This window comes from Peromyscus californicus, unplaced genomic scaffold, assembly GCF_007827085.1.
Source record: "Peromyscus californicus insignis strain IS unplaced genomic scaffold, ASM782708v3 Scaffold_22__1_contigs__length_63687245, whole genome shotgun sequence".
NCBI classification, from domain to species: Eukaryota; Metazoa; Chordata; class Mammalia; order Rodentia; family Cricetidae; genus Peromyscus; species Peromyscus californicus.
Genome location: NW_026294525.1, coordinates 15,771,852 through 16,060,209, shown reverse-complemented (window position 1 = coordinate 16,060,209; position 288,358 = coordinate 15,771,852). Strand labels below are relative to the sequence as shown.

The following is a 288,358-nucleotide window of genomic DNA, read 5'->3' as shown; positions in this document are numbered from 1 at the left end:
GGGAGGGATGAAAGAAAAAAGGAGTTGAGGGAAAAGCCAGCAACTGTGTCTCTAAGGGAAAAAATGGAAACTGCTTGGGAGCCTGTGCTCTTTACAGCATAGAATATTCCTCATGTTGCAGGGCACAGTTGTCTGGATTCTGGGCTGTGCATGTGTGTTTACACTTTGTTAAAGTGTAACCGTCTAGCAATATCCTTTCCATATCACCCCACCTTGAAACACATTGTATGCAGCAATTAAATTTTAAACCCTGTCCTTCTCCCTCTGGCCACCAGTTGTGAAGCCAGGAAACAGTGGCAAGTGACTTTGTTTTTAACCAAAGCATGATTGTGTGGAAACGTGACAATTTGTTGTGGAACATTACTTTAACTATGTAAAGATGTGTTACATTTGTTTATGCTGCGGAATATTACATTAACTGTGTAAAGGTGCGCTACGTTTGTTTACGCTGCATTTGTTTAACGATGTAAGGATGTGTGTTTCATTATGTCAAGATGTGTTGCATTTGTTTCGGCTTGCCTGCCTAAGGCACCTGATTGGTCTAATAAAAAGCTGAATGGCCAATAGCTAGGCAGGAGAGGGACAGGCCGAGCGTACAAGCAGAGAGAATAAATAGGAGGGGAAACTCTAGGCTCAAGAGGAACAAGAGAAGGAGGCGAGAATGCGGGAGATACCCAGGGCTGGAAGCCAGGCAGCCTCCAGCCAGCCGGACAAGAGAAGCAGTGGAAGTAAGCTATATAGAAAGAAAGGTAAAAAGCCCCGAGGTGAAAGGTAAAGAGAAACGGGTTAATTTAAGTTAAAAGAGCCAGAAATGAGCCTAAGCTAGGCCAAGAATTCATAACTAATAGGAAGTTTCTGTGTCATGGTTAGGGAGCTGGTTGGTGCCCCCCCCACCCCCACCCCCTCTAAAAAAAAAGCCTGGTATAATAATTTTCAGACATGAAGCAGTATTTCAAAGCTACTCCAGGTATAGTACTGGATCAAATATGGGAACTGGTTTGGACTACAATTGAAATAATAATAACATCGGGCTATAATCAGAATAGCAACAATTCACATAAACTTTATGCCCTTTATTTGGCATAAGCATTACAGAAAACTAAGAATTAACCCATGATCATGTCCTTGGAGATTTCATTTTAACAAGGGAACCCTATCTAAACAGGTGCATCTATGGTTTCCCAAAATTTTATACATCAATGAAAATGCACATTATGTGTCCAACAGGATCATCCTGATGTTAGGTATGATGTCACTCCCAAAGCACAAAGTTGGGCTATTTTATCTTTGCCAAATCTGTATTTTCTGGGTATTTCTTCTAGAATCCTAGGACTGGATTCTGAAAAGAAGAGAGAGATGCTGGATATGTTGGAAGACTTGGAACCGGCCTCATCCTGGCAGCACAGGATAAGGAAGTGTGTTCTTATTGTTCAGCTGAGAAATATTATCAAGAAACATGGGATCTGCCACATGGGAAACCCAACTGAATAGAGATCTGGTGCCATTTTGCTGACATATTCTTAGACAACAATCTGACCAAAGCGTCATTAGCCTCCACCTGTCCATGAACTCAGTTGCTGGGGAAACCTTACAGAGGCAAAACCCATTCCTTTCAGAAATTTCCTGTAGATGAAGCCTTCAAAAGCCTGCTCAGAGGACTTCCCAGAGGTCTGGTGGCTTTGCTGCATAGACCACCATCATGTAAATGTGGTCTTTGCTTGGCTAAGATTGTCCATAGCCTCCATGTAGCACAGACAGAACTATTATCTACTGCACCTCTACCATGGTTGGCCTCTGCAGACTAACATGTTCAAAAAGATCATCACTGTACCTATCTACCCAGGATTCCTCTGGCTGAGGAAGCCAAGGAATTTGGTGGTGTGTATAGTGACTCTTGGTTCTGGCCAGATTTTGACAACAGTCAAGATAAAGCCAGGAAGCTAACATTGTCCGCTTGGCTTTGAACATACTTACTAAGTAGTTTGCAATAGAAGCCTTAATAGTCCAATTCTTCTATAATGTTTTCTTTCCCCAGAGCCCTTTTGGAAGAAAGAATCGATCACTAAGTCATTCAAAATACAGATTTTCTCAAGATGATGACACTTGAGAGTTCAGGTGTAGAGCCAGGAACTGCTGACCTCAGGTCTCATGCCCAAGCCCGTCTTCTTGGTGTCAATCTTCTTGGGATCCAGGAGAACTATCTGGCTCCAAGGTCAGTTGAAATCATCCTACAGTGGGAAGAAGGGAATTTCCCTGCCAACTCTAGAACCACAGGGACTTGAGGTCATGATAGCTTTGCAAGGAGGGAGTTGGGAAGAGCTGCAACGTTTGGGAAGCCATGTTTTAAAATCGAGCTCAGGCAGAATGGCAGTGTCGCATGCCTTTAATCCCAGCACTCTGGAAGCAGAGCCAAGTGGATCTCTGTGAGTTCGAGGCCAGCCTGGTCTATAGAGCAAGATCCAGAACAGGCACCAAAACTACACAGAGAAACCCTGTCTCAAAAAAAAAAAAATCTGAGCTCAGGAGGTGGGTACAGTGATATACCCCTGTAACCCAAGCATTTGGGCAATGAAGGTGGGAATATCAGGGGTTCAATGCAAGCCTTGGCCACATAGGGAGTTTAGGCCAGCCTGGGCAATTTGAGATTCTATGGGGAGAAAATATAAACAAACAAATGCATAAATAAATCTAAGCTCAAGACCTTCTGGGGAGAGTCTAAAAAAAGAAAAAGCCCCATCTACCCCAAAGTCAATGAATAACTTCTAATTTTACTTTGTGGGCTGTCTTCCAGTTTGCACTGTTTTTATAGCCTCCTCCTTTCAACTATTAACCATAATTAGCATTATAAAGGTAGCTATTTCCCCCCCTGGACTTCTTTATTCCAAACCATTCTCCAGAATTAGCATCTTTCACCCAGGACCACATTTCCGCACTTTCCAAAGCTTAGCATGGAGATGAATCAGGAGGGGAGCTGTCCATGCCTTAGCTGGGAGCAACCACGGACTTTCTTCAAAATGGCATGGCCTCTTGAAAGGAGGTTAGAGGTGGATGTAACAAGAAGTGAAAGCTTGGCACAAAATTTTCCTCCCCAGCCCATGCACTCAGCTTGTGAGTGTAAAATTTTAGAAACACTCAAGTGGTCTTTGATTTGGAAGGATATACAATTAGGGAATGCTACACTATGGGATTCATTAAGCCTGTCTTGTTTCTACAAAGGACTCTTCTGTCTGAAGAAGGGCACCGTTTGCCCCTCTGGTTGTTAGTGTAAGTGTTGCTGTAGTTCTAACACTGGTTACATGTTGACAGGTGGCTCTGGAAACAACTGGGCTTAATGTTTAATGAGGGAAAAGATGGATAGCACTCATTCTACCAGATTGAAAGGAGTTGGTCTTAGCAGAGGCAAAGGGGTACCCATTCCTGGCTCAGGGAGTGCTTGGGTGGTGATGATGGCCAGTGGGAAGTCTTGCTGAGACCCCAGCAGCCCAAGGCTCTAATATGTCCAGTTTCACCTCTCAGAACCTCCCACACACTAACCTCATGTGCTCACAGAATGACCCACCCCTGGGCCAGCCAGTTTGCTTGTTTGGGAACAAGATATTTCTCTGTCACAGCACCACACAACTACAGGTTATTATATAAGAGTGGCTGCGATTACCCAAACATGCCCACTCTCCTTGCAGTGACCTCACAACACCTCATCTGTGGTGGGCACAAGGGAAACAAGCCATTCAAGGCAAAGGAGGTACTGACGTCAAAGGCCCTGGCCAGGACCTGCCTCCACTGGTTTGTCCATAAATGATGTTGACTTCTTAAGACTTTCTGAAGGGTTAGGGACAATGAAGAGGATTTCTGCAAAGCACACCTGAGAATTCCTTTTGTTAGTAGGTATTTGGGAATCGAGATTACAATGCTAATCTTTTCCGTATTCCTTATATGATAGTCACACAAACCTTAGAAGCTTTAAGTTCTAAGTATTTTAAATCATACTGATGAAAAATATAAATGACATTTATGTGAGGCTCTCCACCAAAAAGCCACCTGTAATAATAATACACAAAAAAATTATTAAGTCCTATTAACTAGAAACTAGCTAAAATAAAGTGTCTGCAAAATAGAGCAGGACCACACAGCTGTGAAAGTGGAGACACGTGCACATTGCAATGGAGCGATTCTAACATATATTAAGTTGACAGACTGGATGCAATAGAGCTCGGGATTTAGCTCAGGTTTGATCCACAGCACCACAAACAAATATAACCCAAACCAAAAACGCCTAAGGCATAAACTCTTACAGTGAACCTTTGTAAGTGAATGTGTTTATATCACTAAATGTGAAGTGTTTACAAAATATATAAACTAAAGCCACTTGGGATCTAACAAAGTATTAATTATTTTTTAATGTAGATCTATTTCTCATCTTCCCTTCTAATTAGCGTATTGTAGGTATACAAAGCAATGGGCTTCATTATGACATTGTCATACACTAATATAATGAACACCCTTTATTATTAGCTCATCCTTCTCCACCACCCACCAATAGTCTCTTCTCAAATGTCCACTTCCAAGGTTAATATTCTTATTGAACTGGGTAAGATCAAAGCTCTTTTACTCTCCATATTTGAGAGACCTTGTAAGCAGGTGTTGCCTGACACCCAGGAATCTCTTAAGAAATGAATGGTTCTGAGGTATTCTATGATAAAACTATCCCTTTAGTTAAATGATCTTAGCCCAAAATCTGGATAAAGCCAGATAAATGGCTACAGTAGATTAGGTTAACGTAACACTTTGAAGCCGTGATTTTTTTTTTTTCTCCATGTAACACTCATGGCTGTCCTGGAACTCTGGAACTTGCTTTGTAGACCGTGTTGGCCTTGAATTCACAGAGATCTGTCTGCCTCTACCTCCCAAGGGCTGGGATTGAAGGCATGCACCACCATGAAATACCCAGGATTTTTATTCTTCATGACTACAAAAATAATAGGCATCTTAATCCCAGCCATGTAAGAACTATTTGCATACTGCTACTGTTCTGCGAGGTATATTTTTCTATAAATGTGTTGCTCATATCACGCATTCTTGGTCAGATACACACACACACACACACACACACACACACACACTGCATATTAATGTTACATTAGCTTAGTATTTTGTTAATATGACTCATAGTCTTGGAAGGAATTGAGGTGGTTAAATGGAGGACTTGTATTTTAAACAGGTGAATAACATTCAATCGAGTTCCAGAATGAGGGGACACGACTTTTAAAGGCACAGTCTTGGCAAAAGATACTTCAGTGTGCACAGATTATTTGTAGAAAACATCAGAGTCTGAGACGGTTACAAGACTTTGCTTTTTACTTCCCCCAGATGCTGCTCCACAGCTGGGGCCATGAGGTCACTCTGTCTAGCTGATTTGGGGGCTGCTATAATACTCCATGAGTGCATCCAGGTGTCTGCAGACAGCCTGTAGGATGCTCTTTTCAGGATATTTCCCCTTTCCTCCGTATCGTCTTGAAGGCTCCCTGGACAGGGTGCGCTGGTCCAGACAACACTCTTTCTCTTGTTCATTCCCCTCACTCCAAGAGCTTCTCCTTGTCCTGGTCCTCCTTTTTCATCTTCCACTTGGTCACAGTGATCTCTACAAGATCTTTCAGCTTCAAGGACGAATCTGGACCCATTTGTAGGCCTCCATGGAGTTTAATGGATAAGTTAAAAAGTACACTTATTTTGCCCAGTGTGGAGACCAATATACAAACATTAGGTAAGCAACATGTTCAAGGTTACACAGATATGTATTTGCTGCATTTTGTTAAATTTTCATTGAGCACTCAGCTCTCCTGGTTGACAAGTTTGGGGGAGTTGAAGTTGGAGCTGTATCTATACTTTGAGTAAATCAGGGAAGTGTGATATGCTGGCTTGAGTGAGAATGTACACACACACACACACACACACACACACGCACACACACACGTTTATATGTTTGAATAGTTGGTCCTCAGTTGTTGGAACTGTTTGGGAAGGATTAGGAGGCCTGGACTTCCTAGAGAAGGTGTGTCACTGGGCAGGCTTGAAGGTTTTATTCCATTCTGTTAGCTCTCTCTGCCTCATGGTTGTGTCTTCAAGATGTGAGCTCTTAGCTACTGATCCCTTGTCACAGTATCTTATCACAACAATGGAAAGTAAGTAAGACGGAATTTGAGGAAAATGCACCTTGTGTAGCAAGGGAAGAACCTAGGGCAGATACCCAAGCAGGAGGTAGTCATGGGAAGCAGGAGCTGATGGGACACAGAGGGAATGCCAAGGAACCTCAGGAACATTTAAGGAAGAACCTATAGAGATGCACAGATCTGCCGAGCAATCAACTGGTACTTTGTAAAAATTAAGGGAAGGATGGTATTCACTTTATATTTATAATAGACGTTTCATTGGAGGCCACTTGTTATAGACTGAATTGTGTGTCCCTTGTCATTTACATGCTGAAGCCTTAATCCTCTGTGCAGCCACATTTGGAGAGAGGGCATTACAAGTAGTAATTCAGATTAAATGAGGCTATGGTTAGGATCTAATGGTGTATATATCTGGAGATACTGCCTTCAAAAAAAGTTACTCAGGGCTAGAGAAATGGCTCAGCAGTTAAGAGCACTAGTTGCCCTTCCAGAGGTCCTGAGTTCAATTCCCAGCAACCACATGGCAGCTCACAACCATCTGTTATGGGATCTGATTCCCTCTTCTGGTGTGCATGAAGACAGGTCACTCATATACAGAAAATAAATAAATAAATTTAAAAGTCAGTCATTAGAATGAGGTCCTCTGTGTGGGGACTCAATCCAACCAGACTGTTGTCTTTTGAAGAGACACCGTGGGTGTGTAAACACAGATAAAATACCAACTTTGAGCCAAGAAGAAAGGACACATGACACATCAAAGGTGTGGCCCTCTGATCTTGAACTTTCTGGCTCTTGAACTATGACAAATGAATCTCTATTGTTTCAGCTCAACTTAGGGCTTGGCGCTATGGAAACCTGAGCAGACTTTGGACAGAAGTTGTTTAGAGATGACCTCCAAATCCCCATGGGCCACACCTTTCCCCTGACTTCTAGATTCCAGAATACTTCATAGAAATCCTTGCTCTGCCCTTCAGCAGTATCTTACAGCTCAACCATCTAGACTCAGCACTCCGGCCCCACTTTTAACGACTGTTCCCAACAATTCCCTATCTAGCCACAGTTGACTCTGTCTTGTCATCAAGCACCTCCTCACCTTGTTCCTCCTTCCCACTGACACAGGTCTCCTCTGTCCCTCCCTGTTTGACTCTTGGTCTCTCTCCCCTTCCCACCACTCACCTGTATACCCACACACATATTGCCCCCTTACCTGGAATACCTCCCCAGTGGGCTTCTGTTTTCCTTGGTTACTCCACTCTTAACCCCCAAGATGAAGTATGACTTAGAATTGTCATCTTACCATGTTACAGGGTGTCGTGTGGGCCTCTGGAGAGGGCAGTGAGATGAGCCGCTGCAGCCAGCCATCCTGGAAAGAAGCCTCATGTACCACCACCATCTATCACCCCCAGGCCTAGAACATTCCTGACATAGTATTCAGTCAGTTAATGGTACCTATGAATTAGTTCAAGCCGTGACCACCCCCCAGCCCCAAGTCACTTCTGGTTTTATGACAAATAGTCACACTGGGCAGTAAACTATGATAAGGGAGAAGAGATAGGACAGAAAAGGACTTTTGAGTCTGGGTGTAATTTGTTCTCAGAGTGGAGGACTACTCATTAGGAAGGCCAGTGATCTGGAGCTCCCTATATAGAAGCCTCCCCACAGGCTTCTCATTTCCGCTTTGAAGAATGAGTACAAGCATCCTTATTTCTAGAAATGAGGATCAAGCTGCAGCAGGGTGGAGAGAAATGGTACTTGATAGTCAAACTGGCAGTTAGGCACGTCCCGAACAGGGAGGATGCCTGAGCTGAGTCATAAAAAAATGTCTAAGAGTGAGGTGTGGAGGTTCATTTCATATCTGCAATCCTGGCACTGGGGAGGCGGAGGAAAGGCAGTCATGGGTTCAAAGCCCACCTGGTCTACATAGCAAGAACCTGCTGCAGAAATCAAATAGACTGATATTTACTTAATTGTTGTTTGGGAATGCAAGGTGAGCCCAGGAGGCCGAGTGGGTACCTGAGCAAAGGCCTTGGGATAGAACAGGAGTGGAGCCTGCAGAACCCGTAGGCAGCTGCATGTGTTGACCATATGGTAAGAAAGAGGCTGCAGGAAAGGTCAAATCTGGAACATAGTATTCATAGTTTGTGGGAAACCTGGCACCGCTCTATAGGGCAGTCATCAGTTATAGCACACTGATGAGACCCTCCAGAAGTATACACAGTTTTTTGTAACATTGTAACCTGCCATCTATTGGGTGGAGAAAGACTTAATACGGAAGAGGTAGGGTGGGAGTCTGAAAGCTCCTACTGAAGTCTGGGAGAGATGAAGAAGACCACCAGGCCAGGGCACCCATACTACAGAAAGCGGGTGGAGAACCATCTCACAGGCAGGGTTCCTTGGAGCCAGCGGTGGAGGAACCCAACAGTAACTTTGGCTCGGGATAGAACATGGTGATGGGACTTTCCCCTATATTGGAGTGTAGGGGGGACCCAGGAGTTTGGGGCCCCAGAAAACACTCTTAGAGAAGACAGGAGAATAAAGCAGTGTCACAGGGCTCAGAAGAGTAGAGGCCAAGAAGTCAGTGGTCCTCAGCACGAAATGTGGGGAGAAACTGGGATAATAGATAAGAAATAGCCCCTGGTTCGGGAAATCATTGATGCTTTTCATCAGAGACATTTCAGTAAAGTGATGGAGCTACTTTCCCTCTGAATGGAAAATGTCTACGAAGGCTTCTGTGTTTCAACACTTGGTTCCCAGGTGGTGTCACTCACCATGTGTGGAAAATCTGGGGCGACAGACATAGCTGGTAAGGGTGGGTCACTTCAGGCAGGCCCCTGAAGGTCAGAGCCTTCCCCTGCATCCGGAAAAGATCTCTGCTTTCTGTCTACTATGACCAGCTGCCTCATCCTCCTGGTACCCCAGGTGTGAGCCCCCACCATCATGCATTCCCTGTCATCACAGCATTTCCCCAGAAATAGAAGCCCAAATAAGCCCTTTCTCCCCTAACTTGTTTCTGGTGTGTATTTAGTCACAGTGATGGGAAAAGTAAGCAAGACAGGGTAGAAGCAGGACTGCAGAGGGTTGAGGAGAAGATGGGTAAGGAGACATTGAGAATGAGCTCCAAATATGGAACTATCTTTCAAGGTACTTGACTGATGGAGGGACGGAGGGATAGAGCCATGCCTAGAGGGGGACAACAGGTCAACTAGCTAGCACCTTTTCAGGACAGAGGGTGCTTGTGCATATGTATAGGCTTAAAAGAAAGAGATGAAGATATTGATGAGTGTCTGGGAAGAATGATATGAGGAAGACATTACCAGCCCCCTACTTGTGAGGAAGTGAGATTTACAGTGTAGGTAACAGGACCCTTGGCCCAGAGGTAGAATGCCTCATCTCACATGCCTGATGGATGGATGGTAGGTGGCAGGGAAGTGATCAATCTATTGCTGTAATATTCAGAAAGCTGATGTCATGTACACCTGATGACTATGGTTTTCTTGATGAAATTGGGAAAGTCTTTGACAAAGGGCATAGATTATAGAGTTTGGGTAATAGATCTGTAAAGAAAAGCTATGTTTTGAAATGCTACCCATGTGTCAAGATGTAAGAGGCTGAAAAATAACAAGCCAGAGGATTTTTGGAAGGTGTTCAGGGGAGTAGAAAGGCAGGTATTTATGCAAATACAAAAATACCCTCCTGTGAGACACAGCATTGTGGTGTCAGGTTGGCACACAACCAAAGAGTTTTGATGAGCTGGGTAGGGTCAGAAGAATGATGGAGGCCTAGAGCACTCTGGTAAGAATGAATGTGATTTGATGGTTTGGTCCTGTGGCTGTAGTTAGGTTGTGATTCTAGACAAGGAAAGGAATGCTGGGCTAGTAGAAGTGAGTGGAGCTAAAAATATGGAACAGGTATAATCTAGGGTAGGTTGAGGAAGGACCATGCTGAGACAGCTGGAGGCCATGGCCAGAATGGAGATGGGATATTGGTAGAGGCCATGGCCAGAATGGAGATGGGATGTTGGCAGAGGCCATGACCAGAATGGAGGTGGGATGTTGGTAGGGGCCATGGCCAGAATGGAGGTGGGATGTTGGTAGAGGCCATGGCCAGAATGGAAATGGAATGTTGGTAGAGACCATGGCCAAAATGGAGGTGGGATGTTGGTAGAGGCCATGGCCAGAATGGAAATGGAATGTTGGTAGAGACCATGGCCAGAATGGAGATGGAATGTTGATGGAGCTTAAGATTTCAGAGAGCAAACCATTCTTGGTGAAGACATGGTCATGATGAAGAGATATTGAGTTGCAAGAATGTGGAGAAAAAGAAACCACTGGATGGGGGATTATCAAGACACAGAGGAGGTAGATAGCCTTGTGGGTCCCATCTACACAGACACTGCAGTGACCCAAGAATGGAGTCAGGACTTGGGAGAGAGGGGCAGTCTATAGTTGTGTCAAAATCCTCTGAGAAGGTGGGAAATAAAACACAACAACATGAGAGTACTATGAAGAAACAGCAAGGAAACCCCTTAGCTATGGGAAATGAGAAACTCAAGCATAACAACCTTGTAGCTGAGGGAATGGGATTCTGCACCTTAGCAAACATTCAAATATTCTAAGAACCCCAGTTCTGTTCTTAGAATACTTTAGAGAAGCCCTGTCACCCATTCGGTTAAGACATTAGCCCCATAGAACTTATGAGACTTCAGACAAATTGCCTAGCCTTGTACACTGATGAGAAATTTCCAGGAAAGAAAACACAATGACAGAACTCACTGGCTGTCTAGACGCTGCAGAATGATACGAGAGGCCAATGGAACATCTTGGAATGAGATTAATGGCCTGTTTCTTCGCAGGAGGCTGTCTAACCTGGGAATGTACATTTGCCTGGGTACACTGAGCTGTGCATTTTAAATGGATGCATCTAAATGATTTATATTCCCATCAAGAAAAGTTAAAATCCTAATATCAATCAGATTAACTGGACCAAGTCTTTAAGAACCAGGACCTACTATGAGCCAATGTCAAGGACACCAGGAATGTTTCTAGGTAGCTAATTTTAGGATGGAAGAGACCTACTGTGAACAGAGATAAAATGTTTCTGAGAACACAGATACTTTCCAAGGTTGACATTCTCTTGTTCTTTATAGTGATTATTTTTAATTGTCAACTGGTCACAATCTAGAATCACCTGATAAAAAGAGTCTGAATGAGGGACAGGCTAGATAAGTTGGCTTAGGGTATATCTGAAGGACATGGTCCTAACTTCCTTAATTAATATGGGAAGACCCAGCCTAAAAGTGTGTAGACGGCTCCATTTCTTGGTTTGGGGCTCTCAACTATATGAGTATAGAAAGCTAGCAGAATACAAAGCATGGGAGGGTTAATTCCTTCTCTATTCTTGGCTGCGGATGTGAACAGCTGCTCCTGAGACTTTTCTGCAGTGATGGACTCCAACCTGGAATTGTGAGCTAAAACACACCCTCTATCCTCTAAGTCACTTTTGGTCAGGGTATTTTATCACAGCAACAGAAACAAAACAAGGGAATATTTGACCCAAAGATTTGGATCCATGGAAACAAGAGACTCAGAGTAAATGAGGTCTCCCTAGACATGTTGGTATACAAGTCTATCATGACTTAGGTCAAACTCTGGCCACTGAAGCCTTCTGAGGGTACTTTGGGAATAAAATTGCATGGAGGTCCCAGATATTTAGGAGCTAGGAATGAGTGGCAGAAGATTCTAGGACTCATTAAACATTCTTAGGAGTGGTTATATTGAGTAGTAATGGAAAACAGCAGAAAATCAGAAGATTACATCATAACTTATCTTTGATGGGTGTTTCTTCAAAAATTTTCCCCTCCATGAATCATCAAGCTAAATATAATTATTATAAACCTCCCCAAACTTTGTGCTTGGTTGTCTCAACAAAGTTTTGTTTTAGTTTCAAACAATTATGTCTCATTGGTGGGGAAAATGTCTAGGTTTGTGTCTGGGAGGAAGTCTATCTTTTTTGGAACGGGTGGCTTTTATTCTGACACCGCCAGGACAGGGTACCCCTTCTCCATCTGTGTATCTCAGGGGACATGGCTTTGAAAAGCCAGCCTGGCAAGTCTTAGTCAGGTACTGTTTAAATACTTGGCATTTAAACACATCTGTGTTCTCTGCTCCCTAATGAGCCTTTGTCTCCCATTGGGAGCAAGATCCTAGTCTGTGTCTGTTGAAAACACCCGCCCCGCCCCCATGCTCACATTTGCTCCCCTCCCCCTCCCTCTACACCATAGTGTCTTCTTTTCGCCGATCCATCTATCTGTAGTCTCAAGTCAGGGCTAACTTCTGAAAGTGGTCCTTGTTATCCTGCTCCAGGCTTTGCTACCCTGGCCTCTAACATCCAAGACAGTGCAGCCCTAGACCTCCGTAGTTCTTCACAGTCTCCAAGGGGCACTTGCTTTCCTCTTCCTTGCCACCTTGGCAAGAGGCCCCGAGACCTTGTGCCTCTCCCTCCACACAAACAGCACCTCCTGCAATGTGACTTTCATTTCCAAAGAGATCTCACTTTGGGCCCTATTAATAGGGACGGTGGGTTACCCATGGCCTGATGCAGAGACGCTCAGGTAGCCACAGATGTAGAAGAGGCCCTGGAATTCAAACATGCATATTTAAAGCAAGAGGTAAGGCCACTTGAGTGTAACTAGTACATGCCATTGAAACCCAAGGGGATTTTGTGACTGCTTATACCTCAAGCAATCCCATTGTGAACTGAAATATGGGGCAGGTCCTTTCTCATCTCCATGGACCACAGGAAGTTTGTTTTTACAATATTCCTGAAGGGTGATGCTATACCAGGGCTGGTGGCATATACCTTTAATCCCAACACCCACATTTTCTTTCCCAGATTCTGATACCAAGCAACTCTAGTTCTCAAGATGAGAGACACTAGAAAACTCCACACATACTATCGGCACAATTTTGAAGAATAGGCATTCTGAGAATAGATGAAATTGTCCTTCCTCTGGGTGGGTGGGTAGGGGAACAGTAAAGATACTTTGTATAAAAATAAGAGACCATCAGAGGCTGGGGTGATACCTCCGGCCAAAAAGTGTTTGCCCAGCAAAAATGAGCACCTTGATTCTGTCCTCAGAAACTACATTTTAAAAAATGACATGTGCGGGGCTGAAGAGACCACTCAGAAGTTCAGAGACTTGCTGCTCTTGCGGAGGCTGAGCTCAGTTCCCACCAGCCACATTGGGTGGCTCACAACTGCATGTAACTCCAGTTCCAAGGAATCTGCCATCCTCTTCTGGCTTCTGTGGTCACCTGCACTTGTGTATAATACCCACATATATACATACATATAAAAATTATAATATATATTTATATATTTAAAATGCTGGGTGTGGTGATATGTGCTTGTCATCCCAGTGCTGGGGAAATGGAGACAAGCAGATCTCTGGGACCTGCTAGACAGCCAGGTCATCTCAAAAAATGCTGGACAGTGCCTGAGGAAGGACACCCAAGATTGTTGTTATCTGGCCCTTGGTGCACACATGCACACGTGCATGTTCAAACCCCATCACAAACATTCCAACACATACACAAAAGACCATCAAATAGTATTCTTACTGTATCATGAAAGATTCAACATAAAATCTTAGATTAGCTGTTATACCCAGATAGAATACAGGCTAGAGTCCCTGACCCTCAAATACAATTGCATGGAGAGAAATGAGAAGATCCCAGGAAGAACAGAATTATTTCCTTATGATGTTTGTGCTCAAATGTTTGCAAATAAAAACACGGAGACGAAATCAGCTATGAGGACAGAGACCTTTGACAGCTAATTTAATAAATACATGATATTTATCCCATGAGATACTTGGTTGGCAAACAAAACTAGAAAGAAAAATCCCAACATGGCAGCAATCCAGAGGCTTCCCTAGTTGAGGATGCCTAAGGAGTTTTTGCAGAGGGTCTCAGAGTCCAATTTGGTCATTTCATCAGTTCTTGCTACACACAATCCCCCACAGACTAGACAGTGGAAGGCGCACAACTTCATACTAGAGTCAAAAGAGCAGGAGTTCACTCTTCATAGAAGTTGAATGCAATCATTGGAAAGGAAGAACAGTTCTGAGTCTATTTTGTTTTCTCTCCTAGGAAGGAAGTGTTAGTACATGCAGCTTATACACGTGCTGAACCATTTACCATTCCTGGATGTTTTGCTTCTCTGTTCAGATAAGGATGTGCTGTGGGTTCCAGAAATTCACACTTTAATTATTTTTATTTTATTTCATGTCTGTGAGTGTTTTGCCTGCATGTATATCTGTGCACCACACATGTTCCTGGTTTCTTCGGAGTCCAGAAGAGAGCACAGATCTGCTGGAACTAGAGATATATGTGGTTATGAGTGGCCATGTAGGTGATGGGAAGAGAACCTGGGTCCTATGCAAGAGCAGCTCTTGCTCCTGACTTCTGGACCATTTTTCCAGGCCTAGGAATTTAGATTTTAGATCATCATAATTCCCATACTTGCACAGAACCTTGTTCAACCCAGTCCAGAGCTTTGTGTCTAAGAACTCTACAAGTTACACCTTGTAGAAAGGTATATACATATACATACATACATGTGTATACATGTATATATATGTATGTATGTAAATGTAGATAATCTTTCAAAAGTTAAGTTTTTGAAAGCACTGTTTCCTTAATAACCCAGCACAGCCTTGATATCATCAACACACCTGTCTTTCCACTCACCCACGTCTATGTCTTGAAATGACTCAGGGACACAGCATCTCCACCGTCGGTTCTGAACAACTTTCTTTGTCTCAGACCACTGCTGTCTCCTTTCATCCTCTGACCTCACCTGAGTTTCCTGCTTCTACTCCGACCACCCTTCTTTCCACTCTTCCGTGGATTCTTCCTGCTCCGTGCCTTGCATGCTTCCAATTCTCTGTGGTTTTCTACCTTACCTCTGCCCTCTCCTTACATGCTTCCAATTGTCTATGGTTCTCTACCTTACCTCTGCCCTCTCAAGGAGCCCTGCCCAAGCTCTCTGCTTTTGACTTCCCCGGCTTAGGCACACTGCTCTTTCTGCAGAAATCAGTTGATAGGAATTATAAATGTGTGTTTGCATCATCATTCGGCTCTTTCCTGGAGCTAATAAAACTTACTGTTGAATTACAAGTGTTTAAGAACTGATGCAGACTATAACAATCTTCCTGTTTTGCCAATGTGCTTCCTAATAATGTTTACAATTTGGCTGGATTTCCTGGTTCCAGCAGGTCAGTGGGCTGAACAATTAATAGGTGACTATTTAACCCTTTCCTGATCTGGCAGGGTTTTTCTTCAACACTGGTAATTAATGGCATAGATTTATTTCTCCTGTATGAATTCATAAGCATTTAACCTCATACAAACTCAATAGTTCCTGCCACTCTGTTAGTCTCCAGTGACACTAAGTTTCATTAACATCATACAAACACTTGGCCCTGTAAACAAGATTGGTACCATCTGCACTCTATGGAAACTCAGAGAACATTTTCTCAATACGAAAATTTCTTGGGTTGTAACCATCTTGTTTGGATTTTTAAAATCTGTCCTGTATATGGGACAGATTCCAGTCATTTAATCAACCAGTCAGTAAACTGGAGTTTATACAGAATGTGCATCAGTGCTCAGGGGACTGTGGAGACCAGGAGGATGTGGATCCCTGACCACCTTGTAAAGGCTGGAAGTGTGAGTCATGTTCTTTTGGATCACAGGATACCCCTGAGTGCCGGCCAAGGGATATTAATAACACTGACAGTTCAGCAGTTCTTGGGGGAAAACACGGTGTTCCTATAAAATTGAAGTTGCATAGTTTGGTCAATAGGTACCGTTTTGATTCACCCCTTCCTTGTGGTTTAGCTCTCCGTGGCTGTCCATAGCTCTATTACATTCTGTTTATCCACCACTTGCCCATTCCAAATAATACTTTAGGAGTTAGAATCCCAAGCTCTTTCTCTGAGGGTATGTCTTAAAAAGAACACATTCTTTCCTTTGGGGAAAAACATGAAGATCATGAGCAACACAGCCACCAAGAGGCAGCACTAAGTGGCTTTTGGCTGTTGAGATCACCTGATTCTTGGCTTTTCTGAATCGAAGCATTCTCCATTCTTGCTGGGGCCAACAGTGCATGGGCCTCAGCATCCCTGAAGCCTTTGGTCCACCTAGGGAGCCCTCCTTGTTTATTACAACCCATCTTTGTAGATTCCCCACAAAGGAACCCCCTTCTTCACAGGGAGTAAAGACAACTTCCATTGTGGGGATAACAGTGGGCTTCAGACTCACCTGGGAGACCGCTTGGCTCCATGTGGCCTTGGGAAAACTCATTCATCTATTTCCATGTTCCCTTTCCTAAGTTCTGAAATGGAGATGACACAACAGCTTCTCAGTGGGCTGTTTGGAGATAAAAACAAATCAGTATAGACAAAAAGCTTGGAATAGCATCACGCTAGTTCTACTGGTGGCTAATGGTAATATTTAGAAAAACTAGACTCTATCTATTGAAAAGATGAATGCACTCAACTTCTGAAAGCTATGTAGTGCTGTGGGATGTTCTCTATGCTGTGAATGTATGCTATGTATTGATTGATTAAATAAAATGCTGATTGGCCAGTAGCCAGGCAGGAAGTATAGGCAGAACTAGCAGAGAGGAGAATTAGGGGAACAGGAAGGCAGAGTCGGAGAGATGTGGCCAGCCACCATGAAGAGAAGCATGATGTAAGACACCGGTAAGCCATGAGCTACGTGGCAAGGTATAGATTAGTAGAAATGGGTTAATTTAAGATATAAGAATAGATAGCAAGAAGCCTGCCACGGCCATTCAGTTTATAAGTAATATAAGTCTCTGTGTGTTTACTTGGCTGTGGGTGGGACTGGTGGGTGAGAGAGATTTGTCCTGACCATGGGCCAGGCAGGACCAGGAAAACTCCAGCTACAATGTAGTCACTTATATTCATTGATGTCCCTTCCTCTACTCTCCTGTTACCCAAAGAGCAGGCAGGTCTCAGGTTGACTGAGGCTCCTCCTCCACACACTGCTTCAGATACCTCCCCTGCACCCTGCCTCCTTGGCAGCCTTGGGCAATTACCCTCCCATCCCTCCTCTCCTATATCTCAAACCCCACCCCTGTGCGCTGTGCTTCTGTCAACAGTGTTAGACATACTTTCTCATTAAACAAACAAAGCAATGACCTGCTTAGATTAGCAGCAGCTTTTCCCCTGTTCCTCCCTCACTCCTCTGAGTCCCCCATCCAGGCAGTCTGTGCTACAGCTGTCTCCAGGCATTCCAGCTGCTCTCTCCAGCATCCCTTCCCTCATAAGCCCAGTGGACACTTGACCGTCTTATGTTGCTGGAATTCCTGGCAGCATTTGATGCTGTGACCACTTCCTCCTTCCAGCAGCCTCTTCCTTCAGCCTTCTACTCCAGGCTTCTTTAACTTCTTAAATTCTCTTGATTCCCCCCTCTTTTTTTTTCTCAGTTCAAACTGTTGATATATTTCTTGTAATCCGGCTGGCATTCACAGGGCCTCTGGCAGATTCTCTTCTTACAGTTGTTGCTTTTGGTCTTTTCCTTGGCATCACAAAGATGCTATTCTATATCACTCTAGCCAGCTTTATTGTTCGATGGTTAGCATTTAAATCCCAATCCAACTAGAATGTCTGGTTTCAGTGAGATGAGAGAAAACGGAAAATATGAGCATGTATGTGTCTGCATGTTCATTTGTGTTGGTGTGTCTTTGGATGTTCACGTGTTGTATGCATGTTTGCAGCTGCACGTTTGCATGTTCATGCCTGTCAGTGTATATGTATATGGGATGGTGTACATGCAAGGGTATACACATGCATGTGGGGACCGGAAGACAACCTCATGCATGCATCATTCTTCAGACCCGATCCACCATTTTGAAACAAGGTCTCTCCCAAGACTTGGAACTAACCAAGTAGGCTGGCTGGCCAGTTACCCCAAGGATCCATCTGTAGTCTGTGCCTCTCCTTCACTGGGATTACAAGCATGTGCTGCCATGCCTGACTTTTGTTTTTTGGTTGTTTTTTTTAAAGCCAGTCTTAGGGATTCAACTCACATCCCTGTGCTTACAAAGGAAGAACTTTAACAAGTGAGCCGTCTCCTCAATCCCAGAAAATGCAGAATTGCATCTTCTCTCAATGGATATGTAATCGACACAGCCCCATTTTACAAAGGGCCATCATTCATCCTCTGCTTAGTGGTTTCACTGTCGACAGGAGTGCAGATGTGTGTCTGTCCTTGGCCTGTACTTGCTGTGGAGCCCATTTGGCATATGCTTATACCAGTCTTAAAACAAATCTTCACACAAAGGAAGCAGCACATCTTTACAAGTCTGTCTTTTTCATACTTTCCGTTGGAGTTGGGGCTGCATTCTGATGCACGGTTTAGAGTTCTTTTTTCCTTAGGAAAAAAAAAATCTTCTCAAGAAGGAGTACCATCAAGAACAATTGTTTTTGATCTCTTGAAATTAAGCAGTGCTGGAAGTTCAAGACTTTTGAATAAACTTGCTGGCTATGTCATTCACAAGGCCACAAAAGCAGGGTCACTTCAGTGGGAAGAGCCCACCTCATCCCACTAAGACAGTGCTGCTCAGCCTTCCTAGTGTGGTGACCCCCGACCATACAATTATTTTCGTTGCTACTTCATAACTGCAATTTTGCTACTGTTATGAATCGGAATGTAAATATCTGATATTTCTGATGGTCTTAGGCGACCCCTGTGAAAGGGTCATTTGACCTCCAAGGGGTCTCAACCCACAGGTTGAGAACCACTGCACTAAGCGTTGGGGCTTCCAGAGCAGGCACAGGCTTTCTTCAACTGTAGAATCTCTAGCAATCTCACTGACCCCTGACCATGATCTCTCTTCAGCCTTGAGAACAATCAGTGATGAATGTAGCTATTTCTAAACACCTCTTATTTTTTGGTCTAATTTCCTATGAGATGCAAGGAAATGATTTTATTCATTTCTCCTTTCTTCCTCCAGGTCGACTACTGGCAGGACGTGAGCAGGGAAACTTTATCTGTCCTCGTTTTAGCCAGCACCTGGGGTCCCTGTGTCTCATGTCGCTCTGGTCCCTGTTGGTAAGCTTTAGCACTGCCTTGCCACTAGACATCACAGCTTCTCAGGACCAGGTGGTGAGCCGTGTCGGGACCTAGTAAGCAAGCATAAGAGGACATAATGAGTTGATAGTCAAGAGGCTGCTTCAGAAGACAGCAGAGGAAGCACTTGTAGTACATGTATGGGGGACTATAATCTACCTGAAGTGACAATATTAGAACTCATGAATTAGAGAACACTAAAGCAGCAGTTCTCAACCTGTGGGTAATAAGCCTTTAATCCCATGGAGTGGTAGTAGAAAGCAGAAAGGTATATAAGGCATGAGGACCAGAAACTAGAAGCATTTTGGCTGGTTAAGCATTTGGCCTGGTTAAGCATAATAATGACATGTTAATAATAACATGTCAGATACCCTGAATATCAGTTAGTACATTACCCTTTATAACAGTAGCAAAAGTATGGTTATAAAGTAGCAATGAAATAATTTTATGGTGGGGGGGTCGCCACAACATGAGGAACTGTATTAAAGGGTCGCAGCATTAGAAGGTGGAGGGCCAGTGTACTAAAGCCATCTTAGCAAATAACTTACAATAAACATATATCATATAAACATAGAATCCATCTTAGCAGATAACATACAGTAAACACCATCAACAATTTAACAAGGTCGAGTGCAACTAATTCTGATGTCTATAGTCCCAACTTTGAACTTGTTACTGCTTTCTTCAAGTTTGTAATTCCTGTTCTACCAGCTAACCCCCACCCAACCCAACACCCACTCCCACCAAAGTCAATGATGGGAATGTTTGCTTTGGGTAATCAGGACATTGGCAAGAACTTTCCTGCAAGTCACAGTGGTGAGGAATGGTGTAAATACTTCAACTACATTACAGGTTGAATGGGCTTTTGTGAAATGACTATTTATAGCCATTTCTTTGGAAAAGCTGTTCTGAGTACAAAATGACCTGCTTTTGGATGAAATTTCAGAGCACAGACCCTTCTTTTGGCCAGGAATACTCAAAAGTAAGCACTCAGGAAGTGTGCCCTGCCAGTCCCTGGATGTTCTTTTTGTTCATTGAAAAGGATGAAGTGCAGACAGGTTGATCAGCAAAGCAAGGTGGGGCACACGCTCTTTGTTTTTATGGAAACTTTTTTTCTCATGAGCATGAGGATCAAGGACATTTCAAGAGAAGCAAGAATGCACCAGGCATTGTGGTGGTATTGTGTTCCCCAAAATATTGTGCACCCTAATAAACTTATCTAGGGTCAGAGACAGAACAGCCACTAGATACAAAGGCTAGAAAATGGTGGCACTCACACCTTTAATCCTAGCACTCCAGAGGTAGAAATCCCTCTGGATCTCTGTGAGTTCAAGGCCACATTGGAAACGGCCAGGCATGGTGACTCATGCCTTTAATCCCAGAAAGCGAGCCTTTAATCCCATGGAGTGGTAGTAGAAAGCAGAAAGGTACGTAAGGCGTGAGGACCAGAAACTAGAAGCATTTTGGCTGGTTAAGCATTTGGCTGGTTAAGCTTTCAGGCTTCTAGCAGCAGTTCAGCTGAGACCCATTCTGGATGAGGACTCAGAGGCCTCCAGTCTGAGGAAACAAGACCAGCTGAGAAGTTGGCCAGGTGAGGTTAGCTGTGGCTTGTTCTGTCTCTCTGATCTTCCAGTGTTCACCCCAACACCTGGCTCAGGTTTGATTTTATTAATAAGAACTTTTAAGATTCCTGCTACAAGGCATGCTTTCTGTGTCCTCAGAGGAGTCGGGTCTGTGAAATAAACAATGGGATTAGCCTAACCTGAATTCTAAAAGACATCTTTTAGAATACACAGAACTCATAACTCAGAGGCTGCTGAAGAACAGCTGGAGAGCCATTCTTAAGGATGGGAAATTTGAAATGCTAGTATCATTCCAAGTGTGACCGTTGGACCTGTGACATTAGATTCACCTAGAAGGTGGTCAGAATGGAGATCCTCAACTCACCCCCAGAATCTTTATAAGACCCATTGTTCCAGGCTTCAGCAAGTTTTCCAAGTGACTTTACGTACCTGGGAGGATGGAGACTAGGCTTATCTTCCTTCTCCAAGCACTGGACAGTCAGCAGCGGTGGTGGCTCCTGGAGAGGGTGCCTTGATGGGCTGTGATGGGGTGGTAGGTTGGCTGAACTTAGGGTTGAACGCAGACCAAGCACTCCACAGCAGCGAGAAGGATAAAGCTGGTTGATCTCCAGGCACCTCCTGCTTCTCGCTCACCAATACAATAAAGTTGAGTAATATTTTCAATTAAACCACCTCAGTGGGCTACAGGCTGCGTCGTGTCATCTCAAAATGCATGGGTTGAAGTCAGAGCCTCCGGAATCTTCTCTGTGAGATCATGTTCGGAGATAGGGTCATTAAAAGGGTAATTGAGTTAAAATGAGGTCATTACTGTGCACACTAACACAGTATGACTGGGTCCCTAAAAGAAGAGGACATGAGGACACAGACACACGCAAAGGCATGACCTTCCAAAAGAGAAGACAGCCACTGCCAGAGGGGCTTGGGAGAAAGCGACGCTGTTGACTTCTAACCACATGAACTATGAAGAAAGCTTCCTGATATTTAAGCATCCCCCTAGTCTGTGGCACTTCGTTATGGCAGCCACAGCAGAGGAACACAGGATCCCATCTCGGGCCTCACACACCAGAGCTTCATACGGAGCTCTGCCTAGATTCATTGCTACTGCCTACAACAACTCTTCGTTGACCTTCGCAGAAGAGATGTCTAATGAATCCTCCTCTTATGGGTCCTTTGTATGGAGCAGGTAGCCTAGTTCTGACTCCAGTAGGAATATTATTGCATACTCTGCCATCTCTCTGGGAAGGAGGACTTGACAGCCAGAAGCAGCTTTGGCCTATCAGCCTAACAGCCTGGAGCCCAGGCTTCATCCATTACCACTAACTACATCTGTATCTGCCACAACGGCCTCACTCTAAGTTTGTTGCTTTACGTGTAACATGGAGATCATAACAACAACCTGCATGTTGACAGTCCCCTTACCCACGTCGACAAGATCAAATCAGGTGGCACGTGTGAGAACTATAGATATGTTATAAATGAAAAGTGAACACGTGGCTGGATCGCTTACTTTCTGGTGCTGTGATAAAACACTGTGAGAAAGGCAACGTATAAATGGGAGAGTGTATTGGGGCTTATGGTTCCAGAGGAATAAGTGTCCATCATGGAAGGGTGGGGGCATGATAGCAAGAGATAGGTGTGGTGGCAGGAGCCGACCGCATCTTTAACCACAGGCATGAAGCAAAGAGAGCAAACGGAAGTGAGACAAAGTGACAAACTCAAGGCCAACCTCCAGTGACGCACTTCCTCCTGGGAGGCGGCACCATGTCCCCAGACAACATTACCGCTGGGAACCAAGTGTCCGAACCCATGAACCCATGGGAGATGTTTTCAATTAAACCACCACAGTAGGCTTGTTGTTGTTGTTGTTGTTGTTGTTTATTATTGCCATCGCTAGCAAACCTTCTCTAGAGACATAGCTTGGACAAAACAGCAGCAGGGAGCCATTGCGGAACCTCTGCTCCATTGCTTCACAGAACTCACGGGCCCCAGATTCAACCTGGCAGCCACACGTCTGGAAACTTGTCATTGGGTCATGTAACTATGTATTTTTATGATCTGTCACTCTCCGTTTTTTTACTCAACTTCAGATTGTATAAGAGTGGGGGGGGGGTGCGTTCCAGTGGGTGGGCAGGAAGTTAGCTTTTGGAGGAAGATGCCAAATTCGGGTATTTTCAGACTCAAGTACCATCAGGACATTGAGAGCCATCTTGTAGACAGCTGGGCACAGAGAATGGTATCCGATTTGTGCTGAGTTTAGTTGAATTGAGCAGGAGACATGATGGATTAACACTGGGTGATGATTTAGATGGAGCTGCCAAGCAGATGAAAGAAAGGTCTTGGGCAGAAGACAGGGAGGAGGATGAAGGCAAATAGTAGATACTTGTAGGTCTATCAGATAAGAAACAGGCACAGAAGAGAACTAACTACAGGGCGGCGCAGGATCAGGCCAAGAGAAGGGCTAAGAACACAGACATGATTTAAAAATGTCAACAGTGTAATGTTTTAAAAGACATAGCTGTGATAAAAGTGTCCAGGACCAAAGGAAAGCTGAAAAGAACGGGATGCCTACCAACTCACTGAACGTGAACTTTTAATGGGAAACCTGAGGTTGGAGAGAGAGACACACAGAGACAGAGACAGATAGGGACAGAGAGACACAGAGATTATGAGTATATGATCAGACCCAGTTGCCATGTGTGACAGGCTCCATCCCTCCTATCTCACTAATGTGAACCACCACACTGCCTCCAACTCTTTATTTAAAAATGCTCGTATCTTAGATCAATATGGATACAATTAGGTTGAAGATAAAGGCCCCCTTATTTCTGAGTTTTAGGACATCAGAACAACAACAACAACAAAAATTCACATCAAGGGTTCCATTCAGCCAGGAAGCCCAACAAAATGAGTGCTAAATGACACCAGACAAAACAAGAGAATGATGTTCTTGAAAAATCATTGGCGGAATTTATACTCAAAGACTTCTATTTAATTCAAACCACATAACAACTGATGGTGATATCATTAAAATAAATATCCCACATGGCCTGTCTCTCTCCCTCCCATGTAACAGCACTGACATCATTCTTGCATGTTATATTAATGGCATTTTCTGTATTCTGCTGAAAGGTCACAATTCTGTCAGTAATGAGATTCAGCCCCCAGTCAAGCTGTTCCAAGACACCACCGCCTATTTCCCAAACAATCCGGAGGCTGGCCTCCCTGCAGTATGAATTCCAGAAAGCAGATGGCTCCTTGGGTGTGAACCTTGAGTTGAAGTGAGCAGAGTCCACTCCAGATTACCCTGGTCCTTGGCCCTGTGGCCAGGCCACATAGGTGGACACATGGAAATATACAATCCCGAGGGGCCTGGGCTTCTCCAGAACACATGGCAGCAAATCATAAAGGGGACAAAGGGCACACTGTCAGGGCTGAGTTCAGAATCCCCAAGTGCCAGCACAATTGTCAACTAATCCTGAAAAACAGAGGGTGTGTCCAATCCAAATCCTGTGGGCAGCCTGTGGCCTGGAGTAGCTATGAATGCAGGTGAACACAAAATCAAAAATGTATTTAAAATGTCATAAGATTGTGTGTGTGTGTGTGTGTGTGTGTTTGCTTTTGTGACCAATTGCAAAGTTCAGGTATGAACTTGGTAGATGACAATGTTGGTGAAAATGTCGAAATGTTGAAATGTTGAGCACACCAGGTAGAGTGAAGAACTAAACTAGCCATGGTTCTGTTCCCTGCATATCTATGTGGTTTTAAGCAAATTTACCAGCCTCTCTGGGTCTCTAAGACAAGAAACTAATGTCCCTGTCTTCCTGGGGTGGTTGGGAGAATTATGACTTATTGTGCTTAGCACAGTGGCGAGAAATGTCAGCTGACATCTTACCATTAGAAAGGATGCTAAAGTTGTGCTGAACTTGAATATCTACTATAAGAACCTGTCTCCCACTCCTGATGCCTACTAGGACAGGATGAAAGGTACATTTGGAATGTTTTGATCTTGGTGCTTCTCATACAGATGGGGAGAAAGAGCAAGCTTGGTCACAGAGATCCTGGTATGTATTTGTTTGCAGAGATCTCAGTACAAAATGTGGTTCTGTGCAGAGATCCATTTCTAATCTTGTTCGTTACGTCTGTATAACCTGTTTTTATTCCCCATACAATGGTGGCTACACACTTTTTAAAAAGACTTATTTATTTATTATGTATACAGTGTTCTGTCTGCATGTATGCCTGCACACCAGAAGAAATAATCAGATCTCATTATAGATGGTTGTAAGCCACCATGTGGTTGCTGGGAATTGAACTCTGGACCTCTGGAAGAACAAACAGTGCTCTTAACCTCTGAACCATCTCTCTAGCCCCAGCTGCACTTTTTACACTTCTATTAACAACCCTTCTTTGCCTTTCCCAGGATCCAGCAACTCTCTCACTCCCACCTGACCCAGATAGAAAAGAGTCTGCTGGATCACTAATGTTTCAGTTCCGACTAACGCCACATGTTCAACTGCATGGGAGGGTTTTCATTCTGAAACACAGAAAGACAGAGAAAAGACAAGGACTCTTCTAATGACTGGACCAGAAGAATGCTATAGACAGACGTCTGGATTTCAGCGGGGAGTTGACAAAACTTCCATCTGGAGAAATCATACACCAGAAAAGAGTACAGTTCTATTTATAACCAACTCAATATCCCTGGCATAAAAAAAAATGTTTATCAACAGAATAAGGATACAAGGGCTTGGTGTCCTTGGATAGGGTCACAGGGCCCTTATCCAGGCCACTTCCTGGTCGATGTTTTTTTATCAATAACTTCAACGAAAACACAGATACCAGGCTGGCTGAACAAGCTCTCTGATGCTTGATTTGTAGCTGATGCACTTTGATGACAAAGACCCGTGTTCTTATTTGGGTGAATAACACTACATGGCAGGCCAAACTGTTCAATGGCTGAGTTCCCGCTCAGTCCAAGGAATGTGCCAAGCAGGCTGCACACGTTGCTGCCATCCCTACAGAGATGTAGTGCCTTCTCTATCATGACTAAAGAAACTGGTGCTCAATGTGTTTCGGAAGGTTGAAAGGACTTCAGATCCAAGAAGGATAGGAGAACCAACATCGGATGTGCTTGGTGGACATGCCTGTAAGCCCAGCACTTGGGAGGCTGAGGCAGGAGGATTTGAAAGTTCAAGGCCACCCTGGGATTCATAGCACCATGCCGTTCCAAACAAAAGAAAACAAAACTTTAACTCCAGGGTCTATGGTCTTTCACAACCTCACCACACTGCATAAATTCTGTATTTCCCTTTAATATTCAAATCCTCTGACTGTATGATGGAGAGAAAGCGTGTCTAGCACCATTTCTGGCACTTAGATGCAGAAATATTTGTGGAAAGAAAAAAAATAGGAGTGGGAGGGAGGAAGACGGGAAGGGAGCGTATCGGCTTTAATGTGTGCTGGTAATCATGACCAGTGGAGAACATCTGAAGATATTCCATTTGGCAAATGCAGACACCCTGGTCCTCTCCAAACATTTCAAGGGCTGTGTGTAATAAGCATCAAACAGATTTAAATTCAGTGGGAGCTGGGACTTTCAAAAGAATGAGCACTGTTTGTGCATGCAGGAGGTTGCCTCCTGGGCCCACATCGTGTTCCTGGGAGTCTTTAGGCCAGATCAGATCACAGCTCACTGAAGGCAACAGAGAGGAGGCTGAGAAACAGGAGAGGCAGAAGAGATGAGCCTCTCCTTTGGAAAAGTATCCTAATACCGTTTCAGATGCTTTGGGCTGAGTTTGACATTGTACTGGGACACTGAAGAGGAGGAGGGAGCTCTGTTTCTTAAAGAGCAGCCCTTTTCTACTTCTGCATGTGGCAAAACTAAGGATCCAAGGGATATGCCCTTCATTATACCAAATGCCAGCAAAACAGTGACCATTTCATGCTCTGAAGAAACAAGCTAAATATCCCTCAAGAAGCCTTCTTTTTTTTCGGGGGGAGGGGGGGTTGTGCAGAGAGAAAACCCTCGAAAGTACAGCAGGCACTTCTAAAGGACAGAGTGGACTTTGTCTGATGTTGCAAGCCTGAGCCAGAAGAGCAGTGAGAGAATGGAAAAAGGGTCCCAGCATGCCTTGTTTATCACCCACACCATCTTGAGCTGTTCACAGACACATACACAGACTTTCTTCCTGGGATGCTTGTGGTGAGGAGCTCGGGCCGTATACAGTGCCGTGGGCTTTCCTTTTTTATTATTATTATTTTTTCTTTTCTCTCCTATCTCCAAGGCGATAAACCAGGAAAAGCTGTAGACATCCTCCCAGGAACTGGAACCCTAACAATGAAAGCACACCATGAGTGCAGGCTGCTCGATGATTTCCTAACGGTCTCTTTATGCTGGTTCCAGCCCAGAGTCCCTTGCCAGATGCCGAAAGCTTCCTCATGGCAGCACAAATAGTTTCCATTTCCCAGCCCAGAGCCAGCATCCAAAAGATCCTCTCATCTGAAACTGAATGAAACAAAAGATGGCCCAGAACCCAACTGTAGCCAGGAAACAGAGGATCCCATGCCAGAGAACTCTGCTGTGTCCCAGAAATCCCCAGGGCCAGAGGGAGGGTACACTGGCTACTCTCAGCAAGGGCCCATCTCAAAGGATGACCTCGCAGCTGTTAACCTATCGTAAACGCCTCCAAGGGTTTGAGATTTCGTGTAGCTACAGCAGTGTGTCCTGGCCTTCCTGACTTCTCACTCATGTTACTGGACTTCATTAATTCATCCCTCCAGGCATTTATTTTTCATTGCCTTTTTAAATGGTTTTTAAAACCATACATGTATCTTAGTCCATTTTGTATTGCTATATCAAAATGCCCGAGGTTTAGCAACTTAGAGAGAAAAGTTTACTTGGGTCATGATTCTGGCGGCTGGAGAGTCCAAACAGCAAGGTGCTGATATCCTGGCAAAGGGTCCCAGTTTTGTCACAATATAGTGGAGAAGTGCCAAGGAAAATGGCCACATGCACAAGGGACAGGCATGTAGGGTGGCCTCACTTTATAACTGCCCTTGTTAGAACTAACCCACTCCTATGAGCCCTGACCTATTCCACAAGACATCACCAATGCACCTGAGGGTAGAGCCCCTAAGACCCAATGACCTCTCACAAGGCTTTGTCTCTCTCTTTTCATAAATACATACAGTTTTGTCCATAATAAAATTAAGGGGGAGAAAACATTTTCATGTGTACTTTCATAATATTTTTATTTATTATTTGAGAGTTTCATGTATATGATACATCTTTGTCATATCTACCCCTCCGATTCCCTCTCACCAAATCCCCCCCCCAGGCCCTCCCAGCGTGTTTCCATACCAACTCATGTCCTCCTCTTTATTTTGCAAATAACCCACCGAGTCCAATTAATACTGCCCTCCTGTGCATGGGCAGGTCTGTCCACTGGAGCATGGACAACCTACGGATGGCCACATCCTCACAGGAAAAAAAATTGTCTCTCTCTCCCACAATAGCCATTAACTACCAATGACTCCCCAGCTGAGGGAGGGGCCTCATGGGCTCCTCCCCCTTTCATGCTGGAAGGCTCACTGGATCGAGACCTTGCAAGCACAGCTACTGTGAGTTCTTAGGTGCAAGGACTCTGTCGTGCTCAGAAGACGGCATCTCCCAGAACGCCTCTCCATCCCCAGATCTTACATTCTTCCAACCCCCTCTTCCATGATGTCCCCTGAGCCTTGCATGGGGTGAGGATGGGGTGGGGAGGTAGCTTTGGTATAGATGCCCCCTTTAGGATTGAACACTCACGGTCACTTATCCTCTGCATATTGGCCAGTTATTAGTCTCTGTATTAACTGCTGCTTCTCTGAGCATGGTTGAGAGAGAGCAGCGTGAATCTGTGGGTGTAAACACAGACCTTTAGAAGGCACTTTGGCATTGGGACCACTTAGCGAAACAATATCTTGTTCCTCCAGCAGGAAGGCTCCATCTCTTCAAAGTTCTATTACCTTAACACTCTCATTCAAGGACTTAAGAGCCTTGGGAGACAAACTCCATCTAAACTGTAGCCCTGGGAACCTTATAATCCATTCATTACTTTAATATTTCTGACCATCGCCACAAACCAATGTAGAGTTGGCTTTCAAGAGACTAATGTCCTTGATCCTTGCTGCCCTCACTGGCTGAGCTCTGCTGCACTGTGTGTGTGCCTGTGTGTGTGTGTGTGCGCAAGCGCGTGCAAGTGTGTCGGTTTTTTGGTTTTGATTTTTAGACAGGATGACAGGGTCTCTCACTGGCCTGGAGTTCACTGATAAGCTAAACTAGCTTCCAGGGATCTGCCTGTATCCATCTCGCCAGTGCAGGGATCACAGGTACACCCCACCCCACCATGATAGTTATATGGGTTCTCGGGGTCAAACTTGGGTCCTCATGCTTGGAGGGCAAGCACTCTGCCAGTTGAGCCATCTCCCCAGCTCCAAGCACTGCCCTGTCAAAGAGCTTTTGACCACACCAAAATGCTTCAGGCTGCTTTTCTCCATCTCTGCGTATCATAGCCAGAAGCCACACTCTAATGTTCCTGCTGGATTCATTTCTTCATGAATGTGCCATGGACACGTTTGCATATGCAGAACTGAATTCGTGTCCAAGCCCTCTAAACTCAGAACTCTATAATGTTATTGGAAATAGCTATGTTTTCGTCTCCTGGTATTATTTTCTCTTAGGAACTGCTTGTTTCTTTTGTTAAAAGATAAAGGCAAAGTTCAGAAATTTGAGTCTGATTTCTTAAATTATTTTATTTCTGGAATATATATATGTATATATGTATATATATATATGTATATGTATATATATATGTATTTATGTATATGTATATACATAAAGCTTAAGCAATAGAAATTTATTTCATCAGTGCCTGGAGGCTATGGGTCCAGTGCAGTTGGTTCTGTTGAAGGTCTTCTTCCTGCAGACAGCTGTTTTCTCACTGTGTCCCCATAGGGTGAGGACACAGAAAGCAGGACTCTGCTGTGACTTATAAGGACATTAATGTTATCCAATCACAGGACTCCACCTTTATGACTTCATTTAACCTTTATTACTTCAGCAAAGACCCTGTCACCACATACAGTCACACGGGAGGATAGGTCTTTAACATGCAGATTTTAGGGTAGAAACAAACATTCACTCCATAACTATAATACACCCTCTCTCCTCCTCCTCCTCCTCCTCCTCCTCCTCCTCCTCCTCCTCCTCCTTCTTCTCTCTTTCCTCTCTCTCCATCTCTCCTCTCCTCTCTTCCCTCCTCTCTCTCATGTATGTGTGTGAGTGTGTGAGTGTACCTCTGTGTAATATCATCAGTAAGAAACACCAAGAAAGAGATGACATGGAGCCCTCAGTGAGCAAAGCACTTACTTTGCAAGCAAAAGGACCTGAGTACAATCCCCAAACCATAGGTGGAAAAAAAAAGATATAAATAAAGGAAGCCAGACATGGTGGCCCCGGCTTGTAATCCCAGCACTGGAGAACCAGAGACAGGTGTGTCCCTGGGACTCACTCACTGATGAGCCAGCAAGCCTAGCCTAATGGTGAGTTCCAGGCCAGCGAGAAACTCTGTCACACACACACACACACACACACACACACACACACACACACACACACACACGAGTCCACAGAAATCTAACCTAAAGCAGCACCACTTCCTGGTCATCCCTCCAATCTAAACAGGCTGTAAATGCACCCCTAGCAAGTGACACAAGCCGAGTTTCTATACGTGGGTATTGGACGGAAGCCAAGCACAACTCCCCGTCTTCTTTACATAAACTGCACTTGAGTTATTGATTTTTTTTTTCAAACTCAAACACAGAACTTTACATTGATCTTTGTTTCCACCCCGGGTGCCATCTGATTGGTTGGCCCGTATCCATGATGCTGGCCCCATTTGCCCTACGCTCTCAGCAGCTGAATTCATAAAGGAGGGCCCGTCCTTTGAGCTGGGGTAACCTGGAGTCAGTCAGCTTTCAGGCATGGGTAATGAACAACACATTTTCTCAAAGTTTCCTACTTTCTTCCTGAGTTTCACTTTTTCGTTGAACATTTAGGAACCAAAGCAACAACAGCAATAATAAACAACTGTGTGTGTTTCTTATAGGCTCAGGATGTCTGAAGGGTGAGGGCTGCGTTCCAGTCGGCATCCGGGGTCCCCACTCATGCCTCAATGAGACAGCAGAGTGATTGCGGAAGGTGGGGACAAAGGGATGACCTCATGTCTAAATTTGCTCAGACACTGGACTAAACTTTCCAATGAAGCGACATTCCACTTCATGGTTAAATGACTACATGAACACCAGCACTAATTTAACCAATCGTCAGTATTGATCCATTAATCTCAAATGTGATTTCTCCTTCCTACCTATAACAGCAATAGCATTACCTGGATACTTATTAAAATGAAAATTATACAGCGCCACCTCAGATGAGTTGACTCAGAAACTCTGAGGGTGGTCAAGCTGCCTATGGCCATCTATGGCTTACTATGCCATCCACGTAAATGCACGGATGCTTGAGAGACACTAATGGGGTCTTTCAAAGGCCTCACATACTGCTGGTGTTTGATAAATGTGCTTGTCTCAATCCACGTAGTATGTGGCTCAAAAATATGTCATTGGTTTGGGGGGGGATATAGCTCAATTAGTAGATTGATGAGTTAGCATGCATGAAGCTCCAGGTTCAATTCCCATCACTTCCTAAACCATCGATGGTGAATGCCTGTACTCCCAGTAATCAGAAGATAGAGGCTAGAAGACTAGAAGTTCAAGGTTATCTCAGCTACATAGTGAATTTGAGGTCAGCCTGGGTTTTATGAGACCTTGTCTCAAACCCTTTTTCTCATTAAGCACAAAGAACTGAAGTAGAGACTCAGAACATGAAGTAATAGTTCAACGTGATGTATTCCCACTTAGCATCAGTATTGTAGATTTGTAGTAAAGCTTTTTAAATATGAAAAAGTGCGTAAATAGAAAGGAGGAAAATACATGTGATTACACACAAAACACACACACACACACACACACACACACACACACACACACACACACACACCAGAGGTAACACCCTTATTTCAGTGAAATCTAAGTAGCAATCCCAGCAGTGACCCCATCTCTTTCTGGGAAGTTCCCAGGGGTAGGGCAGCCTCTGTGAAAGGCAGACACCCACCAGAGACACCAGGAGTTCACCCAGCTAACTGGCATATGCAACTTTGTTTTCAGCCAAACGTGTAGTGACTTGCTATCCTATTTTGTGCAGGACTGTCCCACGGCCAGTACCTCAAGTCCTCAGGCCCCATCAACCAGGACAGTTAGCCACTGTTCATTACAATAACCCAAGATAATCTAACATTAACCAGTGCCACTTCCTGGTTAACCCTCATAACCCATACAAATTCATTAAAAGGGGAATTCAACTCACAGAAGAGGAAATGGTTATTCGACTCACTGTTTCAAAGGTATCATTGAACAGTCACTTGGTCCCATGGCTGTGGGCTCATCCTGGTGGGGAACATTTGATGGAGCAAAATGCTTACTTCATGATTGACTGGGAAATGAGAGAGGAGAGGAATCTCGATTCCTTCTACCTCCTTTGTGGCATGTCCCAGTGGTTTAAAACATCTCACTAGACCCCACTACTAAAGACTTGACCACCTCTTCACAGTACCAAGCTGAGACAAAGCCTTTCACACAATGACTGTGGTGGTTTGAATACAAATGGCTGCCATAGGGTTGACTATTTGGTCTCCAGTTGGTAAAAAGCTTTCTGTCATCCCCAGAGTGCCTCTGCCTCCTGCCTGCAGTTTGAGATGTGAGCGTTCAGCTGTGTCTGCTGCCACGCCTTCACTCAGCCCTCATGGACTCTAACCCTCTGGAACTGTAAGACCAGTTAAACTTTCTTTTATAAGTTGCTTTGATCATGGTGGGTTTTGTTTTGTGTTTTGTTTTTGTTTTGTTATGTTTTTCGAGACAGGGTTTCTCTGTGTAGCTTTGCGCCTTTTCCTGGAACTCACTTGGTAGCCCAGGCTGGCCTTGAACTCACAGAGATCCACCTGGCTCTGCCTCCCGAGTGCTGGGATTAAAGGCGATTAAAGGCCACCACCGCCCGGAATGATCATGGTGTTTTATCACAGCCACAGAAAAGTGACTAATACGAGGAGGGTCTTTAGGGATCAAACATTTGGGATCCAAACCACAACAGTGAACCAAGTAGATGTTCCTGCTTCGGATGGGCTTTCTGCACTTGGTTTCTCCCTGTCGTGAAGAAAAAGGCATGGGGACTCCAGACAGCTAGTCTGTGATGGAAGTGCTGTTGCTTGTTTTTGGTCTTTTGGGGGGGCCTGCTACCCAGTTCCCAAATAAATCACACACACGGAGGCTTATTCTTAATTATGAATGTCCGGCCTTAGCTTGGCTTGTTTCTTGCCAGCTTTTCTTAACTTTAAATAATCCCAACTACCTTTTGCCTCTGGGCTTTTCCCATTCTCTTACTTCTGTAAATCTTACTTTGACTCGGTGGCTTGCTGTGTAGCTGCCCCTGGAATGCTCCTCCTTCTCTGTCTACTTCTCTCTCCTTCTTTCCTCCAGTTTTCTCCATCTATTTATCTTCTCTCTGCCTGCAAGCCCCGCCTATCCTTTCTCCTGCCTTGCTATGGGCCATTCAGTTCTTTATTAAACCATCAGGTGCTTTAGACAGGCACAGTAACACAGCTTCACAGAGTTAAATAAATGCAACATAAACAAAAGTAACACACCTTAATATTCCTGAACATGGAAGAATACTGGAGGCAGAAGTACTGGTGTCAGCTGAACTCTGCCACTTAACTATGTGTTTCTGACAACTTCTGAAACATCCCAAACTTGAGAAGCACAAATGGCTTCTTCTGTAGTTCAGGGTCAAGCAAGGCAGAGTGTTCTCAGTGTCCCCCAGGACCTGACTCACCCTAATCATTCTTTCCTGCTCTTAGATATCATCTGCTCTCCCCATATGCACTCCATGCCAGCCACACTAGCCTTCTTGATATTCCCCAAGCACACAGGATGCTTCCACTGCAGGGCCTTTGCAATGATTCTGTGCTACCTAGAAGTCTCTTTATCGCTCAGCCCTAACTTATCCTCTGTGGTGGTTTGAATAAGAATGGCCCCCATAGGCTCGTAGATTTGAATACTTCATCACCTAGGAGGGGCACTACTTTAAAGGATTAGGAGGTGTGGCCTTGTTGGAGGAAGTGTGTCACTGTGGGTGGGCTTTGAGGTTTCAGAAGCCTAAGCCAGGCTCAGTGGCTCTCTCTCTTCCTGCTTCCTGTAGATCTCACAGCTACTTCTCAAGTGCCATGCCCACCTATATGCTGTGATTCTCCCTACCATGTTGATAATGAACTGAACCTCTGAAACTGGAAGAAAGTTAAATGCTTCCTTTTGTAACAGTCGCTTTGATCATGGTGTCTTTTGACAGCAATAGAACACTAAGACAATCCCTATTTTAAAAAAAATAATAATAATAGCTGGACAGTGGCAGTGCACACCTTTAATCCCAGTGCTATACACAGAGAAACCTTGTCTTGAAACAAAACAAAACAAAATAAAAAACAACAGCAAAAACGATAAACAGCGAGGCTGTCACAAAGGCTCAGTGGGTAAAGGCACTTGCTGCAAGCCTGATAACCTGAGTTGAATCCCTGGGACTCCTATAGTGGAAGCAGAGAATTGATTCATACAACCTGTCCTCAGAGCTCTACACATACACCATGGTATATGTGCATGCACACACAATACAAAACTAATATACATAACAACTTCCCTGTGCCATTGACCCCATCAGTCTCTGTAGCAGTCCTATCTTTAGGGTGCTTTATTTCTCTCTGTGACGCTCATGGCCAATAGATCTGTGCTTTTATGCTGCCGGTGAAGTTCCCATCGTCTTGCACTAGAAAGTAGCCACACCTGGGCAAATGAGTCTATAACCTTGGTGACTCAAATAGAGCTAAACACCCTGAGCAATAATTATCTAATGAATGGATGGATGGGTGAGTAGTATTTGCTTACAGGGGCATGAACAGTAGAGTTCACCCACATCTGGCTAGGAGAGCTGCAGAAATGGAGACACATCTAAATGGATCTGAGCTATGGGGAAGCTGAATCTTCTCCTTTGCAGAAGGCAAATAATACCTTACGAACAAGATTGGCAGCTCATGAACTCCCCATTCGGACTTTGGGAAAAGCCTGAGCTGGCTTTTGGCTCAGCCAGGAGGATGCTCCCATCAACACAATCAACTTCCTGGCCCCTGCATGGAGATAAAGCTATCCTCAAGGAAGGATGGCAACAACAGGAAATCTTAAAATACAAAGGAAACCAGCTGGTTTTGTCCCCCTGACATTGATCCTCCTAGCATGAGCTACCAGAAGAGAAGTCTCCCCTTAGAGAAGAGTTCCCCTAAATAGGGAACATCAGAATTGTACCTGTGGGCCCCCTGATCACCTGAAAGATGTTTTTGAGGTTCTCTGGCATCCATCTGACCAAGTCAGAACCCCCCCACCAGCAGCTGGATTTCAGCATCATTGCCTTCCTTGGGTCTCACATACTTGGACAGCAGCTTCTCATGCCGGCGTTTACAAGTCAACATTAAGCATTCCATTGTACTTCTTTTCCTGTGTCTATGCTTAGATGTGAAAATGTGTTGCTAGCTGTCTGCTCAGCCTGGAGGGTGGGTGAGTCAGAAATGAACAGGCTGACTCACCAGCGGAGGGATGCCTCTGTGCTGGAGTCCCTGCAAAGTTCATGCCGAACCAAGAATCTCCAAACGGCTACTGGAACGGTCAGAGTCAAAGCCTGGGTTCTAGCAAAGAAAGGACATTTATTCAGTGGGGCCACACTGGAGGAGAACGGTGTCACTATACTCAATGACTGCCTCAAGTCTTCCTTCAGGGTCCTGCCATGAGGCTTAGGTTTCAAGTTGGGAGTGGCAAGAGGTGTGCATAACTAAGCAGTCCTGAACAAGGCGTGGTCCTGCCCATTTTTGAAACATCTTGTCTACGCTCAGATTTCTTCTGCAAGGAAATTGGACAGGTCATCAGAACTGTGTGAAATCTTTTCCTAGGAGATAAATTCCTGCTCTAGCTGGCACCAGGCATCAGCCTATTCCTTCTTGCCTCAGATTCTTGAGGAAAATTTTAATGTATTGGAGACCGTATTAATTTGCTTCCCACTGCTGTGATAAAACACTCTGACCAAAACCAACTCAGGAAGGAGGGGGTTTATTTAGCTTCCAGGTCCCTGTCACGCTCCATCACCAAGGGAAGTCAGGGCAAGCGCTCCCAGGAGTTATTTCTTGATACCTTTCTTCCTGTCTCAGCACCTCTCTTCCATGTGCTAGGAGAGATAAAAGGTGGGGAGCGAGAAACGTAAAGAACACGAGATTCCAGGGAATGGGAAGAATGAGATACCTGATGCTTTTTCTAAGTTATTATTGTGTGTTTTCAAATTCTCATTCCCCAGGGAATCGGTGTGTGTGTGTGTGTGGGGGGGGGGTATCTGTGATTCTTCAGTAGAGTTTTCAACATTTCTAGAGCTAAAAGACCCGACTGGGTGCTTTCTTTAGTGCAGTGTGCTGTTTAGTTCACTGCCTTGGGAAATTCTTCTAGACTTTCTATATCTCCCTGGTAGACAAGTCTGGAAGACAGGAGTGAAGGATTGGAAAGACAAGAAATGATAAGCCACACAGATGCCTCAGTGACATCACCCAATGCTGGACCCCTCTCCTTTGTCGTGGCTTGTTTCCCAGGTCACTTCGTTTTTTTAAGCCTTTCCCTTTGCTGAATATGGCCTGTTCCTTAAAAAGTAGACTTTGACCTCTAATCCATCAGTAGATTGCCTTTGTTGGTCTCCAAATTCTTTCTGGCTCTCATGTCCATGAATCAAAAAGTAAGTCTGCTAAGGGCACATCCGTAGACATGCAGGCATGCATCCCAAGGCCCCCTTGATCAAGTGACCAGCTATTGCTGTAAGACTCACCTGTTCATTTTGTTGTTTTCCCAGAGAAGGGATTCTAATTGCATTTCCTTCAAGCCAGAAGGGCAGAAACTCAAAGAAGCTGATATGAGACAAAGCCATTTAGGCAGGAGAAGCCTTTTGGTGCATAGTTCATTCACTATGTCGCTCTTACAGCCAGAGTGGGCTAGGGACTCCTTCCTCGAGCCTAATTGATAATGGTCATTGCTACCAGGGTCAGAGAAGAGTAATCTGGCCAATGACTCCAGGCAAGAAAGTTTTCATGGCCTGAAGGCAAGAAATTGTCTTCTTTCATTTCCCAAGATAGCAAGGTATCGTATAGCGAGAGTGATGTTTAAGGTTGTTTTTCTGACGCTAAACCAAATCGTTCCCTTGGAATTTCCAACCAGATGCTTCTTTAATTTGAAGGCTTGATTTCAAACCCGGGAAGAATGACTCTTTTATTAGATAACTTGTCCAGTCACTCACCTGTTATTGCCCATTGACAACATGGTTGAGAAAGCAGAAGACAGACTCACCACGTCAAAGCTTGCACTATAGAAATGCAATCCACAAAGAGCCAAACAAATGTTTAACTAGGTTTCATTGTTCACAGAAAGTAAAGAACAAAGACATGAAAAGAGGGTCAGGCTAGTTTATGATGGAAAAAAAAAAAAAAAGAGAAGATTTCCCAAGCCAAGAGCTCTATCTCAGCAAAGGAACCTACAGGCATAGGGGGATGGAAAGGTAGAGACTGGTTAAGGAAATAAAGCCCGTGTGTGAGTCTCCTGGGTCTGGCCTCACCCAAGCTTCTCCTGGTTGCTATGCCCCTCCCTGCTCTGCGCACTATTGGAGGTCTCTTTGGTGGTGTTTATGTAGACAGGAATGCAGGAGAGCCAGCTCTACACCTCAGCACGCCCGATGTCAAGGTGCCCCGGTGGGATTTGAGCTTTTACACAGGATATTAAATTTGATGTTGACAGCCATGACTATCTCATTACTAGTGGTTTTGAGTCATTTTCTGTATTCTCATTCCCTCCCATTGTTTTAGAGTCTTCCAGAAAGTCCTGTGAAATTCCCAGCCAGATTGGAGGTATTCCGAGGGAAATTAGGGCACAACCTACTTTGGAAGGAATAGTCAGATTTTTCTGAAACCAGACCAAGAATTGTATATCCTCCCCAAAGCCAAAGTAGTCACCACTTGCTGAAGACAAGTGGCCAGGGGGCCTGTTGTGCCTCTCTAGCCTCCTAGACAAACAATTGCTATCTTGTTAGAGTTCAGCTTTACCCTCTTGCAAAAGGATTATTCTAGCTGGGCTTGCAGTTTGCATCTCCTCATGGAGGGCTGGGAGGGGTCATAAGACCCTCACCTGAATATCCAACCTCTCCACAACTCCTGTTTTATGTAATGCTGCCTTAATTTCACATGGCCTCAAAGGAGCCAGGGAAAACTGAGAAGTGGCTCCATCTATGGCTATGAGAAAGCCCTCGTTCCTGCTGGGTAAAGACTCAGGTAGAGAGGACCCACACCCCTGTAGGGAAGCCCTCACCTAGGCTCTGTAAGTAAGCCCAAGAAACTCATTGGTTGTCCAGAGCTAACTTTGGTGGCATTGTGCCTTGGTCTGTCATTGGGACCTTGGGAGAAGGGGGTAAATATTGTTTGTCTCTCCCATGGAGGAATTTTAGCAACTGGGCCACGTGGTTGATCTACTCAGCAGCATGGCATCCTGACAGGCCAGGGAGAGAGACTGAAAGGAAACGTGCCTCAGAAGAGCTCACAGATTAAGAGACTGCATTGAAAATATGGTCCAGAGGGCTTTGCTGGGCATCCCCTGTATTAAAGGGGTCAGAGGACCTGTAAGGCCATAGGCATGCAGTTGCTTCAGCATAGCCTACGGCAAGTACACTTCTAAAGCTGGCTTTTTCTTCACTTCTAGTCTCAAGAACCCTTGGTGCCAATTGTCACCTGATATTAGAGCCACTCTTGCTGGCTTTTTGGAACTTATGACAAAATCATTTGTGTGAGGGTTGGGAATGACGAGGAACTTTTAGGCAAGTTTTGAAAACTGGGTTAGTTATCTGTCGCTACGGGAAAATCCCTGAGGAAATTAATCTGGAGAGACAAGGTCTGTTCTGCCTGATGGTTTGGGGGGCAGTTCTTGTCCATGGTCAGGTGACCCTGTAGCTTGGGGTCTGTGATAAGGGCACACATGGAGGGAAGGGTATAGAGGAGCAACTCACCTCCTAGCCAAGGAACCATCAGGAAAGTAATAGGCTGGAGTCTTGGAAGCCTCATCAGAGGCACAATCCTAGTGTCCCCGTGACTTCACTCTGGGTCTCAACTTTGGTCTTTGGGGACCAAGATTTCAACACATGGGTCTAGGAAGTTCCAAACTATAGCAAGAACTCTGAGACATTTCCAAAATGTAGATCCTAAAACAAATCTAATCCTTTATGAGTTCTTTTAGCAGACTTAAAAAATAAAGCAGTGGGGAGGGGGGTTATAGCAAGATTGAATGTTGTAGAAATGTGTTCTCCACACACCTTAGCCATTGCCATCTTCACAGAGCAGCTGTGATTACCTGAAATCGATTCACGGACTTGTTGACACTCCTCATCGAAGAAGCAGATGGGCAGGGTCATTAGAGCCTCATCTTAGGGGCTAGCTATGCCTTCCTACACACCTCCCTCTGATCTGTGTGTAATTCTGCCCCAGCTGCCTGCATTCCCGTGGTCTCAGGTGGTAGAACACATGGAGGGAGAAGGCTAGCTGGAGGTAGACACCATCTATGCAGCTATGGCACAGTCATCACCCAAGGTGAGGGGAGACCTTTCAGTGACATGGTTGCTTTAGAGCCACCCACACTTTGGTCAGTAACTTGTTATCCGTGCTCTGCAAGGAAACCCAATTCAACTCACTGGCTCACCAAGAAGGACTGTGGTAGAATTGTTCCTTTGGCCTATCGTTGGTATCCTATGTACAATGAGTAGACATTTGTCCGCATCTCCCTGGCTAAATTTCATGCAACTATGACATACACAGAGTTCCTACATAGCTCCCTACCACTGCACACACAATCTCCTCATTGCATGCAAACACTCTCCCAATCATTGCACACATCATCTCCCCACTACACACACACATTATCTCCCCACCACACACATGCATCATCTCCCCACCACTGCACACAACACCTCCCCATCACATACACAATAGTCTCCCTACCCCATGTGTGTATAATCTCTCTACTACATGCACACGTAATCTCCTCACCACATGCACACAATCTCCCCACAACTCCACACACCATCCACCATCTCCCCATCACATATACAATAATCTCCCTACTGTGCGCATTCATAATCTCCCTGCTACATGCACACATCATCTTCCTGTTACATGCACACATAAGCTCCTCACCGCATGCACACAATCTCCCCACCACTCCACACACCATCACATGTACAATAATCTCCCTACTGTGTGCATTCATAATCTCCCTACTGCATGCACATATCATCTCCCTGTTACACGCACAAATAATCTCTTCACCACGTGCACATATCACTTCCCATCACTGCACACATGATCTTCCTCACTACACACCACCCATAAACAGTGTACCCCCACCCCTTTTTAAAGAAATCATTACTTGAAGAGAAAAATGTTAAAGCTTTGGTTTACTTACCCCCAGGACATTTGTTTTCCCTTTCTGAAAAACCACACCTCCAGCATTTTCCTCTACTAAAATATTCTACCTGAGATTATTTTTAGCAAGCAAGAGGAGGCAACAGCCTTTTCTGTGGTATCTGAGGCACTCTTAAGATACCAATGTAGATTTTAAAAAAACCCTTTCTAGTTGGAATAGTGTTTACCACTTAGGGGAGTTCTTGGGGTCAAACTGGATGCTAGCATTCTGCAAACTCAACCACTGAGAGCATTTGAAAGCTAAGATTTTTACAGGGGTTGCTATGTCATTTAATCCTCTCCCCTCCCCCGAGACATGTCTCAGAAGGCTGGTCCTGAATGGTACCCAATCTCAACTTTCTCCCACACCAGGGAGGAAGCCCTCTCTGAAAACATAGTGCATTATTCTTAAAAGAAATTCTCTCTGACTTGGATGACACAAAAATGGGCTGCAAACAATGGCATTGGCTCAGGCCAGGATTTCTGGACACCACTCCTTAACCTAAAGCGTGCTCACAAAGGCCAGGCTCGCATCTGGTAGGATATGAGATACTTTAAATACTGTACACTATGCGTCGACATATGCAAAGCCGAGCAGTAAATTGAGGCAATCATCCTTCCGGTCCCAGGGAGCCCTTCCCTCCCCACATATACAGTTTGGCTTGAATTGTCTGAACATCTCAACAGAAAGCACCTTCCCCTCACATTGAAATCAATTGCTTATTTCTCTACTTTATTCTTACACATACGTACCTACAAAATCTCACCCTGTACAACCTCCATATATGGCTTCACAGGCAAAAAAATATGGTTTACCTGGGAGGTCAGAGTTTTACCCAGATCGGGATATTCTGTCTCACCATCCTCCAGTCTTGAAGAGTAGCGATGCTGGCAGAGGCCTGGGGATCTGACAGGAGCTGTCATCCAATAGGCAGGAAGGCAATTCACCTGTGGCCTGCCTGCTCTTATCACAGGGTGTGTTGACAGGCCTGGGGATGGGGGAGGAGGGAGGTGATGTCCTATTCCAGCCGAGGAAAGAATGGCAGGTTTCTTGTACCATCCAGCAGGGCTGAGACACTGCTGTCTGCACCAAGGAGTGGCAAGGAGCCTTCCAAGTCGAGGACACGGAGTTCCTGGATGCTTTGCAGGGTCCTCCTGAGGGCTCCAATGCTGAGTGCACACTCTTTGTGGCTTGTGTTGATCCAAGGGTGTGGAGGACTCATTCATCCCCTCATGCTTTCATTGGTATAAGGGAAACTGTGACCTCTGGCACGTGATCCAGGCCACCCATCTTTTCATGGTTGTTTGTCCTTTTTACTAAACTATAAAGGACCTTGGGGATGTCTTTTAAAATGGTATGCACACTGAGATGGGCTTCTTCTCAGGAGGAAGGACCAAAGTGAAGAAAAGGCACATACATGCAAAATACATTAGTGTTTATTTCTAGCATGCTTATGCCAGTTTTCTGAAAATGACAGAGGCCAGGCTATTCTAAAAAGACCTCCCATGACTGAAGGGGAAGTTGTAGCTATTCAGACCCCAGGAGACTCGATTCTTTTTTGCTTTGAACTTCTGACTATTTTGCCTCTATCTCCCACGTTCTGGGATTACAGACATACACTAATATAGCTGCTTCTTGCCTAATGCTAAAAAGCAAATCCAGGGCTTCATGCCTGATGTCTGCAAGGAAAGCAAGCTACAGACTGAATTACACTCCCTGTCTAAGACTCTGAAAGAGTCTCCTTTCCCTTGACACAAGAGGGAAAGCCTGTTGAGTCTCAACAGATGCAGATGCAGAGTGAATGTGTGTGTGTGTGTGTGTGTGTGTGTGTGTGTGTGTGTGTGTGTGTGTGTGACTCCTGTTTAGAAGTCAACTCTTGGGGTTACAGAGGTAGCCTAGTGACAGAGAATGTGTCTCATATGCACGAGGGTTCAGGCTCCACCCCTCAGCCCTGCAAAAGACAAGGACAAGTCCGTTCCTTCGTGGGCCAGTCAATCCTGCAAACAAGAGGCCTTGTGTCTGTCAGGGGGGCATCTATGAGCCCAAACAGTCAAGAGATGTCAAGAGCGTCAATGCATCACAGCTCTGAAGGATGGGGTGCCTAGCTGCAGCCCTTTAAAATGAGTGACTAGGACGTAAGTCCTTTTATAAAGTCCTGGGAATCGTCAGCAGTTGCCGTGACTACCAGAATGCAAAAAGATTATGAAGTTGAAGTTTTCATTTTCTGGTCATAAATCGACTTCTTTATGCCAGTGTACCTTAAAAGGAAAAGTTAGTCATAGGAGACTTTTAAAAAGTGATTTATAATTGCTCTAGCAGCATCAGAAGACAGCCAAAGATAAAAGGCAGAACGAATCCTCTTTAACATGGCATCACTCACTGTCAATATCCGAGCCAGTCTCCAGTCACTTCCTCCCTTCCTTCAGCAAGGTGTTAGGGGTCCTCCAACTGCATCCTGCTTAAACCTGCACCTCAGCTACCTCCTGCCACCTAGCCCCTGTCATTTTCCTTCCTAAGTCTCCCAGGCTGTGTCCAAGACCAGTCACTGTGCTTTTGTCCAACTGTCCTTCCTCAACCCTTGAGTTTCCCATTTCCACTTCCACATTAGACCTGGGCTCTTCAGCAATGGTCCTCACTCTCCTCTCCATCATCTTCTTCCTCTTTCTCTACACCTGGCAACCTCTCTCTCTCTGGCAACCTCTCTCTCTCTCTCTCTCTCTCTCTCTCTCTCTCTCTCTCTCTCTCTCTCTCTCTCTCTCTCTCTCTCTCTCTCATCCAGACTCACAAATTCAGGGTATTCTTAGCCCTTCTTCGGCCTTGGAGGTTATACTCACCTGGGTTCTCTAGAGGAACAGAACTGATAAAGTGACTATATGTTACAAAGGGGACTTACTACATTAGCTTACACAATATGGCTGGGGTATTCCAACAGTGGCTGTCTTCACACTGGGGAAGCTGAGAACCTGAAGCTGGGTATCTGAGCATCCCAAACCCGATGCTGAAAGCCTGGAGGATTCCTAGAGAGCCGTTAGTCTTCAGTCTATGTGGGAAGGCCAAGGAAGCTGGGTTCTGATACCAGCAAGAGAATGCAGCAGCAGTCATCACAATTGTACCAGCAGCAGCAACAACAGAGTGAATGAACTATCCAGCACCATGTGAAGGCAAGAAAGCAAGAAGCAAAGCCCCCCCTGCCCCTCACACCATGCTGGGCTTCTTTATATCTAGGCTGCCTCCCCCCACTTAGGGTGGATCTTCCCATCTCAATTATACCCAATGAAGGGAATCCATTGCAGGCATGCCCAGCAGCTTATCTCTCAGTTGGTTTCAGATGCAGTCAAGTTGACACCCAAGAATAACCATCACAGATACTTTTACTTAAACCGATAAAACACCTTTGTCTTACCCATTCTTGGTCCTGCTTCCTAATCCCATGTCTCCCCTGCTGTCTGCCATACCTTACGATGTCTCCAAATGACATTTCATATTATCCCTTCTCCTCATCTTCTTCCCAGGACTCTCATTTAATGGGCAGCTCTACCTAAAATGTCTCTCCCGGAATAAATCCCTCATGTGCCCATGGCAATTCAACTCAGCTCAGCGTGGGCCTCATCTCCAGTGCCCAGGTGCCTACGAGGTTTGTCCCACACATGCTATGGACTAAAAATGCCTAAATGTGGCATCTTCCTCCTAATACGACCTCCCTTCCCCCGATGTCCACATGGTACTACTCATCACGCTTCCTGTCTTTGAAGCTACAGCCACCGACTTCAAGTTCCTCATCTGCAGTACTGCTACCCAAGCTGTTGCGCCTCTTGCTTCAACAAGACGCTTTGGCACTGTCCAGGCTGTGGGTACAGGGAGTATCTGATTGGCCAGCGTCTGAAGTCTAACTCTGGGTTGTGGGTTACAGAAAACTTTTCTTATCTGTGCATATTTCTGTCCTATCATCCTCAAGACAGTGATGTGCGGTGTAGGGAACACAGGGGCAGATGGGTCAACTACAAAATACAAAGGTAAAGTCTAGGATGGCTCATTGGTCGCCCAGAATTTCAGGGATGGTGACTTGGAGAAGCAGATGCCACACCCCAATCCCAGGCTCTGAGCCATGTGTCTCCTTGCCACATTCTTCAGACAAACAACAAACATATAGTTGATTTGGTGAAGGCTCTCCATAGTCTCTCATTGTCTGCAACATAGAGGTTAATTGCTTTTCTTTTAAAATTAATCACATTTATTTCATGGGGGCACACATGAAATGCCCCAGTCCGTGCGTGGGGGTCAGAGGACAACTTGTGAGAGCTAGCTCTATCCTTCCATCCTGTGGGGACTAGGGATCAAACTCAGGTCATCAGGCTTGGCTGTAAGCACCCTTACCTGTGGAGTCATCTCTCTAATCTGAGAACCTGGCGTTCTTGGTCTGCCAAAGGTATAATTCCTTTGATCCAGTTGTTTATCCTGGAGTATTTCCTGGGAAGGAACACTAATTCCCTCACGTATGATGGCTGTACATTGTACGTCGGGGAAAGTGTCTGTGCAGCTGATCTCCCAGCTGCAGCCTGTTCCATAATCTGAGCTCAGTGATCTCCCACAAGCATAAGAAAGCAGCTCAGCCTGGTGGTGCTCACCAGGAACCCCAGCACCCAGGAAGCAGAGGCAGGGGGATCACTACAAGTTCTGGGCAGGCCTGGTGTACGCAGAGAGAATCTGTCCCAAAATATTAAAGAAACAGTGGGAAACAAGAGAGGGAGGGAAGGAGAGAGAGAGAGAGAGAGAGAGAGAAAATTTCTAATTAAAAGTGAAATGGTCCAAAATCCAAAATTATTTGAACATCAATGTAACACCACAGGGGAAATTCCGTAAAATGAAACCTTACTTCATTCACAAAATTATTTAAAATATGGTACATAACTACCATAGGATACTGGAGAGATGGCTCAGTGGTTAAGAGCACTTGCTGGTCTTGCAGAAGACCATGGTTCCATCCCCAACACCCACATGGTGGCTCATAACAGTCTGTAACTCCATTTGCAGGGGATCCAACACTCTACCCTTGTGTCCTCGGGTACCAGGCATGTGATCTACATACATATATGCAGGTAAAACACTCATGGACATGAAAAGAAACCTTAAAAAAAAAAAAAAGCTAACATTGGGCTATGTGTATAACGTATACATGAGACACCTTTAGACTTGGGTCCTGTCATCAAGACAACCTGTCACGTACTTTCAAATATTCAGGAAATCTGACAAAACAAACAAGTTGGTAAAGGATACTCGACTGGATTTGTAAATAAAATAGGAAACTACCAGCGTGAATTTGCCCAGACATAGAAGCAGACACGCAATGGGAAGGAGAGGGACTCAGGCCCTAGAAGTGGACATATAGCGAAGCAGGAAGTGGGAGAAATCAAAAAGTCATGGAGATTTCTTACCCCCCCCCCGCCAGCACACACCCTTCTTTAGCTAGTCAAACCCTTTCCCTGAGAAAATGACTTGTAGACTTTCCGTGGCTGGCTCCGGATGACCTGGATTTCCATGTGCCCATTCAGAGTCATGGCTTGCTGTGTGGGAGCTGGGAGAGCCGAGCTAATGAGAGATGTCTATCTGTCTTCCCATGTGAGGGGCCTGCTCCGCCAGGGCCCATGACTGTCAGCACTTTCCAGCAAGCCCTGTTCACATTGTCCGGATAACCTGCGCTTCGCCGGAGAGTGCACTGACCCCTGACTAGCATGGGTCACATGTCCTTTCTGTGTGTCATTAGGGATCATTCTGGGTTGTGCACTGACCCAGCACAGAGGCCAGTGGGCAGTGGTGTCCTCAGCAGGAGTGGGTCAGAGTAGCCTCCCAGAGGAAAGCCTAAGCTCTAGCAGAGGGAGCCTCCCAGTTGGCTTTGGCACAGCATCCCAGGGGATTCGGCTGGCACAGTGGATGGGTGCTGCTGGTGGCAACAGCTGTCCTGGCAGTTAGCCAGCAGCTGTTCCAGCTTCATCCCTATAGATCCGATGCCAGTCATCTTCTGCCTTCACCTCCAGCTCACCTACTCCAGTTTTCTAGAACCCTCTCCCTTCACTTCCCCCAACGAGAGGCAGCATAAATAAGAGCCAAGCATGACATCTATAACAACAGATTCACCCAAACTTTCCCATCTACAAAATGGGTAGAAGACTATGCTTAATGCCTCACCAAAAAATCCCCCTAAATTTACTGGTGAACACGCTGCTGCTGGTACATGTAGTGCCCTTTGCCCTCCTAGTCTCTTTAGTTCATATTGTCTTTGTCTCTTCTTGTCTGTCCCTCTACAAATCTTTTCCAATGTAAGCAAACAATGCTGGAGAGGTGTAATTTAATCAAATAGAAAGATATCAAAGCTACTGAAAAGTAAACTTTGAATTTAAGAATACCAATCAAAAGCAAAATAGTATTTTTGTTCAAAATTCTAGGACATTACAGAAGTCACTGAAAATTGGTTAGAAATGATTTAACTGAGTCATTTCCCACTAGTAAAAACTTTCAACTGAATGAGTCACAGTATGTATATCTGTCATATACCAGAATTGTTCAACACACACACACACACACACACACACACACACACACACACACACACACACACACACATGAACAGAAGAACAAGAGAGAAGCCACCTTGTGTTTTTTTAATCCTATTTGTGATGGCTATTTTTGGTTGTTATCCTGACTACATCAGGAATTAACTAAAACCCAAATCATGGGGTACACCTGGGAGGGATTTTTTTTCTTAATTAAATAATTGGAAGTGGGAAGATCTACTCCTAATCTGTATCTCTGACGTGGGAAGATCTACCTGTAATCTGGGCCACATCTTCTGCTGGCAGCCTATATAAAGGACATGGAAGAAAGAATCTTGCCCTTTTTGCCGCTTTCTCCAGCTCTCGCTCACAAGTCTATTTGCTCACTGGCATTAGAGCCCACTTATTTGGGATTCTGGCATATACTGAAGACTGGCTGAGACATCCAGCCTCCTGGACTGAACAACTACTGGATTCTTGGACTTTCAGTTAGTAGACAGCCATTGTTAGACTAACTGGACCAGTGCCTGTAAGCCAGTCTAATAAATCCCCATTCTAGATAGACAGATGATAGATATAGATAGATAGATAGATAGATAGATAGATAGATAGATAGATAGATAGATAGATAGATGATGGACAGGTGGATGGATGGACAGATGGACAGACAGACAGATAGATTCATTCTATAAGTTCTATTCCTCTAGAGAACCCTGACTAATACACTACTCTAATAAAAAGCTAGTGTTTCATTAATACTGAATCCCATGCAAATTGAAACTCTGTGCCTTTAATCATCCCACAGAGCCAGTTGGCCCCCTACTTCATAGATGGGGGAGGATACTGAAGACTGGAGCCTTTAAATTAGCAGCCCAGGCTTTCTCAACCTGCAGATAAGAGAATCCAGGATTTGTACCCAGGTGCCTGGACTCCAGGCTCCCCTCCTAGCAAGATGCTGGTGCCCCTGGAGCTTGCCTGAGGCCAAGGGAGGCTTTTCCTACTTTCGGGACCCTGCCAAAGCCAGAAGTAGATCCTTGCCCCTGGAGCCTCTCCCTGCAGAGCTCCGCCCACTTCCTTTCCTAGTCTGAAGACCAAAGAGGCTTTCAGGAGAGTCTACAACAAGAGCTAGTCACAAAGGGCCGGTTCCCCCACCTCTCCTCGGCCTGACAGAGAGCCAATTCCTAGAGCCACCACAGGAAAAGTCCAACAGGATGCCAAGGCTCCATGTCCAGAGCCAGGCCCTTCCCATCTGTGGGAAGAATGCTTGAGCAGCATGGGCTTACAATTGTCACTTCTCTTCAGATCCACTTGAACATACCTAAACGTGGGAACTGCTGAGTGCTAAGGGGGTCGTCCAGACAATAATGTCAACTGGCCAGGACTGTGAAGGGAAGCTGAGTGAGGCTTCTGGTATCAGAGCTGTGCCTTTAAGGACATGCATGATTACAGTAGGCAGAAGAACAGACAGGCTGAGCTCTGGGGTGGTATGGAGCCCTCAGGAAACTGGAGGACAGCTCCTTCAGCTGGAGTTTGAAGGATGCAGGCCACCTCTAGTTGCACTGGACTAGTTGGGAAGCAGGAAGGCCTGGGAGCAGGGAGGAGGGGCTGCCAGCTTCCGTTTTCTCCCCATCTCCTCTTCCTGTGGTTCTGAGAATCAGCTCCTCCTTCGAAGTGGATGGAGGGACTTTCCTAGCCTCCTATCTGGACAGCAGCTAGACTGCCTGGAGCCTACAACAATGGCTTTCAATCGAGAGCCAGAACTCAGGCTTGGGGATAGCATTCTCCATAGCGGAGGAAGGGAGCGTATTGTTATCTATTTGTGGAAGGGCTCCATACAGAGCGTAATGCTTCTAATTATAACCAGCTCCTGCAGACTGCTTTCTTTTGTTACTGATATAATACTTTGTTCGGGACACATACATGCAGCCCTGCAAAAGCGGAATTATTCAGCTGGGCTCCTTGTTGGGGGTGAGAATAATTGACAAGCCTGCAGAAGTTTCTACAAACAAGTCAAAATGGGTACAAACTCTTCTCTATGTAAAATGTGAACACAAAACAAAGAAGGCTGAAACCCCTTCGATGATATAGCTATGATGCAGGTGTGTTCTCCATCCATCTTCCCACCCGCTCTACTGAGTCATTTGTAATTAGCATGATGCTGTATACATTTCCAGAATTCTTTACTGTATTTTTACATATCTGAACATATGTATCTGTGCCAAATGTTCATATGCCTTAAATGCATTGTGATGCAGTTTTGGATTAAAGGTCTGAGGATGGGATGTGTACAGAACACCCAGTGCATGTGGAGATAGAAAAGGGGTAGAGCTCTCTTTATATTCTACAAACAGAAATATGTATCTGCTTAAGCTTGGATTTTTCTTTCCATGCTCCGGAGACACAGAAGAACAAAGTCATCTCTATAGTTTCCTTCTTGGACTCCGTGTCCCTTTGTGGAAATCTCTGCTAGATGCCCACCCTACATAACCACTGATTGACACATCTAACAGGATCTAACAGGATTTTGCAGCTAGAGAAACCCAAGAACTGACATGCTGCCTCCACTGTACTCATAGCGGGGTAGAGTCCTCTTTGACCCACCACCAACTGTGACAGGATACCCTGGTTGTCATAGCCCCACCATTACTATGAAGAAAAATTTGTTCCAAAGTCCAAGAGGATGGGAATTTACCCTCGTGGCTTGTTTATTTCTTGGTTTAATAGTGATTTGGGGCAAGCTCTCTCATGTTCCCTTTAATTCAAATTCCCTCTTTATATGAGGAGACACAGAGACACTCCATCAAGAAAGACAAGTTGTCTGCTTAGATAACTCATAGGCTGGGAAAGTTGAAGTGAATTATGGATTAACTCAACAGTAATGATTTCTTCACTTGGAAGGATAAAGCAAGGCTTCCGAAAGTGTAGGGAACAGAAGGTTCCACTGTATTTTCCTGTCATTTGTTACTAAGGATGAACTCTCATTCTGGAAAAATTAACTACTGGCTCTTATTCTGCTCCTTAAAGAGACATGGCTAACTGAACTTGTGAGAGCATCATCTGAGTGTGAGCTGAAGAGATGTTATTTCCCTCTGATAGTTTGTCTTCTTTTTATAAAACTTCAATCAGATGACATATTGGTGATTATCAAACACTATACAAATTCTTTTGCCTTTGCTGTAAAGAACAAAGATAAATTGCCTTGGGGTCAGGTTTTATGGGGATGGTCAAAATCCCCATGAATGGGTTCCAGGTGATAGATCCCATTGACCCTGAGACCACCCTCTGGTCACTGCATGGCTATTAGCATAGCTCAGACATATTGACAGAACAGGTGTGCTGATGTGTTTCTTCTCCCATGTCTTCAGAATGACTTCCATTGAAATATGAGGGTCTTACATGCCAAACGTAACTGAGCAACAGGGAAAGAATTGCATTTTCCAACCTTCTTCTAAGTTTTTCTTTCTGAGATGACTTAGAATCCTCAAGATCAGCTTCTTCCACTGCCTTGCTAGTCCAATGAGGTGATGACACATCTCTGCCTATAACGGAGCCTGATTTCTCATCAACACATGGATCACATTTTGTGACAGCATTCTAACAACATGCTAAAGGCACCTGGCTCTGGGTATGAGATGGTTCTTGGCCTCCCAAGACAATCATCTCCATATAAGGGTGAAGCTGTCTTCAGGTCTGGGACTCTAGGCTGTGACCTCACAGGACGGCATCAAGGAAATCAGTTGTAAAAGAAAAAACATAACACTGAGATTAAAATAGTCTTTTCTATTATTATTCCAATCTTGCAAATAACAATGTACCAATTTCATTTAATTTCTGCTTATCTTTAAAGCTCATATTAAAATGTTAAAGATGCATATAAAATATTTGTCTCTAGGGGATGAAAACCCTGAAGAGGGAAGAGAATGGGAAAATGAGTTTATGTTGCCTGTGTCATGCCGGAGAGTGACAGACAGCACTACCCATGAATGCCTCACAGACGTGATGTCAGAACTCTGTTAATTCTCACTGTAACTCTCAGAACAGGGGGCACAGACTCAGGGCCTCGGGGAACACCATCACTCAGCTCTGCAGTTCTTTCTAAACAGTACAACCACGTTCTCACCCTTTGCCCAGGCTCCTCCTCTCCACCCCACTCCATGCCCACCTAAAGGGAAGAATCAGAGGCCTGTTCCCCCAAAGCTTACCCTGAGTGGCTTCTGACAAGCCCTCTGGAGTGTCCGCAGCCAGTGGTGACAGGGCTGTGGAGTCACACCCTGTCAGGAGCTGGGCCCCAACCAAGCCCAACCAAAGGGTCTCTGTGCATGCCTTGTTTGCCTGATGAAGTTTTCCTTTTCCAAAGAAAAAGGCCTTTCAGCCTTGTTGGCTTTCAAAGCTCGGGGAGCTTGCAACATGCCACTGCGTAGCACAGAGGGGCTCATTGGTTCAGCGTTGAGATGTGTGTATTCAACTTTTATCCCCCTCCTGCTGGGTGACCCTGGGCCATTTACACAGCCTCCCTCATACTCCATATTTTTACCCATAAAGCTGAGGTAGTGTGGTGCTAATGCTGACAAGTTATGTCATTTGCCTAGTGTATGTTGCCCTAATGGAAATAACACAAGCGAAGTTCTCATTAGCAATACAGAAATCTCAAAATAAATAGTTGCCTTTCAATTTTCCTTTTCATTTCCATGCTCTATCACATCCCATAATACTAGTAGGCTTTTTACACAGTTCTCAACTTCAATAAAAGTTATTTTCGTTTGTGTGTCTGTGGGTTCCTGAAGATGCCAGGCAAGGGGAATGAATCTCCTGGAGTTGGAGTAACAGGTGCTGGTGAGCTGCCTGGTGTAGGTCCTGGGAACTGAAAGCAGGTCCTGTGTAAGAACCACAAACACACTAAACTGTTGAGACATCTCTCTTGTCTCCACTTTTCAACTTTTAAAACTATACTTGACAATAGCGTGTTAGACCATGTGCCAACCATCTAGATACTAAAGAGAAGTCAGTCACATAGAAGAATCATGTATGTTCCTCTAGGAGAAAGCAATAAGCAATGAAATGCTTTCAGAGAAGTGGCATGTATTTTTTTAAAAAGACTATCCTCATCATGATCGTTTTTAACATTGTAATAAGAATGGATTTGCTAAAAGGTGAGCCTGAGATGTTATGAAGTCTATATTGATGGAGAAAAGGACCCAGTTACCTTGGAAAGATGAACAGGTGTGTCTAATGATCTTTCCTACATATGGCAGAGGAAAGTGAAATCTAGCAACTCCTCCAAGTTCAGTAAGACATGACACCCCTTTTCACAAGGTCTTATTTCCTCCAGGCTTTATTGAATTGAGTGAAGAATGCCTGTGGACTGGAAGATCTCTGACTGTGTGTGGTTGAACTAGCATACATTACATTTCTGTTTTCTCTGTCTTCTGGGGAGACCATGGCATTAGTCATTATCCATGGTTTAGGTCTTGGGTGATATAATCATCAAATAATGCACTCTACACAAAGCATTCTTGTTTGTACTTTAACCCTAAAAGTATGCCTTTGAGGCAACTATTAGATGCAGGAATGACTCTGTCTGTTGATGAGGGACAGACAGCAAGTACCTGAAAGGCTATGGACACCTTCAGCAGGAGGTACCTCTCTCCTTAATGGCAGTGTGCAGATCTCTGCTGACACCCTGCCCCCACCTCCCCTCCTGCATAGCCTTTGAAGAGTTACCGAAGAACTGAGGTTCTGACCTCAGTGGGCATATGACTGATTTAGGGGAGAGTGATCACTTTGGGGAGGCAGTACTGAGTCCCCCTGGCTGGAAGCACAGTAGCCCATTCACTGAGCTGATCCTGGAGTGACTCATAAAGCAGCTGCTTAGATTTAGGGCCAGTTGATGGATTTAAGGGCTGTTGGTTCTTTGTTGAAATTCATATTAATAAAGAAGGGGGCTTTATAAAAACTTACTGTTGCATACAGGGGATCCACAGGAGATCACAACACAAGGATTATTATGTCCTCATGGCTAAAGAAGTAAGTACAGTGCGTTTCCTCTCATCAGTTTCTGCATTCTTAAAAGTAAGTAGGATTTGGCAGAATTTACCCATAAAATCTGCAGAAGAAACTCAACTCCAGTAATTAGATTTAAGCCCCTTTTCTTCTCGTCCACTATTTCCACCAAGAAGTTAGTATTACTGCCAAGATTGTGTGTGTTTGTGTGTGTGTGTGTGTGTGTGTGTGTGTGTGTGTGTGTGTGTGTGTGTGTGTTAAAGGCAAGATATAAACACTCTTCTCCAGGGTTGAAGTGAATTCTGGAAAAGTCTCCTTTTCTTCAGATTCTTGGTATAGACCTAGACATAAATAACACACTCTAGCAACTGCAGAGAGACAATATAGTAGCATGGAACTCTGAAAGAGCGCGGGTCATGCAACGGGCAGGATTTACTCCTTCCTTTAATAGACCTAGGCTGGTGTTGGGTGAACTAACTGGGCTCCCAGTACACAAAACTTAATAGGAGAAGGCAGGAAATGTGCATTCGCATTCGTAGTGCATTTGCTATGATCTAGACTATTAGTTCCCAACCTTCCTAATGCTGGGACCCTTTAATACAGTTCCTCATGTTGTAGTGACCCCCCACCATAAAATTATTTTTGTTGTTACTTCATAACTGTATGAACTTCACTATTGTTATGAATCATAATGTAAATATCTGTGTTTTCCAATGGGACCCTTGTGAAAAGTCTGTTCAACCCTCAAGGGGTCGTGACCTACAGATTGAGAACCACTGATCTACACACAAAGGCTGCTTTGTTTAATTTATAATACAATTGTGCATCAAGCTATAATTGATAAGGAAACTCCAATGCAAAGAGGTTGAGCAACATTGTCATCAAGGTCACCTTGAGCACTTTGGCAGAAATCTACAAATGGCTCTGAAGACTCCATGACCTAATCCCCAGAGCTTGTGAATGTGACATCACTTCCGTGACTTTACTGTGATGCATGGCCTTGCTGAGCCTTAGCTAAAGAGACTATTCAAGAAGCCAAACTTCATCACAGAAGTCCTTAAAAGCAGACAGGACACTCTCTGTGACTGGGAGAAGCCAGAGAGATTTGAGAGTACTGGCATTCCATGGTTGGCTTCAAAGATGGAGGATGGCTGGGCGGCGGTGGCGCACGCCTTTAATCCCAGCACTCAGGAGGTAGAGGCAGGTGGATCTCTGTGAGTTCAAAGCCAGCCTGGGCTACAGAGTGAGTTCCAGGAAAGGCTCCAAAGCTACACAGAGAAACCCTGTCTCGAAAAAACAAACAAAAACAAACAAAATGGATGAAGAAAGAAGAGTGGGACCTGTAAGACCTGAGAATGATCCTATTTCAGGAAGTCTTTTCCTGGGAGATGTAAACAAGCATTTATCCCCTCCGCATAGGCACCAAGGACAAACCCAAGTATGGTTCCTCCAAAGTCCAGCTTGGAGAATGCTGTGGAATATTACTTTAACTAGGCAAAGATGTGTTACATTTGTTTCTGCTGCCTTTGTAAATGATGTAAAGTTGTGTTACATTTGTTTATGCTGCATTTGTTTAATTATGTAAAGATGTGTTGCTGTTTCACCTTGCCTGCCTAAGGCACCTGATTGGTCTAATAAAAAGCTGAACAGCCAATAGCTAGGCAGAAGAGGGATAGGCGGAGCTTATAGGCAGAGAGAATAAGTAGGAGAGAACAAGAGAAGAGAACAAGGAAGAGAGGGACACATGGTGGGGGAGGGGGGCAGAAGCCCGGCAGCTGCCAGTCAGCCAGCAAATGGAAGAAGCAAGAAAGTAAGACATACAAAAAGAAGGAAAGGTAAAAAGCCCCAAGATGAAAGGTAGTTAAAGAAAAACAGGTTAAGTTAAAGAGAGCTAGCCAGAAAGGAGTCTAAGTGAAGCTGAGCATTCATAACTAATAAGAAGTCTCCAAGTCGTGGTTTAGGGGCTGATGGTCTGAGAAAGCCTGTTACAGAAGTCAGGAGGTTGGGGGGCTTACTTACAGAACATAGATGAGGGGTTCTTTACAGGAGCAGGGTGACCCCTAAAGCAGCCCAAAAGTCCTGTTCCAGCGTGGAAGGCAACTTCCCCACAGCTGTATAGACGGCAACTCTCCTTCAGTTCAGGCCTCAGGCTATGCTCTCAAGCACCTCCTGAGACTGGGAGGCCATGTGCAATTAACAGGTAGCTGGGAGATGCAGGGGTAGTCACAGAGACATCAGGTGAGTGTCCAGTGACCCTCCCCACCCTCTCCTCCTAAAAGGGAGTCAACAACCAACAGGCCCAAACCTGGGAGTCTCCTACAAGTAGCCACCGCTGCTCCAACAAAGATGACAGCAGGCATGCCCAAAGGACAGCATCCTGCAACAGACCCCAGCAAGGAAAACAGGGAACTGAGTCCTGTAACAGCAGCAGAGAAAACTCTGCTAGCCATGTAAATGAGCTTGGAAAGTCCAGGGAAAGACACGGTTCCCTCCCAGACCCTCATATGGGGGCACGGTTAGTCAACACCTTGAACTTACGGTCCCCGGCAGAGAATCCAGATGAACCATACCAGAATTTGGGCCTGTGGAAATGCTGCTCAATTGGATTGGTAAAGATCGGAGATCAATTCCAGACAGTTCTGGAGCCCGGGAAGAGCAACACATGGAGCTAGCAAGGGGCATAGGCCTTCTGCTGTGTCATAACACCACAGAAGGCATCCCAGGAGGAGGCAGGAGCATGCTCTGGTTGCTCGGCTGGGCCACTGAACTTGTGGTCCTCTACGGTACCGTGATATAGGAACAAACACAGGGAGCAGGTGGAGACTCACTCAACTGTGTTAGTCTTCAATCAAGTAGGTAGGAAAACTTTGGTCTACTCACAGAACTGATTTAAATAGGTGAATGCAGAACAAAGAAGAAATTCATTTCCAGAACAAATTAGAAAAACTAGCTCCTGATTTATTACTAGCTGCCACCATACCCCGGACCCTATCCTTAGATGCTCATGGTCCTGCAGACGATGCTCACTGATGGTTGTTGGGTGTGTGGTTTTGTTATGAGGGTCTCATAGCACACTTCCCAGTGTTTTAGACCATGTTCTTGATCCTTTAAAATGTATTATTTCTATTATTATTTATTATTTTATTAATTTATGTGCATAAATGTGTTTGCATGTATATCTGTGCACCACATGCATGCAGTGGCCATAGAGGCTAGAAGAGGGCATTAGATCCCCTTGGACAGGAAGTACAAAAGGTTGTCAGCTGTCATGTAGGTGCTGGGAATCAAACCCTGGTCTTCTGGAAAAGCAGCAAGCCCTCTTAACCATCGAGTCATCTCTAGCTCCATGTTTTGTCTTAAACTGTTTTCCATAATTTGGGGATTAGACAGGGATAGTTATCCATACTCTCTAAATGAAATTTAGAGCTAAGAAGCTAACCAGTTTTTCTATCAGTCACCCAGTGGATAAGTAGAAGAGCAGGAGCCAGCCCTGGCTTTTAACCAAGTGCAGTCTCCTCGTAGGGATTAAGAAACTGAAAGTCAGCAAGATGGAGCAATGCACAGCAGGTCACAGCTCCACTGGCCTGGTGACTGCAGGTTTCTGCAGCACACTGACCTGGAACTCTACCTGAATCATCATCTCACCCCAGCGGCTCAGCCTGTTGTAACCAATCACTCCAACCGAGCAGCCATAGCCTCCTTCCCAGTAGGAGCCTCTGACCCAGGCCCTCTTCCTGCAAGGGCTGGAGGGCTGTTCCCACGGCCTCACAGCAGTGTAGAGAACACATGCACACCCCGCCTCTCCCCTTCTTCTTTGCCATGTTAACTTTACTTCTCCTGGAGGTCCCCCGTCCAAGTGTAGTTTCAAGGGCAACTTCCGTCACAGCGCTGGGTTAATTTTCTGCCTAGTGTCTCATATCACCCTTTACTTTCTCCAGTTACTAATTTATAATGATTCAGACATTACCTCACTCAGGTCTGCTTCCTCCGTTATGTGGAGAATCCATGAGGAGAGGGACAGTGTTCTCTTTGCTCGTATCGTGTCACCCGTGCCTCAAATGGTCCTGGCACATAGGTGGGACTCGGCAAATGTCAGGTTGTTAATGGGAGCCCTTCTGCCATTGCTGGATGAGGCAGTCTAGCTGTCCCCCAGGTAGGCAATCGAGGACTTCATCAAGCAGCCAACCTGTGTGAGTGCCCTTGGCAACTCTAGATGACATACTTCTGATTCCATCATCCCTACACCAAGCCCAAGACGTGACCAACGACCTTGACATTCCTGTCCACTGAAAAGCCCTCCAAGATCCCTCCTTGAAAGCACCATGTACCACCATCATGCTACCTCCACATCTCACTTCAAGCCCTGCATGGACATTATTCCGCCCCTCCTCACACAGAGGGCCCTGCTAACCTATCTGCTCCTAGGTGACAGTTGAAACCAAGTCAGCCAAGAGAAGCCACCACTCCCAAGATGCTTCCCCTAGCAGAATTCAGCCAGCAAAAAACATCCTACTCAATGCCGATAGGAAACCTGCTACCTGTACGCTAATTTAAGAGGTAAGGCAATTACAATGTCTTTGCATGTTGAAAATCAAGATAAATTCTAAAAAGGCCACTGACTAGCCACCCACGAATAAATAAACACTTCTCTGCTTTTTCCTTTTCTTTCCTATTTCTAATCCTTTCTTTCCTTCCCTCTCTTTTTTCTTTTCTCTCCTTGGAAAGAGTCCCTTGGAAAAGGTTTGAAAAGGGTCACTGAATGGTCTGGGTTTTCTGGGCTTTGCCTTTGAGATACAGCCACTGTCACTCAGGCTCAGCTCAACAGGGTGAGAGAGAGACTAGGCAGCAAAATCACCAAGCTCAGAGGAACCGCTTCTCTAGAAAACAGACATAAAGAAGGTGTTTCTTTTAATCTAGTTTAAGCTTATTTAACCATTTAAATAAGCTTATTTAAACGTTTGCCAGTTGGCCAGCAGTCTCGTCGTGGAAAACACTTTCGCAGAAAGGCTGTAACTAACAAATGCATCAATGAATCACTTTGTTTTATGAATAACTACCTTCAATTACATCAATTTTGTTTGCTGAGCCTTTGCAAAAACACAAATTCATGTACTTACAAGTCTTGCCATTATGAAATTAACTAGGTCTCACCTGCCTCTGCCAATAATCACCCGGGGAGAGCAGAGGAGGCCACGCCCCTTTGTCCTTGCTGTCATTACAAGAGAAGATGTGTAGTCATTGTACAGTTTGGGCATTCTGATGGTATTTGAAGAAAACCTGCTATGACTCCTTGGAATTGCAGCATCTCCCGGAAGTAAAGCTCATCTCATACATAGATCCTGGGAAAGGCCGTTCCACCCTCAGGCACAAAAACACATGTGATATGTCTGGAGAAGACTAACTCCACGCTAGCACGTTTGGTTTGATGTTTGGGTGAGAGAGAAATGATGAGGAGGAAATTAATAATGAAAGGCACTGCAGAAAGATATCTGCTAGATTAATAGACTTAGAATATAAGGCTGATGGGTTTGAACTTTGTTCAACACTAGAAGGCCCCAGGAATTTGTGCCAAGGGTAGTTAACTCATGCATTCATGAGATCCACCTCAGCCCACTTTCTACACAAGATCAGTTAGGCATACCTTACCTTTTTAGCACCCGCTGAATGTCAACTCAAGAGTGAGTTTTCCTATGTTCATGTAGCTTTCATTAACAATCATGGTGGGCCCTTTAAACACACAACATTGAGAAGCCATTAAAGAAGAAATCAATTGAAAGTTAATGCAGCTGCATTATGGAATGTGGGATGGCTCCTGAGATACACTTTGTACATCAATGAATACACTCTTGAAAACAGTGTAGCATGATAGATAGACCAGCACATTTATTATAAGAAATTTGTGAAACAAATAACTTCAGAGATGTGACCTCTTAAAGGCAATATCTGTGTCCCTGACCTGTCAAACTCATCTTTCTGTTTGAGCTTGGATAATGTGGCTTCATATATATATATATACATATATATATATATATATATATATATATGTATCCAGATGGGTCATATTCTACTCTAATCTGCAAGGGGTTATTTCCTCACAACAGATTTAAAAGAGGTTATAATTGAGAGAGTTAATTCCCAATCAAGTCTGCATCTCCTCAAACTGTGTTAAGAGTCTTCCCCAATGGTGATTTTAAACTCAGCTACATTTTTTCCACTTAACACCTGAGCAAGCCTGAACAATGCTACCATTTAATTAGGTATGTTCTTTTCCAATGCACACCCTGATAAACCACCTGCCTGGCTCGGTGTGACTGACTAGGGATAGCTTCCTTTCTGGTCACTGCTGCATTAACTAGAAGGGTTATACAACACGAAAGGGCTGTGACCAGAGTTTTTCACAGGGACAAAGGATGTGGAGGAGGTGGCAGACCACTTGGCCAGTCTGGCCATGGAGAAGTCCATGGTTCCCGGTTTACTCTCCTAGCCCTGTTCACAACACAGATTGGATTTGCTCTGAACCGTTCGGACTCCTATGCGTGCTAGCTATTAGTTATGCGAGCATATTCCAGGTGGGGCCCTGGAACCTCAAAGCTGTACAAAGAGAAAGAGAATGAAAGGAATACATGGCAACATTTGAGGAAGTCTGTAGTCGTTTCATTTTGGGTATTATATTTTGAATTATGTGGTTACTGATGTGTTTGTTAATTTCATTAATCCATATCCAGATTATTTTCTCATTCTTTTTACTTTTTCTTTTTTTTTTAAAACTGGCACAATAAGTTTTAAAAGACGCCTCTGTTCTTGAAAATTGAAAGGATCCATGTCCTAGAGGAAAGAGGAGATCAAACATCTTGTTAGGAATGTGGCAGTCAGCTCAGGCAAGTATTGGGTTGCTGGAAACTGATCTTGTGCTTGGATTCTTCAGGACCGGAGTCTTTCTGTAATTACAGAAAAAAAGTTACTTTGAAACCAGTGTGCTGGCGGGTCTTTGGCTAATGGCATCACAAAGAAATTCAACCTACAGAGGCAGCTGGGGCTGTGCCATTTGCAGGGCAGTCCATCTTCCCTCGTGTTCCTGACTAGATCTTTGGTAGGCGGTTTATGTCAGTAATCCAGTCACTAGTTCCACTATGGAGAGTCACAAAAACAAGGAAATCAGCTGTTTCCAAGAGAGCTCGTTTTTTGTCGAGGCAACAAATGCAGGGGTGGGGGGTGGGATTACATTTCTTTTGGCTTAATTTATTACAAAATCCCCAAAGAAAGTAATGTGCCTCTTGGCACCATAGGCACAAACAGCGTGTCAAAGTTACAGAATCAGCTTTGCTGAATGAGGCTGGGAGAGAATTGTTAATAATAAGATGAAAGATTTGGTACTCAGAATGAAGTTGTTTTAGGGGGGTGGGGAAGGAGGGCCCAGAAATTTAAATCCAGGAAGGAAAGCTGGAAGAATATAGCCTGTCTGGAGGCAGCAGACATGCGCACATGTGACTATAGCCCTGAGGGATTGTATTCCTACCCTTTACAAGAGAGATGCATACCGCTGATACAGGTAACTCCGCCAGCCCTTAGTTGACGTAAAAGGTAACTGTGAATATTTAGGGTGAATTCACCGAGCACACACTGAGGAACCAATGTATACTGAAGATACTTTGTTGGACCTTGCAGTGCATGAGGATGATGTCAGGGCTTGGGAAGCTGAAACAGAAGGGATTACAAGTTCGAGACCATCCTGAGCTGCACAGTGAGACTGTATTCTTTTTATTTTCTATAAAATTTATTTCATAAATTATACATAGTACTTATTTTTTTTAAATATTCTTACAGGTGTGTATTGAGCACATCCCCCTGTTCTTACACACCTTGCTTCTCTTTTTTGACACCCTCCTGTTAGTCCCCTGTGCTCCCTAGAACTATCATTTCTACTTGCATTTAATGTACACACACACACACACACACACACACACACACACACACACACACACACACACATATATGATTTCATGTGACTGTGCAAAACCTAGGAATCACAAATGAAAGAAAATTCATAATATTTGCAAATCATTATTCTTAATAATTCCTAAGTGTATCAGATACTCTATTTTAGTAAAGTCTGGCTACTATCAGTGATATATGAATAAATTTTTCCTGGATTTACTAATAATGAAATTTAGAGGAAAAATGAGTTTGAGATATTTTATTATAAATTAGCCTCTAGGACAAAATTAGGTTCACTGGAGTATTTTAGCCAATCAGAGAGTGTGATCATGTGGTCTGAAGAAAGAATGTCAGGGTTGGTCCCCTCAGTTCTCACAACAAGAGCCTCCAACCGTGTCAGGGAAACTGGCTCTTTCTCCCCTCCCTACTCAGTTCACCTCTACTCCCTTGTGGCCACGCTATTCTTCCAAGACCAAGCTCCGTACGGCTGCCAGTAAATCAACTCTTCCTTCATTATTAAACTCTTGAAGTTCCAGGCCCTTACATTTTTCCATCCCAGCATTTCTCCATCCAGAGTAAACTGCCGGGCAGGTGTCGGTTGATGAAATGCCATAGTTAGCAAGTACTCACTGCACATGCAAGATGACCCAAGTTCACATCCTTACCACTCATGTAAAACACTGGGCATGGAAGTAGGGTCAGGGGCAGAGACAGCCACATCCGTGAGCCCCAAAGATGCTTGCTGGCCAGCTAACCTAGCCTCATCAGTGAGCCTCAGATCCCAGGTGGAAAGCTGCTAGGAAGGATGGCCAACATTGACCTCTGGCCTCCACACATATATCCACGTGTATATATGTGTCTGCATACACTCATGCACCACAAATGTGAGCATTTGAGTTTTTTAAAGTTTTCTTTGAAAATTTTTTTTTTGGACATTTTCTTACAGGGTTGAATGGCACTAAACTACATTTGAAAGCTTTGTATTTTTATTTGCTATATGTAGCATATTCTAGGCCATTTCTTTCCTGGTTCCAAACATTAAACAGTTTGCAGTCAATGCAAGAACAACCTTGAAAGCCTGGTGCCTCTGGCATCTCTCCATCTGGAGTTTCCTCTAGTTAATAAGTTATCACAGCGACCTTAGTGACAGCTTTGGATCATTATTTCTAAGATGTGCCTAGAAGGATGCTGCTAACTTACAAAGTAGCCAAGACCTCGTTTTTTGGTGGTCTTGAGTGAGGCTGAGCACAGGGCTGTCCCATTGCGACTGGTCACTTCCTCCCCTGGTAGTGTCTCGGGCCCTTTGCATTTCGGTCTACAGCACTCAGAGTCAGATCTTGAGTGTGAACTTCCTTCTTTCGTGGGGCTGTCTGAAGACAGAATAGAGAACTAGGAAACCTCAAAATCTATTTGAAGGGACCACATATGAGGGTTCTACGGGCTAAAACCCTTTTCTCTCCATATTTGCATTAGTCAAAGTACAACCAGGCCCTACATATGTTTTTTTCCCTTCCATTCCTGCACGCTGGCTAGGAAATAAGGTCTGTCCATCTTGTCTGGTTTAAATAAGGCAACTGGGAGCCCAGGAATCCTCATGGATAGACCACTGAATAGGACGCTGCTCACTGGGCTTGCACTGTCTCTGCCCATGTCCTAAGGAGACTGGGCTTCCAGTGGCCTCTGGTGACCTACCTTTGTACATTAAAAACCTGAATTGCACACTTTTTTTTATCTCTTAGAATGAAGACAAGAAAGAGTGGGGGGAAACTGCATACAGCTCTGTTGCAATGGGTACAGGCTTGTCATGGTAATAATCATTTTTGCAGCACTTAGCTCTCAGGAGAGGACCTGAACAGGCTTTCCAACATGGTGCTCCAGGGACTCCTGGTATGTAGGCAACAGCAACGTGCATCTCAATTCAACAGCTCCTGATGCCCTAGTCCCCCAAATGCTTACACTGGGCCAGGGTCACACCACTCCTTCAAGATGATGCCCAGTGCCCTAAAGATCTCCCATTAGTTACCATCTATTAAAAGTCCTCTCAAAAGTGCCAGGGGCCTAGGACCAAACTTTTAACATCTAGATCTTTAGGGAACACTTATCCCAACCATAGCAGTCCCCACTGCAGGTGAAACTTTATTGCAAACGAGTTACCAAAGGTGAATTTACCACAAACTATTTGCTGAAAAAAAAACAAAAAAACAAACAAACAAAAAAAAAAAAAAACACCTCATCCCATTTGCAGCTCATTGGCTTTTAGAACTGAAGACCAAAGTTAATTTAAATTTTTCATGGATAAAAGCAGTCTTGCATTCCCTGTTTTTCATTTTATTATCCTTACTCCAGCATCACGACATTGAATTCGTAGAGGAGAGAAAAACTCATCTCCCTCGGCCACCTGAACTGTACGTTTTTAAGAAAAAAGGAAGTGGGGGTGGGGAGGGTGTTGCTGTGAAACATTCTTGTGTCTTTGTTTGAAAACTCACCTCAAAGCAATTGGGAGTGAAAGAGAAGTAACACACTGAAGAGTTGACATAAAGGGGGTATCTTCCTTTTTTTTTAAAAAAGCTGAAACAGTGTTTGGGGACATTTAGGCTGCCATGCCTTCATGTATGCACCATACCCTGAACTGTGGAGCAGACACTTGGTTCTTACTGTTCTGGCCTCTGATAGCTTTTACATCTGAGATGCCCATTTAAAGGGATGCTCAGCATGTGTAAAAGGAGATGGATGCTTCTAGAGTTTGAGTGGAACATTTCTCTGTCTTGAAGGAGGGTCTAAACAACGTAAAAAGTTCAAGGACCCTCTTCTCCTATTACCAAACAACAGTGGACACTCTCTTCCATGGAATAGCTGACCCCACATTTTCAATTGGCCAATTGGCACTTCAGGGGTATATAGGTGTATTTGATATTCTGTGGGGCTTTTCCTTTTTAAAAAAATTTATTTATTTTGTGTATATGAGTGCTCTATCTGCATGTATGCCTTATGCCAGAAGAAGGCTTCAGATCTCACTAGAGATGGTTGTGAGCCACCATGTGGTTGCTGGAAATTGAATTCAGGAACTCAGGAAGAGCAGCCAGTGCTCTTAACCGCTGAGCCCTCTCTCCAGCCCCTCCTCCTTCTCCTCCTCCTCCTCCTCCTCCTCCTTCTTCTTTTTAAACATAATTTTTTTTGGTTCTTCAGGAATTTCACATCATGCACCCCAATCCAATCATCTCCTAGTCCCTCCATATCTGCCCTTCATTCTTGCAGTATTCTCCCACCCCAAGGAAAATACCCAAAAATAAAAATATTAATAAAAAAACCTCACCTCACTCCTCCGTCTTTCCCACCTCTCCATCACCTCTTCTTTCATCTTAGTGGCACTGGGAGCTGCAGTGTGTTGCATAGTACATCATTTTGTTCAAACAGCTTTACTTGCAATTGTCCATTGTCATGAGTTGTTGGTCTGGGTCAAGGCCTCTGGCTTTTGGGACACCATCACTCCTGGATCCTCACCGAAACTCCTCTTGGATATCCTGCTGTTGCCCTGAGTCATGGAGATCCTGCTGCTCTGGTTCCACGGGATCAGTGCTCCAGCAGGTCATAGATAGGGTAGATGTTGGGGTGGGCCAACTCAAAACACTGGATGTAGGCCTGGGTGATACCTGAGTTTATCAGTCCAGGCCTCTGCTGGGACCAACCCCCTCAGGGGAGGGGAAGGGCCAGCTTTCCTGCAATTTTTTTTAAAATTTTTTTTCTGAGACAGAGTTTCTCTGTGCATCCCTGGCTGTCCTGGAATTCACTCTGTAGACCAAGCTGGTCTTGAACCCAGAGATCCACCTGCCTTCTGAGTGCTGGATTAAAGATGTGCTGCCCAGCCATGGGACTTTCCTAAATACACACACACACACACACACACACACACACACACACACACACACACACACACGCGCATGTGTAGACATATATATATATAAACAGAGTTAGTGACTCGTTTTTACACAGATAATAGAGGAAATAGCTCCCTAAACAGACTGTCAATATCTTCCCAATGAATCACCTTGGGGACAAAACATTAATTATGAAGTACAAGTATAAACTTTCCAGCACTGCTTTAATAGAATATACTTCAAGGTCTTGTCATGGTTTAAATATAAAATGTCCCTGAGAAGTTTGCGTTTTGAGTGCTAGTCCCTGGCTAGTGGCACTGTCTTGGGAGGCTGTGGAGTTTTAGGAGGTGGGGCCTGGCTGCTGGAAGTGGGTCCCTAAGGGCAGGCCTTTGAGAGCTCTCCCCAGTTCTGACCTTGTCCTGCATGATGTGAGCAAGCCTCCATCACAGGCCCTCAATGCTCTGGACCCAATCACTCCTTCCTCCTTGCCTTCCCCACCATGATGGACTGAGCCTGAGTCTGTAAACAAAAGCAAACAAAACAAAACAAAATCGTTCCTTTCTTGTTTCTGTAGGTGCCCGTGTTTCTGGAGACCAGGCCTTCACCCTCCTGGGTACCAGTGATGCAGAGTTAAAGTTCTTCCAAGGGCAGGCTAACGATGGAGAGGACTCAGATGTTTTAGGATTTCCAGGTTTCTCTAGAATTCACATTCCTCCCAGATTCCAAATTCCTTTACTTGCTCTTAGGTTCAACCCAGCAAGAACGTAAGAAATATAAACAGCTCTTATTTTATCTTTCTTTCGCTCTTTGAGGATAACTCAGCTTGTAAATCTTATAGGCAGCCAGAGTCTGGAGAGAAAGGACAATCAGCCTGAATGTACACTCAGTTGGCTACTCCTGGGTGCAAAGAAGTTGAATGCACATCATCTTACACACAGTTGTTTACATTTTGGACAGGAGACTTGTATTGGATACTTTCCTTCTTGCCACAGCAATGTAACAAGAGCAACTTAAAGAAAGAAAGAAAGAAAGGTTTGCTTTAGCTCACAGTTCAAGGATGCAGTCTATCATGGCTGCAGGCGCTTGAGGCAGCACACTGTATCTGCCCTCAAGAAACAGCAAAGAATGAGGGTATGCAGCTTTCTTTCTCCTTTATTTCAGGGCAGGTCCCCAGCCCGTGGAATGGTGGCCCCACAGTTAAAATGAGTTTTCTCACCCCAACTAACCTAGTCTAGACAACCCCCCACAGACAGACCAGAGACATTGTCCATGAGTCTTGATCCTGTGATGAAGTTGACATTAAACATCACAGGACCTATTCCTAAAGTGTCACCACAGGACACTTGCCATAACCTTTTACATGGCCAAGATATTTAGAGTTTAATTATCTTTGGGGTCTCACTGCAGAGTCCAGGCTGGGCTTGAACTAGCAATATTCCCATCTCAGCCTTCCTAGTGCTGGAATTGCAGGTGTTACTCATTTAGGGAATTTTATTTAAAGAAAAAAAAAGGTTTTTAAGCCTCACAAATCTAAATATGAAATTAAAATAACTTTTCCCATTTAAAAAAAAAAGTAGTACCTGGGCCTTTGAGGGGGGTTCTATATTCCAGTAGACATGATTTTTCTGATCTTGTAAAATCATAAATTCAGTACAGTCATCATCAACACCATAAATGTTATCATCCGAAGTCATAAAATTAAAGCAGGGCATGATGGAGCCATTAAACCTGTGAGCTTTGCAAACATTAACTCCCCCATGTGCCTGGATGGGAGAATCTGAAGCGGATGTCATGCTGGGCTGCCTCTCCTCAGAACAGCTGAGTTAGTGGGCTGGCGGCTGGGAAGCACCTGCGGGGCTGTGCTTGCATTCTACTTTGCATGGTGTAGCTGTGTGGCCACCAGCAAACCCCTGCACTTACTTCCTCAGAGCTCTGCGACCTCATGGATTACAGTGTCTGTCTACCTTAATGGCTCTGTCTGAGGAATAAATAAGATGCTATGGGAGACATTTGATAATCTCAGAAAGCAAACGTGTTTCTTCTACAGACATCTAATTGACAGACCCAGCCTTTATTGAGAGGGAACAAGGTATGATTTGAATGTAGACCAGGCCTGGGCCTGTCACCCTCAGATCCTCCCTGCTCTATGCTTTCTGTACCCCTCCCTTTCTGTGTGGGGCTGTGTACATGTTTGTGTGGATGTGTGTGAGTTTTCATGTGTGGGCAGGTGTGCACCTGAATGTGGAAGTAAGGGGTGAATGTTAGATGTCTTCCTCAATGACACTCCACCATATTTTGGAGACGTGGACTCTCACTACACCTGTAACTCACTAATTCAGCTAAACTGGCCGTCCAGTGAGCTTTAGGAAATCCTGTCCCCACCTCCCTAACACTGGGATGACAAATACCAGTCACCGTGCCCAGCACTTATGTGGGTGTTGAGGGTGGGAACTCGGGTCCCCATGATTGCACAGCAACTACTTTACGCACTGGACCATCTCCCCAGATCTCCTTCCTTCTTTCTTCTTGCTCAGTTTCACCTGACTCGGGGCAAGAGACTGCAGACTGTACCCCAAATTCCCCTGTCAGTAGGGTTCAGTCAAGGAGGACCCTGACTGGGAGAGTGACAAGGAAAAAAAAGAGGTAAATTTCTCCTCTCCGCCAGGGTCTGTGACAGCTTCTACACCTGTCACTCTCACAGAGGGCTTCCATCTCCAGCACACTCGTTCCCCCCACCCCTCCAGTCTAAGGGTGGGGTGGCTCTCGGCTGTGTTTGACCTCTGGAGTGCCTCGCTGTTTCCTTTTAGACTCTTATAGGTAGAGACAGTTTATTCCTGCATTTGAGTCTTCCTTATTTTCTTCTTCCTCCTCCTCCTCCTCCTCCTTCTCCTCTTCCTTATCATCTCCCCTCTTTTATTTTTTTATTAAAGTCTTTCCTTCATAAAGACTTTAAGTGACTTCTGTTTCTCCCTTTCGACCTTGATGGATACCAGAATATTAAGAGGACTTCTTAGCAAAAGAATTGTCCTGATACCAGAAATGCTCTGGGAAATCCTTTTCCTTAAAGGGGGAAGAGTTCCAGATTGCTAATAGAAAGTGCTACATGATGGGATTTTCACAGCTCCTACTTTCTACTCCATCATACCCACTGATCTGTCCATCCTCCCCGCTCCCCATTCATCCATCTATTATCGTTAATCTTTGAGTGTGGGGAGGGGAGATTCACTGCTGGGCACACATGAATGACCTAGACCAACTAAAGACAGCATAGGGGAAACCAAAGGAACACTGTGCTCAGATCACGTGAAGGACAAAGAGCACTTGCTTGGGAAGCAAAGATGAGTTGGATTCCTAGTCTGCTTTGGCACACAGAATCAATGAGGCTTTGTTATTCTTTCCTACATTCCACCTCATTGGTAAACTGAGGCAACCAGAAAAGAAGAAGACTGGAAAGCAAATATTATAACCACTCCAAAGTGGTTATATACAGCCCTGTGGTGATATATTGTACCTTAATAAACTTGTCTGAGGATCAGAGGACAGAGCCAGCTACTAGATTAGATATAGAGGTCAGGCAGTGGTGGTACACACCTTTAATCCTGTCTCTGTGAGTTCCAGGCCACACTGAGCTACATAAGATTGATCCAATATAGGAGAGAAACAGAACCAGGCAGTGGTGGCACACACTTTTAATCCCAGCACTTGAGATCTCATGCCTTGGCTTGGGAAGCACACACCCCTTTAATCCTAGGAACTAATATGGCAGGGCAGAGAAAGGTATATAAGGCGTGAGGAAACAGGAACTCACTCTCTTTAGGCTGAGGATTTCGTAGAGGTAAGAACTAGTGGCTGGCTGTTCTGCTTCTCTGATCTTTCAGCTTTCACCCTGGTATCTGGCTCTGGGTTTTTTTATTAAAAGACCATCTAAGATTCGAACAACACAGCCCCACAGCTCAGAACTGTCACCTGCTTGTGTGGAGCAGCTAGATGCAGAGTTGGCAAGCAGAGTTTTTTCATCAACAGATCGTGCTGTCCCACTAAGTCACTAGGCCCAGAGCTACAAGGGCTTGAGAACAGAGAATCACAGAAAGTGGGGATCCTCATCTTTCCTCCCTTCTTCTCCAAATGCCTCCCCAATACCCACCCATCAGCCACAAACATACTCACCAATGACTCCTCCGAATCCTGGATCTTTATAGAAGGCTTGGTACCAACTCACAGAATTGACAGAAACCACAGATGTGGTACAGCCTCCTCGCATCCTGGATGGTTATGTTCTAAAACTCTGAGTCAGCTCATGAAGCCAACTGCACACAATGTAACATTTCCCTTTGTACTTACTGATGATAAACTATAATTTATAAACTAAGTATTTTAAGAGAATAGCAAGAGCCGTTAATAAGATAGAACAATTCTAACAATGGAGTGTAGGAGAAAAAGCTAAGTATCACTACTTTTGGACTTTGGGCCCATCAAAGAGTAAAGTAGGGGGTCACTGAAACACAGTCATTGGGACACTATGGCAGTTGATCTGATGCATGGGACACCTACTAGTGAATAATAGAGTATACCGCATATTACGTGCTGGCTAGTTTTATATCAACTTAACACATGCTAGAGTCCTCAGAGAGGAGGGAGCCTCAACTGATAAAACGCCTCCATAAGATCTGGCCGTAGGCAAGCCTGTAGGACATTTTCTTAATTAGTAATTGGTGGAAGAGGGCCCAGCCCATTGTGGGTGGGGCCACCCCTGGGCTGGTGGTCCTGGGCTGTGTAAGAAAGCAGGCTGAGCAAGCTAGTAACCAGCCCCCCTCCAGGGCTTCTGCATCAATACCTGCCTCCAGGTCCCTGCCCTGCTTGAGTTCCTGCCCCGACTTCCTCCAATGATGAATAGTGATGTGGAAGTGTGACAAATAAACCCTTTCCTCTCCACTTTTAGTCACAGGGTTTCATCACCGCAATAGTAACTCTAAGTAAGACAGTAGATACACTGGACAAAGGAATGACTCACATCCCAAGGGGCACCAGGCAGGAGGGCTGGGGTTCATTATGATAGTCAGAATGGTGGACAAGTTGAAACATAAATTGTTTATTTACGAAAAATTTCACCTGGTACCATAAGAATTCATAAAATGTGGCACACTCCAGGGAGATGCTGCCGCTCACATCTGTTGCAAACAGCATGGACACGGGGGTAGGGAAGGCTTTCTGTAAGTCCTAGATACCAGGAAGGTCCTGATCAAGCCTCCTGAGGATGGGTGTCCTGTCTATGACAGGCATCCAGCACCTGTCCTAGAGACCTCCAATGTTAATGCAGGACTGCTTTGAAGATGGGGGTGGCATCTATTTTAGCCCCATGGCAAATCTACTGTGTAAATGTATCTCAAGCAGAGCTCAGGCCCATAGTTTTAGAGATGCACTTAAGTTATAAAACAGAAAACAAAGTCGACGTCACAGAGGCAGCTGTAACAATGTGTGTCCTTACTGCATAAAATCGTACTTCATCTCAAATATTTTCTATAATTTTCACAACTATATACACCTGAACATTTAACAATAGTAACAGCTAATGCATACTCAGGATTTGGTAAATGCAAGGGTAGTCTCCTAAGGTTCCAAATCCACCGTTTTATTTAAATCACCTGCACAATTCTGTGGGGGTAGACATTACCATCGTCACCAATGAGGAAACAGGCACAGAGAGATTAACTAATTCCCTCAAAACTACACACGCTGTGAGCTGAAGTCTTTAGAAACGAGTGAAGAGTGCATGGGTGCACCTTACTAGGCCTGATGGAGCCCAGGCATGTCTGACACACCTGTTTGAAAGGTGCCAAGTGTTAAGGACGTCACCTCCAAGGCACCTTTGATAGAGGTTTTGCTTTACCGTATCGGTGCCTTTAAACATCTGGCTGTCTCAAAGGTCTCTGCCACCTTTTCCACTTTTGCTTTCTCTAATCAAAGGTCATCCGGTACGTTTACTGGGACGATGGAGGTAACGATGCCTGAACCCAGGAAGCCTCCTTCTCCCACTTTTTAGTGTTATGACCTCATAAGCTCCAGCGTGAAACTCGAGTGTGGACGCAAAGCAATCGCTTTGCATCCGATTTCAGGGCGCGCTAGGAAATGGCCACGACCGAGGCTTAGCTAACTAAACCTGAACAGCCCATAGGAAGGGGCTGGGGTTTGAGGGGGGGAGGGGGCGGGGAAGCGATGCGTCTGCGAAAACAGTAGCAGGGATTTAAAAAAAAAAAAAAAAAACTTTTGCCCCTAGAGGCTGTAATTTGACTGCCGTCTTTGGCAAAACTCCAGAGAGCAAGCTTAATCTCTTTCTGAGCCGCCTCCTCCTCTCTGCCGGGTCCGCCCGCAGGGCCCCCGAGGAGGCGGGCGGGGACCGCGACCCGCGGCGGCGGCCGGAGGAGCGGGGCGGGGCGGGGCGCGCCGCCGGGCGCGGAGTGGGAAAGAGGAAGTGGAGCTGGGCGGGCTGCAGGGCTCGGGGCCGCCGGAGCCGGCGCTGGAGCGCAGCACATCGCGGAGCCGGCGCTCGGGAGCCGCCCCTCTCCGGTAAGCGCGGCCAGGACTACTCCAGGGACCGGACCAGGGAAGCCGGGGACCTCGGCCACGCACCCCGAATCTGCAGGTGGGACTGGCAGAGCACGGTGTCCGCTCCTGAGGAGGAGGCGGGGGCGGGGGGGGGGTGGTCACTGAGCGCGCTACAACTGGGAGAGGACTGAAGGTAGCTGGCTGAGCGGCTCGCCGTCCTGGGAGTCCCCAAGTCCGGGCTCAGCCTAGATCTGCCGGCCCGGTTCTCCCGCCCCTCGCTGCAGCCCCCGCGGCTGCAGTTTGCAGCTCCGTGGAGTTTGCTCAAGCGCCGCCGGGAGTGCTACCCCACTCCCCAAGTCCAGCAGAACTGTCCCCACCTAGGACCCTCGGGGCCCACACCCCAACAGCGGTGTGCGGGCGCGCGCGGACGGGGAGGGTGCTGCGAGTCCCAGCTAGGAGCAGCCCTGCGAGAGCAGAAACTCTCATGGGCTCCCCAGATCAGCAAGTCAGCGTTTTTAGAAGTGAGCGAGAAGAGTTGAGAACCTGTGTCCCATCCGTCACCCGAAGAAACGGTAATACCTAGCCGGCTACGACTGTGTGGGCTGTTGGCGGGGGATGAGGGGGTGGGTTTGGGGGTAAGGGAGTCGGGGGGATGGGAGATGGGGTTGCGCAGCAGGCCCCAGGTTGACGGCCGGAGCAGGTCCCCTCTTTGTGTCCCGGTGGAGTCTCGCTCTGCAGTCAGAAAAGTCGGGACGCCCTAAGGAGGAGAGGGCTTGCTCGGTTTCACAACGTTCGTGAGAAACAATGAGGTAGATGATTTGCTTTGGATGTGCTGTATGAAGTTGGTATGTGTAAAGCTGACCGTGTGTGCATCGCTGGAATTTCATTAAGCTCTGGCTGGTCCTTTGCGCTCTCTTTGTACCACCCTCAGGTAGCTGGAGCTACTGCACCTATTTTTGAAGCCCCTAGGGAAAGCGAGTTTGGCTTGGCAGGGCATCATCTCAGAAAGTTCCCATCTCCGCGAGGGAGAGTTGTTTTGGGGATTTGGGGCACACTGGATACAAACTGGATATGCCCTGGCTACAAATCCAGCAGGGTGCCAGAATGTTAAGGATGGGTCAGATTTACCATTTAACTGAATTCCGGGCTTTAGATTGCGTTAACTCTGTAAAACCAGTGGTCAAGGGTTAAAGTCAGCCTGTTTGAATTCTCAGTTTCTGGAGTTCACAGATTTTCAAAGAACAGATGGGTTGTTTTTTTTTTTGTTGTTGTTGTTGTTGTGTTTGGTTAAACTGCTATAAAAACTTATCTAAGCCTATCATCGGGGATCTAAAACCTCTCAACTTTAGCCTTGCACTGTGGGACGTGCGAACAAGCCACGCTGGTAGCTTCGACTTCCTCCCTGATAAAGCGGTGTGTGGATGTGAATCAGATAGTTTTAACTGGCTTCATTGCTCCCAGAGGAGGGTATTCACTTGTTCTACAGCAGCTAATCCTTCCATACAAAAGCGATTGGGTTGCTGTTTGACCCTTTAACGTCTCTGAATCTGGCTTCCTGGCTCCTGACTTAGCTTTTTGGTCCTCTTGGGATCCCACCATGCCCAAGCCACTAAAACCAACCAGGAAGAAACTTCCTTCTCCGGAGTTCACCGACCTCCCGGGCTTCCTCCCGAAGTGGGTCCCCACCAGCAATCCTTGCGTGACCTTCCTTTAATTTCTTTTGCATGGCAGATCCCCCAAAGCCCTCTTCTGCAAAAAGACTAAACAAAGTGAGAACAAACAGCTGTTTGGTAGTCAAATTTGTGCCTGAAATCTGCCTTTCTTTGGTAGAATTTGTTCCTCTACTTTCCCTGGGAGTCCACCTTTTCTCAATGCCTTTAGTATAGATGCTTGTTACCCCCCAATAAATAAATAAATAAATAAATAAATAAATAAATAAATAAATAAATAAATAAATAAATAAAATACCTTCTAAACTTTCCGTGGGAGATTCCAACTGTCATTCAAAGAGGTTAAATGATCACATTGCAAACCATAGAAATTGGCAGCCTAATTTTTCAAAACCAAAGACAACCAGTAGGATTTCACTCTCCTGCTTTGTAGTTATTTCTTTTGGGGATTTAATTCAGTTTTACTGGTTTGTATTCTGACATGAAAAAAAAATGGAAAAACTGAGAAACCACAAGTCTTTTGAGCCTTTATTAAGTTAAAAACAGTTTCTGCTCTGTACTTTTATTCTCAATGCTGCAGTCCCCCCTTCCCCCTTTGTGGGTTTTTCTTCCTTTCACTGCTGGTAGTTGGGTGTTTCAAACAATTGTCACCTTGTAATCCTGCCTCAGAGGTGATTAGATCTCCAGGCTATTCAAGCAGGATGGCTCTTGGATGATGTGGCCCAGCCTCTGGGTCTTTGAGACTTAGAGTGATTAGGGGCAAGTATTCTAGGATTCTAGGATTAGCTGATGAGTATGAAGCTCCCCTCTGTGCCCTGGGAGCTTGCAGACCGGGTTCTGATCTGACCTGAATGATTTTATAATCAAGGAAAGTACCATTTATATTAGACCATTCTTTGGTTTTTCTTGCCTTTCCTCCCCCATGCCACCCCCTTCCTCCATACATTTCAGAAAGAATGCCCCTTAACTCCGGCGGAGCTGGACTGAGGATTGAATGAAGTAATCCATATTAAATCTTCCGCACATGTGGTGTGCTTTGAAGATGGTAGTTGCTGATAAGCTGATCCCTGGGGGGAAAAGGTTTTGCTGGAGGTAATCTACACTCTCCATTGGCAGAACTGTGGGCTAACTCAGCTGTGACTGACCCCTGGGCCTCCACTACCTCAAAGTGATGGTTGCATGGAGACAAATTTTCATATTTATAAACCATTTATTTGTTTCTTTGGGGGGTTTTCTCTTCACTTTTCTTAAGTAGGGTCTTGCTATGGAGGCCAGATTGGCCTTGAACTCACAATTCTCCCACCTTTGTTGGGATTACAAGTGAGTCACCATGCCAGGCTGTGGTTCACTCTTTAAGAAAAAAGAAAAAAAAAACTTATCTTTTGACATAGGAAAAAAAAAAAAAACATGATTTCTAATGCAAGGCATTTAACATATTCAGGCACAGATGGAAAAAAAGCAACCATTTTTTAGGCAAAGTCTCTCGAAGTAACCTTAGACTTGTATGTAGCAGGCGTCTGAGATGTTCATGCTTTATCTAAGGCCTGTGTCAATCTCAATGAATGAAATGAAAAGTTGACCCCAATCCGTTGGCCCATTCAGAGTCAGGGGCAGCTGTGCCAAGTAGAACTCACGGACAGAAGAGGGAGCCGCACGTGATTAGGATCTGGCTGACTACATCGTGTGTGAGCAATGGATGCCTTAGGCAGGATGCTAGGCATACCTGCTGGTCTTCTGCCCTGGTTCATTGCTAAAGGGCTTGGCCCCGGGGACCCTAAATGCTGCAGAACAACATCAGAGGTGCCTGGCTAACCCCTTGCCAGTGATTAGGAGTTCAGTGAAACTCCAGAATAGCTTTCATGTTGGAGTCTGAGTATCTCTTTGACCCATGCATATAGGTTCCTGAATATACTTTTTCCCAATCAGCTCTAGGCCAAGTTAAAATTTCCAGACTACAACATCTTCCTTGGGTAAGCAGAGGGCCTCTGGACCTGTGCATTCTGCGATCCTGATTAAACCTGCTTTTCACAGAAAGAATTGGTCTTTATTTCCAAAATACCTAGGGCCACAATGACTTTGTAGCCTTAGGTATTATAAGTAATTTAAATTAAGATATGTGAGAGCAATTAAAAGTATATAGGGAACCACAGAGCTGGATTGGTGATTAAGGACGCTTGCTACTATTGCAAAGAACTGGAGTTTGGTTCCCAGCACCCACATATGGTTGGTTGTAACTTCAGATTCAGGGGATCTCACATTCTTTTCTGGCCTCCTCAGGCCCGTGTGCATGCAAGGACACACACACACACACACACACACACACACACACACACACACACACCCCTAAAGTATATAGGAAGCATTGAAGATGTAGCTCAGGGGTAGAGCACATGCTAAGTTCTCATACTGGCCTGGGTTCGAATTCCCCAGTACCCTGGGCCCTAAAATGAACCTTAGGAGAATCTGTGTAAACTGAAATTTCCATTCCATCTTCTTCTATAAAGGATTTGAATATCCATAGAATGATCCCATCAGAATACCAAGTGATAGGACACTAAAGCCTGCCAGATCCACAATTCCATAACCCTTCTCTCTCTCCCTCCCCATACAATCCAAGAGGAAAGTCAATATGAAGAGTGTTAATGTTAGGGTGAATTTTTAAAACAAATCCTGGCTACACCCACTTGTAATAATGTGATGGTGGTGGGGTGTAGGGAGAGCTGGGATTTTCCCTGGGCCTTTAATTAAGAATGCTGTTTTGGTAGCTTTAATAACCACGGTGCTACAGAGGCCACAGAAGGAGCTTATCAGCTGAAGCCAGCCTGGCTATGGGATTTGGCTAAAAGCTAAGCATCCCTTTGACAGATGGGGGGCGGGACATCCTTTGAAAATGTCAAAGGGAAAAAAAATTAGGTGAGTGTGGATCTCATGATAGCTGAAACTTCAGCATGAAAATTCAGAGTCATAAACCATCATGCTATTGAGTTAGCTATCATAGTTGCAATACTATGTTGGGGAGTCACATGGGTCACAGGTAAGTGACCTGTGTCTAGACAGGCACAGAAGAGGAACAAAGGGTGTGAATTCCCCTTTGCGCTGGCAAACCTCCTACAAAAAGCTAGGTTTTAAGTATTTGGGGCTTTGGGGTGCATACGTATCTATGTCACGTGTTATTTGGTTTGCAATTATTTTAAAATGCAAAAACTAGTGGGCGTATGCGTTCATGACCGTACTCCCAGCTCAGAGGAAGCCCACACAGAAAGATTGCCATGAGTCTTGGCAACTGCAGAGGGAATTCCAGGCCAGCCTGGGCTGCAGTGTGAAAGTCTGTGTAAAGACAGTAAATGAATCAATAGACACACTTTGAAACGTGTAAAAGTAGACTCTTGTCATCAGCCATATCAAAATAGGATGTCGGGATGGGGAGATGGCTTCGTTGGTAAGGTTTTCTTGCAAACACCAGGACTGGAGTTTGTATGTATCCATTGGAAATAAAAAAATGCCAAGAGTAATGGCACAATATCCTTCAGTATTTCCATGGAGACCCCAAATAAGAGATTTCACTGGCCCCATCTGAGTTGATGCCATGCTGACCGGTGTGAAATTGAAAGCTTGTCTTTTCTCTGTCACTCTAGCTTCTCTTTACACTGGGGTTGGAAGTCCCTGCTGGACGTTGCGGTTGGTTCCCATGGAAATGGCCACATTTTCACATTCAGCCTGGAGTTAGACATAGAGGCGGGAGAGGCTTGGCTGGGTTGAAATAAAAGTTACGTTGAAACTTATCATCAGTGACTACACATGGAATGAGGACTGAGCCCCTGAGCGTGACACTCACCATTTGTGTGCCTGCTCCTCTTTTAGCGCCTTCCGTGGACTCCTGTGTCCCTTTTAGCCAACATCACTGGCACAGCCCCGAGTGGGCCATGCCATTTCTCATCTACTACATCTTTTCATACACAGTGTAAGGACGTGTTGCCTCTCCAGAGACCTTGTTCATCACACTGGGAAGAGAGGCAGGTGGATACATCTCCATGCTCACACAGAAGCTTGTAGCTGAAGCTGTTAAGAGGCCAGAAAAAAATGTGGTGATTCTGTGGAAAGCCATTTCATTTCAAGCTAAGAGAATAGTCCTGACTCTCCCTTCACCCTCTGTAACATCCCTATCTTTTTTTTTTTTCTTTTCTTTTAAGACAAGATTTCATGAAGCCCAGGCTGGCCTTTAACTGGCTATGTAGCTAAGGGTGACCTTGAACTTCTTATCCTCTGTCTCCGCTTTCCAAGTGCTAGGATTTCAGGCGTTCACCACACACTGGTTTTATGCAGTCCCGGGTGCAGACCCGGGTTTTGCACATGCTTGTGAGCCATGCTCCCAACTGAGCTACATCTCCGGCCCCCAGTTCTCTCTGTCTTCAAAGTAACTAACAATGAACTCTTAATTCCTAGGAATGAATGAGACTTCCTGCTGTAAAACATTAGTTCTTCCATTAGTAATTTATCAGTCTCACATTAGTAATTGATCACTGAATGTTAAATTTTATTCAGCTCATGTCCATTTATTGAGAGCCTACCATGCCGAGAATAATGCCTGACTAACCTGAGAGATGGTCTCCACAGAGATATGATGAGGATGATGGGAAAATCAGAGTGATGGATGAGCTACTCTTTACTGGTACTCCAGGAATCCTCTAGAGGAGGCAACATTTACTTGGGGCCGTAATGATAATGAGTTCTAAGGTACCTTTGAAATACACTGTTTTATCTGCTGGAAATCACACTGTTAGGCAAGCACTCCTCCACCGAGCTGGATTCTCCAACTCCAAATATACCATTTTCTATCTTTTAAAAAATTGTTGTCTGTGGTTTGGGTCTCACTTTGTAGCCCAAGGCAGCCTCAGACTCTGCACCCTCCTACATCCACCTCCAGAATCCTGCAGTGAAGTATGTTTTTATTTGTACTCCATGTACATCCATGACTGCACAGGGTCCCACTGAAGCCTTGTACTGGGATGGAACCTTCTTTCCTGTCTCTTAGCTCTCAGATACTGACTTGGATTTGAGGAAGAGTTTAATTAAATATTAGCATAATAATTTAAAAAATATTTCAATACATCTATGACCTGATGTACTTTTTAAAAATACTTTAACAATTCACTCGGGTCTGGCCAAAGGGTCTCAGGGAATCCTACTTAAGTGAACTTGACCCACACATGACTTGTAAAGGGTGAAGTCGAGCAGTTCCTGCAGCCAGCCAATTCCTTTGGCAGATGTCTGCTGAGGTCTGTGAATCCTCACTGCAGTGGAGCTGCCTCTCTAGAGCAAAGGCGTTAGCTACAAGCTGGCTTCCTTCTGTTTTCTAGATTTTACTTAACACGAATGTGCTTTTGCCCCTCCCTGTCCCAGGAGGCCGACTGGACCTCTGATGGAGGAGGTTTCTTTGGACAATCGAGCCTCGGAGGAGGCTCCGCATCAGTCAGGGCTGACTCCTTGGCTGCTCTGGCAAGCCTCTGGGTTTTCACACCAGGCTGACTTCCTTCCAATAGAGCTCCACCCTCCTCCTGGTGAAGGAGTGAAGGGCCGCTGAAGTGCTTGTTTCTCTGAGCACCCTCTGAATTCCCAGCCCTGGTCAGGACCTTGGCTCGGCACCCCTCCTTGGAGCCTGCTGGCTTCCCCAGCTCTCTCCCCTGCTCTCCTGTGCCTTTAACCCCTCAGTGAGCATGCGTGTTTACTTCCGGCTGTGATCAAATGTACCTTCCTGCTGTTTTGCTTTTCATCTCAACACATCACCCAAGTCCCTAGCCCTCAAGGCCCTCCTGCCACTCTCCCCCAACCTAACTAAATGGATGCCAGAGCCAAGTCCCCTTCTGTACCCAGTCTAACAGGGAGGATAGATCAATACCTGGCCTAGAAGGAAACCAAGTGCAGGCCTTTCCCCTTCCTGCGCCACCCTGGCCCTCCTCCCTCCACCTTCCCATGTGATTAAAGGTCCCCACGTCCCTGGAGGTCTTCAGAGCAGACACCCAGTCGGACTGAAATCCGAGTCTTTGGAAACAAGTAGCTACAGGGCAGAAGTCATCCCCAGGCATTCCGAGGATGCGTGTGCACCACGGTCCAGCTTGGATCGAGGTGATTTAAAGCTGTCACCAGCCTGTGATGAGAACGCTGGTGAAGAGCTGGGGTCACCAGGAAAAGGGAAGGGGCTAGCCGAGTTCAGCTCCCGTGGCTGCGTGATTACAGGCAGCCCCAAACCCTGACATCTGCGCGTCTCTGATGTGCTGCGAGAGAGGAAGACTGTAATTGGAGGTATAAATAGACCATCCTGTGTTCGTTCTCTTGAACCACATAACCCTGTTATTAGTTTAAGTATCTATGTGGTGCTAACAGGTTATAGCTGCCTCAAAGGAGGACAGGGCTCCTTTTCTGAAAGGACTTACTGTGAAAATATCCCGGTGCCTCACACTTCCCAACCTCTGAAAAGACTGAGCTCACGAATGACGGAGCCTGAGAGTGAGTCTAACTCAGAGATTTGGCATCACTGAGGAGGAGATATGTAGGGGATGATGGGGGGAGATGTGGGCTTTTTAAACTTGAACAGATTACATCGGGACCTTTCTTACCCTATATGGGAGGCTCAGTGAGGAATGGTAAGGGTGGGGCTGTAAGAGTAATGAGATAGTCTGGCAGCAGATGGGACGTGGGGACGTGCCGCAGAGGGGTTGGCAAGTATTGGCTCCACCGAGAAAAGTGCATTAGGAGTTATTTGGAAGCTTCTGGGGCGTGATTACGGAGGAAACTCTTGGTGGTCTTGGCGTTTGTCCACCTTTCCTCACTATCTGTGAAAGATAATCCACTCCCACACCACACACATGTGCCGTTAGCAACCGAGGGCTTGGATTCGACCGTAAAGAAGGCTGCTTAATCCCAGTCCTTCATGATAGCTGACCTCTAAGTTACTAGAGCGATGAGAGGAATATGAAAATAATGACTTCATGGCCCACAGGTGTGCCCCGCCGCAGTGAGGCACAGAACCCAGGCGGCTCCTCAACAGCACTCTTGACATGAGAACTCTTCCCTGTAAACGCTTCCTTTATGAACTTACCTGAAGTGGAAGCAGATACTAGGAAGTTCTTAAACCAGCCGGGATGAGTTCCACAATGTCCCTGAGGGGAAAAAAAAAAAAGGAAGACTCATTCTATGTCGTGATCTGTCATATGTCATGATCTTGTCCAGCCCGGTTCCGCTGCTTCAAGAATTTCTAAACTGGAAGCTCACGTTTCTTTGCTCCTAATGTCTTACAGAAATAAGAGGGCTGGAGAGATGGCTCCATGGGTTAAGTGCTTGCCGGATCTGAGTTCGGATCCCCAGTACCTACATAAAATATAGGTGTGGCAGTGCACGCTTCTAACCCCAGTGCTGGGGGAGGGAGAGAATGCAGAGACAGGTGGGTCCCTGGCATTTCATGACCAACCAGTCTAGCAAATCAGTGAGCATTAGGTTCAGTGTGTGACCCTAAGATAATAATAGCAATAATGATGATGATGATGATGATAATTAATAATAATGATGATAATAATAATAATGTAGAGAGTGATTCCAGATGACATACAATACCAACCTCTGGCCCCTGTATACACAGGTATGTCCATCCATGCATACACACGTGCGCGCCCACGCGCGCGCACACACACACACACACACACACACACACACACACACACACACAGAACCATTTCTGCACTAGCTAGAGACATACCAGCCACAACTGCTCCAAAACTCAACTTAGTTTTAGATTACTCATATATGCCGAAGATATTTGGTGAATGCCCAGAAGTGATTCTTCCGTGAGAAAATTTGTTACCTCAATGTGCATAATGAATATTCACAGCACTCACATCTAATATCATCTTGCTTTTTTCCCTTATTTATTGTTATCCAAACTCAAATGCTGCTTTGGAGTCATTCACCGTGGAAAATTGTGTACATGGAAAAGACATATGTGTTTTCCTAAGGTCTCAGTAGTCAGTTGAAATAGGGGGACAGTGTGGAACTGAGAAGGGCACATATGTCACTGGGAGATTAAATGCCACCTAAACTAGAGGTTTACAACTATGTAATAAAGATTTTATGAAGCTGGACATAGTGGTAGACACTTGAAATCCCAGCACTCTGGAGGCTGAGGCAGGAAGAATCAATACTTCAAAGCTAGCCTGGGATACATGGCAAGATCCTGGCTCAAAAATACCAAAGGGGGGGGGGAAGATGTTATGAGCTTTTAGTGCCTAAGAAGCCCATGGTAACGAGTGACAATCCAACTGTGTTTTCTGCACGTTGTGTTTAGTTTTATGCTCTGTTACTAGGTAGCTGGAGCAATAAAACCAACATGAAAGTACCTGGGCAGGTTTATCTAGGTGTTACAAGATTGTGCCTTGAGTTTCCCGAGGCAACAGTCCACCATTCAAGATAAGGAAGAGGACCATAGTGCGTTTGGTTTGCTGTGGCGGAGACCCGATATGCAGGTTGGTACTTCAGGTTACTCGTTTGCTCGACAACTATGCTTTCCTAGTTCTGGGTGCACAGTGAAGAGCCAAGCTGGGCAAGCCTGGAGTGAAAGGGTCGACTCCATCCAAGTGCTTTAAAGGAAGTTGAGCAGACAGTTAGCTGGAGCTGGGGAGCCCAGTGTTTGACCTGCTGGTGAGAAGGCTCGATCCGAAGATGCATGTTACACAGCTGGGACTGCACCTAAAGCCTGAGACAGATGCCTCCTAAGGATAAATGTCTATTTGGCTCACTGTTGTAGAGGACCTGGTCCATGATTGGTCAGTCTATTCCTTTGGGGCTTCTGATGAGGTAGGAAACCACAGGAACATGTCTGTGGTGCAAAACCACTCATCTCACTAGGAATCATGACGCCAAATGAGTGAAGAAGGTTCAGGGGTCTATCCATGTCCTTTGAGAACATGACTCCTAGTTAGCTAGAAACCTCCCACTAAGCCTTCCTACATAAAGTGCCCATCACTTCCCAGTAGTGCCAGGCTAGGGACCACACCTGTAACCCACAAGCCCTTTGGAGCACTGTGTTAGTCTGCTCTCCATCACTGTGACAAAATACCTACGGACAGACAGGAGGAGGGGTTTGCTTTGGCCTTCTGTGATTGGCCTGTTGTTTTTCACACATGACAAGGCAACATATCATGATGGAAGCCACAACAGGGGAAGCTGCTCACATCATGGTCGCCAGGAAGCAGAGAGGGAGAGTACCCCAAATCAGCTTTAAGGGCATGCTCCCAGTGACTTCACTTCCTCCAGCCAGGTCCTAGTTCTTAAAGGTCCTACTGTCTCCCAGTGGCATCAGAGGACTGCTGGGAGATGTACAGACCCAGTATTGGAGGGATTAAGCATCTAATACATTGAGTTTGGCAGGACACTTATCCAAATGATAACAGGGACCTTCTAGAACTAAACCACAGCAGAGAGTAACCTTCTGGGCAAGGCTGAGTCATAGCAAATGAGTGATCTTGAGGAGGTCTGAAGGAAGAACCATCTAGGTAGAAGAAAAGAGAAGTGTGAAGAATCATGATTGAGGAAAACACAGCGCTATGTGTGAACATGGTGAGTTATAAGTGAGAGACGATGCTGAGGAGGCAGAGGCTAAGTTGTGTGGGTCTTTGGGATGTTGAAGGTCTTTGCCATGGTTCAGCGTGTGACATCAGGCTATGAGAGGAGAGGGTCTGAAACCGAGGAGTCACATGCTTTAGTTAATGGCTAGTTATTTTTCTGGCTGCTATGAAGAGAACTGTATTAGAAAGTTCTGGAAACAGGCAGAGCTGCAGTGATACAGAGAGAGGTCGGTAGCAGAGGAACTAGTGAAGAGCAGGCGGATTCAGAACTGAACGTTGGCCGAGATGGTACAGCTCTGGAGAGTGTCGTGGGGTGGCGAGCTGTGCTGTCACTAGGATTTGCTTCGCTTATCCAACTCCATGTTTCGCTTCTGTTAATCTCTCTGTTTCCTCCATACAAAGTAACCAGAGTAGCACATGGCTGTGCCTGAAGCTCTCCGTGAAGCCATAAGCAAGCTCATCTCCCCATCTATTCCCAGGCCCAGTACCCTTCCTTTCAGCTCTTAGCTCCCTCTGGTCCATCACTTAAGATGCAGTTGTATGTGTGCATGTGTGTAGGCATACGTAGTTGAGTAGATAAGTACATGTTTCATGTGCATAGCATGCATATAGCAGTCAGAAGAGGAGTTCTGGTGTCAGTCCTCGGGTGCCTTCTATCTTTTGTTTGATATTGGCTCTCTCATTGGCCTAGAACTGTGCCAGGCAGCCTAAGTTAGCCAGCCTGTGAGCTTCCAGGGCTCCTCCCATCTCTGCCCTCCCATCTCCTGTCTATGGGGTCACAGGGGCACAACACTGCACCCAGCTTTTTTACATGGGTTCTTGGGATCCAAACTCAGATGGTCACGTTTGTGAGGTCGATGCTTTACTTACTGAACCATCTCTGCAGCCCCGGGATGTCTTCATCTTGGTGCCCATTTGGTTGTCCATCCTCCCGCTCCAGATGTCCAGATCCTCAGGGGCACATATAAACCAAAGCACTTTTCCTCCTACTGTGGAAATTAGCTTTAAGAAATAGAAGTAAAACAAACAAACAGAAACACAATTTCCATTCCACAAATCAGTTGAGAAATAGAATTCTGGGCAGGTAGCTAAAGATATAAATAGGAGAGGGGAGGAGGGAAAGGTTCAAATAAGAGAAGAGAGGTAGAAAATGAGAGTAAAGAAAAAAGGTGGAAAGAAAACTTACCAGGAAGATCGGAGCTAACAGTTCATTAATGGTTCCTTAGAAAGTGTTTTGGTCCAGCAATGTTTTCCCATGGGCATGCTCTCTCAGTTTGGACATTTGGGAGTTTGCAGTAAAGGTTGTGCTTTGAAAGTGTGTGTGCTCACTGCCTGTCTCTTGTAGAACTCTGCCCTCTGGGCATGACAAGACCATTGCCATTTACCCACAGGAGACCCTTTGAAGATCAGGTTCCCTAGTGGAGATGGGGAGAGGACCCATGAGCCACACACGACTTCTTTTCCCTGATGATGTAACAGTTAACAGTCACTGGGGGTGGGGAGGATTTCCTCAGTGGTGCAGCTGCCCATAAACATTGCACACGATCCTATAAGCAATCCCATGCTCATAATTCTGTAAGTAAACAATCCCAATTAAACCCATTGGTTCCCCAGGCCAGCCGTGAATGAAGTCTTGTCTTTGGTCTACCGTTGGTACCCTGTCTGGGGCATTCATTCATCGCTACCCAGGCAGTCATACAATCCTATCTTTCCCTATCTTGCTATGAACTTGCAAACTCAACAGAGATTGTGTTCATTCTGGAACAGAAGTAACTACCAGAGATACTGTAGTGATAAGAAATGTTTCTAATACCCCAAATGAACTAAGTGACTTTTGTACACTTCTAAGTGAATTATCAACTATGTCCCAAGATTATGCATTCCCTCTTGTGTATGGAAGAAGCATCTTGGACCTTCAGTAAGGTATGCGTTCTTTGGGACATAGAGATCACTCCAAAATCATCCTTCTACTCACACCAAAGAGAATGGTAACCCTGTTGACCTTGAATCAATGGTTTGACTTGAATTGTCATCCAGTTCTCTCTTGAAGTGTTTTCAATGCTAATGTATGAGTTCTGGAGAAGAAACTGGGTTAGTAGGTGTGTGTGTGTGTGTGTGAATGCAATACCAAATTTGAAACGTGTGCTTTTATTATTCTCAGGATCAGAATGAATCAGTCTTACTGTAGGGATATTCAAACTGGGGAATGTTAAATGGTGCAGTAATTGCCCTGTGACATACAATCTCATTTTGCAAAGACGTGTCCGAAAGGCCCCTTCATATTAAAGGAAAATGGAATTCTAGTAGCCTAGTTTAAATGATTATGTTGATTAAAAAATGGTCAAATGACACTTCTCCTGGAATATTCTAACTTAAAATTTTCTGACTCCAATCATAAGGCCCATCTGTGTCTCAAAATAAGTCAATAAAAGGGGGGAACTCCATGATGCAGTAGGTTAGTCTGAGCCTCCCACTCCTATTCTGATCCATTCTGGGGTTTATCTATCCAGCTTTTGCACAGTTGACTCAAAGTCACCCAACCAGAACTCACAATCTCTATTTCCAGACATATTGCACATACTTCCAGGGTTCCCCCCTCTAGTCCTTTTCCAATTCTTTTTAACAGCACCACAATTCACTGGTCGAAGCAAGGCATTTTCCTTCCCTTTCCTGCATGCCCTGACCAGTTAAACAACTTCTTGAATGGGCCTCAGTCGGTATTCACCTACCTGTGCCTCTTTCCCATCCTTCTAGAATCCTGCCTCTTGCCTGGACTATTATTAGACTACCCTCTGAGGCAGCACTGATGGACCTACCAAGAACAAATTTGAACACCGAGTGCATTTCCAGGGGCCTCTTCTGTTAGCTTAATTCCAATGAAGGCTGTTGGGAAACATAAGGTGAAGATATAAGGCATGTAGGGCTTCTTGGCCACATCGCTCTCTTATACCTCAGGATCATAGGCAAACACATAGGCGTTCTTTCCAGAGCACCCAGAATCCAGCTACTTCATCCAGGCTTCAGTGATTTCATTTGGTCCAGTCACTGTCACCTCTCCCTGGGTTATTGCCATAGGTCTAATTCTGTCCCTTTGCTTGCATCTTGACCCCCATCTTATCTGGTCAGAAGCTCTTTCATGGAGTATCCTAGAAAATGCTCCCTGACCTTGCTCCTGTATTATTCTCATCTCCTCATCTCCTGACCCTCCCCAGGACTCACCCTTCATTAGCCCACTGGCCTTTTTGTGATTCCCAGATATCCCAAGCTCCAGCCTCACCCCGTTTTCATGACCACTGCCTGGAACATTCTTGCCTACCCACCAGGGCCTTTATTGCCCCTCTCCCTTGTTGGTGTCCTGCTCCAATGTCCCCTACTAAAGAAGTACCTGGTACCATCTATAGTATTGAAATCCACAGAATCCTTGCAAGCGCATCCTTCCTGCCCCACTTCATTTTTATGGCTATCTTTGATCAACACCTACCACATTGCCTATTGTCTGTCCTCTCCGCCGTTACCAGAGCAGAGGTCTTGGGTTGTTTGTTGCTGTGATTCCAATACCTAAGTGCAGCGCCGATCATGGAGAGAAGGTTAAATGTTTCAATCATGGAGGGGAGAAGGTTAAATGTTTGCTCATTGAGTTGATGTTGAGTTGAGTTGAGTTGATGTTGCTTTGTCAATTGCCACCTCTTCCTCTGTTTGGTATGTTCTGGTGACCAGTTCTTTTACATCATGTTCTAAAACAGACGCTAGCAGCCCAAAATATTGTGAGTGGCTGAATAGTGATGATGATCATGGTGGTGGTGGTGATGGTAATTATGATGGTAAAGGTGGTGGAATTGGTGATGGTGATGGTGGTGGTGGTGATGGTGATGGTGATGGTAAGTAGATAGGTATAGATGTGAAAAAGAAGACGGAGAACCCCCCCTCCCATAACTCCCCTTTTTTTGTTCTTGCTCTCCCTTCCCAAGGCTCCTGGAGAAGTGTCCAGAGGAACACCTGACTCTTCCCAGGAGAGTCTGCTCTCTAGCACCATCTTATCAAGAAGATTTTCTGCATCACTGTGCCCCAGCTCTGCCTTCTGCTCCATTCAGGTTCTGCCTTCTAGGTCCTTATCAAAATAATCAGTGTGGCATAAGGTTCGATAGTTAAACATTTCAACTCTGGAGCTAGACCTGGGTTCAAAACCAGCTTCATCACTTAGAGCTTTACTAACCTCAGACAAAGTGTTCAGCCCATCAGCTTAGACCCTCATCTTACACATAATAAATGAATAACGGCTTCCTGATGTTATAATGAAGATTGGATCCAGCTTTAGCATGCTTGCAGAGCCCAGTCCTAACGCATAGAAGAAAGTTAGGTAAATGTTAGCCAGTTTTTTTCCACCAAATTTCTTTAAAGCAAATTTCATAAAATGAAAATAATCCTCTTATTTTTCAAAACCAGATGATTTTGGTTTTATTGTTTCATGGGTATTAGCTCCTTACCCTAATATTGACTGTTAACTTATCCATGACTTGTATTTGACTACTATACAAAATAAATATTACATGGATATGTGAAGATTATGCTGATCTACCCACCTCTCGCATCCCTTCTGTGATCTAATTGACGTGCCATAAATTGCTATTTGTTTATTATCTTTCTGAGTTCCTTGGAGGGAGGAATGAGCCCTCTAATTAGGGAAATTTCCAAACAGAGGTAAGTAAGGAACATACTGTAATGAACCCCCACATTCCCATCTTGAAGATTCAGCAGTTATAAACATAGTGCCAGCCCTAGTTCATCTGTTCTCCCTCCCCCACTTGAAATTATTAAAAGTAAATACCAAGACTGAGATGTAGCCTCATTGCCAGTGCGTGCCTAGTGAATGTAATGGTATAGATTCTGTGCTCAGCTGCTTCCAATAGGCAGTTCCCAGATAGCATGTTATTTTGGCAACAGATACATCAATTTCTGACTGACAGATGTTACCACCACCGCACAGCTGGAATGAAAAAAACACAACTCCTTAATGCCCACCTCTACCCTGCTACAGTCTATTCAAATCCTGTTAGAGCAGGATTGCTTGAGTGTTTAGCTCACTGCTGCACCCCAGGCAGGTAACAGGCAAGCCAATGCTTAAATGAACAAATGAACAGTGGTATTCAAAATGAATTTTAGGAGATAGCTCTATTTAAAAAGGAGTGTAATTGATGCTTGTGGTGTTTGGCTATTGCTTTTTGGCTCTTTGACAGAGATCAAGCTTGACTGATGCTGAACTGATTGATAATGTAGGCCATAAGACTCATATAGTCCCCGGGGCACAACTGCCTTGTGTTGGTGAACATCATACAGATAGCACCATCACCCAGTGAGCAGGTACTTTCAGAATGCCACCTTGGGATACACCATCCTTGTACCTCATTCTTGATTCGAGTATAAAGTCCCATCTATTTTCCCCTTCTTGAATGGGGAACACAGGTCCCCTGGCTCTTGCTTTTGAGTTGGACAAGCTGTGTTTGGCTCTGTTACTGGCTGTTTCATCATCACCAAGTGGGGGATAATTAGACTACGGGATAAGATTGTTATGGACACTTACTGATAGCAAGTGGAGGTGTTCTACCCTGGGGCTTGGCTTAAGCAGCTGCCTAGTGGACTATTATGGGTATTCTCTTATCTCAACACATGGTTGGCAGCATCCATGGCAAGAGTTGTTGAGACAGAGGGAAGGCCCCCTGGTGGAAGCTGTCCCCCAGGAGTGTCATGTCATGGTCTCCTTGTTCTTGCACCCAAACTCTTGGCTTCTAGGGTGGCACTTCAGGGTTTTCCACGGTTGTAGAGGTCTGCTGTGGGATGAAGAGCAGTGCTGTGCTTTTCTGTCAGGTCAGCACACTGCCCATCTGAAGTTTAAAGGGTTTTTACTGCTGTTAAAAATTGAGACTCAAAAGTGAATTCACAAAAAACCCCGCGAATGATCTATGGCAGTACTGATAGCTGCACTTATCAGATGGGTCCTAAGATCTCAGTAGACGCGGGGCTGGGAGTTAAGACAGCAGGTAAAGAGGGGGAGGTCCAGAGGTATGAAAATGAGAGATTAACATTTCATCACAGGTCTGAATTAGCTCAGGGCTAGCAACTGACTTTCTCCACCTAAAGATCCAAACCCCTAATATCCTGTCCTGAGAGGTGACATCTTGATTATGGGCAGACAGAAGCCTGCCCATTGAGAGTTGTGTTATTGCAGATGGAAGGAGTGACCGTTTGGGGAGACAGTTGGCCTGGTAATAGAAGAGCAAAGTATCGTGTAAGATATGGCAGTCGCGAAGCCAGGAGAGCCTGTGGCCAGAGTCATTAGGCTGTCCTCTACAGGTTCCTTTGAGCTGGGCCTCACAGAAGTCCTCAGGACTTGGCTGACTTCTGAGGTGTTTTCTCCTGGGGTTAAATCCGTGTCTGAAATGTTTAACAGCTGTTGGGATGCCATGCTTGGGGACAAATGAATAGTACATGCTTGTGTTGAGCTAAGAGCTGGACATTTCCAGCCAGCACTTCATTGTGGCAAGGGGTCTCTGTTGCCAAATTCAGTCTGGAGGGGAAATAATTGATGATGTCCGTCATCACAGGCTGCCAGTCATTCATGGTGACAACAAGAAACACTAGGAAACCAATGGGGACTCCCCATTTGGGTAAGGTCAGGACAAGTTCACCTGACATAGCAGCACAATCCCCAGACAGTAACCCCAATAACACCACATTTGCATTGTCCTGATGAATCGGGAGGCAGTGACAGAACAGTCTCAACCTACTATGATATAGTTGAAGTGCTGGTAAATGCTGATGTTTGGAATCTCTGGCTTGAATGGAGGGAGGTGCGATTTGAATATTATTGAGAAGGTAAGAAAGCAAATAGCCAAGATGAAAGAAGGGAAATTTCGCTTGTGTATTTTCAGAAATGCTAGTTCTGTCTTTTTTTTTTTTTTCTATTGCACATTCCCGGTGAATTGCAGGAAATCCGTGTAACGGGGTATCCTGAGTTTGGAGGGCTTCTTAGTTAGAAAAACACTCATTTGGTGGTATGCTTTTGGTGAAGATTATAGACTCCATTATGCTTCACTGATTTTGAAGAATAACAATCCATTTAATCACACTTGTTTTCATGGTGGCCCACAGAAGAATTAAGAGACTTCCTTTAAAAAAAGTTTGTGCTAAAATAGCACTTTTATCCTCACCAAAATTGTTGCCGCTCCTGGAATTTCAAAACCCAACTTGATGTCCCAGTGAAATTTAAAAGGACTCAATGACTAGTTAACCAGTTAATTGCTGGTTTGATAGAATTGACTCATGCTTTTAGATGTACTTAAGTACCTCAAATGGCCCTTGGGAGACTGTGGTCTGTGTCTACATCTTGAACCTCTATACAGAATGCTGTATTTCTTTGACAGTATTTCCCATAGAATTCAGGAAGGTTTGGTCTGGTTTAAAGGTTATTTCTTTCTGAGTTGTCTGAGGAAGTTGCAAATAGCAATGTTGAATGCTGATGGGGAGCTGTGAATACAACTACCAGGCTGGTCTAAGTCAGCTTGTGAAGCCAGGCAAGAGAGCCCTCCCCAGAGCTTATAAATGCAGGGGATTTCCTTCCATTCTCTGGGCACAGACAAGCCCATTGCAGCTAAATGATGGCCATATCAGCAAGCATTGTTTCATGGAAGGCCTGGGGTGTGGGAACAGGTCTACAGGGGAGAGGAAATGCATTCAAACACGGGAGCAGAAGAAAGTGGGTGCAGCGTGCAGCTGGGGTGGGAGTGAGATCTCTGTGTGTGATGGGGTATGCGCGTGTATACACAGAAGACATACATGTACTTACATAAGGTTTACTGTAAATTACATTGACACGTCACAATTTGGAAAAAAATAACAAAAAGGGTAGTGATTTTTATGGATACTTCTACTGATGCTTGCCCAGCTTATATCCGCATTCAACATATATAAGTGAATGTAATTCCAGCAGGAATACTGCTTGATATTTTCTTTTACATTAATAAGTAAGACAAGGAGCTGGGGGCATAGCTCAGTTGGTAGAGTACTCGACTACTATGCACAAAGCTCTGGGTTTGATCCCCAGTGCTGTATAAACCTGGTGCTACAATCCTAGCACTCAGGAGGTTAATGCAGTAGGACCAGAAGTTCAAAGTCCTCCTCTGATGTACCATGAGTTCAAGGCTAGCCTGGAATACATAGGACCCCATCTCAAAAAAAAAAAAAAAAAAAGCTAAGGGAGATAAGTGTTAGTGCCTCTCTCATTCATCAGCCATTGTGACTGTTTTGACTAAGATCATTAGTGTCTAATACAGTGTCAATGTAGCAACTGCACATACTACCTTGTTTATATTTAATCTGTATTATTATTTATATTATTGCTTACTGGGACATGAAGAAAGGGGAGGAGACAGACCTATGCTCACTCAGGTCCTTGACTGGCCTTAGCCAGGGAGCCCCAGATGCCAGACAACTGATGGCATTCACAGCCTAGAAAAAATGCTCAACTCAGGAGTGGCTTGTTTGTGTGCTTCCTGGGCACACTCAAGCCAGCTCTGGAGCATCCTAATTGGATAGAAGATTGCTGCAGCCTTTGTCTCCAGCCTCCAAGCACCTCCAGTATTTGTGCAGGACTGGAAGGGTTCTGCATCAATACTGTCATCCCCTTGGTGACCATTGTGTCCACCCAGTCCTTCTTAATGCAGGGGAGTGGGGAAAACCAATTTGGTATCCTGTTTCATACATTTTTATTTGATATATATACACATATACATATATTTGCATATATATATATATCTATATATATGATAGTCTGGCTGTAAATGGACATTTTCTGTCCCAACTGCCCAGTCCCAAATAACCTGGTCAGAGACTGAATATGAACTATAAATGCTCAGCTGATAGCTCAGGCTTGTTACTAACTAACTTTTACATTTAAATTAAGCCATATTTCTATTTATGCTTTGCCACATGGCTCATGGTTTATCACCACACTTTTTTACATGTCCTGCTTGCTCAGTGACTGGCAGGTGTCTCTTCACTCCGCCCTCCTTCTTTCCATCGTTCTCAGTTTGGCTGTCCCGCCTAACTTCCTGCCCAGCTACCAGCCTGTCAGCTTTTAATTAACCAGTACGAGTAATGCATATTCATGGTGTAGAAAAGGATTGCTCCACAGCATCTGACTAGGTTGCCCAGGCTGAGAGTGAACTCACAACCCTCCTGCCTCAGTGTCCCAAGTCAATGGGTCTAGAGGCATAAGCCGCACAGCCGGCTTTTGATCATCTTTAAAACAGCCATCTCTTTTCCTAGTTGACTTCCCTGTGAGTTTTCTTCTCCCTCGCCCCCCACTGGGTTCTGCTCTAGAGACATAGATGCGTGTTTTTAACTCATTAAATTGCCACATGCTTTCTCATGCCTTGATGAACCCATTCCTTTTGGTGGGCTGTAGGGCTGATTGAAACTGAGATCCTGCCCTTGTGGGGCTTATGCTCTGCAGGAGACAGAGCAGGAATAATGAATGCAGAGAAGAATGGGGAGAAAGGAAGTCAAGATTAGGGAAGAGAAAGCCAGGTGTGGTGGTGCTCGCCGTTAAGCCCAGCACTCGGGAGGCAGAGGCAGGTGGATCCTTGTGACTTGGAGGCCAGCCTGGTTGGCCTACATAGAGAGCTCTAGACCAGCCAAGGCTGCATAGTGAGTCCTACTCTCAAAACAAAACAAAACAGAAGCAACAATGATTAAAAATGAGAGCTCTTTGCTTTACCAGCCCCACCCCCGTCCCCAGCAATGCCAAATCTCATCCGTTGGTTGGTGTGCAAGGTGGTTAACCGCCCATTTGTTCTGCTTCTGCAAAAAAAAAGGGAACTTCTCAGGCCCTGTGGATTGGATCTCTAAAGCCTCTGACTTCAGCTCCCTATCCCTTAGTTTTTAAACTTTAAAATAAATTAATAATTCTGAGTTCCAAATGTCACGGATCACTCATGATGCTCAGAATGTTTCCGATTTGGGAGCACTTGCGATTTGGGCTTCCATATTTCCAGATTAGGGATGCACAGCCAGTAGAAGCCATGCCCTGCAAAATCCGAAAATACAAACAGCAACAACAACAAAAAGACCTCCCAAATCTCGAGCAGTTTTGATCCAAAGCATGTCAGATAAGGGATTCTCAGTCTGCAGTAATGGATTTATGGAGGTGCTAGGAAGAGAAATGAAGTCAACACTTGCAAGATGTGCAGCCCAGGCCTGGTAAGCGATCGTCACACATTAATTCTAGTTATGAGTGATGATGGTAGCTGGTGCCTTTGGCTTATCCAGACACCCTGCTCCAGAATGGCCAATTCTTGTTCTGGGATTGGAAGAGCATGACAGTCTCTCGAAACGTCAGCTTCCCTCTGAAAAATGGGATCATATTAGCCCACCTAGCCTCAGTGTGTGTGTGTGTGTGTGTGTGTGTGTGTGTGTGTGTGTGTGTGTGTGTGTGTACATATGCTCTCATGTACAAATCAGTTTGAAGAAATGTTGGAACCCATTTAGGTTTCTAGTGACTTTACCCAGCAGGGCTGCATAAAGAGGATGATTGGATCACTGGCCTGAGTACCAGGTGTCTGAGATGGTCTGCACTTGCCTGTGCTGGGGATGTCTTTTGCTCCACCCCTTGCCATTCCTTTAAAATCCCATTGACAGAGACAGTCAGGGCTCGATGGATTAGGATCTAGGCCCTTTCAAGGCTATCCTGTATTTTCTATCTTTTTCTCTTCCCTCTATATTTCTAACTAATAGTTCCTGCTGCTCCTACTCAAGAGCACTGTGGGGAAACGTGGGGGTGAGGGATGGTGCCCCACAAAGAAAGAGCACAATTTGAGAAGTAGGAAATGCTATTTGAATGAAGAGGGTGTGAACTGGTAACAGCAAGGACTCAAACCAAGCTATTCGAAGAGTCTAATTTTGAGTGCTCTTCTTTGCTATGATGTCTATTTCTGTTCCTGTGACATCTTGTTATCAGGAACACATTGTGATTTGATTCGTGGTGTCTTGCCATGCCGCATCCCGTTTTGCCCTGTTCCTGTGGTTGACTTCATGTGCCTGATGACAGGGGCAGATTAGAATCGAACTCACATTTCCGTCTCCTTGCCTCACTGCCCACCAGGACACAACTCCCTTTCTACAGTTCTGTCCACCTCTTGTATCTGTTCGCATGAGCCAGCCAAAGCTTCCAATTATTTGAAGATGAGCAGGGGCGTGGGGTGAGAGTATCACGTGGTCAGAATCGGGCGTTTTTCAAAGGAACACATCTTGATCAAAGCAGAGCACCCTGGGAACATTACCTTCTAGGCTCTATTTCAGACGTGGAATGAGTTGTCCATTTCAACCCAAAGGTAAAGAATAACCAGTTAGGGTGTTGGACTTGCAGACATCCCCCAGAAAAGCATTCCTAGTGACAGACTTGTTTTTGAAATTTATAAAAAATCAAAATGAGCAGAGGTGCCAAGTTGTGCTCCAGCATGTGGGTGGCTCAGTGGATAACCCTTCCTGTGCTCTGTCCCCTGCTCAGCCACATCCCATGGGACAATTATCAGAACCAAAGCTCGTCAGGCCCCAGAGTGGTACCCAAGGATATTCCTGCTGCACTGCCACTTTGAGACAAGTGAGGGCTGGAGCCAAGGGCCCACTATCAGACAGGCCTTAGGCGTTCCTGGCTACCCCTGTATAAAATGAGCTTGAGACTCTCTGATCTGTCCCCTAGTCCCTCCCAACTAGTTTCCTTCAGGAAGATCTGCACCTAGGACATGGGCCGTGCCTACCCTGACAGGAAACTGGATACTTTTCCTTTGGATTGAAATAAGAAATCATGCCGGGCAGTGGTGGCGCACGCCTTTAATCCCAGCACTCGGGAGGCAGAGCCAGGCGGATCTCTGTGAGTTTGAGGCCAGCCTGGGCTACCAAGTGAGTTCCAGGAAAGGCGCAAAGCTACACAGAGAAACCCTGTCTCAAAAAACCAAAAAAAAAAAAAAAAAAAAAAAAAAAAAGAAATAAGAAATCAGTGTTGATTTCAAGGGACCCATACACATGCACACACCTCAGTGCCCAAGACTATGCTCGGGCCTTTTAAGGGATAGAAAACAAAAGGGGAATTTTATAGGTGCACCTGATTCTCTTAAAGAGGAAAGCCAAGCTACCACACATTGTTCCTTTTGTGTCCAGTAGACGCGGATTATTAATTAACATCTCTATTTTTCCTGTGGGAAATGAGCAAGCGCCTTGCTGAGAGCACGTCAGCTGTTTGTGTGAGAGATCCCTCGTGTCAGAACACACTCTTGCAGTTTCGCTTTTCTTGACCCCAGACCTCACCGTAGCACCCGCTTGTCAGATGACTCGGAAGTCAGATCCCATGATGCCATCGTCCTCTTAGCCACACAGGTGCAGACAAAGAGAGGAAAACAGATGGGGAGGCTTTTTTTTCTCTTCTGTTTTTTGAGTTAAATGACCTTGAAGAGATCACGTGACAACTTAAGTTAAGGCTGTGTTGCGGGCCCGACTACAGTCCCATTCTTTAGCAGGAGTGCAGAGAAGTGGATAGTGGAGTTCCTCCATTGCCTGTCTGCCTTCCCGTAAATGGAAGCTGGAAGCTCATCACATGCCTAACAAGTATTGCATGCTTGGCAGGTATCTGGCTTGTCTACCTCATGTTCCTCCGGTGGTCTTGGGAGGAGAGAGGTAAGCTGGGACAGAGTGTCTCCACATCCGTTGTCTTCAGGGCATGACAGCCGTTGCAAACACGTGTCAAGAGCAGCTTTATTTGCCTGCACTGGCCCTGCACCAGACCGAGCCTGTCAACAGCTAATCATGGATTGAGGATTATTGGCAATGAGTAGATTCCAGGGAGGGAGAGCCGTTACCCTCGGTTGTGAACCAAACAGTAGTGAGCCCACCAGGCTCCAGTGGGTAGTTCCAAACCTGTTGCCACACAGACTGTCATGATTAAAGGTCACAAAACAAAGCAAAAGGGCGTGAATGGAGAAAGGATCCTGTGGGGAGGGGGTGGAGCTGACAGGGGTGCAAGGGGGTTCAAAGAGGGGAAGGGGTGGAGTAAACAGGAGGTACCGTTATATGAAACGTCAAAGAACAAGTTTAATCAATACGAATAAATAAGCAAAGGAGGAAGGAGGAGGAGGAGGAGGAAGGAGGAGGAGGAGGAGGAGGAGGAGGAAGGAGGAGAAGGATAGGGAAGGAGGACGGGGGTGGGGGAGGAAGAGCAGCGTCAGCAGAGGATTATCTTCACTTATCACCTAGAGTGTGGGCCTGGCTCCACTTGGAAATAGATGGGTCTATCAAGCCAGAGTCACCGCAGGCCTTTCCTGTTTGGGTGTGTGTGTGTGTGCTGATCTCATCTGCCGTTACCTCCGGCTTGCTCTCCAGCCCCGCCTGCTCGTCTCCTGACGCTCATGTCTGGGAGGTGAACTGTTTTCCATCCTGCCCACTTTGGTTGTGCGTGCGTGCGTGCGTGCGTGTGTGATGTTTATATCAACATAAAGACATTGACTCAAGGACAAAAGCGGATTTTTAAACTTCTTCTAAAGTCTGTGCAAACTGTTGAAGCGGAGGAGACAAAGAACACCCCAGCAGTTTGCCATCGAAGAGGTCGTCTATGCCGTTGTGCTGCCCACAGAAAGCCCCTCAGGGCACAGCTAGTAGCTATAGTATTCTGACAAATTTCTCACTTGAACCTTAATCCCTGTGAAGGGAACCAGCCTCTTCTTCCAGAACTTTCTCCCAGTCCTGCCCCATCACGGCCCTGTGTATGTTCCTGGCAGACTGCCGATGGATGCCCAAGTCTTGGGCAGGCTGGTGCCTTCACTCAGACGCGCTCTCGCTTTGCTCATCTCTTCCTCTTGTCCCCACTCCTGACAAGTCCTCTTCTAGTCTCTCGTCCTGACACCTGGGCCTCAGTTTCCCCCTCTTTGTGAGGTTCTCATAGCATTATTGTGGAGAACAAATGAGTTGCTAAAGTGCACAGGACCTGCGAGGGTTAATCTTCATCGTCAACCGGGATAGAATTCAGAATCACCAGGGAAACGAATCCCTGGGCATATCTCTGAGGAAGTTCCCACGTTAAGTTCATTGAGATGGGAAGACCTACCGTAAATGTGGGCTGTACCATCCCCTGGATTCAGGTCTAGAGCTAACTAAAAAGGAGAGAGGGAGCTGAGCATTCGTCTCTCTCTGCTTCCTGACTGTGGATGCAATGTGACCAGTCACCTCACGCTCCTGCCATCATGCTTTTCCTGCCATCATGGACTCTCCCTCAGACTGTAAGCCAAATGAACCCAGCCTTTCTTAAGCTGCTGTTTTCAGATACGTTGTCACCGCAATGACATAAGTCACTGACACAAGACCTAACCCAAAGTGAGTGCCAAGCATCGCCCTCCATCACGAGAAATAAAAGCACTTAATGATTTGCCTCACTCCCCCAACTCTTCGTGCATAGAAGAAGTCTTATCCACCTCATGGCACCATTGTGTGGCTGGGGTCAGGCCAGTGTCTGTGAAGGGCACTTTTACTTTGCAAATGAAAATGGGTACAATCGTGATGCTGCTGACGGGCAGAGTGATCGATGCTTCACGGTGACTTCACACACGTTTTTGGATTGATGTTTAGGAATAGAACAAGCAGTTAGCAAAAAATGTTCCCCGCACTAACACTTCCATATGCTTGTAATTTTCCTCTGCCTTCTCTGTCACCATCAGCCTCACTTCCTCAGCGGCCGGCAGGGGTACCTGGTCCCTAAGGAGAACACCGAAGCCGAGAAAAAGGAACTCTCTTCCAAGTACCTTGCCCCAAGGAAAGACTCACTATATGAAATGTTTAGGTCAAAATTCTCCAGATGGAGAGTTCTCTGACATGAAAGGGGCCATTGAGCCATCACAGATGCTAGACTAGAAAGGACCAGTTTTGGAGACACATTCCTCCAGGGTTACCAGCATGAGGCTAGATAGTAGTAGGAAAAAAATGTATTTCTTTAATGAACATTTGAGGAAGGAAAACATGATCTAATGCTGGCCCCATGCCGGCTGTGAGCGAGGGACAAGGGGAAATTTTGGGAAAGGGCAGCCACCCATAAGTTAGAGGGTCTTGATGCCTCTGGCTTACTGGGGTTGGCAGTATAGATGTACGTAGGTGACCCTGATTGTCACTAGGATTAAGTAAAGTGTCAGTATACTTTGGGGACTGTGGAAGTCTCTTGTTGGCTCCCCTTGTCTCCCCACCTGTGACTGCTGGCTTTTGTCATTCAATTTAAGACATGACCGACATTTTATTGTCATCAAACTCCATCTTGAATGAAACGAAAGCCCCCCTTTTTAATAAAACTAATGTAATAGACGGACTTTGACTGAATCTCAGACCCAACCCCTCGTCACCACACCTGTGAAGTACCACCACTAGTTTGCTGTTAGTTCACTGGAACCATCACCAAAAAGGACCAGAGGAAGGATGGCGTAAGCAATGGATGTTTCCTTCTCATCTTTCTGGAGACTGGCGCTCTAAGAGAAGGTCCTGCCAGGGCCTGTCTCCTTGCACACCCCTCTGCTTAACTTAGATCTTGTCTTTTCCTCCCATCTTCCAGGGGCCTCGTCTCTGTGTCCCAATATCTCCCTGTCGAGACCCCACCTGTGCTGACTGGGGTCCACCCTAATGACCCCATTTCAATCGAGTCATTCTTTAAAGATCCTACATTGACCTAGAACCACTTGCTCACATGCTGGGGGTGAAGATGTCACATAGAAATTTTGGGAGACACAGGACAGATCACTGGTGAACTCTGAACACACTAGATATTAGATGGTAATATGGACTTCTTGTTAATTTTTCTATGTGTAATAGTGGATTGTGGTTCAGTAAGAAAATGTCATTTGTGGGGATCGTAGTGACATGTGTAGGGGAGGGAGGATGGGGAACTGTCCCTTAACCCCAAATGCTCTCTGTCAGCAGAACTATTTGTGGGGACAGAGAAAAACTGAAGCGATGGGGAATGGTAATACAACAGAGGCAACAGACAAAATTATGGGCGAGGGGAAGTTCATATGCACTTCCAGGAAGGAAGCATGCACAGAGACACTTGATTTGCTGAAAGGGGCGTGGCTGCTTCAAGGGCTCTGGGCAGAGGTTCAGAAGTCCGTGGCCTGGCTGGGATCTCTCTTGAAGGCAGGCTGTCCGTGCTGCTCTGCGAAGCGGCACTGGTATCTGTCGTCAGCAGTCGGTGTGTGTTTGTGTGCCTGTCTCTGTCGCTCCCTGGAGCTCTCGGGTGAAGGGCACCATTACCACTGTTGAAACATCCACTTCTGACCCCATGGGGCTTCACATGTGCTTTACTGATTTGTGTTTTCTTATTCGGTGCTTTTGTTGTGGCGCCAGCCAAGCATGATGGGATAGGTAAGCAGGGCTCCAGGAATGGGTGCTTGCTTATCAACTCCATTCCAAAAGGCTCAGAGGTACATGAAGGATGCAAGTCCTTAGCTTAGGCTCCTAAGGAGCAATATTCTACCAAGTATTAAAGGTAATTCTGCATTTCCTGAAGCTGTAGGTGTCTGCATGTGTTTATATTTTACTCCAATGTAGGTCAAGGCTATATAGAGCTATATGAAGCTAACAATCTTTGCACTTGACTATCAATAAACCCAGGAAAGCTTATGAAAGAAAAAGTAATGAATAACCATTCTTTCCAGTGAATGGGGCACTCTGAGAAGGAAAGATGAAAAGCCACTGTCTAGACCCTGGGGCATGGCCAGTTTCTTGTAATAGATCAAGGGAAGAGTTTGCTCTCAGACCTTCCTTCTAGAACTGTGATAAAGCAGGCTAAGTCAGCAAGCCTCTACCACTTACCTTTAACATGTCAAAACTAGGACAAAACATTTATTTGAAAGATAAAAGGTATTTACATCTTGAAAGGTGTTTTTGTAGCAGTCAGGGATGGAGACTTCTTGATCATCTTTCTTCCTATACTCTATTTATAAGCTTCAAAATCTGCTCCTTAAGGGGCATGTGTTTGCGATGGGTTCCCAGGTCTCACTTGCTTCTGCTTTTTCCAGCTTTGTTCTGTTCTCTGTTGTCATTGAATTTTTTCTTTGTCCCCAAATTAGAATATGAGGGTTTGTTCTGTTAAGAAGAGTGAATGCTCCCACAGTCTGTGGGGTTGCCAGTCACACGGTGAAGAGAAGTGAAATTCAAGCTAGCAAGCAAATAACAGTGGCCTCTGTTGTTTCCAAACATTATTTGCTTATTTTAAATCATGTGTATGTATGTATGTTTATGCCATATGTGTTGAGGTACCCAAAGAGGCCAGAGATATCAGATCCCCTGGAGCTAGAGTTATAGGCAGTTCTGAGTTGCATGATATGGATGTTGGGAATCAAACTCAGGTCCTCTGTGAGAGCAATACCTGCTCCTAACTGCTGAGCCATTTCTCCAGCCCCACCCCCACTATTTTTATAAATTAATAGCGACATAATTTTTAGAAGAAAACTTAAATATTTAGTTTCCTTCAGGAAACTTCACTGTTTTGTTTTTTAAAAACTTTATCTTATTTTTTTTTTAAAGATCTTTCTTAGAGGCTGGAAAGATGGCTCAGCTTTTAAGAATGCTTTGCTTCTTGCAGAAGATCCAAGTTCAGTTCCTAGAATACATATCAGGCAACTCATGACTACCTATAACTCCAGCTCTATAACACCTTCGTCAGGTCCCCGTGGGCACCCACACATATGAATGTACATATATATATATACACATGCACATAATACCCAAACACACACACACACACAAATAAAAACTAAAAGTCTTTATTATCCTACAAGTAAGAAAATACACTCTATCCAACACTGGCAAGTTATTTTGCAGTCATTACCAGGTTGACAGTGGTGGATGTCCATGCACTCTTCCTTAGAGGAAATTTGTGAGCCCCTAAGTGAGGCAGGCACCTTTAGGAGCAAACTCTAAAGTTAACACACCTCTGAAGAGTCCTGTCCTTCTCTTCAGTGAAAGGTTGATGAAATCTGAGCATGCCTGGAGGTGTTCCTGTCCTCCATCTTTTGACACAGTCTGTACATGCCCCAGAGTGTTCCTGCCTGCCGTTCTAACCTTCCAAACACATGCTCCACAGCCCTGAGCCAAGCACAACCCAGAATGCAACTAACACCTTTCATTCTTGGACCATGACTTTCGACTGAACGTGCTTGGGAATACACTCTTTTACTCGGTGTGCTTAGGAATGGGCCGGCTCCTACAGTGTGTTCCTATATAAATATTTATAGACTCCCTCCATAAAATCTCCATACTTTCCGTGTTGAAGGACAACACTGCTTTGAAAGGACTCTCATGCTCTCCCTACCTGCCGCAGGGAATAAGCCTATCGCCACTCATAAAGGAAATAATAATAATAATAATAATAATAATAATATAAAAAAGGCCTTTACAGGTCTGCAAGTATGAACTTAGATTTACTGCATCCTATACTGACATATAGATTTCGTCTGTTAGGACTGCAGGAAGTACATGTGGCTTGCCTGGATAACTCCTTGTAACAATCTGTGTCAACATCTGATCCTGCAGTTAGGGAAGATTCCCCAGCCCACGTGCCTTGAGCGTTATTAGTGTTTATTGCCATCTGTGATCATTAGAAACTTAAATCCATGCTTACAGAGATAATAATAAACAACTGTTGTCCTCTCGCTTTCCAACTGTGTTTCTGTGTAACGTCAGGGAGTTTTATGGGATGCACAACTCTAGCCTATCTTCTGCAAAATAGTATGCAATGTCTATGTAACTGCACAACGATGGAATTTTTATAGAGAACCTGTTCTTGTAAGAGTGAGTGTTGTAAGTTGAACTCCTCCTCTGTCTGCCATATGGACAGCAGACTGAACCCAAAAATAAATATTTTAATGCCCTGGTAATCCTGCAGTGACCATCGGGGAGAATGCTGTTGCTGAGGTAATGACGCAGGCATCTGAGCCGCCACCTCAGAGCTTGAGTGGAATATGGTGCTGGTCATATTCTCCCCGGAGTGGGATTATTCTGTTTTGCAGCAAATTGTCACTACTTCTTAATATGTGTGTGTTTTCTTGGGATCCGTTTCAGAAAGGCTGTTAAGCTAGTAGAAAGCCCCTGGCTGTGAGAAGAGTGCGGAGTGGCGACTTTATGCGGCTAAGTGTTTAATCCTGGCTTCTCTTTACAGTCCGTTGAGATCACCTTTCAGAGCGCCCCCCGCCGCAAATGGACATTTGTTTGAGGATGGTATGTACGTGAGAAAACATGTAAACACAGATGCAGAGACACAGACACAGGCGTGTGCGTGCATGCACACACACACACACACACACACACACACACACACACACACATACACACACACATACACACTCACCTCACATGCAGGCCTTTACCCAGCTCTATTATGTAATCTCCTCTAAGTCAGAATTATATATTGACTAGATAAGAGGAACTCAGGATTGAATCCGTGTGGTTCAATGGTGGTAGGTAAATTTCTGCCCCTACTATTGATGATATTATAATTTTTCAGGGAGAAGAAAGCAGCTCACAGATCATTTATCATTTATCCTGAAGGATAGGCATATGGACTGTAACAATATCCCCAGGTGATTGACAAGCGCCCTGGTGAGAGAGAAGCTATGCCCCAGGTGCGGAACAGAGACGGAGCACCATCATCTCTGCTCAGAGCTGGTGATGCCTGGAGGCCTGGAGGGCAGTCCGTGCAAGAGGAAGAGAGAAGTGAGGAGAGGAGAGGAGAGCAGAGGGGAGGAGAGCAGGGGCGAGAACAGACGCGGAAGGACGGAAGGACGTTCCTACTGAGACACCGAGTGAAGAAGCCGGAAGATGACCCTGCTCTCAGGCATTCTGGAACACTGGCCTCAGAGCTCATTTGGATGTGATGGGTAGGACTTGCCAGCACCAGTTTGGAGCTTGTCCTTCCATACACGTGAGCAGTGCTTAGTATGGCCAATCTGAAAATAAGGATCAGACAGAGCCTGCATTGCTGCTTGAAGTATATCCTTCTGAAAAGCCATTTAACGACATGTTTAAAGCCTCGAGTGTGGTGCCCTTTGACCCAGTGTTTCTATTTCGGGAAGCACACTAAACAAAGAAAACTTTGGATACACTTGACCCTACATATGGTTTTAAACCACCACAACATTAAAATAACCCAAAGTATCAACACTAGAGGATAGGACAAATGTTCGGCACACTCGTGCACAAGTTGGTTATATATAATGGAGATTTCCCAGGAGACAGCAATACTAAAAGGAAACGTTTAAAGTGTGTGAGAAAGTGCAAAATCAATACTGACTAGCCCACAATTTTTTTAAAAAAAAAGTCAATATTACATAGAAAGTCAATACAATAAAGAAAATGATGGTAGAAAATTGACCTAGAGTAATGGTTGTCTTTGGAATTTAGCACTTGTTTTTTTTTTATGTATTCTTTTCTACTTTTTTCAGGATTTGCATATTGTTCAAGATTTTTACAGTCAAGGAAAACATATTTATTTGTTCAATACAAATTAAAGTTACTCTCTGAGCAGCCTTTTCCTAGCAACAGTGGTTGGCACCTTAGGCCATCTGACAGAGTCATGGGTGGTACCTTTCCTCATGTGTAATCTATAGCTGGGTGACCAGTGGAAGAGGGGAACCCAGGGAACGGGTCCTGCTTAGCACCTCGGCATTGCTCTGGGAGTGGCAGGAAGACTCCCAGAGGATCTGGAACCCAGCAGGGATCATGATCTTGAATAGGAACAGAACGCCACTGGCTTCTGTGTGGAGACTCCATGGCAAAGACGCGCACACAGGGATCCCCCAGGGGTGATCCCAGGAAGCGGAAGGTGGGTGTCACAGTCCAGGTGGGCAGTGACGGGAGCTCAGATCAGTGATGGTAGAGTATTTACCGAGAGTGGAGCCAACAGGACTGGTCACTAGTTCAGCTGTAGAGAGAGAATTGGAGAGAGAGAGAAAACATAAGAGATGAACCACAGATGCTAGCCTGAACACCCGAGTGTCGATGGCACTGCGATTTGTGCTGTTTGCGGAGGCTGTAAATGTGGGAGACAGACTGGCAAGGACCAGGAATTAGGAGTCTGACTTAGTCACGTTGGCTCTCAAACAGGCCTTGGATGTATGAACCTGGGATTCGGAAGAGTCAGGGCAGGAGGTACCCAGGAAACTGTCAGCAGAGTGGTGTTTCCTGTAACTCTGGTGATGCTATCTCTGAGATTCAGCATGGAGATAGGCTGGTCCTACGGTACCTGAGCACTCCAGAAAGGGATGAGAGGGAAGACCTTGCTCAGCAGAGGGGGAGGGAACAGCCAGCAAGAAAGGAACTCAGGAGCGTGTGGAACTGCAGGAGCCAAGGAGAGCACCCGGTAGCAGCTGAAAGGGGAGAAAGGTGCAGAGAGCCAGCTACGTGCTTTGCAGTGATGAGGTCATTGATGACCTGGATAAACCACTTCAAAGAAGTAGGGGAGAGAAGAAAAGGCTGACCCTTCCTCTTGCTCAGAAGAGAATGTGGAAACTCAAAACCCAACTAAATACTATGGCATGGAGTAAGTGGCACAGAAAATCTCCTAAGTCCAAAGTATAAAAGAGTTAGATTCCACTTTGACTCTTCAGTGGCGACGTCATCTCCAGGGTCCTAGGCTCAGGTCATGGTCCAGCGTGCTTGAAATAGACGTTGATATAAGCTCCAAATTTGTAGCTACCTGTCTCTGTGACATGGTGGTGGCTGGTCACCATACCTGCCCTGCATCAGCCACCTGCCTGCCAGGGCTGCTTCCTGAGATGCTTCCGGGGTGACACAGAAGACTGTAAAGAGTGATGCGATGGATGCGATTGCCCCTTTGGGTGTTCCATCCCCTACACCCAAGGAATGCTGGAGCGAAAAAGGCCCCACGTAACAGCCACAACTTATACTTCATGGGGTCTGACAAAGCACCACGGGATGAACACTCATTCCATGGTGGAGACACCTAAGATACACAATGGACCTGGAGAACCATGGACTGTAAGAGTTCCAGGAAACTGCAAGTCCTAAGCCAGCATTTCAGAACCTCTTCTCCTGCTGTGATGGATTCCAGTCCGTCTGTCTGTCCGTCCACTCCTCCCCCACCTCCCCCCCCCCATCCCCTCCACTTCTAGATACTCAAAGCTTGGCTAGAGGATCCCGGAGAGGATCGCATCCTCTGGCTTTCTGTTACTCTAACAAATATCTGTGATAATTAACTGACATAGAGAAAAGCTTCACTTAGTTTCAAACCTTTATGGGTTTCAGCCCATGATTGGTTGGTCCTGTTTCTTTGGATAAAGCAGCATGATACGAGTGTTCAGAGCATGCAGTCAAGAGAAACCCCTTATCACATAGCCAGGGAGAAAGAGAAAGAGAGTTAAGAAGGGAGACAGGATCCTACAGTGTTGTGGGATTAGTTTAAGATGTGTTACATATGTTTATGCTGTGGAATATTTGTTTAATAATGCAAAGATGTATCACATTCTTTTTTTTTTTTTTTTTTTTTTTTTTTTTGGTTTTTCGAGACAGGGTTTCTCTGTGTAGCTTTGCGCCTTTCCTGGAACTCACTTGGTAGCCCAGGCTGGCCTCGAACTCACAGAGATCTACCTGGCTTTGCCGCCCAAGTGCTGGGATTAAAGGCGTGTGCCACCACCGCCCGGCGTATCACATTCTTTTACATTGCATGTGCTTAGCTCTGTGAAGCTGTGTTACTTTGCCTGTCTAAAACACCTGATTGGTCTAATAAATAGCTGAGCAGTCAATAGCTAGACAGGAGAGAGAATAAATAGAAAAAGAAGATCATGTGGTGGAATAAGAAAAGGCGGAGAGGAGGATGCCAGGGGCCAGCCACCCAGCCACCCAGCCACCCAGCCACCCAGCCAGCCCCGAAGTAAGAAAGAAATAGAGGTATATAGAATAGAGAAAGGTAAAAGCCCCAAGGTGAAAGGTAGATGGCATAATTTAAGTTAAGAAAAACTGGCTAGAAACAAGCCAAACTAAGACCGGGTATTCATAAGCAAGAACAAGTCTCCGTGCATTTATTTGGGAGCTGGGTGGCAGGCCCACAAAGAGTTTTTTTAAAAAAAAAACAAAACAAAAAAAAAAAAAAACTACACTACAGTCTCCCTCAAGAGCATCCCCAGTGAGCTAATAACTTCCCACTTTGCCCTACATCTTAATGTTTTCACCTCCCCCCAACAGTGCCAACCTGGGACCAACTCTTTAGCACATAGTACCCATTGGACAATTACAGAGCCAAACCACAGCAAAGTGGGTCCAGGGGGGACAAGGCCAGAGGAAAAAGAGCATGGAAGGTGTGGGCTGTGCCAAGGGTGCACATAGAGAGAGAGCACCAGGAAACAGGGACTGGAACTCTCAAAAATGAAGCTTTAAGGGGGAGGGGGGGTTCCTGCTCCACGTGTCCCAGGGGTGGTCTGTCTGCTTTCCTGGCCACACTGCCTCTGGAGTTGCTCTGCTCTCCCGCCTCTGAGAATCAAGACAGTTCCACAGCTTCCAGAACTTTCTGGCTCGCAAGACAAGTATACCACACAACTTCTAGGACTCTGGTTCCTAAAAGAAGCGTGTGGTATTTCTGACATTCTTGAAGAATTTTTGTTGCAAGTAGCAAAAGGTCAACAGTTGAAAGCTCGCTTGTAAAAATGCCTGCGTTATAATGTCCAGTGGGGGGGAAAGGTCAGAGAGGGCTAACATTTTAATTTCCCTTATAAACAAACAAGGAAAGTAGAAGGAAATTACCCAGGGATTAGCCACAGCCATAGCATTTCTAGGTTGTGATGGGGTTTCCTATTCTCTTGATCTTTTAGAGGATGCATTTATTGTTTTTTTTTTTATGTGAAATGGAACCATTAAAGATTTCTTGCACAATGTGATTCCCTTTATCCCCCTACCATCTATCTGCCTTGACAAACTGTATGCCAAGGGCAGCTCTTGCGAGTCTTAAGTGCTGGGTAGGCAGTCAAGCGTGAGTATGAACTGGGCTGTGAGGGTTAGAAAAATAAAAAGCTGAAGCTGCTTCACAGGCAGCTTCAGACTCAGAGATACTACTGCCCGGGACCCCCATGACTGTCTGCCTGATGCATCCATGTCTTACTCACAACAGCATGACAGGAGCATGTACTGACTGATGCAGAAGAACGTCCTGGGGCCATTTTTCATCAGGGACATGAAAGTCAGGACTTGAATGGAATTTCTCATTCTACCTTCCAGTAGCCCCATGAGGTAGATAAGAAGGATGCTCCTGCCTCTCAGTTATAAGAAAACTGACATCCAAGGGTACTAACTATTGTAAACTCAAAGCAGAGACAAATATTCTGACCCCTTTTATGTCTATGTGTAGCATGAATCTTGAATGGTCTTATTAATAAAAACAAACCTGAAGCCAGGTATTGGGGTGAATGCTGGAAGATCAGAGAAGCAGAACAAGCCACAGCTTCCTCACCTTGCCAGTTCCTCAACTGATCTGGTTTCCTCAGACTGGATGCCTCTGAGTTCTCATCCAGAATGAATCTCAGCTGAACTGTGCTGCTCAAAAGCCTAAAAGCTTAACCAGCCTAGTTCCTGGTCCTCATGCCTTATATGCCTTTCTGCTTCCTACCATTACTTCCTGGGATTAAAGGCGTGAGTCACCATGCCTGGCTGTTTCCAGTGTGGCTTTGAACTCACAGAGATCTGGATGGATCTCTGCCTCCCAAGTGATAGGATTAAAGGTATGAGTGTCACTATTTTCTGGCCTCTATGTCTATCTAGTGGCTGTTCTGTTCTCTGACCCCAGATAAATTTATTAGGGTGCACACTTCATTGGGGAACACAATATCACCACATTTATGCTTATCAATGATGGGTTTCAAGCCTTTCTCATCCATCAACTCCATGTTGAAACCAAATTCTATATGGGAAAATACACACAGATTTAAAAAATCAGGTTGAACAGTTTGAGACAGAGATAACAAGTAAAAATTCATTCCCCTTAAGGAGGAGTGAGGGGAATCCTATTGTTTGCCAATGCTACAAAGATGGAGCCTATTGATTAATCCACACTTCACTAGAAGGAATCGAAAGAGTAAATCAAGGCTAGTGAAGTGTATGGGCAAAGCAAGCGAAAACAGGGGGCGTCAGACAAGTTTGGTCTCAGTGCCCGACAACTGTCAACAGCCTTGGCAAAGTTCAGCGTTGTCAAACATTCCAGAGAGGTAAAGAGGGTAAGGACCAAATACGGTATGAACTTGGAACAAAAAGAGGCCAGGGTAAGGTGCTTGAGATCGCTCAGTGGTTAAGAACAATGGTTGCTCTTCTAGAAAACCCGGGGTTAGTTCTCAGCACCTACATGGTACCTCACAACCATCTGTAACTCTAGTCCTGGGGGACCCAACACTTTCTCCTGACCTCCGCAGGCACCAGGCACACATGGAGAGCACAGACATACATGCAGGCAAAACATCCATACACATCAAATCAACTCAAATTTAAAAACCTTAAAGAGGTCAGTGTGAGTTCTGGAATGGTCTGGGATGGAAGGGTGCTCTGCTTAAGGAAACTGATGCAGAGGAGCCTGTGGACTTAGGAACCTTTGCCCTGTATGTGTTTTCCTTTGAAAGGGAAGGGAAACAATTATCCAGAAGGGTTAATAGGCATTAGAAGAGTGTGTCCCAGCCGGGAAATGATAAAGAGGAAACTCAAGAATACTGGTTGAGCTGATTAATGGGAGTGAAAGGTGAAATGAGAGAGTGATAGTTGTAATTGTCATCTTGACACAGTCTAGAATCACCTTGGTAGGGCGTCTCAGTGAGGGATTATCTAAATCAGAGTGGCCAGTGAGCCTGTCTGTGTGGGCTTGTCCATTGAGTTCGTTGGGATGGGAAGCCCTGCCTACTGTGAGTGGCGCCATTCTGTAGGCTTCTGTGTGAGAGTACAGAAAGTGCACTTGAGCACAAGCATGCATTCCTTGATCTTTGTTTCTTGACTACAAGTATTATGTTGTCTAGGCACCAGTTGTCTTGAGTGCCTATCTCTGGGATTTCTCCACAGTGATGGACTATAACTGTGAGCCATAGTAATTCCTCCTCCCCCACTGCCCCCCCCGCCCCGCCTCCAAGCTGCTCTGGGGGTGGTGATATATTATCACAGCAACAGAAACAAAACTAAGAATATATGCAAATTTCCGTGCTTTCGGAACCACTTTATTGAAGAGAGAAAGCCCTTCCTTGGAGAGGGTGTGTGGCGATAAGAGAATAACCAGAGGCTTTGTTGAGGCAAAGTCCAGGGAGCTCAGCTGATGGCCACCACCTTATCTTAACTCAGAAGTGAGCACATTGATGGAAGGCTAGCACAGAGGAGGAAACAGGCAGGTACTGAGGACCAAGCTTCTTCCATGTGTTAGGACTGATCTTAAATGGATTTCTCTCCTTTGGTGGCCATCGAAAATACCATGGATTTGGTAGCTTCAGCAAGGGAAATTTACTTCTCATTATTCAGGATGATGGTGGCCTGAGAGCAGGGACCCAACACCATCAGCTTCCAGTGAAGGTCTCTTCCTGCCTTTCACACTCTGACCTCTAATGATGTGGGTGAGGGTGGGGGGGGGGTGTGTAAGCACATGTCTCTTCCTTTCTCATGAGGTCTGTCTTAGGGTTTCTATTGCTGTGAAGAGATACCATGGCCATGGCAACTCTTCTAAGGAAAACATTTAATTGGGGTGGCTCACTTACAGCTCAGAGGTTCCATTATTATCATGGCAGCGAGCAGGCAGGCATGGTACTGGCAAAGTGGCTGAGAGTCCTACATCATGCAGGCCACAAGAAGTCAATTGAAATACTGGGCTGTATCCTGAGCATAGGAAACCTCAAAGCCCGCCCCCACAGTGACACACTTCCTCTAACAAGGCCATACCCACTCCAACAAAGCCACACCTCCTAATAATGCCACTCCCTATGAGTTTACAGGGGCCATTTACATTCAAACTACCGCAAGGTCACTAATCCACTCATTTGGGGCTCCATCATCATGACCCAGTCACCTCCATTTCTAAATACATACGCATCAATACACAGCAGACATTTCTTTATCTGCCTGTCTAACAGTTTGCCCCATCCTGTCGACAAGAAGAATTTATGTACAATTAATTCCCACAGCTTCTCATTGGTCACAGGAACCACCACCTCTTCCATAGTGTGTCTGGAATCTGAGGTGGAAGATGGTGTGCTTGTGTGTGAACCTCAAGAGCTGATCCCCACACTATGGTTTGTGTGTGTCATGGGCTTGTGTATTTCAGTAGGCATGCATGCATATTGAGTCTCATATGTGTGCTGAAACCCTTGGCCCTCTAGATTTCAAAAGCTATCCGTTTCTTAGCTCTCATGTTAACCTGGTGACTTCCTGACCCGTTTTCTCCCTATCTGTGCCGCTGTCTTCATAGCCCTTGGCTTCTCAGCTCCTGCTAGTCCCCCGTCCTGAGTGTGAACTGCCGCTGTCGCCTAGACACCAGGGAGAGCTCGATGAGCTCTTCCGAGGCGACCTCTGGGGCTCTGAGGCCTGGAAGTGGACGAAGGGCAAGAGCCAAGTGCAGCTTCACAGAAAGGGAAAGAAAAAGTGATCGAGAACAGCAGAGCTAGGACAGCATCTCAGTGGCTGCTGTTCTCAAGTTCTCACAAAGAAAGCAGCAGTGAACTAGGCACGGCAGCTCGTGCCTGGCATCTCATCGCTCAGAGGCAGGAGGATGGCTGTGACTTCAAGACCAACCGAGGCTAAGTAGTGAGTTTGTATCAGCCTGGGCTATAGGGTAAGACCGTGTCTCTAAAGAAAGGGAAAAAAATGGTAAAGGAAGGTTGAAGAGATGGTTCAGCAGGGAAAGGCACTTGCCACCAACTCTGACAACCTGAGTTTGAGTTCTGGAACCCGTATGGTGGAAAGACAGAACTGATTCCTACAAGTTGTCCTCTGACTCCAACACGTGAGTCTGTATAGAAACACACACACACACACACACACACACACACACACACACACACACACACACACACCATACACACATACTTACCTACACATACAGACACACTCACACATATACACACCACACATACATATACTCACACACACACACAATTAATTGATTGATTATAAAGAGAGGGAAAAGAAAAAGAAATCAGTGTTTGGGGTGTATGTGGTGGGTGGAATCTATAAGGAAGCTATAAGACGCTGCTTCAGATCCAGAGGCCACAAATGCAGGCCAGCATTACCATGGTGCAAGCTGGTACAGGGCTCTGAGTCACCTTGATTCTTCACGGGTATCACCCAGAGAAGTAGGTGTTACTTCTGTCTGGCTGTGGCAGGGCTGAGCTGTATATGTCTTGAAAGCTTCCAAGGGATGCCAGTGATGCTTGTGACTGGGTGGCCCTGTGAGTAGCCAAGCTCTGTAGGACAGACATGACCTGGACTGGGAGAGAAGATGACTGCCGAGAACAGGGTGTGTCTAGGAGTTGTCTAAATAAGATTAGAGGTACTATTGCTGTAATGAAGCACCATGACCAAAGGAACTTGGGGAGGGAAAGGGCTTATTTGGCTTCCATTTCCACAGCACAGTTCATCATCAAAGGAAATCAGGACAGGAACTCAAGCAGGGCAGGAACCTGGAGTCAAGAGCTGATGCAAAAGCCGTGAAGGAGCGCTACTTAGTGGCTTGCTCCTCTTGGCTTGCTCAGCCTGCTTTCTTATAGAACCTAGACCCACCTGCCCAGGGATGGCATCACCATTAAAAGGCTGGGCCCTCTGCCATCCATCACTGATCAAGAAAATGTTCCATAGGCTTCCCTAGAGCCTGATCATCAGGGGGCATTTTCTTCATTGAGGTTCCCTCCTTTCTGATGACTCCAGCTTGTGTCAAGTTGACATAAAACTAGACAGCACAGGGCAGGGGTCTTCATGGCAAAAGCTAAGTCATTCAGGAAGGATGGCTAGAGGCCAGGCCTTGTGAGGCTGAAGCAGGACAAGTACCGTGAGTTTAGAGCCAGCCTGGGCTGCAGCGAGAGCCTCGGTCTCACCTGTCCCCTCTCTGACGGGGAAGAAGGGCTGGAGTTGGGATGAAGAAATCTCCAGGTACAGGATGCCAGCAAGAGCCCTCCCCTGGGAGCCGAGCCTGGCAACAACACACTTGGCTCTGACGTGGAAGTTGGGAGAATATCTTAGTGTTCACATTCTTCACCCCAGCTCTGGCTTATTTCTTTTTCTAGATGTCTCACAGTGCAGCTCGTTGACTTTAGCTGGCTTCTGCATTGAACCTCTATTATTTTGCTGAATAGTAACACTTCTGTTGGGGGAGAGTCAATCTGGGAGTCTAAAGAGTGCATTATTTGCTGAGGAGCAGCTTACGCACACTGGAAAAATACTAGCTACCCTGAACTCTAGACCACTTGGCTTTATGTGTCCAGATGGGAAGCTCTACTTTTCAAAGCAGTGGCTTTACATGTGTAGGCGTGTGTGTGTGTGTGTGTGTGTGTGTGTGTGTGTGTGTGTATGTGTGTGTGTGTGTGTGTGTGTGTGTGTGTGTGTGTGTGTGTGCAGATGCTCAGTTTTGGATTTTGTCATTTGGGTTTAGAAATAGTCAATTTGGTAATAGTCACAGTAAGAGTAACAATGGTAAAATTTGTGGCCCAGGGTGGCGGAGAACTTGGTGGACTTAGTGACATTTTAAACAGTAGTTGGAGAAGGGAAGGGTGTAAAGTTCAAAGGGCACATAGTGTGACCTCCATCAGCTAGCTAGTACACCCAAGCACATAGTGTGACCTCCATCAGCTAGCTGGTACACCCAAGCACATAGTGTGACCTCCATCAGCTATCTGGCACCATATCCAAGGCTAGCTTGAAAAATACATCAAGGCAAAAACGGCACTGGGAGAAAGCTTCAAAAACTAAAGTGAATAAAAATAAACATTTAACCTACAACAACAACAAAAAAAATCATTTCCCTGTCACTAGAGCAAATGGTTTAAATTCAGACATATGGAAAGGTTTAACTTTCAATCCCTGACGCTAAGCCTACTTCTGGGAGAAACCCATTCATTACAGTAATGAAATAATGAAACAATTGAAAAATAAATCTTGGTTTTGTTTTTGTTTTTTTTTTTTGGAGAGAACACAGAAAATGCCTAGAGGTCCACCATCCTTTCGGAGCTCTCAGGTGAATCCAAACACGCGTGTCTTTGCCCACGAGTTATAGGCAGGCTGTGGTCTATAACTGGTTTCAGAGAGTGGATGGGATTTGTTGACTATCATCCTTCCAAGAGCAGTTAGTATAGCACTGGGTGAGTGGAAGGGGAAGGCAGAAACTTAAAACAATCTAGGTTTTAGAGTAGTTGAAGGACACTTCCCTGGAAAAATAATTAGTTCAAAATCCTTTCTGATTTGAATATTCAATAGAGCTAGCTGTCACTGAGAACCAAAGGAAACAAAAATGGGTGTGTGCGGCGCCTACCCTTCCAGCCCTTCTACCAGAGGGCTCAGATTCACACAGACGTTTTACAAGGTCTCATCAAGCTTGCTCCACTACCTTCCAATTGGTTTCCTGGAAAGCTAGTAAATTGTAGCTTTCACTGGCTTTTTTTCCTTCTTAATTTTTCTTTCAGGGCTGTGGAAGCTGTAAATTTTGCTTAAAACACATACCAGTACAAGGTCTTAACTCCCTGAAATAACTGCATGGGATTTTTAGTAGTCTCGTTCATTAAAATTACAAACGTGGTTATCTGTGGATGGATGTTCTAGCAGAATCATCCTTCTGTTGGTTCTTAGAAGTCTGGAAACGGTGGCTCGATTAGATGTGGTTTGTAGCTCAACACACTCAGAAACAAGTGCTCACTTTGTCTTGTTTCTCATTCTGTTTTTAATGATATTTACTTCTTTGTTTCTTTGTTTGTTTATGATGGGGCAGGGGCATGTGCCACAGCTTACTCCTGGAGACCAGAGGACAACCTGTGGGGGCCACTTCTCTCCTTTCGCCCTGTGGGATGAAATTCAGGACTTGGTTTCCAGGCAAGCCCCCTCACTGGCTGAGCCATCTCACCAGTTCCCACCACATGTTTTTCAGAGATTTATTTTGGTTTTATTATGTTTATATATAATATTTATATATAATATATTGATTATAGAACTATAATGATACATTTATATGTTAAACATATATTAGTATAGTACATATACACATTTGTGTATCTGAGCGTGTGTATGTGTATGTGAGTAGGGACTTTCAGAGGCCAGAAGAGGGCGCTGGATTTCCTGGAGCTGGAGTTACAGGCAGTTGTGAGCCGCCATGTGGGTGCTGTGAACCAAACTACAGTCCTCTGCAAAGCAACAAGCACCCCTAACCACTGAGCCACCCCTCCAGCCCCTTGCTGATCCCCTCTTCTCCTTTTTTAATGTCTATAGTCTGAGCTCTCTTCACTCACAGGGCTGACGTCTCACACTTACCCGATCTACTGCTTCAGGAGCTCAAATATCTGAGTCATCACCACTCATTTCCAAGGAACTACATTGTGGGTTTTTTTTTCCTTTTGTTGGTGATTAAACATGGGACATTTAAGATACACAGTTGATTTAACAGCTTTACAGGAAGCAGAAGGCATTCAGTCATGTTAAATTTAATTATAAGCTACATACTGATTTCAGGTATGCTTTTAAGATGTAGATGTGCCTTGAAATAAGGAAGTGTGACAGATGTGCAGTGATTTGGCAGAGACCCATTAGGTTGTTAACTGTATGAAAGGCCCCTCCTTTCGTGCAATGAAGGACGCCAGAATGGATTTGGATTATATGCTCCGTAGTCTGCGATTTACAAAAGGCAGACCTGTAACATTGTCTCGATGAGACTAAAAATGAACATATCTTTAGATATTAACAGAGGGCAAGCTTAGGGCGAAGGCATGAAACAGTTATTATCTTTAGGTCAGAGTTATCATTTATAGATAAGCTGATGACTTCCTGTGCAAATGACTGTGGAGTCAGCACACCTAGATTTAAGCTCTCTGTTAAAGACACCCAAAAATTTATCTGCAGATATGAGTCCTTCTTCAGGGTCATTAGACTTCAAAGAGTTAAAGCTCATGAAAAGAATCATTATTTTGGATAAAAAAAAAAAAAAAAGTAACAATTTTGGCCCAAAACAGCATGTTTAATGGCTGTCTTTTTAAAAATCAGGTTAATGTGCAACAGTCTGAAAGTCACGTAGAGAGGGAAAGGAGTCACATACACATCTGAGCAGCTTCTACTCAAACTCAGGTTTTCCTAGCAGTAGCTGATGGTAGCACGATCTAGGAACGGTAAGGCCAGTGGCCTGTTGTCGGGATTAACATGCCTCTAGAGGTTAGCAGCGGCTTGACCCTACCCTTTCCTGTAAGCACCCACTGTTGACACTTACAAATGCTGCCCCCACACCACACAAGGGAACGATCTTCCTCAGTTTTGTTTCTAATCTTGTTTTCGAATGGGGTTTAGGTATTTTTTTTTAATTCCCCATTTAATACTTTTAATTAACTCCACATGTTTGGAGCAGAGCATTGCTCCAATTTTGGAGCATTCTCTTCGTTAGAAGTTAGATGCCTCGTGAATAGAAGTTGTCTACTCTAAACAGATGCATTGCTTTAAAGCTCAAAATGCTTTGGGAAGAGATGAAACCAAATATAAAAGCCTCATTCTCCAGGCACACTCTCCCGCGTTAATATTGGTGCCATCAATTATTTCTTCTCTGGAGCATCTTTTGATCGCCGGGTGGGACAAAGGAGAACATTAACATTGTTCACTTATCTCTTCTTCCCTGGTTTGCACAGGACTTTCCCAATTCCTCCGCTGAAAGTCCCATATCTGGGAACCCCCTGTCCCCAGGACAGTCAGGCGTTCTACTTGTGACTCGTCAGTTTGCTAGACTATCATGTTTTACAGTTTCACGGTGGGATGCGTATATGATTTTTCCAATCTCAAAAGCACTTTGTTTAACCTGTTACCTTACACATGCCCTTCCGTTGCCCCCAAGCCCCCAGCTCCCATTAAGTCGGTCATCACATGGTTCCTCATAAGAGCACAGGCTTTTCTGCCCTACTGTGCTCTTGGTTGCTGTGTTACTATATTCTTTCCGCCACACCTCCCCTACAAGCTGCTCTGAGTCACACCTCCTTCCCCCAGAAGATTCTGGAATAGGCTTTTCAGCAGGAAGCACTCTTCTATCTCCCTCAATATCCATTGACTGACCTTTGCTTGAAGCTGTCTTGTCTTTGCTCCTCCCTCTTGCTGAGGGCCCCCCCGCCCCCCCAGCTAGTTTGGATTCCTGAAATTAGGGAAAATGAAAGCAGCAAGGGGAACATCCCCCTCTTACCAGGTAGTTACGTGTAAGAACGGACTTGATGTTTGGGAGCTTAAGTGTCTGCCTCTTACCTGGAAGTTTGATTTAATTGGATTGCAACTCAATTTCTGGAATTATTTTATGTTCCCAAAATTCTCCCACCTAAGAATTAGTTAATAAGTGACCAAAATAGAAGCTAGGAAAAAAAAAATATAGCAGGAAATAGAATTATACCACCTGGATACATTCCTGAAATTTCACTGTGGTTTGGCTTCAGCAAATTGCTACTTGAGCTGCAGCTTAAACAATATATTTAGACTTTAGTTTTAAGCGTGGGAGCCTCGTGTGTAAACATCACTGAATACCATTCTCTTTGTGAATGGGGGACACTATTTTCTTTCTTCGTTTCCTCTGGTAAGCCCATGTCTTCTAGGAAGGCTTAAACTTGCATTTTACTCACCCTGAAAAGTCAAAGGCATTCACTCAAGTCTATTTTAACTGAGCCACAAAATTCTCGCTATTGACTCTCAGACCACATTGCTAGAGGGTACCCCGTGTAGAACCTAATTGCCCACAATGGGAAGGCCTAGAAGACAGGCCCTTCACTAATGCTATAAAACCCAAAATGGTGAGAGGGGCACCAGCACATCTGAAGAGCTTTGCTGTGGCCCTTTTCCTTGTGCCAGACCTTACAGTTGGCGTTGCCGCTGCCCAGTTGTATGAATTGAATGTGATGGGTTTAAGTTGGCCCTGAAGTAGCGGGGGCCAGGCAGCTGCACTGAATCCCATAGGCAAGGTGAGCATAGGTATTGTAATAGGCAGCGTAGGCAAAGCAATGTCCATAATGGCCTGACAGAGTGGTCAGCACAGGCAAGCTCTGATTTTTTTCCCCCTTGGAGACAGGGTTTCTCTGTGTAGCTTTGCACCTTTCCTGGAACTCACTCTGTAGTCCAGGCTGACCTCAAACTCACAGAGATCCGCCTGACTCTGCCTCCTGAGTGCTGGGATTAAAGGTGTGCGCCACCACCGCCCGGCTTGCGAGCTCTGATTTTTATGGTGGCATGACTTGTAGAGATTTTTGGAACTGGCTAATCAGTCATGGTGTTTCCAGACACGGAGTAGGTCAGAAGCCTACTCCTTTGGTTTGATCTGTATAAGCAGAAAAATTCTCAAACAAAAAAAAAGTCTGCATTGGATCGCGGCAGAAGGGAATCTCGGCCTGTGAACCCATTTCCAGGCTGGAGCCAGCTTGCAGACCCAGAACCTTGTGAATGAAGGAGCGGCCAGGTCCTCCTGAGGAAGGACCTTTATAAAGTATCTGGGAGTCTTACTGTTAGACTTTCTTTCTCCATTCCTTCTGCAGAAGGACCTACGGTGTTTTACAAGGGTAACTGTATACTGGGGGAAAGGAAACAAATCTAGGCCTTGGAGCATGAGTGTAACTTCAATACTGAGGAGGCAGAGACAGGTGGATCCCTGTGGTTCGCTGGCCAGGCAGCCTGGCCTACTTGGCAAACTCTACACCAAGTCCCCAAGAGACTCTGTTTCAAAAAACAAGGTGAATGGTACCTGAGGAAAGACACCCCTAATGTTGTCCTCTGACCCCCACACACATGCACACATACATCATGTACATGTGTATACACACTCTCTGCAATAAATCAGCCACATTTTAATAGCCTACCTAAACTGGCTAGACAGACAGACAATTCAAACCAGTTTCCTGTGAAAGAAATTAACAGTATTTTGCAGAAAGAATGACCTGTGAAGTTGGGGCTCCCTGAAGTATTTTTGAAATGATAATCATATTAAATGTGGAGCCTTGCTAAGAAACCACTGTGTGCTCACATGCCGAATGCAGAGCTCAGTAGAGGTAAAGATCCTGAGCTCCAGGGCAGCTTAAAAATGGCAGGGTTTCCTTGCGTTGAGGCCCTTCTGACCCTCTCTCCCCTCCCTGGGAGTGAAATTATTCAAATTGAACATTTCCTCTGTTTTTGGAAGTGAAAAACCTACATTCACAGAACCAGAGATTTGCAGGATGTCTGGGTGACTGTGCAGCCGAGGGCCATGGGAATGAATAGTGACCGAGGAGTTGCTGTGAAATGTGTTACCGGAAGTCAGCCCTCAACATCCATGTTTTTTTTTTTTTTTTCCTCCCAAAAGCTCACCGAAATCTCCTCAAGACAGATGTTAAGTAAATACTCCATGATGTATTTGGTAGTTCACTTTCTCACCGCTGATATGTCAAAGCCTGTTTTCCTTCACTGAGGTGGAGAGCTGGAGGAGGCCTCCAGTCGAAGGAAATGACTTTCCTTTCTGTAACGTTTGTGGGTAATGGAGTAGAGTTTTCCATATGATGCCTGAATAAGAGCAGTGTTTATACAGAAGCCTGCTTAAAAATCAAACCAAGTCCTCACCATCCAAGACACAGCCGGATACAGACGCAGATGCGTAATGCTAGCTCCCTAAATATGATTTTATTGAAGAGACATCACAGGCAACCTAATACCCTCCGTGTCTCTTTGCCAAGTATATTTTGCTTATGGTGCATGTATGTGTATGTATATGTATGTTCATGTGGAGTGTGTGCACGTGCATGTGCACATGCGTGTGGGGGTCAGAGGTCAACACTGGTTGTCTCTCTCAATTGTTCTCTACCTTACTTTTTGAGGCAGGGTCTCTCTGTGAACCTGGAACTCATCAATTTGGCTAGGATGTCCAGGAAATGAGTTCCTGGGGTCCTCCTGTCTCCTTTCTTGTCCCCCAGCACTGTGGTTACAGGTACATGCCACCATGCTTAGCTTTTTATGTGGGTTCTAGCGATCTGAACTCAGGTCTTCTGCTTGGATAGCAGGCTAAAACCAATTGGGCCACCTCCCCCAGTCCGGGGAAACTCAACTTTTAACACCACACCCAGCTGAATCTTATTTAAGGGGAAATCTCTATGTTCGTTAGCATGGTCCCTTCTCATCACTTGGCCACAGAGGCTAACTTGCCTCACATCACTGATCTAGCTAGAGATGCTCTCGCACACTACCTCATAAAAGATGGTTCTTCTGAAGTGTGTCTGCTGAGAAAATGGCTATCAAGTACCGTGACTTCCTCCATGTTATCCTGTCTAGACTCGGCAAAAAACCTTCCTATCTGTCACAGCCATGTCCCCTTTCCTTATTTAAATGAGTCTTTGATCTCTTGGAAGTCTTTTCTTACCCGTGGCTCTCCTCCACTGCTGTCCTACAAGACCCTGATTTTAATACTGTAGTTGTAGTATTTCTCTGCATTCAGAAGCATGCATGCACGGCTTTAGTTGCCTTGGACTTGGGGCTTTTCTTCTGGCTAAATCGCTCTGATTGTCCCACTGACCAGAGGTTCCCTTAGAAGCCGGGCGGTGGTGGTGCATGCCTTTAATCCCAGCACTCAGGAGGCAGAGCAAGGCGGATCTCTGTGAGTTCGAGGCCAGCCTGGTCTACAGAGTGAGATCCAGGAAAGGCCCAAAGCTACACAGAGAAACCCTGTCTCGAAAAAAACAAAAAAGAAGAAGAAGAAGAAGAAGAAGAAGAAGAAGAAGAAGAAGAAGAAGAAGAAGAAGAAGAAGAAGAAGAAGAAGAAGGAGTAAAGACTACACCTGTCTTTACTAGTTCTGCCATTATCCTTAGTCTCTACCTTGACAAACCATCAGTGCTCCAATTTTGGGGATTTATTTTTGAGGCATTTTAGGAGTCTGCCATGGGACGCAAAGACTGGAGAATTATTGAAAGTTCCCAAGCCAGCTACCCTGCCATACATACATAGTGGGAATAAGAAACCCTGTCTCAAACATCTGAGCTTGTTCTCAGATCTTGACATGTGTGCCATGGAATTTGATCACAGACATTCACACACATAAGCAGATGTGCACATGCATTCTTGCATGCATTCACGCACACCACACATGATCACATACCACACACACACACACACACACACACACACACACACAGAGAGAGAGAGAGAGAGAGAGAGAGAGAGAGAGAGAGAGAGAGATTTTTCCTTTAAGAGCCTTCTTTCCTGTGAAGTGTGAAAATGAGAGGAACCTGCAGAGAATCTGAGGGAGGATTCCTTACTGGAAACCTCAATCTTCGGCTCTACATCTGAAGGAATAAACCCCATGTTAAGTCAGTTTGCTAACAATTAGTCTATCTGGAAAATAAATACAAGATGACAACATCGTAATTCATGAGTACTGTAGCTGTCTGCTTTTGCTTTTGTTCTATACAAATCTGCAGCCAGCGTACCATGAAATCTAGCCCAGATTTGAGGAGCACCCTCTATAGCTCCTTTTAATGGCATTTAAAGAACTTCCATCAGGTCTACCAAGTGCTCCTGAATGAGCCCATGGAAGCCAGGAATTGGTATAAAGTAGAGGCTGAACTTGTCTTAAAAGCTCCACTCATTTCGTAAACATTATTTATGTATTGCAGGCAAGGCCTGGGGAGACATGCCAACCTGACACATAATATCTGAATTGAGTGGCTAGAACCTTCACTTTGACAAATTGTTCCTAATCTATCTGTCAAAATGCCACTGAAAACAATCCAGTTTATTAAAAACTGCTTGATATATGTAGTTTTTCTAAGAACACATCCACTGTCCTGGGAAGATGGACTCCTCAGTCAGACACCCGGCCCCACTCACTTGGGAATCCCCTGGGCCTGGCACACACATAAGGCATTCACTGAATAATTGGATTAAATGGTGGGTGAAGTCAATGGTTATCCCAGTGAGGAGACGAGGAAATACAAGCTCTTAAAGGGTTTCTTCATGCTCCGTAGCCCCACTCCCAGGTTCTAGAAGGTTGATTGGTTGGTTAGTTGGTTAGCTAGTTAGTTTGTTAGTTAGTTTTAAAGTGATTGAAACTCACAAGGTTTCCATCACAAGAAGAATCAGCCAGAGACATCAAATTAAACTGAATTTTTAAGGGGAACTATAGAGCATGTTTCTGGAAGGCTCTGTGTGAGCACAAACATGTGTGTCTGCATGACAGAGCCTAAGCACACAACAAAGGGGATTAATAACCAATTCTGACATAGTTCATCATCTCCGTGAATGAAAACTTCAAGCAGTTGCCAGATGTTATTATCCCAAAGAGTATGGTCATCTGAATTCCCTTCCCAACTCCATTCCCACCTCAGCCAGTGAGGGTCTACTGTGAGTTCTGTAGCTGCTGGGTTTCCTTGTTTACATACAAGTGATGTAGGCATAGACTGTCCAGAAGTAGAAATTCCTCCTATGGAAAAAATACTAATATCAGTGAATATCTACAACAATGACAAAAAAAAAGATGGGAAAAGGGAATATTCCTTGAATTCTACTTATTTGTAGTTTTGTTTTATTTATTTTAGTCATAACCTTTGTAGGAAAAGCAGGATGACTTTTTAGGTGGTGTGTGTGTGTGTGTGTGTGTGTGTGTGTGTGTGTGTGTGACTAAGGTTTGAACCTGGAGCCTTGTGTATGCTATGTCCAACTTCATTAACAATTGGGAAAATTCAAATTTAAATAACACCATTTTATACCCCTCTAAGTAGATATAAATGAAGCATTACGGTATCACGTGTTAGCTATAATATACGATGCATAAGAGCTTGCACATACTCTGCATGGATTGTAAACCAGTACAGTCTGTCTTGAAAAGGGTGGTGTTCAGCATGTGCATGTCGAGCAATCCAGCCGTTCCATCCAGGCAAATGCATTGTGGGATCTCCTGCCTGTGACTCCAGAGGGCACAGGTGATGTGGGTTATATTGCAGAAACCCTGAAAACAATCTGAAGATCCCAGAGATAAGAGTATACACAGTCATGTCATTGGGATAGAGTCTGCCAACTATAATTAGATACATTCATCATTGTGAAAACAGAGAGTATGTGTCCATCCTAAGACAGCCATGATGTTGCTAGCAGACATGATTGTGTGGGACCACTGTCCTGTATGTGGTTCATCACAGACAGAAATGTCATTATTCATTGTGCCTGTGAAGATATCACAATTTCTCTAATGAGTTATAATTCACCCACACAAGCAGTCACACCACATAATTAACAAAATGGCATGAAGACTACTCACAAACAGATCACTGAGCAAGGAAAAGCAAGTCTGGGGTGTGTGTGCATGAAATTATCCTGTCAGCTCACAAATTAGATCAGTGTGAACTTCTACCACATTGGCTCCTTTGTAGTTCCCTCATGTTAGCAAGAGTTCTAGACTAAATTCTCTCTTGTTCACATCTGTGAGGAGCAGGGGAATGTCTGTTTTCCAGGTGAGGCCTCATTGGCCTTAACTGATCTGGCTTGGACAGTATGGTTGTCCATGAACCAATCACTACAATTAGGGGGATCAATCATAACAAGTGGCATAGTGTATTTAATAAAGTTCATCTCACATGAGCTGAGATCAGAGCAAGGAAAAGGAAAAGGCTAGTTTATTCAAGGGCCACAAAGAGGATGGCTGGAGGTTGGGCATCTGTAACAGCAAAGAATTGTCGTCCCACCCACTTGGGAGAACATCGTTACTTGTTTATGGCCTACAAATGAAATGAAGCTGTTCAAAGGACAGACACAAGGAAGTGTTGCTGCTATGTGCAGAGAGTGGAACACTCAGTCCCAAATGAGATGTCTTCACCAAAACACTCCCCTTGGAGATCAAGAACCTGAGAAGAGGAGGCAGAAAGTTTCTAAGAGCCAGAGGAGATGGATGGCACCAAGGACACAGTGTCCTCCAGACACAACAGGACTGACGTACATACATACGAACTCACAGGGACTGTGTTAGCTTGTGTAGGGCTTGCACGTGTCCTGGCAATATGGAGTCCTACCAATGAGAGGGGAGTAGACACAAGCCCCCATGCCTAACCAAGAAGCTATCTCCAGTTGACATGAACCTGTAAAGGAAAAAAAAAATTAGTTTTCTCCATTGGAGCCTCACTGGGTATACAAACCACACTTAAGGTCAGGCTCCATACTCAGCATTAGGTGGCCAACACAAAATAAATTCAGTGATATTTTTTGGAGAGTTTTGTCTCATGTTGCTTTGTTTGGGTATTTTTTTTAAAACTTTACTGACCTTTTGCTTCTGTATTATGGTTTCTGATTTTATGTTTCATGGGATGTATGTGTGTGAGTGTGTGTCTGTGTGTCTGTGTCTGTGTATGTGTGTACATGTGTGCGTCTGTGTCTATTTCTGTATGAATGTGTTGTTTGTGCTTTTTTAAATTTCTTATCCTGCTTGGCTATTTGTTTGTTTATTTACCTGTTTGTTTTCTAAGGAAAGAAAAAGAAAGTGTAGTGTTGCATGGGTCGGGGGGTGGGGAAGATCTGGGATGGGATGAAGGAAGGAAAACTGTGATCAGATATATTATATGAAAAAATATTTTCAGTAAAAAATAATGACCAAACAAACAGACAAAAAAGAAACTGTTTCTGTGATGCTGGAGACCCAGAGTCCCAACATGCCTTAGCAGCATTCTTAGATCTGTAGGGCCAGGGGAGACATTTGTGGAATGGTACCCCAAGATAGCAGGCCTAGGGAGAAGCAAGACTCTAATTCAAACAGAAAGTCTTTGGAGTTTTCTGTCCTCCAATCTTGTATCCCCTCAAAAGCACTCTCTTTGTCTACGTGATCATCCAGGGTATTGGTTTAAAAAGTATTTTCTAGAAACTTTGTGGGATATTGAGAGACTTTTGTTGTTGGTTGTTCGGTTGGTTGGTTGGTTAATTGACGTTATCACCGTCACACACTCTTCCTGAAGCCCTGTCATTTCCCATAGGTCATTGTGTGAGCACCCACCTTGCTGCGCTTCTTTATGAAGCCCGTGTGTTTTACTCATGGAGGTAACAAATCCGTGGGTGGGGCTGCTATATGTCAAATGAGTGACATCTTACGGGGAAATGTGCATGCTTTAGGACCTTGCGCTTTCCTGTGAATTATCTAAGTAGAATTGGTCCCTTTTAAGAGCATGCATTGGAAGATGTTTCTAGCTAGTCATATAACAATCCTTTTCATTTTGTCCTACATATAAAAAGCAACATGGGTTCCTTCCCTGGGCAATTTTGTTAGCGTTCATTCTGGAATATCTAGATTTGATCCTGCAGCTGCTACCACACAGCCTTTCAACTCATGTCTGAATGTCACCTAAAATCAAAGGTGAGCAAGCTTATTTTAGACACTGGAGTTAAAAAGACATGGTGCTATGTTGGACTTCACATTTCCTCTTTATAAAACTAACCCTGACATTTTATTTATTTTTATACATGAACTCACATCACCTGGTGTTGCCTTTGTTACTTACTTTAAACACAGCCCTGCTTGCCTCCCAGACTATAAGCTTAGCCTTGTGCTTTGGCCAAAAGCAATAAAATGAGACCCGTTTTGCCATGATTCAACTAGGGGTGATCAGCATTTTCTTGGCATATATATAACATGGATGGTTATTGTATAGCATTTCCCTAACCTTCCTTCCGAAGTGTAATGAAGGATCGTTTTTGTTTTTACATCAAATTCTATTTGCATTTAATGCCCTGAGCACACTCCATTAGTGGATTTTGCACTTAAGGCCAGATAATCAAATATTTTTAATGTTTTTCTTTTTAAATCCCATATTGAATTTACAGAGCAACCAATGAGGTTCCCAGGTGTTCAGCTATAAATAAGCCCTGCTGCTTGTAAATGTCCCCTCCCCCACTCGCCTTGTATTCCTATCAGACCAAAAATACCAGTGTGCTGGTTTACCCCGTATTGAATTTCCTGACTGTATAGTGTTGCTGTTCTTTTGAAAAAAGCAAATGCGTGTGTACTTTCCTCCGTTTCTCATGAAGAAATTATTATTGACCCTAAAGAGCTCTGTTCCTGTCTTCTGTGTGTCTTTCATGAGGGTAACTTTTCGGAAGATGTCTCCTCGGGGATGATCTCCATTCTCGATGGCTTGTGACCAGACGTTGCTGTCATTGGACAAAATCCCTTGGGTTTTTTTCTTTTTGCATATTGTACTTCAGATCATTTTGTGAAACTTCTGCACTTGCCTATTGTTTGTAAAGATATTTCTCATAGAAGTCAGGCTTGGTGAATGAACCCCATAAATCCAGCACTTGGGAAATGGAGGCAAGAGGGTCAGTTCAAGGTCATTCTCAGTTACATGGTGAATTGAGCCAGCCTGGGCTACCAGACCCTTTCTCATAACATCCTCCCTCTTAAAAAAATATGTATCTTAGGACTGAGGCTAGATTGGTGGTAGTCCATTAGCCACGCTCCATACACGAGGCCCTGAGCTCCTTAAGGTAAACAAATTCTATTGTACTGTGTAAGTGTTCAGTCTTATCCCCTCTCGTGGTGGTAACTGGCCTGTGCATTCCCTTCCACTGTTATATAGTGGTCATCCATTTTTTTTATTTATCTGTATTTAAAGTGTTTTGTAAGGCTATAAAACACAGTGGTAGATATTGGTGGAGCACAGTGTGAGATATTGAATCTCTTCTTGCCTTCTGATAACACATATTATCTCTATTATAAATATCTGTAGAATAATTGCTATAATGATTCATTGGAAACTGGGCTCCAGCATGCTCTGTGTAGGATTTTGCATCTTATTTAAATCAAACAAGAGTCTTACTTTTCTTTCTTCCTACTAGCTTTGGTGAAGAGGCTTCTGATATCTTCATCAAGCCAATTAGATGGCTTTTTTTTAAAACTGCAATTTGGAAATCTTTAAAATAAACCATATTTCAGCACTTATATTTGGGGTTCAGTTCTGATCATTAAATATTAGCTTAGAAAACTGTTCTTGCTGAGATCTTCCCCTTGGTCCCCAAAGATACTTTTCAATACTCTTCATTTTTATATCTTTTCCATGTCTGGGGTGCATTCCTTGAATAATTCTCTTTTCATGTTTGGTTTTAAAGCTCCATTTTCCAAAAGCAAGTCTATGTGGGTTTACAATTTGCAAAGAAGCAGCTTTTAATTTTAACTATCTAGATTATGCATTCTTACTGATATATGTATACATGTACACATGATTCTTTTCTAGTCTAACTAAAACTAAACATTTAGTTCATTTCTTTTCTTTCTCCAATTTAAAAATAAAACATCACCAATTACTTGAGTCACAAACAAAATGGCTTTGTTTTGGCTCCCCACATATGAAATAAAATTAATCTACCCATTCTTCATTTTTAATGATGTGAGCTAGGATTTCGTCTTTGAGTAGGACTAAATATTATAATTAAGATTTTAACTGGATGGTTTTATTTTCAAAGGTTTTACAAGTTTGCACTTTTTTGAACTGTTCTAATAATTGTCATCCTTTGCCCCACCCCCTGCTTTTCGTGACATTACTCAGCAAGTACTTTTTCACTCTTCTGTTTTTACTTTGACCCTTCTGTCAGTCACCTAGGATAATTTGTAGCATGTTCATAAAGACATGGAGATGGAGGGCTAGAGAAATGCCTCAGTGGTTAAGTGGCTGCTCTTCTGGAAGATCCAGATTCAATTAGCCACACCTGCATTGTTTGTTCAGAACCTCTGTTGACTCCAGTTTAAAGAGATATGATGTCCTCTTCTGGCGTCTTCAGGCACTGCACACACATAGTGCACATACATATACTCAGGCAAAACACTCATATGCATTAGATAAAAATATTAGAGAGAGAGACACACACACAACTGGTAAGTTTCTAAACACATTTGTTTTTCTTTTAAAAACTGACAACACTGGCTTCACTTGAAAAATACATATATTGAAACTTAAAACACTGAGGTGTCTAAGCTTCCTCCTTTTCAAACACAGTGAAGAGAAAAAAAGTTCAAATCTTCCAGAGGTAAGCTGGAAGAGTCCACCTTCCAACTGCCTCACAGAGATGGGAGTTGAGAAGAGTTTGTAGATAGAGACATGGAGAGAAATTCAAGGGGACATTGGCCATGGCCTTGGAAACTGGATCTTAGGGATGCTGCAACTGAGATGGACTGACATCTTACTCCACCTCCACTTCCCTGATTATGGCCTCTGTGTTCACCTTTCCTCCATTAGGGGAACGTATATCCTGATTCATAGAAAATTGTTGGAATCCTTTGTCTTCAGAACTATCAAAAGTTCAAGTCTTGAATTTTTTGAGCCAAGAAAAAAAAATCAAAGATAAGTGGGCATCAGTAGATTTTCAATACAACATCCTATGAGATCTGTGGATTTGTACTTGTTTTTATGATTATTTTAGAATGGTTGTGACATTTTCTTGGTAAATTCTGGCCTTTTGGCAGCTAATCTTCACTTGTTGCTTCAAGTTAGCTCTGATATCTCATCCATGTTCCATCAAAAGAATTCCGGGCCTGAGGAGATGGCTATTACGTAAGAGCACATGGACAAGCGTGAGGACCTGAGTTCAAATCTCTAGCATCCATGTGAAAAGCTAGGTATATGGCCACATGTGCCTGTAACCCCATGACTATGGGGGTCAGAAGGATCACTTCTGATCAGGAGGATCACTCAGAGTTGCTGGGTTCTTCTCTCAAAACAATGAAATGGAGAGTAGTAGGGCAGGACACCCGGTGTCCTCCTCCATCCTCTATCCCTGTGCACGTATAACATGCACACATGCAAACTAAATATATAGACATAATTCTAAAAAAGAGGTATTTTAGTAAAACCAATTTATTTGTTGTGTTTCTACTATAGGTGAGGACTGACGGTAGGAGTCGTGGGTAAAGACATCAGAAAAGTGAACAACTATGAAAGTAAGTTGTTTTCCTTTTTCTTACTTTCCTGTTCTTTTTGTTTGTTTGTTTAGCTACTTGACTATGAAATATAGGACAAAAGGCTAATGTGTTTATAATTTATGTTTATTAGATTTATATATTTTATATGAATATATACTGAAGCCATTTTTGTTTTTATTTTTATGTAGGTTTTAGAGAAAACAGTATTTTTAAAATAGTGCTTAGCTATTTTGCAATCCAGAATGACAACTATTGTTAGGAAAATATGTGAATTGAAAGACAATGCTCGCTTCCCAATAATGCACACAGGGTAAACATGGGCTCAGGAAAGATCTATCCTAGCCTGACCTGCTTCTTCCGGTTAGCCTGCTACCAGCCCATGAGTTACTGTTCCTTTTAAATGCTTGTCATTGGCCAAAGTTCTGTTTGTCCCTCTTGGCTTCTTTTCCTCGAGGTTTAAAAACCCCGCTCGGATGTTGTAGTGATGGTACCTGAATGCTGTAGTGATAAAAGGCAAAGGAAAGGGATATGCATGTTAGGTCCAGGAACTTGTTTGACTCTTCCTTTCCATACTGTTGGAGACTAATAGACTCTGAGCACAATTGAGGCTGCTTGTCGAGTGGTGAGTACTGCTCAATCCCATATCAAAGTTTCATTAAGTGAGAGGAAAGTATGAGGAAGTCTACTGGGAAAGCACAGTGTTCTTACTTTGTGTGTGTGTGTGTGTGTGTGTGTGTGTGTGTGTGTGTGTGTGTGTTTATATTCTCAATTTTATGACAAAATGGAAAACAAAAGAAGAAAACTGAAGCCCAAGGATGAGTTAGAGAGGTGGTTCTCAGCCATCCTAATGCTGTGACCCTTTAATCAGCTCCTCATGTTGTGGTCACTCCCAACCATAAAATTATCTTCATTGCTACTCCGTAACTGTAATTTTGCTAGTCTTATGAATTGTAATGGAAATATTTGCATTTTCCAGTGGTCTTAGGTGACCCCTGTGAAAGGCTCATTCAGGCCCCAAAGGGGTCACAACCCACAGGTTGAAAACCACTGGGTTAGAGGTTCACAGCTTCAACCCACAAAGTAATAATGCTTCGCTGGAGTCGCAGATGTCTGATGTACTGAGCTATTCTGGAAGAGTTCAAAATTGCCACAAAGACCATCTTTCCATGAAGTGAAGATTCCTCAGTGCGTCAGAACTCATGAGAGTTCCATTAACCGACAAGACATGGTTTGCTCCCTGCAGGTCTTTGACACTGCCAAGAAAAGTCCTGTAATTTCTTTTGCTTAATTGTGTCTATCCAGAAGGCTCACTGGGTTAAAGACCAAGTATTTGTGATCTAAAGCTGATTTACCCATTAAGCACAGTGCCCAGTAGTGGCCTAAGAAAATATTTTAATTTTCACTTATTTTTCAAGTATAAGGAAAATATAAATATATTCATGAATATATAGTATTGAATCTGAATTACATTTATCCTGATATCAACATAGTTAAGATACATAATTTTAATAATTTTTTTATGAAGGAAAGAGCACAAGGACCAATACACACAAGAGCCATGTGTCTGTCCCCCCACTCCCGAGTGACACTCAACACTCAACGTGTTTTTTTTTTTTTTTTTTTTTTTTTTGGTTTTTTCGAGACAGGGTTTCTCTGTGTAGCTTTGCGCCTTTCCTGGAACTCGCTTTGGAGACCAGGCTGGCCTCGAACTCACAGAGATCCGCCTGGCTCTGCCTCCCGAGTGCTGGGATTAAAGGCGTGCGCCACCACCGCCCGGCTCAACGTGTTTTTAACAGTTGGTCATTTGTGTTTTTGTTTGACATAGAGTAGACATTTTCTTTTTTAAAAAACAGATTTATTATTTATGTGTATGTGTATGTCCATGTGGGTTTACATACACCATGTACATCCAGGTGCATGTGGAGACCAAAAGAGGGCAGATTCCCCTGGAACGAGACCTACAAGTAGTTGGGAGCCACCTGATGTGGGTGCTGGGAACTGAACGCAGGTCCTCTCCAAAGGCGGTGAGCATTCTTTACTGCTGAACCATATCTCCAGCCCCTTCTTCTTCGTCTTTCTTTTTAAAGAAAGGATTATGTTCTTATAAATGAATCTGTACATTTGCTTCTTAGAGTAATACATGACTATGTCTACAAAGAAAGAAAAAAAATGACATATTGATACATTAGATAGTTATGATTACTCAATCAGTTTTCCTAAAATCAAATAACTATTTTCCCTTCTGGACACCCATACATATTCTGTTTACTTTGTGATATGATGCAGACAGCAAGGAAAGAGAATGAGGCTTGACTTGGGGTCCCTTGATTCCACTTAGCTATACATCACTGAAGGCTGATGCTCCTTGGGAACTGTGGTCTACTGTGCCTCCTTGACGCCATTCAGGGGAAGGGAGCCCAGAATGGTAGTTCTGGTGTTGTGGATCTATTTGACTAAGTGCAAGTACTTTTCAGTGTCTGTGACACGCCTGGTGTCATTTACTTTTAAGGTCATGTTCTGGTTTTGTAGAAAATATTTTTGTTAGTCCTCAACTTTGGTGACTATCAAAGATGCAGAAACCTCCTCAGAGCTACTTGTTGACTCAAAGTAAGTTCATTGGCTGTCTGGGGAATCTCCTTTTCAAAGATCAGCTCCCTGAAGACCAGGGCCTTTATGTGTTGTGTTGACTGCTCTAGACCTTAGGAAAAAACAGACATATAAGAGAAGCTCAAATGTTTCCTGGAAGAATGAGCTAATTTCCTCCTTTAGAAGAATCAGGCCCTGCTCTGAAATAGCCTGCTGTTGAGCTGGATAGAGAAGAGCAATGTTCAGCCTTTGTTCTCTGGTACCAAAGGGCCTTGGCACACATGCAGAAGTGTTTGTGGTCCCTCAGTAAAGAACTAGAACTTGGAAGCCAGGGACTTACTTATAAGCCACAGTGCTGTCCTCCTGAGGGCGACACTTATGCCAGCTCGTTCTGTCTGACAAAGCCAGTGGTTGCTACTTCCACAGACCGAGCAAAAAAGACCAGAAAATTGTAGGCAGAGGTGTTGCCTCTTTCTAGCTACAGAAGACCTATGACTGGGGATGGAAATGGGAAAACTGACCATGATTAGCCAGATTAGGTCAGGCAACTAACCTATAGAAACTTCAATTTTCAGAGGGTAGGTCTGGTATATACAAACTTGGGGTTCTTTCTCTTGAGAGCAATCAGAACACATACATGGTCTTTCTCTTTCTGTTGGCATGATGTGTGTGTATGTGTTCAGTTTGGAGATTACATTTTTTTTCAGGTACCACAAAAAAATTTTCTGAATGAAAGCATCCCTATGTGTTAGCTCCTGCGCCTTCTTAACTAGTGTTTCCCCATCCTGGACCTTTGATGAAACGACACTGGAGTGGAGATGCTCCAAGAGCATGTGGTTATAGGGTAACCTAAGGAATAGAAGCATGCCCGTTATTGTTGCAAGGCCATGCCAGGCATCTTGATCTTCACTCTTCTGCTGGCATTTTCTGGGCCCTTTATACCACTGAGTTGCGTAACAAGCCAGAGAACTTTCCAGTAAAGATGCTGAAGATTCAAGATGGTATGTTTCCCACACTGGCTGGTTAAAGTTAAGCACAGATATGACTGTGATCCACAGTGCCCAGAATCCCACCACGCACTCGGCTCCTCTCTGGAGCATCACTGCCATTTTTTTCCCATCCCTGTCTGAGGTGTTCCTCCATCATGAGAGGAGCCGAGTCAGTAGCCGCCACTGTGATACCTCAGAAGCAAATAGTCCTGCAGCTGAAGGCTTTGCAGGATTAGAATTGTAGCTTTTTACTTCTAAAATTTACACAGAGTTTCGTGAAGGAATGCTGGGGAGAAAAAATAAACCCTCCATGCCTTGTGGGTCTTGTAAGTGACCTTGCTAGTGTGTCACAGAGCCCTGTAAGTATCTGGCTCAGGGTTGATTGATTTGTCGGAAGTTAGCTAATAAAACAATAATCAGTGTCTACATCATTAATGATTCATATGATGAATAAGTAACTCATTGTATCAGACTAGACATTGCCGATACAACCATCCTGTGGAATTCTTGGCAGAGTGCTGGAGAACAGGAATCAGAATGCAGTGTGCAATATTTAAAAAGGCCATGGAAGCACTTTCCTCCAGTCGCTCCCATTGCAAAATCTTCCGACTTTCTCTTGATCTGACCTGACAGCATTGTGATGATGATTTAAATATAAAAATATACATATATATATGTATATATGCATACATAGTGATGATGATTTAATACCTATATGTAAATATTGCACAATGTAAATGTAGTAGCTACAAAAATCCAGCACAGAACTACATCATTCGGAAAAATATCCAGGTTTGACTTTGCCTACACAGTGGACATCTCTTTTATTTGACATGTATCTGTTGGAAGACTGCCTGCATAAGCTGGGGTACAGAGTGCACACTCTTGAGGGTGACCCATTGTAGACCCTTCAGTTATGGCCGGTGAGGGTACAAGGTCACTCAACAAGTCTTTACAGCAACAAAATCTAAGTTGAAAATGGAGACTTAAAGTTTAACCTTCTCCACTGTGTTTGATCTTAAATTTACTTGGATCACTTGTCCCCTTTCCGTTGTCCCTTTCCATCCTCTGAGACATTTGTCTTATACTTGTCTTGTCATTGTACTTGGGGGAGTAAGTCAATCATTAGAAGTTTTTCTTAAGTGCTTGGGACTTCAGGGTGTGGCTCAGTGGCAGTGCATTCGGCTGGCATGCACAAGGCCCCGAGTTTGAACCCCAGCAACACCAAACCAAAACACTTGTTTTCCCATGAGGGGATGTCCTCTGGAAGGAGATGCTAATGCGTCCTTCTGTCCTTTGCTTTGAGAATCAGGAATTATGGAGATAGGTTTGTAGGCAACTCAGGCTAGGGGAGGGCAGGAACTTCATCGTCCGATGAGTGAAATGTAGGTTAAAATCAATGCGTGTGCCTGCTGCGGAGCTGCTCTGAACCGCACAGGTTAAACAGGGAGAGGTATTACAGAAAAGGTTTCTCAGAATTCCTCAGTTCAGGCACTTCTCCCCACAGCTCCTCCTTTTTAACCCATTGCTGCTCCAAGGAAGTGGTGTGCTGAGTGCAATTCAAGGTCAAGCTGGAAGCAGACCCAGAAACAGGCTCCAGGAAGAAATGCAGCTAAATCAAAGCTGTAATGGTGGGGACTGGACATTTGGATGACCAAGCTCCACTCAGCAGCTCTCTTTGCTGTCTACCTTGATGACCAATGACAGAGCCCACGCCCTTTACCTAAGACTGACCTTAGGCTCCACATGTAAAATGGGAGGGGCATCTGGAAACAATTAGCTAAGCCACTGGCTTCAGCAGCTGTGAAGGGTGGCATTTAGCCATCTCAGATTCTAAAGAGAGAGAGCATCTTCTTGCAAGTGAACTTCCTCCCATCTGATGCCGTTTCATAAAGCCCAAATGATTTCTTCTTCAGCACGTAGGTAGAAATGGCATAAAATTACTTGGCATAAGTTGTTATGGATTCTGTGTTTGAAGTAACCTGCTTTACAATCGTAAATTCCTTCTTTGTATTAAACACCTAGTTAAGTATGAGAAAGATCCAAAGGCAAGAATGACATTTTCCATCTTTGGTGAGCTTAGAAAGTGAATCTGGGAAGGAAGAGCATGACCACATGTGACCTTTTTGTTGGAGCAGTGTGTGATAAAAGAAATTAGAAATTAATATAAGAAGTAGAATAAATTAAAAGTTAGCATCAAAGATGTTAGAAAAGGACCAGTGTGCGTTGTTTACTTATGAATGTACTTATGTCCTTGGGAATGAAGCTGATTTTCCGTTGGTCTGCATAGAGCTGTGGACTAAATCAGAATTTTCTTCTTATCTCAAACATTGAAATCCTTCTCTATTTTACTTGTCATTAAGAAAAGGCCATTTTTGGGCTCACCTTGTATTAGTGGATTATGGATTTTCTTCTTTTCATTTGTTTTTCCTTAATGTACCGCAAAGCTGTGTTATAAGTGAAAATAAATGTACTACTCACTTGTTTTAGCTAGATACCAGGTCACTGCATTTTAGAAAACCAGAGAGAATGTCATAGCTCTGCTCTACATGGGATGGTGGTGGGTCATTGGAAGTTTCCTGTTTTTGACATCTGCAAACGACGGTGACCTTGCACAGACCTGCTAGGACCTTGATGAATAGCCACGCTAATAGGCACGGGAAGGTCATCACCTCCAATGTCAAAAGACCAGATGCATTCGCTGGTACCAGGTCTGCTCTCTGTAGCTGGAGATAACAAATGAATCCAGGCTTCCAACAATTAGCTCCAATATTGGAAAACTTTGTGGAAGCCCTGGGCCAGATTCCCCCAGCTCTAAAAGTCAATAAAAACAAAATTACCAGACATGGCTTTGGGGAATCAAAGCCTGTGTTTTTGGCTGAGCAAAAGCCAACATCCACCTCCTCCTCCTCCTCTGCCATGCCCCCTTTCTTCGGCCTTTTGAGAACCTAGCTACCCCTTCCCAGTGTCCACAGGGCACAAGCTTTTAGGAATCTGTACCTTGTTCCTTTCAACGCCCTGTATTTTCTGAGTAATGAGGGAAAGTCTGTGCTGGAGGAAGGTTAAGTGGGTGATAAGGCCTTGGTCGAGTTAAAGCAAAGGTTACAGCCATCACTGTGCTCCAAGTTCAAAAGACCACAAAGCAACTGATCTCAAGCCCCGTATTAAGTCAACTATTTTCTTTTAATATTCTTTGTTTCTTTAAAATGTGGGGTCTGGTTTCACCAAATGTTGTAACTTCATATATAGGCCCATGATTTAAGAAGCATGCTCATTCAGAGGGGAGTGGAGTTCAGTCATTTCAAAGGTTCTCAGGGATGGAATATCAGAGCAACCGCCGCTTCTAGCCAAACCGTCACCAAATCATGTTTCTCCGGTTTCCCGTTTCTCTCTAATCCTCTGGTTCATTTCTAATTCTTTTCCGGGTATTTGTCACTGGAGTTTCCCCCAGAACCTTTTGGGATCATGTCATCTTCCAACTGCCTCAATCTCGCACACTCCTGTTGGAGGGAGTGAAGATAATTTGCATAGCCTCAAAACCCAGTGTGAGCCTCCTCCCTAGCCTCCTCCCTGACCCCAATACCAACTTTCCCACTAAATCCTACTAGGTTTACCTCCTCATCCTCTTCATCCTAAGGTTCCCATTTCCATCGCCTTCCTAAAGGATAAAGTGAGCATGTAGCCACTCACTACAAGCTACACACTGTATGTTAGCTCATCTGAGTCTTGCAGCCTTGCGCCATTAGTCATTAATTGAATGGTTACAGGATAGGGGACTCAAGCTTTTCAGAGATGTATGTAAACAATCTAAAATTAAATGAAGAGTGTGTGTGTGTGAATGTGTGAGTGTATATGAGTGTGTGTGAGAATGTGTGTATGAGTGTGTGGGGGGATGTGAGTGTGATAAAGTGTGTGAATATGAGTGTATGTGAATGTGTGTGTGTGAGAGTGTGTGTGAGCAAATGTGTATGTGAGAGTGTGTGTTTGAATGTGTGTGAGTATGTGTGTGTGAGTATATGTGAGTGTAAATATGAGTGTGTGTGTGTGTGTGTGTGTGTGTGTGTGTGTGTGTATTGCACAAGGGATAGAATCCAGAACTAGTATATTCTAGGCTAGTGTTCTACCACTCAGTCCCACCCCTACGATCCTTGCTTGTAAATTTGAAAGGAATTTGAAGTGGAAATACCCAAGTCTAACTCTTAGTCCAGAGTCCTCTTCTTGCCCTGGAGTGGTCCTGTTGTTGCTAGGATATGATGCTGCATGCATCCATGATCTCTTCTTGCCCTGGAGTGGTCCTGTTGTTGCTAGGATATGATGCTGCATGCATCCATGATCTCTTCTTGCCCTGGAGTGATCCCATCGCAGCCAGGACATGATGCTGCACGTATCCATGGTAGAAGTAGTTCCTGTTTCTCTCTAGCGCTCTGAACTAACACATCACTTGGCCATTCTGTCTACCATCCTGGTATATCCTAAGTACAGTGTTGATTAATTCACATGTCTGGTCTGAAATTCACAACAACCTGTTGTTACTCGTTCCAACATGTCTGTTTGTTTGAAATCTTTATGTCACCTGTTTTGAGAAGTGTTTGGGGTTTGTTGTGGTTTTATTTTTGAGACGGGGTCATGCTGTGTAGTCCAGGCTGGCCTGGAGCTGCATTCCCTTACTGTAGTCTCCTCCTTTGCACCCTAAGTACTCCCTTGGTCTGGTTGGGGTGGGGTGTGTGTGTGTGTGTGTGTGTGTCACGTCATACCAGGAACACCGGGGTGGGGAGGTGGGGGGATGGTGCTCTGGGTGCAGCTGGACCTGAGTCTGCCTCTGTAACTCACAGAGAAGCCTCAGATGATGATTGCCCACTCTCAATCCCAAAAGCCTGATAATGAACTTGCCTTTGCAAGCAGCAGCAGGGAAGAGAGAGCATGCGCAGGGGCCTGCTGTGGCGAGGCCCTGCCTTTGGCAGCTTCAATGGGAGCTGTAGAATGGCCGCAGGGGCCGTAATGTATCTAAAATTTATCCCTCCTTCCAAATTTGATCAGTTTCCTTTTCCGTTAGCTCTGACCTGATGTTATCTGCCATCTCCGAGGTACTGGATCACTAGCCTCTGAAGGATTCATTTGGCAATTTTAATTATGTGTCGCTGCCTGCCTTTTTAAGAGCTCACACATCCTTCTTGAAATGCCTTTTAGGGGCTTCTCTTCTTCCTGTCCTAATGGGCTCAGGCCACTGAATGGCGGAGTGAGGCCCTGCGTAGGGCATATAGCCTAGCGCCTTCTGCGTAACTATTCCTGGCACATAAAATGTATTTTAAAATGCCAGATGTCCCAAGACCATCCGAGGTAAACACCTGTACAGCCTGGATGTGAAGTTGCCAATTAAGAAAGGCATTCATACCTGCATTACTCTACATTTTAGGGTCTCTGTAAAATAAATTTTTAAAGATCAGATGTGTCCTGTGTTTTAAAATGTTAAATTCCATTCGTATCCGTAAGAAAACGTTACACTGGCTTAGTTTTAAGTGCAGGGGCATCCCAGGAAGATGCCCATAGAAAGTATGATTAGCCCAATTTCTCATTCTTCATCCTGCAAGTGAGAATTCTGCAGAGCAAATAGAAAGCCCCAGCAACTGGACTGCCCGGCATTTCTGAGCTAGCAACCTTTTAGGTGCTGGGAGACCATCAAATGTGGCTCTCTTTGTAGCCGTGAGTTCTCAGAGCCATTCTAAGTGAAATAATATTCTGATTTTTTGTAATGGTTATCTCCCAGGATTCAATTTTTTTCCAAGTGGATTTCTGTAGCTCTTTTTTGCCTCTTTAAATCAGAAAACATTGCTTCCTTCCTTTCCTACCAGAATTCTTTCGAAGAGTCTGACGGGGAAGCGGGTCTGAACACCCCTGCAAAGGTCTACTTCTCTTTTTTACTTCTAATAAAAATGTGGTGGCATTTTTTAAACTAAAACAATAGTGTTATTCATTAGCAGGTCCCTGGCTTTCTTTAGGGTCCTTACATTCAGAGTCAATGTTTAAAATTCCAAGCTCTATAATTCTAACAAGAGGGTCTGAGGCTCTCCTCATAATCGATGTAGGGGTTTACTATAAAACTCTGAGACAAATGGTAGCCAAGTTTCAGATGCCATGGTCTTAGCTGCTTTCTGAAGTCCACGGATTTGAGCAAAGTCTATTTCTAAACAAAATACTTTTTATTAACTTAAAAATATTTTGTCTATATAGAAAAGGTTATTTGTTGAAATATTTGCCTGAGGAGAGTAGATGTCCCCTTGATCTGCCAGGCTTAACATTGCTAAATTGAACTGTGCTGCAAGATCCTCCAAGGAGGCCCTCCCTGGGGAACGGCTTCCTTTCTTATTAGGGTCAAGGAAGAAAGTGAAGCCCCATTCCCCAGCTGTGGAAAGATGCCTTGCTATGATGAGGGAATTCTTTGCATAGAGCCCTCAGCTGAAGGGCTCCCTCTGTGCTTTTTGCAGATAAAGCCTTAGAGTACAGATAACAGGCTGCCTCGACACTCGCCATCATCAGACTCCAGCCAAGACCTCTCTTAGTAAACCCTAGGGTGAGATGGTTCGGTGGGTAAAGGTGCTTGCACACAGGCCCGAAGACCTGAGTTCAATTCCCAGATCCCACAGGAGATCTGGGAATTGATCCCACAGGGTGGCAGGAGAGAACTGACTCCCAAGAGTTGTCTTCTGACTTCCACATGTGAGCTGTGGCTTGTGCATGCCTGTATCCACATATCCACATGTGAGCTGTGGCATGTGCATACCTGAACACGTACATCTACATGTGAACTGTCTCTTGTGCATGCCTGTACTCACATATCCACATTTGAGCCACTGTGGCATGTACATGCCTGTACCTCCATATCCACATGTGAGCTATGGCATGTGTATGCCTGTGCCCACACGTGAGTAAGTGAATGAATAAATAAATAATAAAATTTCAAAAACACAGACATTTAGAAAGTAGTGATTGCACATTCACCTTGAGGATTGTATAGAGAAAGCTGGGAAATAATCACTCAGTCATTCAAACCATGTATTTACGTACCACTAATCTTCAAGTGTGAACCAGGGCTGTTTTCCAAAAGTTCATATGCAAACCATCTTGGAGTATATTAGAGCTGTGCATAAGAATTTCTCAGACAAATTAAGACTATTTAACCATGCCATACCTGAAATGTTGTAGACCCATGAAAGGGCTTTGGAGTATCCTGTTATTAATTCTCTCTCTCTCTCTCTCTCTCTCTCTCTCTCTCTCTCTCTCTCTCTCTCTCTCTCTTCTATGGGCAATTGAAATGCTGGCGTTTGTGGACTTCTACAGAGTGTGGCACACACATTTTGTATTAGACCCTAGATCTTTCCATTGGAGTTGAGAGATATACTTACTATCTATGAAATACAGTAATGTAGAAACGAGTGATCCTATGTAAAACTGATTCAGGAGAGCCTTACCCACAAGTCCTAGCAATAACAGAAGGATTTCTAATTATATAGCACTTTAAAGTTTTGCAGATGTTTGTGTGTTGTGCCAGTTTTAATTCTGAACCTCTCTTAGGATCCAGACCCAAACGTGTTTATTTACTTAGGGACAAAGGCTGAGAGGAGATGCTTTGAAATCAACAGTAAGATAAAGCCCGAATCTTGACAAGCAGATGAGGGGATAGCCAAATGGTAGCCTCTGAGACCATCCATCCTAGGGGAGAAAAATACGGTTCAGAGGAGCATCGTGCTTACTGTGTGGGTAAGTTATGCTTAGGTGGAGGTTCTATGCTACGACAAAACACCATGACCAAAAAGCGAGTTGGAAGGAAAGGGTTTATTCGGCTTACACTTCCATATTTCTGTTCATCATCAAAGGAAATCAGAAACTCAAACAGGGCAGGATCCTGGAGGCAGGAGCTGTTGCAGAGTCCATGGAGGAGTGCTGTTTCCTGACTTGCCCTCCATGGCTTCGTCAACCTGCTTTCTTATAGAAGCCTGGACAACCAGCCCAGGGATGGCACCAGCCACAGGAGAGCCCTCCCCCATCAATCACTAATTAAGAAAATGCCTTATAGCCCGATCTTATGGAGGCATTTTCTCAATTGAGGTTCCCTCCTTTCAGATAACTCTAGTTTGTGTGTCAAGTCGACATAAGACTAGCCAGCACAGTCCCCATTCACAAATCCTGCTACAGCAGAGACTTTTAAGTGTCCCTTACAGGTCTATGTGGTAAAGGCTCAGTCTCTATGGAGGTACTATTCACTGGGGACAGGGAGCAGTGCAGAAATTTCATAAGTGAAGCATAGAGGAGGTCCTTAGATATTTGGGGTGTGCTGTAGGAGGAATAGAGACATCCTAGCCCCCAGCTACCTCACCACAGGCCTTAAAAGAGTGAAATCAAGCCACACTGGCTCCTCCGAAACCGTTAGCCAAAACCAGCCTGACCTCACTGTGACTTGATAGTGTTAGGTATCCTCTGTAGAGGTGAGGAGTGAACCAACATGCATTCCAGTGAGAACATGTAAATTGTGGATAATGTTAGTTTGAGAGATAAGATGAGATCGTTGCCTTTTCATTCTTGGACTCCTAATCTTCCTGGTTCTAGTTAACTGCTTAAGTACATTGTTCTAAAAACATTGGTAATCTGTGGTTAGCAAGGAATCTTCTCTCCTCTCTCTCTCTCTCTCTCTCTCTCTCTCTCTCTCTCTCTCTCTCTCTCTCTCTCTCTCACACACACACACACACACACACACACACACACACCATCTGGAACACATTTTTCTGTACAACCATTTACCAAGAATCCTTTGGAGCATCCTCCATTTCACAGTGACGCTGTCTGCACTGTTGGTTGGTCAAGGGGACCTGAGAAGAGAACAGTGAAGTGCCAAGTCCTCGTGGGAGGTTTGAGCTTTTTTGCTTTGGAATTCAACAAACTCTTGTCCTACTCTGAATATCTCGAGAGAAGCCCCAAATGTGTATTCTTTAGACTAAACGTTTTACAACTTTCCAAACTTTACGATTTCTTTTTATGAAGAGAGCTCTCCTACCTGAGGAACTGAAGCACTTATGAAGAAGACACTCATGGGGTCGGTTTAGAGAACAGGAAACAGTTGGTGAGGGATGACGCAGTCCACTAACCTGCTGTGAAATGTTAAATATGGGCATTTATTTTTCTTTCTCGTGATCATTCTTCTGGTGATCTTCAAAGACGGTAGAATCTTTTCTTCTAGTTATTTTGATAACTTCTCAGAAGCCTAATTAAGATTTACAATTAGAAAAATTATCTGCACGTTAGGAATACTGATATAATTTTAAACATCACAAATGCTATGTGAGGAGAATTAACTCACTCATTCTTTATTTATTTGACTTTACCCTTCGAGTTTTATTTAATCTCATATACAGTTGGCCATCTACACCCAGGTTTAGATGTGTGGATTCAACCAATTATGGATTAAAAATGTGTTTTTAATTGGACTATACAGAGCTTTTTGTTGTTATTGCACTGATAATATAGTATAGCAACTATGTGTATAGTACTTGCATTATATTGGGTAGTATACTTAAGAGATGATTTCAAGTATATAGACTAATTGTATAGGTTATATGTAAATCCTATGACATTCTTATGTAACAGACTTGGTCATCCTTAGATATGAGTGTTTTCAAAGGTCCTAGAACCAATCATTCATGGTATGAATACCGATGTATGATTCTCTGGGCAGATATTTAGTAAATGGGCCAAATGATGTGGTCTCTTGATTCAGGAAAATGTGGCTCACAAGTAAACCAGCAGGAGTTAGAGCATATGAAATACTTGTGTCCTAAAGAGTTTTTGTGATCTAGAGATGTCATTCAGTGATAGAATACTTGCCTAGCATGTACAAAGGCCTGGGTTCCATCCCAATACCACACACATACACACACAAATAGATTTTACTTTTGTAGATCACTATATGTTCAGGAAGAAAGAACTAGAAATCTGAAAACCACTTTCTAGCCTAATATTCAGAGCAAATTTAAGCTACTGCTAAGGTGATGGTGGATTGTAAGGCTTATTGATTCAATGACTCATAAATATTACTAAGGATTCTCCCTGTTTTTCTGCTAAGCCATGCCTGGAGCTGACCTCTTTTTCAGATCACCTCCCTTAAATGCCCATACAATAGCTGTAGAACACAAATGAAATAACATGTTCCCAAGTCCATCTACACCAGGAAAAAGAAAGTCCTTTCCCTGGACACCAAGCAGGAACTCTTCTTTGAAACTGATGAGGCTGTAACAGTAAAGAAGCCATGCAGACTGGCTTAAGCTAGTCACGGTCCACACTTTTGAAGAGCTGGGAATGGTGTTAGCTGAACTTCCACCGTGTGACTGTGAAGAAAGCATGAGCAGGTGGAACCCTCAACAAAACAAGTGTCAGGAAGGGAGAAGGGGAGCATTGATGCCTGTGATCAACCAATGATGGCCATTGTACTTAGTTGTCGCATTCCTTTTATTTCTAAATAAAACATAATACTTCATACACTCTGTCAGTGCCTACCTCCCATCCCTACCGACTATTGCAGACTCTCCAAGTTATGCCTTATACTTTGATGGAGGGGCATGTCTCCTGTTATGCACAAGTATGATGTCACTTTCTTCTCATGATCAAAGTGGCTGCAGGCTCCTTGAACAGATGGTATCCCAGGTCTAGCTGTTGCTATATCCAGAACCAATTGTGCCAAGAGCCTGACCCAGGTCAGTAGTGTTTTGTTCTTTATAATCTGTGCCAGAGCCAACCTATATACCTTGCATACAACTGCGATGCTTCTTTTATAGGGAGATCAAAGGAAAGTCACCATCAGAAATGATCTCTATTCATCTATTTTTAGGATTTGGGCATAGGCTGTGGGGACCGGGATCAAAGCAGAAGGCACATCATGAAGCAGCTGAGGTTGGTTGGAGGCTACTGGCTCAGATCACCAGGTAGAACTGGGTTGCAGCCTAGGACAGACACTTTGTGGTATCTAGAGACCGAGTCAAAAAGACCAGTATCAGCAGCTTGGGACCCTATCTATCCTGTCTAATGCTCTGCTGATGGGAAGATCCATTCCAGACTCCAGACTTCAAGTCCGGGCTCTGAGTGATGTGGGATACGGTCTTGCAGGTTACAAGTTATTTAACAAAGCAGCAGTCCTTCACACCCCTCCACGGGAGGGCAAAAATCCTTGTTGTCTCCCTTTCCCAACAACACATACTATTAGAAGAAAAAGCACTATTAAAGCTGGAACGCTTTGATTTAGTGACTAAGTTGAGGTTGGGGATTTAGCTTTCCTCCTGTTGGACCATGTGTTGTTCTTAATTTCCTGAATGGACTCGCCCAGGCCGCTGCAAAAAGGCTATTGTTGCTCTTAGTTATAAAATAGGGGATAAACTATCTGATGCTTCTGGTATTTAAGCGTTAGGCAAAGGGACATGGACCAAGGTAGCATGGCGAGTCCTACCTTGGTGTTCACTGAATAGGAAGAAAGCGCAATTCAGGCTGAAGGACATCCAATACAGACATCCCAGGAGCCTGTCTGCTTCCAAATCCTGGGCAGAATGGTTCTCCAATAGGTGATCAGAACCACCCACCTACCTTTTTTTAAAGTTGGAAACCGTCTTATTTGAACAAGAACTATTGTTTAAAAACAAGAAAAACTATTGAACACAAACTTCCTATTGTAAAGCAAATATAGGGGCCAGAGATGATTCAGCAGCTAAGAGCAGTTAAGAACCTGTGTTTGGTTCCCAGCACCCACATGGCAGCTCACAAGCATCTGTAATTCCAGTTCTAAGGGGTCCAGTGCCTTCTTCTGACCTCTGTGGGCACCTGCCCACATCTGGTATACATATAAACATGCAAGCAGAACATTCATACGCATAAAATGAAATAAATTGTTAGAAAGCAAACAGTGCAGCAGGGATCTGTGGCTCATTCGGAGTCTGCCCCCTATTCTGGACTCTGAGTAAAAAAAAATAATAACAAAAAAACCCCAGCAAGTTATATAAATATCATGTCGCTTCCTGAATAAAATGTATTAAAAGGATCAGATGGTCCACATTCTGCAAGTTGATGGAGTTGTGGTCATCTGAAATCAACCAATACACTCAAGTTGGAATGGTGCCCAGGGAAGAGAGTTGAGGAACAAGGGTAAATTTGACCTTCTAGCAAGCCAAGGTCATCACAGGCTAACACCGGCTTCCAGCTTGAAGGGCTTCTGTGGTCTCGCTCTCACTGGCTGTGCCCCCTTCTGTCTCCCCCTCCCACGTGCCTTCCTAGAGTACTTCCTCCTCATCTGTGGCTGTTAGCCATCTTGCAGTGTCTTCCTTCCCGGGGCCTGATCCTACTCTCCAGGCAACCTGTGAGCTAATGTGTCTGTGCTCACCTTAGCCTTAACCTTGGTGCTAGTTTCCGACACAGAAAAGACCTGCTCCTAAGCATCTTGTGCTACCTGTGGGAGAACTGAGGTCTAAGAAGATCAGTGATGCCGTGGGGAGGGGAGCATGCAGCTCAGTTTGTAGAGCGCTTGCCTAGTGTGCATAAAGCTCTGGGTTCAATCCCTAGTGCTCCACAAGTAGTGTGGCAACCTGCGCCTGTGATTCTAGCACTCGGCAGGTGGAGGCAGGAAGAATTCAAGGCCAGCCTCAGCTAGATAGCCAGTTCGAGGCAAGGCTGTGCTACATGAGACTCTGTCTAAAAAAAAAAAATACCCTGCACTGGAAGACATCATTTCTAACCTAGGATACTTGTCATGGTATAACTGCATGTATATTATAAGATCCTTTGTATTCTCCATAAAGGGAATATACATACAATGCTTGTAATATGTATATGGCCATGTACATACGCACACCCCATCACACATATTTTAGTTTCATTTATAAAGTGTTGATAAAAAGAAAAATACCCTGACATAAAGCAACTTAAGGGAGAAAGGGTTCACTTTAGCTCACAATTCCAGATCACATTCTATCACTTTGGGAATGACAGCAGCAAGTCACCTATCCCGAGACAGCTTGTCACGTGAGAGCCACAGTCAAGGGCAGAGATGAAATGAACTCCTGCTCACTTGTGGTTGGTTGTGCTCAGCTTGACTTTTCTATTTACACTGCTCAGGATCTCTTCCTAGGGAATGGTGTCACCCACATCAATTAACTTCAGTCAGCCCATCCCCCAACAGACACATGTAGATCCAATGTAGATCATCCCTCGTGGAGACTCTTCTCAAGTGATGCAAGGCTGTGTCAAATGGACAATTAAAGCTAACCATCACCGTGGGTTATTGAAAATTGATTGACCTCATCAGTATGTAGTAAACTTGGACTCCAAGCATTTAAGTCATATAGCATAAAAACGGGGCCTGGTTAAACACACTTTGGGGCTGGTTTATATTACCTTTGGTTGCCTAGATTTCAGGCTTCTCATTTCCCCCAAAGATTTCAGGACTATGCGTTTCTATCGACACATTTTTTCAAAACAGAATTTGTACACGTGAAATTCTTATGACCAATGATCAACAAGTGGTGATGGGTGGTGTCATGTTGTCTAAATAGGATGCTTCAAGGGAGTTTGAAATATAATGAGCTTCTGTTTACAGCATACAATCTAACACCCTCATCGACACATCCAAACGAGTGCTACCATGGTGATTGTTAATCCCATCAAGTTGGCAGTAAAGATTAAGCCACCACAACCTGTTGTCTGTTTCTGTAGTATAAAGAGAAGTAAAAGGAAACTCTTGAAGACTGCTTGTACACAAGGATGTCACAATGCTTTCCAGGGAGGGAGAGTAAAGACTGATGCTGAAGACCTAACTTCTGGTTTTCAAGTGAGTTTTGATTGGGTGTGAGAGCTCCCTATGCATGAGAAAAGCTCCGTATGCCCAGGTAGTGCTGTGTCTTGGAGCCTGTCAATAGACTGGTCAGTCCTCATTGCTGTTTGCATCTGCTAAGGACAGATGTAAAGCATTGGCTGGCCTGTCTATATCTTTTGCAAACAAAAAGAAAAAGTGTGTGTGCGTGTGTGTGTGTGTGTGTGTGTGTGTGAGAGAGAGAGAGAGAGAGAGAGAGAGAGAGAGAGAGAGGTGACAGAGTCAGAGATACAGAGAGAGAAACACACACACACACACACACACACACACAATATTATAGCTTTCTTGGAGAGCCCTTTTGTGAGTTGCTGGAGTATCTATGTGTGCCTGCACATGCGTGATATTTTGAGATCTTCTCCAATAAACTTTAATGGTCCTTTTAAGAAGTAGTACCCATATTCAGCCTAGTTTCTATTATTGGGGAGTCTGAGGCAATTCTTAAGCACTAAACTGTCCTTTGATCTGTAGAAACAGTGGTTTCCATGGAGCTGTGCTGGCTCATGACCAAACTGGAGTTCAGCATTCCAGTGAGCTGGGTTCTGTGTTCCTAACCAGGCCTGCCTGAAGTATTTGCATAAAGACTTTAAAACCATGACGTTTGGATGGGAGTGCTGAAAATAAGTTGATTATTTGAGGGTGAAAGTACGGCAAAGCATTCAAAATTTGTTTCATTTATCTAAATGTTAGCTTATTTCTAGAAAAAAAGTATTTTAATCTTTTGATGACACAGAATACGCATTTTGCCAATATTCCAATTTTGTACAAAGTAATGCAAAACAGACTTTGTCTTGTTTGACCTTAAATGTAAATAAAATGAAAGTCAAATTATTGTGACCAATATATTCCCTACATCTGGCAATACTCTTTTCTCAAAGCAATTGTTAATCCCAACTTATTTTTAGACATTTTAAGCTGAGCCTTCTTCTCTGGGCTTCTCTCTCACCCAGTTCTGCAGAACAGCCTGCCCAAGATGGCTGCCAGCTCCAGCCCCAATGGCTGTGATTAAACTCACATGCTTGCACAGCCAGGCTATGGACTCAGGAAGGACAGACAGAGGTTCCTAATGACAGCTTACCCTCTGACACAGGGTAAAGAGAGTCTCCACGAGAGAGAGAGAGAGAGAGAGAGAGAGAGAGAGAGAGAGAGAGAGAGAGAGAGAGGTTGTCAATAAGCAGGCAATGTTTGTATTGTACAGTTTAAACAGGGGCCAGGAGAAAAGATGATTTTTGCCTGAGTGGACTGAAGCTGAAGGCTTTGGTGATGACCTTTGATGTCTACAAAAGTCATTCTGTGATGGTTAGATGCATGGCTCCCCTTTAACTACATTTACAGGAATCCAGAGGCCTTGGGCTATGGGGACCGTTAAGCCCTTAACTAACGTATAAAAACAAAAAACCATGAAATACTCTCCAGGATCAAATTTGTTGTTGTCTTGAGACAAGGTCTTGTTATATATCCCAGGCTATCCTTGAACCTCTGACAATCCTCCTACCTCAGCCTTGAGTGTAGGGCTCATTCATGAATCACCATGTCTGGCTTCAAGCTAAACATTTATTGGTTTCTACCACCTTCCTTGATATCAAGGTCCGTTACTTACTTAGTCTTCTTAGCAACAATCTCATGAAGTCCAGAGACTCTCAGCGTGTAGTCAACCTCTTACCCTTTGCCTGTCATGTGGATATGGCTCTAACCCAGGTTGTGATCCTAAGATTTGCTTCTGGTTTCCTCTCAAACCATTCCTGGAATAACCGAAGGGTTTTGCATTCAAAGAAAACATTGACATTATTTTTTACCCCTGATCCCTTAATGAGATATTTATTTTTGTTCATATGTCTCATAGATTTTGATAGAAGAAACATACTGGTTTTTCACTTGTATTTTTGCATGTATTTATGTATCCAAAATAAATAAGCAATGAGGAAAAGAAACCTGGTTTCAAAAGTCAGCAGTACTATGGGGGAAGGCTCTAATGAAAAAATTGACTTAAGTAGATTCTATTTTCATAGATTCTCATGTTTCTTCTACTGACTTCATATGGAATGTGATCCCTTAAATCATGCTCTTAAGATGTCTAGAATAAATGCTGGATTTGTAATAAAGAATAAAACCTAAAAGCAGCTGGGTGAATAATCCAGAAAGGGCAACCATGAAACACCAAGCAGAACTACCCCCAGCCATTATTAAAAGTGTGAGCACCTTTTGTACACAGTGCTGTGGTGGAATTTTCCTGTCCCAACCATCTGCTGACTTGGAGACTTAATATAAATTGTAAATGCTCAGCCAATAGCTCAGGCTTGTTACTAGCTAACTCTTACATTTAAATTAACCCATATTTCTTATCTATGATTTGCCACATGGCTTATGGCTTGTTACCTCATTTTCTATATGTTCTGCTTCGTTGGCAGCTGGCTGGCGTCCTCTCCCACTCTGCCCTTCCTCATCCTATCATTCTCAATTTGGCTTTCCCACCTAACTTTATCCTATTCAGCTATTGGGCAGTCAGCTTGTTCATTAAACCAATCATAGCAACATATATTCACACAGTGTACAGAAGGACTATTTCACAGCACAGTGCTGCTGACATCAGACCTGTGAATGGTGCCCCTTGGAGTTGTATCACCATGTTAGCCCTAGAACGAAGGGGGTTAAAATACACTTCTGCATTAAAAGTTGAGTGAAAATTTGGGGTTCCCTATTCATCCTAGTAATGGTGGGGAAACCCTGGATCACACAAGTGTACAGAGATCATGACCCTCTTTTAGTTGTGGGTATGAAATAGTGCTCTGTTTGGCTGGGGAAATGGCACAATGAAAACAGCTCCCCTGGCTGTTCCTTTTTCCTCCATCTAAAGAATACCCCTCTGTAGAGGAAAGGGCAGAGAACCTGTGAAGGAGGAATCACAGCCATGAATTGTAGATGAATGGTCAAGTTGGGAGTCAGACAAAGCCTTCATGTGTTCAGTCAGTCTTCCACACAGGAGCATGGATGAGGACTCCATCAGCCGGGTCCTGTGGTAGGTGCTAAGAACAACTGAGCCACATAAAAATGTAACCTACAGGGGGCTTAGAGCCTAGTAGATCTAGAAGATGGTAGCTTTAAAGCCATAATAAGTGTGCGATTAACTGCAGTGAGTGTTCTGAAGAACACAGGGGTAGTCTTAAGAGATTTGGGTTGGCAAGAGGTTAGAAATGGCATGTGGGACATCAGTGAAAGAATGAAGGAATGGAGGAGTAAAAACCAGGGAGGCCAGAGAGCCTGGTGGTTGGGTTGGGGAGAGAGAAGGAATCTCCATTGATTGGCCTTGTGGACCATGCTAAGGTGTTCCACTTGTACCAGAAAGGCAGCGAGACTATACTTATAGGCTTCAAGTAGGAGAGAAATGAGTCCAGGTCAGCTTTTTGTACATTCCTGGTAGCTATTGGGTGGTTATATACTGTTTCTTTATAGATGTTTAATTTCATTGCTACACAGGTGGTTTTTACTATAATGTGAAAGGAAGATGGCGTTATTCACAGTGGAGAGGAAGGATGTGCATGTGGGGCAAGGGGCATGAGGAGGCCCGAGGTTGACATCAGGAGGCCTTTCTTCAATCTCTTCTCTACCTTATTTTCTTAGAAAAGGTCTCTACTCAATCTGAAGATCAGCAATTTTGGCTAAACTGGCTGACCAGCCAGCCCTGAGATCCCCCTGTCTCCACCCCTTGGTGGGGGGGGGATACATGTGGTCACCTCCATGCTCAGTTTATACCCAGTGTTCCGAGGACCTGAACTCACATCCTCATGCCGTGTAGCAAGCATTTTACCCACTGAGCCATCTCCCTGGCCCAAGGAGTCCCCATTTTCCAAGTGAGGCTCAGAAAGAAGAGCTCTGTGTATGAGCAGAAGGAGACAGCACTAACTAGAATAAGGAGCCTCTTTGCAGATGTCCCTTCCAGCATTCCTACAGTGCAGTCTCCCAATGTGTCTGCTTCTGAGCAACTCGAATGGAGTATTTCAGCACTTTCTGCTGTATATCAACTCTCTCTGCTTATTTTCTCCCCTCAAATTACATATTCTGGCAAGATTTGCACTTGTAAAGCATTTAATTATTGTGTTTGGCAGTCTTGGCTGGTTGCATTATGTAAACAAATGCCAACTTCAAACACCGAGGCTGATTTTTTTTTTCATAGTCTGCCAGAAAGCAAGAGTATTTGATGTGCAGTTTGGGTGCTCCATTTCTGATTACATAATGTAGGTGTGGGAACAGGAATCTGGCTCGTCTCTAAGGTCCTAATGCCATAGGAAATTAGCCTTTAGCATCCTCAGCAGAAGTGCAAATCATCACACACACACACACACACACACACACACACACACACACACACACTCCAAAGACACTCTCAATGTATGTTCCACTTAATTGAAAGCCCTTTGTATCTTCAAACATATGTATAAGCACTGCATTATTTTCAGATCTTCTGAGTGGTTTGTGAACTCTGCAAAGTGTAGCGAACTCACTGCCATCTCAGGGAAAGGTCCAGATAGACACAGTTCATTGCCTTATACCTATCTGTAGGCAATGATTGCTATCTAACGTGTAAATGTGACCAAAAGCACATCTCAGTTCAGTGGACTCTAGGATAGTCTACAGTCCTGCACAGAATTCTGTTATTGGGGCAGGGGGAGCTGGAACAATGAATCAGTAGGTAAAGTACTTGTCACATGATGTCTTGAGTTCAAACTCTGAAAGCCATGTAAAAAGCCAAGGGTGAGGCATATCTTTAATCCCAATAGTGGACAACTGAAGACAGCAGCATCCCTGAGGCTCGCTGGCCAGGCAGTCTGGCACAGTCAGCAAGCTACAAGCTCTGTGTCTCAAGAAATGAGGGGGACATGGAAAATGACAGAAGAAGACACCTGACATCAGTCACTGGCCTCCACACATGCACATGCACTTGCACACGTGTGCATTCTCACATGTACACATACACAGAAAGAACTATTGTCTTCTCAACTCCATTGTTAAAAAAAAGTATCCATCCTCCTTCCTCCCTACTCTCTAGAGTATTGGGAAGTGATTTATGAAAGAATAGAAGCCTATGTATGGTATTTCACCCTTTCAGCTCCTCCAGCTGTCTTGCTGGAGTCCAGTGTCAGACTCCTGATTCATGGAGCTGACCCTGAGACTGAGCAAATGTCTGAATCATCAGAGGAAGGTTAAATTATAGTTCAGATACCATGCCTACTTATGGAAGTGAGAACTTGTATAACCCAGTTTAGAGACAGAGAAAAATTAACAAGGGTTGAAAGAGGTTTTATGGTAACCCTAATGCTTACCAGAAAGTTTAGATAGGCAGATCTTCTCATCTCTTGAGGTATCTGGATAATTGCTGTTTTATTCTAATAGTGATGACAGAGTGAATGAGCTCAGAGCCCAACCTCGCTACCTTCTGAATTTCTCAGAACCAGCCTGCTCCAGAGAAGGGGATGTGGATCCAGGCCCTTATATAAGAACGGCATACCTGCCAGGATGGAGCATCACTGGCCAGCCAGGTTCCGATGTTTGCTGTCTGTGACTGTAGACTGGTAGACTGTAGACTGTATAAGCCTAACCTGACTGTTTCTCCTCCTCCTGCTGTTGCCTGGTAGCAACAACTTCTTGGTGAGGTTCTCCAGTCCACCTTACCTACTTGGTCCCCCACTCCTGGTACTATTTACTAATCCACAGTGGGCAAAGCTGTAAGATGCATAAACCCACCTAAGGAGACACAGGCATGAGCAGCAGAGCCAGGACAGGAGGATGTGACACACAGCACATGTGTGACCAGCACCACCCCGGGCTGTGTGCAGCATCAGCTGTGTGGTGTGGGTGGGTTTGTCGGGAGGCCCTCGCCTTCAGTCTCACCTTTCAGCCCCTTCATAGGATACTTTTACGTTGATCTCGGCTCTAAAATAAAGCTTCATTTTCCTAGTGAAAAGTTAAGCACTAAGAATTACTTAAATCAAATAGGTTACTAACACCAGGTATAATATAAAAGAAAAGCTGTCCAAGATTGAGACTGCATGCCACAGACTGGAGGCCTGTGTGTGCTCTCCACAACACCTGGTGCATGCCCCCGTGTAAAAGGTTGGGATTCTAAAATCTGAATTGTGATATCTGCGCCGTTTCTTTTCTACTCAAGTTGGGACAAAATTGTTTAGCATGTTTAGCACCTCGACGGGCCACCAGAATGATGTCTTCTTTTGTTATTTTGTTAATAGCAATAGCTACAGTCAGGAAAATGTCTATATTGCCCTCCTTCTGGTTGCAAAAGCTAGAGCAGGTTTGGGGACTGAATGTATTTGAGAGGAATAGAAATAGAAAAAGGAAGAGGAGGAGGGGCCTGGACCACTGGAGGTCACAGCAAAGTCCTTATAGAAAGAATTCACTCCTGTCTGGGATTGTCCAACTTTTGTTCTCTAGAAAATTCCTAGCCAACTGTTCATTAATTAAAATGTCCAGTAGCAAATATTTTAAATGGGAGTAAAGGGGGACACCCCATAAGAGCCTTCAACTTAGTCTCATGTCCTTAAATAATGCCTGAAATAATGTTGGTATGAGCACTCCCTGCTGCATTAAGACAAAATGTAGCCCCCCACCAAAAAAAAAAAAAAAAGGTAAATGGGGTTTTCACTCTTTGCAGACAAGTGTTTTTAAACCACTCCCAATGGAACCTGAATTCTCCAGGATCTGAATAAGCTTTAGTAATTCCATAAAGCAAGCAAAAAGAGATCAGCTAGCTCTGTATGCCTTAAATACTCCCCCCACATATAAACAGGAGTTGCTTCCAAACAGACCCGTGTTAACTTCAGATGCCCTGGCAAACAGAGCTTTTTATATTAGGTCCCATCTGAATTACCCATCTTGACCCAGTCTAATTGATGTAAGTGGTAGGAATTAATTTTGTGCAAGCAAGGAGAAAGGCTAACCCCAGTCAATCAGCGCCTTGTAATTAATCCACATACTCTTAAAAGGGAGAGGGAGAAAAGTTGGCACATTCTCCGGCTTACAGTTCTCTACCCATCTTACTCAGAGTTCCTGGTTTTTATGGAGTTCAAATTTCAGGGTAGAATTACAATTAACAAAGGTTTTGCCAGAGCAGATGGCTCTTTCCAGCTGCCAAATATTGAGATCTTGTTTGAAATCTGTTCTGACCATGAGAGCCAAAGGAGTATTTGAATCAAAGGTAAACATTTTCAGATGCCTTTGAAATGCGGCTGAGCAAGTGGGTTTTACCATTTGGGGACATCACTGTTGTCTTGGAAATCCTAAATCACTGAACACCACTGAATCAATAATAAATCTTAACTCACCACCTTTCATTATTGAGAAAATAAATAATAAACCTCTGGGGGGGGGAAGGACAAAAATATTAAGAGATAATCTCCTACAGAATCAATGTGAAACAAATTCTTACTAAATTTTATGTATAAGTGAAGGTGACATGGCATTACATAATCTTTTCCTTTGATGTAGCAGTGAAAATAATTTTGTGATGTTTTAGGGGTGGGCTGGGAGATAGCTCCATTCATGGCCTTTATTTCTAAATTTCTTTTAAATGATTTGTATTTATTGTTATGTGTGTTTGGGGGAGTCTGGGCCTGCATGTAAGTATGTGTACCACGTGTATGCATGTGTGTGTACCACATGCATGTATGTGTGTGTACCATGTGCATGCAGGTACCCACAGAGGTCAGTAGTGGGCATTAGATTCACTGGAACTGCAGTTACAGATGGGGCGAATCATCTAATACAGATGCTAATAATCAAAACTTGTTCTTCTTTGAGAGCATCAAATATCCTTATCCACTAAACAATCTCTTCATACCCTTTATATCCCCAGTAGGATGAAAATTAAACAGTTCTTTTCTGTTCTTACCTATGTTTTGGTCTTATAATGAATATTAAGCCAGAGTTAGGTTTTCCAAGCCTTATAGCCATGTCCATCAGTATAGAATTTCTAGGGGCAGAGAAGATGTAACTCAAAGTTAGAGATAAGTGTAGACATCTCCCGTCTCACCCCAGGTCTCCCTTTGAAGAATCCATACAATAAGGAAACATCATGAAGGAAATCACTTTTTCCCATGGGAATGATTTGATAATTATGGGCTTCCTTTACCAGAACTTAGTATCTATAAACAATAGCATGTTTTTTTTTAATTATAACACCGATGATAGAAATATCTTATTCACTAGTTATACTGAAATCTCCAGACCATCATAGTTATTCATTCATTCAGTTCAATTCATTCATTCATCTATTCAACAAGTTTTCATTGAATAGGTACTAAGTTCCAGGTACCAGTCCACACTCTGGGAAATACAAGTACTCCCACTGTGTTAGTGTAGGCTAGCCTAGTTGGGGAGATGGCTGGAAACCAAATAATTATTGCACGTTATAAATGCCAGGAAGAAGAAAATGCAGGTATTGTTCTGAGGAGGTGACGTCGGAGCCCAATTCTGACAGATTAGCAGTAGGCGAAGTGGGTACCTAAGGGGATATGGAGTGATCAAGAGCCCTAGAGAATCCTAGAGAGGAGTAATGGGTCTGGAAGGTATTTAGATCAAAGCTGGGAAGGCGAGCGAGGAGGAATGGGTTGAGACACATTGAAGGCTTTGATCATTGAAGGCATGGAAGAGTGTCCAGGGTTGGGTAACAGCAGATTTGCCATTTGGAAGATCATGGTGCAATAGTCTGTCCCATCTGGGAGACAGGTTACTAGAACATTCTTCTAGTACATATATGAGATAGCCTGAGAGAGAGTAAGTGATGGCTATGAAGAGAGAATTAAGAAACGAAAGCTTGGAGCGGAGGTGGTAATGATTTGACTGTCTGGAGCGAAGGAGAAAAAGTAAGATGGCTGGCGCTCCTGGCAGGCAGAGACCCAGTGGCAGTGCCATTCTCTGGCTGGGGCCTTGGGCTGTGAGGATGACTGTGTTCCACTCTGAGCATATTGCATTTCCGTTGCCTGTGAAATCTCAAAGCTGGGATATGGAGCAGTCACTTGGATATCCCTGCCTCATGCTCAGACACTTAAGCCGACGCTATCTGAGTCAGGAGTTCCGGCTGATGCTGCAAGAGAGATTGAAAAAGAACACGTCGGCGGCGGGGGAAGGAGGAGAGCCAGGTTATAGGGAAATGCTCTGAGAAGAAAGCAGTGTCCAAAGGTGTCAGACACTGCCAAGAAGTTCTATGAGAAAGAAACTAATAAATACCAACTGGATTAGGCAGGGACATCCACAGAGAGCTGTTGTGGTGGGAAAGCCAGACTGGACGGAACTGGAAAGAGAAGCGCTAACAGCTGGGAGAGAATGCACCGAGCCAAGGGGAGGCAGGGTTAGCTGGAAACGGTTTGGTTTGATGGGCAATTTATCCCACCATTCAGGCATTAGGAGAGGAGACACTGTAAGAGCAGATTGGTTTAGGTGAGCAGAAACTGTTTTTCTCCTGCATGTGACCATTCAACACTTGAGGACCAGACTGTGTGTTGGGCCTGTAGGAGACAGGGTAATGCTCAAGTAGACTTTGCATAGCATCTAATTCAAGAACGGTTCGGTCCAAGCTGTGTAACTGAAATTTTTCCTGTGTCCTGTCTGGTCCGTGGTCAGGACAAATCTCTCTCACCCACCAGTCCCACAGCCGCTCGGACCCAAGTAAACGCACAGAGGCTTATATTATTTTTAAACTATGGCCATGGCAGGCTTCCTGCTAGCTAGCTCTTATATCTTAAATTAACCCATTTCTATTAATGGGTGTCATTTGTAGCTGAAGTTTTCTCAGGTCCTGCCCATTCCCACAGACCCTGCAACCACTTATAAAATAATCACTCAGAAGCTTATATTAATTAAAACTGCTCAGTCATTAGCTCAGGCCTACCACTGACTAGCTCTTACATTTAAACTCAGCCCATTTCTGATCATCTATATGTTGCCACGTATTCTGTGGCTTTACCTGTGTGCCATTATATGCTGTTCCCTAGACGGCGGGCTGGCGTCTGCTCTCTGCCTTCTTCCTGTCTCTCTAGTTAGAATGTCCCGCCTAACCTTATTCTGCCTCACCATTGGCCAAACAGCTTTATTTATCAACCAATCAGAGCAACACATGTTCATAACATACAGAAGCACATCCTCATCAAAGCTGTGCTTCACACTTAGCAACAAGACGTGATTAAACTTCATCCTTTTCATTTCCCCATTTTAAAAAAAATGCTGAGAACTCTCCACAGACCACTAGCTGCTGATCTTGTTGAGAAAACAGGATTATTCCCTCAACCCTGAAGCAGTTAGAGATACACAGCTATCACCACTACGTGCAATCCTTCGCTCAAAACCCACTATCAAGTCCAGAGCAGAACTTCACCGAGAGAACTCAGCAAGCCAGGTAGATGAGTGGTCCCACCATGTGGGGAAACCCCATCTTGTAGGTGTATAGCATGAATCTAAATGTTGTGCCTCCTCAGTTTCTCCCTGGCCTTGAATGCAGAATGGACTCCAGAACTACCCAGGTATAGTGTGATAAGTCAGGCATTAATCATTGAAAACTGTGAGTTCACTGCAGTGTGGACAGAGCTTGCTGCCTTGCCACACTGCCCACCCCTGTCTGCAAAGCCTATCGGCATCAAGACTCCCTTTCTTACAGTTCATGCTTTGCTCTAGTACACCTGCTCCCCAAATCTCAACCAGTGTAGACTGGGGGGGCCACCCAAAACAGCCCGGTAAAGCCACCTATATATCACAGTGTTAGGCCATAATGCCCTTGTGAAACCAGCAGCCATGTGCTTATAGGGCAAGGACTGAGCCCTACTTGGGAGAACCTTGCATGCCATGCAGGATGCTTGAGAAAGAGCCACTCATTCATGTCAATGTCATCATAAGCTGAATCCTCTATCAATGTAAACACTGCACCAGAGCTGCTCACGGTCACAGTAGAAGCCAACTGCTAGAGTGTAAAAGCCCACTGTAACCCACAGCCATTCAGTAGAGATTACCAAGGTAAAAAACAAATAGCCCATGTTTACTAAGCATCAGTCAGAAGCATTCATCTTCAAGAGTTATTTTGTTCCTCAAACACCACGTCCAGAAGCCAATTTCTCAGATGCCTCCTGTCAAAGCATCAAAAACCTTTTGGTCTGTTCAGGTTTTGACCCAATTTGAGAGCTGGAAACACAGAAGTAAGACAGGCAGAAATTAAACCTTCACCTTTATCATTCACTTTGGAGGTCATGTCTTATGATACGTATCAACATACTTTTCAACCCGTGGCCTGAGCTGGGGTGAGCCCCTCCACACAGAAGCAGAACATTGGGAATTAAAGGCAGCTCTCTGGAAATTAGTGCCCCCTTTTACACAACCTGTCCAACTCTTGATTATGGCCTCCAAGAGAAGTATGTGGGAGAGGAGGGTTAAATAGAGACCAGGAAGGGCTGGAGAGATGGCTCAATGATTAAGAACACTAGCTGCTCTTCCGGAGGACCCGAGTTCTATTCCCAGCACCCGCATGGCGGCTCACAATCATTTATAACTCCAGTTCCAGGGCCTCTTCTGGCCTCCTCGGGTACCAGATAGGAAAGTGGTACACAGACAGACATGCAGATGAAACACCCATAACCCATAAATAATGCAATAATTTAAAAAAAATAGGAACCAGGAACTCATACAGTACCAGTTCAAGGGAAATAAAATAAAATATCAGTATGGGTTCAGTCTCTGTGAGCTCCTATGAGCCCAGATTAGTTATTTCTGTGGGTTTTCCTGTGATGTCCTTAACTCCTCTGGCTCCTACCATCCTTCCTTCCCTCTTCTGCAGGATCCCTGAGCTCTGCCTAAGGTTTGGCTGTGGGTCTCTGCATCTGTTTCCATCAGTTCCTGGATGAAGCCCCTCTGATGACAACTGGGCCAGGCACCAATCTATGAGTATACCAGAGTATCATTAGGAATCATTTCATTGACTTTTTTTTTTCTTTCCGCAGTCATGATTGGTTCTATCCTCGGTCTCTGGGCTATCCAACTTCTGGGTCCTGGCCCTCTACACAGTGTCAGAAGTGGGCTGTTTGCATGGGACTTCTCTAGGCCCTCTGCATATATATTACAGTTGTGTAGCTCAGTCTTCTTGTAGGACTCCTAACAGTGGGAGCAGGAGCTGTCTCTGACTCTTTTGCCTGTTTTTAGGACCCTATGCCACACACTAGGTTGCCTTGTGCAGCCTTAATACAAACCGAGGTACCATGTCTTACTGCAAGTTGGTATGCCAGGTTTGGTTGATATCCATGGGAGGCCTGCCCTTTTCTGGAGAGAATCGGAAGAGGAGTGGTGGAGGGGCAGAGGGAATGTAGGGGAGGAGACTGGGAGGAGAGGAGGGATGGGAAACTGCAATTGGGGTATAAAAAATTTAATTAATTAAATCAGTACTAGGCTGGAGAGATGAGTGCTCTTCCAGAGGACCCGGGTTCAATTCTCAGAACCCACAAGGTGGCTCACACCTCTCTGTAGTTCCAGTGCAGGGGATCTGACGACCTCTTCTGGTCTCTACAGGCACTGCACACATGTGGTGCACAGACATACATGCAGGCAAAACACCCATTCACATCGAAAAAAAAATCATTTTTAAAAACCAGTATTGAGGGAGAAATATAACCCCCAAACCACGTTATCCTCACTCCAGCAACCTCTCCTGGAAATAATAGGAGGTCAAATATTTGCTAGAGATGGTAGGCCTATTTAATTCCAACAGCTTAGTGCACATTTTCACAATGACAGTCACATCATCCAGGCTGGGCAGGCCTCTCTTCAGCATTTGCCTGGTGCCCAGAGTCACATTTTCCAACGATTTCCTAACAATTTCCAAGAGGCACATTGTCCCCATAGGACGTTACAAGCAAATGCCTGTGAACTAGTGTGTGAAGAATATTGAATTTCCAGCAGCCTTCAGAGTGATGATTGTTTTCTAGATCTCCTGTCTAGAGAAACGTATTACACACACACACACACACACACACGCACGCACACGCACGCACACGCACACACACACATGTGTGTGCGCCTTTTTGCAAGGGGTGGCAGCAGCGTTCATAAAAAAAAAAGACAGATCTTGGAAGAGAATGATCTCATGTCCTTGCCCTATATCTTGGCGGAAGAACACAGCTCTCCTGCAGTGTGACCTGTTTAAGGAAGTGCATTTGTATGGACCGGGAAGGGTGGAGCTGACCTCACAGGCAGGACATTACTCTACTTCCTCTTCCTGTCCCTGTTTCTCACAGGACTCATGGTCATTGCTCAGCTTCCTGCAGGGGAAAAATGTGGATACTGAGGGTCCATCTGCTGCTGCCAGCAAGTGGAGGGCAGCATAGTGCTAAGTGCCGCTGTTAAATCTGAGAGCGTTTACCCACGGGACCCTTTTCAGTAGTGTTGAGAGTAGCACTCTGGGTGGGGTTGGAAGAAGCAGGACACTGTTGACAAGTTGTATTCTGGGCCAAAACATCACAGGTAAGCGAACCATGGCAATTATGAGTGGATGTGGATTGGAGCAAAGACAAATGATGCTAACAGATAGCTCCTGCTACGAGGGTGGTCCCTGAGGTGGAAATAAGCAAGGTTCACAGAGAGATAAAAGGATGGGGGTAGAGACAAGAACTTGTTGCACTTTGGGCCATGGAATGGAGATTCTTCACACAACCATGCACTGGCTGTGTACACTATGCTGAACAAAACAATGTTAAGGCTTTGGGCCCCGTCTTCTTCTTGAAGAAATTATGGACCTCCTAGCACCATGTCAAACCGTGACCAGAAGGAGCCCTTTCAGGGAAAGTCCTGAGAACTCAGTGAAGTGTTTCTGATGCCCAGTGAGGCTGGGGAAGAGCCGGGGTTGATTGAGACAGATTTAACAGCTAATGGTGAGCACAGCTTAGCATGGGACGTTTTGTGATTGGATGCCTCGTGAAGATGGGAGCACAGGGAAGATGGGGAGGTTGGGTAGGGGTTACAGAATTGTACTTGCCACATCCTCTGGCCTCTTTTGCCTCCTTCCTCACAGACTTCCCAGTCCCATCTGGTGGCTGTCTCCTGTGGCTCTACAGGGGTATGAATGTCTGAATTGGGGCAGTATGCTGTGCTTTCACAATGGCCTTGGCCATAGGCCCTATGCATCCTATGCCCTTTTGGGATGGGCTCTCAGTGACAGAAAGCAGTCACAATTAGAGAAGAGCTTCATGGGATGGCGTTGGTAGTACCTTGTGGGGTTAATACCTAATGCTTTGCTTTTGGTAATACTGTTGGTTTTTTCTACTTCACCCTAAAGAGGACAAAGGTGACTTCTGCATGTGTGGACAGAGTCTTTTCTACAATGCTAACAGTTCCTTTCTCAACCTATTGCGTCCTTTAAAGTTGGATTCAGGGGTGCAAAGAGACATGTCTCCAGGTAATTCACAGCCATGTTTCTGCCTCCTTACCCTGTCCCCTGATGAGACACTGGACCATGCCTCAGGGCCTCTGCTGATACCCACCCTGGCTCTAATGCCATCCTTCTCCAGAGGCCACCCCCACTTATGCAGGGAGTAGCCCCATCAGAAGGCAGGTTCAGCCTGTCTTTGTGAGTCTGGGTGTGGTAGGAAACTGAGATCCTTGGAGGCCTCTTTGCCTGTTTCCCTGTAAATTATATAGCATAGTCTCATAAGTAGCTCTCTCTCTCTCTCTCTCTCTCTCTCTCTCTCTCTCTCTCTCTCTCTCAACCTACCACAGCTCAGCTCATCCCTCTGTGGCCAGAGCTGCTCATGAACAAAGGAAAAGGTAAACACCATTTCATACAAGAATGGAGATGTCCCCCCACTGAAGGAGGACAGAATGGAGATGTCCCCCCACCACAAGAAGACCAGGACCTGAGCCTCCTATTATATATTCCTTTCTACCCCTGTGTGAGACCTGATCTACCCCTGAGGTGTGGTGTGAATAGACTCCAAAGCGTCTGGGTTTCATGCTATTGAAATTTTAAGTGTCTAAATCCCCACCCTCCACTTCTACTGTCCTTCTACACAAATGATGCCAGCATTTTCTTAAATGTTGGGGGGATCACACAGAAATGGTACTGTGCAAGAATTAACATGTGTTAATGATTATGTTTAAAAAAAATAGGGCAATATTGGTTGAGGGCCAAAATAGCAGGGAATTTTCAACCAAATAAATATTTGCATATGTAAACTGTACGTCCTTAAAACACTGGTATGTGGTTGTGGAAACTACAAAAAAAAAAAAAAAACCTGTGATCAAGTTCAAGGGATTTGTGTAATTTACCTATCTTCTGAAGAAGCAATCTTAAGCTTATTTAAATTAACCAAGGTGTATCTTAGGAAAAGAGAAAATGTGAAACTATATGCATGGATCATTCTATTAATGATAAAAGTCATAATGACATTAAATATCAATACCTCTTGTGCTGCCTACATTTAATCCAGTCTTGGCCTTTTCCACCTAGGCTGAATAAATATAGGTTCCAAAGGTAATCAAGGGATTCCAGAGCTTTCTAGAAAGACTTCTCTGGTCCCCTCCTTCCCAGCTTTCATGCTGTTTTCATACTCACCTGTGTGTACCTAGTATGTTGACCAGTAGGGGGCACCCGTGAGCAGCGTGCAGTATTAGGGTGACCTCAGTTCTCCCGACTGAGGCCAGCCAGTCCAGCTTGCTCATAAAGGGAGATCATTGGACCATGACAGACAGCTCATTTTTGAAAACGCTTTGAGAATATATACATGGCTGTGAACTACTAAACCTCTTAGCCTCTCCATCCCCAAGAGCCCGTATCATATAAGGCTTAAAGTAAACACTCAGGTTATAAACCAGTTCTGTTGTGGAAGCCCCGTCCCCAGAGAAAGGGTTAACTGTAAGTGATTCCGTGTGGTAGAGAGAGATAGGCTGAGGCAAACTGGTAAAAACTCCGACTCACCTCTCACACAACCATTCTTCAATGTTGGAATTTGCTTTTAGGGGAAAAAAAAAATCAAAAGTAACCCCATATTATACGTAGATTGGCACTTGTGTGAACTGGCTGGTCTCATCCCTTGCTTGCCTCTGTTCCTAACTCTCATTTTTAATTTTTGCTGTAGTCTGGTTTTTTTTTTTTTTCTTATCTCGTCTCCCATACTTTCCCCCCGAGCCTCCTGAGGGAGGACTCATCACACACAAGCAAGAGGAGGATGTGGGTGGAGGACGGAGGTGGGAGGAACTGCCCAGGCCTGTCTCCCTTGGGTGGAGCATCTTCCAGGAGGAGGAGGAGGAGGAGGACGGACGTGATCCTTCTGCCGGTGGCAGCCTACCAGGCCGTCCTGAACCCCAGCAAGGCCACAGGAGATGCTGTCTACCACCATGGTGGGCACACTGGTCAGAGACTGGAGGAATCGGAGCTCCCCTCGAAGAGCCGAGTCAAAACTCCCCACCCCACAGAGGCAAGGTGGAATTCGGATTCCGGGTATGTTGTCACTACTTTGATGTGGCTGGATAACTTTTTAAAAAGGACTCAGGGAGAGATGGGCACAAGCTTGCTTACTAACAGGCGGCAGATCTGCCGTCTGTTTTTATCTCAGCTTTTATAAGTTCTGGCTAACTGGCTTGTGGGGCGATGTATTTCTTTTCCTCATCAAAGACTGAGGAACCTTCAGAAGACACAAAGGGAAAGCTATTTATTCCTGCACCCCTTTCCTTCAAAAGCTTCTCTTTGAAAGTGGAACCTTGTTCAGAGGTTTGAGCGCCAACAGAGAGAAAGGGTACGGTGCTCGTTTCCGGCTGCTGTTAGCCTAGATTCTATTACTTCGTTGCTTCTGATATGGGAAATTGGCAAAGTACTTATTAACTTCTGGTTTCCCCACTAATTATTTTTATTTTCCATTTCATTACTATTGTTCTGAGACAGTATGGAACAGATGACGGAGATGCAGGCCTCATGTTAACCTGGTTCAAAAGGTTCTCGTGTTCCTTTCTGAAGTGAATTTTCACTGGAAAAAAAATGCTTTTTGAAATACCTGACCTCATTCTCCTCTGTCTAGACCTTGAACTTCTAAAGATGCTTACTTAGAACGCTTTGGTCTTGCTGGCTGACCTATGGAGAGACTAGCCTCAGAGCCAGCTGCAGAAGCGAGTTGACCCCCAGCAGTAACAAGCTCCCAGGAGCTTTCAGAACTGGCCGGCTGCCCCTCCACCGGCTTCTCTCTGACCCCGCATCCCAGAACTTCCTAAGCAGTAAATGGAACCGCTCTTCCATGCCGGCGCATGTTGAAAGCGAGGGATTTCCAGTTGTTTTTTCCTAGGTACCGCATGCTCTTGATCTACATAGTTCACCTTCTTGTTTTGTTTGGACACAGGGTCCCCTGGGTTTGCTAGCTAGCCCAGGCTTGCCTCAAATTCAAGATCCTTTTGCCTCAACCCCTTCTGCCCCTCATTACCAGTGTGGGCCATCAGGTCCTTATTAACTACCAGTTTCAAGAGGTATAAAAACTAGATGTTGTCATTTGTATAGTTGTGGCTTTGACCCACGTATTTCAGGCTAACAGCTGTATGCAGGAAGACCCAAACCAGGACTAGGGATGTAGCTCAGCTGACAGAGTGCTTGCCTGGCACGTCAGAAGCCACCCCTGCCCCGTATAAATCAGGCACAGTGGTGCATGCCTGTAATCCTTGTGCTCGGAAAGTAGGACAGAAGTTCCTCTTCCGGTAGTTGGATGCCAGCTTGGACTACATGAGACTCTGTCTCAAAAGAAATTTAAAAAAAAAAAAAATTTTAAGGAGAATTGAATTAAGAAAGTATTTTTAAATTGTTCTAAGTCTATTTATTATAGGGAGGAAAGTAATTCGTTGTTTTAGCCAGGTATCCAAAAGATGGAAGGAGCTAGAAGGCCGGTCCATTAGGGGTGTGAGTCACGGTGTTTCAAAAGCTCGGCACCTGCCCTTGCTGCCTTGTCCCACGGCTCAGGAAGCAGAGCTCAGGGGAGGAGCCCTAGAAGCTATGGCCTCTTTAGTGGCAAAGTGGGGCCGGATGCTGGGTTCCCACACTCCGGGGCCAAGGTTTTCTCTCTTGTCCTGAACTCTTCCGACAAGACTGGTAACATTCTGTAACAATATTCAGAGCCTTGTGAAGCTGCACAGTAACTGCTAACATGTCAGAGATGGGGGATTTTAAAGGAAAAGGCAAAGACACTGAATTTTTTAAATATATAATTGCACACGTTTATGGGTACGGTGTGATGTGTTAACACACGTGGGCAGTACGTAATGGTCAGATCCGGCTGGCACAGCCATCACCTGTAACATTTGTCATTTCTTTGTGCTGGGAGCATTCGCAATCCTCGCCGCTGGCTATTATGAAATCTACACTTGCATGTTGTCAATCACAGTTGCCATACTGAACACGAACATTCAAACTTTCTCCTCCCACCCAGCTGTGCTCTATACCTGTTAGAGGTCTGGAGTGGTCTTATTGAGGCATAGCTCACAAGCCACACTACTTACCCATTTGGAGTCACTGGCTTCTGGTATATGACACTGTTCTTTTTTTAAAAAAAAAAGTTGTTATAGAACCTGCAGAGAATATAGAAATTGCCATCTTAACTGTTTTTTAAGTGTGTGTACTGTTCAGGTCATCAGCATTCATCATGCCCACGCTAGGGTGTGACCATCACTGTGAGTTCCCAGACTGTGCCATTGTCTGTAACATGGCTCTTGGGCCATGGAGCAGCCCTGCCTAGTCTCAGCTCACAATGCCCTGGGTAACCTCACATCTGCTTCCTGTCTCTGAGTTCACCTGCTCTAAGGATTTCATACAAGGACAATTATCCTCTCTGCGCCCCTTTCTGGCCTGTCACTTGGTTTAATGTTTCCAAGTCATCCACATATAACAGAGATCCATTCATCTTCATAGTTAACAAGTCAGACTCCTGTAATTCTCCTCTGTTTTATTCTCTCCCTTTTAAGCATTCTCTAACGCCCAGGCTGATCCTAACCTCCTTTGGGTTGTTTTTTGATCCGCTGGATAATTCTTATATTTAAAGTGTAAATATAAGAGGCTCTTTATTTTCAGTTAGTTCCGTAAAGACAACGGCCATAGATAAATCATTTTTAGTATGTGTGTATGGAGGGGTGGTATGCACAGATGTGTGTGTGGGCACTCTTGCCTATGCAAGCTCATGTGGAGGCCAGAGGTCAGTGGTGAATGTCTTTCTTCATCCCTCTTGGCCTTGTTTTATGTGGACAGGGTCTCTCACTGAACCTGGAGCTAAGCTGGCTGGACAGCAAGCCCCCAGGGATCTGCTTATCTCTACTGCCACCCCTAGTGCTGTGGCCACACTGAGCTTTTATGTGGATTCTAGGAATTGAAACTGGTTCCTCATGTTTACAGCAAACACTTTACCTTTGAGCCATCTCTCCAGGGTATAAATCATTTCCTAGAATCTTTTCATCTCTAATGCCTGGTCCAGAATAGCCAACATATTCCCTTGAGATAGAGTGAATGTTTTTGTTTTTATTTACTTATTTTTTGTTAGTTTGTTTTGAGACAAGTTTCCACGATGTAGCTCTGGCTGTCCTGCAACTCTATGTAGACCAGGCTGGCCTCCAACTGACAGAGATCCACCTGTTGGGATTAAAGGCGTGCAGCTCTATGCCTGGCTAGACTGAATGACTTTTAAAGTCTCTCTTAGGTTTATCTAATGTGATTTTAGAAAAAAAAAGTGAATATGGTCTTCATGCTTTAGTTCTGTTTCCTAGAACAGTGATATTTTCTTTTGACGTAAACATGTCCAGTGACAGTTGCTTCACACTCTGCAGACCCACTAAACATAAGAAAGTCCCAAGTTGCACATCGTCAGCACTCACTGCACCACATCAGAAGTCGCCCCAGCACCTCAGGACGACGGCTCAGGGCTTCCTGCTTCTGCAGATGGCCTTAGTTGGGTTCCTTACATGCAAGCTGGGCAGCTCACAACTGTTTGTAACTCCAGGACCAGGGGTATCTGATGCCTCTGTCCTCTGTGGGCATCTACACTCACATGCACATGTACATGTACAAAATTCACACACAAACACACACACACACACACACACACACACACACACACACACACACACACACACACAATTAAATGTAAAACAAATCTGCTTCCTGTCTCTGAGTTCACCTGCTCTAAGGATTTCATACAGGGACAATTAACCTCTCTGTGTCCAAAAACACATCTGTCAAGGTCTGGCTTATTCCTTTAGGAGCTACTGGTGCTGGTCAGGGAAGATGATGGGGCAGGGGTAGCCTCCCAGCTGCTAAGCTGTGCTGCTTTTGATTTGCAGCAAGCTCTGTAGAGTCAAGCCTGCTCCTGGCCCTGTCCACTGAAGGTTTCTTTTCCCCCAGTTCTGGGCTCAGGAACAGTCCAACTGAAGCAGAATTTCTTTATACTCCTGGAATAAGGAGACTCAGAGCAATATTTCAGAAATTCTGTTCTGTTCTCAAGGTGGCCTCTTCCAGGCCCCCTGCCTCCAATGAACACCCAAGTGGGCTGTGGGTTCTGTTGCTCCGTTTTAACTCAGTCTATGAAACTTGCAATATTTAGACTCCTGGAAGTGCCCCCTGCTTTATCTAGCTGATAAGCCCAGTCAAACCTCTGTGGCTTGATAGTATCTAAATCCACCATGGCCAGTGTCCTACCAGAGTGGGCACGCAGCAGGCATTTGAGAACAGCAACATCAGGAACATGAAATGGGAGGGTTTGTAAATCCAGGAACCTGGATTGCGTCGATGACCCATGTAATCGTCTTGATGCTTTCTAAGTCACACCAAGCACTTAAGTTATTATGGCTTTTCACATTTCAAAGGCTTATAGACTACCATCGGCCCAAATATAAAATAATCATTTCTGTGCTTACACCCTGCAGTCGGAAAAAAGCCCTTCCTTCCTCATGTTTCAGTGACAGCCTGTAATCATGCTGGGGCAATTTTTGAGATTTTTTTTTTCCTCCTCTAAACCACTGTTTGCTCTTCTGGCAGCTGGGAGGACAGCTCCTCTGTTTGGATGGAATGGTTATCCTTTCCCAAGCCCAGCCACCCACCTAGGGAGGAGGAGTGGTTTTAAACCTCAGCTAACAATTATGCTGGGAGGAAAGGCAGCTGATAAAAATCAGTTGATCCCAGATGTTTATTGAGGACCTGGGAGAAGTCCTCGTTAAAGGAGTATGGCTGAGCCCTGGTGCATTCCGCCAAACAGCGTGGCCTCCTTCAGTTCCAGGTAGGCTTGGGAGAGCCAGGACCTGGGGATGGGCTCCTGTGTATCCAGCTCCAGCTCATTTCCTTCTTCAGGCTCAGGAGCAGGTGGAGGTAGACATCTGCAATCAGACTAGAGTTTTAAAGTTTTTAATAGATGTCTAAACTGCAGGCATGGGGGAAAGAAAGACAGAAAATTGTGTAATTACAAGCTGATATTTGGTTTGTTTATAGGCTAGAAGAATTTTTATCTTTGAAAGCTAAAAAAATTAAATTAAATTAGCCCAATTTTATAATTAATGGTAATGACTGAATGTCAGAATAATGCTTCTGAATAATTTACCATATCTATTACTATTTTCTGTTGGAATTTAATAGACTTATACCTTGGCCTATACTTATTTTAATTAGTTTAAGCCTAACTATATAATTCTTTTCCCGTATTTCTCATAATTAACTATGTAATTACCATTTGGTAAGAGCCCCTTAGTTTAATTGGAGTAACCATGGGACTCAGATTCAATAAATATTCACTGAGCAACTGCTGAGTGTAGAACTAATGGGCTTGAAAAAAAGGATCCCTAAGGTTTACTTTACTACTAACTTCATAGTGTTTGGGATCTAGAGAAAACAAACATAAAGACATATATACAAATATATACATATATTTAATACTGATAGAATTAATTGATGCTAAATGGATATCCAAAATAAGAAACTGTATAGACTTTCCCAAGCAAGTAAAATTTGAACTTGGCCTTCCTAATAATTGAGAATACTCTCAACTCTGAGATTGGAACCAACAGAAATTACATGTTTGCTCTTGTCATGCTTCCGTAATTTCTGAACTCATAAAGGTTCTAAATCTTACTGAAGATTTTATATTAACTTGCCTTTTCTAGTAAGACAGTGATAGGTCTAGCCCATCAGCACATTCAAAGACTCCAGCTAACTGGGTGCTTCCCGTGTTTGCTGAGTGTGTTGGTGATTTCCACATTTGCGGGGCATCAGGAAGGGCATCTTCGAGATGGGCAGTGTCATGAGCACAGGTGGGGAGGTGTGAGGGTCAAAGGGCATTGGTGGGGCATGTTGAGCTATAGTTCCAGGTCTGAACCCAGAAGGTCTGAGCTTCAACGCAAGAGCCTGGACTTGATCCCTAGACCTCATGAACTCCATCAAACCTTCCCAGCAAAGTAATTCACATCTAGAGTATGAGCAAGCAGCTGTGTCGGGTGGCAGCTTCAGGGAGCAAGAGACTGGATTTGGCAAGTTTCTGGGAGGAAGTCAAAACTGATGGAAGTGGGGGTGGAGAGAAAGGGTGGGTGGAAGAGGCATAAACAAGCATGGACTCTCCTTGGTGGCATAAGGAAACGTGTTATGGCTATCGTTTATTGTCTGTGGAATTTGGACTTATGGAGGAAACTGAATAACAAATGGAGACCTTAATGCTTTGAAAGGAGATTTTTTTTTTTTTTTTTTTTTTTGGTTTTTCGAGACAGGGTTTCTCTGTGTAGCTTTGCGCCTTTCCTGGAACTCACTTGGTAGTCCAGGCTGGCCTCGAACTCACAGAGATCCGCCTGGCTCTGCCTCCCGAGTGCTGGGATTAAAGGCGTGCGCCACCACCGCCCGGCCTTGAAAGGAGATTTTTATTACATTTCTCAAGAAGATGAGCCATACCAAACCATGCCATGCCATGCTATACCACACCACACCACACCACACCATACCATATGATATCATACCATAAAGAGTCACATTTAGGTCCCAACATCATTAAGGAGGCTAGAAGGACCTCAGAAAAATTTCTGCTCAGCCAGAGCCTTCATTTATTGTGGCTTCTGGGAGAAAGGCATGGTAGGACAAGTGCATAGCTTAGGACCACTATGGGTTTGGTCTGGTGGGATTTCGGTTTGTTGCTTGCCTGATACCTGGCTCTGGGTTGGATTAGGGAGAAGGAAATGTTGGCTGGGAGTATAAGAGCATGTTTCAGGACTTGGGTTGTGGGTGTCAAGGGAGAAGGAAACTGTTTAGTTGTTAGTTTGGCTCGTTGACTATAAATACTAACTAGGTAAATACTGAACCTAAAAAGCACAAGCCGAAGCAGAGAGCTGTGTCCTGGGAGCGGGCTGAGGACTTTACACACATCACAGTAACCCTTTCAGCACGCTGACCAGTACTAAAATCCCCTTTTGCACTCAGTCACTTCAATGGGCTGCCCAAGGTCACATGAGTAATAGTGATGCTTGGAGTAAGATTCCACCTTTTGGAACCGTTCATGACAAGTCCCTGAACTAATCAGAGTGCTTAATACACATGGCCTTCTCTGCTTGGCTAGTCCTCCTCAATCTAGATTCACTATGAGTCCAATCGTGTTCCAAATGGGCTGTTGGAAACCTGTAGAAGCCTTCCCAGGGCTCGGAGGGTTAAGGAGCGGTGGCAGATGCATGGGGTCTGCTCTTGCCCTCTAAGTCCTCAAGGTTTTTGCCAGAAGGGCATAAAATCTAAGTAGATACTTTGGCCTGTGTTCAGCATGTTTTAAAAACCAGAACAATGAAATATGTGGCTTAGCCCCTCCCCCTCTCAACTTTGGGCTCCCCCCTCTTGATTGTTACAGCTCTGCGACTTGGATGCTCTCTCATGTCAGCGAACCCAAGCCCAAATCACCCAGGCCTCTGAGTTCCCTGGAGGAGACTCTGAAGTCTCGCATCTGTAACCACCATCTCCTTGGTCATTCCCCAGCACAATTCTTTAGCTTGTGCCAAATGCCACCCTGTGTGTTCCACCGCCTCAGCCTGGCTTTGGTCTCTGCAAGTGGCCGCCTTTTGGCTCTGCGTATACTCACTGGCCACTTCCTCTGAGAGCCCACTCTGCGTGCACCTTTGGTACGTGTGTTACCATTCGCATAGCTGTGCCTATAGAGCACCTATGTCCATAGAGCTATGGCGGCCACGAGTGGCCCAGCTCAGGCTTTCAGGGCCCTTGTGACTAGTCTGAGAGGCAGCTAAAAGGGGCAAACAGCCCTTCAAGAGCATAGATGCTGTGGTACTTGAGAGTTTAGAAGTCACCTTGGCCAGCTAGTACATACAGGCCCTATGGATGGTTACTATCTCGCTCTTCCCCCACAGCCCCCCGCCTCCCCCCCCCCATCTTTCTTTATGTTCCTCTATGTCAGCCTAGGATTTGGGATCTTTTTCTAGATTGAGAACATTACTTTGGAGGAGCCTCTGCTAACCGTATGCAGCAAAAATTCCTGTTTTATTTATACCATTTGAGAAGTTTGGTGGGGACAGTACCTCTCCTCGAATGCAGGGCTCTACTATAGTTCTCTGCAGAGAACTCTGGGGCTCAAGAGTTGACCTGTCAGAGTTCAAATACCAATGTCACCACTTACTTGTTGTATAACTATAAAACAGACGTCCGAAGTAGTGCACGCCTTTAATCGCAGGACTCGGGAGGTAGAGGCAGGCAGATCTCTGTGAGTTCAAGGTTAGCCTAGTCTACGTAGCTAGTTCTAGAGCAATTAGGACAACATACTGAGAGATCTTGTCTCAAAAAAAAAAGTTACTTCCTGTTCTGTGTCTCATCTCTCTCAAATACAAAATAGGGATGATAATAGCACCTGCCTTTGGAGATTACTGTGAGAATTAAAGTGTGTCCTTGTTAAAGGGGAAGCTTGGAATGTCAAGACTATATAGCAAGTATTCGATCGGTTTTGGTCCTAGCGAGCAGCTATTATGATCCAGCTGTCTCTGTCCTTTGGGTGGTTTCCTGGGTAATTCCTAGCAACTGGAGCCACCTTGCTCTTGTCAATTACTATTTATTTATCATTTTCTCCAGTTCTGGGGATCAATCCTGAGCCTCCCCCATGCTAGGCAGGAACTCTACCACTGAACTGCGCCCGAAGCCTGTAAGTCATTTTGCTTATATACTGATGAATTTCTATAAACGCAGTTTAAAATCCTCGCCATAAGCAACTCCCCTGGAATACTAAGGCCAGGGGTATTTTATTATCCTGCACTGAGATTTTTACAGCCAACAATGCCTTTTCAGCGATCAGGAAGATGCACAGGCCTGTAGCTCTCCACTGTGGAGTTCCTGTTGTGTTTTTTGTTTCCATGTGGACCCTGGTGGTGGTGGTGGTGGTGGTGGTGGTGGTGGTGGTGGTGGTGGTGGTGGTGGTTTTAAGTTTATCAGCCTTCTGCTCCACAGTGACATTCAGCAACTAGTTTCTGTTCCAAACAGCAGTATCTGTCTCATTAAAAAACCAGCCCTGATTTCCATTTTCTTTACAAAATGATTACTCAATGTTCTATGCTTCTGGGACTGAAAGTTAGCTTTTCACAAACCTAATTTTCCATATTTGATCATTCTGAAAAGCTTCAATTTCAAATACCAAACTGCCATCAGTAGGTTCTAATTTCAGATAAGGATGTAGGATGCATTGGAAATGTATTGGAGATGGATCTCAGTCCTTCAGACTGGGAGCCTGCAAAGCTAAAAGTTAAAAAGTTTTCTCTTCCACGTAGAGAAAGTGTTGGTCCACTTTCCCTGATACTTTCAAATATAGGATGGGAGGTAGAACACTCACATGGAGGAAGCAGATTTGGACGATGTGCTGTCTCCTCTGCTTATGAAACGTGTAACCTTGGACTTGTTACACAGAGTGCTGAGCCATGAATTGCTCATCTTCACAATGAAGACTTTCTTCTGAGAATGGAATGAGCCCCTGTATATCAGCTGCTTATGTCCATGCCCACACAACCACGGTTCCCAAATGTTCATTAGTATCATTTTTTGCAGAGATCTGACTCTAAAGTTTCTATCGTGGATGAAAGAGCTAGTCATTGCAATTTTATTACAATAAGACATGCCCACCTCGAATGGAGGTTTTGTGCATAAATCTCTGGAAAGCAACTAAGTATGTTTCTTTAAATCATCCACTAAGAAAGAATCCGGGAACCATAAACATAACTCAAATGTGGAATTGTGGCCTTAAAATGTGCATTTATCATTATCCTTAACTGTGCTCAGAGCACATCAGCATGGGGCCATTTCTGTGTTAGTTCTGCTTTGAGTAAAAAACAAAACAAACAAAAAAAAAAAAAAACAAACCTGTCAACCTAAAATGGTATCCCGTGTCCCGGCTGTATGGCATGCTTGCAGGGAGGGAGAACTCCAGCCACAGTATACTGGAGCATGCTTTCCTTCTATGAATATGTTTAAAGTCCTTATGCCCTGTAAATCACTTTTTGACAGCTTAAATAGAAAGTCTTAGGAGATCTAGCAGAAGCTTTTAGCAAAATCAAGAAATGGACACTAATGCCACAGACACGGAGGCGTGGAGTGTTCCTGGCTGGCATCATTTTCTCTGTCCCCCAAATCCTGAGTCAAGGGTGGAAGGCTGCCAGAGCTGGAATCAAATCTTCGGTTTGGAATTTGAAGCCATGGACGCTTGTTAATCATGCCATAAGTGCTTTGACCGTCTGATCACACGTACATGAGTTCACTCACACTTTCTGCCTTCTTGGGAGAGCAGTGGGTACTGGGTATGGTGGTGGCTTCTTCCTCAGCCCCGGTGACCTGGCTTTGTGGGTGATTTTCAGAACAAGAACATCTCTGTGTAAAGTGTACTGGCTTCGTCTCCAAAGTTGAGGAATGAGTAACTGAGTCATGAGCATGGTTTTGCGAGTGCCTCAAGTTCAGAGATACAAGAAATCATCTATGAAGAGGAAAAATGTCTCAGAGTATCCTGGTATGCATACAAATGAGTCCTCTGAGACTGAAAAGCTATTTATGGGTGGTGGGCTATTTACATATTATCTATTAAATGGAAGTCTTCATTGTATCACCAAAAAAGTATGAAAAATTATGCTATGTCCAATAAAAATTTCTTGGTTTAGGACCTGCTGTATACAGATAAACATATACACATGTATATGTGTATGCATATGGTGTGCATATTATATATATATATATATATATATATATATATATATATATATGGGAGATGAGGACATGATGTATACAGATAAATATACAGACATATATACACATGTATATATGTGCATATATATATGGGGGGAGGAGAGGACATGATGCCTTTGGCTAAAGATTGATTGAAAAGCATGTAAGCATGTCCCTATGAGAAGTACTTTTAAATATGTGAACATTTTTTTAACGCTTTCAAATTTCTCCAAGCACTAAAATAGAATATATGTGATTATTTGATTCTGAAAAAATAGAGACCATGGGCCAGAGAGAGCTTAGTGTATGAAAGTACTTGCCACACAACCCTGGAGTTCAGTCCCTGGATCCCACAGGGTAGAAGGAGAGAACCAACCCCACAAAGCTGTCCTCTGACCTCCACTTAAGTTCCATGACTCATACACGTTCCCACATTCCCTCCCGCAATGGTAGTAATAATTTTTTTTAAAGAGCATAAACCAAACATAGGTGATTTGTAAATTCTTGACCTTAAAAAACAATGACTCTAGTGAATTGCAATGAATTCCAATTCCCGTGGTCTGTAGACTAGCTTGCCCTGTCTTTGCAATGGAAAGAGTGCTGAACTGGGACATGGGATGGCTGCTCTCTTGTTCTTTAGCCTTGGGCAGCTTATTTTAGCTTTCTCTGTTTCCCGAGAATTTTTATCAGGTGGCCCAGCATGGGGCACCTGAGCCTAAGGAGAGGACTGTGAATAGGGACAGACAGTGGAGTAGGTCCAAGGACACTCAAATGGGTTGCGATGTGAGTTTAGTCCCTGGGGACTGGGACAGTGGCACAGGATGGCCCAGGACAGGCTTTTATTTCAGAATCACCTGGGGCTGGCTCTGGGATGGGGAGCCCTTCTATAGAAGTTGTGCTTGGTCATTGAGAATTCAGAGGACCCCAGCAGGGTTTGTCAGCTCTGTGGACAGCTGGAGGGGACTTTGGCTTCTCCACCCATTGAGACATCTGTTTATCCTGGCCAGCCTCACTGGAGGGAGAGGATGCAGACAATCCCCTAGAGTGAAAAGGGACGAGGCTGTGTTTTATTTTCTAATACCAGGACCGCTTTCTTATAAGAAGGATCAAAAATATCCCCACACTGGGTCTGCTTAGGAATGTAATTCTAGACCTTTTTATAACAGACTCTTAGGGTCTGATTCTTGTGAACTCTCAGGGCGTTTTGTTCTTCTGGGTTTTTTTTTTTTATTGATAATGCATCAAACAGATTTCTGTGAATTTTGGTAACAGGAATTTTGTTATTATATCCATTTTTGAATTTATAAATTGTTTCTAAGAAAACTTACTGTTTCAGAATCAAATTCTCATATAGACTGTTTTAGTGCCTAGAGAAATTGAAACTCAATTGCAAGTGACCTTATCATCAAAGCCATCAATTTTGATCATATTATGTCAGTGATATGTGTTAAGAAATCATTGGCATATTAATGATTTGATTCTTTAAACTGAGTATATATTATGAAAACAAGATATACAGTAAAATCTTACTTATTCCAGTTTTATTATTCCCATGTATACACACACAGATGCACACACACACACACACACACACACACACACACACACACAGCATTTTCTTTGGGCCATCAATCAGCTCCCAATAAAGACATGGAGACTTATTAATTATGAATGCTTGGCCTTAGCTTAGGCTTATCCCATTAGCTCTTTTAACTTAATTTAACCTGTTTCTATTCATCTACATTTTGCCTCAGAGCTTTTTATCCTTTCTTTCATTCTGTATGTCCTACTTTCCTGCTTCCTCTGTGTCTGGTTGGCCCCTAGCATCTCCCTGTCATCTCTTTTTCTTTCTTTCTTGAGCCTAAATTTTCTCCTCCTGCTGACTCTCCCTGCCCAGAAGTCCTGCCTATACCTCTTCCCTCGCTATTGTCCATTCAGCTTTTTATTGAACCAATCAGGTGCCTTAGGGAGGCAAGGTAAAACAGCAACACATTTTTGCATAATGAAACAAATGCAGCTGTCTTTACATAGTTAAACAAACGCAACACATCTGTGCATAGTTAAATATTTTGTGACATAAACAAATACAGCACATCTTTACATAGTTAAACAAATATTCCACAACACACACACACACACACACACACACACACACACACACACACACACACACACACAGGAAATCAAAATATGCTTCAGGAAGTATGTCTTATATAATTTTAACAAATTGGTTGAAAAACTGTACAGTAAATACAGTAATGGTAATTGCTGAAGATTATTTGAGGGAGTGTAACAGCACACAAGCACCTATAAATGTCATTAGAAGTAGAACAATATGCAGAGTTTTAAGGCCCTTTATCTGTTTTTCCCTGACAATTATGTGGGAGTGGGGGTGGGAATAGATGAGTCTAGATCCATGTGCCAGATCTTGGGTTCGGTTCTTTGAGAGAATGAAGTATTTTCACTGGCCACCCTTGTACTTAGAGATGTCTTGAAAACAAATTTACCTGAGTATAATTTGATCATTATTATCAACATCAGTCTCTGCCCTCCTCCACCACCCTGCCCTGTGCCCAAAAAAATTAAGTGTATTTGGGGCGATCTTTTTCCTGTAGCTGGTACAATGGTACATTTCAAAGAAATATCAGATGATATTTTTTTGGTTTGGTTTGGTTTGGGGTGAGGAGGCATGTTTCCCTCTGGATTTATGCTTATTTAAAAATAAAAGGTATTAGTCAGGAACTATTCTCTAGAACTCTCACCTGGGGACTTTGGTGCCTGGCAGATACTCAAGAAAAGATGCTGTGACTCAATACAAAATGACTAGCATGTACTCAGTCCCAGGAGGCTTCCATGCAGCAGATAACTACCTGGTAGATGTTGGCGATCCATAAATATTCTGGGATGCTGCTCTCTAAATCCCTTCACCTCAGGGGAGGAGAGGCTTGAGATTATGAAGTTGTCTACCCAACCGAATTCATTCCATTTGGCTCCTCCCTACTCACCCATGAAAATACCCAAACCCTGGTGACATTCTGAGTACTTCTTTTGTACCAGGCTTAGTATGCCTTATACTCATTAAGTCACTGAAACCTTAGAACACTCCTTAAGGCCACAGTAAACTAAACAAGGTTAAGTGTAGCAAGCTTAAACAATAATTAAAATATTTCTGTTTTTAGAATACTTTATTAGGGATCTTAATGAAGGCAATGGACCTTCACAGCTAACCAAATAAGCAAAAAAAAAAAAAAAATCCTTTTGATTTATAATGTAAATAAATGAAAACTTTGAAACTGTCTAATTTTCCTCCCCTTCTGAGGATGGATACTGGCATTTCTCCATGGCCCCTGCTAATTCTGCTAACTCTTATGTTTAGCATTGATAGAGCCAAATTTTAGATCACAAGTTTTGATAAATAGCTCCCAGTGAGAATAATATTTATCCTTGACAGTGAGCAGGTTTTTATTGTTTCATGTAAACTGCATGCTGGGGAAGGTACAGAGGGTCTTGTGAAGGGCCAGCGTTAGAGTGAATCAAGGGACGGAGAACCAGAAGGTGATGTCCCATGTATCTCACCTAGGAGAGCTGTAACTATGGTGATGTAGGCTGGCTCTTAGAAGTACATTCTGCTCAGCTGTCCCCTCACCATGAGCATGGCCGGCATCTGCCATCTGTCAGAACGATGCCACTGACTGAGCTGGTTCTCAGAGTGCATCTCTAGGACTATGGGTGCAGCAGCCTTCTGGGAATTTGTTAGCAGTTCTGGAGTGCCCACCCCAGTCCTGTGGAATTGCAGGCCCTGGGGTGAGACTGTCAGCCCTTCTTCCGGGATTTCTGACGCCAGCTCAGGGTTAAAACTAGGGACTGAGTGATCCGGCATGATCTTTTTTTTTTCCAGATCTCAGTTTCTTTTATATAGTGGAAAATTCATAGTAAGTAGGTTCACTCTAAAACAGTCCCCCTCCCCCACAGCCCTCAGGTTCATGTCCCAAACTCTCAAAATCCACCATCTGTGATGCAAACAACATACCTGGCAGGGTCTTATAGTAATTGAGAAGACAGACTCCCAAGTGTGACTGCCTTCATTCAAATTCTTTTTTTTTTTCCTGCCCTACAGGTCTTTTGCTTATATATTATGGTTTCTGGTTTTGTGTTTTTATGAGGTTCCTGTGTTAACCAACATATGTTCTCTGTGCTATACGTTTCATGTGCTTTTTCTCTGGCTCTCGGTTTTTCGTGTTTTGTCCTGTTCAGATTTTTCTTTAATCTTCTTCTTTAATAGTTTCTTGCTTGTTTTCTAATGAGAGGGGGCAAGAAAGGATATGGATTTGGATGGGTGGGGAGATGGGGAGGATCTGGGTGGAGCTGAAGGAGGAGGAACCATAGTCAGAATAGATTTATCACCTAAAGGTGCTATGTGCCGAGCTCTTGTTAACTGGAAACAATAGTGTCCATGCCTAGTGAAGGTGGTGAGGAATTAGCCTACATCGTGCAGAACAGCAGCCTGACATTTAAGTGGCACTCTCGAGTCAGCTAGCCACATAGATGTCTTTGCCTACAACGTTCTGAAACTTTGGGGATGGAAATTACACCTTGTACAGCTTTATTTCCCAAGCTTATGTGTGATGATTTAATACGTACTGGGGGGGGGGGGGGGCTGGAGAATTGGCTCAGTGGTAAACATTGCCTCTTGCTCTTGCTGAGGACCCAATTTCAATTCCCAGCACCCACAGGGCGGCTCACAGCCCTCTGTAACTCCAGTTCGGGGGATTCTGACTCCCCACCCTCCCCCTTTGAAATGAGTTCTCTCACTGGCCTAGAATTTACCAAGTAGGCTAGACTGGCAGGCCAGCAACCCCACCCCTTCCCCCACCCCACCCCACCCCACCCCGGGGATCTGCCTGTCTCTGCCTCCTCGGTGCTGGGATTAAAAACCTGTGTAACCACTCCTGGCCTTTTTTTTTTTTTTTTACAAGGTTTTGTGGACCCAACTGAGGTTCTTACACTTGCAAGGCAAGCGCTTTACCCACTGAGCCAGCCAGCTCTTCTTATAGGAACAGCTGTCCTGTTGGCTTGGGGCCCCACCCTTGTGACTTCACTTAACTTGAATTACTTCCGTGGGTGTTAGAGTTTTGACAGGACAGCTCAGTCCACTGAGGGTTAGATCATACCCGGAAGGAAGGCGGGTGGGAGTGTGCGTGTCTACCATCGGCAATTCCATCCATCCAGCATTTGGTCTGCTGCACCATTGCGCTAACTGGTGTAATAAAATGTCTAAAGAGATTAAAATCTCAATGCCTACAACAGAATGGAATGCGAAGTCTGTCTTGAAGGTACACACCATCAGGGCACTCATTTTCACCGATTATAAATGGGCTAGCGCATCTTCAGGAAACAAAATCACAGTGATACTTATCCATGTGGAAGATACAAAGAACTCACCAGCCTCTAACTTTTTCTTGGTCATGGGGTTCCTTCCGGGAGGCGCCTGAAGAGCGAGCATGCGCAGAAGGCCAGGCTCCAGTCTGTACTCATGCGCACTGAGCGCAGTGCTAGCCATGGTTGTCCCACTGTGCAAGGAGGTGCATGGGCTCCCTGGAGGAGGTGTGCTGGAGCCCTGCAGGCTCTTAATAAACCTCGGGGTTGGGAAGGGGAAATGCATGCGCCGTAAACAGTCTTATGTCAGACCTGTTTGATCCGTGGAAGCCAGGAGAAGCTCTCAGGCTTGCTTTTTTCGTTCACACCAGCATTAGGGGAAAGTGGTCGGGTTTGTTTTTCTAATCCCCCTCCCCTTCCCCTCTCCTCCGCTGCTCCTGAGGGAAGATATCACATATCAGAGAGAGTCCTGTGTCTGAGAATCCTCTCAGAGGCCTCTGTGTATTTGAATTTTTTGTCTTCAGGGTTCAGAAGGAATAAACACTGGTGTGGGGGTCAGGATCGGGCTTTTCCCCTTTCTAGGAAAGAACGTTGAGGATGGACTAGTGCCTCCAACCACCCTCTGAAGTGACTGGAGTCCAGACTCGCACATGCTCTTCCAAATCAAGGAGGCCTTCTCCTTGCCCGAAAGCCCAGTGGGGCAACCCTGTTCGTTTGGGTGGGATTAAAAATCTCCAGTTCTAAGTCTGAACTTCTGTCCTATCATTTTTTCAGAAGAGACAACAAGAGTCTTGTGAGGGTTGGCTATGACATGCAAATTCTGGCATTTCCAACTTGTGTGTCTTGGCTTATTTTTCAGAAGAGCAACACCACCAAATCCCCCTCCGGTCCTTCTGCAAGAGTCCATAAAGAGCCAGACCATTCACCTCCCTGTCCCCCAGCGGTCACCAGCCAACTCAGGGGCCCCTCTGTGGAGACTATGCTTTTGTCTTGCTGTTCTGAGGGTTCCCCCCTCCTTTTATTTACTTATGTATGTTCTTTGGCAATTATTTAATATAAAAATGATAACACTAGTTATCTGGGATTAGCCAGCTCACCAGCTAAACTGTTTCTTCCATCTTAACCCTTCATGGAAACCCTAAGCACACTAAATTTTGTTGACATTTCGGTGTATCAGATATCTAGTAGGTTAAGAGACTAATGTATAACTAATGAAGCAACGGGAAAAGGACACAATATTTACTGCCCAATATTACAATTAATATTCTTCCCACCCTCCTACTGTGGAAATTCACTCTCTTACCTCTCTCACAAAATCTTTACATAGGGGGAGGGGGGAATATCCACTTCATGTTTTTTTACTTGCTTGTTTGTCTGTTCAAATTTTGCCTAGAGTAGCAAGTAATGGTTTACTTGTTTTTAACATCTCATTTCCATGTGGCTTACACAGCAAAGGGAGATAGATTGGGTCTTCCTGGATCCTACCATTGGGGATTTCTGAGACCACTAAGCTAACATACAGTACAATGTCCAGATGTGTCCACATGTGTAGTGCCGGGTTACAGGCCATAGGTCAGGCAATTATAAAAAGGAGAGAATGGGGACAAGATGTACAGGTCTTCTTTGCCCAGCTTGAAGTCTCAACTTCTAATGGGGAAAGAGGGAGTCCTTGGCTCATCCCAGGCCTATGGGAACAGATGCCTATGGGAACAGATGCCCATGGGAACAGATGCCCATGGGAACAGATGTCTATGGGAACAGATGCCTATGGGAACAGAGGCCTATAGGAACAGAGGCCTATGGGAACAGATGCCTATGGGAACAGAGGCCTATGGGAACAGATGTCTACGGGAACAGAGGCCTATGGGAATAGATGCCTATGAGAACAGAGGCCTATGAGAGCAGATGCCACATGTATGTGGGTGCCTATGGAGGCCAGAAGAGAGCATTGGATTCCCTGGATCTGGAGTGACAGGTAGTTGTGAGCTGCCTGATGTCAGTTCCAGGAGCCCAACTCATGTCTTCTAGAAGAGCATCATATGCTCTGCACCCACTGAGCCATCCTGCCAGGCTCCAGTTAGTTCAGCTTCTGTGTTCCTGCCTTCCCAAGGCTTTATGACAGCAGGTACTTGGTTGGGACATAGCCATAAACTGTGACAATGCCTCTGTTTTAAACTGATCTCCTTTCCCTAATCTTCTGTATTAGGTGGTTTGGTTTTCAGGGTGCCATTTTGCAGAAAGTGGGGTGTAATGTCAGTGAGCTGCCAAAGCCTGACCTGAGTTCCAGACATGGTTGACTCTCAGATGATGCGGACACTTTGGGGCAGTGGTTCTCAACCTCCCTAATTCTATGGCCCTTTAATACAATTCCTCATGTTGTGGTGACCCTCAACCATAAAATTATTTTCATTGCTACTTCATAATTGTCATTTTGCTACTGTTTTGAATCATAATGTAAGTATCTGTGTTTTCCAATGGTCTTAGGTGACCCACGTGAAAGGGTCATTCAACCCTCAAAGGGGTCTCAACCCACAGATTGAGAACCACTGCTTTAGAGGGAGTTTTTCCCTTGCTAATAGCTGAACTGGGCTGTCCATTACCTGCTGGGTAAGGAATTATGGGGGTTTTAATTCAGTCTTTCTATACAAAGAGCATTCCTGCTTCATGAATCAGTCCATGGTCACCGATGTTGATAGGACCACTTTTAGGAGGCTAAAGTCATCTTATAGCCTAAAGGAAGATGGTCTGTGGAGCTAACAAGTAGGTCATGATGCCAGTGCATCACCCAGAATGATGGACTCTTTGATTCATAACCTTTGGGAAAGTGTTTTTAAATGCCGGAGACTCCAGCTCTCTCATCTTAGTAGTTGAGGTAGAACCTGGATCAAAGAGGTGTTAGCCACTCAGCCACAGTGACAAACGTGTTCCGGAGAGCTGTGATCCCCCACATCTCAACCCCAGATCTTGGGTTCCTTTTCATGTCTCTTTTCATGAGCAGTAAATGATGACTTTGATTGTATAAAGTAAGTGCAGCTTTGGGGAGGTTTTGTATTACTAAATCAGTAGGGTGATAACCAGTAGCCACTAGTTGGAATGGCTTAATTCGTTGAGGCTCACCATTTTGCTGTGACTAATTTGTATAGACCCTTAAGTCAATGTTCTGTTTGAAGCCATAATAACAACTGGGCAGTTGTCTCCAGCTTGAGGTCCCCTACTAAGCTACTGAGTAGACTCCCCAGCTTCCCCTCATCAGCCCGCTCTTTTCTGACTCCTCCTTTTAGATCACTGATTTTCCTTTTGCTCTGACTGTGCCTAATGAAAGTGCTGGGGTAGGGAAATTTGCATTGTGGTTTATATTATGAAAAGACCCCATCCAACTGGCCAGACAAGAACAGAGTCAAGGTTACTGTCCATGCAGCTCTGCCCAGGGTTTGTAATAGCAGAAAAGACATACACAGAGATTAATGGAGAGGACCGCTCCAGAGTAGGGAAGGATGGTTCTAGGAGAGGAACTGTTTAGAACAAGCATTGTCATTAATCGTAGTGTGTAACTGTGTGGTGTTTACACACAAGCAAAAAACCTAGGTTGGGTGATCGCCATGTGTGAGCAGTCTGTGCCTACAGGGAATAAAGCATCCTGGACAGATGGGGCTTTTATCCCTACCTGGGTCTCCTACCTGATTCTTCTCAGGTTTCAGGTGTCCGTTCACACAACTCTTCCTCAGGAGAGTCTCCCCAGATTGCTTCCAACAAGCCCCGCCCCTTCTCCCATGCTTCCTTGTCACGCGTGCCTTCCGACCTAATGCTCTTCTCATAAGGTCACCAGCTCAGATGATGGTTCGGAGTCTGCCTCCCTGGCTGAACTCTAGGTCCACAGATGGTAGAGTGTGTATTACCTAGATGTTCCTTTAAAAACAGTATCTTCAGTATTTTATAGTAGTAAGGCAGCCTGAGGACTGTGGTGGTTCTAAAGAAGCCTATAGCGGAAGCAATGGAGAGCAGAAGCTTGTTGAGACACCTGAAGAAGGTGGCCAGTGAAGAATTTAGAGGTAATATCCCAGGGCCCCCAGAGCCCAAAGGTACAAGTCTCCTCCTTGACCCTTACCATGAAATCCTGCCCTTGGGGTAGTTTCTAGTAAATACTTGTATTGAGAAATAAATATGCATGGAAGCCTGATAGTAAATCTCTAGTAATAAAAGAATTGCATGGGGAGAAAGAAGGCTGCTTTTGTGTTTTCCGGTTGCAGTGGGCTTCCACCCAAGGTGAGAATAAAGACTACAGCAGAAGGCTGGGGAGGTGGCTTAGTGGATAAAGCATTGGCGGAACAAGTATGAGGAGCTGAGTTAGGATCTCTCGCACCCAGGTGAAACGCCAGCACATAGGTGCACACCTCTAATCCCAGCCTAAACGGTTCTAATCCTAGCAGTGGGAAGCGGGAGATGGGAGCATCTGTAGAGTTTGCTTGCCAGCTGAGCTTACTGAATCAATGAGCTCCAGATTGGGTGAGAGATCCTGACTCAAAAAAAAAAAAAAAAAATGAGGTGGATATCAATAGAAGGAGACACTCAAAACTGACCTCTGACTTCAACGTGCCCTCACACACACAAAAGGGCCTGTGAGATGGCTTCACAGGTAAAGCTACTTGCTGCCCAGCCTCACAGGATGAGCTCAATACTTGGGACCAACAAGGTAGAAAGAATTAATTCCCACAAGTTTTTATCTGATCTTCCACATAGACTACATGGCATAGGTGTCTCCTCCCACACACTCACACATGATCTATCAATATAAAGAAGGAGGAGATGGAAGAGGAGGAGGGGGAGGAAGAGGAGGAAAAAACCACAAACTTAGAGCTGTCTCCAAGTGGGCAGGTAACCTGAGCAGGGATCGAATGCCTAGTAAATAGCAGGATCCAAGCAGTAGACTAGACACTCATGGCGAGATCTCAGTGGCCATCCAAACACCAGATGAGGAGTTATATTAGCATACCCCAACTGTATTTTCCCCTACTGATAGGACATAATCAAAGGATTTAATCTGTCTGTCTGTCTGTCTGTCGTCTGTCTGTGTTCTGCTAGAAAAGTTCCTGAAGGGCAAGATTCTTTCTGCTTTATTCTTCTCTATGCCTTTAGTAGCTGAGATAACACCCAGCCCATGGGAGCAGCTTGATAAGTATTGGGTGAGTAGCTACATGATTAGGTAGTAAACATGAAATATATTCATGATATTAAGCATTTTACTTCATTAACTCGACTCTGAAACACTACCATTTGGGTTAGACCTCAGCGTAAAAACCAAGGGATGATATTCAGAATAAGCCCATAAAGACAGACTGCAATCAACCTTTCAGACCAAAGATTCCCCGCAAAGATCAGTGTGTGTCAGCCAGGAACCACAAGCCACTGGACTCACCCACCTGGTTCACAGGAAGGGTTTAATGAGGGCTTCCTTCTTAGAGAAGTGGGTGTGGCTAAGGTGACCTGGCCAGAGATGCTCCAGCCCAGAAAGACAATCACAGCTGGTACCTTTGCCTCTGATCGTGACAACCCAGTGAGACCCTAGAGGAACCAAGGAACAGCATCAGGTAAGAAGAGCCCTGGAGAGGACCAGGATGATGGCAGAACTGCTCAGAAGCGGTCACGGTTGAACATCAGACTCCAGATACATAACCGAATGGAAGGAATGCCCCCATTTCCCTCCCTTCTTGCATCATACTGGCGGTGCTTCCAATTAACTAAACCTGCCTGGACACCCAAAAGGAAGGCAGCAAGGTGTTCACCCCTAGGCATGAAATAGAGTCCTGGGAAACTGGGGGTGGGGTGGAAGTGTGTTCAACACATAAGGATTGCTCTCATGTGAGTTTATTTTGTCCCTCTTGCATTATAATTATGCCAATAATCATATTCATTAACAAAAATGTGAAGACAAGATCCAGTGGGAAACCGAAGAGCTGGCTTTTAACACCACCTCACCAAAGACTACTATTTATACGTGGCCCCCCTCCCCCTTCTTTTTCCTCTTCATTCTTATATTTGCAAAGGGATTTGATGGGGTTTTCTTCAAGATGAACCACAATAAATTTGGCTACACTTGTTTGGGGACCTAATTAAGGCCGACCTGTCTTGGAACAGAGCTCTCTCTCTCTCTCTCCCCGTTCCTTTGTTCTGTTACCATAAACAAGTTACTTCATGTGCCCCTGTGGGAACTGGGATTAGGCAAGCACCGGGGCTCCCAGAAACTTTCAGCAAGTTTGACTCCCTCCGCTTGGATCCCAAGTCATTAAATAGGAAGATGAAAGATGAACTGCCTGGGTTTATTCTGTGAGATCGCAACGGGAAGTCTGGGGGAAGGCAGCCTAACAGAGCTGGCTTTTACTGTCCAGAATACATCTCTCCGTCTTTTAATATCACTTGAAGGACATTTGAGCCCACGGGGGAGGGCTGAGCTAGAAAAACAGAGCAAATGTATACAGTCACAATCGTTTGGATCGGCAGCGCCCCTCGCAGCCGGCTGTCCAGCGTTCATCACACTTGTCATTATGAATTTGAGGCTTGTCCCATCCTGCTTGACAAAAGCTCCAAGAAGGGGAAATTGGTGCCCAGGGTCAGCCTCCAGTATGGAGCCCGGGATGTCGTGGCCACCGCTAAGTGAAAGCAAGTGAGGGGGACGGCTGTTAAAGCCAAGGGGAGGAAGGGTCGTCAGGCTGTCGCTATGTATATTGCTCTGCCTTCTGGATGGCAAAGATCAGTTCGCCATGGCAACACATGGGCAATTCAGGTGGTTGTCATCACATGCTCGGATCTGTGGTCCGTGTCGCTGCCTTTAGTTGAAAACAACATCCCACAAAGAATGGAGTCATCTCCACTCCCTCAGGAGTAAGTGCTGCTTTCCTTGAGCAGATGTTGCCTCTGGCCTGGTACATACTCTGCCTGAGTGGGATGGTTCCCAGGGTTAAGATCAAATGAATATATGCTCCAACCATCCTCTCCAGTCCTAGAGATTATACCTGGTCCTCTGAGATGAATTCATTTGCTCACAGGCTGTGCATCATAGAGGTCATCACCCCGTGTTGTTTTTAGTTTGTGGGCACAGGAAGAAGATTAGGAAGGAACGCGTGCGCGCGCGCGCGCGCGCGCGCACACACACACACACACACACACACACACACACACAAAGTGATTTCTGGAGGTGATATGAGTGGAGGTGAAGGGTCTGAATGGGTTTGCTCCAAGCAGTTTGTCTGTGTTGTCCTGCAAATTTAGACCCTCACCTCTGCTGTTTTGATAACTGCCTCTGAAGCCACCATCATTGGGGCTATGCAACAGCTGGAAACAGCTGGCCACAACTCTTCCTCTCGTCCCAGTGCACTCAGGGAGCTGTGTTGACAAGAAAAGGGGGAGCTAGCAAACAGGGGTGGCTGTTTCTTCTGCTGGGGTGTGGAAATGATGGTTCCTCTGAAACTGTAAGGATTCTCCTTTATTAAAATTTTGGAAATACAACTGTGAGGTTTCATCTGGCACCCAAGTCCCTCCTCAAGTTCAAGTACATTGTGGCAGTGTTTGCAAAAGTATAGATTGTGTGGAATGCCTCTAACTATGAATGGATTTGATATGTGTTATCTCCTGGGAGTGGGGGGATTGTGTCTAAAAGCCAACTACATTCTCCAGGGATAATTCTTCCATTGTGCTTTGCACAGAGAGTCCTCCTGGGTGTCCTGGAAGATGGGACTGATAGATGGTTGAAAGCAAGAAGCTATTTGTAACATATTTGCTTGCTTGCTATCTAAAACTGCTCAGTTCAGAAATAACTGAGACTCAATTTTATTGCTCTGGAGAATAAAGGCCAATGTCCTAACAAAGGGAGAGTGCAGCATAGAGCTAAGGCTTGTCCTAAGCACAGAGACATGAGCAGGCAGAGGACGGCTTGCAACAGAGCACGATTTGAGAGTCCGGAGGTGAGTTGGCCCACCCCATTCCCTGCATAGCTGACCATGGTAGGAATATGAGAGAGAAGATAACTCCTAAATCAATTGGGAGGGTGGGCTGTGAAAACCAGTGTTTTGGGGGGGAAAATGTGGCTGCTATGTATTCGTTTGCTTAGATTCTCTTTTTTGTTTTGTTTTTGTTTTTCAAGACAGAGTTTCTCTGTGCAGCCCTGACCATCCTAGATCTTACTCTGTAGACCAGGCTGGTCTTGAACTCAGGGATCTGCCTGCTTCTGCCTCCTGAATGCGGGCTGGGATTAAAGGCACGTGCCACTAAGGCCGGCTGTTCAACTGTGTGCTCAGATTCTTATGATCATCCCTCAGTTCTTACATTTAGTGCAGCAGGGATGGGGTGGGAAGAGAAGCTAGGCTTTTCCATTGATTGCCATGAGTAACTAGTGTGTGTGGTTCAGTTTCCCTTGGTGGAGTTAGGGCTCCAGTGCAAATGGAAAAGACTCACATTTCTCCAATAGTCAAATGATTCGCGCATCTACCTTAAACTGCTGTGTCTTCTGCTGAGAGTAAATACTTTCTAAATTGGTGGAAACAAAGTCAGATGCCATTGAAATCATTTCACTTTACAAAGAGCCCTTTGGAAAGAAAGTTGGCAGGCCAGCCCCTTTGACCAAGTGTGTTCTCAAACACCCATGTAACCACTGTAAGGCAGATTTGTAGCTGGTGATGTTTTCTGGGCTTAGAATGTGGGCAGAGCGTGTGTGGATTTTTAATAGGTATCTACAGTGCCGAGGGTATTAGTTCATTAGTACTCACTTTCAGGAGAAAGTTGGTGTATACTTCAAAGGGACTTTTCACAGATGTGGGCTGTTTGGGATATACCATTGACTTTGGTGTTTCTCTCTCTCTCTCTCTCTCTCTCTCTCTCTCTCTTTTCCTGTGATGTAATCAAAATGTAATAATATCTACTTTGCCTCCATGCCACAGGAAAACGTTCTAAGAGACTAAACATAAATTGGGAATGTTTTGTGAAAGCGTGTGTATCAGGAAAAGTTAGCTTGTTGCGTGTCTTAGAAAATGGGAGCTAATGGCGGTATCTAAAACCAAACCTGAAAGCCTCCCCAGCATCCAGCTGCTCTGCTTTGTGTAGAAACCATGACGTACACTTTTAAGCATCTCCTGAAATGTCTAGCACCTTTATATCTGAAACTACAATGCAACTTTCTAAATTTGTCTGATCCAGTATGATTTGAGGCCACACTCTTTCCTGAGTCCCCCAACACATGCCTTTTCCTTTCCTGCCATCTCTGGGGCATCCATTGTCCAGCTTCTTGGTGCTGTTGACTTGGCTTCAGAGCTGGCAAAGTGTCTCAGTGTGGCCAGTCTCGATGCTCCTACAGCTGTGCTGCCCACATTCTTCCCCTCGTTATCCCAACACAGCTAGACAAAACCACTGTAGTTTTTTTCCTAATATCCCAGGATAGTTCTTAGAAGAATGGGCAAGGTAATTCTTGGCATGGGGAGGCGGGAGGAGGTGATGACCCGATGGTCCTTCCCAGGGCATGTTACAGTTTTCACTTGTGACTTTTACCTATACCAAGAAAGACTTGATGTATTTGTTTTTTTTTTTTTTTAATGTGTGTCTGTGTTCCTATATGAGTTCATATGCATGTGGATGTTAGAGAACCACTCTGAGTGTCATGTCCCAGGCCCCTTTCACCTTTTATTTGCCCTGAAACTTCACCAATGAGGCGAGGGTAGCTGGCCAGTGAGGTGCAGGGATCCACCTGCCTCCTCCTCCCACACCTCATCATCATCACTGAGATCACGCCTGTGTCATCCCCTCTGACTTTCCCCATGGCTTCTGGGGACTGATCTCGGTCCTCGTGCTTGCAAAGCAAACACTGATAGAGCCGTCTCCCTGGCCCAAGAGTGAGTTTTTGACACAGGTTATGCACCCCTAACCTGAAAATCTGACAGTGAGATCGGAAAACCACAAGAGCTGAAAACATTTGGAGGGCTGTCATGAAGTCACAAACGGAAAATTCCAGATCACAAAACTTCATCTCATGTCCAAGAGTAAGGCAAATGTTGTCTATAATGAATTTCAGTCTATGTACACAGGTGTATATGCTACGTAAATGAATGCATGCTTGGACTTGTGTCCCATGCCCAAGAGAGATAGATTATGTGTATACAAATATTTCAAAATCCAAAGAATTCTGAAACTCTACGGATCCTAAGCATTTAGGCAAGACATGGTCAGCCTGTGGTGGGATTCTGGGCTGTAGCAGGCTCCAGGGAGGGTTTTTTTTTTTCACTGGTGGAGACTTTCTCACCCTGCTGACTTTCAGACCACCTGTTGGCCTGAGTTTTTCCTTTCTTGCTAGCTTGCTTTCTGGTTGCTATAGATACATCCAGGTGTGTGATGCTCTTCTGAGCCTGGGTTCCCCCATTCCAGATGACAAAGTGGGAAAAGTCTCCTTCTCCTGGTTGTATAACCAGCACTAGAAGAGAATTTAAAAGAGTTGCTTTGCAACAACGTATCTTTATCCACTAGCGAGGACACATGTGTATTTACACGTGACTAATCTCGCTGGGTCTGGAGAGAAAGTGTGCTGAGCAAAAACTGTCTCTTTACCTGGTGGCAATGTCGGCAAGTGACTTGGGCAGCAAGAACTGACAAGGACAGCAGCCCTGGTGCCTTCAGTGTCTCGGAGGCCTCGTCCTGCTATATGCGCAGCGGGTGGAAAGATAGCAGTTTCCTTCCAAGAGCTGTTCCTGGTCGGGTTAACTGGTGTGGGACTGTGAGCTGGGAAGGGCTGGAATGCAAAGGCTCTGTAGAGTTTGAGTGGACTTCAGCTGGGCTGTCACAAAACAGGATGGGGGAGGGAGGGAAGGTGGGATGGTTTTGGAAGGGGGCATTAAACACCCCTGGCTCTTAAGATGTAATTTTTTTCCTCCCCCTTCTTTTCCCCTCTCTGTTAATTGTCCTTTGGCACTATATGCTATGCATTTGGTAATTCATTTTGCAAAAATTGTGGCACTGAGATAGATATAAAGACAAAGTGTGTGTGTGTGTGTGTGGTGTTTCCTGGTCTGAGGGAAAAAAACTTCTAGTTTAAGAACTCAGATTCAAAATACTTTAGGCTTTTGTTATTTGTAGGCACGATGTAGTTGGTTTGGGTTCTTTGCAAGTTACTTATACAAGAGGTCTTTGTACAAGTTGCTGATCTTCAGGAAACAGAAATCATCTATAACCTAGCTCGTGACGGTCCCATAGGAGCAGCCTGGCCTGTTCTGACACTTCAGATCTGTGCTTCAGGGTCATCTCTTGTCCAGTGGGTAAAAGTAGCAAACTGCCTATGGGCCACACACAAAACAGCTAGGCTGTAGTGTTTCCTTGTAACACATACAGCATCTCTCAGAAAGATTAAAAAAAAAAGACAGCAGCGTGTTTGAGGAGGGGAGGATCCAAGGGCAGAAACATTTTATCGGAAGACAAAAGTAGTTAATTTGATATCCAAGGATATATACAGAATATATATAAGCCAATAAGTACCTCTCTATAGCTGAGTCCATCTAGGAGTTTAATATCTACAGTATTGGAAGGTTGCCTGCCTACCTCCGTCGGCTGTGAGAGTTCAGGGTTGGAAGAGAAGAGAGAAAATGATTACATATGAGACTGCAATGCCCGCTATGAGTATAATAAGTCATGTTTGGCCAGTAGGACCTGTGGTGGATGAGGTGGCTATGGAGACTTCGATGGGAACTTGTAAGATGGAGGGAATTCGGCTAAGTGGAGAGGAGGGTGCATCTGGGCACTGGTGTGGGGTGCTGATGAGAACAGAGAGGTCACTTGTGGTGGTCAGAAGGAAAAGTAAGGCTGTTCCCACAGCCCAGGGGGTTGGGGTGGAGTTCCCCCGAAAGGTCAGCTAGAACCCTGGATTGATGATCTCCGTCAATCTGGTGGGTATGAGAGAGCAATCACCGCAACCCAGTGTCTTTCACACTTGGCCTTGCTATCTGAGCGGAGAAGCCGGCGTACGCTCAGACTCATTCAAAGCAAATAGGCATTAAAACAAATTATCCCATTATGCTGTTAGCTTCAAATCACCTAATAGGCATGATAGAAATTGCTGCATTAAAGATTATATGCCAATACTGTTTTTCATAACCACAGTTGAAGGCGTTCAGTAGAATGTGCATTGAAAAGTGTCTGATCTTTATAGACACTGAATTTAAGGCATCTACAGAGGAGCAGAATCCAGTCTTAGATATAAATATATAAATATAAACCTTTATTGAAACTTTATCTCAAGATAAATAGAGCATTTTATTTTATTGTGTGTATATATGTATATGTGTGTGCTTGTTTGTGAGAGGTGGTATTTTTGAAGACAAGTAGCCTGAGGGAAATTTAAAATCCCAAATAATTTGAAGTCTAATTTAAGGACAAGTAGGAATTAAATCATTCTGCATTTATTACTTAGTATTTATAAATATAAGACCACAGGATTTAACTGTTTTCCAAAGAAATGCCTGCACATTTTGATTTTAGACATTTGCCTGCAGACAAAATTTTCTAACTCTTGTTTAAAGTCCCACACAAATATATTCCTGTACAACCCCACTGGCTGAAAAGAGCAGTGTCTAACAATCAGCCTATGGCTGCCCAGGGCATCCTCCACCGGGTGTTAGTCAGCCCTGGACAGCCCTTTAAAAGTTCTGGTAAAGTTGTGCGATTCACTTTCACACACAAGCTTGTAAATCAGGAAGTGAACTTGAAAATATCTAACCTCCAAAGATCTAGCTCATTTTAATGTGGGACTTGTGGAGCACCATGTGGCCTGAGCCAGAAGGTAAAAGCCAAGGAGCTTTCAGACCGACCGTGGGTTGCATTTGATGTGCACAAAAGAATGGAAACAGTAGGGTGTCGTTCAGTGAAGTGTGCGTTTTCGACTTACCCACAGTGGTGCCTATTGTCCTGTTTCTCAATTGAATGATGTCATGTTTCATTTAAGGCCCTCGGTGATGCTGAAGTCTGTGGTCTGTGCACGAGGGGGGAAAGGCAGCCAGAAAGTTGCAAATCAGGTTTTTGTGAAGCCTTTGTGTGTTGGGTTTGAGAGATAAAAGCTGACTCATGCAATCCTTCAGTGGAAGACACTGCACAGACTAGTATGGGCTCCTTGGTTTACCTGACTGCGAGCCCAGTGCGGTCACTGCACCAGCTGAAGACAGACGGCATGCCCAGCCTCGGTGGAGCACAGGTAGGTGCTGGTGGAAGTCTTCCCAGGGAACTGATGCCAGGACCCACTTATTCCTTCCCCCTCGGAACCGCCGCCGCTGAAGCGGCAGCAGGCACAGAAATGGGAGAAGCCCTCCGAGGGAGCTTTCTTTACCGTACTGTACAAGGACAGAAGCTCGGCTGTGCGCAGCACACTTGTCCTGTCGCAAACGCCGCGGTGCCCTGAAGTTATCTGACAATGGAATTCATCCAGATTACCGCCACCCCACCCGCTGCATCTGCACTGGTTTTTGTCTTGTTTGGGTTTCGTATGACTTTGATCTTTCCTTAAAGTTAGTTTGAAATAACTAGAGCGCTCGTGTTCTTGGCTCCGAGGAGAAATTTCCAAGTCTTCATTGAATGAGCCACACTTTAATTTCTTTTCTTATTACGGTTCTGGCGGGCCGGGCTGGCGGGGGAGTGGGGGGTGGGGGTGGAGGGACACGGCAAAATGAATGTTTGCAGACTTCACAGTTCGCAGCTGCAGGGAGAGATGCAACCTAGTCTGAGTCTCACGGCAACCAAAGTGGACTAGGGAAATGGAGTTTGTGTTTGAGTGTTTTATTGGTAGGAAGTATTTTTGTTAAGAAATGATTGGGATGGAGAGAGAGCTTGGCTTTGTATTCGATGTTATTATCTACTGGAATCCAACTTTTTATTGCCTTACTGATTATCTCAACTTTGTGATGTTGACATTTTTAAGGGTGTGTGGACTTTAATTTATCACATATTGTATATGAAAATCAAATTGTTTTCATTTGAAATGTTTAAATATTTGATATAGATGGGGGGGGGGGGTTGTGGTTGTAATTTCCTTAAGTAATTTGGCCAGATTTTGAAAGCTACACAGTTGTTGAAGAAGAGAGATATTTTTAGATAAACAGAGGACTTTAGATAAGCAGAGGATCCATTTCTACTTGGGGGAAATCATGCTAATATTTTACAATATATCTGCTTTGCAGCAGTAAGTTAGTATCTAAAATTCAAAATTGAGATCACATTGTTGACATTTATTAAGCCATTCACCTTTCCTTAGCCATGTATTTTGAATATACAGTTTCCCTACCTTTAAGGACCCAGGAGAGCCTGACATTTAATCATTGTACATTGTGCCTTCCAGAGGATTTATTTATTCTGACCTCTATTGCTAGGCATTTCAATTTCCCTTCCTCCTTTTTTCATGAAGAAAGTGTTTAGTGTGCTCTGGGAAGGGATTTATTTACTCCGAGTGCTGTTGCTAGTCCCTTGGAATTCTCTCCTTTTTCCTCCCTTTTTCTTTAAGAAAACGTTCCCTTGCTTTGTGCCGCCTTCCCAACTGTGTGGAGATGTTTGGGGACAGCAGTGTGTTCTAGTGACTGTGGTTCACTGACTGCTTGAGTCCAGCAGTTTCGTGCAAACAGGAAAATGTACTTCCAAGCGAATCTGCAGCTGGTTATTTTTCAACCGCAATTAAAAATAGAGGTTGGTGGTTTGTTTTGTTTGCCTATAAGTCAGTGATAAACTTTACTGACTACAACCTGGCATTCGTGCCATATAGGACTTGGTTAGCCGTGAGTTGTTGCCTATGCCTGACTGCAGTTAGAATGGGAGGTGTGGGTGTTAACTAGTGACCTGTTGGTTCCTTCAGTGTTGGAGGCACATGCAGGAGGTTATACAGGGCCTGGGAAAGCCATCTGGGCCAGCTACTTTACTTTCAGGGGATGAAACCAGTGGTCATGGTTAACTAAAATGACATTGAACCGGAGCAAACACACACATGCTCAGACTGAAAGAAAATACCATGATTTAATTGCTGCTCTATCCTTTGATCTCTGTATGTACATATAGTGGGGGATAGATGCACACACACATTCATACATGTGCATATAAATACAGCACACACCTCATATACCATACACACACACACACACACACACAATGTAGGTAGGTCTGTTGGGTACAGATACCAAGTGCTCTAGACAAGTAGCTACGTTGTGTTCTTTATTTTCTCATCTCTAAGCTTCTTTCTACCCTAATCATTCCATCAATCCCTGCTGAATACAATGAATGACGGACTAGAGATCAGGAAACTAAAGTCTCCGTTTCATGGTTCAACTATGAACACTGTGTACCTCTCTGAGGTTGGTTTAGTTTTTTTTATTTTTTATAACATCTTTTAAACTTGATGAAACACATGAACTTAGAGGATCTTGATGGCAGAGGTTAAGGGCAAATTTGATGAAGATTTGTATTATAGAAAGTGGATCTGCTTGGGTAATCTTGCTGTAAGCCAGATCACTCCCAAACCTCAGTAGTTAGAAACAGAGATAGATAATCATGTATAACCCATCAGGATTCCCCTGAGCTGAGAATTCGGGGCACACTCTGCCAAGTGGCTCTGACTTGGCTTCTATGGGATTGTTATGTCATCTGGCATGGCAGGGATGCATGAGCTGAAAGCTTCTCACTCCAGTGGCTGGGGCTGGAACAGCAGAGGCTTGTGAGCAGTGCTGGGCTTCTCAGCATGTCTCACTGTTTGCTGCCCCCAGCACAGCAGCTCCAGGAAGTAAGACTTGTTTCACGTCAACAAGCCTTTTTCTAGTTGTTCTAAAATTGTTATGGTTTAGTGTTTTACATCTAAGTTTTGTTTTATTTACTTTGGATTGTGTGTGTTTGTGTGTGTGTGTGTGTGTGTGTGTGTGTGTGTGTGTGTGTGTGTGTAGTATATAAGAAGAGTCTATTTTCATTTTTCTACATGTAGATAAAAGGAAATACCGTGTACATGTATGTGTATATGTATACACACACACACACACACACACACACACACACACACACACACACATACACACACACAATTGAATGTTACTCAGTCATGAGAAAGGAAGTCCTACCACTTGTGACCATATGGATGAGTCTGAAAGGGTTGTAACAAGGGAAATAAATGAGACACAAAAGGACAAACACTACAAGATATCGTTCACATGAGAAATCCAAAATAATCAAACTCACGGGAGAGATGAGCAGAAGGGTGGTTACCGGGGCTGCTGAGGAGAGACAAACGCCTCGTGAACTATTCAGAGGTCTGGCTTCTCAGTTGTCCAAGATGGATGAGAACATCACAGGCCTATAGTTAATAATACTATGTTGCATGCTTCAAATTTGTCAAAAGAGTAGATTTATTTCTAAGGAAAGGGGGGGGGTTATTTGGGTTACAGTGCCAGGTTATAGGTCATCATTATGGGAGAGTTGGGGTGGCATGAACTTGGTGTTTAATCAAGTATAATAATTAAGAAGGCATGAAGATCTTTTGGTAATGGTTCTTTCAAGGAACTGGGTGGAGTGCTGGATGTCAATAGCAGTTAACAGAAGTTGGTGTCCTGATCCCTCCTCTACCGCTGTGGTAGGAAGGGTCTCAGCCTTGCCTTATAAGCAGTCTCCTTGGGAACTGTAGGCTGGGGAATCCTCAAGTCCCCACCTTGTACGTGTAAACCAGGTGACATGAACTCAGGGAAGTTGTGTATTACAGTTGGCTCAAGACAAGTTAGAGCCAGCAAGTAGTACTCTTGATTCCAACCACAGCATTCCCAAAGGAAGAAATTAAAACAGAAGTTTAAAGAGCAAATAAAGAAAGCCAAGGAATGGGAATGCTTCCCCTACAAAGATTCTTTGGAAGTAAAATGTGTGAAAGCCTGTCTTTTCATGGAGAATAATACACAAAAGATATGATATGGCTAGCCAGTACTTTTAGTTGTCAGAATAAGCAAACCTCCAAGACCCTTGCAACTGCTTCTACCCCAACTACCTCCAGGCTCATCAAAACTGAGTCTGGCCATGACCCCCCATGTGGGTAGAACTGGCTAGTTTCACAGTAGTAACGGTCAAAAGATCTAAATATGAGGTTCCGTGAACCAATGTTTGGGAAGAAGTTCTCCAAAACTGTCTAACACTGGTCCTTCACTTGGGATTTAGGAAGAGAATGATGCTCTAGGAAGGAAAGCAGAGTGGTATACAAGTGTTAATCTTTCACTCAAAGCAGAATAAAAAGGCTTCTGGCAGAGTTTGCTGTCTGGTTCAGTTTGCTGTGGAAAATCAGTCACCCGACTCTCACTCCACTTTCATACAACAGTTCTCTCTCCCTCTCTTTTCCTTACTCCCAAAAATATTTTTTTTTCTTTTTTTTTTTTTTTTTTGGTTTTTCGAGACAGGGTTTCTCTGTGTAGCTTTGCGCCTTTCCTGGAACTCGCTTTGGAGACCAGGCTGGCCTCGAACTCACAGAGATCCGCCTGGCTCTGCCTCCCGAGTGCTGGGATTAAAGGCGTGCGCCACCACCGCCCGGCTTCCCAAAAATATTTTACATGATGTTTCCCACATCATCCCATTCACTATTATTTAAATAACAACGGATGAGCAGGTAAATTTAAATCTTTTCATCATTATAATTTTAAGTAATGTGTAGGTGTGTGTCTGTGGAGAGAGTATGTGTACATGTATGCAAGTGCCCATAGTGGCCAGAAGAGGGCATCAGATCCCCTGGAGCTCATACCCAATATGAGTGCTGGGAATTGAATTCAGGTCCTCTGCAAGAGCAGTATGTGCTCTTAACCAATGAGCCATCATCTCTCCAGCTCCAAATTTACAGATTAATGTAATTATCTAATGATTTCAGCATAAGCTTTATTTAATAAAAATATACACAAGCTGTACATAGAGTTTAAAATTTGCTAGTAGTGACATTTAAAAGGGTAAGACAAAACTGGTAAAATTTTAATAAGATATTAAAATGATCTCACTATTCTAAAATACCGTGTCTACAGATAATCATCATGAAATTGTTAATGAGATATTTGATAATTTTGTCTCATATTGTCATTTAAATCTAGCATGTATTCTACACATACTGCCCACCTCTATTCTGGACCATCTCCAGTGCTCAGTGGTCCCACATAGCTAGCGACTACTATGTTGAGCAGCACAATTTTATAAATATTAATCATTGGAGATTTTCATTAGAAAGAAGAGTCCAGACGGTAAAAATCTCCAATTATTTTGAGGGAGGTGAGAGCAAGACTAGACAGTTTTTATGAGGCATGTTGTCTTATGAGAAAACTGTAATTACCTCCTCAGCCATGAGTCAACATAAAAAATGTTACTCATTAACAAGGGTAGCCTCACCTCACATGCTATCATATGGCCTGATTTTAAATGTCTTATTTCTGTCTTTGGTAGTTTTGGAAGATATTTAGCCAAATAAGCTTGGCTGAATACTACAGGCACCAAATATCTGCACTATTCTGTTTTATAAGGTATCTAACTGGCACTTACAGAATAGGCTGGTCCCAGGGGCTTCAAGGCCTGGTATAGGGGCATCCTTAGACCAGTGCCCACTCATGGTTCTGTTTAAGAGCTTCCCAGAAGGGGTTGTCTGTTAACTTCACTCACTGTCACATTCTGTTTTTGCCTATCTTTGAAAATACCCTAAAGGTGTTCCCATCCATAGCAGCACAACTTAGACTCTTAAAACCAAATTCTTCTTCCTTAATCTCTCAGTCTTAGAGTGAAAGTAAATAGAGAAAAGAAGTGGGAAGGAAGAAATGGGTCTCTCTGTAGTCATTCATCTTGTTACTGTAGAGCCAAGTGTCCTATAATGATGTTAAAGACTATTTCCTAGGCCAGAGATAAGACTAACGCTTGCCTGGTTAGGAAGTAGGGATTACCCTGGAAACTAGCCTGTCTCCCTCTGCAGGGGTCAATTGTTGGATCTGGACCTTTCCAGGTGTCCTGGCCTTGGGTAGTGAGCATATCCAACCTATGTTGATCCTAAATCATAGCCTCGTTGGACCTTTGGAATCTTAAAGGACCCTTCTTTCCCAAGAGAGTGGCCATTCCCTGTAAGTGGGATCAAAATCAGGGTCACAATTATGGTGGATGCCACTGAAAGAAACCTAACTGCATCTGCTATTTTTAAGTATTCAGCTCTCGCTCTCTCTCTCTCTCTCTCTCTCTCTCTCTCTCTCTCTCTCTCTCTCCCCTCCCTCCCTCCCCCTCCCTGTGCATGTGTGTGTGTGTGTGTGTGTGTGTGTGTGTGTGTGTGTGTGTGTGTCTGTCTGTCTGTCTGTCTGTCTGTCTGTCTCTCTGTCTGTCTGCACAGGCCAGGCTAGGTATCCTGCAAACTTGCAATAGATTCTTCTGCCTCTGCCTTCCATCTCAAGAGCTCTAGGAGCTTCAGGGATACAGACACACACTGCTGAGTCGAGCTTTGTGTGGGTTCAGTGGCTCGAACTCAGACCCTCCCACTCTCAGTGCTTATGTCCACAGAGCCATCTCCCCAGCCTGTCACGTTCTAGAGTTTCTTAACAGCAATCCTGAGCTGTGGCAAGTGCGTTCTGCAACAAGCAGGTCTAAATGCATGGCCACTTCTTGGATCTTTGCCACACTCAAGTCGAATCAAGCTTTTTAGGTCAAGTGCATTTTAACTACAAACCAATCCATGTTTTATAGGCTATAAAGTTGTTATAGAGCAAGCAGAAAGCATATTCCAAAAGCTCTAAAAATCCGTAGCAAACTCATACCATGTGGTGGCAGTCTTACTGAGTGTGTTTGCTTCCTATGTGTTTCTTTTCTTTTTTTCTTTTTTTTTTTTTTTTTTTTTTCGGTTTTTCGAGACAGGGTTTCTCTGTGTAGCTTTGCGCCTTTCCTGGAAATTACTTGGTAGCCCAGGCTGGCCTGGAACTCACAGAGATCCGCCTGGCTCTGCCTCCCGAGTGCTGGGATTAAAGGCGTGCGCCACCACCGCCTGGCCCTATGTGTTTCTTACCATTGCTTGTTGTCAACGCAAGTGAAGGCCCTTCCCGTTATATTCACCATGCCAACATTTGTTCCATAGACCGGCACTAATATTTTCTGTGCATATAGCCTAGGAAAAGGATGGGGATCTGAAGGACTTACAGTTTAAAAACATTGATACCAGCTGTTTGATGTTTATTATAAAGTCAGAACAAGTTCATGTTCCTATCAAAAAATGACCACAGGTGGTGGCACCCACCTTTAATCCCAGCGCTCAGGAAGCAGAGGCAAGTGGATCTCTAAGTTCGAGGCCAGCCTGGCCTATAGAGTGAGTTCCAGGACAGCCACCAGTGCTACACAAGGAAACTTTGTCCGGGGGTGGGGGGAAGGGGAACCATGAATCTATATTCTTAATACCTCTGTCATATTATGACCTTTCCAGCATAATCCATGCCCCGCTCCCCTTGTTTCAAACAAAACCTCTAAACATGAATTTTGGTAGTGAAGTGACCTGCCAAGATGAAGCCAATTTCATCATTAATCAAATCCCTTATCATAAGGTACAATCTCATTATTATGGGGTGGAGGGGGGGGATGTTGATCCTGCCTTGACAGCTGAAAAGATTTGGATTCTTGCATGTCCCATGAGAATGATTTTGGTGAGTTTAAGTTCGGGTACGGCCTATTTGAAGCCAGAATAATTTTCCTCTACCGTGTATATGGTCACCTCTCTGCTTGGCAGAAGGTCTCACCTTGTGCTTTCTCATAAATGCTAACAACCCAGCTGGGCGTCACGTCTCTCCTCATCTAGTTCCTAATTTAAAACTGTTGTTTCATGGCTTGGCGTATGGACTGCTGGAGCTACTCCAGTAGCTCTTGGATGCTATGACTTAATAGATACTACAAAAGCCATGTTTGTCTGTCTTAGGCAGGTAGGTTTCTTAGAGCATAAATTTATTTATTTGTTTTAGAGAGAGAGAGAGAGAGAGAAAAAAAAATATGGGCGGATGGGCGTTATAGAAAGAAGTGAGTTACCACACAAGCGTTTTGAAGGCATCTCCTGGGCCGGCTGGAAATGTGGGACAGCTCTTAGGAGTCAGCTCTCTCCCTGTCTCTTGTGATCCTGGGGATCAAAGTCAGGTGGTCAAGCTTTGTGTGAAGTGTCTTTACCAGCTGAGCCATCCCGCAGGCCTGGCGTGCCGGTTTTTAAGAAGGGCCTTTTAGGCAAAGGCTAAAAGGAAAGATCAGTTTGAGGTAGGATGTGGGTCTTATTATTTCAGTCTGGTTTTTGTGCCCCGCTATTAGGGGGAAAAAAAAAAAGAGCCCACGCAGCTCTATGCTCAGCGCTGTGTGTGAGTGAAATATGCGTGGGTCAGTATCACTTAAACTGAGTCGCCATGCTCCAGACCTCTTGCTTAAAAATGGTAGAATTGTGGTAAAAGACTTAAAATCTAAAACAGCCTTTCTCAAGCTGCTAGAAGAATCGGTCTCCTTTCTCAGCCCATAAGAACCATCCATGGTGTTGATTAAAGTTGCCTGTTCTCTGAGCCCTGACCACTGAGCCTTTAAGTCAGTAAATCTGGACTCATCTGCATGTGTGAGTCAGTGCAGGTGGTCACATTTAGAAACAGCACCCAATGGATGCCCTGCATCTCCCAGTTGAGGGTATCCTGGCTCATTCTGTGATCTGTTAAGTTGCATAATCAAGGTCAGGAGGCCCGGGGCAGAGCCTGAGACTGCATTTGCAGCTGGCTCGGAGGATGCTCTGTGGCATTCATCCTCATCTATCTCAGTCTGCCTTTCTGAGCTCACTTGCCGCCTCTTGTTGATGATGCTCTACACCTGAGGTGGGTTTTGACCTCCTTCCCTCCTTCTGTTCAGAGGATGCTCACTGACTTTTCTTCTGTCTTTTCTGTCTTTCTGCATTGGAAGCAGACGGGCATCACCGGTGGCAACTTGAAGTGCCATCAGCTGTAACTCAAGTTCCTGATCCCAAGACCACAGCGGAACCTTCCCGGTCCCCAGAACCAAAGACCATGGAGCTTTCGGACAGTGACCGACCCATCAGCTTTGGCTCCACCTCATCCTCGGCCTCCTCCAGGGACAGCCATGGTTCCTTTGGCAGCAGGGTGACTTTGGTTTCAAATAGCCACTTGGGCTTATTTCACCCGGATAAGGAAGCTGGGGCCATAAAGCTGGAGCTGGTTCCAGCACGGCCATTTTCCAGCAGCGACCTGCAGCGGGACAACCCTTCCGGGCCACCGAACATGGATGGGGTCAGCGAGAGGCAGCCCAGGACCCCATGGAGAGTGGACCCAAACGGGACATCCCAACCCCATACAGATTCAGACACCAGCCCCAAGCTCCTCTATGTGGATAGAGTGGTACAGGAAATCCTGGAGACAGAGAGGACCTACGTGCAAGATCTAAAAAGCATTGTGGAGGTAAGGCAGACTCTAACGACTTTTAAGTTTGTCGAGCAGGGGAAATAGGCTTGCAAAATATAGAGGACAGCAAAGACTTTGTTTGGGGTGGGGGTGGGAGGGCAGGGTGATGTCTTCGATGATGCAGGAGTATACAAAGACAAATTCTTCACTTAGAGAAACCTAATGCTGTCACCTGGCCAATGGAGTAGTTGATAGTTGCATAGCAAATCAACTGTGTGTCAGGGACAGTGATGATGATATCGTGCACATATTCAGATAGCATACTGTTCTGCTAAATTCTAGCAGAACATGCTAGATGCTAGGGATCTCGGGGTACCTCTCAGCTAGTGGAGCAGATGGTAATGAGGGTGGAGGGTACCCCAAGCTTCTTGGTGAGTAGATGCTAGATGTCTCTGAACCCAATTGTTTTGACCTCAACCACAACTCTCCATGTATGTCTAGAAGTTTCTGAAACTACTGATACCTGGATCCTGCCCCCCTGAGAGGCTGTGAGTTCTGTGTCCTGGAGTGTGGGGCCTGTGGGGTGGAATTGGCAAAGACTCCCCCAGCTGACCATATGCGTTACCTAAAACCATTATTCTGTATTGGGGGAGGCTCTGTTGCTTGGTGTTTGGGAAAAGGGAGTAAATGGGGAAAAGAAAAATTCTGGGGCTTGTCTTGTTTTTCTTTTCTGTTCACTTTTATAATGAACAATTTTTTGCATATTTTGCATAAATTATTACCATATTAATTATTTGTATAAATTAGTCAATAGGAACTTAGCTCAGCTTCTGTGTCATATCACCTCCATTGAAAATTCAGTTACTAATTTCACTGTGAGTTATAAAGCAGTTTCCAGGGGTAAAGATTAAGTAGAACTCAGATATTAACCTGTTAAGAATATTAGTACTTCTAGGGTAAATCTATGTATTACAAAGTTACTCAATTTGCTGCCTAGTGATGTACCAAATACCTTCTTTCTTTTCTCAGTAACTAAAGCCCATTTTAGATTTTTTTCCCCCTGGCTTTGAACTCCTGGACTGAGCCCCCACCTCAGTCTCCCAAGCTCTGGGATTTACAGGTGTGTGCCACCAGGCTAGCTTCAGTGTTAGACTTTCAATCGAAAATATGTTTCAGAATATCATGGAGTATTTGCTGATGAGCGCATTCTCTGCCAAGTACGCACATGCTTGCAGCTTTAGAAGAAGATGTTAAAAAGCATGATCGTGTGTTGAGTTCCACAGACGACAGGACCAGAGACTGGATCCTAAAAACAGTGGTGACATCACTCCCAGTAAAAATAGAAAACTAACTGATGTTCAACCAAAACAATATGTGGTACCGAATGAACTAAAGTGGCTCAATTTCTAACTTTTAACCATGCTGTCATTTGTACTGCAGGAGAAATACCTGCGAAACTGCCAACCATTTTCCAACCTCTCAGGAAACTTGGCCTTATTAAAGTTGTTATTGGTTTGTGCTAGGCTGCTTTTTCTTATCGTTTTTCTTAGTAGCTTTTCCACCTAATCAAAATACATCTCCTAAGAGAGAAACCTTGGGTTACTCAACCATTATTCCATGATGACCCTTGCTTTTGTTTTCTTTCGTAAGGATGCTTTATAAAATTTGGTTGAGAAGAAATAAGATCTGAATGAGAGAAACCAGATAGACAGAGATTTTTTTTCCTATCCAAGTTTCACCCCATCAGTGCTGTTTGAAGCTGTCCAAGTGTCCTTACCTGGCCTCTGTGCAGATGTGTTAACCCTCTCTGCAGAGGCTGGTGAGCTCTTCAGCGCAGGGCAAGATGGGAAAGAGCTTCAGCTTTCTGAGCCCAGCTTATGCTCTTGCTGCATTCTGCCTTACTATCAAGCAGCAGCATTCCCAGTTGAATGGATTTTTCTGGAAAGGGTACGTTTTAGCTGTATCCTATATGAACAGAACCTCCATGGCTCAAGTTGAGATTTTGTCATTAGGATTTATGAACAGGCAGATTTTGTGAACGTTATTGATACAGGCGCTGATTTAAGAGACGTCCACAGAATGCAGTTTGATTGTCCCAGCTAGCTGATTTCGAAGAAGGGAACCTGATAACCTGGGTAGTTGGGTTCCACATGCCGGTTATATGGACAAAGAAAATACCTTCTTTCCCATGTGCAGAGACATTGTATTAAACTAATCCAAAATACAGAGATCATATTTTTCTTTCTCTTAGCAGACAGGGATTCAGTAATGACATGTAGATGTCATTTGACTGTATGTGCTCATTTTCTCGTCTCTACTACTATTTACTCCTGGGATTTTTACTCACTCCCTTAATCTCTGGACTCCTGTCCCACCTGTCAGAGTGGCTCTGTCTCATCCACTGTTCCTTTCCCTTCAACACCTTAGTCATTTTTATCATTAACATTTGGAAAAGGGCAGATATGATTTTGTCCATCACCATACCCAAGGGAGCAATGGGGCAGCTCTTCCCATCTTTATATATGGTTCCTATATTTCATCATTCACCAATGAAGTGAGGTAATAAACATTAAAACAAGTGGAAAGGAAATAGCCACCCATCCACTTTGTGGTGAGATGGGATTCATAGCCAGAGGGTCTCTTTCATGTTTAATGGATCTTTGACTGACTGGGCAAGGGAAGATTCTTTTAATCTTTCTAAATGATCTATAAAAGAGACTTAGAGAGCCCCATGAGATTGGATCTCAGAGCTTACAGCCTCTTTTACCCTTTTAGTGAATTTTAAAATGGTTCAGAATGTTATATAATGCTGTGTAATCGGAATTCACATCCCCACTGCAAATGGCATCTTTGAACTCTGAGGTAACAAATTAGGTCATCTCTGAGGATGTAAAAAGACATGTATGTTTAGTGGGGGGTGGATAAAATAAATATAACATGAACCTTTTCTCCCTATCATATACCAGAGACTTAAAATGCTTTTCAAGTACCTTTATAAAGTATGTTTAAAAAAAAAAGCTAAGAAGTGAGTGTTACAGCCTTAATGTCCAAAATTTTAACTAACAGTCAAAGCCTTGAAATATTGTTTGTAAGGGCCAATGAGATGGGTCCAATAACCCCAGTTCAATCCCCAAGACCTACATAGAGGTCTACATATAGTGAGCCTACATATAAAATATGCTATTTAGCATATACATTAATGGGTTTCATCATGATATTTTCATGCTTGTATAATCATCTTCTTTGGTCATATTTGTTCCCCATTACCCTCCCTCGTCCCCGTTTCTCCCCCAAATAGTCCCTCTTCTAGTTCCACATGTGTGTATGCCTGTGGGGACAGAGGGAAAGGGGGAGGGGGAAGAAAGAGAGAGATTGATTTTGCATATAAAAGAAAATGTAGTATTTATCTTTCTGGATCTGGCTATTTCACTTAGCATGATGACTTCTAGTTCATTCCATTTTCCTGCAGATGACATCATTTCATTCTTGTGTATATATGATGCATTTCCGTTATCCTTATGTCTGTTGATGAGAATATGGACTGGTTTCCTATCTTGGCTACTGTAAATAATGTCACAATAAAATGAATGATGCTGATATCTCTAAACAGTCAAAGCTTAAGAGTATCTTCATTGGAAGTACTCAGCATTGCTCGGTATCTGTAACTCAGGGGTAGAGTGCATGTGTAGCATGCACGAAACCCTGGCTTCAAGCGGCATCACTGCATAAAAGTAGATGTGGTTACCCATGCCTGGAATCCTAGGACTTGAGAGGTGGCAGCAAGGGGATTCAAAGTTCAAGATCCTTCTTGGCAACATAGTGAGTTCAAGGCCAGCCTGGGATTCATGAGACACTGTCAAGAAAAGGAAGGGAGGGAGGGAGGGAGGAAAGGAGGGAGAGAAGGAAGGAAGGAAGGAAGGAAGGAAGGAAGGAAGGAAGGAAGGAAGGAAGGAAGGAGGGAAGGAAAACAGAATAAAGTAGAATAAAGGCTTTGACTGCACAAGGACTCAAGTGTCAACCTCTGCTCATAGTCCATTCGTTTCTTGAGTGTCCAGTGTCAGGACAGGTAATGAGTGAAGAGTGGTCTCCATACTTTACTGACAGGAGATTCATGGAAAGCTCTTCTGCCTGGTGCTGTAACTTAGAGTACCGTGTTGGGAGTATCACATTTGTCAGAAGGACAATGGCACTTCTCTCTGGTTTGTACAGAATGAAAGAGCAAAACCAAGGCCAGGCCTGGGGAGCTTGTGGGGCAGGCTCTACCCAGATGCTCTGCGCTGAGCCTTTCGAGGCATCTGTGACTGGGACAAATGGAATCTAAGCTGGTCTTTGTTCTAGGACACGCTGCCTTTGAGGACAACAGAGTGTTGTAGAATCTGGAGACAGTTTCTAACAAGGCTCAGTTTCCCCGGTGATCTTGGGGAAGGCAGAATTGCTGGGTGTGGAAATGGCAGTGTGTGTCTATACCAATCTAATGGCTGTGTGGGAGTTCTTTGGATCATCCATATGCCCTGCACCTAAGGAGAAAGGCTAAGTACTGAGCTCGAAGGCTAACCAGAAAGGTTATCACAGGTTCTATTGTCATATGCTTAGGTCCTCTTTGTATAAACCCCCCTTTAACTTAAACAGCATTTATCATGCTGACACTTTTTAATGGGGCTCATCTGGATGGAAACCTTTTTAATCCTGAGGGGGAAATGTGTTCCCTCCTAGACTGTAGGACCTGGCAGGGATATTTTTTCAGTGAAGGTCTATTCTGTGGGTGGATTTAATAAAGAATTTGCACTACAGTACTTGGCATAATTTCACCAACATTGCTTAATGTGGTGTCTGAGCACTTTGGTGTGGACGCATCTTTTCATTTTGTCTTCTAAGGACTCTCATAGTGAGTGCATGGGGGCTTTCTTAAAATCATTCGAGATTTATGGTCCTTTAGAAGCAGATCTGATAATCCCCTGCTTGTGCGGAAGGTACTTTTTCAGCAGTGTTTTTCATAGAGTGTGCTGCACGTAGAATCGACGTGAGTGTGTTCTCGGCTTTTTTCATTGTTGATGTTGTCATCTATGCTACTGCCTGACCCCTTGTCCCCGCCCTGCCTCACTCTCACAGCCAAACACCCCTAGAAACACAGAGTCACTATGAGTGTCCCTCTTTCCACCCGCAGCCAGCCAGTGTGGGAAGGAGGACCTGGTCGTATGCTCTCACTAGTCTCTAAGGGAGGCAGAGACATGTATTCTAGCTGTGTCCCCAAAGGAGATAGCACAGCCCATGAGCAGCTTTGCCTGTTTACAACTCACCAGCTGTACCCCACTTTAGTATTAGCTCTTCTCATTGTTTTCAGTTTCTCCTCTCTGCGAAGATTATTTTGCCACTTAAAGCCAGTGATGGCATTCTACTCAGCGTCTTGAGCAGAACTGCTAAAATCGGTTTGTTTGGTTTTTTTTTCAATGTTGAAATATAAATAAAAACAACTGTGTTGCTTTTGTACGTGACCCAAATAACTAAGGACAGGTTAAAGAGAGGAGTTGCTTATTCTGGCTCACGGTGTTCAGAGGTATCAGTCCACCATGGTCGGGGAGGTATGGTGAAGCAGAGCCACTTAGAAACAAGTGGAAGAAAATAAGCTAGAGGCGTTTTACTAAATGCCTCACAGATATCAGTTAAGGTGAGTCCTCACAAAAGCTCGTGAAATGAAGTTTCCTAGAAGCAAGCCACTTTGGTTGGTCAGTCCTCTATGCCTCAGGCATTAACAAAGAAAATGTAGAGTATGGGGGTGGGCAGGGGGGTAAGGAAAGAGTTTGTGGCTTTGTCTGCCTTTGGTGAGCAAATCCAGAGAGGAAGATAGAGGAATCTGCAATATTTAGGGTCACTTTCATTTCAGGATAAGGCAAAAGCAATCCACAACTTACCCTTCCCCCAGTACTTCTAGTACAGGTCACTTTTGGGGTGAAAAGCCACCTTTCCCTCTCCTGCAGGAACAGGTCTTCCTGGGTTTGTCCATGTGTGGTCACTGGCAAGCCAGTTGGTCCCTCTGGAGGCCTGTTTTACACACCTCTATTCTGGGGTGGAAGCTGCCTGCCAAGTCCTATTTAAAAGAAAATAAGGACAAGCAGGCTACTAATAGGCTATGTAAAGGGACCCATATTCAAACCATCCGGAGTGTTAAAAGCTGACTTTGTATTCTTCCACTTAGAGAAAATTCCTACTCCAAAAATAGGAATTAATCAAACATCCTAATGACCCCTCATGAGAGGCAGACAATTAACGGTCATCAGGTAGATTTGTGCCTGGGATAGTAAGCAAGCCCTCGTAAACACGTTCAAAGGGGCTATTATTTGAGCAATTAAAAGCTATCACTTGAGAAATCTGGTTTGGAGGCGCAACAGAAACCTAAGCAGGGCTTTTCTAGAGCAGAGGCTGCTGGGGAGATCATGGGAACATCCCAGCTTCTGGCCAGGCCTGCACTGCATCCTAAGTGATGAGATCGAATCTGTGGGGCTGAGGAAAGTTTTCCTCGCTGCTCCTTGTATTCCAACAGCCATTTGACATAGGGGTCCATGGTCCTCAGGAGATTTTTGTTGTGTTTCTTGTTATAAAGCAAACAATAACTTTTAAAGGCAACATAAATCATCCTCTCGTCCTCATGGGATGTAACGAATTGATGGAAGTACGGACTTTCAAAGCAGCCAGAACTGAATCTGGACCTTCGCTTTGCTCTTTTCCAGTGAGAGCCCCAGGTTCACCTGAAAAAATGAGACTAAGAGGATGGAATCCTTTGTGTACAATGCTTACATAGTGCTAAGAAAACAATCAACATTTTAGGGAGCGTCATTATTCCCATTAAATGATTATTCATGTAATTAACTCTTGTACAAAGCCAATCATTTCTGGTAGATTATAAAGTGTTATACTATTGGCAGACCTGTATATCTATATCAAAGTTTTAGTTAAGAAAGTTATCTTGACCAGACAGTGGTGGTGCACGCCTTTAATCCCAGCACTTGAGAGGCAGAGGCAGGAGGCTCTCTATGAGTTTGAGGCCAGTCTGGTCTACAGAGCGAGTTCCAGGACAGCCAAGGATACAGAGAAACCCTGTCTCGAAAAGAAAAAAAAAGAAAGAAAGAAAGAAAGAAAGAAAGAAAGAAAGAAAGAAAGAAAGAAAGAAAGAAAGAAAGACAGAAAGAGAGAGAGAGAGAGAGGGAGAGAGAGAGAGAAAGAAAGAAAGAAAGAAAGAAAGAAAGAAAGAAAGAAAGAAAGAAAGAAAGAAAGAAAGAAAGAAAGAAAGAAAGAAAGGGAAATTTATCCTAACTTTATAGGTGTATGTGTGGGGAGGGGTGACATGTATAGAGGTCATAAGACAACGTAGAGGAAGCAGTTCTGTCTTCATCATGTGGGTGCCAGGGATCAAACAAACTCGGCTCCTCAGGCTTGACGGCAGTGCTTTTATCCCCAAGCCATCTCACTGACCCTTAAATTTGTACTTTGGAAAGATAATGTTATACAGGCTGAGGAAATGGCTCAGTGGTTAAGAGCACATACTGCTCTCCCAGAGGACTCAGGTTTGGTTCCTAGCACCCACATCAGGCAGCTTATACCTGCCTGTAACTACACCTCCAACAGATCCAACGTTCACTCCTGGCCTCCCAGAGAACATGCACTCACATGCACACGCACACGCGCGCACACACACACACACACACACACACACACACACACAAACCTCCCTAGTTAAAAATAAAGTAAAAAATATCTTTTCATTGCAAGCAAGATGCATATAGCTTGTTGTACTTTTGAGTATGCCTTCCATACCTACATGTAACTGGAATTCATTTCTAACATATCAAAAGGTTTTCATAGTGGAATGATTTTTTTCCTACAGAGTTTTAATTTGGGCCGAGTCGAACTGGGGTTGATTTTTAATGGACAAAGCTCCTGGTCTGGACTATGGGCTCATGTGACAATCAGCTGTGTGTCCAGAAACAAATGGCCAGTCTGATGTCAGCTTCTCCCTCTATAAATGAGACTAATTCAGAAAGCCCCAATCTACAGATGACTGGCAATCGCATCCCCACCAGCCTCAGCTCTCAAGAATGCAGCCCAGACACAAATGTGTCTTTTGAGCTGCCAAAATAGCTATTTCAAACACTGGACAGTAAACCCTGTGTCTGTACCCAAGAGGCCCAGGCTGTCACTGAGAGCCTAGTTACCCTATGTGTCTAAAATAAGCTTAATTACTTGGTTTCATAGCCTAAGGCGAGCAGAGGGCTGAGGTGGATGTGCCAGCACCAGCAAGCCAGGGGAAAGACTTCCTCAAATGACTCAAGTAAGACTCTATGGAATGGGTGCAAAATCGTCTCAGTCACACTGATGAGTTTTGTTAGTGAATTAAAGTCCAGACAAAACTGGTGTTCTTTTTTTAAAGAGTTACCTATTTTATTTTATGTGTATGAGTGTTTTGCCTGTGTGTGTGTGTATGTATGTGTGTGTGTTTGTGTGTTTGTGTGTGTGTGTGTGTGTGTGTGTGTGTGTGTGTGTGTGTGTGTGTGTATACCACATGCATATGTGCCTGGTGCCCAAAGAGGTCACACCAGTGTGTCAGCTCCCCTGAAACTGGGTGGTTATGGGTGGTTGGGAACCGCCATGTGGGTGCTGAGAACTAAGCCCAGGTCCTCTGCAAGAACAGTAAAAGCTTGTCACTACTGTCATCAATTCAGCCCCCTTTCTGATAGATCTCACTGGCAAGAAGTGGTCATATTGTGATGGCCGCAGCAATCTGAAATATGTTGTCTGATGCTCACCTTTCACAAATAAAATAAGGCTCTTTAATTAACTTTAAAAATTTTTTTTAGTGGTAGTAAAGTAGACACAGTTGAACGCTGTATCCCCGGATACCAGCAGTAAACACACTTACAGCATTGTGTCACCATCACTACTGTCCATTTCCAGAACTCGGTTACCATCCCAGCCAGAAACTCTGGACCAGATAAACAGTAATTCCAGGGGCTGAGATGGCTCACTGGGTACGAGTGTCTGGTCTGCAAGCGTGAGGAACCGAGTCTGAATTACCAGAACCCACACTGGAAGGGAGGGAAGGAGGAAGGGAGGAGAGGGAGGGAGGGAGAAGAGGGAGGGAGGGAGGAAGGAAGGAAGGAAGGAAGGAAGGAAGGAAGGAAGGAAGGAAGGAAGGAAGGAAAAGCCAGGCATGACTGCATGTGCCTGTAACCCTAACATTGGGAAATGGAGACAGGCAGATCCTAAGGGCTCTGTATCCAGCCAGCAGAGCTGAAGGCGCAAGCTTCCTGTTCAGTGACTGATGACGGTAAGAGTGATGGAGGAAGTCACCCAACATCCCGCTCTAATCTCAGAGTATACATACATATATCCAGACAGACAAATATGCAAGTACGACCTGCTGAGTCCATTTTTGCCGTTCATGTGTCTATGGTTTCAGGGCTGATAGCTATGTGCTAGATAACCAGTGAGGGGACTCATCATTGCTGGGCAAGACTAATTCTCCCTCTCTCTCAGCAGTCACAAGCTGCCTGTAGTTAGTCTCTGTCCAGAGGTGGGATCTTGGAGATCAAATATATTTTCATGCATTTATCCAGCACCAAAAATGAAATGGCTTCTCATAAAAAGGAAAATAAATCCCTATAAGGAAGGGAGAGGGGGCTCTGGCAGGGACGGACACACAGTGCAAACCTGTGGGCATCACTAATAAGAAATAAAGCCCAGTGCTTGTTGTAAAGGCTGTTTGCTTTATCAGACTGATCTATAAAGAACCCCATTCAAAAGGGGGTCACAAAGAATGGAGAATGGATGACGCGGACTAAGTTTTTTTCCATAAACTGCCTTCAGAAGTGTGTGTGTGTGTGTGTGTGTGTGTGTGTTGGGAGAGGCCATTTTTTTATCCTTTAAAATATTTCCCTTTGTTATTTTTAATTAACACACACAATCACTACCCTGTTGTTGTAGATTAAGTCTTCTGCATCACAGGGGTTGGTGTGGGATTGGAGCCATTACCGCAAAGTGCTTGGGTTAATAATATTAATCTTTATGAAACTAATTTCAAATAGCCGTTTATCGTGAAAATAAAACTACGTGTATTTTAATCGGGGAATTAATGAAGCTTGCTCCGAGGTTTAAAAAAAAATCTTTCTCTTGCTGAGACAAGAAAAGCTACGAGTGTCTCTTCTGTTTTGGAGCAAGTCTTGGCTTTGTGCTTGCACCCGGGCTACCAGCGATCTGTAAGTGGGAAGAGAGGAAGGCCTTGGCGAGCTAGCCCACAACACATGCAGAGCTGCCGAGCCCAGGGCCCCTTTTGTTCCGTTTTGCACAGAGCAGGGGATAAATCACTCCCCCTGGGGTCCGTGTAAGGCCCGGACAATAGTGTTGCAAAGGGTGGAGTTAATCTACTTTTGATTAGAAAAGCATTTCTTTTCTTGCAGGGAGGCAGGAGCTCAGCCCCTGTTGGGGGAGAGTTAAAAAGGAGAAGCAGGGCTGAGAGCCTTTGTCACCTTCCAGAGATGGGGTTGTAAGAATTGTCCCCTGTGACAAAGGAGGGAGCGCAGGAGGAATGTTGAGCTGGGTTGAAATTCTATGCAGCTCCTGCCACGGCCAGAGAGTGGCAGGGCCTCCTTTAACCCTTGCCGTTCTGGCTCCCTTTACCCTGGTAGCGGATGCTCACACTGCCAAGACTCATATTGTCCCCAGTTCCCACCCTCGTTCTCATCATTCTATGGGGGAGCAAGAGCTTCGGAGAGACTTGCGAGCTCACGTGAAGAATATCCGGGAATTACTAATATAACCATCCACGAGAGCACCTGATGCACCGAGGCACGGGGTAAGAGGGACTTTGGAAGAATCTCGAAGGATGAGTGAGCTAGGTGTTTTAGTTTGCTTCCTCCTATTGCCGTGATAAACACCAGAAACAACAGCAACAAAAGTCAGGGACGCAATTAGGAGCTGGAAGCAGAAACTGGAGCAGAGAACATGGAGGACCGAGCTTACCGGCTTGTTCCTTTGGCTCACATTCACCTTTCTTGTAGCTCCCGGGAATACCTGTCCAGTGGTGGTACTGCCCATAGTGGGCTGGGCCTTCCCACGTCAATCATTAATAAAAAAAAAAAAAAAGAAAAGAAAAGAAAGAAAGAAAAGAAAAGGGCCCACATACTTGCCTACAGGTTACTCAGAATTTGTTACTCAGAATTTAAGAGACAGTATGGCAGAGACAAAGAGATGGTGAGATTGGAGAGTGGATACGCTCACAGGACAAGGTTTTCCTAGGTGATATTTTGAGAACTTATATGGACAGCTACAGCAGCAATTAGTTGTTTGTTTGCACTGATGAGGACTGAACCCAGGACCTTGTGGGTACTGGGCAAATGCTCTACCACTGAGCTATATACCCAGCTCTTATTTTGTGATCCGAACAAAAGTAGACTGTGTGCTTTCCGAACACATCTTTTGCAAGACAGCAGATTTATGTGCGGACAGAGTGTGGCACTTGAGGGAGGCCAGAGGCTGGGTTCATCATGGAAGGTCTCGCTCCTTGTGGGTCCCAGGCACAATATGATGCTAGCACACCAGCCTACCAGTCATCCCTTCTGAGTCCTGGAGAATGCTGATTATTGACCTCTTTTCAAGACTCCATTGCTTTAGCTTTTTAGTGGGAGCCATACAAAGCCAAGCCTTGCGTGGCTGACCACCATAGCCCAATGCTAGGTGTCTGGTACCAGGGGCTCTGCACACACTGGCTAGTAGCTCCAGTATGGCCTTCTGGCCCTCGGTTTCCTCCTCAAAAAACACTGAGGAGTAGGGAAGATCAGAGCCACTTTTGGTTCAAACTCAAACAAATTCTATTTGCACGCCTTTAATCCCGGCACTCGGGAGGCAGAGGCAGGCGGGTCTCTGTGAGTTCGAGGCCAACCTGGGCTACAGAGTGAGTTCCAGGAGAGGCGCAAAACTACGCAGAGAAACCCTGTCTTGAAAAACCAAAAAAAAAAAAAAAAAGAAAAGAAAATGTATAATAAGCTCTGCTCCCATACTCCCCCCACCACCAGTGTCAACAATGGTAGTGAAGTGCTTGCTACCAACCGTCTATGGTAGGAGATGGTCCTGTAATTGTTGGGAAGACACAGCATAAAGAGCCCTGTACCCATCTGTGTGACTCAGTAAATGGGAAGCTGAGCTAGCCTCTTCCACCTTTTTCGTCTTCTAGATGATTCTATCCAGGTAGCCCCTACCTTGGTGGCCATTTGAAACCTTATTTTGCATCCGGGTCAGAGTTCCAAGAAATTCAGCATAACAAGAGGCTTTGTCTTTAAAGTTGTTTCTTCTCTTGGATGACCCCTGAGAACACACGCTAGGAGAATTAACTACACTGCTGTTACAGGCTTCATAGTCTAGTTGGGGAGGCGCTCTAATTTATCAAGTCACTGTTAGGATTCATCACTGCCTAATATAAGTTAAGCATATGATAATCGGTAATGTATATGTGTGCTGCTGAGGATTGAACCCAGGACCTTGTGGGTGCTGGGCAAATGTGTGAATGGGCCATTACTTGGTCTTTTTATTTCAAAATTCCTAGAGTTAATTTCTGGGTAGGCTGTAGGCCATTATTGGATTTGTGACCTGGGAGTGTTTGGGCTTCTGAAATCACTAGTCATTTTTCTGACTAGTGCAGCTTTTTTTTATTTTTTTATTTATTTTTTTATTTTTTTATTTTTTCTTTTTTGGTTTTTCAAGACAGGGTTTCTCTGTGTAGCTTTGCGCCTCTCCTGGAACTCACTTGGTAGCCCAGGCTGGCCTCGAACTCACAGAGATCCGCCTGGCTCTGCCTCCCGAGTGCTGGGATTAAAGGCGTGCGCCACCACCGCCCGGCTTAGTGCAGCTTTTAAGCCACCCATGTAGTAAAGGGAAGCACAGAACTCATGGAGGGAGTTGGAGCACCATTGAAAGAACCTGTGAGAATGTGTGTCTATGGCCTGTGTTACTCTGAGATGTTTACAGCGCCTCCATGCTCCTATGTGACACAGTGGAACACACACCAATGCACAGTGACAGAATGCTTTTGCATGCTGGTCCTGAGCCCCCATGGACACCTGTCCACTTCAGTATGGCAACATCTCCTTTTGACCATGGCTGGGCTGGTCAAAAGGGGTGTCCTTTCTGTCTTCACTGTGGGTATCTCTGGGTCTTCTTTCAAGATGGAACGCCTAACCCTCCAGCCTCAAAACACAGTTTTCAGGCTCTTATCATGGAACTGGTTTTTGTTCCTGGTTTTGTTGTTTTGTTTTGTTTTTTGTTTTTTTCTTCACTTGAAAATTAGCATAGTATTGAAACTGTACGTGGTGGGCAGAAACGGCCGTATGTCCTGAAGGAGTGAAGAGCAGATGTTCATGAGAAGGAAGGAAACCTATCTATGCATGAGCAGGTCAGAAGACACAGTAGAGTCTGAACATTAGATGGGGGTGGAAAACAGATACGGTAGAGATCAGCTGATGAAAAATCATACCAGGAGTGAGTGTGTATGAACATCCGACAACAAAGAGTTAAATGTGTAAATGGGAGTGGCAGGAAGTCAGATGCAGTCTGTAGTGGTAAGGGTGGTTGTGTTTGATAGATTCCTAATAAAAACTACATTTAACCCCTAGAATAAACCAGTAGCAAACATCCCTGTTGTTTAAAGATACATGTGAAACAATAAAGCCTTTGACATGGGATGCAGGGTTTCCATGCTTGGCTGGCCAGCAGATCCCGGTGTACACATGACTTCATAATTTATTCCCTGACTGACCCTGGAAGAGTAATGGAAATTTTCTACGCTTCCAAAGAAAGGGAATCAATAATGGCTTAGGGCATGGTACAGACTAAATGAGACAATGTATATGAAGTAGAGAGTTGTTGCTACCTAGCAGTACATCTGAGAATAATGATGCTGATGATAATGAATAGCCATGAAGGGAACCTAAAATTCTAATTATCTTCAATATACTCTTATTTTACCAATGTCTAATTTTTCCAAAATTAAAAAAAAAATCCCTTTGGGATTTATTTAATTTTTCCTAAGTACCATGATTCAAATAGTACCACTGCCTATGATTGAGATGAATTGGCTTCTTATTTTCAAGTATTTAAAATTATTGCCAACATATCTCAAAAGTCTAATATGTCCTTGGGTGTCCAAGTTTTCTCCTTTGAGGATATAGCCTTTTCTAATTGCATCTGCCTGCTTTCTTACCTAGTTTGGTACTGGGAAAGTCAAAAGCAAGTTTTAAAAAAAATGCTATGTAAAGTCAACTAGGTAACATAGAAAGAAAAAGAAGAGATGGAGAAAAAGAAAGACAGACAGAGGAAGGATCAATCAGGCCAGGCGGTGGTGGGGCACGCCTTTAATCCCAGCACTCAGGAGGCAGAGGCCATCTTGGTCTACAAATGTCTACAAATCGAGTTCCAGGACAGCCAGGGCTACATGAAGAAACCCTGACTCAAAAACAAAACAAACAAGAAAAGGATGAATCACAAGAAAGCAGTTACTTAGCCTCCCTGCTTACCTATGTCAAATGGCAAAATACAAGAAAATTGTTTTGAGGCTCGTAATTGGTTTTGATTTGGACTTGGGGAACCAGGCACCACCTTATTCTATAAAATGGGATGCGTGTGCTGATGAGCCAAGCTGATGAGGTTTTATAGACAAAAAAGGGATTGAGCAAAGCAGAAACAGAACAAAGGCAGGTTGTTTCAAAGTTACTATCTTCATGGGTTTAAAATAAAAGGAGGCTAGTTTGTATCGTGCATGCTAGGGATCTCTTGGTTTTTTGGAAGCGGGTGCCCAGCAGAAATGACTCCACTCTGGTCTGGTCTATAGGTGACTAGGATTGGAAACATGTCCCAAACAGCAGCCTCCTACACATTTATTCTTACCCCGATCTGGTCAGTGCCCACAGGGAGCTGGGGCCTGTGCCTTTCTCTAGAGGATTCAAGTAGTCACTCTGGTAGCCATGTTGAAGGTTTTTAATGTCATATTAAACTCTACCCAAATGCATATAGACTGCCTCAGAAATGCTTTCCTGTTTTGTTTTGTTCACTTATTGGTAGCTAGAAATACTGATATGATTAAAGGAATAGAAAGTTGTGGGTTAAGGAGGAAAAGGTAGTTGGCTCCTCAACAGCATTTCTTCAAGGCACCATGTGTCCACCCTTACTTTAACAAAAGCTTCTACGTGAGAATGTGGTCAATGTCCTTCGAAAACTTTAAGCACATTTTAGGGTAGGGATGTTTACATGTTCATATTTGTGAATGTGGAAAGGAGAGTAATGTGTTTGCCCATGTGCGTAGAGACCAGAGATCAGCATCAATGTCTTCCCCTATCACTCTTCACCTCATTTTTTTGAGACAGGGTGTCTTACTGGACATAGGTTTCATGGACTCTACTAGACTGACTGGCCAGTGCTCCAGTGATGTCTACAATGGTCATGAGAGGTGTAGGAAAAGATAGCCACCCTGAGCGCTAAGAACTCCTAACATATTAGGCAGAATCAGCAGCAGCACCTTGTGTCTGTAATACAAGCTACTAGAGAAGCTGAGGTGAGAAAATCACAAGTTCCAGGCCACCCTGAGCAATTATCGAAACCATGTCTCAAAAACTGCACAAAGAAATGAACAATCGAATCCATTTTTATAAGCCTCTGCTCTGCGGACTCTGTTCTGCTTAAAAGCTTTAGGAGAAAGCCAGTCCAAACTTTCCTAGCTGTGGTACTTATCTTTCTACCCAACAGGTCTGCTTTTAATAAAATCCATGCTCCCTCCTCCTTCCCCGAGCTCTCTTTCTGGGGAGAGCTGCCAGCCTGCCCCCACCTCCCCACTCCCCATTCCAGCAGGTCTAGTGTCTTGTGTCCTCCCTGTGAAGAACCCCTAGCAACCCTGTTCAGAGGGAGGGAGGGAGACAATAGAGAGCCCTGAGCAAGCACAAGTGTCATTTGTCACAGCTTGACTAGAGGGCCATTCCTGGCATTTTTCACTGGCTTCATGTATTGAAAATGCTATAGAAAGTAAATGAGGCTGAAACCTCCGGGTTTATTACTCTTTTATCAAAACATCTCCGAGTCCTTAACAGATGTCCCCATATTGTCAATAGGACCAGCCTCCGTGTGATAGATTAGGAAACCTGAAATGAGACCTGACCTCATGTCAGCCGAGGAGCTGTCTCTAACTCTAATGTTGGGTGTGTGCTCCCCCACCCACTCTGGCCTTCTTGTCTCCTCTTTCTATCCCTCATTTTGTTTATTTTCTTTCCCCCTTTCTCTTCTGCTTCTTTTTCTCCCTCTCTTCCTTTCTTTCCTTCCTTTCTTTCCTTCCTTCCTTCCTCCCTTTCTTTCTCTTTCTTTCTTTCTTTCTTTCTTTCTTTCTTTCTTTCTTTCTTTCTTTCTTTCTTTCTTTCTTCTTCTCCTTCTCCTCCTCCTCCTCCTTCTTCTTCTCCCCTCTCCTCCCTTCAGAGATACAGAAAGATCTCTGCTGTGTTTCATGCCCATGGCACTCCCCACCCTGGTCTCAGTGGAAGTGCAGGCTTTGTGCTATAGACTTGAGACAGCATCGTCTCCATGGTGCCAGCTTTTGCTTAGAGAGCAGCTGAGACCCTCAGCTCCCATTCCTTTGACGGTGTCTTTCTCCTAACTAAGCACTGGATAAAGAAAGAGATGGACAGAGATGGGCCGGCATATTAGACTTCTTAGACATCATCTGCTAACCACAGCGAGGATTTCCACTGTAAGATTGTTCAGTGGCTTATTTGGGGGCGGGGAGGGGGAAGGATTAAAAGTTTATGTACTTTGAAAATAGATTCTTCACTACTCTCAGAGGACTTTGTGAATTATGCTTATCCCACTCAAACGATCATATTGCAACTTACATTTTAATTGTTTTTCCCCTTTTTGTTTTTGTCTTGTGTGTGAGGGGGTGAGTACCTACAGGGACAGGGATTGCATTATCATCTTTCCTGAACGTTTTCCTCCCCCTACATCAGGACCTAATGCATAGAGAGCATGCGCCTCCAACCTTTACTGAATACATTAAAATAACGTTATTGGGTGGAATCTTACATTCCAGGCTTCCCGTTTCCTGCTCCCTCCTGTGTCAATAGCCTGTCCATGGATGCACAAGTGACAGATGGACAGGTGACAGGAGGACAGATCAGTCTCCACCCACCCACCCTCCTGCTCCCACACCCTCTTCTTCTCCAGCAAACATCTCAGCTCTTCCGCTACTCTATTAACCCTCTTCCAAATGGTCAATAGCTCCTGCTAGCATCGGAGTTAGACACTCATTCCCTCCCAACTTTCCTGAGATTGTTTCTGGGAGAAGTAAGGGGCATCATGGCCGGCTTGTGCTTCAGGACTCTTACAGTCCCGGGAATCCCCTCCCCCTCCCCTTCGCTCAGGGCCTGATCTCCGCCCGCCGGCCCGTCCGGGTGGACCCTGCATTCTGAAGTACCCGAAGTCCTGCATCTCTGATACTCCTTGCTTAGCCTCCATTTGCAGGAGCTGTCCGATGCTCCTCCTAAGACAGAGGACTCCTGAGCGGCTCTCTCCTGCTAGTGCAGGCTGCTGGTCTACTGAGACTGGAGGGTGCTGGCCCTGAGATCCCCTGAAATCACTTTCTCATAAGCAGTCACTTGTGTGGGCTCTGACCCTGAAACACAGGATAAGTGTTAGCTCCAGCTTTCTGTTGACAGTCCCTAAGACAGACCCTGAATCTTCACAGATGGGCCAGAGCTCTCTTAGCCAACTGCTCACAGGTCACTCCTGTCCTGGGGATCCCAAGAGATGTCCTTCAGTTATCGCAACCTTAGCGTGTCCAGGGCTGCTGTGTTATCTTTAACCTAGACTAATGCTACCTTTGTTCACTTCCCTTAGGGATAGAGATCGAAGGTGACCATGTGGGGATTCAGTCATAGAGACCTGTGATTCTAAGTCAGTCTTATGAGGTGTAGCCATCCCCGGTCATTCTGTGCAGAGGATGGTGGTTACAAAATAGATGCCCTATTCAGAGCTTGGACCCTGATAGGAGCAGAGTACAAGTCCTAGGCATGCAAGGCCCTACTGTCTACATGTGGTAGGTCAAAGATAGGCCTTGTCTCCGTTCAACACCGATCCTCGGAGATGTCAGTGACTATTCCACCTTGGTTTGGGACGTCCCCAGCCTGTCGGAAAAGCCTCTAACTGCCCCTCTGTGGCTTCTGTAGGCCCCCCACTTAGGACAAAGTGGAAAGGAAAGATAGAAGATAGCAGTTGCCTAGGACCCTAGCCCAGCTGCCTCCCTGCTGTGGCCCAGTACAGGAGGCAAACAAGGGTCCTGTGTACTCAGTGCCCGTCAACCCACCTGCTGCCTCAGTGGACAGTCAAGTGTCCCATGGGGAGCTGGTAGAACTGCACGTTCCTCCTCAGTGACAAAATAAGGAAAGATAGAGGGAACCCCAGACTTCCTCATCCTGAAACCAGCCATGAGTAGACCAGTCGCTCGAACCATGCCTCTCATTGGACTCACTCCCCTTCCCCACCTTTCTCACTGCTAAATGTCCCTGCCGTCAACCCCTCTCAGGTTCAGGCCATGCTCTGTGCTCCCTGGTATGGCTGCTCCAGTCTAAGCAGCCTCCCTGTGGTTGGATTTTGAGCATTGATGCTGGAGTGCTCTTCAATCTCATTGTATCCTCTGGTGGCTGCCACTGTTGCTAGGGGACTTGGGGTTCCCGCTGTTGGATTCTTAGCCTTGTTAATAAAAGAACTTAGAGGTAGACGTGGAAGGAAGCTCCAGGACAATTGTATGAGAGTTTGGGAGAAAAACAGAGCAGGCAAGCTGTAAATCTGAGCAGCTGCCAGGGAAAGGGAGACAAAGGAGAGGAAGAGAGTCATGCCACTTGAGTTAAGCCAGCGTGGTAAGCCATGGAAGTCAACAGGCAGCCGCATGGCAGAAGCCAGATGTGTGTGTCAGGCAGAGGGCAGTGGGAGCTTCAGAGGACAAGGGGGGGATCCCAGAGTAGCTGGGAAAGCATGCTTAGACTTCTGCAAGCATCCAAAAGGAAAAGAAACAGGAGAAAGGGAAAGGGGAAAGTTACACTTTCCTAAGTTAGGAGTCAGAAAGGGGCCAGACTTCTTATTGTGGCGGGATGTTGATGTCATATAGATAGATAGATAGATAGATAGATAGATAGATAGATACACACACACACACACACACACATATATATATATATATATATATATCCTCATATATATCCATATATATACCCTCATATATCTATCCAAATATATATATATATCCAAATATATATATATATATATATATATATATATATATATACACATATGTATTCTCATTAAAGGACTAATTATTCCTCCCATCTTCTTAGCATGACTTTAGGCAAACTGGCCTTTCTGAGGACTAGTTTTTGGCCAGATGACTATCAGGCTCAGCTAAATTAACTCTCTTTTTGTTTGTTTGTTTGTTTTGGAGCTGAGGATCAAACCCAGGGCCTTGTGCTTGCTAGGCAAGCACTCTACCACTGAGCTAAATCCCCAACCCCAGATTAACTCTTAAAGGAGACAATAATACATAATATCTCATCTTTGAAGTAGATGAGAACGTCTTGTCTCCTCCCAAAGCTAGAGGTATTTATTTCACTATTTTGACCAATAGGCTTGAAAAATGGCAAAGCTGGTGTTTATCTTTCTAGTGTTACCAAGGAAACAGGAAATGGGGTCCAAAGTCAGCCATGAAGCATGTATCCATCCTCTGTGGTCTCCTCAGTTACTGATCCCTGTAATGTCACCATCTGCACAGGAGGGGAGAGCATTCAGGATCTTCCCATCACTCCAATGCCCCACCTTCCAGGACTAGTGGACTCCACAAGTCTTGCTCTCTGTAATTAAACTCAACTCTGAGCATCCTTCCCACCTGTGGCCAGGCCCTGTTACTTCCCCTCAAGGACCTGGTTTTATTACCCTTAGCCTCATTTCTAACTGCCTATATATTGTAGTCTCTCTCTTCTTTTCTCTGTATTCAAATCCCTACTCATCCTCAGGGACTTGGTTACCCACCTCCTTTATGAAGCCTCTCTTCCTGCTATTGAAGTTTTTAGGATAATATCCTAGGCCCTGGAAACCCTAATAAACTAGGTTCAGCTACCTGTCCCAAGTATGCCAATTAAAGAAACAAGTTATTATGGAATAATCTTTTTGTGCGTTGTGAAGATGTGACTTGCCAAGGTGCCTTCTGATTGGTTTAACAAAAGAGCTGACTGGCCAATAGCTGGGCAGGAAGTGGTTAGCTGGGAGAGTCAAACAGAAAGGAAGCTGGGAAGAAGAAGGTCACAGGGTCACCAGCCAGAGGCAGAGGAGGCAGAAGATGAATATGCTGTGTGAAAAAGGGTACTGACATGTGGTAGAATATAGATAAGAAATATGGGTTAACTTAAGATGTAAGAACTAGTTAGCAACAAGCCTAAGCTATTGGCTGAGCATTTAAAATTGATAATAAGTCTCTGTGTGGTTATTTGGAGAGCTGGCTGACAGGACATAGCTGCCTGGTGGGACAGAGAAACTCTGCCTACAACAAGTCATGGTGAAAAGCTGAGAAACTAGGCTTATTCAAAGTGTAGACAGTGGGAAGAAGAAGAAATAAAGGGGTCCAATAACTCTAGTCCACCAGGGAGCATGGAGGGCAACAGGTATGTATAACTAAGTAATCCTGCTCAAGGTATGTCTCTGCCCATCATTGATTCAGCTTTCAGGTGATTGCCTCCTGGGAGGCAAGTTCCTCCTCTGGCTGGCACCAAGGCTTCAGCCTTTCTCTTCTCCCTAGTGTGGAAGTACACCTAAATTTGATTCTTTGGAGTCCATTCTTTTTCAGTAGTCTGGTAGCAGTAGTGACTCTTTAAAAGGTCTTCTCTCCTGCCAAGGGTTATTATCCCTTCCTGGAACTGACCACTTCTTCATGTGATTCCCTTCTGTACTAAGTATGGGCATCCTTCTCTACTGGACACTTATCAGCCATTTAGCTAGAACTGTACAGGACCTGTCTGTTGACACATTTTCAGCTTGCCAGGGAGGGAGCTCCTTGAAGGGAAGGATCTGTATGATTCAATTTGTAAACTCCTAGCTTGTAAAACAGAACTTGGCACCCACTCTTAATGCCCCCAGAAAGAGCAGCCGGAAGGACTGGCTGAGTGGAGTTGAATGTGCTTTAACGCTGTAAATCAGTATGCAAATATAAGTCACTCTGGTTTCACTGGCATCCCGACACAGTACCAGGTGGTGGCCAGTGATGGCTTCTGGGAGATGGAGAAGATGCTTTCTCCCAAATAAAGAACAGCATCACCACCATCAAGAAAAAGGAAAGCTGTAAGAGCTCTATCTAACGAATAGGGTGCAAAGTGCTAACAGGAGGAGCTGGACCAAAAAGTGCCACAGAAATCCACTGTGTAGGAGTTGATGTATAAACAAGAGGATCAGGAAAGAAGTTTCCAGTTTCCTTTCCACAGTGGGATTATCTCCAAGCTGAAGAGAGTACAGGAGAAAATGGATCTAAAACATTGAGAGGCACTCTAGGTACCTTTCATGTAAATAACGATCTTTTCCTCATAGTGGTTGATCTCTAGTAAGTACTAAGTGGGTTGTAACATTTTAAAACATGATCTCAAGGAAAAGACAAGCTAGAGGAGCCATTGGCTAAATTTCTTCAAGCACCTTGTAGAAATTGTCCCAGCGATCTCTATAGAACTCTCCATAACATTCTTTGTGTGTCTTTGCAGCATGGTTTTTCTAGACCAGAATTTCTCCAACTGGTGTGTGTGTGTGTGTGTGTGTGTGTGTGTGTGTGTGTGTGTGTGTGTGCATGTGTGTGTGCTGCGTTATAGCTTTCGTCACCAAATATTGCATTTGTAAAATAATTAAGCAGGGAAGTATAAGATATGTCAGTTGTGGAGATGAAGGGGTGGCTCCGTGTTTAAGAGCACTGGCTGCTCTGCCGGAGATTGAGTTTCATTCCTGGTACCCATGTGTCACCTCACAACTACCTGTAGCAACAGGTCCATGGATGATCAGATGCACTCTCCTGACCTCCTAGGGCACCAGGCCTGCATGTGGTGCATAGACATGCATGCAGGCAAAGCACTTATGCACAGAAAAAAAAAGTAAACTTTTTAAAAATAATTTAAGAGTTATAGAAACAGATTTATTAATAAGCTAACAGATCGTCAGACTCATATCAAGGTGTCAACATGCTTCTTCAGGTTCTGTCCTTACGTCATTGTGGGTCAGAAACAGTTTGCAAACTGCCTCCTACCCACTCCCACACCTGGACAGGGACCAAGTTAGACTCTATTTTGATATTTTCAAATAAGGAGGTATTTTCAAATAAGAAGCCGGAGGAGAGCGGTCATGTACAAACTGTTCAATGAAGGAGATCCTAAGGACATAAACTACTTAAAAACTAGATACTTTAAAGCAGATTTTTACATCTCAAAAGGGAAACTGAGTGATAACAAGTCATCTTTTTGAGTGTCTCTGTCTGTTTCTTCCTGCCCCCAAAACAGAGTGAATTCCTTCATGGCCAAGAATCCCTTCCAGTGCCGACATCTTCTATGGGTTGGTTGAGAGCCCTATGATAGCCATAGGTCCTGACATGAAGCCAATGAAACTAATGAGCAGTGTGATAGGCTCTGGTGGAATTCACGGATGCCCTCGCTCTGTCATTTGAGCACAGAGTGAACTGTTATTAGGCCGAGCTTCCAGCCTCTCATTTTGGCTTTGATGATTACAGCTGCCAGGGCAGCACATGCTACACTAGTTTCCAGTAACTGGTTCAGGGTTAACGTCCCCTCTTTAAAAGACTTAATTATGGTCAGAGTGGGGACAAGTTGTGGCCATACAACTTTGATCTGTTATCTAGAATGACCTACAAAAATGTGGACTCCTAATGGCCTATTTTCTCGACAATGTCAGAAAAGCAAGCAGCTTCTAAAATATAGGGTCTCTGCCATGAACTCTCAGAGTTTCAAAGTACTTTCCATTAGAGATTTGTTGAAAGGGAGCCACAGGCTTTGTCTCCAACCCCAGATGAAATTCTTCAAGGATTTTTACTGCATTTTTCCTTCACAGCCTGCTATAGCCAATCATGTGAATCTGGCATCTGATCACCATCCCAGTTGTACCTTCCAGCTTGATGTGTTGGTATGGTCCAGGGTCTCTAGTTTAATTTCCTTAATTTTTTTTTTTTTTTTGGTTTTTTGAGACAGGGTTTCTCTGTGTAGCTTTGCGCCTTTCCTGGAACTCACTCTGTAGCCCAGGCTGGCCTCGAACTCACAGAGATCCGCCTGGCTCTGCCTCCCGAGTGCTGGGATTAAAGGCGTGCGCCACCACCGCCCGGCTAATTTCCTTAATTTTACATGCAAAATATTCCTTGAAAATGTCTCATTTGGGTCTGAGAAGGTAGCTTAGTGGTTAAGACCACTTGCTACTCTTCCAGGGGACCCAAGTTTAGTTCCTAGCACCCATGTTGAGCAGCTCACAACTGCCTGTAACTCCAGCTCTAGGGGGATCAGACACATCTGGCTTCCTTGGGCACCTGCCCTTGTGTGGACTACACACCACACACACACACACACACACACACACACACACACACACACACACACACATATAAAAATAAAAATAATAAAATTCTTTAAGTGTCTAATGACATGCTAAGCTATTATCAAAAAGAAGCATTGATGAAGTGGAGTATTAGACCCTTTGTATGTGCCATGTATAATTTAATAAAATACTAATTTGTTTTATTTGGCATCTCTTTGGAGAGGAGTGCATGCCATGGCTTGTGTGTGGAGTTCTGAGGACAACTGGTGGGAGTTGGTTCTGTCCTTCCGCCGTGTGGGTTCGGGGTGGGGGTGGGGGGCGTGGTAGTCAAGCCATCGTCAGATTGATAACAAGCTCCTTTACCTACTGACCCATCCCACTAGTTCTCAGTGAATGGTTTTTTTTTTTTTTTTTTTTTGATGAAGAGCAGATTGTACATGTTGTTCTAAATGTACTATTGCTTCAATTCGGTCATGCGTAGCTGCTCTTGGCTGGACATTAACTTCCCTGCACAGACATAACTTCCTTATCATTGTCCCTCTCGTGAAAGTGATAATAAGCTTAGCTTGTGTGGGGGTGGGGTGGGGGGGCGCGGAGGGGGTGCCAGCCAACTACACTGAAATCTTGTGAGCCTGCTTTCTTATGAGATGTTCGCTTCCAGGAAGGGCGGAAGGGAGAAGGAGGAGGAAGGAATGAGGGGGCAAAAAAAAAGCAATTACCAACAAAGCTTGCTTAAAAAGATAATAAAAGTCATGTATGGCAATACTTTTAGGCGGAAAGGGACCAGAATGAAAGCGTATTTGGTGTAGACAGTGACCTGTGTTACTTTAGGAAGCGAACGACAATGCCTTTGCTGTTTACAGAAGGAACAAAACAAGTTAGTGTGGCTTAGGAAAAGGCCTAAGATACCCCAGCTTCTCCTTCAGCCGGTTCTTCTGCGCACCACCTTGTGGCCTGCTGGAAAATGGGATGCAGTGGGCAGCTGTGCTCTGTGGTTCCTGTTATTTTGCACACGTCCCCCCCAATGCTATAGCACACCTGCCCCCCAATGCTTGCAGATCACATCTTGGACTTAGAAGGAAATGGAGCTACAATGTACAGTTTTGGGGAGGGAACTGTATTGATTTTTTTTTATTTTATGTTATTTCAGCTGCTTCCACTTTTTTTTTTTTAATTCTCTTCTTGCTTCCTACTGAGTCCATTCTTCAGCAATGGTGGGAGAGAGGAATGCTGAGTTATGAACTCTGGAGCACACAAGGAGCAGAAAGCAGTTTCCCCCTCTTGGCAATCCAAGCAGCGTCTGGGCTGTGTTGGTTTTAACCCTCTGTGGGTCTGACTGATGTGGGATGTATTTAAGAGCTGTTTAAGTGTTAGACATATAAAGTTATTTCCATTCCCCGTGGTTCATCCATGTAATTTAACACACTTAACAAAAGTGAGAAATGTGCTTATTTTTTAAACTTTTCCCATATTGGCATGGATCTGGTTCTGTATATAAGTATCTGATACCTTTATACTTTAAAGGTTTGTCTTAAACAACTCTATCACACTCTGAATTTTTTATTTCTGATTTTTCCACTCTATGGATTTCAAATGTGTATGACCAGCACATGTGAAATCCAGAGATCTACCTGGGGTATTGTTCTTCAAGTTCTGTCTGCTTTGTCTTTTGAGACAGGGTCCTCACTGGCCTGGGGCTGGATAATTCAACTAGGCTGGCTAGCCAATGAACAAGCTCCAGTGATCCACCTGTCTCCACCTCCCCAGGACTGGGCTTACAAGTCTGTGTTATGTCGTGGGTTTTTTCATGTTGGTTTCAGGGCTTGAACTCAGATCCTCGTGCTTGCACAAAAAGCACTTTCCACCTGAGCTATACCCTGAAACTCCTGGATTCTTAATCAAATAAATCATTCAAGGGCATAGGAAATACCCTGCCCAAACTTTGACTTTATCACTAACCAGAACCAGCATCCATAGCAAGAAGCTCTGATGGATTGGGGAGATGGGGGGGGGGTACTTTAATGTAGGCCACGTTCTTTCTCCTTGGTACAACTGCATGCTCTTTAATAGGTAAGTATTATACTCGTTAATGAGAGAACATCTGTCCATACTCTGTGGTAGAGGTAATGAGCACATTAGTATCATAATTATTTGAAATAGATGCCAATGATTCATCTTGTATATTAAAAATGTCTTAGAAAAGATCAGGAGTCCTAAGGCATCCTTCTCATTGACTTCACAGGATTACCTCGCATGCATCCGGGACCAGACAAAACTTCCCCTGGGGACCGAAGATAGGGCTGCTCTTTTTGGAAACATACAGGATATCTACCACTTTAATAGGTAAGTCAATACACACAGGTTGTTCTCCTGTAAGAACATTATGAGTTGCTTATTGGGACCATGAAAATGAGCTCCCCAGAGGCAGGATCGGCGTCTCCTGTGTCTTTTTGGGTCCCTGACATTTAGTACCAGCATGGCTTGTAGGAGGCAGATTTCTACATTGCTAACAGTCCAGCTCATAGAAAACACCAAGGCTGCATCAGGGTTTCACTTGCTTGATCTTATAGACTCTGAGAACCATTTGGTGTCTTCTGAGCCCATGCTTCTCCTCCTGGGCCACCCACAGAAGCACCTGGGAAATTCTCCTTCCAAAACACAATTAAGGTATACAGTTGGTGGACCGCTTGCCGAGCATGCCTGAAGCCTTAGGTTTTGTTCTTAGCACCAAATAAAACTGTGGGTGCTGGGCTCACCTGTGGAGGCAGGAGGATCAGAAGTGGAATGTCATCCTCAGCCACATAGTGAGTTCAAGCCCTGGGCTCCACAACACCATGTCTCAAAACAAAAGAACAAGGAACAGCTGGCCTACATGGCCTCCTTTAAAGGCTCAGGAATTTAACCAGGGACAGAAGGACTGTGAGAACAAGAGGTGGTGGGTGACTCCAAAGAAAGGACATTTTCCAGACATAGAGGGCCTGATGTAGGTCTGAACTCACAGAGACTGTGACCGCATGCACTGGACCTGCACAAGCTAAAGTCAGACAAACTCCCAGCATGTAAGGGAAGTGGGCATGATGTCCCAGTCCTAACCCAGAAGCTAGTTGAAACTGGTCGTTGCTGGGAGAAGGAAAATCAGTTTTCCTCAATGGCGCGACACTGGGTATATCAGCCACATTCCTGGGTGGACCCAGTGCTCAGGAGCAGTCAACCAACACAAACCGGACTCCCCAGGGCTTGTGGTCTGTTGTTGTTGTATTTAAAAGAGAGAAAGAGTATGAAGTTGGGTGGGTAGGGAGGTGACAGGGACTCGGGAGGAGTTGGGGAAGGGGGGAAATCTGATCAAAATATACCGTATGAAATTCTCAAAAAAAAAAAAAAATAAAAGCATTATTTTTTTAAAGCAGTATCAAGACCCTACTTTCAGAAATTGACTCATTGGTCTTGGATGGGGCCACAGCATCAGAATTTTCTAAATGGTCTTCAGGTATTTAAATGTGGAGCCACCACAGAGAAACACTATCTGGATAAATCAGCCCGGCAGTAAGACCGTGAGAAACACATCAAAAACTGCAGAAGCCACACATGCTCACCAGTGATGTGGTGGTTTTATTGCAGGCCCCTATTTGGCAATCCCATGAGTCCCGGGATAGCATCACTTTCCAGAGCCCGCTAATGCCATTGTGACCCAGAAAGATGCTGGATGCTGAGAGGTCCCTGCCTTAGCTCTTCTGTGGTTTGGCTGTAAACCGATGATGACAAGTACTTGGGGAGTAGGTCCTTGGTGCCAGAGGCCAGACAGCTTTAGAGGCATCATCCCTTCAAATACGTCATCAGGGCTCACTCAGCCATGTGCCCCCCTGCATAGCAGAATCTGGCTCTTCAAGCCCTTTATGAAATACAGAGAGCTTTGGCTAACCTCGGGAGGGATTTTTCACTCCGTGGAATTTAAATGTTCGTGTGTCTCCTCGTCTAAAGAAAGAAAAAGATGAGTTCGCAAGTGAGGACTCAGCCGTGAGGCCTATTCTGCAAGAGCTGGAGAATTAGGAAGACCTTTCTCTTCTTGGGTCCATTCTGCTTTCTTTTCTGTTGGGTGTTCATTGACCCTGAAAGCCATCCTGTCTAAAATACACCTGGGTCAGAGTGAAGGGATGCCCTGCTGATGATGTCCATACAAGGCATGAGTGAGGTCACACTGTGGCAAGCCATCGTGTTCATGCCAATGGCTGTGGGGATCCCATTTGTATAGGCACTCTTCTTACAGTACCTTAATCCTCTTAGCATCTCCGCGAGGTGGAGGAGGGAGTGCAGTAAGACACACTCATTTCACGTGAGGAATCAGCCTTTGAGACCGGGAAGGAGCTCCCAGGTGTAGCACGAGCCTGGGCCGCTCAGGATACTGCTTTTGTTCATTTCTAGTATCTTCCTCTGTTTTGAAAAATACCTGTTGTTTGACTTGGCTGCTGAATTGTCTGGGTTCTGTGGGTTGGTGAGTTGTTTGTTTGTTTGTTTGAGACCGGCCCTCACTATGTAGGCCAGGCTGTCCTCAAACTCACAGTCTTCGTGTGGTGGCCTCCAGGGTGCTGGGGCTGCAGGAGTTCACTCCCATGCTCGGCTGCATAGAGTAGAATCACCTCCTTTGTTCTGTCCCCATTTGTTTGGATTTCTGTCTTCTTATATCGAGAATCTAAATTTATAATTTAAGTGGCCCTGCGGTGGTTATAGTTGGGTAAGTAAGGACATCGGTGTGACCTTTTATGTCACTGCTCATGCATCTTTAGTGATATTCCAATTGGTTTCCAAGATGCAACTGTCTGGGGAATCATGACAGAGCTCTAAGTAATAGACTCTAAAATTCCGTTGGTTAATCCCACATTTTTTCAACATAGTGTTACAATATTGTGTCCAACTAGGTAAGATTTAAGTCTCCCAAAGCAATGGTGGAGGTTATATTTGCCTGAAAAATTCAGCTGAATGGGTTTTATTTTCTAAGACATACAGCTGGAACAAATCTAAACCTGCAAATCCAAAATACTCCAAATTGGAAACCTTTTGAACACGGGCACAAGTTGAAAGTTCCACATCTGACCTCAAGTCATGTGTCACAGCCATAACATAGACCCACTGAAAACTCTACACAATTACCTTCAAGCTGTATGTATCATCTTGTAGATGAAACAACAGAATTCTGTGTTTAAACTTGGGTCCCATCTCCAAGATAAGGAAGGCACTATGTCTATGCAGATATTCCAAACTCCAAAAAACACTTTTGGTCCCGAATATGTGGGTTAAGGAACCCTTGACCTGTATTTCCAAAGCACAGAAAAGTATAGAACGGTATAATAAACCCCAGCTTCTTTGAAGCTTTTTTGTACCATATTTACTTTTTAAATTCCTTACATTTTAAAGGCATTTAAGAAAATCTCACTGAAAATCTCTTCTTGGTGCCTCTTCCTTCTCCAGTGTCCTTCTGCACCATGTGGAGCGATGCACTCATGTGCTGGTAAACCAGTCTTCTGGCACGGCCGTGCAGGAGAAATCTGGAAGCAATTGTCGGTTAGGTGACATAACTACTATGATATAACTACTCTATCCCATCCGTGTATCATCCTCTCCTATATTAAAAACCGGAGAATCAAATGTCTCAGATGTCAAGAGCCTATGGCATCACTGAAGGAAAAAAGGAAAAGATGCAGCAGGATCAGCTAGGACAAACCAGCTCTCTACCTGGATTTGGGTTTCTTTGTAACTTACAACACAGTGCTTCATTCCAAGCGGGGTGTGCCGGGTTTCCTGTTGTGTTGCAGGACCCCAGGGACTCTCACATACTACACAGACATGGTTCTACCACCCAGCCACACACTGCAGCCTCAGGGTAGGAGTTTTGCCATCATTACATATGGATCTATTTGAAATACGTTACTGGCTTTCCTGGGCTCACACATGACATAAATACGGTCAGACCTTTACAGATTTTTTTTTTTTTTCACTCAGCATCATTTTTGAGCTTTAGTTCTCCAGTTTATATAAACACCATGTGAGTCTTCCCAGAGCGGCTGTTTTGCATTGGGCCATTCGCAATGAGTTTTGGTTTGTTTGTTTGTTTGTTTGTTTGTTTTGTTTTGTTTTGGTGTTTGTTGTTTTTTGTTTTGTGGGGGGTTTTTTTGGTTTTTTGTTTGTTTGTTTGTTTTGTTTTGGTATTTGTTGTTTTTTGTTTTGTGGGGTTTTGGGGTTTTTTTGGTTTTTTGTTTGTTTGTTTGCTGGCTGCTTAGATTTCTTCCGTGATTTTTTTTTTTTCTGGCATATCCATCACCTGCTCTCGTGTTGAAACTTTTTTTTCTCTTCTCATTGCTCTATAAGAGTTGTTTATCAATTCTGTGGACCGTGTGAGTTGCAAATGTCTTTTTTTTTTAATTTTAAAAACGACATGCCTTTTAACTTTAATGTAGCTTCTCAGCAGATAAATGACACAATTCACAACACAAAGTACACTTTTGAAAGTAGGACGCGCGGGGTTGGGTTTAAAAATCATCTCCCGTTTTCGGGTGATAAGTGTATTCATTTTTTTCAAAGACTCCTAAAATGTTGCTTTTTCACATTTGTTTTTAATCTGCCTGAAGCTGATGGTGGTGGAGTGTTTGACGGTAGACCTAAGCTCTGGTTTTACATGCCGAGCCAATGGTCCCATCATCACTAATTGAAATACACAAACTCTCCACACTAAGTTGCATTTCCTGTCCTCCGTATACCAAGTTTACATGGGTGTGTGGGTCTGAGTCTGGGCTCTGAGTCCTCTTTAGTCTACTTTTCCAACTGCTGGCACCATGATGCCCATGTTGAACCCTCTTTGCTCCCCCCCAACACTGACTTAATTTCTCTTGACTCAGCCCTATCAAGTGGTTTTATTGTTATTGTTCATTAGTTTTTCAAAATTCATGCAGTACTCTGTTGATATTTCTATAAATCTAATGTTAAAAATGACATCTTTACATGACCAAGGCATGCTATCAACAGCTACATGTCTCTTTGACCTATTATTTATTTACTTACTTGTTTATTTTTGAGACAAGATTTCATGTAACCCAGGCTGGCCTAGAACTTGCTATGTAGCCAAGGATGACCTTGAACTCTTCATCCTTCTGCCTCCACCTCCCACATCCTGGGATTACAGATATATGCCTGGTCCTATCTACCTTTTAAAATGTCATTTAAGAATATTTATAACTTTTCTCCCATGTGGAAACATGTAGCTTAAAAATTAGTTCCTAGAGACCTTAAAATGCTAACATTATGTTGACTAAAATTTTTTCTATTCTTTTATTAACTGTGTGCCCTCCACAAGAATGTTTTTGATTCTTCTGTGTGTCATCATATCCAAGGAACTTTCCAGGCTTCCCTGTGATGTCTAACAATGGCTTATAGATGCTTCTAGAACTCTATGCAGTCATTCTGAAAATAAGGTGAATTATTTGGTTTCCTTTTTAGTTCTTCTTCCCTGTGTCCCCTTCTTTATCCCACTGCTTTGAATCAACTCTCTCCCGCAATGGCACCGTCCTTCACTTCATTTTGACATCATCGGAAGCACTTCCCTACTTATGAATTAAGTAAAACGAAACTTAGAGGAACGCTTCTCCACTTTGCTAGAGTTTATCAGAAATATTGTGAATATTGAACATTACTGAATGCAGAGTTTGGCTTTAATAAATTTAATATATTATTTTACTTCTATGCATATTATGTGAACTGTATTGATAGACATTCTGATTTGAATCATACACATACATCATTGCCAGAATAAACTCCACCTGCCCATGAGGCTTTCTATGTCTATTTATTGATAAAATATTTTATTCCTTCTCATAAATAATATGATTTTTTTCTTTCATTGTCTTCCTTTCAGTTTTGATAGATCATGAGATTTAAATTTTTAAATCTCTCATCACAAAATGCAACTGAGACTTCATTTTGGTCTACTTTCCTAGTGGCCATATCACTTACTGTATAACCACCACCCACCACTACCACCCCACCCCACCAGCCCTGAAATTGAAGTCTCTGGTTTGGTGTCTGGAATAAATCTCCAAGTGGTCAGAAACTGGGTTAGTTAAAAGAAACCACTGGAGCCCTAAAATCCCAAAGCTTTTAAAAACTTGTATTGACAACCAAAGGAAAACAAAAACAAAAAACACCAGTGCTCTTGGAATAGAGAAGATGTCTAAACTGTAGCTTGAATCTCTCTTTAAGGATGAAGCATGAGGAAATGCAGACAGTTCCTCCACATTGAATTTTTATGTCTAAATTGTTTATTAGCGGATTAAAATCATCAAAGCTCAAATTAAAAATTTCCGTTTTGCTTTGGATCTTTGTCTTCAATATACCTGTGCTGAGCCTTTACTGTGTGCAAAAGGCCTGACTGGGTCTTCGGACTCAGGCATGACTGACACCATTGTATAGAGGGCAGTAAGTCATGTATATACTTAAGGAATGAACGGGATGCTTTGAAGGAGCTGAGGACCATGCAACTAATTTCGTTCAAGAGTCTAGTGAAATCTTCACAAAGTAAGCTAAATATACTAAGTCAAAAAAATGTCTTGGGGCTATACTTTTTTTAATGTAACATAATGATTCATTGGAACATATAACAAGGCAGAGAGAGGTGGGACAATTTTCGTTTTAGTACATTTTCAACCTACCACAATGACTCCCAGCTTTATACAAAGAATGGTAGGAATCTTTTTATGGACAGTCTTCTTTAATGTTTCTAGTAGTAAGTTCCAGGACAGCCAGGACTACATAGAGAAACCCTGTCTCAAAAATAAATAAATAAATAAATAAATAAATAAATAAATAAATAAATAAATAAATAAATAAAAAGTCGAATGTATCAGTGAGCCTAATGTGACATTTTCCATTCCAGGACAGCCAGGACTACATAGAGAAACGCTGTCTCAAAAATAAATAAATAAATAAATAAATAAATAAATAAATAAGAAGTCGAATGTATCAGTGAGCCTAATGTGACATTTTCCATTCCAGGACAGCCAGGACTACATAGAGAAACGCTGTCTCAAAAATAAATAAATAAATAAATAAATAAATAAATAAATAAATAAATAAATAAAAAGTCAAATGTATCAGTGAGCCTAATGTGACATTTTCCATTCCAGGACAGCCAGGACTACATAGAGAAACGCTGTCTCAAAAATAAATAAATAAATAAATAAATAAATAAATAAAAAGTCGAATGTATCAGTGAGCCTAATGTGACATTTTCCATTCCAGGACAGCCAGGACTACATAGAGAAACGCTGTCTCAAAAATAAATAAATAAATAAATAAATAAATAAATAAATAAATAAATAAATAAATAAATAAATAAATAAATAAATAAATAAAAAGTCGAATGTATCAGTGAGCCTAATGTGACATTTTCCATTCCCATATGCACATGAGTCTCTTTGGAAGCTGTACCTGAAAATGCCTTAGAAAGGTGTTGGGAAAAGGAAACGTTGCCTGGAGTCCAGGCCAACCAGGAGAGGAGAAGCCTGTTCCTGATCCTCATTCAACATAAAGCAGTATGACCTTGCCGTCATGATACAGCTCCTGCCTTCAGGTTCACAGCAGTGGGCAGAGAAAGCGTCCCATATAACACGATCTTGAAAGAGAACAAAGCTTTCGCTTATTTGTCCACTAGGGCAAGTTCAGAGGCCTGAGCTCAAGAAGGAAATGATATCATTTTCTTGTTCGTGATCCCATTCAAAAGAGAAGACAGATTTAGAATAATGACTCAGGGGAAAGAGAACAGACCGAGATCCTGAAAGCACCATGGCTGCAATCCGATTTTAACCCTGAAAGCCATCTCTGATGCTCTGACCTCTTGGACGTGCCTGACTCGTTGCCCACGGTGCGGCCATCTCTATGGTCCTTGGCCCGTTAGGCTGTAATTCTGGGTGGCTAGTCCTGTTTCTGGTCTTTGTCTCCTGCACTGAGGCCCTTGCTGTGTCCCACAGTCTTTCTTCTATTCCTCCTAGCTACCTGTCTTCCTGAATCCCCACACTCTCTCTTGTTCACCGACCTCTGCCACAACTTACTTCCTATGTCTCACACAAGAACCTACCAAGCTCATTCTGTCTTGAATTTGGGGCCTCATTTCTTAAATGATTTCTTCCAAGTCTCTTCCTGCCCTCAAATAGCAATCACCTCCTCAGAGAATAAACTTTATGACCTCCCAGCCCTCCACCAATTCCACCCTGCTTCTGTTTCCCTCCTTTACTGACTTCAGACATATTGCTCTCTTTATTGACTTTACATTATGTGGTATCACGTGGTATTGACTATTTTATTAACATTGATCACCCATGATCAGAACACAGGCACATGAATCGTAAGCAGGACCTTCATCGTCTTTACCTCAGAGCATCTCATCATACCCTACAGGGAAGTCTCTCAGTCATTTTTGAACAGCAAGCACACCATTTTGTTTGGCTAGTAGCCCCAATGAAAGCGCATGAGAGAAAGAACCCCAACCATTCTCATTCACATTGTGTTTATGTTATCCAAGTAAAAGGCTATAAAAGGTTGCCAGATGGCACCAATAGGATCTCCCAGGTGGGTGTTTGAAAACTCCAGGGCACACAATCTCATACTCAAGTCTGCTGAGGAAATGCCTCCCTCAGTAGCCATACTTCTGATGGAATACAGAGGCAAGGTTCGGGAACCTTACTTCTGTGCATAGTTTTGCCATTAATTATGATCTGTGGAATCTAAGATAAGCAGCTTTATCTTTATGGGCTGTGATATCCTCCCCGTAAAGCTGGATTGGGACTGTCACTCTGTGTTCCCAGCTCTGTGGTTCTCAAGCAGTGAATGCTGGTCACTCATGTGTAGGTGAGGCACACCGAGAGCTGAAGAGACTTCCTCCTCCCAGCAAGTCCACTCTGGAGATGAAATTTATGCTTGGAGAGAATGCTAGGAGCATAGAATTTAGAATGTGGGGAGTTATGCATAACCAAGGAATATTTCAAGTAAGCTCAGAAATACAGTGTTCTGGCCTGGCGGTGGTGGTGCACACCTTTAATCCCAGCACTCAGAGGCAGACGGATCTCTGTGAGTTTGAGGCCAGCCTGGTCTACAGAATGAGTTCCTGGACAGCCAGGGCTACACAGAGAAACCCTGTCACAAAGAAATGAAGAAAGGAAGGAAGGAAGGAAAGAGAGAGAGAGAGAGAGAGAGAGAGAGAGAGAGAGAGAGAGAGAGAGAGAGTGAGTGAGTTCTGGAATCTTCTCAAAATTCTTATCTCCCCCAAGAGAAGATTGATATTGATAGGCCCAGGCACAAACCCTCTGAACAGAGCAATCTTCTCATCAGTAAAAGAGAACACCAACCCCAGCGGCTTCGTCTTCCGCTCTTCTTTGTCTCCCCACTTTCCTCTCCCTCTCCCAGTGTTCAGATCACAGCGATCAGGTTTCAGCTGTCTCTCTTTTAATCGCATCCGTCTTGCTATAAATAATAACAATTCAAATATCTGAGGGATACTTGCCATAATAAAAATAACCTTGCAAAGGAGATGTTTTTCATAAGAATATTGGGGGGGAAATGTTTGAAATTAGGACTATGCAGTGAATTTGAAAGTGATAGGCTGGCCCATTTGGTGTGGTTTCTGATGCCAGCAGACTTGTAAAAATCCACCACTTGCTGAGTTCCAGTGAACTGTCAATGTAAAGTCACCCTTGTCGGAAGAAGCCATTAAAATGCTCCCCTCTCTCCTAAGGACATGCCTTTGTGGCTGCTTTGTTTTCAGTAGATTCCACCCCAAGTAATAGGTTACAATGGGTTGAACTCAGAATCAGGCAAGAGAATCCAGCTGGAATTAGATATGAGAAATGTACACAAGTGTAAAACACGTTCCTCACTCTGTCTTATAAAAACTGTCACAGAGGATTGTTTATATTAATATATTTACCTTCTGTGTCAGTTGATTAGTATTCAGTTTTAATTTCTAGTGTGTGTATATATATATATATATATAATGTATATGTATATCATCCATTTTAAGACTATTTCAGAGTGTAAATAAGTCATGTTACTTAAAATATTTGAGTCTCTCTACCTGAGAGCGAAGGCCACTATGTGATAAGCTCCTTCTGTACACAGAGGCTACAGTCAGCTTTATGGCTTCTCACTTGAAAGTATCTTAGAGTCACTACTGCTGTGATGAAATACCATAACTAAAAGCAACTTGGGGAGGAGAAGTGTTTATTTGTTTGTTTGTTTGTTTGTTTGCTTACATATCCTGAATCACTGTTTATTGAGGAAAGCCAAGGCAGGAATTCAAACCAGTCGGGAATCTGGAGGCAGAAGCCAATGCTGAGGCCATGGAGGAGTGCTGCTTACTGGCTTGCTCACCGTGGCTTGCTCGGCCTGCTATCTTAAAGCCCTCAGGACCATCAGCCCAGGGAAGGCACCACCCAAAATGGATTGGGCCTTCCCCCATCAATCAGTAATTAAGAAAATGCCCAACAAACTTGCCTACAGCCTGTTCTTATGGGGGGATTTCTCTCAATTAAGCTTCCCTTCCTTTAGCTGGCATTAGCTTGTGTCAAGTTGACATAAAACTATCCAGGACAAATAAAGATTGCCAGATTTTTTAGGATAACATTTACATGGATGACAGAAGCCACAGTCATCAAGCAGAGAAACAAGAGCTCAGCAGAAGACAAATAACAACCAGGAAGACCATCACCATCATCATCACCATCACCACGATCGATATCATCATCAGCATCACCATCACCACCATGACCTTCACCATCACCATCACCACCATTGCTATCATCATCAGCATCACCATCACCACCATGACCTTCACCATCACCATCATCACCATTGCTATCATCATCAGCATCACCTTCACCATCACCATCATCTTCACCATCATCATCACCATCACCACCACCATCACCACCACCATCATCACCATCATTACCATCACCATCACCATCATATCCTTGTACTACATAATAGAATATTTTGCACTTGTGAAATAAGAACAGACACATAAAGAAACACCACGGTAGCATGTTCAGACAAAAAAAACAACCCCAAATCCTCTAAACTTAAGAGTCTGGCGACAGTAGGAAGGAAATTATCAATAGAAGGAAAATGAAGTAAATCTCCTAGAGAGAGATAGTCGGCATCATGTTGAGGGAAAGAGAAGAATTAGAAGATCAAACCAGGAGATCCAAAAGTATGAGTAACAGGACCTCTAACAGCCACCAGCAGAGGGACAGACACATCAAACGCGGGATTCTAAACCAGTAGGTTTTAAACTCCTTGGTCCCAGGATCCCTTGCCTTCCTGCAGGTGGTGAAGACTCTTGAGCGTATCTGTTTAAGTTTTATTATGTTTATTATCATTGTGTCAGGAACTGCAGCTCAGAAGTGATTAAACTATCCATTTATATAATAATAATAATAATAATAATAATAATAATAATAATAATAAACCCACACATTTCGGCAAGTGACTTGATGACTTTACGCTTTGTGTTTTTGTTTGTTTGGGAACCGTTTGACATTCTTGAAGCTCTCTTTACTGTCCGACTTCATAGCAAACATCAACATCCCCGTGTCTACTTCCGGTTTCTGTGAGGCAAGCCAAGTCATACAGCCTCTGGCAAAGCTCACTGAGCATTTTTATGAATTAATGTCCTCTCCGGGTGTCCTGAATAAGGGAACATTAGATGCCACATGGAGGTCAAGGTCACATCCAAACTGGCGAAGTACGTGATCAGAGACCAGACCCAGAGCTGAGCAACACAGAGTCTCAGAATTATGTTAGCAAAAATAAATAAATAAATAAACGAAAAACTTACAGAAAAAAAAATCACCAGCTGGGGAGAAGGGTGATACTAAATTCTTAATAGCAGTATTTGGATTCATGAGGCTCCAGGAACATTCAGAGGAAGTGACTCCAACCAAGAATCCTCTGCCCCAGGACATCATCAGCCCAGGCGAGGGGAGGACATTTACTGAAGAGGAAGACTCAGAAGAATATCTAGTGAGCAAACAATTCCACTTTCAGAATTTTGTGCAACATTGGGAGCTTAAATGGTTAGTTAAATAGATAGACACGCAGCATGATGGTCCTGCCACTAAAACTTAAGGAATTTATGTTTAAGCAGAGATGCCTGCTCTCCTGGTGTATCTGTCCTTTGAAACACTCCCTTTATTGATAATTTTGTTAGTGTGATTTGAGAGTCATATTCTTCAAATGCATCAGGAATTCACCGAGACTGGCAATGCATCCCACTTTGCTTGGTGTGCGTGTGTATACGGGCACGGACCTTGTACTGCCTGGATGCCTAAGCTCTTCTTCAGTGAAGTGAATGTGTGTTAGCAACTTTGGCAGCTCATGACTGAAATCACTGGGAAACTTAACTCTTCTGCAGGCGTATCTTTGGTGGGAGAACTACTGGTCTTGTCTAAACTCCTGCTCTACCCATGACCTTGGACAGCTCTTTTCTAAGCCTTGGACATGGTGGCAATAGACCTGTGACCCAATTACCTGATTCCTTGTAAATGCCATTAAGAAGGTTTAAACCTTTAAGTTCCATAAAATGTCTTTCACCTGAAAACTACAATCTAATACTTCCTGTCTATGTGTTTGTCTTCTTAGTGAACTTCTTCAAGATCTGGAAAACTGTGAAAATGATCCTGTGGCCATAGCGGAATGTTTTGTGTCCAAGGTAAGCATCATTCATTTTTTCAGGGCCTACCAAGGCAGACAGAGTATGCAACCTGTTTTCACTTTAAAGTTGGGGTAAGTGGTTATTCAGTATTGAATGAAGCTAGCCAACCAGTCACGAACTCTTTTGTTTTGTTTTCATAGCTCTGTGTGTGTGTGTGTGTGTGTGTGTGTGTGTGTGTGTGTGTGTGTGTGTGTGTTTCAATCTACACACACACACTGTTACAGAGAAGAGGGGGGGTGTTAGTGCTAGTATTCCTAGAGTTTGTATGGTAGTTGGATAATTTTATTCATTCTTTTCCTAGAGTAGAGGATGTAAAGAAAAAAAATCCATATACCATAAATAAATCCACTTCAAAAATGCCCAAGAATCTACATGTTTTGTGTGTGGTATGTGTAGTACTAGCATGGTCGATGCTGTTACCCCTTCAAGGGGTAAAGAACAGCAAAGCCTATTTCCTGCATCTTAACAATGCCCTGGGTTTCCTATATTCTTCTTATGTGTCACTGGAGTTTAGAAAAATGCATGACATGGGCTTGACATGAAGACGGGTGTCAGCAAGTTCATGCTCTGAACTTGGAAGGCTGATATTCTGCAATGTCCCGGGCAGTTCCCATGCTGCTGCCTGGCACACATAGAATCCTGTCTCCTTCAAGTTTCACTGTGAGACTCAACAGCTTTTCTCTGGGAAACCTCTAGAAGAGATCAACTTGCAGGAGAGAAAAAAAAAAAAACTCATGTGATTTCTGTGTGAAGATTTGAAGTGGACAAGGTTGAAGCAGGTTCATAGCAATGCTTTGGAACCAACCATCAATCAGCGCCTCCTTTAGAGCCCTGAAGTCCAAGGTGAACTAAGATGTTGCCCCAGCCTTTGCTGACTCTAGATCGTTTCACACATTATCTCTGCTGGTCTGGGACCCATCCAGGTGGCTGGAAATGCAAAGTTAACAGCTCTCTGGGGTTGACTGAAATCACTGCACAGCAATCAGTGGGCCTGTATGTACCTCCTGTCTTTCTATCGCTTTGTGTGTCTTCCCATGTAAAATCATGGTACATGCATGCTTCCACACACTATTTTTTTTTCCTCTTTGTAATGGATTTGTAATAGCTGCTTTCTTTGTAATGGATTCTCTTATAGGGTAGGAGTTTAAAAAAGACCAAGAAAGGGAAATAGGAGAAATGGCGTGAAAACAAACAAACAAAAAAAAAAAACTTGAGCATTTCAAAGACGATATGCGCATGCGCAACACTGACATTTCAGAAAACATTCAGCTTTTACTCCTAACTGTAGTTAGACGCTGATTAAAGAGGTTCCAGTGTTCGCTTAACTCTGGCTTAATTACTCACATAAAAGTTTGTTTATGTGCCTCCCTGCCAACTCCCAAATCTCATTTTTCATTGTAATATTGCCAAGTTTAATTAGAAGACCGACTTCAGCACTCGGCACTTTCACATGGGAGCAGGAGCCGGGAGGGTGTGCCGGGCTCGGCGCTGCCCACTTCTCACTCAGCACCCTGACATTTCGACGAGGTTATGTTTCTCTGAACTGCCACCAGCTGCTCTGCTCTGAGAGGAATGGAAAATTGCTTTAATTGAGAGGTCATTAGCAAAAGAGGTAAAGCTGGCAGTTGACTTCTGCTTTTATCGGAGTCGCTGGGGCTCACACAGAGCGTCATCATTGCCCTGGCTTGCTTGGGTGGTATGTGTAGGCTAAGGAAGTCCTTAGCCAAAGAAAGAAAATACTGTTTCATCTCACCGATGGCTTCCAAAAGAATAAGGATGACAGTTGGCTTGAGGGACAGCAATAAGCGTTCTCTCCTCGGCCTGATGCCCGTGTATATTGATCTGCACTCGGGGCTCTGGAAGCATCTTGAAAGACTCGAGTCTGTCCCCAGATTGCCTTCTCAGCCACCCTCATGCTCATCCCTCACTGGACTGTCAGCAGGGCTTACTCTGGCCAGCTGAAGGAGAGACGGCATGACTTCCAAGTCCCCCTTAGAATCCTCTCCCTCAGTGCTCTGTCACTTCCCATGAGTGTGAATTTCCTTCTTTCATAGCTGAGGAGAATGAGTACACATTCTCACAGATGCAACCAACACTCACTGCACATCAATGCATGTGTGTGCACACACACATGTATACATACACACAGACTACACACACACACACACACACACACACACACACACACGCCACATGTTGGAATTATCATCAAGAAATTGCTAGTGTTGAAAATCCATGTCAAGTCACTGTCACACTCCCCATATGCTACCTATGTACTATGTCCAAGAAAACGTCCCTGGAGTAAGGACTGTAGAGGAGAGAGATTTGTGGCAGAAAAGCACTAAAGTCACAGACTCCTTTTCTCTGTCATGCATTCAGCAGCCGCTGGGTGTCCTGTGTGCTCCATTCAGCAGCCCTGTACCTCATAGTTTCACTTTTTACATAATTGCCTCCTTTGTGCATCCTCTAATTAGAATCTGAAAAAGCTGGAAACTAGAAAGCAGTATCTGCTGTTTTCTAATTTGTGTAATATATTTCCCTAAATGCATCTGTAAAAGGGTTTGGGCTGGCATTGTACAATGAATATATCCATTATCTATAAAGTCTGCAGATGCTTGCGTATCTAAGGTCAAACCTGCATTTAATGCTCTGTTAAGGATAGGCCACTGATGGAGATCAAACCTCTAGAACAGGAAGAGGCACAATGTCACAAGATTGAGAAGCCCTAGGACCTGACTAGGGACTAGTATATGTAGGTTGACTATATGTCTCAAATGCAGTGTGGCTTCATGAAGGCCACTGTTTCAATGTGGCATGGCCCATGATCCTAAAGGTCTCAAAGGATGAGGACAGGTTGCTGGATGCTGTTCTAACCCAGGGTGAGAAGAGAACAGTAACTCTGAGTCAGTGTGGACCAGCGGGGAGAAAGCTTTAGTTTGCTATGCACTTGCTGAAGGACCTGAGCACATCTCTTTGCTTTTCTCATTCCTGGGGCCAGGGCTGTCTTGCACAGCCAATAAATGCCTAACTCAATGTATGGAGGACCCAGGTAGAGGCTACAGTGGGGCAGGTGTCTGCTGGTCTCATAGGATAGTGTTTGCTGGGTGAACCTGTAGGCCCATGGCCCATGGAACCTATACTTTGTTGGAAGAAGCCAAAACGAAGTTATTTATATTCTTCAATGCTTAGAAGTAGACAGCTAATTTAGGATTTGTAAAGTGCTATATTGGAAAATGTGGTGCCGGGTTTAAAAAGCTATTTAGGCTGTAAGGAAACAGATTCAAATTGGCCCAGAAGCTGTGGAGAGGAATCTGGATGAATCTAGTATTTAAGAAATTGGAATTTACCCTGTCGTCTACCAATCCTACTTCCAGAAAGCTATTCATAGGATAAACTGACAAAATTTTAATGAGTCTGACATGATACTTGGCAGTAATACTTGATCCTCCAAAGACTACAGACAACTTAAACAAAAAGCTGCTTGAATAATCTTTTGTATATTCAACCAAATAATGGAGTACTGTGGAACAATGCAAGAAAATAAGGAATGTCTCCGTACACTGAGGGGGAGGGGGAGGCAGTTAAGTGTGCAGAGCACAAGCTTCTCAAAGCATGGTCCCTTACCTGTGACATCAGCATCACAGGGGAACTTGCTAGAAATGCTTGCAACCAACTAAATGAGAAGCTGTTGCTCAATCCAGCAATCCGTTTCCATAAGCCTTCCAGTGACATCCACTCAAGTCCACTCCTATGATGTGATTTGTTTATCTGATAAAGGGATGTCTGTGTTTAAAAACAGGATGCCGGATAAGATTTTTAAAAATAGGAGAAAGGAACTGGATGTAGAAGCTGAAATCTCAAGAGGAGAATTAGGAGTTCAAGGCCATCCTCAGCTACATAGCAAATTTGAGGCCAGCCTGGGCCACATGAGACTCTATTTCAACAAACAAACAAAAATTGAGGAAAGGAAAGAAGGAATCACCTAGAATGGAGCAGAATGAGTTAACTTCTCTGAATATGTATTTATCTGTAAGACTGGATTTGCATGTATATAATTCAAAAGCTCAAATTAAGGCTTTAAAAAACAGGTTTTATTTACCAAGAGTAAAATGAAACAAACACAAAAAAATGTGCATGCAGTTGGTAGGTAACCATGCAAAGGAAATTCTAACTGATTTGAAAAATGTGTGGTGGCCAAAATACAGCCAGCACATATATGTGGCGATGTTCCTGTTCTCCTGTGAAAACTATAGAGTGTGCTATGGAATCATGCAAGGGAGCACTGATGTTAGTGCCCTTGAGAAATGAAATTGCCGGGAGAAATAGAGAAGCAGGAATGCTCCAGACTTACTAAGTCCTGTAGTTCTGAATCTGAATGACAGGTAGTGCCACCCTTATCCCAAAGGCTTAGGACCAGAAATAGTTCAGATTTTGAAACTTTTCATATACGTAATACAGTATCTTAAGGATGAGATGCAAGTGTGAACACAGAATGCAGTAACACTTCCTCTACACCTAGGCTGAAGTGATTCTGCATAATATTTTCAGTGCAGTTGTGTCTTATGCTTCCCCTTGCATGAGTTCAAGTGTGGGATTTTCCACTTATTCCATCATGCTTATTCTCAAAGATTGGATTTTCAGCATTTTGGGTTTTTTTTTTAAATTTTGTATTAGTATGGACCAAGTCTCCTTTAAAATCTCTTAGAAAAGCAATATCCCTAACTTTGTCCATTGAGAAGCCCTAAAAATGATAAATCCAATAGCTAGAGTGTTCCTAATACCCAGACTGGTCTCCAAATACTGCTTCCTATGGAGGGTCGGGGCTCTGGGAAGCATGGGTGTGGGTGGTTGGGAAATATACAATATGTTCTGGAATATCTTGTCACACATAAAACATGAAATTTCTGAAGATGATAGGTCATGTGATAGACACAATTAGGCCGGTATCAGAGAAGAGGTGCCTACTGGTCAAAGATGGGGGTCATTTGAACACCGGTGTGATGGTCATTCCTGGTTGTCAATTGACTACATCTGGAATTAACCAAAACCTAAGTGGCTGAGCACACCTGTGAGAGGTTTTTTGTTTGTTTGTTTGTTTTGTTTTTGTTTTGTTTTGTTTTGTTTTTTGTTTTTTGTTTTTTGTTTTTTAGTTAAATCATTTGAAGTGGGAAGGCCCACTTTTAATTCAGATCTTTGGAGGTAGGAAGATCCACCTTTAATCTGGGCCACACCTTCTGCTGGCAGTCTATGTAAAGGACATGGAAGAAGGAAGCTCTCTCTCTTTGCCTGCTTGCTCTCACTTTCTCTGGCAAGTCCATTCCTCCACTGGCATTAGAACCCACTTCTTTGTGATTCTGGTACATACTGAAGACCAGTTGAGACATCCAGCCTCATGGACTGAACTAGATTCTTGGACCTTCCATTGATGTCCAGACAGCCACTGTTGGACTAACTGGACCACAGACCATAAGCCACTCTAATAAATCCCCTTCCTGGGTGGATGGATAGATGGATGGATGGATGGATGGATTCATTCATTCATTCATTCTATAAATTCTGTTCCACTAAAGAACCCTGACTAATACAAGTAAAGATAGTTATTTGAAAATAACTGAACCTCATTAAATAAACATATTCCTATTTTTGAATTTACAGTGACATTAATAATCAGACAGGTTCTTTACAGGATACTAAGAAACCAACACATTATTCTGAGAATAATCAATTAAAGAAGGAATGACTGAACTAGAAATATCACCATTGGTAACCCCTGGAAACAAACTTAATAGTAATCACCAATGGCTATTAACATCACAAAAAAGATGTCCAGACATTTGCGCCTCCTGTTGGGAGTACAGTACAACCTATGGTGCATTTTGCCAAACTATAAATCCTCAATCTGAGCCAACCTCTGTTAGCACTCAGTAGCACAATGGAGAGGATCCAGAGAGGGACTGCAATGTGTCCCCAGGACCACTGAGCCTGGCACCATGTGGGAAATGAATGGTTGGGTTTCTTCAACAGCTAAATGTCAAGGGGAAAACCAGTCGAGATGTAAAGATCAGTGGAGGGTAGAGGATTTGCCAAGGATGCTGGGATTCTGGGTCCCGGCATTACAAAGCAAACAAATGAACAAAAATAATCAACCAGTTGATAACATGTGCTGTGTATGAGTCTTTTGTGGGCTTCAAATCAAGCAGTGGAATGTGAAAGGAAAGGAACCAGAAGAGAGAAATGTGAATAGTTATTGGCAAACCTTATGTCATGGGATTATTTAAGTATGATCGTGGAATTGTGAGGCCTCTTGATTAAAATGCGTAGAGACAGAGGCTGGAGAAATGGCTCAGAGATTAAGAGCAGGGGCTGTTCTGCCATAGGACCCAAGTTTGATACCCAGCATCCACATGGTGGCTCACAAACATCTGTAAGTCTAGTTCCAAGGGATGTGAGGCCCCCTTCTGGGCCCCAAGGGCACCATGCTTACATGTGGTTCTTAGGCGTACATGCTGGCAAAACACCCATACACATAAAATACAAAATATTTTTGAAAAAAAATGGTTACAGACATGTAGTAAAATAATTATAAGTGACATGATATGTTGTCTAGAATTTACTTCAGTGTGATGGCAGCAGGGGCAAGAGGAGCAGGGAGATATAAACTTTGAGTTAATGGTTATCACGTTGGATGGTGGCTACCTGAATAGTTACCATCCTCTCTAATTTTATATATGCTTAAAATGTTCCATAATGAATTTTTAAAAAATAAATATTGACTTAGTCTTACTTGAGTTTAACCAAGAAGATTCTAAGTAGAGACAAGAATTAAAAATTAAAGTTAACAATATCAGAAATAAGCAGTGTCTTGAGCATGGAGTTGTTTAGGAAGCCAGGAAATGTGAATTCCTGGCAAAATACCCCGCGGCTCTTGGTCAAAATGAAATTCTAGTTCAGTGTTTGCAAGAGCCAGTAATTCTTTGGCTTGAGCCCTTCGTTCTGACAGTTGCCCAACCAGAAGTGTGAAACTCTAACTTTCCTTACACCTACCGAGGATGTATTTCTTTCCCTTGGCGGTGTAGGGAATCCCCAAAGACAAGTCAGTGGGTGTCACCGCCTGTTTTCTGGCTTATTCTTCCCAGTCAGTAATTCAGTAAGGTCCGTGTACACCAGAGGGTGTACAGAATGTTTTTCCACTTTGTCGATCCTACAGACCCGAGAGTAGTATAAATAGTGCTTGTCCTCAAGGATGCAAAGGAACTGGGGTGATGGGTCCCCTTCTCTCTTCCTCCTCTCCTTTCCTCCTCCTCTTCCCCTTTCTTCCCTTCTCATCCTTCCTTCCCTCCTCTTCCTCCCTTCCTTCCTTCCTCCCCTCTTCCTTCACCTCCTCTTTCCTCTCTTCCCTCCCTTTCCTCCCCCTCCCTTCCCAACTCCCTCCTTCCCTTTCAGACAGTCTTACTGTGTAGTCCAAGCTGACCTCAAGCTCACAGTCCTTCTGGCCCTGCCTTGCATCATCATGACTGACTTGACAATTGATTTCTTTCCTCACCCCAGGCCATGGAAGGAAAAGGCCAGTTTTGTATCTCTTTGTAAAAATTCATGTCATCAGTCTTCATTAACCTAAGTGTGCTCTGTTTCTTTTTCTTTTGATCCAGTTTGTAATATCTGACCAATTTCCTCATTAATAGGTGAAATAAGATAAGAGACAATGCTTATTTTATATTTCTATGGCGTTGTGACCCTACCTTTTTGAAGAACTGTCCGAATCAACCAGTATCAATGTATTATTTCCTGTAATACGAATTCACAGCTGAAAGATTAAGGTAGCCTTGGGTGGGATGGGGGTCCATTTGCTAGTCAAACTTTTGTTGCTTTTGAGACATGGCTCCTGTGCTAGGTGCATGCAGGTGAGAAGACCTAGGCTCTGTTCTCTGCTGATATTCAGGAGGAGACAGGGGTCAACAGGTGTTATCTGTCAGGAGGACAAATGTGGCCCCTGCCCTGGCTATGGTGAGCCAGAGAGATAAACAGAAGACATCAGTACCATTTGGTCAGTGCTCCCAGACAGATGAATGCCGGCTTTGGTGAAGGTTCACAGTCAGAAACCGTTGGCTCAACCCAAAATCTCAAGGAAAGCTGCTGGGAAGAAATGCAGCCTGCACGCCTTCTCAAGGCAGGCCCAGTGCCTATGCAGGGAAAAAAGCAGGGAGGCCCATGGTGGAGAGAGCTGCACATGCAGGACTTGTGCATGTGGAGCAGCTTTCTGGTCTCCCATGCATATTCCGACATATTCTTACTGCGTGGTGTTTAAACAGAACCTGCTTACGTTTCCGTAAGCACCTGGGGTTAAAAACTTCGTTTTCATCTCTTTCTGTTTGTCTTCAGAGTCACTGGGACACAGCAGGTTTTCAGGGTGTTTATTGGACTTGAGTGAGTTCAAGTTACATGGATTCTGGGTAAAAAGGAGTGGGCACAGATGATGGCCACACAGGCTCGGGGGGCAGACCAATGTGACGGGGATGGTAAAAGCCTGATTGCTCTTTCTTGTGTTGTTTTTGAATGACTGTTGTTGTCTGTGCTCTGGGGCTTATGAAAGTCTCCTTTGTTTCCTTGTAGAGTGAAGAGTTCCACATTTACACCCAGTACTGCACCAACTACCCAAGGTATGGCTTAGAAAGGAGCAGAGTTCTTCTCCGTTTTGTTTTTGTTTCAAGTCGTTAGATGCAGTATCGGGCACTGTCTGCCTGGCACTGTGCTGAAGACCATGGGAAATGCGAAAATGTTGAGAACGGACTCTGGGGATCTCAGATACTGTTTGACGCCTTTAGGACTGGGAGGATCCATGGAGCTGGAGCAGGGAAAATTCATGGAAGACATTGGATAAGACCGGGAACATCACTGCACAGCTCCAAAGGAAAATTGATATATCCGTGTTGTTGCATAGGGCTATCTACTTCTCTGTTCGCCCTTTTTTAAAATGTGTGCCGCATTTTGAAGATGCATTTGTGTAACCAAGCTGGGAAGAAAATATGTTCCAGTTTTGCTTGGTAAACTTTATGAGTTTCCCAAGTTTTATAAAGTTCAGAAAGGACAGATCATGAGCAGTCGGCATGACTCCCAGCCTCCCAGGGATGTTGGCTCCATTTCGCTTGTATCTAAGATTGGTATTGGGATGGCAGTACCAGGAGCATCCTGGAAAAGGTACTGATCACTGAATAAGGGCCAAAAGACAAGGCTACAACTCTAGGCACTTCTTGTCTCTCCACAAGACATTTATTGGATATTTGACCCCTGAGCAGGATTAAAACAAATGCTAAATTAAACATGTAGAGTAATGTAGAGATTCTTGGAGAATAAAGGAATCCAGGACACCCACCCCAGTGCCAGAAACCCAGTAGAGTTTTATAAAATGCAAATCCATCACCACCTTCCTTCTTCCCATTTTATGGATGACCCTGCTGAGGGACCCATGGCAAATGAACTCCAGAGGGTCTTGTCTGATGGACAGCCCAATGAGGATGTCAGCCAAGTTGCTCCAGCCTCAGGCCACCCACCACCATATCTTCATAAAGTTCTGGAGCTTTGTGTGAAGAGATGATCAGCCGGCTCTTATAGCCCAGCCAGAAAGAGAGCTGGGGTGACTTGCACACCCTTGGTCAATTTTGGCAGAGGTGGTCCACAAGGATACAGTGTACAGTAGAATCCTTGTGGCCTCCAAGGAAAGGAAGGACATACACCCCTAACCTGCAACCCAGGAGTTGCCTAAAAGGTTAGGCTATAGTAAGAAGCCTGAAGTTCATAATTACTTTTAACAACCACTTCCCATTGTAAAATTTTAGTCTCCTGTAAATAATGTTCAAGATGTGACATGTGACACCATGGTTATTCATTTGGATGGACAGGTATGCTTTTCCCAGATTTCTCTTTAAAACAAACACCCCACATGCATATTCAAGCATTTGTCATGATCCTTTTATATAGACATACCCATAGTTTGCAGGGTTACACTTAAGCATTTTTTTCTGATACAGTATGGACTATAGGATGCATCAACTAAATCTCATGATCCATAAGCCAAAAATACCATGCAGCAGAGGAACCATGGAGCCAGTCCACAGAAGTTCTTCCCACGCAAAAGGGAAGCTGTTCAAACTGATAAATCAGCAAGGTGCTATGTCTGATGGTCAGAAGGACTGGCTTGAGATGGTCTGTCTCTGTGCATTTCACTATGAACATACCATCCAAAGACATAACCTCATTATAGAAACTTTCCAAATCAAAAATTCAGAAAGTTTGTCCAACTTTCTGAAGCACTATGCTTTGCCATCATGGGCTGTTTGGGGATCCTAGGAAAGTGAACTCGTGTGCAAAAAGAATTTTAAGAACCTGTTATTCATGCCACACTGTTCCCTGGTTAGTGGAGATCTGCAGGAACCAGAACCCAACATTCCTGCCTTCAAGTAGCTTGTATGCTTTGGAGGGGCAGAACCCAACTGTATATACCACTGAAATTGTTTAATAGGGGCAATTAAATACCTAAATGGGAATGAATATGGTATGAACTCGGTAACATGCAGCAGAAGCTAAAGACACAGAAGTAGCAAGAAATCACCCCAGTGGGGATTGTTAAGGACAGTTTCCTGGAGACTGTGTTTTGATCATGAGTCTGCCTTTAAAGAAATCTGTGTTAACAGAGGGATGTTCTCAATGAAGAAGGCATGTCCAGTTCTTGCCCAATGTGTGGCTTTCATATCTACAAAGAAATATTTCTGTGCCTGTCTCCAGGCAGTTTGCTCTGAGACTTGAAATTCCCTGGTCCCTGTCTTAGCAAGCGCGGAGTGCCAAGATTTTTCTCCCCACTTGAGACCCAGGCTGATGATTCTAAATGTGACAGGCACACCTTGGCAAGTGACTTCTTCTTTCATGCCAATCACACCCTGGTGATTTCACTATGAAGAGGCACAGGTCCCTCCCTCCTTCCCCGAGGGACAGACACAAAGGAGGTCATGCCATTGTCCTCAGATGCCTGCCCTATTCCTGAGATTTCCGGGAACCTCGTCATGTGCCCTGATTTGTAGCAGATTCCGATCTTGAGCAAGAGATTGGGCCATCAGTCACCCACCAGGCTACTGAGCAGCTGCACCTAATTCCAAAAGACTTCAGAGAAATACCCAGGTCACACAATGAAGAGTTTACAAATCAGGACTCAAGGGAGAAATAAATCCGTTTTAACTGATATTTCTAAAGCAGATAGCACAAAAGGACTCTAACAGCTTAATTACAAGACTTTCACTTAATGTCTTTCCAAGGAGTCTTATTTTGCTGTTTGGCTCCATCTGATTGTCTCAATTAATCTTGAAAACATTGCAGTAACTTGGGGAAGAAAAGAATAGAATGGTTCCCACCCGCATGCATCAGAATTTTAATTTGCGCGTGTGTGTGATAGCTGATCTTATTAACTAGCTTGATATGGAAGGGATAAGCATCATTATACACTCCTGCTTTAAGATGCGTTGGAGCTATGTATTACTTTGGGAACTGCAGAAGGGACTCTTGCCCCTTTTCTAATACCCTGCAGTGAAACTACCAAAAATTGTCAGTAGAGAAGATTGTCAGTAGAGGGGGCAGCTCTTCAGAGTTTCTCTGAGAGAGGTCAACCCTTGGGAAGTGGTAGAGTAGGCACATTTCTCAAACTGTCTGAGGGGTGACAACTGTCCTGATAGGAAACCAAGTCTGTGATAAAAAAAAAAAAAAAAGGAACTGTTTGTCTTAAACCAGGCAAGCTGTGCCTGATAACCTGGCCTGTGGGAACTGAATCCAGATGCGCACCATGAGTGCTGTACAAAGACATCTGGATGAGGCTTGTATAGGGGGTTAAAGTCCAATACAAATGTCTCTTGTCAAGCTAGAGTGGGGCTGTCGAAGCCCAAACCCATGGTTCTATGCCACTGGGTTCAGTTCCCTTTTCTAATTCAATCCATCCAAAGGGACACCTTTTCCTGACTTGCTCCAAGGCATTCTAGCCAGGAGCTAGCTCCATGGCTACTCTACCTGTTTCAGGATATTTCCACCAAGACTGGCGTTGAAACCTCAAACACCCACATAAGACATGGCATCATCGTGATGAAAAGCATGTGCTTCTCTTGCAGGTCTGTGGCCGTGCTAACCGAGTGTATGAGGAACAAGATACTGGCCAAGTTCTTCCGAGAGCGCCAGGAAACTCTGAAACACTCACTGCCCCTAGGGTCCTATCTCTTAAAACCAGTCCAGCGGATTCTCAAATATCATCTCCTTCTACATGTAAGTCTCAGCCTGTGCTAGAACTCTTGCCAGGGGATGGGGGCTTGGGGTGTGTATATTAAATTGGGGGCGGGGTGGGAGTGCCAGAAAATGTTGTGCTCATATGGAAACACTTTCTACACTCATGCTTTACAACCGCTTTGAGGAATTAGAGATACTTGACTGCTAGGGCTGCAGCCCCATCGACAACAGCCAAGCTGAAAGATTAATTTGAACTTGGATAGTGACAGGGCTGAGGAATGCCTTGTGCTGGACAGGGTCAGTTACAGGCAGGGAGCTAGCATCTAAATGAAAAGCAGATTCATTTTCCTGTTTTGCATTATTTCCATGAGCCCCAATTCAGTAGGCAGCTGGGAGGGAAAACTGTCATAGATTGGGCCTCATATGGAAGAAAAGAGAAAGTGCTGGAAAGAGGGTGGACAGAGGGGCAGCCCCGTGAAGGGTCTCTGAGTGGGGCTTAGCCTCGGTTCTGGCTATCGACCCTTTCTAGTAGTTTCTATTACTTGTATAATAGTCGAGAAGGCTTTAGAAATAAGATGGATGTAGATTTCAGATTCACCTCTCATATCCTCTAAGGAAGTTTAGTTAATGGAGAAAGTTCTATTGAAGATCATTTGCATTCTACTAGTTGGATTTACTTAGCTTTGCAGTGGGAGGAAAAACAGAATAGTTAAGCTGAGGAACAGAACCCCAAGGCAAGTCTGTCTACCTCCAGATCCTCTAAGGTGCTACATTCACTGTGGCTCATAGCCATTCAATAAAAATGAGATAGTGTTTATAATTTGTTATTCTGTATACTAGATTAAGAATCTTTTCCTAAAGGTATTTTAGAGGTAGAGGCAGGAGGATCAAGACCGTGGTATCATCCTCAGCTAGACAGAGGGTTTGAGGCCTGCCTATGCTACATAAGACCCTCCTTCAACCAATCAAACAACAAATAAGTAAAAATTTTAATCCAGAGCTCTGTTTTGTCAGCATTCCTGGTATCTCTCCCACCCAGGTACTAATCAAGCCCAACCCTGTCTCAGTTCCAAGATCAGACAAGATCAAACGTGTTCAGGGTGGCGTGACCGTTGACCATATGTGGTGTTTCTTTTGAAATGATTCTAGGTTTCTAACTTGGGCAATCATGAATGGTTTGCTGAGTTCACATATGTAGAATTTTACCAAAAATGTCTTCGTCTACTTGCTTAAGTAGCTTATCCTTGGAGAATCGTCTGCTGTCTTATGAAGCTGCACTAGAAATAGTTCCTTAATTTTTAAGTTAATCCTAGTGACCTTCAAGATTTAGTAAGATGCCGGGCGGTGGTGGCACACACCTTTAATCCCAGCACTCGGGAGGCAGAGCCAGGCGGAGCTCTGTGAGTTCGAGGCCAGCCTGGTCTACAGAGCGAGATCCAGGCCAGGCACTATAACTACACAGAGAAACCCTGTCTCGAAAAACCAAAAAAAAAAAAAAAAAGATTCAGTGGAATAAGTTTGCTAAGTCAGTATTCAGACAATTCTTGAAAAAAAAAAAAACCTCTCGCAGGATATATCTCTGCTAAACTGAGTCACTATGACATATAAGACATTAGTCTTCTAGAGAATTAGGTAGCCATCAATCAAGAAAAATCCAAGATCTTAGCTCCTCTGAGTAATCAAGATCTTTACAAAAACTTAATTGATATTTGTAAATGGCTATTAATGAAGGAAAAAAAAGAAGAATGGTAACTGAATGTATTCCAAATTATCTTGTTGTTGCCTTTTGAGGTATTTTTGCTTTTACACGTAGCTTAGAATATCTTCCCATAATTCACATCAATTCAAAGTTGAGCCACACGTGTGTGTCCTCACAAGACCATCCCCAGAACTTCTCTGTCCATTTATAGATAGACAGAATCGACTCTTAAACTAAAAGAAGAGTTTCATATTAACCTTCATTTTACAGTGCGTTTTTCTTAGACATTTTAACAGATGGGCCTGAGACTTTGGAAAGAAAATGCAGATTCTTCCCCATGGTCAAGCTAAATAATAAAAAACTTGAATATTCAATGTTTAACAGTGTTACTGTAAAGTTATGGGGTTTATCCTCAGGATTATACCCAAAGCTCCAGTGTTTGCTCTTTAGATAGTCATGGGTGATTAGATGTCATAAAGCATCTAATGACCAACTGCTTTAGTATCTCCAGAGGATTGATTCCAGATCCCTCTACAGATGCTCAAATCTCCTATATAAAATAGCATAGAGTGCCATGATGAAACCTATTGTTCTGTGTGCTATGTTTTTAGAAATCACAAAATCGGAGAATTATTTGCAAATAACTCACATACTTTCCTGCATATATTAGGCTTTAAACAACCTCTAGTTTACTTATAATATCTAACATAATGTAAGTACTGTGTGTGTAACTATTATACTGTTTAGGGAATAGATCTGCATTGAGCAAGTGTAGACTTTTTTAAAAAAACATTGTTCCCAAACAGTGTAATAGCTATAGATACAGCAATCCTCAGGCTGATAAAGCTATTCTCGATGTGGAACCCATGAGTATGGAAGCTCTCTGTACTTATGTAAGGTTACTTTTTTTAAAGAAGATATTGTTTCAAATTAATAGACATTTGTTGAGGCTGGAGATGTAGCTCAGTGGTAGAACACTTGTCTGGCCCTAAGCTTGGTCCTCAGAACCAAAAACAGGAAAAGGCATTTTCTGACACCATCTTCCTGTTAGGCACACTGGAAAAGATAAGAAAGCAAAAGACTGGAGGTCTCTCTGGAATCTTCAGGAGTCCAAGAGCCTTAGAAGAGGTAGAGAATTATAACAGGGGTTGTAGCATCTCTGTCCCTGGGATGGTGAAACTCTGTGGTGAGATGAATGGTCATGCAAACTGCCCCAACAGTAGAGAATCAGCTCTGGAACACTGGGAGCCTTTCAACACTCTGAATGACTGCCGTTTGGGCTTCAAACATGACTACATGAAACCCCACTTGCTAAAAGCTTTCTCTCTTGCTCCCTTTCTCTCTCTGGTGTCAAGTGCTGAGGCTCAGACCAAGGACCTGTACATACTGAACACATGCTCTATCACTGAGCTTTACACAGGGTACCCACTATATAAATATATAAATATATAAATATATATATAATATACATAATATATTTTAATATATAATGTATTTTTAAAATATTTTGTTTTTGAGAATGAGAACTATATTACTAAATGCTCTCTTATCCTGGACACCACTGCAACTACAATATCTCCATGTGGCTTCCTGCAGGGGTTGTACCCTTTATATTGGTACTGTAATATTCATTATTTCTGCCCATTTTGTGAGGGTTTTTTATGGTAGGTGTTTATGGTAAAATTATATCTTAAACTTAAGGTATGATGATAATACACAAATAAATTATATGTAATTTATATATAATATATTACATATTCATATATGTGTACATATATATGTGTGTGTATATATTATACATATGTGTGTGTGTGTGTGTGTGTGTGTGTGTGTGTGTGTGTGTGTGTGTGTGTGTGTGTGTGAAGCCATTCGCTTCATTGACTACATGGGAAGAAAGAACTAATAACAGATTTTTTTTTTTTAAAGGAAATAGAAAACCACCTTGACAAGGACACAGAAGGCTATGATGTCGTGCTTGATGCTATAGACACGATGCAGAGAGTGGCCTGGCACATCAATGACATGAAACGGAAGCATGAGCATGCTGTCCGCTTGCAGGTGAGCCGGGGGACGGTTCCCAGCGAGTGCTCCGACGACACATCGCTGTTTTCCGAGTCACGTGTTCAGGCTGCGGGAGTAGTGCCCCTCATTGACAGTCCCTCACCACAGTTCTCCCTGAAGACCGGGTCAGGACACGGATAATACCGACCCTTGATGACAGTGACTACATAGGACAAAATTTATCACTTTTAAACTAATAATTTTGTTATAGCTCCTTTGACGACCCTGATTAAATAGGAGTCTCCGAAGGCCTTATCTGATATCATTACAAATCACTTACAACTCTTGCTAAAATCAAATTCTCTCTGAACTATTTAAGGACTTGTAACGCCCCTCTTCCTCTCTCGCTAGTTTATACAAAACCATGACATACAGTGTTAGGGTGGTCACCGGGCAGGTGACTCGATGAGGGGACTGGAGACTGGAGCAGTTCCTTCGCCTTTCACTTGAGACACGAATCTCAAGAGCATTTAGTTTTTCCAACTTTAAAATGTGACAGGTGACAGGTTTGCTAAGGTCCATCTGTCGTATAATGGACCACAAGATACAACAAAGCCTACATGAAGAGTTTATTAAGGGAGTGTGAAGAGAGGGAGAGTTCACGGAAGTGGCCTCTAAAAGGGAGGTGACAGCGAGAAAGTAAGGGGCCGACAGTATGCTTTTGAAAGGAGCTCCGCGCATGCGTACAGGGGCTTACATAGCCATGCAGCACATGCGCATAGATTATGAACCCTAAATTCTCAGCACCCCACCACCACCCCTGCAGGAACTTTTGGTTATGTCCCAGACTCTTCAAAAAATGAGCCACTTAAAAACAAGATGCTGGGAAGAGGGCTCGGTGGCTAAGAGCACTTGCTGGGGATCCAGGTTCAGTTCCCAGCACCCACACAGATGGAGGCTCACAATTCTCACAATGGTCCGTAATTCCAGTTCCAGGGGATCTGACACACTCTTTATGGCTCCATGAGCACCAGGCTCACACGGGATGTACATCCAGCTATGTCCATTTCCTTTCTGGGTAAATGAACTTGAAGTTGGGAGAGTCCTGAGAAAATGTCTGTGGTTTTACCCAGGCTTCAGTTTTGAGTTACTTATGTACGGTATGGAACTCAGTTTCTAGAACATTCTCAAGTTAAACACTGAAGGGTTTTAATTCAAAGAGAAGAGAATGAGACAAGTTTGAGGAGGGTGCCATCTATGATGGCAGCACACTGCTGACGACCCTGTGACCGATGCCGGCCATAACACTGGATCGTGAAAGAATGGCAATGAGCAGTTAGCAATTCAGCAGCTGACGATTTGATTCATTTCAGGTAACCCTCGACCGACAGCCTTGCCCCATAAACACTGGCTTCTGTCGGTCACCAGCCTTGAGGTTCAGTGACCCGTCACTGAGTCTGCGAAGCGTTGCAGTGTGCCTGGTGTTTAATTAGAGGTGAATTTCCCTTTGCTTAGGAGATCCAGAGCTTGCTAACGAACTGGAAAGGGCCAGACCTCACCAGCTACGGGGAGCTGGTGCTAGAGGGGACCTTCCGCATCCAGAGGGCCAAGAATGAGAGGACACTCTTCCTCCTGGACAAGCTGCTTCTCATCACAAAGAAGAGAGACGACACCTTTACCTACAAAGCTCACATCCTGGTGGGTCCTCACGGGGCGGCGGCATGCAAGGCCCTGGGGGGGGGTGGTGGCTGGTGGCGTGCCCAAGTGCGCCTCACCCACCCGTGTTCTCCGCTGCAGTGTGGCAACCTCATGCTTGTGGAGGTGATTCCAAAGGAGCCGCTCAGCTTCAGCGTCTTCCACTACAAGAACCCCAAGCTGCAGCACACAGTTCAGGTAACAGGGCGGTCCACTCCTAGGTCCCCGCATCGCAGAGATGCCCAGAGCCCGGCCACCATCTCTGTGTGGCCTCACATCTCACTGTTTAAATCTCCGCCTGCAGGCCAAATCCCAGCAAGACAAACGGCTCTGGGTCCTGCACCTGAAGAGACTCATTCTGGAGAACCATGCCGCAAAGATCCCGGCTAAGGTAAGAGATTGAGGTCAGTCAGCACACGGCAACGCTTGCGGAAAAGATCCAGGCCCTAGCAAGGAGTCTGACGGGAAGCAAGGCCAAGCTTCAAAGTGGAGACTTTAATCCCAGCAGTCAGGAATCTGAGGCAGGAGGATGGCCAAGCAAAACTCTGTCCACTAAAAGGCATTTCAGAGGTTGTACATTGACATATATAAACACAAAGGAGGCAATAGCTCCCGCTACAGATTTACACGTCTTTGGCTATGGAGGCAATGTTGGTAACTACTCTTCCCCACCCCACCCCCCTCCACCCCGCCCAAAGGATAAAAGGGGAAAAAATATAAGTGAAAGACTATAAAGAAGCTAATAGAAAATATGAGACCTCCTCTGAGGAGGCCTGGGAGCCTCAGGAGGCCCTGTTGGGTCCTGTGGGAACAGCAGGAAACCAAGCCCAGTTTGGCAGGAAAGGAATTTACCAGGCGAGAGCAAGCTGCCCGCCTAACCCAGATCTGTGTGCTGGACGTGGGGAAACAATTGTGCTGAAAGCCAGGTGGCCTGGGGCAGAAGGACAAAGTGTTCAGCTCCAGCCAGTGAGGAGGGGGGGGGGGGGGGGAGGAAAAGGCCTCCTGCTTTCGTGAAGGATGAGGAATGTGCTTGTGAAGCTGGGGAGAGGGAGGGGATGGAGGCCGAGACAACAGAGTAAACAAAACCGGAGTGACACCCTGCTCCCCAAACACAGCTGGCGTTGGGACCAGAGTGCCAGGAGATAGGGCAGAGGTGAGGCTGGGGAAGGGGAAGGCGGCCAAGTCGCCTATGGAGCACAGCACAGGGAGCAGATGCAAGACGGCTCGCCCAGGCAAAGGGAACAGATGTCACCCTCTGAGACAGCGCTTGAATCAGAAGGCGCAGGAAGGGCTTGGGGTTGGGAGTTAACCAGAGGACACCTAACCGGTTGGATGGGAGCAGAGGAGCGTCTGGCAAGGTGAACGGAGGTGGAAATTCAGGTTCTGGCAGTCCAGGATTAGGAGAAGCCGTGACTGAAGCCCTGTAGCTTGACAAGATGGCCCACAAGAATGTATAAAGGAAACAGGGACTCCTGGGAATCCCAGCGGGTCATCTGCTGGGGGAGGGGTCCTTGGAAAACTGCCAGAGGGAGCACACAGTGAGGACTGGGAGGAGGGGACCTGATGAGGAGGGGGGTAACAGGGATAAAGAAAAGCAGCTTTGAGGAGTCAAAACAGATGCAGAATATGGATTTGAGAATGTTCGCAGTGGGTTGAAAAGAAAGGAGAAACAGGTTGGGTGGAGACATTTTTTTTTTCCCCCACAAAGTTCGAAAAGGTGTAGGTTAGTGAGCTGTCTGGGAAGACGAGGAGGCAGCACGGGTGAGGAAGGGCCGTTTGTCATGGGAGGTGGAAAGGATGGAGCCATAAGCCTAGAAATGGTAGCGGGGAGCCTGGGAAGGAGCTGAAAACCTGTTCCCTGAGCTAGAGTGAAGAATGAAGAGAAATGGTAGGGTAATGCTGAGGGGAATTAGGAAACCGTGAAGGGCTGGAGACGCTGGTGTGGTGATGACGTCATTCCCTGGGATGGAGCCTCGATGGGGTAGGTGCTCTAAAGTGGAGAGGGTCAGACTCCCTGCTAAAGAAAACGGTCTAGTTACTCAAGGTGACTCAGCTCCTTTCGGAAAGGCACCAGTGACCCACCTGAGGCTGCCACGTGAGTCCGTGTGACGGTGTCGTGACAAATGGCTTAGCAACATAGAAACTGCTCTAAGGAACTATGGCACTCATGAGTTCCTCTCCAGGGGTGGCGGAGCTGGGGCGCAAAAGGTTCCTACAATAAGGAGAAGGGCCCATGTTCATGAGCTTGTAGCTCTAGTGACTATGATTCCTGGCTGGAGTGGAGGAGAGACTTCCGGTCTGTGGTCAGCTGGTTCATCGGGAAATATGGAATCTGGAGTTGACAGTTCCTGGTACCCTACCTGGGAGGCCGGGCAATCCTGGTGTGTTCAGGTTCTAGGAGGGGCTGCTGCCCTGTTGCTACTGTGGAGTAGAGGAAATGGTTATTAGAAATAAAGCAGCAAAGCCTAAGATAAAGGGGTGAGTGACCATCTATGAGGATGGTGGGATGTCTGTGATGGGACCAAGAGAAGAGAAATTGAACAGAAAACAGAATCAGTTGTAAGAGTGGTGCTGGGTGGAAAAAATTGGAAGGAGTTCTAGGAAAGAAGAAATTTGCCTTTGGTTGGTTGGTTGATTGATTGAGACGGGGTCTTATTATGTAGCCCAGGCTAGCCTTGAACACTTCCAACCATGCGCCCCACCCCACCCCCATCCCCGCCCTGACCCCCAGCCTCCTGATTGCTGGGATCACAGGTGTACCCAGTATGCCCACAGTATGTACACAGCTTGCCTTCTACATGTTCTGAAAAGATGTTCAGCCTGGTCTCTAGGAGCTGTGCCAGCAGTGGCTTTATGTTCAGGAAATGAGTATGCAGGGGTATGTGCTTAGACTGAGGTGCGAGTTTCACTTCATCGAGTGTCGCGAGATACAAGGGAACTCGTGCAGAACAGTGATTGCCTTCTCTCATGATTACTCAGAGGCAGTGCCCTTCGGAGAGATGGCACCATGTCTTTGATATGCCCCACCTACTGTTTACAAGAATCCTGGGAAAATCAAATTGCTTAATAAGATTCTGAAAGGCAATTATAGTCAATTACCAAATGAGACAGCTTACACGCCTGTTCTCTTCATTCCGATCTGTGTATTCCTGGTGGTTTTTCCCTTGGTGCCTAAAACAATTAATACAGGCACAATACAATAACTCTTTTCACCCAAGTTATTAGTCCATTTAGGATCAAAAATGGATTTTAATTTACAACTTATTGAACACATATACATTGTGATAAGTACACTGTATTCTTACTTCACACTCAGTAAAATATCTTAGAGATGGGTCATGTTCTTCCCATGTTAGAGAATAAAATCAGAGGTTTGGAAGCAGGAAGTAAATTGTTCAAGTTTTACAACTAGTGCATGGCCAAATTCAGATTCCAACCCAAGTCAAAATTTGGCTCCAAGGAGCCTCTAAACCATATTCCCCCAACTAGAAATGAAAACAAACATGATTAGTATACTTTATCCACTATAATGTTAATAATAACTCCTTGCCCTGTTTAAGTAGGGTTATAAAATGAAGGTGGGTTTTTTTTTTAGATCTTTCATCAAGACTATTCAATTGTTTTCTTAAAGCTTTCAAAATATATTTATTTCTGCGAAATCAAACAAATGTATAATGGGACACTTTAAACAGCAAGAAATGTATAACCGGGTCTTCTAATGTCAACACAGCTGTTGAATCACTGAATTCTGCCAACCTCCACCCAGACCTCTAAGCTCCCGGATGGGCCTCAGCTGACACCTAGTGGACAACGTGGAAAGAATTCTTTCCTGAAATAATTTACAAGACTGAAGGGGATTATGCCTCCTTAAGGATTAACTTTGTTAAGGGAATTTCTTGGAACTAGTCACATCGTGCCCCATTTATACGTATAGTTTATAAACTGAGTCAAATTAATTGAGCATAAAGATGGAGTAAATGCTTTTTCATTTTAAATATTAATGTGGAACAAGAAAGCCACTTTCCAGAGATTAAGCTACCGTTTGTGTTTGAAATTCATTCAAACTAGTAACTTCAAGTTCCAGATATAACATAGAAATACAACTGAATGCAATAGGCAACTGTTTTTTTTTCTCAAAGTTAAGGTAACTCAATGGTTTTTCCTGTCTGTGCCTCCATCTTTATTTTTTAATTACGTGTGATTACCACTCAGCCCAAATAGTTTTGCATGATATCATAGATCGCAGCAAATTAGAAACAAAGTCATTTTAGTTATTATAACATAGTGTATGTAGATTAAATTATATTACCCTGGGGAGAAATGTAAACACTATTGAAAAGCAAGAAGTGTCGCCTCAACTGATTCCGCGCCCCCTTGAATCAGTTGGCAGAATGGTGGGTTAAGACAGTTCAGCTTACCTATTTCTAAGTCTCTGAGCATTGGCCACATACAGTAACAGCAAACCCCAAAGTATTCTGGGTAAAACTTCTAAGTGTGTGGAGAGCAGAAGCCTCAAGGCATCAGGTTCCATTCCCCAGAAGGGTAGAGACAGGGGTCATGCCTGTGCCTGTCAATTGATCCTAACAGCACTCAGAAGGGTAGATCCTGCTATTCCACCTTACAGTTGAGCTGGGTGGTGGTGGCGCACGCCTTTAATCCCAGCACTCGGGAGGCAGAGCCAGGCGGATCTCTGTGAGTTCGAGGCCAGCCTGATCTACAGAGCAAGATACAGGACAGGCACCAAAAAAAAAAAAACTACACAGAGAAACTCTGTCTCGAAAAATGAAAAAAAAAAAAATCCCACCTTACAGTTGAGAAAGCACATCCAGAGAGGTGAGAGCCACTCCCTTCACTCCCTTCACTCCCTTCACTCCCTTCACTCCCTTCGGGTTGCTCTGGAACGTGAGAGCAACTGAATGCCAGCTATACTTAGTATGCATGCAGTTGGTATTTTGGTTTTTGGTTTTTTTCCCCACCTGAACAATACAGTATAAAACTATCTACCTGTTGGATATGGTAAGTAACCCCTAGAGCTGATTTAAAGTTCACAGGAACACACGTACAGGCTCTGTATAAAGGCGTGTCTCTACATCAAGGCCGTGGATGCTGCAGTCTGGATCTTGCTTCGTTTCCGTGGCCGTGAAACCCTGACGGAAGAAGCAGCTCGGGCAGGAAGGGTTCCTTTCAGCTCACACACAGTTCAGGTTACACTCCGTCACACCGGGAACACCGAGGCAGGAGCTTGAAGCCACTTCTCACGTCACACCCACAGTCCAGAGCAGAGAGAAATGAATACAGGCCTGCTACTGAACTCACTGCCTCTATTCTTACGTAATTCAGGACACAGCCTCAGGGTTGTGACCATGCCAACTGCCCCCCCATACCAATTAACAAAATCAAGAAGATAATCTACCACTACCCCAGATGTGCCCACAAGCCAATTTGATCTAGGCTAGCAGTTCTCAACCTGTGGGTCACGATCCCTTTGGGGGTCACCTAAGACCATTGGGAAACACAGATATTTACATTACAATTCATAACAATAGCAAACTTACGGTTATGAAGTAGCAATGACAATAATTTTAGGGTTGGGATCACCACCACATGGGGAACTGTATTAAAGGGTTGCAGTGTTAGGAAGGTTGAGGACCACTGCTCTAGACAGTCTTTCATTGTGACTGTTTTCCTAGGTGAGTCTAAATTGTGTCAAGTTGACAGTGAAAATTAATCGTCCAGTCTCCGCTGCATTGTGCCAAGTGAACTGTGGGGGCCCACAAAGGTTTCCTAGTGAGATCTGAGCTTGCTTTACCCAGCAGGGCTGCACTAGGGGATTGCTTGACCACGTTCATGGTCACCAGGTGTTTGGAATGGTCTGCACTTGGCTGTGCTGGGGGGAGGTCTTTTGAGCCACCCATTGGCATTCCTTTAAAAAGCCCTTTAGCAGAGACAGAAGGGGCCGGTGGGTTTGGACCCAGGCCCTCTCGAGGCTATCCTGCGTTTTTAACTGTCTCTCTCTCCTCTATACTTCTATCTACATATATTTCATTTCTCCCTGCTCAAGAGTACCCTGGGGGAATAAGAGGGAGCCGGTCTCCCCCAGTGAACAGCATCTGCTAATCCCCATGAGAATAGTCTTTGAGTCCCCTGAACTATGTATTAAGGCCTAAAAGAAATAGGTTTTTTAAAAAATATTTTGTTTTCTAAAATTCATTTATTCAGATGTGATAAGATCTCTATCATACTTGGTAGTTTAAAGAAGAAATTGGAGAAAAAAAATTCAATTATATCTACATTTTTTTTTTCTCTTTCAGGCCAAGCAAGCAATACTTGAAATGGATGCCATCCGTAAGTTTTTTGTTCCCTTAGCATTCTTTGAGAAGACGATGTTGTCCGTTTGTGTCTCTCAAAGCTTGTGAAATGTCAGTTGTGAGAAACTAGTCCCTGTTCACTCCATCTTAGCAGCAGGAGCAGACATGATCATCCCTTCCTAAAATGTGGGTTTTCTTCTACTTTGATTCCCCTGGTTTACCTGTGACGCACTCAGCGACTAGCAATGCTTCTGGTTTCTGCAGGTCCTAAAACTGTCAGATGTGCCTCCATGGAGGACTCTTCCTCTCCCCCACAATTAAAATACACACACACACACACACACACACACACACTACAATGCATTTACTCACCCATTTAAAAAAAAAAAAAAAAAAAGCCCCTTCTGATTATCTACAAGAACCTTTAGCACCCGAGAATTACTGGTGTTTCTGGTGTAGCACAAAATTCAAAAAATTACAGCCACCCTCCTCTTTGCAGACCATCCAGGCTTCTGGTACAGTCCTGAGGGACAGATGAAGACGCCATGTGGCTCTAAAGAAGGTTCTGCACCATATCGGCAGAGGCGGAAATCTGGTAAGCAGGAAGTTGCCATTGAAGGGGAACTGTAATGCCGAGAGGCAGGAAGTGGGTGCTCTGCTGACTGACAGGCATTTTCTGGCTGGTTGTTAGTTTAATACATCTAAGGCTACCAAAAAGAAAGATGGAAAAAAAAAATCTCTCTAGCCTTTCTTTAAAACACTTCTTTACTTCTCTCTCCCAGTAAATATAAAATATGTCAACCAGCCAGGTATGATGGCACATGCCTTTTGTCCCAGGCAGAGGCAGGAAGACCTCAGTGAGTTGGAGGCCAGCCTGATCTACATAGTAAGTTCTAGGCCAGACAGAACTCCACAGTGAGACCCTGTCTTAAATAAACAAATAAAATGTATCAACCAATTACTTCCGCTTTATACAGCACCTCACCGTTGGCAAGTACTCCCTTAAGCTCTGCTTGTGGTTGCTGGTAAAAAGTAGACCTTGTGAATGATACACCCGAGAGTATTCAAGCCTAACATTTTGATATGTGTTTGCTTAGTATTCTCTGAGCTCTCAAATCTTGGTTTTATATGAAGAAGTGTTTACGAAGTCCACTTTACCCTTTACTATCAGCAAGGAATGCCAGGATAAATAGCACTTACTGTTTCTATGAGGGAGACAGAAAAAAAGGAATGAATAAATAAATACCAGTCTTTTTGATAAAGCTTTGGCATATGTGGATGGAAAAGAGAGTGAAAAGACAAAGAGATTCCTGGAAGGAGAGAGATTTCATGGAGTCGAAGACTGATGCCCATGATGGCATGTGAGGCTGAGGCAGAGCGCTGGAATCATCCCGGCAGAGCCCTAGGCCTTGAGCCAACAGGCCGCAGGACAAGCAGTGACTGTTAGCAGCTCAGCCTGGCTGGAGTGAGGGATGGAGCTGAGGTGGAGGAGACAAGGCACAGTGGAGAGAGATAAGGATAGAGGGGTGCAGATAGGAACCTGATCATGAAGGCTTAGCATGCCATGCTCACCTGTGAATATGGCGAGGCAAAGGAGGGTTTTCAACTGTGAGGATATATGCCTTTAATAGAAGTTGGCTTCGTGTGCAGAACCAAGTAGACAAGGAGCCTCCGCACCCCACCCCAGCACAGCAGCCATGCTAGTCTAGGGGAGAAACGATGAAGGCCTGGATGTAGACTGGTGACTTGGGTCAGGCTTAGGGATGCAGACTGGTGACTTGAGTCAGTTCACTAAAAGCCTTCTAGACTGGTGGATGGAAGCAAGATAGGCTGAGAATGGCATCGTGGTCATTAGCTTTCGAGAGAAAAGTCATTGATAAGCTGGTAGTAAATACAGGTGAAAGTTCAAGAGGAAGCAGGGAGCTCAGATTGAGAGATCCGAAGCATGGGTAAGGTGCGCAGCCTGGAATATGAACTCACAAGTTGCCAGCTGATAGGCTGCAGCGGAAGCTGCAGAGGTTGTTCCACTGCTTGGTGGGTTGGCAAAGTGGCACCTGCCCTTCTGTTCCGTGACTCCCGACCCTTTAGTTTATCCTACCACTTCAGCAGAGTGAATTGCTTGCACCTGAGTATCTCTGAGCTCTGAGAATTTGAGTAAATTGGACAGAGCCTTTCTAGAGTCCGGGGATGTTACACAGTTGATAGAGTGCTAGCCTGACATGTACAAAGCCTTGGGTTCTTTCTCCAGCTCCACATAATGGGGGCTCGTGCCTGTGATCTTTGTGTTGGTAATCTCTGCACTCACGAAATGGAGGCAGGAAGATCGGGAGTTCAAGGTCATCCTTAGCTACATAGCAGAGGCCTGCCTAAGATGCATGAAAGCCTGTCTAAAATTAAAAAAAAAAAATTCTAAAGCTCTTAAAAATGTCAATAAGCTACTAATTTATTTATGAGGGCAAGTATTGATTTGCAAATAATGCTGGCTTTGCTCTCCCCTCAGAGCCTTCCTCGCGGTCACACAAAGTGTTGAAGACCAGCGGTAAGTCTGAAAATAGAGTTGCATTTTTCATTCTTTGTCAAACCTTACAGAAGAAAATTATGTGTTAGGTGCGTTGTAGATTCACGGGTTTGATAGCCAGATTGCAGGAAGATGAAATGTTTCTATAAGCAAAAGTATCCTGTTGCAAAACAGCCAACTGGTGCAAGTTATTTGCAACATGTCTGACAGACATAAAATTAACATGTATCATAGAGAGAAATGGTTATTGGCAAAAGCAAAAGGAAAAGGACCCCTAAACATGTAATAACATATATAATGTATATGCTATATGTCTATACATATATATGTCCCAGGTTCCCAGAAGAAACAAAGTGCCAGTACAATTTAAAGTTTAAAAAGTCATTTGTCTCAGTAATTAGAAAAACTATTCATTTAAATGAGAGAAATGGAGGGAAGGAAGCTATGAATTTGATGGAAAGACACTGTAAAACTCTTGGTAGAAGGGTAAGTTTTTACAACTTTTCTGAGCAAAATTTAGTAATTCCCATTTAAGTTCAAAGTGGTCATTTGTCCTTGACCCAACAAATAGACCTCTCAGCCCATATAGATGTGTCAACAAGTATGACTAAAACTCTGTATTCGTCCCAAGTACAGCTAGGCCTTCATATGGTAGGGGACTGTATTTTCAAAGGTCAACTCTCATTCCACGTGCTCAGGGAACCTGGTACAACTCCCATATTCCCCCTGGTGTAGAATACTAACTGCAGAAACAACCACAATTTCTGGATAGACCACCCATGCACTATGGAAAGGTCATTCTCAGCTCCATAGCAAGTTCAAGGCCAGCCTGTGGTACACAAGACCCTGCCTAAAAACAAGAAGAAGGAATATTTCTAGAACTCTTAAGATGTCAATCAGTGAGTAGTTCTATAAGGAAACAAACTTGATTTGGGTTTTGCAGCATTTTAATAGCACAATATAAAATGCCCATCTAGTAGGAAATAGTCTGTTCATACCTATGATGGAATGTTCTGCTGTTGAAAAGAATAAAGTCGATCTCTATCTACTAACACATGCCTATAGATTTAGCAGAAAATACTCTGATGTGTATTGTATCTTTATTTAAGAACCAACAGAGCAACTTATATTGCAATAAGGTGGGAGAGAGTGGCTATGGGACCCAGAAAAAATGAACACCAGACTGAACTATACCTCTAGGGAAAGAGATTTGTGGGAAGAGAAGTACTCTATAAGCTTACCTAGCTAAACACTTGTATGATGAAATGTGTATTATCAGGGTATCTATAAGATACCTACATAAATCCCTCTCCATGACAGGGCTAAGGAGACCTTCTAGATAAAGATTTTGTCTTCATTTAAAGTCCCAAAATGTCTAAAAACCAAAAAAGACATTCCCATGTCTTCAGGGGACTCGCATGGCCTATGGCACAGGCATTCTTTTTCATATTTTTATTAGGAAGTTTTGGGAATAATTTACCATGAGCTGTTGCTCTCAGGGATACAGGAGATGGCTCTGGGCCTTAATATAAAGTGGTTCTGCTATGGTAGAGGATGTAGAACAGATAAGTGAGGGACATTTTTGAAAACTGGATCCAAGAGATAGGAAGCTCTTGAGTGTCTATTATTAGCAATATGTGTACAAGCCATATAAAAATATGAATGCTTACCTATATATGAGATACATTTTAAATTCTCAAACTTAGAACATTTTTTTAAATTTTTTTTTTTTATTTTTCAGAAACTGCACACGATATCCAGAAGGTAAGCATGGCCACATTTCTCCAGAAGGGTTCGCTGTGGGTCCCTTTCACCTCGGTGTCCTTTCTTATTGGTCTCATCCCCAGCCCGAAGTGTCACCATTTACTTGACATTTTGACGTTCTTAGTCACTTTGCATTTTTAGCTAATTCGTCTTGATTTAAGGGAAAACGCATTCTTTTCAACTCGCTCCCTCCCCATTTCGTCTCTTGCAGTTCAGGCAGTTCTAACCATCCCTGTGACTCACATCTCACCTCAGCAGCTGTAACCACCCTTAGACAGTAGCCTTCACTTAAAGCTAGTGTGGGCAGTCTCATACTGCCCTGTACCTCTTTCATGGTAAGGCCAGTGCCTGACCTCCTGGGTATAGCTCCCTTCCCAAAGCCCTGGCTGTCAATCACAAGGATGAGGTACCCCTTTGAAGACTATGGTCCTAAGGTGGGTGCAATAGCACACCCAAGTCTTTGCTACTCGGAGAAACTGAGGCAAGAAGAATAAGTGGACCCAGGAGTTGAAGATCAGCCTGGGCAACATAGTGAAACCCATCTCAAAAGAAAAAAAAAATCACAACTAATAATGTAATCCTTCTGCTGGCGCAGCAGGTGTGATGGGTGATACAGTGAAACTTTGCTATATCAAGTTGTGTCTAAGGAGGACGTGTGTTCCTGGCACAAACCATTAGGAGTTGGTAAATGTTCACTAGTAGAGCGATGCCTGTCGCCTAGCATGCCTGAGGTCCTGGGTTAAAATCTCACCACTGAAGAAAAAGGAAACTGGTTTGTCCTATTGGAAGTTGTGGAAGATTTATTCCCTCGAAAGAAGAGCTTTTATATCCTGATCTGAGTGACTTTTCCAATATGGCCACTGATGAGTTTTCTTAATTGACAATTCCTAGAGTACTTATAGTTTCTCATGTAAGGGTTAAATATCTACCCTCCTTATCCATAAGGATGTGGCTCTGATCATCTCTTCTCCAAATCCCATTTACACCATGGTTTAGCAGAGAGACCAAGTGGCCTTGCTGATAAAGGCTGTATCCTCATTTCAAAACCCTAGCTAGCACTTGGAAGGCAGAGGTAGGAGGATCTAAGTGAGCTCCAGGCCAGCCAGGGCTACACAGTGAGACTCTGTCTTATTTTCAGATGTCTAAAAACCAGCTTCAACTTGGAGGTGATTTCAGCATCTCTAGGACGCACTCATGTTTTTTTCAGATACGATTTGCTTCCATCGGAAGCTTTATAACTTTACTGGTTCTTCATTGTGGAACTTATTTTCTGATCTTTGCATAAATTGGGTCACCGAATTAGGTCAGGTACCTTGACCTTTACTGCAGCTGTGATAGAATCCTGGAGCCAAGCCCCTCTCAGGACCTAAGTCAATGCTGGAGTTAAAGCTTTTCCATCCTGGGAAACTTTATACCAGTTCTCAACAAAGTCCACCCAGGAACATCCACTTCAGAACTACACAGCTTTATGAAGACAAAAGCCATGCAAGGAAAATAAACAAGTTACCAGTGTGCTGCTTCCCTAGCAGAATTCTGTCTCCTAACAATAGTGTGCTGAGTGTGAGAAGGGGCTCCTGATAAGACTAGAAACTATGAAAGACTCTCAGGAGTAAGACGTTGAAATGAGGGATCCCTAAAGTCTTGCATATGAGCAGGTATTAAGGCATGGGCCCCAATGCATGCTCATTTATCCAATGGATTTCTACCACACTCGCTGTATTTCGCTTCTGTTCTGTTTGGGAGCAAAGATTGTGGAGTCAGTTTGGTTTGACCTCTACCCTTACCACTAACCAGAAAAGAAAGTTACTGACTATTCCGGAGCCTGGGTTTCCTCAGTATAAATAATCCTGATATATCCATACCTAGTTCATAGACTGAGCATGAAAACTAATTACAGAAAAGATCTGCAAATTGCTTAAGCCCAATTTTTAAATAAATATCCCTGCCCTTTCAGCCTCCTTTTCAAAAATCTGACGTTCCCCTCAACTCAATTGAAAGCCAACAATGTCTGGTGATCATTTTCTTTAGCAATGTGGCAGTCTTAGCTACATGGGTGAGATACCCCCAGTGGCCAATAATTCATCTTCCCCGTGACGCAATAATTCAGTGGCTACGTGTCTGTCTCCTTCAGGTTTCTAGAGAGGAAGGCTCTTCCCAGCTGACTTCTGCCACACCTTCTCCTGCCCAGAGGAACAGCCAGCCAAGCAGCACTGCCATCATCAGTCTGCTTCGTGGGGGCGGGGGCATCAGAAGCCTGTGGACGGATCACCACGTCAGGCAGTCCTTGTTTCCCAGCCGCCGGTCTCCACAGGAGAACGAAGACGACGACGACGACTACCAGATGTTCGTCCCGTCCTTTTCCTCCTCGGATCTCAATTCCACCAGGTTGTGTGAGGAGAACACTCCGAGTCGCCCTTGCAGCTGGCACCTGGGACTGATCGAGCCCGCAGAGCTCTCCACTTCCGGTCACAGGATAGTCCGGCGGGCCAGCAGCGCCGGAGAAAGCAACACGTGCCCTCCCGAAGTAAGAGTTAGGGACAGTGATGGCTCCCAGTATTGTCCCAGGAGAGAACTGCAGAATGGCCCTCAACCAGGAGGCCAGGGAGGGATGACTCCCTTTGGGTCATCTGTGGAGTTGACAATCGATGACATCGACCACGTCTACGACAACATAAGTTTCGAAGACCTGAAGTTAATGGTTGCTAAGCGGGATGAAGCTGAATTCTCTCTCTCCAAATCACCTAGAGACTCTCTTCGCCCCAAGAGCACTCCAGAGTTAGCCTTCTCAAAGAGGCAGGCTAGCCTCAGTACAAGCTCTCTCTACCCAAAGAAAGAGGCAGCTCCCAGTGGTCAAGAGGCATCTAACCAAAGCATGCATGAACTCCAAGCAGTAGAAGAGAACATCTATGACACCATAGGGCTTCCAGACCCACCATCACTGGACTTCAAATGCAGCAGCCTTAAGCAGCCCAAAAGGAGCACCTTCCTGGGTCTGGAAGCTGATTTTGCATGCTGTGACAGCCTGAGACCCTTCGTCTCCCAGGACAGCCTCCAGTTCAGTGAGGACGATGTGTCTTACCATCAGGGACCCTCGGACACTGACTATTTGAGTTTGTTATACGACTCCCCCCGCTGTAACCTGCCTATTGCAGATAAGGCCCTCTCAGACAAACTGTCCGAAGAAGTAGATGAAATCTGGAACGACCTGGAAAATTACATCAAGAAAAATGAAGACAAAGCGAGAGACCGCCTCCTCGCAGCATTTCCTGTGAGCAAAGATGATGTGCCGGAGAGGCTGTATGTGGAGAATACCCGCGAGCTGAGCAGAGATGCAGGACGTGCCACATCTATGCTGTCCCTTCCTGGGAGCCAGACTTTTCTCACGCCTGGGAAAAGCCGGGTTTCCAGAGCTAGCAGGGCCAACTGCTCCCGCGAAGATGACCTGGTTTCTACAGAAGGCTCCTTCATGAGTCTTAACCCACTCTCTCTGGCCAGTGAAGTGCCTCCTGTGGACAGTCCCTATGACCTGGCCAACTACAACCTGCCCCAAGCAGACCCAGAAAGCCCTGACCTTGGGATGGAGGCTACAGATAAGACCAAGAGCAGGGTCTTTATGATGGCAAGGCAGTATAGTCAAAAGATTAAGAAGGCAAATCAGCTTTTGAAAGTGAGAAGCCCAGAGTTAGAGCAGCCACCATCCAGTCAACATAAGCCCACTCACAAAGACCTGGTGGCCATCTTGGAAGAGAAGAGGCAAGGAGGGCCTGCCATTGGTATGTTCTGTGCTCTGTTCTTCCTTCTAGACAGTCAGGTGTGGGAACAGGCTTCCCAATTCTAGCTGTCCTTAGAGCGGACGCGCCTGTGAGAACAGCCATTCAAGTCTCATATCACACAGGCCACCAAGCCGCTGCCGGCCCTCCCCACTTTACTTCAGTGAATCACATAAACTAGAGCATGACTGGGCCTCAGGGTTTGGTGCACATGTAATATTACTATGGAGTTCGTACTTGTAGGAAAAGGTTTCGCGAAGGGAGCCTGAAATGTGAACGAAGCTAACTGCTTTAACCTATGAAAGACACATGAGCATTTCCCTATGGATCTGCAATGTGTTGGGGAGCAGGTGCTCCTCAAAACCACTGAGGTTGGGAATCACCTAGAACAGGGCTGCTGTATTGTTTGTTGCAGAACGGCAACCAAAGTGCTCACCCCCAGCACAGAGGTGAGGTGAGGGCTCCATTGGTAAAGTGCTTGCCATACAACGTGAGACCCTGAGTTGCGCTCCCTAGCACCCATGTAAGAAGCCAGGTACAGCATGACATGCCTGTCACCCAAGGCTGGGAAGGCAGAGACAAGGAGGGTAGCTCACTAGAGCTGGCTGGCCAGTCAATCTAGGCTCAGTGAGAGACCCTGCCTCAGAAGACGAGGTGGTGAGCAGCTGAGGAAGACACTCAGCATGAGCCTCAGGCCTCCATGTACACAGGCATACACAGCCACAAGCATGTACGTACAACAAAGAAGTGCCCACGTCTGCTAGCAAAGACGAAAAAAAATGAGTCATTTTTAAAGATTTATTTTTTTATCTTCTGTATATTGCTGCATGTATGCCTGTGTATCATGTGCATGCAGTGCCGGAGGAAGCCAGCAGAGGGTGTTGGATCTACTGGAACTGGAGTTGCAGTTGTGAGCTGCCGTGTGGGTGCTGGAAATCAAACCCAGGTCCTCTGGAAGAGCAGCCAGTGCTCTCAAGCACTGACCTATATCTCTAGCCCCCCGCTTTTATGCGTTTTTCTAAACCACAGTTCATTTGCGCTCACGTATTTCAGCTACGACTTGGTGCCTTTAAATGGCAGCTAGCTACTGCGCGTTCAACACCGTCTCACTCGGTCTTGTAACTCCGTGTTTCCAAGAAGCTTAATTCTTCCGCAGGACATCCTTCGTGGGCATGTCTGGGCTTTTAGATGTAACCTGGGCGAGAAGCAGGGGTGCCAGAGCAAGTGGTTCCTGGTGTGACATTTTGAAAGACAGAATGAAGCACTGATCTGTGAGAAGCCTCCAGTTGTGAATAAATCATGCAGCTTGGTGAAAGAAAACTCAAGAGGGACGTTCTCCTTAGGAGATCTTTTCATCCCTCCCAGCACACTGATTTCTGGGCTTAGGGATAGCAATCTGTCTTTTTTTCTCTTTTGAGACAGAGACTCGAGTAGCCCAGGCTAGCCTCAAACTCCCTGTGTCACTGAACCTCTTGAACTTCTGATCTCCTTGCACCCCCCTCCTAAAAGCTGGGGTTGCAGGTAGGTGCCTCCACACATGGTTTTATGTGGCACTGGGATTGAACCCTGGCCTAGCCAAGCACTCTTCCAATTCAGCCACATCCGTAGTCCCTGGTATCTGTATGTTTAAATCCACCATATTTTAAGTAATCCTACCCTTATCGTGCCCTGTGACACAGCTGGAAATTCCAGGCCTTGGGATGTGGAAACAGGAGGATCTATGAGTTCTACCCAGTTCTAAGTCAGCCTGGGCTACATAGTGAGATCCTGTTAAGAAAGGAAGGGAGGAAGGGGGGAGGGGGAAGGGAGGAGGGAATGGAAGGGAAGAGCCAGAGAAGCGGGGAGAGAGAGAGAAGGAAAGAAATCCTATTTCCTGACAAAGAACTACTTCAGTAATGAAAAGAAAAAAAGTCAGTTTTCCAATTAAAAGCAGAAACCAAGTCAGACGCGATAAGGCACACCAATAATCTCAGCACCCAGAAGGCCAGGGCACAAAGATCTTAGTTTGGGTCCAGCCTGGGCTGCATAGAAAAACCTTGTCTCAAAAACAAATGAACAAACAAAAAACCCCACAAATATGGAAGTTAAAACCAAATGGCATTAACAGGGTCAGTAAATCAGCCTCAAGACAAGGCACATTGTGCACATCAATGCCACTCAGACCCGCAGATGCCACGAACCTCCTCCTTCTGCATTTGATTTCTTTATCTCCATGGAAAATAGACAGTAAGAAGGAGATATCTAATTCCTAAATGAATTCAATCAATCCATGAGGGGAAAAAATACACCATAATTTAAAGTATTATCAAAAGCTTTCATGTTCAGCAATTTCCTACCAGATAAAGAAGTGCAGGCCTGGACTTTTTTTCTGACGGGTTTTATGGACTCGTTGAATTCTTCTTTATGATAAAATTAAAGTAAAAATTGACTTCTGTGTGACTGTGAGAGAGACTAGAGTGCATTTCTGTTCCTCCTGGCAATAGCATGCTTAAAGTCAGTTACATCCTCTTTCCAATGCTCGTCTCCCCAAGCAGGTTGTTTTATAGTTTCAGAAAGTGACTAATGTCAAACTCCAGGAGGATTTGTGGGTGGGGTGGTACAGGTGGCCTTGGGAGAAGTTGATAGTGGTAATTTCAGCCAATAGCTGAGGCCAGGCCATTGTTTCCCACATTTAGAGAAAATATAATACTAATATTTCTGATGAGGAGGAGGAGGAAAAGGAAGAGGAGGAGGAGGAGGAGGAATTGACTATGCCAGCAGACTACAGTTTACCAGTAATAGCCAGGGCCAGACCGACTGGAATATGAGCCAGCCATTAAGATGCAAAACTCTAAGCTTGCTTGAAGCAAGTCCCTCAGAACTAAAGAATGAGGACCTAGAACTTCTTTGAATGAATTCTTTTTACCGCCTTTGAGGTATTGTGATTGCTGATTGGGGTTCCATTTCCCTTTTTGCCCCCTGGTTCAGCCTGCTGTCTTCTCAGGGTCCCACAAGATCTCTTCTATGCTTTGTATCTGGGTCTTTTCTTGACATGGTGGGTTGCTAGGCTGCTGCTGACATCCTCCTCCATCAAAGAGGAGCATTCCCTGCCAAGGTGTCTTCCTGACAGGGCTGTCTTCCCCTCCACATGGCAGAAGCATGCCCCTGGGGCCTGCCATCTCTCAGACCTGGCTCCATCTGGGTGATCAAGGCCACTTCCTGTGCCCACTAGGCTTTCAATTAGTTGACATTATGACTCCTTTTCTCTCTCTTGTTTATCTGGGCACAGGACGTCGTAATCGAATGGACCGATTCTCCAGACTTCTGCGCATGGGCCTTGCCACTTTGCCAGGAGCTTGCTCTCGGTGCTGTGCGGAAGGAAGAGCACCCTATTCACCTGCTGAAACCCTCGAGCATCTTTATTGAACTCTGTCCCTGGGGTCTACAGGCCCCGGGTCACATGTCCACCTATAAATCACCCAACCAGGTCCAGTTGCTCCCACCTTTTAGAGCCTTTTGTAGCATGTGGCCATCTTGTTCCGCTGATAGTATTTGAGACCAAGGAGACTCCTTGGATTCCTGTATTTTGGGTGATATTTTCATATAGCCTTGAGAACTTTTTGTATAATGTAGGGAGGGCACAATTCTATGCTTCTGTTTATATATGAGCAACATCATAAATATCAATATTTTTCTAATCCTCTGTCTTGAAATCAACATGTTTGATATCTCCTGCCACAATAATTATTTCAATTTTTAATCTTTAATGAAAAGAACTCCAACTTTCAAACCTTCAGGGAAAAACAAACCAAAGACAGCCTAATATTATCATGTAATAATAGTGTATATGTCCTATACAGACATTAGCAGAGTAAGGTCATAGTTAAACTTTGACCCATAGACTAGTCCTGGGTTGGCTAGGCTAAGAGGTCAATGTTGGCCAGCCATTTTCTATGCCTCTGGCTAACAGGTTCTATTTAATCACAGCTTGAGCTCTGAAAATTTGTCTTGTTCATACTGGCATCATGCAAGGTATAAATTCTCTCAAGTGGAAAAATTGAGACAAGAAATAACTGAGATCAGTTTTCTCTTTTAGTGAGATACATTATATCAGACTTTATCAATGGTCCCCCTCTTTGTCACCTAAAGATTAAAGTACCCAGTAGGAGCTATCTATGGGAAGCATTTTAATCCAAAGCCATCTTCCTTATTTCCCTTTCCTGCTTGTGGCCTGATTTCTATGTTGTCTTGACTCTGTTGGGTGGTCTCAGGAAAGGCCCATAAATTTGAAACCCTATGCTCAAAAGGAAAGGGTGAAAAAAAATCCATGTAATGAAATAGTTGAGACCAGTTTCCTTCTAGAAGTTATGTGTCCAACATTGTTTCTCTGAGACCAAAGGCTCATAGATTATCCTCAATAATGAACTAGCCTATGGAGGTGATTAGCCATATAGCTTTTCTGTTTGTGTGCATGTGTTTGAATACTTTTAAAATGCATTAATTTATTTTATACATACATATGTGTGTGCCTGAGTATATGCAGTGTGTGTGTGCAGGTGCCTCCAGATGCTAGACAAGTGTCTTGGATCCCCTGAAGCTGGAGCATACAGGCAGTTGCAAGCTGCCCAATGTGGGTGCTGGGAACTGAACTTGGGTTGTCTGGAAGTGAGGCCATTCCTGCAGTCCCATATAAGGCTTACGAAAGAAGTCGGGAAAGGGGTTTTGAGTAGACTAGGGCTTGTGGAGGATTTTGAGGGATGGGTGAGGCTTGATTAGGCAAAGACAAGGAAAGTATGAGAGAGAAAAGGCGTGAGAAATAATACAATGAGTATTTTAGACATAACCTATTACATTAGTATTTTTTACATTATATTACATTAGCTGCACTAAAATCAGGAGCCGTGTCCTCCAATAAAACTTTATGGACAAATTTATGCCAGAATGCTTTTATTTGAATTTTGCATTAGTTCTGCTCTCCCTCGCATTGTCATCTCTTTAGAACTTGGTGGAACTTAGTTCAGTGCCCCCTGATTCAGCTGTGGCTCAGTGTGAGAGGGATGCTCAAGTGAACCATATGACGTCGTCTGAAGTCCCGGCTCTCTGTGGTTGGGTCTCATAGTTAATGCCACATGCCAGGCTTTGGGAAAATGGCTGACACAGAGCACTGCGATCCAAGTAGATGGCTATGTAGTATCTCTTGAGGTGCTGCTGCATTTGAATTGGTATTGTGAGACTTTGCTGTGCTACTTAAGGAGCAATTTGCCAAGTTTTTGCTTCTAGAAATTTCTGAACAATATCCTCTGTCCTTAAATGCAGTTTCGAATGGAGTCAAAAACCCAAAGCGTCTAAATATAAACTCTTTTTTTTTTTTTTTGGTTTTTCGAGACAGGGTTTCTCTGTGTAGCTTTGCGCCTTTCCTGGAACTCACTTTGGAGACCAGGCTAGCCTCGAACTCACAGAGATCTGCCTGGCTCTGCCTCCCGAGTGGGATTAAAGGCGTGCGCCACCACCGCCCGGCTGAATATAAACTCTTAATAAGGCATTATTCACAAATAGTTTGCCTCGGTTGCTGGGAGCAGGGGTTGAAGGGTAAAAGGACGGAGGAGTTACAGCTAGAAGCACATGATACCAGCGAGGTGTTTCCATCTTCCAGAAAGGTAGACTGAAGAAATAGCCAAAGTCCCACTTAATGTGTCTCTCACTGAAATTTAAAGGAGAGTTTACCCACAACAGGTTACCAAGCATGTAAATAGTACCAATTTATATCTAATGTCATTTGCTGGTTGTCGTAGATGGGATGGACTTCCTTCACAGATGTCGTGCAGATGAGGTCTGAGCAATACACAGGGTGAACGGTGTTCTTTGATGTCATGATAGTCGTGTGTGCCAGGGTCACAGCTGGGAACAGCTCCTGAATCGATGTGCTGCTGGCTTGGGAGAATGTTCTCCATTGCATTACAAAATCTAGGTCCTATCTTTAGAGATGTCTGCACTCTGAAGCAAGGCAACATGGAGAAGGGGCTGGGGTTTAATTATAGGCAGCAAATGTGTTTTTGGAAGTAACTGTCACGTCCTGTTCTTAAGTCTGTGCCAGATAGCATTCAGTTATGGAGTTCGTGAGCAAGGGATCTGTTCTTGATGGCTTGGAGACATGGGGTTTTGCTCTTGGCTTTGGAGGAATGGGAAAGAATACGTGAGCTAGTCCTTACTTGAGCTAAAGGATGTTGCCTTGATGTTGGCTGCTAGGCAGTGGTGGTAGAGGGTTATTTGGAAAGCAGGATGTTGAAACAGCTGCCAGGGACCAACGTCTCTAAGAAAACTTGTCCGAGGGCGAACAAGAGGAGCATGAAGCCAGGGGTGGCTACAGCGTTGTGGTCCTGCTTCTTTTAGTGGACATGAGGTGCTTTTATACAGCAGAACATAAGCTCTGGTATTCTCATTTGTCAATGGCTTGTTTTCAGCACTGACACTATCTTATGGATTAAAGGAATTTTCATGACACACACTGGACCCTTGTAGATATGCTATTCAGATAAAATAGTGTGAAATTCAATCCCATTAAATGAACTCTATTTTTATTAAACTGTGGGCTATTTTAATTAACATTGCATTCAGGGACTACTTACCCTTAATCTTAAGTCTACTGTCTGATTTTTGATACATCTATTTAGGGTATTATGTTCTTACATTTAATCTTCCTAGGTGAGGATAATCCTATGTGTACTTATTGTTTCAATATATGCCTTCCAGGTGCCAGGATTGCTGAATATTCCCAACTGTATGACCAGATCGTGTTCAGAGAGACACCCCTTAAAGTTCAGAAGGATGGCTGGTCTAGGACCCAAGAACCCTCTCTCCACAGGCCTGCGTCACCTCCCCAGGCCCAGCGCGCTGGTGAGGACTGGCTTTGGCATTCGCCCTACAGTAACGGAGAGTTAGCCGATTTCTGTGCCCAGCCAGAGCAAGACTCAAAGGCAAACTATCCCACGTTAGACATCATGGCCAAAAGCGTTCCCAGACAGTTGTCGGCCGCTTGTTCGGTGCCTTCTCTTCAAGTGTCAGACCCCCTGCTGGGCTCCGTGCCGCAGAGATGCAGCGTGGTGGTCAACCAGCCCCACAAAGAGAACTCCTGTGCAGGCCATCTGTACAACTCGCTGGGTCGCAAAGCAATGGGCGCGAAACCCCAGCCGTATAGCAGGCCCCAGTCATCTTCCTCGGTCTTGATAAACAAGTCCCTTGACTCCATCAACTACCCGAGCGAGACGGAAAAAAAGCAACGGCTGTCTTTACAGAAGAATCCCAGAGGTGCCAGCCAGCAGGACTTGCTGTCGGGCGTGGCGGACTCATGTCAACGGGACACTCAAAAACGCTCGGATCTCACACTCCAAGACTCACAGAAAGTTCTGGTGGTGAATAGAAATGTACCCTTAAGTGCCCAGGTAGCGACACAGAACTACTTTTCCAATTTCAAAGAGTCTGAGGGAGATGAAGACGATTACGTGGAGATAAAGTCCGAAGAGGAGGAGGCGGGGCTGGATCTCTCCCTGAGTCAGGGCAGGAAGTCTGACCCAAGGACCCCAGGCCCTGACTGTTCTGGGAACCGCAGCACACCTTGCTCTTTGAAAGAGCCGGTGAGCAGCAGGCTTCCCCCTTACCTGACAGCGTGCAAGGACTCTGACAAACTGAATGATTATCTGTGGAGGGGGCCGTCACCCAGTCAGCAGAACCTTGTGCAGTCTCTGAGGGAGAAATTTCAGTGTCTCAGCTCCAGCAGCTTCGCCTAGGGTTCTAGAACAGTCCGAACTGGCGCCTGAGGCTTACACGTTACCAATAGGGAGGAGGCGGGTTTTTGTTTTTTTTTTTAAATATATGTACCAGTTTAAAACAATTTTGTAATAACCAGAGGAGTAAAACATGCATTCTTTCTTTACAGCACAGCTCTTTGAGCTAGCTGGTGATGACATTTTCCCCATATCCCGACCTATAGCGCTCGCTCATATAATTCTTAGATCTCCTCCCTCCCCACACCCCAAGGAGTCTTATTCTGTGACTCAGAGGCAGCACGAGTCTCTTTCACAGTTTTTAAAAAGAGAAACTAAAGTTATTTAAAGAATTATATGTGGCATTTCTGTTGTATTTATGGCAAGACTCAAGAATGACGTATGCCAGAGATCGCTGATGAAAATATACCTTCGTGGTGTATGTTAAGGTTCCCACACTGGCGTTCCTGTCACATTTCCTGTAGATGCCAACATTATGTGACTATTAAAAAAAACTAAAATGTAGCCCTAAGACCAACTTGCTATTAGGAAAAAAAAATCTTTGCCTGTGTTCCTAGACAAGGCCCAAACTGTGTGCCACTAATTATAGTAATTCTACAATATCTGAGGTGAAATAAACTATTTTTTTCATGGCTTAAAGAAATCCAAGCTCAGGGCTACGGAGATGGCTCAGAGGTTAAGAGCACACCAGCTGCTCTTCCAGAGGTCCTGAGTTCAATTCCCACCAACCACATGATGGCTCACAACCATCTGTAATGAGGTCTGGCGCCCTCTTCTGGCGCAGGCAGAACACTCACTGTATACATAGTAAATAAATCTTTTTTAAAAAAAAAAGAAAAGAAAAGAAATCCAAGCTCAGAAGAATGCAAGCCAACTTAATTATTACATAAGATAAAGGAGACTTCTGGAAACAACCTGATTATTTCTTACAACTAAAGGAGAACTGCCCCCCTTAAAAAAAACCCAATAATCCAAAACACCCCACTATACTACTATAAATGCCCGTCTCTTACCAATACAGAGTAAGTCCTCAGGTAAAATAAGACAAAATGCATTGAAATGACCCACCTGCAGCAGATCTTCATGGGCACTGTCTTGAGCTTTGGGCATGAGTGAGTGCCCTACTTGTGAAGTCTTTGCCACAGATAGAGGCAAGAGTTTAGTTTCTAAACAGTCCATAACCTAGGGACTCTTTCAGTGTTTTGGAACATACAGAAGAACCGAGCCTCTGGTTGCTGGGTTCTAGCTAGTGACTTCCTTTACGTTGTAACTGTAGTCTTAGACAACATTTCACTGTGATAGCCTACCACTCTAACTCCTTGTAGATAGGAACAGATGCGAAGAGAAATGAAGACAGATGTATTGCTACTTCATAAAAACATTTTATTGAAGGCTCCATAAATGCAGTCAGACTATTCTCTCACAGTACCCTTTCTGTTCTCACTTTACACCGTAGAACATTCTGGAGTCTTTCCTCACCCTCTTGGCCTCTGTTTTAACTTATTTCTCTTTGTTTGAATTAAACAATTGGGTCCATTTAAAAAGATATGATAGGAGTTGTAGGGAAAGATGTCTGGCCTGTTGTTAACGGTAGGCAGGAATAGAATCACTGACAGCTTCCCATAATCCTTTTCCTCTTTTAAACTCCGATCCCCCTTTAGTGTCAACTGTGCGACTTAAAAATGTGACCATCCTTATGTTACAAATTAGTTCCTGCGGTGCTTTTTGTTGTTGTTCTTGTTGCTTTGAGTTTCCTGTCCTCTGGACCCTCTACTCTTCTGTAGTTACCAAAACATTTGGGGCCGAGGGTGACACTTGGTGGTGGAGCCCTCGCCTCACGTTCTCAGGCCCAGACTGATCCCCAGCACTGAATTACGTGGTTCTGAAAACATTCCTTTTTTTTTTTTTCATTGCTTGTATTTAAGCATGACATTAGTTTTCCAGAGAAAGCAACAGCAGAAAAGATGAGAATTCTGTTCTTAGAATTTGCTAGACAAATTTGTATCATTTGTTTTTGTTTGTTTGCTTATTTTTTGTTTTGTTTTTTAAGTTTCCTGACCCTTGTTCGAGGATATAGTTTCCTGCTTTGTTTTTTTTTTTCTTTTTAGTCTATGTGACCCACATTCCAATATAGTCCATGTTACTGTTCTGTCTGAGTCTCAGAAATTATTAATTCTTCACAACAGTGTTTTCTTGCAGTTTGGTGTTACCTACAAAGGTGGATGTCATATTGTACAAAATGTATGTGGTCCTTTGGGTTCTAGGATAAATCTGTAGTTTTATTGATCACCTCTGTGGACCAGGCTGCAGACTTTGAGAGCCGTGTGTGTGTGTGTGTGTGTGTGTGTGTGTGTGTGTGTCTGTCTGTCTGTCTGTCTGTCTGTGACTGTGTGTATACATGCTCAGATGTTCCCTCAATGTTATCAATTCAGTGCTTTTGTTTAAAATAGTTTATTTTGCAGGTGGGTGGCTATGTATATACTTGGGGGGAAAGTTTATGTACTTAAAAGTTCTTACTGGGTTCCTATACTGAAGGTTCCATTTTTTTTTTTTTTTTTTATAATTTCACTTTTGACCTACTTTTTTTTGGTGGGGAAAGCAATGCATCTTGGAAAACATAGTTTAAATAGTGTATATAAGACAATGAAATTTAGAAATGTCCATTATTTAATAAAGTTTGTAAAGTGCAAAGTAAATTTTTGTTTGAATTGTGTTTGCACTAGAACATAAGGCTTTTTCCAAACTGTTTGGCTATAATACTCTTGTCCTGCCTTGTGAACCACAGAGAGAAAAATTCAAGGTAAAAAAGTATGTCCTGAGTAGCTTTATCAACTTGGCATCGTCTAAGAGGAAAGCCTCATTTCAGGCATTTCCTAGATGACATGGGCCTGTGGGCATGTCTATGAGGGATTGTCCTGATTATTAATTGATGTAGCCCAGCCCACTGTGGGCAGCACCATCCCTAGGCAGGTGATCCTGGACTACATAAGAAAGTGAGCTGAGCATGTACTGGTGAGCCAGAGAGCAAGCTTGCAAGCCTCATTTCCAATGGATTTTGCTTTGAGCTCCTGCCTTGACTTCCTTCAATGACAGACTGTAGACTGGAAATGTAAGTAAGCTAAGATAAACTCTGTCCTTCCCTAATCTGCTTCTGCTCATGGTGTTTTTTACAACAGCAGCAGAACTAGGGCAGAGGATATATTAAGTCTCAGTGGCTCATGACAAACCAGTTTTCCGTATCTAGATTGCTTTTGAAATAGTAAGCTTAGTGTCTGAAATGGTTTTTGTTTTCTTGACAGGAGGCTAAAATAAGTTCAGTCACTAAATTAAAAACCTTTTCATAGAAAAATGTAATAACAAGATGTCCTTTTTTATTATTAAATTGAAAAGTTAGTCTAAATTTTTGGTACAAAGTAAGGTTTATTTCATATAACTTTACATTTCAAATTTTCTTTGATAGATTAAAATTATTAAAAGCATGCATCTATAAATGGGTACTTACTGAAGCTTTTTAAGACAAACCATTTCCAAATACAAAGCCCTAGCCAATTCAGTTGAAAATATAGGCTGACTGATTCCACCCTTGGAGGAAAGCTGCTGAGTATCTTTCTTTAGAGTGAAGCATCTCTAAACATCTGAGGCAGAGGTCTCACATCTTCCTTGTTGTGGTGACTTACTGGAAGTCACATGTTATTTAGACAAACCCATGACAACCAAAGACCCATGCATGGTGTGTGTAAAATCTTGGCATAAATCTTCAGAAGAAAGGGGAAAATATTTAGATGTCTGGTAAATTGCCTTCTGACATTAGAGGAAGAAAACAGAATATGAAGAATAAATGTTAACAGTTCTTTATGAGTCCTTAGTCCTCTGTGTCAGCCATGGCTTTCTCTAATTGGCCAGGTAAGGGCACACTCAATTCTTTCACTCGGGAATGAGAATTCAATGAAAGAAACTGCTGCTACATTTTTGCAACTTTTATGTCAATAAGTATGTCTTTATCAGAAACCTTATGTGCATAAGATATGAAGCTTTATTGTGCATATTAATTTTTCTTTAAAACATCTCAAGATGTAAGTATATTCTCCCCCACACCCCACACCCCCCGACAATAACTAGCTTACAGCATGGAACTCCAACACTACTGTGGCATTATGTTACATTTGAGAATTAGATAAATGCAAAACCTCACTGCACAAAGTGGGGGAGAGATTTCCTCCATCTCCCCTCTTAGTCCTTACCTGGACACTCTGGTTGGATCCAGGGATCCAATTAACATGAGAAAAATATTACAGTTTTATTAGCTTTATATAAACATGGGGATATTTACAGAAGAATAAAAACCAATGAAATGGCCAAAGCATGGTAGTTTTAGACATCAATAACTTTGCGAAAGAAGGCAAGGACAAATAGATCTTTGGGCCGGGGTAGTAAATTTGAGAGTCAAAGATGGGGTTGCAGATGTAGTAGCTAAAGGGAAATGGGGGCTACTTCAGAGCTTTGTACAGGTTCAGTGCAGTCCCCGTGCCCAGTCTCTGACATCAAGGAGACTCTCCAAGAGAATCTATATGGCCTGTAGGTAAGACAGACCCAGTGGCCCCCTCTTGAAGTTCGGGATTTTCCAGCTGATTGTACCCTAAAATAATCACCTCACCAATGAAGCGTATTCTGGGATGGCGAACTTTTCACTCCTTTCATCATTTTATATAACTAAATTAATTTAGGATGTTTGCTTTACAATGTATTTGAAAGCTCTTTTACAGGAGATCAAAGGTCCCTTGTAGATAAACATTCTGAACGGTAGCACATGTACCTCTTGTCTAATTTGATTCCATACAATGCTTTGTACAGGTTCTGCACAGTACAGGGCAATTTGTACTTGACCAACTCATGTTTAATGATTGACTAAACAAAGTTCAAAACTTACTGAAGCCCAAAGCAAGAGAACACAGTCAAATCAGGGGCATATGGAGACAAGTGGGAATAACAAACAAATAATTAGCTTTTAGAAACTTATATCAGGGCTAGAGTAATGATTCAGTGATGAAAAGCATTGACTGCCTGTGTAGAGGACCTGGGTTTGAATCCCAGCACCAATATGACAGTTCACAACTGTCTGTAACTTCAGTCCCAGAGGATGTGATGCCCTCTTCTGACCTCCATGGTCACCAGGCACACATGTGGTGTACATACATACATGCTTGCAAAACACTCATACACATAAAATAATAAAGTAAATAAATCTATTTTTTAATTCATAGCACCATCAGTAATACAGTGCCATCCAATCATGGGAAAGTAGCAATTCATGAGTCCTTGCCCTTTTCTATCTCTTGGATTCTGGAGATGACTATTTTTGCAGATTTCCAGGAGCTTTCAGCTAAGCATCAATTTATCAGGGTGGTACCTAAGCATCAGTGTATCAGGGTGGTATCTAAGCATCAATGTATCAGGGTGGTCCCCCATACCACCCTGGGAGTTTCCTCTGGACAAAAGCCTTTCCTGATCATTGCCACTGGGTTTGTGAAGAAAGCATAGAGTAACCAGGCTCACAGATATAGGAAGAGAAGTCAGGTGGGGTGGAGGGAACAATTACAGGAGGCTGAGTGTCCAAATACAGGCCTTGCCTACTCTACAATGCAGTGCATGCCACAGGCCAAGTCCCCTTTAGAGACTAGAACAGGCCTTATTTCTCAGACAGCGGCTTTGTTCACATACAGCACACAATTTGAAGAGACAAGGGACAGGCAGACTCACTAATTCTGAAGCCATGTGGTTTTAGGATAGCATCAAAGAACAGGGCTTCGATAGCGATCAGAACTTCTGCTGTGTGGGCAAACACAAGCCCCCAAATGCCATGTTTGCATCACAATGTACAGCTGTCCACAGGGCTCTCATGGAACCCCCAAACGAGACTATGGTGTAAGCAAATTCCTTCTTCCTTCTTCCGTAGACAAGTTAAGTTGGAGTCTATGAGCCAGAGGCTGAATCTAACTTGTATTAAGTGGGGGAAAAGTTTAAAAATAAAAAGCCAAATTTCTAACTTAGCTAGAAGAAGGAGAAGAGAGATGGGAGTGGGGGCAGGGCTAGCCTATTTGGTCCTGGATTCTGGTGAGGCAATGCTGTAAGACAGATCTGTGGAGAATACACCAAAGGTGCAAAATCGACATTAGTGATGGTAACTTGCTCTGACTCCTGGAGGAGATGGTTTCTTTGTTCCCCTTTATGGGCTTGGTTGGCAGCTAAAACACAGATGTTCTAGATAAACGATAAAGGATCTTCTCTCGAGGGAAAATGAGTGCCTACCACAGAAAGCATGAAGAACATAATGCTCCTGTGAGGGACCTTTCCATCTGAGCCAGCTCACTAACGACTCCTACCTTCCTGGCCTCTACAAGCCTCCATAGGATGCTGGTGTATGAGACCAAAGAGTCTCCTTGACTGTTAGGAATTCACATAAGGCCTAAACTACTGTTAATATCCTGTTTCCTAAAGTACCCTCTCTAGCTCAGACTTCCCTCTTGAGGGACAGGAGGCTTTCCTCCAGGGAATCTCTACCTGAATGGTCCAAAATTGATGTCATTTCCTCTGACCCCTTGGGTGGTCCTCCAAAACATCTACTTTAGATGCAATCTTTCTTCAGGACTACATAGATTCCTCATTGGCCATCTGGCTCCTGATTTCCCTGTACTCCTCATACTCAGATTCCCCCCTCCCAATCATAGCCAGCATGATAACATCACACAAGCAGAATGGTATCTGCTGTGGGATGTTCTGTATGCCCTGAATGTGTTGCTCTGATTGGTTAATAAATAAAGTGCTGATTGGCCAGTGGCCAGGTAGGAAGTATAGGTGGGAGAAAGAGAGAGGAGAATTCTGGGAACAGGAGGTCTGAGGGGGAGATGCCAGCCTGCCATCCAGGGAACAGCATGTAAAGGCAACAGGTAAAGCCACGGAACACATGGCAACTTATAGATGAATAGAAATGGGTTAATTTAAGATATAAGAACAGCTAACAAGAAGCCTGAGTCATTAGGCCATACAGTTTGTAAATAATATAAGTCTCTGTGTGTTTGCTTGGGTCTGAAGGCCGTGGGAGCTGGGCAGGAACAGGATAACTTCAGCTACGGGCATCCTCTCAGCTCTCCATGTCTCTGCCTATTCTCCCCACATGCTTGATCCTCAGCACGGAGCTCACCACTGAGAGCCATGTGGAGAGTTTCCCTATTTACAGGCTAGTAAGTGAGCCTGCCTTGGTTTCCCAGGTCAGGGGTAAAGGGCAGAGAGAGTGAGCTTCACATCTACAGTGGCCCTTGTTCCCCCAGACCCACCACTTTCCAGGAGGAGTCGGGGGAACCACACATGTATTGAGTTTATTCCACAGATGAGAAATGCTGTCTCTAGGAATCCTCAGTCTTCAAGGGACAACTCTCAAACCTGCCCTAATCAATGAATGAAAGAATTTGGCTGGAGAGATGGTTCAGAGGTAAAGAGCACTGGCTGCTCTTCCAGAGGACCTGGGTTCAATTCCCAGCACCCACATGGCAGCTCACAACCTTTCTGTAAATCCAGTTCCAGGGGATCCAACACCCTCCCTCTTACTTCCACGGGCACTGTGTGCATGTGATACAGACATGCATGCACATAAAACATCCATACACGTAAAAATTGGAATGAACTCCTGCCTGGAAGCTTAGGCTTTCTGGAATGAAGATCTTTGTGTTGGCAGAGTGCTGTCACCCACCACCCCTCTGGCTGTTCCTCCTCACCCAGTGAAAGTGTAGCCTATGGATTGCAGTCTTCATCACACCATGGACTCACCACCACTGTATCCTACCAGGTAGCCTCCCTATTTTCATGGATACTGGCTTCTCAGGTTCTTGATCACACCTGGTGACCTCTGCCTCCATTTGCTTTGGCCTCTGCACAGGGCAACTGTTCTTTGCTGGGGGAAAACAAAAACAAAAACAAAAACATAGAAGCTGCCTCTAACAAAAATTTTTTTTTGATCATCTGAGATGTTTCCTTTTCTTTTACCCTTTGTCTTCTTGATGTTTAAAAAAAAAAAAAAAACTGTGGCAGGATACACATAACACAAAGACCATCACCCTAACCATTTCAAGGGAGTAGTTCTGGGGTGATAGTCTTTTACAAGATGGCATGACCAGCTATGATATGGCAGTTGGCTCTTCAGTCTGACTTGTCAATGTTCCTCATTTTTTCTGTCCACCTCCATCCTCTAAGTAACTCAAATTCATTATGCTTGCCGAACTAACTACAGGCTTCTGTTCCTATGGTTCTTTCTACCCAGTCTACTCACTACCCAACATCCACTCTTGCCTTTACTTAGCTCCTAAGCCATCCTTGTCTTCAAGTGCCAAAGGGCCACCTCCTCCAGGAGGCTTTTTGATGACTCTCTGGGTCTAGGGTGGTGCCTCTCCTTTTCTGAGACCCAGAGCCATGATTCTCACAACTCCCCTTTAACTGGCAGTGACCCACAGCACTCTACACAGTAAACTCAGTGAGACCTGGGGCCGGGGCTGTCTTATTCACAGGGGATTCCTTCCCACATGCTGCAGGATAGCTCCTGGCACAGAGTAACTGAACTCTATAGATGTGTGAGGTTTTTATTTTTTTATTTTATGCATAACAGTATTTGCCTGCGTATATGTAAGTGCACCACGTGCCTGCAAAGCCCACAAAAGCCAGGAGAGAGAGTTGAATCCCCCCACCCCACCCCGGAACTGGAGTTACAGTTGAGATCCACCATGTGGGTGATGAGAATGAACCCTGGTCCTCTATAAGACCAGCCAGTTCTTTTCACCTCTGGGCTCTGCCTGGCCATAAAATAGTGTTTTAAACTCAGATATATTGTTTAACTTGTGTCCAAGTTGCTGTGGATATTGCTTTGTATAAATAAAATGCTGATTGGCCAGTAGCCAAGCAGGAAGTATAGGTGGGACAAGCAGAGAAGAGAATTCTGGGAAGTGGAAGGCTGAGTCAGAGAGACACTGCCAGCCGCCACCATGACAAGCGAGATGTAAGGTACCTGTAAGCCACAAGCCACGTGGCAAAGTATAGATTAACAGAAATGGGTTAATTGAAGATATAAGAACAGTTAACAAGAAGCATGAGCCATTAGGCCAAACAGTTTAAATAATATAAGCGTCTGTGTGTTTATTTTATAAGTAGGCTGTCGTACTGCCAGGGCTTGGTGGGACCTGGAGAGAAAACTCTCCAGCTACACCAAGTGTTAGTGCCACATGCACAGAATCACCCGTGTCTACTAGGAAAGAACATTAGTGAATACATTTTTTAAAGACCTCAACATAATAGAGACCTTTCTTCCTACTGTAACTGACTTTTCTTAAGCAGTGTTTCCTTTTTAGGTCATTAAATTTAGACAGCTCTCTCAATGTTCGGTCATAACTGCTTGTCTATGAAGCAAACCTGGAAATTTTGTCTTCGATTTCTATTCTCTGTAGGTGGATTTTTCTGTCCCACCAGCCAGCTCCCAAATAACCACACAGAGACTCATTAATTATGAAAGCTTGGACAATAGCTTAGGTTTGTTTCTAATTAGCTCTCATAACTTAAATTAACCCATTTCTATTAACTTACAAGCTCATAACTTGTTACCTCATGCTTCCTCTATATCCAGCTGGCAATTCCACCCTTCTTCTTCCCAGCATCCTCTGTGCCTGGAAATCCTGCCTAACCACTGACCGTTCAGCTTTTTATTAAACCAAACAGAGTGACATATCTTTACATAGTGTAATCAAATATCTCGCAACAATTCTCTTATAGCGCAAGTGTGCCCCATAC

The 288,358-nt window shown here is 44.3% G+C and overlaps 1 protein-coding gene across 9 annotated transcripts; it reads left to right on the top strand.

The window, feature by feature from the left end:
• Window positions 1-71,475: 71,475 nt before the first annotated feature.
• Plekhg1 (pleckstrin homology and RhoGEF domain containing G1) lies at window positions 71,476-281,229 on the top strand. Of its 9 annotated transcripts, none has more exons than XM_052750968.1 (17): window positions 71,521-71,630; window positions 127,920-127,978; window positions 199,935-200,443; window positions 226,257-226,357; window positions 238,691-238,760; window positions 247,374-247,420; window positions 250,907-251,057; window positions 254,644-254,775; window positions 256,234-256,416; window positions 256,516-256,611; window positions 256,718-256,804; window positions 262,725-262,758; window positions 263,221-263,316; window positions 265,222-265,260; window positions 266,981-267,003; window positions 269,135-270,776; window positions 277,503-281,229. In XM_052750968.1, exons 3-17 carry the CDS (start codon window positions 200,036-200,038, stop codon window positions 278,534-278,536), a joined length of 4,143 nt encoding a protein of 1,380 aa, XP_052606928.1. In that variant the 5' UTR covers window positions 71,521-71,630; window positions 127,920-127,978; window positions 199,935-200,035; the 3' UTR covers window positions 278,537-281,229. The 9 variants fall into 9 exon arrangements, with proteins under 9 accessions (XP_052606935.1, XP_052606928.1, XP_052606929.1 ...); XM_052750969.1 differs by having other exon boundaries at window positions 199,932-200,443; XM_052750970.1 differs by lacking the exon at window positions 71,521-71,630 and adding an exon at window positions 71,756-72,105.
• The last annotated feature ends 7,129 nt before the right edge of the window (window positions 281,230-288,358 follow it).

What these genes read in the sequence shown, in the direction of transcription:
- Plekhg1 (XM_052750967.1), top strand. Translation starts at nt 161,783, where the DNA reads ATGCTGTCTACCACCATGGTGGGCACACTGGTCAGAGACTGGAGGAAT. An exon ending in GATATCTACCACTTTAATAG is followed by an intron (nt 226,358 to 238,690) that starts GTAAGTCAATAC and finishes TTGTCTTCTTAG; the next exon opens with TGAACTTCTTCAAGATCTGG. An exon ending in GCAAGGAGGGCCTGCCATTG is followed by an intron (nt 270,777 to 277,502) that starts GTATGTTCTGTG and finishes TATGCCTTCCAG; the next exon opens with GTGCCAGGATTGCTGAATAT.